This window comes from Patiria miniata, unplaced genomic scaffold, assembly GCF_015706575.1.
Source record: "Patiria miniata isolate m_02_andy unplaced genomic scaffold, ASM1570657v1 HiC_scaffold_18, whole genome shotgun sequence".
Classification (NCBI taxonomy): Eukaryota; Metazoa; Echinodermata; class Asteroidea; order Valvatida; family Asterinidae; genus Patiria; species Patiria miniata.
The window spans coordinates 10,173,560-10,418,958 of record NW_024037056.1 but is presented as its reverse complement, the minus strand read 5'-3'; the positions used below and the strand labels follow the sequence as shown (position 1 = coordinate 10,418,958).

At 39.8% G+C, this 245,399-nt stretch overlaps 9 protein-coding genes across 11 annotated transcripts in view; 2 read left to right on the top strand and 7 right to left on the bottom strand.

Annotated features, from left to right (window-relative positions):
- Positions 1–17,603: 17,603 nt before the first annotated feature.
- LOC119724560 (death-inducer obliterator 1-like) lies at positions 17,604–46,521 on the bottom strand. Its single transcript, XM_038195663.1, has 17 exons — positions 46,373–46,521; positions 44,432–44,699; positions 42,612–42,930; positions 40,611–41,624; positions 40,358–40,481; positions 34,347–34,468; positions 32,967–33,232; positions 31,226–31,423; positions 29,587–29,767; positions 28,443–28,767; positions 27,475–27,634; positions 26,643–26,759; positions 26,123–26,233; positions 24,568–24,914; positions 23,171–23,351; positions 21,702–21,987; positions 17,604–20,490 (listed from the first exon to the last, which is right to left on the bottom strand). Exons 2-17 carry the CDS (start codon positions 44,678–44,680, stop codon positions 18,830–18,832), a joined length of 5,661 nt encoding a protein of 1,886 aa, XP_038051591.1. The 5' UTR covers positions 44,681–44,699; positions 46,373–46,521; the 3' UTR covers positions 17,604–18,829.
- Positions 46,522–48,453: 1,932 nt separating this feature from the next.
- LOC119724559 (low-density lipoprotein receptor-related protein 8-like) lies at positions 48,454–49,943 on the bottom strand. The gene is made up of 2 exons (XM_038195662.1): positions 49,651–49,943; positions 48,454–49,127 (listed from the first exon to the last, which is right to left on the bottom strand). Exons 1-2 carry the CDS (start codon positions 49,826–49,828, stop codon positions 49,009–49,011), a joined length of 297 nt encoding a protein of 98 aa, XP_038051590.1. The 5' UTR covers positions 49,829–49,943; the 3' UTR covers positions 48,454–49,008.
- A 1,423-nt stretch (positions 49,944–51,366) lies between these two features.
- On the bottom strand, positions 51,367–60,015 carry LOC119724558 (MFS-type transporter SLC18B1-like). The gene is made up of 12 exons (XM_038195661.1): positions 59,886–60,015; positions 59,029–59,124; positions 58,740–58,813; positions 58,192–58,408; positions 57,609–57,696; positions 57,103–57,242; positions 56,171–56,272; positions 55,566–55,675; positions 55,217–55,309; positions 54,588–54,662; positions 54,050–54,193; positions 51,367–52,629 (listed from the first exon to the last, which is right to left on the bottom strand). Exons 1-12 carry the CDS (start codon positions 59,988–59,990, stop codon positions 52,494–52,496), a joined length of 1,380 nt encoding a protein of 459 aa, XP_038051589.1. The 5' UTR covers positions 59,991–60,015; the 3' UTR covers positions 51,367–52,493.
- Positions 60,016–69,649: 9,634 nt separating this feature from the next.
- Positions 69,650–161,040, bottom strand: LOC119724557 (diacylglycerol kinase theta-like). 2 transcript variants are annotated; one of them, XM_038195659.1, is made up of 26 exons: positions 160,565–161,039; positions 159,265–159,631; positions 147,689–147,768; positions 135,825–135,927; positions 134,818–134,906; positions 130,498–130,629; positions 125,889–126,027; positions 104,776–104,904; positions 102,264–102,326; positions 87,153–87,253; positions 84,906–84,978; positions 84,296–84,396; positions 83,428–83,477; positions 82,314–82,404; positions 81,325–81,438; positions 81,067–81,220; positions 80,192–80,239; positions 79,145–79,260; positions 78,016–78,167; positions 76,097–76,245; positions 75,151–75,259; positions 73,530–73,730; positions 72,539–72,694; positions 71,463–71,631; positions 70,438–70,536; positions 69,650–70,285 (listed from the first exon to the last, which is right to left on the bottom strand). In XM_038195659.1, exons 2-26 carry the CDS (start codon positions 159,623–159,625, stop codon positions 70,142–70,144), a joined length of 3,123 nt encoding a protein of 1,040 aa, XP_038051587.1. In that variant the 5' UTR covers positions 159,626–159,631; positions 160,565–161,039; the 3' UTR covers positions 69,650–70,141. The 2 variants fall into 2 exon arrangements, with proteins under 2 accessions (XP_038051587.1, XP_038051588.1); XM_038195660.1 differs by lacking the exon at positions 104,776–104,904 and having other exon boundaries at positions 160,565–161,040.
- Positions 161,041–161,896: 856 nt separating this feature from the next.
- LOC119724556 (FK506-binding protein 2-like) lies at positions 161,897–168,148 on the top strand. The gene is made up of 5 exons (XM_038195658.1): positions 161,897–162,503; positions 164,420–164,482; positions 165,835–165,968; positions 166,971–167,038; positions 167,765–168,148. The coding sequence occupies exons 1-5, from the start codon at positions 162,411–162,413 to the stop codon at positions 167,965–167,967; spliced, it is 561 nt and encodes a 186-aa protein (XP_038051586.1). The 5' UTR covers positions 161,897–162,410; the 3' UTR covers positions 167,968–168,148.
- A 3,394-nt stretch (positions 168,149–171,542) lies between these two features.
- On the top strand, positions 171,543–190,326 carry LOC119724555 (FK506-binding protein 2-like). Its single transcript, XM_038195656.1, has 4 exons — positions 171,543–171,958; positions 184,591–184,653; positions 189,438–189,565; positions 189,754–190,326. The coding sequence occupies exons 1-4, from the start codon at positions 171,866–171,868 to the stop codon at positions 190,154–190,156; spliced, it is 687 nt and encodes a 228-aa protein (XP_038051584.1). The 5' UTR covers positions 171,543–171,865; the 3' UTR covers positions 190,157–190,326.
- A 1,314-nt stretch (positions 190,327–191,640) lies between these two features.
- On the bottom strand, positions 191,641–207,191 carry LOC119724552 (solute carrier organic anion transporter family member 3A1-like). Its single transcript, XM_038195654.1, has 12 exons — positions 206,583–207,191; positions 204,021–204,425; positions 203,413–203,579; positions 202,245–202,442; positions 201,338–201,727; positions 200,384–200,548; positions 198,565–198,784; positions 196,940–197,084; positions 195,829–196,016; positions 195,104–195,168; positions 194,268–194,464; positions 191,641–192,866 (listed from the first exon to the last, which is right to left on the bottom strand). Exons 2-12 carry the CDS (start codon positions 204,395–204,397, stop codon positions 192,744–192,746), a joined length of 2,235 nt encoding a protein of 744 aa, XP_038051582.1. The 5' UTR covers positions 204,398–204,425; positions 206,583–207,191; the 3' UTR covers positions 191,641–192,743.
- A 2,370-nt stretch (positions 207,192–209,561) lies between these two features.
- LOC119724554 (solute carrier organic anion transporter family member 2A1-like) lies at positions 209,562–222,819 on the bottom strand. 2 transcript variants are annotated; one of them, XM_038195655.1, is made up of 11 exons: positions 222,304–222,819; positions 221,260–221,426; positions 219,975–220,172; positions 218,701–219,084; positions 218,390–218,554; positions 217,962–218,178; positions 215,852–215,996; positions 213,087–213,274; positions 211,641–211,705; positions 211,075–211,271; positions 209,562–209,736 (listed from the first exon to the last, which is right to left on the bottom strand). In XM_038195655.1, exons 1-11 carry the CDS (start codon positions 222,678–222,680, stop codon positions 209,629–209,631), a joined length of 2,211 nt encoding a protein of 736 aa, XP_038051583.1. In that variant the 5' UTR covers positions 222,681–222,819; the 3' UTR covers positions 209,562–209,628. The 2 variants fall into 2 exon arrangements, 1 of the variants encoding a protein (XP_038051583.1); XR_005270652.1 differs by lacking the exon at positions 211,641–211,705 and having other exon boundaries at positions 209,624–209,736; positions 222,304–222,818.
- Positions 222,820–243,687: 20,868 nt separating this feature from the next.
- LOC119724551 (solute carrier organic anion transporter family member 5A1-like) overlaps positions 243,688–245,399 on the bottom strand; it is a 16,294-nt gene continuing 14,582 nt past the window's right edge. The window contains exons 11-12 of the mRNA XM_038195653.1: positions 244,840–244,926; positions 243,688–244,601 (exon numbers count right to left, since the gene is read on the bottom strand). Coding sequence (XP_038051581.1) covers positions 244,533–244,601; positions 244,840–244,926 — 156 coding nt within the window. The 3' untranslated portion in view covers positions 243,688–244,532. The remainder of the gene's footprint in view (positions 244,602–244,839; positions 244,927–245,399) is intronic.

Genomic DNA, 245,399 nt, shown 5'->3' with positions numbered 1-245,399 from the left:
GTAACCATTGTAACACAGCTTCCGCATCGGAACCAAACGTTAAATTGTATTGAAGTAAAATTTGTTTAAAAAGATTCTTTTCACTTAAAGAATTGTAACAGAAACAAAAAAGGATGGTTGAACAATTTATAGAAAAAGGATAAAATTTAAGTTGGGAAAAAAATGTCACAAATTTCTGCAGTTAAAAATTTGAGTTGCAGAAACATAAATTAAAAAATGTATGGCAGTTTTCTTTTTTTATATATATATGGGTTATTGTAAATAAAGACTCAAAACTCGTCTGCATTGAAAAAAAAATATGTAGGAAAAAAAATCAGCACTTATTTATTTTTCATATCGTGTGGTGAGAAGCGCTAATGTGTAAATAAATTCATCCAAAGAAAAGACAAAAATTGCGTTTATATATTGATATTGGACGCAACATAAAGGAAGCATAGATGTATGTTGGGTCCAGTGTACATATAATTGTTTAAAACTTTAAAATTAAAGTTTAAATATTACTTTGTGTGAATTATTACACTCAGATGCCACGAATGCCAAAGGAAGATGACTCACAAATTCCGATTTCATTCGTTGTTTAAACTGCCTAAAATTGGCACACCTAATGTTTGTCATGTATTTAAAGGGCATTTTATTTAATGTTAATTAAAGATAATATACAACATTTGCAAACATTAAAAAAAAACACCTAACAAATTATTATGAAATACCTTACTAGATTGTAACTAATAGTCTCAAGCATCCTGTGAAATTATGGCACCTGATGTGCTGTCATTTTCAAGAAAAGTGGAATTTTTGTTTCAATCTCCAACAATGGTTGGCTGAATCATCATTGGAAACAAAACTGACTTTTTTTCAAATACTGCCCCCAATTCACCAAATTTAGTTAGTCCACATTTTGTTTGCAATCGTTACACATCCCTGAACAGGTGCAAGCCAGCTAGTCTGGTTGCCTGACCTGACAATTAGCTGACGTCTATAAATTACTCTGTTTTGTCTGAAGTAGGGTCAAGGAACCAGACTGCAAGAACAGCATATTTTTTTCTTGGTTTGTCCAGCGTCCATGAACACAAAATTTAAACAGGTCAGTGTAACAATATTTGCTATAAAATGCTTACCCCCAAATCCGTCCATGACAATTACAGCAAAAGCAAATGTTGTATATTACCTTGATAAAGTTGGTACGCCAATACTTGTTTTGTAATTTATCAAGGAATTTTTTTTAATGTTAATTAAGGTTTACTAAATATAGATTACATGTAATATAATTAAGATGGTCTTGTTCAATGGGTTATATGGTCTTTTCTTATTTCTTGACGTTTATTCAAACTGTCTTCATGTCGTGTCACTTTGAGGGATTGTTTCTTATAAACTACTAGTGGGGAAAAAAACTGAAAGAAACTATGCCGCTTTAATTGTCTTCAAATGCTTGTGAGGTTTTTCAGCCTTGGCAGTTGGCTTCTCGTAGATTTGCATCAAATGCAACATTTGCAATATTTGAACTGTTGTAACATAATTGAAATATATGTTTTAAAAACTTTTTTGTTTATGCAGTGTTTAATTCCGGGATTCAATATCAGTGCTTTCAATAAAAAAAAAAAAGTTTTATTGATCATGGTCAAATATACCCTTTGGTTATTACTTATAGTTGGTGTAGGTCTATCGTTTGCTGTTTTCAGGAATTTAGTTAAAAAAGCAAAAGCAAAATGTCCATGTTAGTGTAAAGTTGTGATTTTTTTTGTATGATGTTTGATGATTCCAAATTCTGGTACTATTTTATAAGTTTAAGATTTTTTTGCATGGGTAGAGGCTTCGTAACAATGCATCATTTTAACCGGAAAATGACAATAAAAAAGACTAATTTACACGATGATTTAATTTGTTTTGTTATTTTTTTTCGCAAATACTTCGTCTGCAAGTGAGTTGGGAATAAATAATAATTTCTTTTTAAAATTATCATTTCTGACTGATTTTCCCTGTAATGTTTCACCAGTTGTTTCTTTTGAATGGCACATCTGTCCAGGAAAGGCATTAGAATGTGTTTTAGGGATCAATAGACATCTTTTCTGTAACTTTCGAGCAATTTCATTTTTCGGCCAAATTTGATAAAATTGCAAGGGGTTAGCCTTACACTTTTACCCAAATTTAGCCAAAAATTGACTTTTCTCCCAATAGCGCACGAATTCCTTTGGATGCAAGAGGAGCATCAATCAATACTCAAACATCCAACATTTGGGCACAAATCATCGATATATTGAGAAACAAAAACGATATTTTCACTAATTTAAAAATTTACCCACATTAATTCGGCGTCAGTTTTCTTTTGAAAGGCACATCTGCCTCAAAATCAAGTGGGAATGTGCTTTAGGGCCTTTTAAGACATCTTTTCTGCAAGTTTTCTTCTGCAGGTATTCGAGGTCAGTTTTCTTTTGAATGGCACCTCTGTCCCAAAATCGAGTTGAAACGTGCTCTAGGGCCCTTAAGGCATCTTTCCTGCAAGTTTCAAGAATTTTAATTTTTTGGCCAAATTTGATAAATTTGCAAGGGGTTAGCCTTACATTTTGACCCAAATTTGGTCAAAAAATGATTTTTCTCCAAATAGCCCACAAACTCATTTGGATGCAAGAGGAGCATTAATCAATACTCAAACACCCTAACTTTGAAGATTTGGGTACGAATCATCGACGGATATATTATGGAAAAAATCATCATATTTTCCCGAAAATTTACGCAAATGTCGGCGTCAGTTTTCTTTTGAATGGCACATCTGTCCCAAAATCGGGTGTGAACGTGCTTTAGGGCCCTTAAGACATCTTTCCTGCAAGTTTCAAGAATTTTCATTTTTTGGCCAAATTTGATAAAATTGCAAGGGGTTAGCCTTACATTTTGACCCAAATTTGGTCAAAAAATGATTTTTCTCCAAATAGCCCACCAATTCATTTGGATGCAAGAGGAGCATTAATCAATACTCAAACACCCAAACTTTGAAGATTTGGGCACGAATCATCGACGGATATATTGAGGAAAAAATCATCATATTTTCCCGAAAATTTACCCAAATATTCGGCGTCAGTTTTCTTTTGAATGGCACCTCTGTCCCAAAATCGAGTTGAAACGTGCTCTAGGGACCTTAAGGCATCTTTCCTGCAAGTTTCAAGAATTTAATTTTTTGGCCAAATTTGATAAAATTGCAAGGGGTTAGCCTTACATTTTGACCCAAATTTGGTCAAAAAATGACCGTCAGTTTTCTTTTGAATGGCACATCTGTCCCAAAATCGAGTGGGAACGTGCTCTAGGGCCCTTTAGGCATCTTTCCTGCAAGTTTCAGGAATTTTAATTTTTTGGCCAAATTTGATAAAATTGCAAGGGCTTAGCCTTACATTTTGACCCAAATTTGGTCAAAAAATGACTTTTCTCTAAATAGCTCACGAATTCCTTTGGATGCAAGAGGAGCATCAATCAATACTCAAACACCCAAACTTTGAAGATTTGGGCACGAATCATCGACGGATATATTGAGGAAAAAATCATCATATTTTCCCGAAAATTTACCCAAATATTCGGCGTCAGTTTTCTTTTGAATGGCACATCTGTCCCAAAATCGAGTGGGAACGTGCTCTAGGGCCCTTAAGGCATCTTTCCTGCAAGTTTCAAGAATTTTAATTTTTTGGCCAAATTTGATAAAATTGCAAGGGGTTAGCATTACATTTTGACCCAAATTTGGTCAACAATGATTTTTCTCCAAATAGCCCACAAACTCATTTGGATGCAAGAGGAGCATTAATCAATACTCAAACACCCAAACTTTGAAGATTTGGGCACGAATCATCGACGGATATATTGAGGAAAAAATCATCATATTTTCCCGAAAATTTACCCAAATTTCGGCGTCAGTTTTCTTTTGAATGGCACATCTGTCCCAAAATCAAGTGGAAACGTGCTCTAGGGCCCTTTAGGCATCTTTCCTGCAAGTTTCAGGAATTTTAATTTTTTGGCCAAATTTGATAAAATTGCAAGGGGTTAGCCTTACATTTTGACCCAAATTTGGTCAAAAAATGACCGTCAGTTTTCTTTTGAATGGCACATCTGTCCCAAAATCGAGTGGGAACGTGCTCTAGGGCCCTTTAGGCATCTTTCCTGCAAGTTTCAGGAATTTTAATTTTTTGGCCAAATTTGATAAAATTGCAAGGGGTTAGCCTTACATTTTGACCCAAATTTGGTCAAAAAATGACTTTTCTCTAAATAGCTCACGAATTCCTTTGGATGCAAGAGGAGCATTAATCAATACTCAAACACCCAAACTTTGAAGATTTGGGCACGAATCATCGACGGATATATTGAGGAAAATATCATCATATTTTCCCAAAAATTTACCCAAATTTCGGCGTCAGTTTTCTTTTGAATGGCACATCTGTCCCAAAATCGAGTAGGAACATACTCCAGGGCCCTTAACGCATCTTTCCTGCAATTTTCAAGAATTTTAATATTTTGGCCAAATTTGATAAAATTGCAAGGGGTTAACCTTACATTTTGACCCAAATTTGGCCAAAAAATGACTTTTCTCTAAATAGCTCACGAATTCCTTTGGATGCAAGAGGAGCATCAATCAATACTCAAACACCCAAAATTTTGAAGATTTGGGCACGTATCATCGATATATTGAGAAAAAAATCATCATATTTTCCCTAAAATTTACCCAAATTTCGGCGTCAGTTTTCTTTTGAATGGCACATCTGTCCCCGAAATCGAGTGGGAACGTGTTCTAGGGCCCTTAAGGCATCTTTCCTTCAAGTTTCAAGAATTTTTATTTTTTGGCCAAATTTTGATAAAATTGCAAGGGGTTAGCCTTACGTTTTGACCCAAATTTGGTCAAAAAATGATTTTTCTCCAAATAGCCCACAAATTCCTTTGGATGCAAGAGGAGCATCAATCGATACTCAAACACCCAAAATTTGAAGATTTGGGCACGAATCATCGATATATTGAGGAAAAAATCATCATATTTTCCTAAAATTTACCCAAATTTCGGCGTCAGTTTTCTTTTGAATGGCACATCTGTCCCCGAAATCGAGTGGCAACGTGCTCTAGGGCCCTTAAGGCATCTTTCCTGCAAGTTTCAAGAATTTTCATTTTTTGGCCAAATTTGATAAAATTGCAAGGGGTTAGCCTTACATTTTGACCCAAATTTGGTCGAAAAAATAATTTTCTTCAAATAGCCCACCAATTCCTTAGGATGCAAGAGGAGCATCAATCGATACTCAAACACCCAAAATTGGAAGATTTGGGCACGAATCATCGATATATTGAGGAAAAAATCATCATATTTTCCATAAAATTCTCCCAAATTTCGGCGTCAGTTTTCTTTTGAATGGCACATCTGTCCCCGAAATCGAGTGGCAACGTGCTCTAGGGCCCTTAAGGCATCTTTCCTGCAAGTTTCAAGAATTTTAATTTTTTGGCCAAATTTGATAAAATTGCAAGGGGTTAGCCTTAAATTTTGACCAAAATTTGGTCAAAAAAATGATTTTTCTCCAAATAGCCCACTAATTCCTTTGGATGCAAGAGGAGCATCAATCGATACGCAAACACCCAAAATTGGAAGATTTGTGCACAAATCATCGATATATTGAGAACAAAATCATCATATTTTCCCTAAAATTTACCCAAATTTCGGCGTCAGTTTTCTTTTGAATGGCACATCTGTCCCCGAAATCGAGTGTCAACGTGCTCTAGGGCCCTTAAGGCATCTTTCCTTCAAGTTTCAAGAATTTTCATTTTTTGGCCAAATTTGATAAAATTGCAAGGGGTTAGCCTTACATTTTGACCCAAATTTGGTCAAAAAATGATTTTTCTCCAAATAGCCCACGAATTCCTTTGGATGCAAGAGGAGCATCAATCGATACTCAAACACCCAAAATTTGAAGATTTGGGCACGAATCATCGATATATTGAGGAAAAAATCATCATATTTTCCCTAAAATTTACCCAAATTTCGGCGTCAGTTTTCTTTTGAATGGCACATCTGTCCCCGAAATCGAGTGGCAACGTGCTCTAGGGCCCTTGAAGCATCTTTCCTGCAAGTTTCAAGAATTTTATTTTTTTGGCCAAATTTGATAAAATTGCAAGGGGTTAGCCTTATATTTTGACCCAAATTTGGTAAAAAAATTATTTTTCTCCAAATAGCCCACGAATTCCTTTGGATGCAAAAAGAGCATCAATCGATACTCAAACACCCAAAATTTGAAGATTTGGGCACGAATCATCGATATATTGAGGAAAAAATCATCATATTTTCCCTAAAATTTACCCAAATTTCGGCGTCAGTTTTCTTTTGAATGGCACATCTGTCCCCGAAATCGAGTGGCAACGTGCTCTAGGGCCCTTAAGGCATCTTTCCTGCAAGTTTCAAGAATTTTCATTTTTTGGCCAAATTTGATAAAATTGCGAGGGGTTAGCCTTACATTTTGACCCAAATTTGGTCGAAAAATTAATTTTCTCCAAATAGCCCACCAATTCCTTAGGATGCAAGAGGAGCATCAATCGATACTCAAACACCCAAAATTGGAAGATTTGGGCACGAATCATCGATATATTGAGGAAAAAATCATCATATTTTCCCTAAAATTCTCCCAAATTTCGGCGTCAGTTTTCTTTTGAATGGCACATCTGTCCCCGAAATCGAGTGGCAACGTGCTCTAGGGCCCTTAAGGCATCTTTCCTGCAAGTTTCAAGAATTTTAATTTTTTGGCCAAATTTGATAAAATTGCGAGGGGTTAGCCTTATATTTTGACCCCAATTTGGTAAAAAAATTATTTTTCTCCAAATAGCCCACCAATTCATTGGGATGCAAGAGGAGCATCAATCGATACTCAAACACCCAACATTTGAAGATTTGGGCACGAATCATCGATATATTGAGAAAAAAATCATCATATTTTCCCTAAAATTTACCCAAATTTCGGCGTCAGTTTTCTTTTGAATGGCACATCTGTCCCCGAAATCGAGTGGCAACGTGTTCTAGGGCCCTTAAGGCATCTTTCCTTCAAGTTTCAAGAATTTTAATTTTTTGGCCAAATTTGATAAAATTGCAAGGGGTTAGCCTTATATTTTGACCCAAATTTGGTCAAAAAATGATTTTTCTCCAAATAGCCCACGATTTCCTTTGGATGCAAGAGGAGCATCAATCGATACTCAAACACCCAAAATTGGAAGATTTGTGCACGAATCATCGAAATATTGAGGAAAAAATCATCATATTTTTCCTAAAATTTACCGAAATTTCGGCGTCAGTTTTCTTTTGAATGGCACATCTGTCCCCGAAATCGAGTGGCAACGTGCTCTATGGCCCTTAAGGCATCTTTCCTGCAAGTTTCAAGAATTTGAATTTTTTGGCCAAATTTGATAAAATTGCAAGGGGTTAGCCTTATATTTTGAACCAAATTTGGTCAAAAAATGATTTTTCTCCAAATAGCCCACAAATTCCTTTGGATGCAAGAGGAGCATCAATCGATACTCAAACACCCAAAATTGGAAGATTTGTGCACGAATCATCGAAATATTGAGGAAAAAATCATCAAATTTTTCCTAAAATTTACCCAAATTTCGGCGTCAGTTTTCTTTCGAATGGCACATATGTCCCCGAAATCGAGTGGCAACGTGCTCTAGGGCCCTTGAGGCATCTTTCCTTCAAGTTTCAAGAATTTTTATTTTTTGGCCAAATTTGATAAAATTGCAAGGGGTTAGCCTTACATTTTGACCCAAATTTGGTCAAAAAATTATTTTTCTCCAAATAGCCCACTAATTCCTTTGGATGCAAGAGGAGCATCAATCGATACTCAAACACCCAAAATTTGAAGATTTGGGCACGTATCATCGATATATTGAGAAAAAAATCATCATATTTTCCCTAAAATTTACCCAAATTTCGGCGTCAGTTTTCTTTTGAATGGCACATCTGTCCCCGAAATCGAGTGGGAACGTGCTCTAGGGCCCTTAAGGCATCTTTCCTTCAAGTTTCAAGAATTTTTATTTTTTGGCCAAATTTTGATAAAATTGCAAGGGGTTAGCCTTACGTTTTGACCCAAATTTGGTCAAAAAATGATTTTTTTCTCCAAATAGCCCACCTATTCCTTTGGATGCAAAAAGAGCATCAATCGATACTCAAACACCCAAAATTGGAAGATTTGGGCACGAATCATCGATATATTGAGGAAAAAATCATCATATTTTCCCTAAAATTTACCCAAATTTCGGCGTCAGTTTTCTTTTGAATGGCACATCTGTCCCCGAAATCGAGTGGCAACGTGCTCTATGGCCCTTATTAAAGGCATCTTTCCTGCAAGTTTCAAGAATTTTAATTTTTTGGCCAAATTTGATAAAATTGCAAGGGGTTAGCCTTATATTTTGACCCAAATTTGGTCAAAAAAGGATTTTCTCCAAATAGCCCACAAATTCCTTTGGATGCAAGAGGAGCATCAATCGATACTCAAACACCCAAAATTGGAAGATTTGTGCACGAATCATCGAAATATTGAGGAAAAAATCATCATATTTTCCCTAAAATTTACCCAAATTTCGGCGTCAGTTTTCTTTTGAATGGCACATCTGTCCCCGAAATCGAGTGGCAACGTGCTCTAGGGCCCTTGAGGCATCTTTCCTGCAAGTTTCAAGAATTTTAATTTTTTGGCCAAATTTGATAAAATTGCAAGGGGTTAGCCTTATATTTTGACCCAAATTTGGTCAAAAAATGATTTTTTTCCAAATAGCCCACAAATTCCTTTGGATGCAAGAGGAGCATCAATCGATACTCAAACACCCAAAATTGGAAGATTTGTGCACGAATCATCGAAAAATTGAGGAAAAAATCATCATATTTTTCCTAAAATTTACCCAAATTTCGGCGTCAGTTTTCTTTTGAATGGCACATCTGTCCCCGAAATCGAGTGGCAACGTGCTCTATGGCCCTTAAGGCATCTTTCCTGCAAGTTTCAAGAATTTGAATTTTTTGGCCAAATTTGATAAAATTGCAAGGGGTTAGCCTTATATTTTGAACCAAATTTGGTCAAAAAATGATTTTTCTCCAAATAGCCCACAAATTCCTTTGGATGCAAGAGGAGCATCAATCGATACTCAAACACCCAAAATTGGAAGATTTGTGCACGAATCATCGAAATATTGAGGAAAAAATCATCATATTTTCCCTAAAATTTACCCAAATTTCGGCGTCAGTTTTCTTTCGAATGGCACATATGTCCCCGAAATCGAGTGGCAACGTGCTCTAGGGCCCTTGAGGCATCTTTCCTTCAAGTTTCAAGAATTTTAATTTTTTGGCCAAATTTGATAATGTTGCAAGGGGTTAGCCTTACATTTTGACCCAAATTTTGTCAAAAAATGATTTTTCTCCAAATAGCCCACGAATTCATTGGTATGCAAGAGGAGCATCAATCAATACTCAAACACCCAAAATTTGAAGATTTGGGCACGAATCATCGATATATTGTTGAAAAAAATCATCATATTTTCCATAAAATTTACCCAAATTTCGGCGTCAGTTTTCTTTTGAATGGCACATCTGTCCCAAAATCAAGTTGGAACGTGCTCTAGGGCCCTTTAGGCATCTTTCCTGCAAGTTTCAAGAATTTTAATTTTTTGGCCAAATTTGATAAAATTGCAAGGGGTTAGCCTTACATTTTGACCCAAATTTGGTCAAAAAATGATTTTTCTCCAAATAGCCCACAAATTCATTGGGATGCAAGAGGAGCATCAATCGATACTCAAACACCCAAAACTTGAAGATTTGGGCACGAATCATCGATATATTGAGAAAAAAATCATCATATTTTCCTTAAAATTTACCCAAATTTCGGCGTCAGTTTTCTTTTGAATGGCACATCTGTTCCCGAAATCGAGTGGCAACGTGCTCTAGGGCCCTTAAGGCATCTTTCCTGCAAGTTTCAAGAATTTTAATTTTTTGGCCAAATTTGATAAAATTGCAAGGGGTTAGCCTTACATTTTGACCCAATTTTGGTCAAAAAATTATTCTTCTTCAAATAGCCCACCTATTCCTTTGGATGCAAGAGGAGCATCAATAGATACTCAAACACCCAAAATTTGAAGATTTGGGCACGAATCATCGATATATTGAGGAAAAAATCATCATCTTTTCCCTAAAATTTACCCAAATTTCGGCGTCAGTTTTCTTTTGAATGGCATATCTGTCCCAAAACCAAGCTGGAACGTGCTCTAGGGGCCCTTTAGGCATCTTTCCTGCAAGTTTCAAGAATTTAAATTTTTTGGCAAAATTTGATAAAATTGCAAGGGGTAAGCCTTACATTTTGACCCAAATTTGGTCAAAAAATGATTTTTCTCCAAATAGCCCACGAATTCATTGGGATGCAAGAGGAGCATCAATCGATACTCAAACACCAAAAAAATTGAAGATTTGGGCACGAATCATCGATATATTGAGAAAAAAATCATCATCTTTACCCAAAAATTTACCTAAATTTCGGCGTCAGTTTTCTTTTGAATGGCACATCTGTCCCCGAAATCGAGTGGGAACGTGCTCTAGGACCCTATAGGCGTCTTTCCTGCAAGTTTAAAGAAATTTCATTTTTTGGCCAAATTTGATAAAATTGCAAGGGGTTAGCCTTACATTTTGACCCAAATTTGGTCAAAAAATGATTTTTCTCCAAATAGCCCACAAATTCATTGGGATGCAAGAGGAGCATCAATCAATACTCAAACACCCAAAATTTGAAGATTTGGGCACGAATCATCGATATATTGAGAAAAAAATCATCATATTTTCCATAAAATTTACCCAAATTTCGGCGTCAGTTTTCTTTTGAATGGCACATCTGTCCCAAAATCAAGTTGGAACGTGCTCTAGGGCCCTTTAGGCATCTTTCCTGCAAGTTTCAAGAATTTTAATTTTTTGGCCAAATTTGATAAAATTGCAAGGGGTTAGCCTTACATTTTGACCCAAATTTGGTCAAAAAATGATTTTTCTCCAAATAGCCCACGAATTCCTTTGGATGCAAGAGGAGCATCTATCGATACTCAAACACCCAAAATTGGAAGATTTGGGCACGAATCATCGATATATTGAGGAAAAAATCATCATCTTTTCCCAAATATTTACCCAAATTTCGGCGTCAGTTTTCTTTTGAATGGCACATCTGTCCCAAAATCAAGTTGGAACGTGCTCTAGGGCCCTTTAGGCATCTTTCCTGCAAGTTTCAAGAATTTTAATTTTTTGGCCAAATTTGATAAAATTGCAAGGGGGTTAGCCTTACATTTTGACCCAAATTTGGTCAAAAAATGATTTTTCTCCAAATAGCCCACGAATTCCTTTGGATGCAAGAGGAGCATCTATCGATACTCAAACACCCAAAATTGGAAGATTTGGGCACGAATCATCGATATATTGAGGAAAAAATCATCATCTTTTCCCAAATATTTACCCAAATTTCGGCGTCAGTTTTCTTTTGAATGGCACATCTGTCCCAAAATCAAGTTGGAACGTGCTCTAGGGCCCTTTAGGCATCTTTCCTGCAAGTTTCAAGAATTTTAATTTTTTGGCCAAATTTGATAAAATTGCAAGGGGGTTAGCCTTACATTTTGACCCAAATTTGGTCAAAAAATGATTTTTCTCCAAATAGCCCACAAATTCCTTTGGATGCAAGAGGAGCATCTATCGATACTCAAACACCCAAACTTTGAAGATTTGGGCACGAATCATCGATATATTGAGGAAAAAATCATCATCTTTTCCCAAAAATTTACCTAAATTTCGGCGTCAGTTTTCTTTTGAATGGCACATCTGTCCCAAAATCGAGTGGGAACGTGCTCTAGGACCCTTTAGGCATCTTTCCTGCAAGTTTCAAGAATTTTCATTTTTTGGCCAAATTTGATAAAATTGCAAGGGGTTAGCCTTACATTTTGACCCAAATTTGGTCAAAAAATGATTTTTCTCCAAATAGCCCACAAATTCATTGGGATGCAAGAGGAGCATCAATCGATACTCAAACACCCAAAACTTGAAGATTTGGGCACGAATCATCGATATATTGAGAAAAAAATCATCATATTTTCCCTAAAATTTACCCAAATTTCGGCGTCAGTTTTCTTTTGAATGGCACATCTGTCCCAAAATCAAGTTGGAACGTGCTCTAGGGCCTTTAAGGCATCTTTCCTGCAAGTTTCAAGAATTTTAATTTTTTGGCCAAATTTGATAAAATTGCAAGGGGTTAGCCTTACATTTTGACCCAAATTTGGTCAAAAAATGATTTTTCTCCAAATAGCCCACGAATTCCTTTGGATGCAAGAGGAGCATCTATCGATACTCAAACACCCAAAATTTGAAGATTTGGGCACGAATCATCGATATATTGAGGAAAAAATCATCATCTTTTCCCAAAAATTTACCCAAATTTCAGCGTCAGTTTTCTTTTGAATGGCACATCTGTCCCAAAATCAAGTTGGAACGTGCTCTAGGGCCCTTTAGGCATCTTTCCTGCAAGTTTCAAGAATTTTAATTTTTTGGCCAAATTTGATAAAATTGCAAGGGGTTAGCCTTACATTTTGACCCAAATTTGGTCAAAAAATTATTTTTCTCCAAATAGCCCACAAATTCCTTTGGATGCAAGAGGAGCATCAATCGATACTCAAACACCCAAAATTTGAAGATTTGGGCACGAATCATCGATATATTGAGGAAAAAATCATCATCTTTTCCCAAAAATTTACCTAAATTTCGGCGTCAGTTTTCTTTTTAATGGCACATCTGTCCCAAAATCGAGTGGGAACGTGCTCTAGGACCCTTTAGGCATCTTTCCTGCAAGTTTCAAGAATTTTCATTTTTTGGCCAAATTTGATAAAATTGCAAGGGGTTAGCCTTACATTTTGACCCAAATTTGGTCAAAAAATGATTTTTCTCCAAATAGCCCACAAATTCATTGGGATGCAAGAGGAGCATCAATCGATACTCAAACACCCAAAACTTGAAGATTTGGGCACGAATCATCGATATATTGAGAAAAAATCATCATATTTTCCTTAAAATTTACCCAAATTTCGGCGTCAGTTTTCTTTTTAATGGCACATCTGTTCCCGAAATCGAGTGGCAACGTGCTCTAGGGCCCTTAAGGCATCTTTCCTGCAAGTTTCAAGAATTTTAATTTTTTGGCCAAATTTGATAAAATTGCAAGGGGTTAGCCTTACATTTTGACCCAAATTTGGTCAAAAAATGATTTTTCTTCAAATAGCCCACCAATTCCTTTGGATGCAAGAGGAGCATCAATAGATACTCAAACACCCAAAATTTGAAGATTTGGGCACGAATCATCGATATATTGAGGAAAAAATCATCATCTTTTCCCAAAAATTTACCTAAATTTCGGCGTCAGTTTTCTTTTGAATGGCACATCTGTCCCAAAATCGAGTGGGAACGTGCTCTAGGACCCTTTAGGCATCTTTCCTGCAAGTTTAAAGAATTTTCATTTTTTGGCCAAATTTGATAAAATTGGAAGGGGTTAGCCTTACATTTTGACCCAAAGTTGGTCAAAAAATGATTTTTCTCCAAATAGCCCACAAATTCATTGGGATGCAAGAGGAGCATCTATCGATACTCAAACACCCAAAATTTGAAGATTTGGGCACGAATCATCGATATATTGAGGAAAAAATCATCATCTTTTCCCAAAAATTTACCCAAATTTCGGCGTCAGTTTTCTTTTGAATGGCACATCTGTCCCAAAATCAAGTTGGAACGTGCTCTAGGGCCCTTAAGGCATCTTTCCTACAAGTTTCAAGAATTTTAATTTTTTGGCCAAATTTGATAAAATTGCAAGGGGTTAGCCTTACATTTTGACCCAAATTTGGTCAAAAAATGATTTTTCCCCAAATAGCCCACGAATTCCTTTGGATGCAAGAGAAGCATCAATCGATACTCAAACACCCAAAATTTGAAGATTTGGGCACGAATCATCGATATATTGTTGAAAAAATCATCATATTTTCCCTAAAATTTACCCAAATTTCGGCGTCAGTTTTCTTTTGAATGGCACATCTGTCCCAAAATCAAGTTGGAACGTGCTCAAGGGCCCTTTAGGCATCTTTCCTGCAAGTTTCAAGAATTTTAATTTTTTGGCCAAATTTGATAAAATTGCAAGGGTTAGCCTTACATTTTGTCCCAAATTTGGTCAAAAAAATGATTTTTCTCCAAATAGCCCACCTATTTCTTTGGATGCAAGAGGAGCATCAATCGATACTCAAACACCCAAAATTTTGAAGTTTTGGGCACGAATCATCGATATATTGAGGAAAAAATCATCATCTTTACCCAAAAATTTACCCAAATTTCGGCGTCAGTTTTCTTTTGAATGGCACATCTGTCCCCGAAATCGAGTGGCAACGTGCTCTAGGGCCCTTAAGGCATCTTTCCTGCAAGTTTCAAGAATTTTATTTTTTTGGCCAAATTTGATAAAATTGCAAGGGGTTAGCCTTACATTTTGGTCCAAATTTGGTCAAAAAAAATGATTTTTCTCCAAATAGCCCACCTATTTCTTTGGATGCAAGAGGAGCATCAATCGATACTCAAACACCCAAAATTTTGAAGTTTTGGGCACGAATCATCGATATATTGAGGAAAAAATCATCATCTTTACCCAAAAATTTACCCAAATTTCGGCGTCAGTTTTCTTTTGAATGGCACATCTGTCCCCGAAATCGAGTGGGAACGTGCTCTAGGACCCTTTAGGCATCTTTCCTGCAAGTTTAAAGAATTTTAATTTTTTGGCCAAATTTCATAAAATTGCAAGGGGTTAGCCTTACATTTTGACCCAAATTTGGTCAAAAAATGATTTTTCTCCAAATAGCCCACAAATTCAATGGGATGCAAGAGGAGCATCAATCAATACTCAAACACCCAAAATTTGAAGATTTGGGCACGAATCATCGATATATTGAGAAAAAAATCATCATATTTTCCCTAAAATTTACCCAAATTTCGGCGTCAGTTTTCTTTTGAATGGCACATCTGTCCCCGAAATCGAGTGGCAACGTGCTCTAGGGCCCTTTAGGCATCTTTCCTGCAAGTTTCAAGAATTTTAATTTTTTGGCCAAATTTGATAAAATTGCAAGGGGTTAGCCTTACATTTTGTCCCAAATTTGGTCAAAAAATGATTTTCCCCAAATAGCCCACGAATTCCTTTGGATGCAAGAGGAGCATCAATCCATACTCAAACACCCAAAATTTGAAGATTTGGGCACGAATCATCGATATATTGAGGAAAAAATCATCATATTTTCCTTAAAATTTACCCAAATTTCGGCGTCAGTTTTCTTTTGAATGGTACATCTGTCCCCGAAATCGAGTGGCAACGTGCTCTAGGGCCCTTAAGGCATCTTTCCTGCAAGTTTCAAGAATTTTAATTTTTTGGCCAAATTTGATAAAATTGCAAGGGGTTAGCCTTACATTTTGACCCAAATTTGGTCAAAAAAATGATTTTTCTTCAAATAGCCCACCTATTTCTTTGGATGCAAGAGGAGCATCAATCGATACTCAAACACCCAAAATTTTGAAGTTTTGGGCACGAATCATCGATATATTGAGGAAAAAATCATCATCTTTACCCAAAAATTTACCCAAATTTCGGCGTCAGTTTTCTTTTGAATGGCACATCTGTCCCCGAAATCGAGTGGCAACGTGCTCTAGGGCCCTTAAGGCATCTTTCCTGCAAGTTTCAAGAATTTTAATTTTTTGGCCAAATTTGATAAAATTGCAAGGGGTTAGCCTTACATTTTGTCCCAAATTTGGTCAAAAAAAATGATTTTTCTCCAAATAGCCCACCTATTTCTTTGGATGCAAGAGGAGCATCAATCGATACTCAAACACCCAAAATTTTGAAGTTTTGGGCACGAATCATCGATATATTGAGGAAAAAATCATCATCTTTACCCAAAAATTTACCCAAATTTCGGCGTCAGTTTTCTTTTGAATGGCACATCTGTCCCCGAAATCGAGTGGCAACGTGCTCTAGGGCCCTTTAGGCATCTTTCCTGCAAGTTTCAAGAATTTTAATTTTTTGGCCAAATTTGATAAAATTGCAAGGGGTTAGCCTTACATTTTGTCCCAAATTTGGTCAAAAAATGATTTTCCCCAAATAGCCCACGAATTCCTTTGGATGCAAGAGGAGCATCAATCCATACTCAAACACCCAAAATTTGAAGATTTGGGCACGAATCATCGATATATTGAGGAAAAAATCATCATATTTTCCTTAAAATTTACCCAAATTTCGGCGTCAGTTTTCTTTTGAATGGTACATCTGTCCCCGAAATCGAGTGGCAACGTGCTCTAGGGCCCTTAAGGCATCTTTCCTGCAAGTTTCAAGAATTTTAATTTTTTGGCCAAATTTGATAAAATTGCAAGGGGTTAGCCTTACATTTTGACCCAAATTTGGTCAAAAAATGATTTTTCTTCAAATAGCCCACCAATTCCTTTGGATGCAAGAGGAGCATCAATAGATACTCAAAACACCCAACATTTGAAGATTTGGGCACGAATCATCGATATATTGAGAAAAAAATCATCATATTTTTCCTAAAATTTACCCAAATTTCGGCGTCAGTTTTCTTTTGAATGGCACATCTGTCCCAAAATCAAGTTGGAACGTGCTCTAGGGCCCTTAAGGCATCTTTCCTTCAAGTTTCAAGAATTTTAATTTTTTGGCCAAATTTGATAAAATTGCAAGGGGTTGTTAGCCTTACATTTTGACCCAAATTTGGTTAAAAAAAAGATTTTTCTCCAAATAGCCAACAAATTCATTGGGATGCAAGAGGAGCATTAATCAATACTCAAACACCCAAAATTTGAAGATTTGGGCACGAATCATCGATATATTGAGAAAAATCATCATATTTTCCCTAAAATTTACCGCAATTTCGGCGTCAGTTTTCTTTTGAATGGCACATCTGTCCCAAAATCGAGTGGGAACGTGTTCTAGGGCCCTTTAGGAATCTTTCCTGCAAGTTTCAAGAATTTTCATTTTTTTTTGCCAAATTTGATAAAATTGCAAGGGATTAGCCTTACATCTTTACCCAATTTTGGCAAAAAAATTGACTTTTCTCTAAATAGCTCACGAATTCCTTTGGATGCAAGAGGAGCATCAATCGATACTCAAACACCCAACATTTTGAAGATTTGGGCACGAATCATCGATATATTGAGAAAAATCATCATATTTTCCCTAAAATTTACCCAAATTTCGGCATCAGTTTTCTTTTGAATGGCACGTCTGTCCCAAAATCGAGTGGGAACGTGCTCTAGGGCCCTTTAGGCATCTTTCCTGCAAGTTTCAAGAATTTTCATTTTTTGGCCAAATTTGATAAAATTGCAAGGGGTTAGCCTAACATTTTGACCCAAATTTGGCCAAAAAATTACTTTTCTCGAAATAGCGCAAACAATTCTTTTGCATGCAAGAGGAGCATCAATCAATACTCAATCACTCCTTATGTTGAAAATTTGAGCAAAATCATCGTAAAGTTCAAAAAGGACTTCGACCTACTACTCAATGACACTCAATCACGAAGTGACCGTCTTAAACTTTGAAGAATGCGCCTTTTATTTTTTATATACAAGAAAATACACCGAAGCAGCTTACAATATACACATTGTAAAACATCAATCACTAGGACGTGTTAAAACATTACTACCAACACGGCTTCAATTGTTACTCGGATATCTTCATGTTAGCACAATGTTGACACTGGAAACAACCTCTTCCCAGATAAAGTACAATCAGTCATTACAGAGAAAAAGGTTTTTGCCATTCGGTTGCAAGATCAAATATCTCTTTGATGTGGCCTGAATTCTTTCACGTTTTTGTTTATAGGAAAACTCGTGAATCTTCGGGAATTTAACGCTGCAGTAGACCAGTAACATTTTTTTTGGTTTTTGAACGAGAAAAACCCAAACAGATTCAATATTTTAAGAATTTAAGGTAGTAATGAAAGGTTTGCGGAAACACCATGTGCGAATAATTTCTCAACTAAGAGAATGGTTCTGAAAAGAACCATTCAGAACCATTCTCTTTAGTTGAGAAATTATTCGCACATGGTGTTTCCGCAAACCTTTCATTATTTAGTATCTCCACCATGCAAAGCCTCAAATCTTACTTAATTTAAGGTAGGTTTATGCAAATTTCATGCAACCGGAATAAAATACCAATACACATTAAAATAATATCGATTTAACTCCAAGAATGACGCTTCAGCATTTTCTTTGTTCGACTGAGGAAATTTTGAGAAAAACAGGCGTAAAAATGTAACAAGTAATAAGGACTCCTATCAACAAAAAAAATGGATCCTTTTGGCAATATTGCCTTTTTCTAAGGGAACAAAAAATGGAGAACAAAAAATTAGCAACGAGACATTTTTTTGGGTAAATACCATAAGGTATGGGGTGGCAAACTTAAAAAGGGAAAAATTTGGATAAAACTTTCAATGACTTTTTCTCTCTCGGGTCAAAATTCAACCTCTGACTGATGTACTTCGCTACACTACGTTCCTTTCCAGCACACTGTTAAGCACACGCAAGTTCTACATGCAAGTTCCAACTTTTTTATCTCACAAATTGCAGTTTATGAGGACAATCACAGACGGGCGCAAAAATCCAACGATCAACTTTTACTTGTTAGAGATTTTGTATTCAGACAATCATACATAATGTACGAATACTTTAGCTTTAGCAATTTGTGATATGTACAAAGCGTACGTATTTTTGCTACGTATATTTTATCGTTCTACGAATGTTAGTGGTGAGAGTCTAGTATCTGGAGTAACCGTGTCCGTAATCGCGCGTCTGATACCTCCAGTCCTGTTCTTTCCCCTCGCCGTAGCCTCGCGCATCTCGATCACCACGCTGTTCACCACGGTGACCCCAATCGTGACCTCTGCCCCGGCTGTTCGGATCGTTGTAATCCCGATTGTAAGCATCGTAGGGCCTGTCGCCGAAAGACTGCTGGCCGTATTCGTACTGTCTGTAATCCACGTCCTGGTTCCCGCCGTACGGGTACCGGTTGTAGTCCTCCTGGGGGTAAGCCGACACACTGGGACCGGGCTTTCCGTGATCGTAATCCCTGGTTCCCGTCCATTTCGGCTCTTCCTTCGGTGGGTATTCCTCCACTGGGGAGGTTGGCTGAGCCGGGTTGTAAGCCGGGTCCGGGTTGTACGGCTGCTCACCAAAGGGAGCACTCTGCTGTTGGCTCTGATCGTAGCTGTACGAGGCAGGGTTGTACGTTGGCGTTGTTGCGGGTGGAGTGAACTCGGGCTCGTACGTGCCCTGGAATGGTGGCGAGGGTTCTGATTCTGGTACGTTAATGATCGGGATCCTGCTAATTGGAGGCGGAGTTGGGGCGGAGATTTTTGACGATACCGAGGGAATCGCCTTGGGTTCAAATAACTTCGCCTGGATGAAATCTAGCGCCGAGCGATCCTTTTTGGTCGGTATAGGCTCTGATTTTGGTTCCACGTCTTTGGATTGAGGTTCATCTTTGGTCGGTGTGGCGCCGCCTTGGTCGTCGACGATGGCTGTGCTGGAGTCTGCTGGGGCGCGGCGAATTTGCGGCGAGCCTTGCTGATCGTCCACAGGGCCCTCTGGAACTTGGAGTTGACTCGTTGCGCCACCAACGACTGTGATAGGTTGCCTAGGGGTGGAGACAGAGCTGTGTCCGGGGCTGAAGTCGGAATCACTAGTTGCTCTGTCAATCTCAGACTGCAGCGATGCTATCTGTCGGTCTAGGAGCGCCTTCTTGGCATCCTCAACCTGTTGGGTGAGTTTGATGAGAAGTTGCTGCTGCTCCGTTAAGTCCGGTTTGGAGCTGAACGCCGTAAGTAAGTTAGCTGTGACGTCTGACGCAGCGTTTGCAATCTCGCTGGCACTCATGTTCTGCGCACTCTCCTGGAGGAGTGACGTGAGTTTGGAGGGGCTTTGCATCGACGCCTCCTTGCCGGATTCATCTCCAGATGCTTGACCTTTGGGCTTGGACACTTCACCTATGACATCCAGGACGTCGGCCGGGTCATACGGGGCTTCAATCTCTTCTTGGGTTGGCGAGTAGGGCTCGGCAGTGAGCTCCGTTGGATCCGCATTGGCGTACTGCGCGACGATCGGATCCATGAGCTGCTTCTCCGGAATGAACAGAGGTTCCTGGGATGGCCGGAAACGCTTCGGCTCGAAGCCGTGGTCTTCCGGGTTGTTCAAGAATTCCTCGGGGTCAGTCGGAGAATGCGGCATCATGCTCAGCGCATGCGTGTCGGAGAGGCGGCGTTTCTGCTGCGAGGGTTGCGGCTTGGGCTGCTGGTGAGGGTCGTGGTGGTGATGGGAGGTGCTCTGTCGAGGGGGTTGCCCCAAGCTGGCTGACCGGGCTCGGTCGCGGTGTCGCACCATCAGGCCCAGGAGCATGTGGGGACGGGGCTCTGCTAAACCTGAGGGCGGAACAGAACAAAACAGTTAGTTATGTGAATTGCAAAGAACTCCCGTCAGGTGGCAGGAATCAGCTCATGGAACTAGTTTTTTTGCATGTTGGCGTCAGGGTACAGTGATTTCAAACAGAGCATTTTAACACCACAAGTTACCAACAGGGTTCTGAGGCACGGAATCCAAGAAAATCATGCAAACCAGGTTTCAAGTTTTGGAGGAGAAGGGGGCCAACGTCACACCTCTGCTTACAGTAAGCAAGAATTCCTGCAAACTATAGCTTAAACTATGCTGTGCTCAATGTAAGCATTTTTCACAGGCTTACAAGGAATTTTGACATTAAGCCTGTCTACATCCTGTAACAGGGGATTTTATGGTAAGCACAAAATAGCGAACATATTAAGCGCAGAAACATGTAGCAGTAGTAAAGTCTGTCACGAGTCAATATGGCCCATCAGGCAGGCGTTTATCTCCAGTTTCGGTGGCATGAAACGACTGAGAATATTGTCATTCCCCCTGGATGGGATGCTAGTCCATCGCAGGTTACTCCCCAGCTAATGCCGGTACCCATTTATACTCCTGGGCGGAGAGAGGCAAGTGGGGGCTTGCCCAAGGACACAACATATCATCTGCAGCTGGATTTGAACCCCTGACCCTCTGATCACGAGTCGAGAACCCTAACCAATAGGCCACACTTCTTAACCTCATAGAATCCTGTTTTCCTTATATAATATTTCATAGTACAGTGGAACGCCTATAACGAACATTGCGGGATCCACAGAAATTGTTCGTAATAGCGATCGTTCGGTATAGCGATTTTAAGCTGCCGGTGCTCCGTACTTACTTTTTAATAAATAGCACTTCAAAACTTTACCCTGCAAGTCCTGGTAGTTACTGAAAGATGACTTTGAACATGTGTCGACTATTGAATTATGTAATTACACAGTTTTAGAGCTTACTACCTACAGCAATGGGTGGCTTTCCCCTTCTATTCCTTGGGGAAATAATAGCCACTTGTCGCTCTTCTGTTGACAATTTTTCCACAACAACGTTCGGTACATTTTGTACACAAAAATCGAGAGCCAAGGACGTTGTTGGGTAAAGCCGAATGTTTGATAAAGCGGTGTTCAGTATAGCGACGTTCCGCTGTACTTTCTAACAGAAAGAGACAGAGGTTGTACGCAGGAAATGGGGTCTCAACTCAATAAATCGAACTCACCAGGCCCTTTGAAGGGCATAATCTCCTGCGGTATCGGCTCGTGGGCCGACAGTGGCAGTATATACATGTCCTTGATGTGGTTGCGATTGTTGCCGACCACGCCGATCCGCTGGCGGCTGTGGAAATACTGGAACAGGGAGATGTAGGCCGGTTTGTCCTCCTCGTTAACGACGTGGAAGCGGAGCACGATGAGGTCCGTGTTGTTGGCCTTGCGGAGCTGCTTGAAGTAGTCCCAGACCACGGGGTACGGGATGCGGCCGCAGATGACGATGTTCTCTGGCATGTCCTGGATCGGAAGATAATATTACAGTTTATTCAGTAAGGGCCGTCTCAATTCATATCCGAGACGAATTCCGGACAAGTTGCTGACATTGTATCAGGTGTAAGTTGCAGGATTCTGAACAACTTCCCCGCAATCTGCCCGCAATGACGTCATCAGTATTGGTTAGTCAAGCAGTTGCTAATGAACATTTCAAAAGAACATGTCCGGGACAAATGCAGAGCTCCGGACAAAGTGAATGATTCTACCCACAACTTGTCCAGAACTGTCTGTCTCTGTCTTCGATTCATCGAACAATGTTGCACATGTGTGTCCTCGATTTACACCATAAACACGAACAGACACACAGAAGGAAACACTAATGCAATATCCCCTTCCAGCTTACAGCCAGGGGGATAATTAATACATAAAGACCACCTGATGCAAACTTAATCTGCTTGAGTCAACCTGAGTCGCACCTTATAGACCAATCCGGACACGCTATCAATTCTATCATGAAGGCCCCCTTCAATGGTGAAAGCATTGTGCTAGCTATTGTTCAGATAATCTGTCAAGGGGCCGTTGCTTTGTACAACAGCATGCACAATGGTTTCTCCATTGGAGGGGGCCTCGTGAGTGTACAGTGATGACATGTCTGGATTTGTCTATAGGTCTCTCTCGAAGACGGCCATCTCTGTAGGATAATTGCAACTGCGTATTTTACGCAATCAAGCATGCATTGCGCAGTGTTCAAAATGTTCCAAACACGCGCGCTTGTTGCTTGAATTGACATATCACGTTAGGATCGCGTCAGCGCAGCTTGTGAAATATTGTCAAATTACATGAATTACAAGTGGATGCGGAACGCGCAAATTCGGAGACAAACAAAACTCAATGTACAAAATCTCTGTAGGGTTGTCTAAGGGGCGTGGCTAATTCTCAAACGGTGATAGGTTAATTGTGTTCATTATACAACGCAGCCGATATGTGTTATGCAAGTTGACGCTCAAAATGTCGGTGCACGTGGTTGGTCTGTAGGAAACGACGTCATTTGAGAGAGACCTATACTTTTTGGTATGGTGCGCAACTGAACCACCAGCACTTTTACAACGCGATAGAATTTGCCTGTAACATCTTCAGTTCCCTCACTAAAATTTTGAGAATGCAATTATGGGTAGGGTGGTGGATGTGGATGTGAGCAAAGACTCACCAGGGATATCGTCCGTATGGGTCCTGAGACGTGGAACCCGGCCATGATGAACCTGGCCACTTCCTCCATGGTCAGGGAGCCATTCCAGAGGGACGGAGGCGGGCGTCGGATGGGAGGTTGCTCCTTGGGGGAGGGCGGGATGGGGCTGTTCTGGGGCGATGGCATGTCATCAGATTGGGACCTGGAAATTAAAAAAATACATATATTTGAAAAAGTATAAAACTGCTGCAAACTGTTTAGAGGGAAGATACAACATTTGCAAACATCAAAAAACGAAATGATCAAATGATCACGAAATACCTTACTAGAATGTTTGGAATGACAATCTAAAGCATCCTGTTAAAACATGGCTCCTGGTGTGCTGACATTTTCAAGAAAATTGTAATTTTCCAGCATTAGAGAAAACTGGCTTTTTTCAAAAACTGCTACTAATTTTTCATATTTAATTATGCCGCATTTTATTTGCACTTGATTACACACCTGTGAAGGGGTACAAGCCTGCTAGACCGATTCTCTGGCCATACAATTCCCCGAAGTCTATAAATTGCCCTGTTTCATCTTTAATGGGGTCAGGGAACCCGACTACAAAAACATGATTTTTTTTGGTTTTTTCAGCATCTACAAGCCCAAAACGTGAAACAAGTCATTTCAACAATATTTGCTATAACATACTAATCCTCCAAATCCATTTATTTCTGAAAATTGCATCAAAAGCAAATGTTGTACATGTACATTCCCTTTAATGACTGGATAGACCTGAATATGCAAATTTTAAAAAAAAACTACATATTTTGCATAAATTCATTTGCATAAACTTGCACGATTCAGACCAGGGGTGTGAGTGACCACTGATAAAAATAGCTGAAAACACCTGAAAAAGGTGTAAAAAAGCTGAACTTTGGAAATCTCCTATACTTTTGTACACAGCAAGTGAAGGAAAAAAACTGAAATCCAAAACAAAAAAAGCTGAAATCAGCTTTAAAGCTGAGATTTCACACCCCTGTCAGACACCAACTAAGGCAAAAAAAAAAAAGGTCTCCGGTTTCTGGTATGCGCGCGCGTCGCCGTAGCCATGCGCGTCGGCAAAATGAAAAAGTTTTTATTCAATGAAAGATGATGTCTCAAAACCGCCAAACTCACTGGTTTGACTGGAATCCTGCTGCTGCACAATTTTAACGTATTTTTAGATTGGGTTATGGTCGAGAATAAGCTTTATGTGGCCTCTCTGGACTCCCATATAGTTGCACTAAGTTTAGTTGGGCACCATTTGCAGTTATCAGCCGACATTTGAAGCAAGAAAATCAGGTAAAAAAAAAAAAAGCCAAGTCGCCGCACCACTTTTTGGGCAAGCTCCATACCAGAAACCGGAGACTTTTTTTGTTTGGCCTAAGACTCACAATGGTTCAGCATCATCCGTTTCCATGGGGCTCATCTGTCCGACAATCTCTTTCTCAAGCTCCGCCTCCTGACCTCCGACCCCAACAGGACTCCCACTAGGCCCCTCCCCCTCCTCCTCGGGCGCGGAGGCGGTCCGGGCCACTTTGGCCTTCTTGGCGGGGGCGGAGTCTTCCTCGCGGGGGGCGGGCATCTTGCCCGTGCAGATCTTGCAGTTGAGGTCGAAGAGGTGGGCGCGGTGCTGGGAGGTGGTGTCGACGAGCATGTTGTCCAGGGGGTTGGTGGCTGAGGAGACGTTCTTCTCAATGATTTTCATGTCGATGGTGGGTTTGGTTTCTTTGTCGTGAGCCTACACGATCGCCAAAAAGAAATTACAATTACACTCTAAACCAGTAAGTTCACAAGTAACAGGGGATAAACAATGACAAAGGAATTTTTTTTTTCACAATTCACTTGAGTTGCTTGGGACTTGAGTCGAGGCTCGATGACTTGTGATTGACTTGTGATTGACTTATGATTTACTCGTGCTGATTTGTGATGACTTGTGATGACTTGTGAGGATTGTGAAGGACTTCTGATTGACTTGTGATGGACTTGTGATGACTTGTGAGGACTTGTGATGGACTTGTGATTGACTTGTGATGGACTTGTGATGGACTTGTGAGGACTTGTGAGGACTTGTGAGGACTTGTGAGGACTTGTGATGACTTGTGATTGACTTGTGATGGACCTGTGATTGACTTGTGATGTACTTGTGATGACTTGTGATGACTTGTGATGGACTTGTGATGGACTTGTGATGGACTTGTGATGGACTTGTGATTGACTTGTGATGGACTTGTGACTGACCTGTGATTGACTTGTGATTGACTTGTGAGTTAACTTGAGACGGACTTGTGATTTAGTTGTGTTTTACTCATGATTTACTCGTGAATTACTAGTGAGTGACACACAAATCTTGTACCAAGGCTCTATTTTTATACATTCTCTGCAGTCACGCCACCAGACTACTAAATGGTCTGGGGGTGCAGACCTGTAAATCGACTCTCACAGACCGCAGTGATAATAACGTGTGCTTCCGAAAATTATTAAAAACACTCACAACTCTCCGAGGTGTTTGACACACCCATCAAATTAAAGCTTATTTCATCATCTTTCTTTTTCTGTTAAATTTTTGTTCAATTATCCAATGACTTTTGGGAGGAATTTCATTCAAAGATGATCACCCTGTGAAGTAGTCCTGTGGCCCATCAACATTTTGAAAAATGTTGCCTGCGCTCCGTTGCAAAAATGGAGCAATTTTAGGGCTCAATTTCATGCGAATTTCACAGACGTACGAACTCACACTCTTGTGCATGTCTTCCACCCATCTTTTTTTACAAACCTTCAAGTTCATGGTCCACAAAATGCTCCACTAGCAAAATATTTGAGGGCATACAAATTGTAATTTGGCCCACGAAGGCAATTCTGTGCCTATTGACAGGTCTACACCCCTAGCCCTTGTTGCTTGGAAACATCGCCCTCTATTGTACATGCCCAAGGGTTGGTTAGACTCACCTCCAGCGTGCTCAGGTTATCGTCGTTGATCTCCACTTCTCCCTTGTGAGTCTTCTTGGTCAGCGGCTGCGACTTTCTCTCAGCCTCCTCGTGCACGATAATCTCAAGAGACTAAACAAAATTTTAAACATTAAAATACAAAAAACAGAGGACAGCAAACCCAAACTGCAATTAGAATGTTCAGGACCAACCCAAAATTTCCCCAAATCCAATAAAGTGTAATAATAATTTTTTTTTTAGTTTTATTTTAAAATTGAAGAAAAGAATTGAAGGCAGCAGGGTTTGAACCTGCGACCTCTGGATTGCCGTTCCGGTGCTCTACCAACTGAGCTAGCCAGCCCTATGTTGATGATTCCCCATTGTGTCAATGTCTAGGTTTTATTTCAGGTAAGAACAGTTTATACTTTATGCAAAAGCAACGCAATGACAAGAATTGAAATGAAGTGTTGATGTTCATTGTTACTGTAACGATTTCAATCGGCTTTGAGATTCGCGACGTCAAGAACTTTGCTAGACTTACATGTTTAGCTTCGCGTTCCCTCCACTGCGCCAGTTCTTTGGAAGCAAGCTGCTCGGAGGACATACGCACCAGCTTGGAGGCCGGGATCCCGCCTTTCAGAATCCGACGGAATAGACCCTGTACAAGAAAGCAAAGTGTGATTTTTAAACAGGGGTCAAGAAAAAGGGCAAAAGGCGCTCCAAATTCTGCTTTTACCCTAACTACCTACTGTCTTTTACCAAGTACTGGACCAAGTCCGCCAAAAATCCATCCATCACACTGCTTCCAATGCATGCTTTGCTTTAGGCCTCCAGGCCCAAGTCCATCATGCTCCATCAATATTTAGTCAAACAAGGCCTGCAGGACTAAGCCCCCAAAATCCACCAAAATGAGGGGATGGATTTTGATGGAGTTGGGGTGGTTAGGGTAATCCTAACCCTCCTCAATCTTCCAGGCAGTTTTGGAGGATTTTGGAGGATTGAGGCTGAATGGCGAAACAATGTCGGTTGATTTTGCAGGATGCGTTGTGTCGAGTTTGTAGGCTGTACCCTGCATTGTTTATGTTCAGCCATGCATCACTGAGCCCTGCATTACACTCGATATCATCCGCACTGCTTCTGAATGTCATCGACACTGCCTCAACCCATTACAATGATTGCTGGAGGATTTTGAAGGGATTGAGGCAATGGTCACCCCTCGACTGAACAAAGTCAAGAAATAACGGATGATTTTGGAGGATTGAGACTGAATCCAATTTTTACATGGTAGCAATTGGATAATTGTGCAGGATCGAGGATGGTTCTTAGACGAAAGGGCCTAGGGAGTTAGGGGTAACAAGGATTAGATTTGGTACCTGATTTTTACTGTCTTTGATGTTGAAGAACAGACTACGATATCGTGACTTGTACTTGGAGCCAGTGTCGTTATACAGACGGTACAGCTCATACTCTATCATGTAAGCCTTCTTCTTGACTTGGTCTTCAAAGTCCTTCAAGTCTTTGGCCCCTTTCACCCTGAAAAGAATAAAAATGAAATCCAGACATAAAAAAGTTATGTAACAAAATTACAAAACAAGAATATTATAATTTCCGATACTAAAATTCCCTGTATCGGAACATGTAATAATAACAAAAAGTACAAGGATTTGTTTTAAACAATATATTCACAGAGAGACACAAGTTAATCCAGGCCTAACTCCCCCCCCCCCCCCCCCCACACACACACACACACGGACATAAATATTCTGATGAATTTGAAAACTTTTGGTCCAGAAACATTTCTGAGAAACTTTCATTTGTGTTTGTTACAGACTAAATATAATGTAAGCTTTTCTGCCATACACTGTGTGTGGGTTTATGAAATAACTAAAACTAGTTTCCTTTGTAGCTGCAACAAATTGCCAAAATTGCAGGTATTAAAATTTTCTCAAATAGTCTGGCAACACTATTAAAAAAAAAATCCTACAAATATCACAATGGGAACGACACTTCTTTGGTTGTGTACAAAGTCTATGGAAAGTCGAGTGCATTTTCAAAGTATTTTCTCACAAAATTTGAAATGTTTCTCAGTCCCAGATTCATGTCTTTTCAATATTTTTGCAATGACTGGCCTTTATTGAGATAATTTATGATGAAAACAGTTGCGTCAGGATGCAGCATTCTTTCATTACAATGTGTTTCCAAGAGATGTAACCCATTTTTTTGGCAAGAAAATATTTCATCAAAACACGTCACTTTTTGGAACAACTGGAGAACACACTCCCGACCTTAAAATATGTCACGACAAAATTGAAAATTGTTAAGATTATATCCTAATTTTTACCTGGTAGCTAGCATGTCTCGCAGCGACTCCCTCACGTTTCGCCGGACGCTCTCCTTCGCTTGTTCTTCCGTTCTCTTATTCTTCTCCGGCTGTTCCTTGGTGGGCGTCTTTTCCTTCGAAGTTGATGCCTTCTCCTTAGACGTCGAAGCTTTCTCTTTCGACGGTGTCTTGTCTTTTGTTTTCTCTCCCTCCCTACCCTGGTCTTTCTGGGGGTTTGTCTTGGGTTCTGACTTCGCGTCACGCTGTTTCTGTTCTTCTCGTTCGCGTTCGCGGACTCGCGCCTCGATCTGTTCGTCCTTCTTATCCTTTGTCTGTTTGGGTTTGGCTGTAAAGTCAAAAGTACAAAGAAATTGCGTAAGAATGAATAAAGAATGGCGAAACCCTAACCCTGCCAGACGCAACACAGTGCATCAGGTGTAAAAGTCTGTGGCACCTTGCTGCATTGAGCCATCAACACCAGTGCATCAACGGCCAATTCTGGAACAATGAGAGCTAGTCCCATTGAACAATGCCACAGTTGTATCCTGCTGCAGTTGGTGACCACAGACTCTGAAGCAGTTTGGCCTTGTGATTTTTTACCTGATGGCTCTTGCTACACTGAGCAGGCTTGTCGTTTTGACAAGCGTTACATGTTGCTGCATTTAGCAGGGTTTTTAGCCACAATGCCCTTTGGGGTTAGGGTTAATACTGCAAAATCTATTACTCGATTGATTTGTTTTTCTTTTTGTTAGTAGTCGAATGACTACATATCACACGAGTCCATAAGCTGAAATTATTACTCATTTGCATATCAGCTGGGAACCGGTTGAAGCAACTAATGACATACATTTTGGCTGGTAACCTGGGCCCAATTTCACGGCGCTGCTTAGCACAAAAATGTGCTTAGCACAAAAATAGTCTGGCTTATAAAAGCAGGTAAACAGCCAAAACTCAACGTGATGTATATTGCTCATGATCAGTATTCAGCTGTTGTTTGCTTAGCATGAAAATCACATGGAGTTTTGGCTGGTAACCTACTTTTATAAACCAGACTTTTTTTGTGCTAAGCAAATTTTTATGCTTAGCAGCGCAGTGAAATTGGCCCCAGTTTCTGCTCAGAAAAAATTTCTGAAAAAAAGCACGGAATTGCAAATTCTCAACTCACCCGAGTAGAACGCAGCGACTCCGTGCTGAGTGCCCGGCCGCAGCACCTCATACGACGGATGCCTCTCCAGGAAATCGTAGACTTGCTCCTGGATGGGCGCCGACAGCCCCGTCCGGACCTTGCCCGTGTGACGCTCCAAGACCGGGATGCGCTCAGGCTCATGCCGATGGCTGCTGGGGCTCTGGGAACCAGACCAGATCCAATAGTAGATTCAGAGGTGTTTTTTTTAGCATGGTGCCCTCGCATGAGAGACTTTTTTCTTTCCTTTGTGAATTAGTCAAACAGATTGGATGAAGTAGGCTAGTTTTACTGTACCACTTGAAGCGGTCAATAGTCGTATAAGAGCCCACCAAGCCATGGAATAGCAATGTATTGACTCTTACCACGATATTCCTGTTTACAATTAATCCCGTGGTTTCCGTCCTCCAATCCAAACCCAGTAATTTCTCCTATTTGATCAGTTGGATGAAGTAGACCAGGGGGGATAGTTTTACTATACCACTTTGACCAGGTGGGATAGTTTTACTATCCCACCCTAAGCAGTCAATATTGGTATAAAACCCCACCAAGACGTTGTATAGTAATCTCTTGACTCTTGCTTATCATGATATTTCATCCTTGACTTTGTGCCACATGCTTTCTCTTTTTCTGGTGAATCAGTCTGGTTTACTGGAGCAGATAATACATTTTTAATATACCACTCTAAACCACAACATAAGATTGTATTACACAAATATAACATGGTTTAGGAATAAACCATGTTGTATTTGTTTTATTATACCTCATACATATTTAGTTGCCTAATTTTCCCATTGCAGCATGGGTAACCCGTATGATAGTCTACTACGCATGCGTGTTTACCCTGTGCGTGAATACTCACATGCTCGCTTGGTAAACAGCAAAAATAGCATCTGGCACGTGATGGTGAATGGACCAGTGAGAATTCAGCTTTCGGTCATGAATATGTATGAGGTATAGTATTATACAAAGAATGAATGTTTTTGAGTGAAATGGTGAGAATATTTTCATAAGTTGAAAGATTGAATGTTCCATTCAATGAGGCGAAGCCGAGTTGAATGGAACATTGCATCTTTCAACGAATGAAAATATTCTCACCATTGCACGAATGCAAAACATTCATTATTTGTTTTATACAACATCCGAGTAGATCTTTGTCGTTCGATTGGAGGATAAAACTTTAAGAACAAACACAACTCACAAAATTGTATCATATTCACTGCTTTTGTTCAGCTTGTTCAAGGCTAACAAAGGTTTAAAATTCAAATCCTGACAACAATGAAATTTAACATTGTAAGTTCTTAGAACAATGCAAAACAAAACATCAAGGCAACTGCATCAACTTCAAAGGCAAGTTTTGTACTATTATAATGCATGATATGAATAATAGCGCAAAGATCGTATAGCGCCGGGCCGCTGCATGTCGTAGCGTGCGCGCGGCGTGCAATAGATCAAAAGGGATGGGATGAAAATGCAAGGTGAATGGAACCAAAAATGCACGGTTATGACGTAGGCCGTGCAATGATTCGATTAATGAATGCCGTGTGACCCACAATCCTCCAATCAAATGACAAGGATCTACTTGGGTGTTATATAAAGTAATCTACTGACTGTTGCTTACCACGATATTCCTGTTTGCCATAGACCCGGTGGAGTCCCTCCTATATTTGGAGCCCAGTGCTTTCTCCTTTTCTTGGTGGATCAGGCGGATGGACTGTCGGGCATGGCGGACGATGCAATCGTTGCCGCAGTAGATGGAGCCCGGCCTGGCCCAGTTCTGGCACCCGGGACCGATGCAATGCTGCTTGGGTGGTGGGGGCTAGAAAATAAGGTCAAAACTAGGCCTCAGGACATTTCTCTGTATTATGGTAAATACTACTTCTAGCCAGAGCTACGGAAGCTGGGGCATCACCGTGTAGTGCATGGATTCTGAAGCCATATTTGAGACGAATGAACTTTGACATGGTAGCTGCGCACAAAGGCGCATGCTGGTGCACTGAGCCTGCACTGAGTCGTCTAACATTGATCCCGGAATTTCCACATTTATCGGTGAGATTTGGCTTAAACCATGCAGTGGGATCCCCAAACAACTATTCAGAGTACATGCAAAAAATATGTTGGGAATAACTGGATGCTGCGAAACGGAGCATCAGGCCACATTCAGGCTAGCGTAAACATTTAATCCCCCAGTCCCTGTAGGACGTTGATGCAGTATTTACAAAGAAGTGTCCTGAGGGCTAGGTCAAAACAAATCCTTAACCCTTCTTGTCTTCTGCACTTCACAAACCTTTAAGTTTTGCAAAACTAGTTTAACCTTACAGTTTAGCACCCACACTTCAAATTCCTTTGAGGTAATCTTCTGTGGAGTACGGATAACACCTCAAAGCCCTGCACAATTATTTTGTGTGGTGGTTAAGATCAGGACAAGCAGGCAGATTGGGTCATGCTTCACTGCTCTCCACAGTGCTGTTTTTTGTGTGCAGTGACTCACTGTGTGACACAGTTACTTGAACACTTCATATATCCCTTCACTTGAAACTGACCTGCAGGGTTTTAAAGGGTTTTGCTCATTGCTCAGAATATTGACTTCCCACTAGCTATAGGAGGGTTAAATGTAAGCAAATAATGGGTGGGATGGGTGGCTAGTGCGTAAAGCGCTTGCCTCTCAACACGTGGCCCGGGTTCGATTCCCGGCTCGGGTCATATGTGAGTAGAGTTGTGCATTGATTCTCTCCTGTGCCAAAAGGTTTTTTCTCCGGGCCCTCCGGTTTTCCTCTCTCCACAAAAATCAAACACTTTCAATCTCTGGCTGTGCTCCGTGGTCAGACATGGGTCTTATGGTGGCTGCCTAAAGCCGGCCTCAGGTCGACCTTGCGACGACACAAATCAGTCAGCGACTGACTTTTCAGGATCAAGCTTCGCCGAGCTATGACCGTTGGGAACAACTCAGTCGCCAATTCTGTGCGACCTGAGTGTAACTGCGACGATACTAAGACGATCGGCATCAGTTGATGCTAAAAAAATCAACAGTGGCAAGAGTATAGAACAAATTCAACTTCTGCGACGTGTTCTGCAACCATCACACGATTTCTCAGTTTTGTGACCTGAGCATTATTTTTCTGCTTGATGCTGACGGTTCCATCGTGGCGCAAGCGTATCATAGGTCGACCTGAGGCCGGCTTAAGGCACCTTTACAAGCCAGCAGCTTGACCACGTTGTAGCCACATCCTTTGCAATTCAGCTTCTCAGCTGCGAGTAAGGATGATTAGCCTCCCAAATTATGAAAATGTAGTGTGCATATTGAGCATCTTCAGTTTAATACAGATAAATGGAAAAAATTATGATACAAGTCAACAACCAACCTTGTAGAACTTCAGCCTTTTCTTCTTCGTGGAGTGCGGCAGTTCCGGTGACTTGCCAGTTCCCTCCTTCTGGTCAGCTTTGCTGACCTCCGACCCTTGACCTTTGACATCCGGCCCTTGACTCTTCACCACAGCGCTGTCTTCGGGGGCTTTCTCCACGGTTGCCGTCTGAGAGGGTTTTTCGGCAGGTTTTTCTGTGGGAGCGTTGCTTGTCTCGCCTTCCTTCGCCGACTTCATCTCTCTCTTAGTGTCTCGTTTTTGTTTCTCTGTAAAAAATTAATAAAAAATTTGAAGTTGAACAAAGAAATTGACTGAAGCAGGGCTTGAACCAGCAACCTCCGGATTACCGTTCAAGTGCTCTACCAACTGAGTTATCCAGCCCTATGTTGGCGGCGCCCCAATTTGTCAATGTTTTTGTTAAAGGGCGCTAGTCAGAAGCCGTAAACCCATATATGTCATGTAGCTTTAAGTCATGATACTAGCAACATGCTGCAAACCAGGGAAATCGCAAACGGATATCACTCAAAGAAGACACGGCTTTTTTTACAAATCTTCCATAAACCACAAAGGGAAACTGACTAGGTTTGTTATTCTAATTTTTCAAAGTTGAACAAAGAAATTGATGGGGAGCGGGGCTTGAACCTATGGCCTCCAGATTGCCGTTCCGGTGCTCTAGAGAACGGGAACGACAATCCTTAAAACCTCCCGTTGGATATTGAGAGATTAGACAACGTTAAGGTTCATCTGAATAATGTGCTTGGTCACATTTTAAAGGAATATACAACATTTGCTATTCCCGTTATTTTCAGAAATGAATGGTTTTTGGGGTTAGTAGTTTATAGCAAATATTGTTTCACTGACTTTTTTAAAGTTTTGTGTTCGTAGATGCTGAAAAAACCAAGAAAATATCATGTTCCTGTAGTCTGGTTCAAAATGAGACAGAGCAATTTAATGACGTCGGGGAATTGTAAGGTCAGGTAACCAGTCCAGCTGGCTTGCCCCCGTTCATGGACATGTTAACAAAATGTGGACTGAATACGTCTAGTAAATTGGGGCAGTAAGGTAGTTGGAAAAAAGGCAGGTTTTTCCAATGCTGGTTGGCCGACCAGCGTTGGAAATTGATACAGAAATGCCTCTTTTCTTGAAAATGACAGCACATCAGGTGCCATTATTTTACAGGATGCTTTAAGACTGTCATTCACTAACAAAACCAGTAAGGTATTTCATAATAATTTGAATTTTTATTATTTTTTTTTGATCTTTGCAAATGTTTTATATTCCCTTTAACGTTCAATCACATTTTTAAAGCACAGCTCAGCAAAATATGGATTTCTGAGTCTTTCTTGGAACTCTATGCATCAAATCTTTCTGTTTCCTCACCGATGCAGACAGGGCATATCCATGGTACTTTCTCCCGATCCAGTCGCTTGCCTTCGGCCTTGGTGATGTCCACGCAGGAGCCGTGGTACCATTCCTCACAATGGTCGCAGCAAATCATAAACCTTCACGACAAATCAAAACAATTTTTGGTGAGTTTAAAAAAAAAAAAATTCATTTTTGTCGACAATTGTTTTTGGGCCCAATTCGAGGAGTTACTTAACATGAAATATTAAAGCTATAGTCCATCATTTGTAATTAGTGCATTTTGTTCGTTTGAAGCAACAAAAGTGTTCAAAATCTAATGAAGGATACTGAGCAACTAATCTGATGAAGTTTCAGCTAAGCTTCAGCTGTACATTCCGAGAAAAGCAGCATTCTAAGATCTCAATTTCAAATCAAAAGTTACTGAATCATGTTTTGAATTGTTTTGAATTGCAGCTATACGCGGCGTCGCGCACTGATCCGACGAATTATAACAACCGCGCGCGCGTGTGCGTCGTTCCAATACTTGTGCGCGCTGCGCTGAATAACAAAACGAACTACTAATTTTAATTTTCCTACGGTGCTTCTTAAGAATCACCGTTGGAAATGCCTTCTTTTGTTGATTACTTCAAAATGACAGCTTCCCAGAAAGAATAATTTTACAGGGAGTTTAGTTCCCTTACTATCTTTCAACCAAGTTTGTTTTTCAACAGTAATTACGCCAGTTACTTTTCGGATGGCTGTAAATGATGGACTATAGCTTTAAGCCTCCCTCTCTCAGTGAAATCATGGAGAGAGATACCCCATCCGTCAAAATTGTTAAACTGTTCTGTAAATTAGGCTCATATTGGTACAATTGACAGGCTGTGGTGGGTATGTTAACTGAGGGTACCATGCCTTGACTGACATTGATAGATGTGGTGGGTCAGCACTGTTAGGCCAAAATAAAGTCTTCGGTTTCTGGTATGGAGCTTGCCCCAAAAGTGGTACGGCGACGTTTTTTTTTTTTTTTTTAACCCAACTTTTTTTTCGCTTCAAATGTCGGCTGATGTTGCAGATGACGCTTTGATCCCCTTACAACTCTCAAAATATCCTTCAGAGTGCAGCTTGAGGTGACCTCAGTACCAGTAAGGTCATAATGCTTGAGAAGTATAATGAGCTAAGCAGGTTCCAGATACTCGACCATCGCTCCGTCAGTATGGCTTCCAGACAGCAAGATTACAACACCGTCTGCAAATGGTGCCCGACTAAATTTAGTGCAAAATATATGGGAGCGCAGAGAGACCACATAAAGCTTGTACTCCATCCTAACTCCATCTAAAAACACATTAAAATTGTGCAGCAGCAGGATTCCAGTCAAACCAGCGAGTTTGGCAGTTTTGAGACATCATCTTAGTACTTAGTACGTGCATGGCTATGGCGACGCGCGCGCATACCAGAAACCGGAGACTTGTTTTTTGGGACTTAGCACTGTTAGCAGGCGAAGCTGAATGAAAACCACGCCGAGTTTTGAAAAATCTCTGTAACGGTCGTCAAATTCAAAATAGTACATATATAAATGTTGTATAGATACTAGCAGCTACCTGACCTAAGATTCATCAGGAATAGTCAGAATCTTTTGGTCTGGGAACCAGACCCCAAGGTACATGCACTTGTGCATTTATTATCTACCAATTTGCACATTGTACATGTACATATACATACACATACACATACAACTTGCAACCTAGCAGTGAGGAAAATGATTAAGTTCTCCCAAGGAAAAATACCAATAATTAATTTTTTTTGGTGGATGAACTGGTAGAATAGTGGACAATGAAGTGGAGATAATTTTTCACTACTGCATTCACAACATGTTAATTAAATTTACAGCGCTCTATTCTATACAACACTAACTACAATGTACTTTGGGTCCCATATGGCCATACGTGTACTTTACAAATTAATAGATGTAAACGTGCAGTCATTTAAAAATGTTTCGCATGAAAGATATTAGATATTTAAATGGCTGTTTTAACACTGTTTATTTGAAATTTTTGCAAGAGGCTCTGAGAAAAATTGCAATAAGGTTGATTTTTAAAACAAAATGCAAGCAAAATGGCTGAGAACACGATCTATAAATATGCATAGAACGCTAAATAAAAGATTTGTATCTGTATTTTTTTTTTTTATTACCATTATTATAATTTTCATTTTTATTAACCCTTACTCTCTGAGGGTAGTTTACTGCATGTCAGTTGGTTATGCCAATGCCCTCCAGCTGCAGTTTATTGGAGGATACTTAAATGTAGCAGTGAAGGCTCCAATTGGCAGGAGTTGGAGGCCCTGGAGGGTGCCTGATACTGACCAGCTGGGGGCACTTGATTGTTATCAGAGGACTCTCATTGTTCTCTGTGGCATGTATTGGAGTGCCTGTCCAGTTACCCTTGAAATGACATGGCAGATATTGGAGGGCCATGCAAAAAACATAGGAGATTTTCTTGAGGCACATATTGGCATGCGTTGGAGGGTCTAGTAGGGTAAGGGTTAAAGGCCAAGTAAAAAAAATTAAATTGTTTCTCAACCGGCTATTTGAAAAAAAGGGAGGAGGTGGTCATTTTTTTTCCCAAGATGGCTGATCTTCCAAGATGGATTCTTCCAATTTCTTAATGCTTTTCTGATAGTTTTGCATCCAAATGAGCCGTACACTTTCTAAAAGACTCTAAACTGGCATACATATCTACAAGTTTGTTGTAAGAACATGGAGACAAGTTTTTTGCAAATCTGTGATTTTCAACAACAAAAAAGGAAGCGGCTGGAAAAAAACGGAAGCAGGCGGAAACGAGAAACTGGTTTATTTCTTTACTTGGCCTAATGGCCAACCTTTGCGAGAAAGAACATAAATTAAGTCTTCAATTGCACTGTGTATCTCATTCATGAACAATTGTCGACGTACTTTCTGACACAATCAGAAAATTTATCAGCCACAAATTCATCATTTCATTGACATATTGTCGGGTGCGTGGAAGATGGTCGTTAGGGCAAAAAAATGGGTCAAAAAGTCAAATTCAGATTTTCGGGTAATCGATAGAGCATTGAAATATCTTTCTTTTGATATACATTTTGTCTCAAAGGGCTACGTCATACTGTCGTAATTAACAGTAAACAAAATATTTAAGGAGGTTTTCCATTATTCGTTACCGGCAAAAGGTCATTAGCGTGTAATTCTAATGTAACAAAATATGTTCCAAGTGCGCTAACAACCCACTTAAATGGGTAAACAAAGCCAAGTTTGTACCCGGCAAAAGGAAGTTAGGATTTAACATGCCGCTTAAGCGCACATTTAATGCAGGGCGAGTTCACGTTTAAGGCAGATGGAGTTCCCGGTAAAAGGTCGTAAGCAGAAATAACTTCAAAATTAAGGAATATTTTAAAATAAAAATGCACAATATGAGTTGAACTATTAACGACTTTCATGAGCCCACATTTCAGCCTGATGTGGTTTTTCATTTAGAAATGGGAGCACAAAACCTTTCAACTCCATTATCTCTATAAGTGCTTTTTGCCTGCCTGGGCTGCTTACGTCCTTGTCCTTGGCACACGACAATATTTGCAATAGCTAATCATTACTGAGTTTATGTGTGAGCAGAAAACAATGCCATCAGGATAATGCATTCATTCCTAATAATATTCCAAACCAATTGTTGAGTTTTCACCTGAAATTTTATCTGAAAACACTAATGCAGTATTAAAACTACAATCTACAATTAAAAATCACCAAATATCATTCATACAAAAATGCACACCAGTACATGTGCACATACTGATGCATTGCCGTTTCAGCCAACATAAATCATACACGGTGCATGTACATTACAAAACCTACCTACCTTCAACTCCATCATAATTTAAATGTCTACAGTACATGTAGTCATACTGTCTTGCAGCCGGCAATGTCATATAATACTCTACACCCAGCATATGGTCAATTTCACTCAGTAATCACAAATGGTAATTTGGCATATCACCATAGCATCAAGCCTTGGTTATCACTGTGTCATGCATATCAACACAGCTTGTGCAAGCTACATACATGTACATGTACACTGTATGTTCAGTACATTGACAAACCACATGCACTTATATTCTCAGTTCAAATGTAATGTGTGTGTGTGTGTGTACACGTACATTTGTTCAAGGTGGGCTACTGGCAAATAAATGTGAATTTTATTCATGAGCAGTGGGCGTGTCTTCTAAGTAGACAGTGCACTTTTAATTACAGACTCTGAATTATTCATGACGCTGGGCGGGGCTTAAGAACTGCAGGATTCATCATGAATGGGCTTTAGTGTTTCTGGAAATATTTTAGAGCAATTCATTATTTTAGAGCAATTCATTACTTTGTAGCATCTAAAGAATGACTGGAGTACAATATATTTAAATATTCCTTTGTCATGATTTCTACATATTCATCAATTAATGTCTCTGTATTAAAAGCACCCTACTCTAAAATACACTTCAAATTTAAATATCTGAATTATTCATGATGGGGCTTGAGCTTGACTAGATGACAACTTGTTTTTATATGCGACGATCACACTGAATTATTCATGAGCACTTGGTAGCTGGTAAGCCCAATGGCTGAATCATCAGCTACATGAAAACCCGAAAGCTAAATATTTATGCTTTGCTTATAAATTATTCATGCTGGTCATAGAAATTGAATAAATTAACATGGGAATATAGGCTGCCCTCAAGAGCCAAAAATGACATAATCACGATCTTGAACATAGACCTGATCTGCATAGATGTAATGAAATTCACGAAAAAGGACACACAATTTGCCTGCTTTATTCTTGACAAAACAATTCATCCAAGCAATAAAAAAAAAAATTGTACATAAAAGTAGTTTTAAATTTTGACCTTTTTTTAAGCTCATTACAAGAACACTCCATGGTATATGACGGTGAATTTCAAAATGAACCCTTTTAATAAGGTAACGCCCGAAACGGCCCAAACACTCTGTGGTTGTATTGATTTTTCAGTGATTAAACACAATGTAATACAATTTAGTTCATTTGCAAATTACGTGTACATGTACGTTAGATTTTCATTTTAAAAATGACCGAATTTGAAACTCAATCCGCAAAAAACACGTGGCATACAATTTAAACAACTGTTTTTAATAACAGAACACCACATACTTGCAAAGATGTACGTAATTCTTTTAGGCCAAACAAAAAAAGGCTTCGGTTTCTGGTCTGCGCACCCGTTGCCGTAGCCATGCGCGTCGGCAAAATTTTAAAAAAAAATTTCAATGTAAGATGATGTCTCAAAACCGCCAAACTCACTGGTTCGACTGGAATCCTGCTACTGCACAATTTTATCGTGTTAGTAGATGGGGTTACGATCGGGTATAAGCTTTATGTGGCCTCTCTCGGCTCCCATACGTTTTGCACTAAATTTAGTCGGGCACCATTTGCAGTCATCAGCCGACATTTGAAGAAAAAAGAAAAAAAGCGCGTCGCCTCACCACTTTTGGGGGCAAGCTCCATACCAGAAACCGAAGACTTTTTTTTTTAGTCTTAGTTTAGGGCATTGAGAATGATTTTAACAATAAGAGACAATCTTGAGGAAAATAGAAGCTCTTTGTGGAAACGTCACTCGTCAGACCAAAACATCATCTGTTACTGACGACAGTTCAAAGTGCGTTGCCGGTTTAACACGTCAGCCGATCCCAGCAATCTTGTTGGTCCTGTGGTTGCGACGCCTGAACTTGCAAAACGTTGGTCTTGGGTTCGAGTCCCACCAGAACCTGTGAAACTCTAAACCTGCCCTCCCAAAACCCCTCTGTGGTGTTGCATGATACCGTGCTGTAGTACTCGTACTAGTACTCGAGTAAATTTTTTAGTACTTAGAATCATACTCATACAAATTTTTTAGTACTTGGAATCATACTTGTCGTAGTTTGTGACAAATTACCTGTAATGATAGTTATGATACTTCAAAACTGAGAAGTGCGAATCTTTCCTTACAAGGATAAAACTTACCTGTTGTCGTGTGGCTTGCGACAGATGCACCACAGCTTCTCTGGATCATCACCGCTGGTCCAGTCACTGTCATTGTCCATGTCCTCTCCAGCGTTATCCGATGACAGCTCGCCTTCTTCTAGATCTATAAATAAATAAAAAGAAGTAAAAACAGATGAAATAAGGGTAGAGAAATTGATCCCACACTTATATTATGTTAATGCCTATGTTGTCTAATCTGTGAGTCCGTTTCAAACTAGAAAATTTATCTTACCTTGATTTCTCGATTCACCCAAAGACTTTGATCTGTCCCTTACTCTTCTCTCCAAGGTGCGGCTTTTCGGCTCCCCTTCGCCACCAAGCTTGATGAAGACAGCGTTATCCGGCGTGAAGAGGGAAGGCCCTTGTTCGGATGTGGATCCTGAACGTCGCCTCTCGTAGGTGTGATCTGACCTGGATTGTTGGCCCTCCTCACTCCGCCTGCGAGCGTCTTTCTTATTGGCATCTCCTGACTTGGGAGCACCCTTTTCTGCATCTTTTTTAGGGCCTTCTTGAATCAGTTGATGGCCTTCTTTGAGAGGTTGGGCATGCCTCTTGCTCTTCAGCTCTTGTTGGATTTCCTTCAGGGACTTTCCGCCGTCCTCGAGATCAGAGTCAGTCTCCTGTTCTTTGCTCTGCTTCCGTTTGCGGTAGGTTCGTTTCCGTCTGGTGTCATGTCTTCCTTTTGAACTTTCTGACGATCCCAAGGTTTCCTTATCTTGTTCATATCCATCTTCAGATTCCTCTTCCTGAGGTTTCTCTTTCTCCTCTTTGTCCTTGGCTTTAGATCTTTGGCTCTTCCTTGTCCCTTTCACATGTTTTGTCTCAGAGACCTTCTCTTCAAGATCTTTCTTTGCATCCTTATTGGCGTCTTCTTTCTTAACCTCATCCTGTTTCGGACCGCCTTTCCCAACCTCCTCTTTCACCTGTGTCTCTTGAGATGCTTCAACTTTTGGCTCTTCTGTCTTCTTGTGTCTCTCGCTGCGTCTCAGCGGCACGGCCTTCTCAGAGCTGCCCTGCTTCCTCCTGCCGCCTCCGCGTCCTTTCTGTTTGATGCCTTCCCCGGCCGAAGTGTCACCATCGCTGGTGGTCACAACGGCTGTGGCAGCCACCCTGCCATCCAGACACTCGTTCTTGATGACCCCTTCCAAGAGTTCAGAGTTCATGACCTCTTCGAGGAGTTGCCGCGTCTCTAGACTCTCACCAGAAAGGTCTAGGACCCCAGGGATGTCCAATTTGAGAGAATCAGCTGTATCAAAGAAATCATAATAATGAAGATCAGCATTATTAAACCTTTAAGCAATATTTACATGAACTTTTCCTTAAGAATTTGATAATTTGACCTGCTCCCAATGAGAGTGAAGGTGTAACTTGCAATCTCCCATCTGACAAACATTTCTCTAAACTAAAGCAAGATTTCACTCAAATTAAAGCCTGATTCCTGTGAATTTCAACTTCTTCTTTGTAGGGTTCCAATCGCACAAACTCTTTGCAAATGGACCGTTCCAGATTTGGCTATGGGCTTCGTGCACAAGTACTTCCTCATCGGTGAGAAAGGGGGAGTTGGGAGAGACCACGGGGAGAGACATTTGAACACACCACTGATGGCGCCTGACGCTCACGCGAAAACACTATGGCTTTGTGGACAATCAGAATAAAATAAGTCATTCGTCCTTTGCGTTATACGCGCCTGAATCAGTACGCACATGTGTGGTGTCCTGTCAACAGGGCTTTCAAAAGTTTGCGCACAGAGCACGTAATCCACTCCAGACATATGCAACAACAGGTGCGTCTTCCTATGCTAAACTGCATGTTGCGCCGTGCGCGTTGTGTGTCAAGTGCACGTATGTCGGACTTTAGTCAGATATTGGTTGTGCACTCATGACTTTGATTGGTGAAAACGTCACAGGGTGGGGCTTTAACAGGATGAGGTTTAATGGGGCGGGGCTTAATGGGACAGGATGTAATGGGGCGGGGTGTAATGGAGCGGGCATAATGGGCGGGGCTTAATTGGGTGGGACTTGATGGGGCGGGGCTCAATGGGCCGGCGTGTAATGGGGCAGGGCTTAATGGGGCGGGGCTTAATGGGGTGGGTAGTAATTGGGCGGGGATTAATGCGGCGGGGTGTAATGGGGTGGGGTAGGGTGGGGCTTAATAGGGCGGGGCTGTAATGGGGCGGGGATTAGTGGTGGGATTAAGGGGGCTAGGATTAACAAATCAGTCAATTTTTTCTTACTGGACGCATTCATAAGAATCTGCTCGTCAAACTGATCGTTTTCACTCAGCATGGGGTTGCCCTCGCTGACGAACCGATCCAAACTGTCGCAGCTGCCGACGTTGACCATTCTGCTGGGGAAACTATCCTGGCTCTCCGTCTTCACCGGTGCCCTGCCATCCATGGAATCCTCCCTGGATAGTGCAGACACGTGGGTGCCGGCCTTGGGCTCGGGCTGGGGAGCTTCGACCAAGAGTGCCTGGTCGATTATGTGGAATTGGTCTTCCGTGAGGAGGGAAGCGGCGCTGGGAATATTGTACAAACTGGCATCTTCTTTGCTCTGAAAGGAAAAAAAACAATTCAAGCAAAATCTTGCTACCAAATTGAAATACAGTCACAATGTGTTGTACATGTATGCACATGGATTATCAAGATTATCCTTATATGCTTAATACAAAATTCAGTAATTACACTTTAACCCTCCTATGCAAACATACATTCTGTGCAAAGTTGTCCTTTCAGTCAGAATCAGTCGAGTGACTGTTTTTAACAGTTGAGTGGGCCCCTTCCTATGTACATAAAGCAGGATTGACTGGCTGTGACTGTAAACTTGATACAGCAATGCTTTGACTGTAGGTGATTGATAAGCCAGCTGTGCCTACCATTTGCCTGCTTGTGTCTGGTGATTGAATTTGACTAGTCACAGCGCTTGCTTGAAATATGATCTGACTGTTGGTGACTAGCCTGTGTAAAAGGCATGGCAGGGGAAGATGATTGATTTTTTTTTTTAACTGTCTGTGACTCTTCAGACTGTAGGAGGTTTATTAATGATCCAAATACATGTATGTTTTCAAACCCAATACCTACCTAACTCTAAATTTACTTGAAGGATAAACATCATAATGGAAGATAGTGCTTCTATAGCAAAGAAATGGAACACTACTTTCGCTACATCTTCAAATTAACTTAGTTAAAGAATATGGGATAGCTTGGGCTAGACAAATCAAACATATAACAAACAACGAGTAAAATGACGCTGCAGGGAAAGCGTAAACAAGGGAAATGAACCATAAACTTCAGCTACATGTAAGACATATCGAAACAACAAAACATGATTCGGGCGTAACTTTGACACAAACGATGAACAGAGAATACCTAAAATTAATCACTAAAATTTGATAACATGAATAATAACCCTAGAGGTATTTTCCCTATTTCACTAGAGGCATTTTTGCTACATATAAGATGTAACCTCGATCCTGCAAAATCCTCCAACTACCCCCATGTAAAAATAGCATACAGCCTCAATCCTCCAAAATCCTCCATTATTTCTTGATTGTGGTCCTTGGAGGGGCGACCACTGCCTCAATCCTACAAAATCCTCCAGCAATCACTTTCAACAAATCCAGTGACATCCTGGAGCAGTGCGGAGGATTTCAAGTATAATATAGGCCTAACTTTATGCACTGCTGAGTGTGTATAGCCTCAATCCTCAATCCTGCAACATCCTCTGTTTTTCAAACAGGATTTGGAGGATTTGGGAAGGTTAGGGTTAATAGACGTAGGATAAAAACACTGCAAAAACTGCAATTCACTCATTAAAATTGGTATCTGCCTAAACGATCTTTTGACAAAAGAATTCCACTCTTTAAATCTTTCGAAGGAAAATGTTACAAATACTCCCGTTTGGCTAATACTGATCTACAGAGAAGAAACAGCGGCATAAAAATGAGTAAAAGATTAGCAAGCACACTGCAAAGGCAGATTAGCAAGAACATTGCAAAACGCAAACCAAACTCAAAACAACAGAAACAACAAAAAAATTAACTATCGGCACGAACCATCCCACTAGCAATATCCATGCAAGCGGCGTCATAAGTTATGTCGCTTGCGGCGCAACCATGACCGGCCAGCAGGCCTGGGCTCAAATGGGGGTAAGGGAAGCCCATTACCTCCCCCTCTGTTTCTCCATCCGTGGCCGTCAGGTTCCAGAGAGGGCTGCCCGTGGACAGACGCTGGACGACCACGTTGGCTGATTCGCTGATGACGCCCGAGGTTGAGGCCTCTGTCACTGCTTGGTCCTTGTCCATGGTTCAGGATGGCCAATTCCTGGAAAACGACAGTAATTTTCTAATATCTGCTCTTTCAAACCAGAATAACAATCATAACGTACATGTGCTACTGTAATTGCAGAAAACAAACGTGTCCTACTTTTGATCCTGAATAACTCCAATGGAATTAAACCAAAATTTCAGATCATATAAACAACTCATGTAAAATTTGATGGAGCGAGTTTCATCAGCTTTGTGCAAGAGGGTGAGATTTAAATGCCATGTGAATAAATGCTCACTTTCAGAATGTTGAATACAGCACTGGAGACGGTGGCGGAAGGCGCATGCTGCAGCCGAAGGCTTCTGAAAGAATGCAGGATCACCCCTGATGTCGTTGCACACATTGATCGTGTGTTGCGCCAAACGATCAAGGAGGTGTGCAATGACATCAGGGGTGATCCTGCATTCCTTCAGAAGCGTTCGGCTGCAGCATGCGCCTACTACCACCGTCTCCGGCGCTGTATCGACATTGCAGGATGCCAAGTTGAAAGTGGCAGATGCTGAAAGTGAGTTTTTTGTTCGTATGGCATTTAAATCTCACCCTCTTGCACAAAGCTGATGAAACTCGCTCCATAAAATTTGTCATAGCGTTTATCGGTATGGGCTCTGCCGGGAAAACCGTGTGGACGCGGTCCACATGTCGTATTTGTAATTGTAGCAGAGTCCTCGCCAATAAACGGTACATTTCAGTTGGACGGGCAGTTGTGAATCTGATATACCATGTACGGTAATCCTTACTTTTAGGACACCTCTATTTTGTACGAGTTCTGTTCAAAACTGACTTTTGCAGATGACTGTCCAGTACCAAAGTGACTTTTGCAGGCTAAAGCAGTCTTTTTTTCTTCAAACTCATGTTAGTTGTAATTTTGAAAGCACTAAAATTAAAGAAAATGTGACTAAATTCTACCTTTTTTTTGCAGTTCACCATCTTGCTTTTTTAATATATTTTCTGTTTGTCATCGTCGTCTTTTACCCCTCATAAATCAAAGCCCTGCCCTCTTTCTACAAAATTAAACCTGCTGATATTCAAGAAGTGTCATTGCCAAATGTTCAAATGTGCCAAGAAATATCAGAATGTCACTTTTGATTGTCATTTAGTCAGCTGTTTTGGTGAGTCTTTAACCTTATATAGGAAAGGGGTCCTAAAGGTAAGGATTACCCAACATGCCCAATGTACATTAGCATTGTGGTTTTTACAATGCTGTTACGATCATATTTGAAAATTGCGCTACGGCGGTCGTAACGACAGCCACTAGGCCTACATTAATGATTAAAAACTATTCACAAACATGACATTGACAAATAAAACAGTAATTTCAGCCCCTAAATCTCTGGCTCAGAACTTTTCTTTAAGTTTTACATGTTTAAAATCTACATCAAAAACGTAAAGTTGATACGAGGGAAATCTGCACAAAATTGAAAATGTTTGAGTACGTGAAAGAGAGAACGGATCATTTGCAACTTCCAAGCGCAAACTTTCGTACGCACTTCGTGGGATCACCGCTACGTTGGGCCCGGGCACGAGCGAGTCTCGCGCGCTTGATAAACCCTCTGCACGTAATAACAGTTTACACTCCGGCGAGTTTTGTAAACATGGAAAATACAAAAGTAAAACCTCGAGGTCTATACAAATTAGATAGAATACCCACTGAAACGAAGTTCAAATCTTACCCTGATTATATCTGTACGTTTTAATGCAAATCCAACTTCCTGAACTGACTCTGCAGCTGTGTTAGAAACGAAGTACTGACGGAGAACTTCGCAGAAAATTTTCCCAGGTCAGAATTTCGGCCATGTTTATTTAGTCACGTGGTACGTCTGTAGCTAGCTGTCCGTCTGTCGTGTTTTGCTTTTTCTTGAGGGCGCTAGAACAAATTAGTGGTGACTGCCGGTGGCGCCAGGGATAGAGAGATGGGAAAAGTTTTTATTTGTGCAAAGACGATACGCGCATGTTTATTATGCACCTAAATAAAACAATAATCTTAATATATTCAAATTGTAAAAGTAAGGAGGGCCTTCCTACCAAATATAACTATGAATAGTCATTTTTTGGTTTTGCAAACAAAGCGCTACAGGGTGAGGGAAAAAACCCCGAACCCAAACCCCCAAAATTATATTTCATATTAAAGAATATATATAGCGCCAAAAAAATGATGACTGGAAAGTCAATTTCACAAGCTACTTTTATATGAAAAAAATACTGAAATTGCTCAACCCTTTCAAAGAATATCACCATTTAAACACAATGACCCTAAAACCTCTTTCGTCCAAAAATGCGATTTTATGATCGTCGTCACAGTAATATGACGACGATCAGAGCCAGAGTACACAATAACAGTCAGAGAACACAATAAATTGAATTTTTTTTAGGAAACAGGTTTTAGGCCATTGCGTTTAAATGGTGATATTCTTTGAACGGATTGAGCAATTTCAGTACTTTTTACATCTAAAAGTAGCTAAGAAATTGGCTTTCCAGTCATTATTGTTTGTGGTGCTTGATAATTTTTTTAATTATGAAATATAATTTTTGATGTTTGGTTTCCGCTTTTTTGACTCACCCTGTAGAAACCGGAAATGACAGGTCAATCCCCCACCCCACGGACATGAAAGGCACTTGCAATTTACGGGGACACATTTACCCGAGGGACACGTTATGTGGTATCACCTGTTATCCACGGGGCCTAGTCGTCTGTCTCTTGTCTTTGCCATGGTCTCTGTTACCTTATTATTTGGTAGGGGGACAGAATAACATGGAGGAAACAGAATTACCCAGGAAAAATCTGTCCCCGGACCGGGGGGGGGGGGGGGCAGCATTACCTTTTACATCATCGCCTTCTTGGCAATTTTAAGCAGTCACAGACAAAAACAATGAGTTTTGTTTGCGTCAATATGGTTATTTTAATATAGTGATAAATAAATGAAGATTGTAAGCTGCTGTCTCAAATTAGTACTTGAACAAAGACATTTACAAAATGGGCCAGGACTGCCAAAACAAAGCCCAAGGCTGGATAGCTCAGTTGGTAGAGCACTGGAACGACAATCTGGAGGTCGCAGGTTCAAAACCCGCCCCAGAGCCTCCAGTCAATTTCTTTATTCAACTTTTAAAATTAAAATTAGTACTACTTAAAAAAAAATGAAAAAGAAAGAAACTCCGAGGAGGTATAAAGTAGAAACATAGACAGAACGTTGTCCAAGCCGGGGCGAGCCGCGGCAGAAAAATGGGAGAGTACAGAATGTTTTTGAGGAACTCTAAATAATTAATCATCATTTTGGTTGCAATGGCATGTATAAATGACCCCAATTTCTCTTCATAACATAGCATTAGTCATGCCCTTTTCGACTCTTTCATAGCAAATCAAATGAGTTTGCAAAGCCATTGCGGTACATGTTGTCTTATTATGTAGTATTCAATAATATAAGAATGATAAGAATGTAGAGGCGGAGTTTAAGAATATAATATTATAGCTTTGGCGTATAGCAGATAATAAATGCATGATAATAAATAACATTATATACAGTATCATGGTGACAGCATTGTCAGATCTTTCAAATAACGCCCTCTGTTGACAATTACAAACGAAGGGAGAAAAAGTGGGAATTTGAAAGGGGACCAACCTCGTTGTTCAAAGAAACAAAAGCGAGTTCATGACAACAGAGGGCGATGTTCAAATGACATTGTAACAATACTTAATTACTGGTGTCACTATGAACCACTGACCAACTTTTTAGCCTTTGAAAGACCCAGCTAAGTCTACGTTTGATAATCAGAATAAAATATGTAATATCAATGAACGAACTACAGTATTTTTATATGGGCAAAAATACATCAAGCGAAGCACGTGACCACCGAGGTGCATTGCGCATGCGACGATTGGTGCGATTGTTTCATACACCTTTCTTTTGTTTGTAAACTTGTTGCTTTTTATATGGGCTGCCACACAAGCGCATCAACTGAAGCCTGGTTGACAACATTTTTTTTCAAAAAAAGTCCTCATACAACGCCCTCAATACACAGTAAAAATTGTGTAAGGAATTATGTTTGTTGACAGTGTTGTATTTCCAATAATCATGGTTTTCTGTAAAAACTCTTCTTCATTTTTGCAGTGTTGGACCTTCCATAGTTTTGCAACCCGTGGTTGGCAAAATGTGCAGTTTGCCAACCAAGCGTAGAAAGGTTTATGTCATCGCAACCGCTTTCCCATCGACGTTCAAGATGCACGGCACCACTGTTTGAGCTAGAGGTTGAAATGAAATACACCCTGGGATGTCCGACTTGGAGGAATAATTGGTGGAGAGCTTTGATGACGTCATATGCAGTCAACTTCGTCACTGTTGTCTCTACAGTCCTTGAAACCGTTGCACAAATTATCAACAGGAATACAATCTCCATTATCGCAGGGAACCACTCCTGAGCCTGCACACAAATCTGTATTGATGAAGAGACAGATTGAATTTAAATTTCCAGTAATAGACTCTCCTGCGGACGATGCACTGTACAGGGTGAGTCACGAAAAAATCCCGAAACCCAAATGTCGGGACTATTGTTTAATTGAAGTTCTGAATGTAGCAGTTTGGAAATCTAGGATATGAAAGCCCAATTCATAAGCTTCTTTGAGTACAAGAATCATTCAAATCACTCATGTACTTTTCAAGTTACGGAATTTTAACATTTCATGGGGGGGGGGGGGGCGTCATGTAGATCAATGATAATTTTTTTTAGAAACTCAAAATCTCAGTGGGGGGCGGGGGGGGGGGGGGCGACAAGGTTTCATGGGGGGGGGGCTGTCCCCCCCCCCCCCACGCCCCCACGTGGCTACGCCACTGGCTGGTTTGTCCAGGCCCGCTTTTCTGGGGCACAACTGTACTTATGTAAAGCACTAAAATCCCGGATAAAAGTTATTTTAAAATTAGTTATTTCTCAAAAAGTGAAACATCCATAACGTTTTTACCTGGTGCCATCGTGGTCGGCGACACACTCTGCTCTGACAACGACAATGCCACAGTCATAGCCACGACAGCGACAAAGATGACAATCCCAATGACGGAGAATATGCAAAGTAGGCGGCTGAACCTCTTGTCACGTGACTGGCGCGTCTCCGGGTAGACGCCGGCCGGTCCCTCAGGCATATTGATGTCAGCGTTGCTACGACTACGGAGGGAGTGTTACCATGACAATGGAGACAAGCCTCCACTATGACATCTGATTACAAAGTTCGGATAAGGACTTCAATAGTATGCTCACCCTGTGCTGGAAAGGGAATGACAAGTGATCGCTCAAGATTTAAAATAACCCCCAACAAATCCTACTGGGACTACGTAAGCGTGTACGAATCCATTCTAATTCAGATTTTGTATAACTCCGGAAGTTAAGAAGAAAGAAAGGAATGTAAATTCGACAACAGGCTCGGCAATACTATTTCAAGTTTCACGGGCTATTTAACACCACACGACCGGATTATTAATAGGGAGGTTTAGCCGCGTGTAATATGTGGACTGAAGGCTAAACCCATATGCATAATATGGGCGAAATGCCCGGCGGCCCGTTCTAAGGTTAGGGGAGGGGTCTATCTCTTCCCCAGTGCTTACTTCATTTCCAACCTCGGCTGGTGGGCGCGTACTGCTCAACACCCTGCGGACGAGGTTGGGGGAGGGGTGGCAATTCAAAATGAGGACAACAATGCGGATTCTCCTAAGCAACGCATGCGTCCATGGAGCTCCATCGTAAATCTAGAGAATTCTTGAGAAATCGTGTTTGTACAGATGTGCAAGGCAAGTTGCTGTACGAGAAACAACACCAACAAAATTGGTCTTAATGAATCGTCACAAGCCCACACACAGTGTATCAAATTATACTTTCTTTAATGTTTTACAAATCACGATGCCTACCGTACCATTAAAATGCAACCATATGTTCCGTCACTGTAAAGTTTATCATAACGTGACATGTAAAAGGCCGCTTTGACAAACAAACTATTTTTGAGATTCCGAAATCGTGACACGTACTATACGCGCAACTATTATGGTCAGTTTTTGTAGGTTATTACAACTGATAATGTAGTAACCAACGAATAATGCACCACCAACCGATGTCACATGCCGATAGTGTATCACTTACACTAACTGATAAAGTATCACAAAATAATTGACCGATCAGTCAATTGTTGTTACATTATCAGTCCTAACCGATAACGTAACAATTGGCTGATAGTGTAGTAATTTGTACTACAGTATCCGTCCTTTGTTGTTGCATTATCGGTTAGTGATACAGTATCGGTCAATTTGTGTGACATTATCGGTTGGTGATACGTTATCAGTTGGTTACTACATTATCAATTGTAACATAGGTCCAAGTTTGCGTAGGCCCTGCAGATCAGTGTATATACTGTCAGTCATTTGCTGACTAACATGAAATACATCACGAAGACCTATAAAATACATTAATAAATATGACCTACCTTATGCGTCCCTGTGGCACTTTGGATGGGCGTGTTACCATTCTATAACTTCCATATCCACTAATGATACTTAATACATGTATTTGCTGCTTCACAATAACCTACCTAACTGTACAATAACCGCATTATACTCTGGAGGTTGGTGCTCGACTTACAAAAAGGAAAAAGCCAAAATACACAAAAAAAACAGCAAAAACAACAGGAAAAGACTTTTGAATACCGTCAACACGTACAGTGTTCACCGTAGCAAGTTGAGTTTCTAAAAGCGTATCAATCATATATTAACTGAAAAACTTTCTCTGCATTTCGACGATCAAAAGTACTCGCGTATTCGCACTATAGACTATGAAGTGTTTACGTTCTGACGAGTAAAAATAGATTTCTATAGTATTCATTCTTTACGATAAAAATCCTTGAATGAAGTATATTCAGCAATACAATGGTAACATTTAACAATATAGTTGAACAGATTCTATACTGATTGAACAATACCTTATCAAAGTAGTTATGAGACGATAAAAGCGCCTAATTTTCTCTAGAAGGAAACGCAGAACTTAAAAGCACTCAGCCAATATAGCCTTCATTAGGTTTGCTTTCGATGTAGCCGGTGTTGTGGAAACTTTTGACCCCGCAAAAAGGCTCTCGTGCCTGACCTCATGCGCAAGTCTAAAAAAGCATGGTATACATGCATGGGTGCCTTGCCGTACTGTGGAGTGCCAAATTTAACATGACACCATCATGTCTGGCACATGAAAGACTACTTGGAATAGAAGAAAATACCGGTTGTTGAAAATAACACATGGGAGTTTTTATGAATTTCCCTTTCAAGGTTAGCCTGCTGTTATGTTTACTATAGCATTTTTTTCGATCTAAATTTCCTGATAGAATATATAGTTCATGCTTTGTGCAGCCATGGAGGAACAACCGAGCCCAACCCCCCTGAAGTACATGTTCCTTTATTCTCAAAGCAGTATCCAGCTGATTTTCACAACTTTGTGTAATAAAAACAGGCATGGCTATTTACAATGAATTCTGAACGCCACAGCACGTACGAGCTGTTGATTTTGATGCAATTGAACCCCGTTTAGTTATTTCCTGCAAATGCAGAGTCAACGTTGAGGGCGTCATCTGCATGTTTTATTATTTTGAACGGCGCCACCACTAGTACATACACCTAAACATAATAATGTAATAAAAATAATATGCATGCTATCTAAAACAGTGGCAAAACCCTTTTTTGTGTTTTCTTTTAAGAGCGGCGTCATTTCCACTCTTTTATGTCCATTCTGTTGTCACTTGATATTTGAGGGCGCTGTTGCTGTGACGTCACTGGCTTATTACAACTCGTAGAGGGCGAGTTCAAAGAGTTCGCCCGAGTCGTCTTGGTCCTGTTGCAGCATGAGGGGCATCTTCGTCTTGTCTTTCTCGTCAATCGATGGACTCTTTTGGCAGAGTTTCCAGGGATCCCTCCTCCTTCAAAGCAACAGATTAAAACAGTTGCTTTTTGGTTTACTTGAATACATGTATATAAAATTGATGATGATGATGTTATCAAGTTCCATTGTTGTAGTCGAGGATTTTTTTCCGAGTACCGAGTACTGCCGAGTACTTAAGTTACCGAGTACGAGTACTTCTGAGTACAAGTTCAGGTCTCCGAGTATACGAGTTCGAGTACGAATACTTGTATGCCGAGTAAGAGTACGCGTACTGCTTTTTCTGAATACGGCCATATACGGCAAATGGTTCATTGTGCATAATTGGCCCAGTCCCAGTCAGACCGTTATGCAGACCCACTCACAGCTAGCTGTTAAATTGTGATCGGACGTGCACAGAGAAGAATCCGGAAACTTTGATTTCTCTGCAAACAATCAACCATTTCCAACTGAAAGTATCGATAATAAAATGAGGCCGTAGTTAGTCCAGCTATACCATTTTTTTTTCGAGTACTGTTATGTCGAGTACGAGTACTTTGCTGCCCGAGTACGAGTACCGCCGTTTCGAGTACGAATACTTTGACATTCGAGTACGAGTACGAGTCCTCTAAAAAAGTACTCGAGTAGTACTCGAGTATGAGTACCGAGAACGAGTACTACAACACGGATGTCAAGTTCACATTTTATTCCTATGTGCCATCGGTACCGGGTGGGCATAATGTCTATAAAACTGCTGATGGATCGCTTTTGATAATTTGAGTAATTTTTTGTAAAGTTGGGACTTTCAACCGATTCGTTTTGTTAAGTTTGGTTTGGAAGCCAAAGAAGGTATTCTTGTCGGCCGAACTATAAAGGAATCCATCCAACCAAATGACACCGTAAGACCTTGAAGTTATAAGCATTCCAAATAGTCAAAAAACCATTTCTGGAATTGTATTGATTGAACAAAAATAACCAGCGTGTACAATGACTTATTGTGCACATGACTTAAAGTTGGTATACATGTGCTTTTTCAATATTTCGATTTTCTTTTCCGAACGAAATTTAAAGAAATATAATGTCCTGTAACCACTAAATTTGCTTGTTTGTTTTTGCAGGCCTTTAATACAGTTATAAAACTTGGTTTTAAATGGCGCGCTCCAGTTCAGAAATTGCGCACACTATTTAGAACGAATTAGGAGCGTCCCGCTCTTAATTCAAAAGTTGAAATCAATTTATTGATAACTTGTCGTACGCTATTTTTTTCGTGCGATGTCTCATTGGAAGCCTCATAACTATGTTAAACAATTATAAATTCAATTTGAAAAACTATTTTTTAAGGTGCCACACCCAAAAATCACGTATACACCAACTTTAATAAGTATTCAAATAGTTTGTAAAAAGTTGTCGGAATTGTATTAATAAAATAAAACACAGCGTGTACAGTGAGTTATTTTGTCTGACTTAATGTGTTTTCTCACCCTTTTCCGCATTGGTACTCCCATGCGAACGTTGACGCGACAAAAGCAGCCGTCATAAAAATACACACGGCAAAAATAGTCGCAGTGGCGTCGAAGTCGTAGCGGTCGATTAGGACGCCCCCTAGCGTTGACCCCACGAAGGAGCTGTGAAAATATGAAAAGGCTAATGCCCTTTTTATCGCGCACATGTGTATTTACACTCATTAATTTGGGCGTGAAAGGTATATTTGACTGTTTCACAAAAAATCTAGTTGGTGCTAAAAATCGCTTTCGCCTGTATACAATCTTGCAAAAATATCAAAAATAAATTTGTATTTTATTTTGAAAGTGCCTGAAGTGTTGATTTCGTTTTTAGGATTAAAATGTAGAATGGAATTATGTTTGTTTTTACTTCTTTTCCATGTTTCTATACTAACTCCTCATCGTTTCATCTTTCAGTTCAAAGATTGCTTTATCAATGTTGCTGCACTGCTGATCGTATGTATAGTTGATGTTATTGTTGTTGTTGTTGTTTACACAAACCATTGTTTACACTAACCCCAAATGAAAGCAGCTGAGAAATATTCCCGATGCCATTCCATAAACCACTGGCCCGTCGTCTAGTCCATACCACCTAAAAAGTAAAGGACACAAAAAAAAAAAACAAGCGCGAATACACAATAAGCTCTGGCCGTGTTGCAAGAAGTCTTGCATGAAAGTCTTGCACGAAAATTATCCCAAAATTATCCCTGCCAGAGCTTACAAATGCGACGCCGAAAAATGCGACGCCGATGGCACATATGGAACACCATACCTTTGGTCAATTTTTGGGGACAGACAGAAAGACAGCCCGCCCGCCCGACAGACTGATCGACCGACCACCAAGTGACATGTAGAAGCTCCTGCCATCAGAGCTTAAAAACTCAATTAACAAGCGACAATAGAAATAACTGCAGAAACTACTTCCTTGAAATAGATTGCTTGCATTCAACGGCCATCTTTGAGGTGTGTTTTGTTATGTTAATTCATGAACAATGAATGTACCATAGTCTGCCCATGCGCATCCCTGTTGAACAAAAGCACATGCCTCAAAGATGGCCGCAGTGCAACAATTTATTTATATTTCTCGGAATTATAAACCTGTAAATTAATTAAAAGAGTGGAAGCGAGGATAAGTGATTGACTTACTGTGCACTTATGACCATATCTATGATGCTTGGTACGGTCACCAATCCCATTGACAGTCCAATCAGAACACAGGACACAATGAGGATGGTCTTACTGGAGGTAAGAAACACAAGCAAACGGCTACAGTCTTTCTTTATTGACGTGTTTAACTAGCTGACGAATAGCGTCATGAAATTAAAAAAACAAACTTTTACAAATGGATTTACGTGCAGGTAATCATTTTCAAGATTTGACCTGAAGTAGAGCTCATAATCATCAGTTTAACTTCTTTAAATGCTGACAATAAATGAACTAATTTCAAAGCGCATATTACTTAAACAAGTTAAGAAAACACCTCGTGTACCAGTACCTGGTCCGAAATGGTAGCCATGGAGACGGGCCAATGGTCAAAAATGAGATGGCGAGCAATACACAGCCCAGAATGAGCATCACACGAGTAGTGATCCGGAAGTACTTCATCTGAAGGTCACGGTATGAAAAAGGTATCAATTATTATTTGCCATTTTAAGTAGTATCGTTAGCGTATTTTATTCGCTGTGAAGAGGGTATGGGCTCCGTGCGCCAACAAAAGAGGGCGCCCTTTTACCTAGCAATGACGTCCCATGGGCGGGACATTTAGCTGGTTGACGCGCACCGTTCCTTGTGTGCGACGCACGTACACCAGGGGATTTGTACTATGTAATGAAGTGGTATGGCCGCGCGTCGCGGCAAAATTGCAGTCAGGCAAGATGGCGTCGGTCGGTCACCCCCAACTGTACTTTCTTTGCCGGTGAGGGGGTAGTTGTGAACGGAGCGGATATGTTTCTTAAGATAGTTTGTCCCAACTACAGTAGTAACATTTTCTTACGATTCATATAAAATTGGAATCACATAAACGTTGACCCGCATGATACATGAAGAAATGTCTCAAGTTATATTCCAAATTAAAGATGTCTTTGCTGAAACGTGTTTTACCGCATTGTTGAGTATCCATCCGAACACAGGAGTTGAGAGTGCGTAGGAACCGCCTTGAATGAAGAAGACAATACCAGCATTGTCCGCTGGTAACAACCCCTCCTGAAAATAAAAAGGACAGTTTTTAAGGTCCGATTGCATAGAGTTACTTGACAAGAATTAATATCTTAAGGGGAAGTTACGTCCTGGATGCGCCCGATTGGAAAGAGCATGTGAAAGTAGGATATAAACGTCCACACAACCATCCTTTACAATGCAAATTGGGGATTTTGTGTTATTCTCGCGAGAACGAATTTCGGGGTCATAATGTTGACTCTCAAAAATCGAGCTGTTGGGTGCTAGTCGTGATTCCCACCGCACATATTCCACTATGCATCGCATTCTGCGGACGTGCGAGAAACAACATTTGGGTGTTAAATAATGAAAGGTTTGCGGAAACACCAGACGGTCGATCAGAGCATACTGACCGGAACGTCGAGTTTATACCTCTGTTTCTTTTCAGAACCATTCTCTTAGTTGAGAAAGTATTCGCACATGGTGTTTCCGCAAACCTTTCATTATTTAGTATCTCAACCATGACCATACAAAGCCTCAAATCTTACTTATTTGTGTGTTGGTGCTGTGTGTATGTATCTGTATCACACACAACGTGTACTTTGCGTGGACACGGCTATAAATACGTATGCGTATGCCACAAAATGTCCGCCGCGTCAGAAGTAAACAACCGGGATTTTTCGTCTTTTCTCATGAATAGTGCGACCAATAGGGTTTCCTTCCACTGAGACCTTCCAAAAAGGATAAGTAAACAATAAAAATTAAAAACCATACAACTTTCGGGGATTTTAGGCCGTAAAGAGAAATAAAATGCATCTTGAGAACTGTTTGGAGATTGGCCTGCTGCTCTCCGTCATGGGTATAATGTGGCAACTAACCTTCAGGGTGTGGTAGGCGATTCCGACATTGAAGACGGCTTGGGCGGCTGTGCTGACGAAGAGGGCCAGAACGACCGGCCAAACGGCCGGTATGCGAAGCAGGCTCCATAAACCCTCGTCGACTTTTGGCTTGACGAACGCTGAAAAAGCACCACAAGATTTCAAATCTGATAATCACTTAAAAAATATATATGATAATTGAGTGTAAACGATGTAGAATTAATGGGTATGTTCTTGACAATTATATTAACATGAATGATGTTTAGGGTTCTGTTCTATAGTCATATCTCTCGGCGAGAGATGCGTCTATGTCATCATGACATCACACTGCCAGGCTCACCAAGTACTAAAAGACAGCTGATTTTGGCGAATTTTCATATTTTTCGTGCGCGACAAAATACCATATTTCGAAAAAAATCTTCTTTTTTTTTTTTACTGTAACAGTTATCGTTGACAAGTTATTCAAGATTTACTTCAAAATAGTCAATTTGCAATAATATTGTTACCTTTGGTTGGCAAAACTATGGCGTTGAGGGCGGTAAGCAGAAGACACAATCCACCGAGAGAGAAGAATGGTAGCTCATAACCTCCTGCCTACAAGATGAAGATACCTCAGTGAAAAAAAAATCAAATAATGCGAAGGACAAACCCTCAAATCCAGCATTCAGGTGGCATTAATCGATGAGATGTTGGCGCGGCCAATAAGCCCTTATAATTACCATCGGGGAGTCAGGTTGGCGTGGGGAGTCAGGTTGGCGTAGCGGTACTTTCCTCGCCTTCCACCGCTGTGACCCGGGTTCGAATCCTGCCTGGGCCAATATGTGGATTGGGTTTTCAGTCCCTGCCTGATTCCGTGGGTTTTCCCCAGAATATTCTTCTGGGCTTTTCCTTCCACCTCTAAAACTGTAATTTCTTCTCATTGTCTTCTCTCTACAGGTTTCTTCAGGCTTGCGAGCTACAGTGCCTTGGGCGCTTTTGAGGAATCCTTGGTTTCATTACCAGAAATGATTATTAATAATAATAATAATATAAAGATATTTAATGAATAATGACGAATGAATAATGAATAATAATGAATCAATTTGGTACCCGATAGAGTATCATTCCAATCATCGGGCCCATCACGAACGCCAATCCCGAGAACATTTCCAGCAGGCCCAGCATCTGCGGCGCACTCTCGGGAAAGTTCCCGCCCACCATCGCCATGGCAGCGATCAAGGCGGCCGAGGAGCCCACCGCCTCCGCGACGCGCATGAGCAGTGCTGACGTCACGAAGATAGTGCCATCTTGGATTTTGTCGAGAATGCTATGGAACAGGAAAAATGTTGTGACAAATTAAAATTTCGCGTATTTCTTGAAAGGCACGGCCGCTGTAAATGACGATAACGCTTATACCTATCACCGAAAAATGGTACATTCCAATAGACTTATTCACATGCAAAAACAATTCTCATAAACCCATTTTTAATTATGAAGTGTCCAATATTCGTTTTGTTGTAATACATCAGACCACGAAAAGAATAGAGACGCGCATGAGCAGTATGACGTCACGAAGATGGCGCCATCTTGGATTTGCCATGCTATGGAAGGAGGAAAGAATATTTATTTTATCGAGTTCAACAGGATACGACACTTACCCAAATATCATATTTGTGCAACCACACAGTCCCGCGCCGATAAGAAACATAGTTTTAACGTTTACTCTCGGAACCTTTTGAAAGAAACAAAATGAAGAAGGTTTATGCTTTCCCTTATTCCTTCTAATGTCTTTAAAAAAAAACGCAACACGAGAATATAAGATTTTACTTCAGTTAAAACTGTATTAGAAATTACTGTTATCATAATTATATACCTAATGTCTGGTTAACACTGGCAAATCATGAGAAATATTTTTTTCTAAGTGTTACCTCACTTTGTTCAACTTACAACTCGTGCGAGCGGCGTGCCAATCAGGAACGATGTAATAGAAAACGCGCCGAAAACGAGTCCAGCCGCCGTCTGATTGGCTCCCTTCCTGATCGCCTGACAAGAGAACCGTCCAATCACAAAGCTCAAATTACACCGTTGACCTATGACATAATTTATCTGTACTGTCGATTACCAATACAGGGTGGTCAAAAATAACCGGCAACGTCAAACTTCCAAATCCAGGGATCTAAACCATATATATGGATAGGTAATTTTGTTGGAAGGAAAATCATACCAAGAACCGCCGATTCGGTACAGTAGTTTTGATTCAAGCGCCATTTTTGTGAAGCGCAGTCAGGGTTAAGACAATCCTTTTCTCCACTGTGTGCGAGAATCCTAATAAGAGCCACTGACTTTGGTTCACAAAAATGGCGCTGGAATCAAAACTACTGGATCGAATCGGGAGTGTTGGTATCATTTTCCTTCCAACAAAATATCCTATCCATAATATATATCAATATTGTAGGTCTCTGAAGTATGAGGTTGCGTTTTTTTTGGGAGGACCACGCTGTATAGCTGGACTGTATTTTATTTTATTCTAACTCTAATTTTAGCTTTGATCGTATTACAAATTGTTAGGCCAACCAATATAGCTAATAAAATGGGAAACGTAAACAAGGCCCTATTTTCTAATTTTATCAAATTTTCGAAACGTGGCCGTATGGTCTTTCATGGCCAGATGCACAAAATGGATGACATCATGATAGTCTGAACTATTTTCGTTGTTCGACAAACAAATTTCAACGAATGTGGAAAACTAAGCAGTAAAAAAGGTAAAAAAAAAACAAGGGAAAACTAAATTTGAAGCAACTTACTTCTGGAGGGAAAAAGGGAGCGATGATTGAACACGACAGCCAAACCGACATATAGAGGGCGCTCGTCACTGCAAACTGGAACCACTGGTTCTGGTTCTCCCACATGGTTTAGTCGTCAAGGGACGTGGCTAGAGCTAAATTAGGGGCGTAGCACAAGGGCAGATTATCGAAGGACTCCCAGATTCACCATGCTTAATCCTAAATTTTAAATGGCATCTATCGACTTCCTGTACTATACATGTATTTCTTGAACGAATTGGCCGGCCCGCGAGAACATAATTTACATATCATGAATATTCCCATTCGATAAGACCTATGTCATCTTATTGAATCATAATATTTTTCACTGATTCATTGATCCAATATCATAAATATTCCTACAGATTATACCCACAAAGCAACTTTTGTCATCTTTTTTTTAATCAAAACACTTTTCTACCGATTCATTGGTCGAAATATCAAGCTAACGGGTGTTAACACGATGAAAACAATTAAAAGGATGTCAATACAGGGTGAGGTTTTTTTCACCCATTCCAATGGGATGGGATTTACACAGTTGACTTAATTTACATCAGAGTGAAAAGGCCCATGACAATCTGATGCACTGATATCACTAACTGTGTAAATCCCATTGGAATGGATGGAAAAACCTATATCCTTTTACAATCTGTTGGATCTCTGGTTTGCATGAACGGATTTCCATGGCATTTTCACTGATTATACACAAGAGTATAATTAATATGCTCCTTCAAGATGAAATACTCATTGTAAGTAGTTTTTGAGAAATTAAAGGATATCTGCTTACACAACTTTTTGGGGGGACACCGTGTACAGGTGTATGGTGAAAGATATATGATAGTTGACAATGAAATCGAGGTATATTTTCCACCAAAATACAAATGTACGCAGGGGGTATAAGGACAAAGTAATCTGCAATGGTTAGTTTGAACAAAAAGGGTCAAGATGACAAAATATCAGAGAAGTGTGTTGATATTTAGGAATCTACACCTACATACCTCACGCCCTCAATGTATATGACTTCCTAGTCCAAACTTATACATGTGTACAGGGCGAGTCAAAAAAAGCGAAACCCAAATGTCGGGACCATTGTTTTAGTGAAGTTCTGCATGTAGCATTTTCAAAATCTAGGATATGAAAGCCCAATTCATAAGCTTTCTTTTAGTACAAGAATCATTCAAATCACTTATGTACTTTTCAAGTTACGGAATTTTAAACACAACCACCGTTTTAAGGTTCTGTCCACGGATCGCAAAAAAAAAAAATCAGTGTTCTTTCAGCAAAACGAAAACAAATCACATAGGGATGTGTGTGAATTGTGTTGTTTTGCTGAAAGAACTCAAACCTTTTTGTGATCCGTGGACAGAACTTTAAAACGGTGGCTGTGTTTAAAAATTCCGTAACTTTAAAAGCACACGAGTGGTTTGAATGATTCTTGTACTAAAAGAAAGCTTATGAATTGGGCTTTCATATCGTAGATTTAGAAAGTGCTACATGCAGAACTTCACTAAGACAATAGTCCCAACATTTGGGTTTCGCTTTTTTGAGTCACCTTGTATTTTTCCAACCAAATATCTAGAACAGGGCAACCTAAACTACCGTTCTCTTACCTTAAACATAGAGCAAGCCTTAAAAAACATGGGAGCAGACATCATTTTAGATCAGGAATTTGGAAATACTGGAACTTGGTCTTGCACTCGCTGGTTAAGCATAGTACCATAACCATCTGGTCCACATAATAGTTAAAAGTCTACTACGCCAAGTGCTCTCGTACCCGAATCGTGCAAATATTTATGTCAAACGCAATCCGCCAACAAACGCCGAGTTATGTTAATTTTTAATTTTTTTTTACTGGGTTGGCTTAATGTCAACAATATGTTGTTGAATCAATGCTGAACTATTATTGACTCTGACGTTACACGTGTTGCGCAGCTTGACAAACAGGCCTGCTTAGGAGAAAATAATTATGTACACCTGTTGTGTGGTCTATTAAAATTTCCCCCGATAATTCAGTTTCTCTGATGTGAATAGTGCCAAAGGCTGTCGTCGCCATGGTTATGTCGATAAATCATGTGAATTTTATAAAGCATTTGATTTGCAAAGACGTGTGAAACCCAACCTCGTCCCCAGGGTGTCGAGCAGTACGCGCCCATCACTAAACGAGGTTGGAAATAAAGTAAGCACTGGGGACGAGGTTTTGTGAAACCTGTTTTTTTTTATTGTTCATTTTGACAGTGAGAAAGGTTGCGATTCAGATAATATTGGGCACATTTTGTGGATTTTTTGTCTAAGCGTTATTGCAAGCTTACAGAATTGACTGAAATATACAGAACATGTTTCACAGTTTTTCAATGTGAAAGACTTTCAATGTGAAAGCCACGATTTACTACCGGTATTCAATCATTGAGTAGTCACGTGTTAACAGTAAAAACGAGCTTTCCTTTCTCATTGGTCACTTCGACTGACACCAGAGCAGAAAACCAACCAATCACAGAGCACCATTTGATCTTATTCACGAGGAAAGCCATTTTTGATCGTGTTCCCAGAATGTATGTCATTAATTGTAAACTGTTCAGTGGGATGGTGCCAGACTATTTATGCGTTTCAAGCCTCACTTTCTATTTTTTTTTTAAATGTGGCTTAAAACATTATGGTATGTTAAATCACAAATTTTAAGTTATTCATCAGAGCGGATTAATATTAAAGGGAATATACATCATTTGCTTTTGCTGTAATTTTCAGAAATGGATGGAATTGGGGGGTTGGAAATATGTAGCAAATATAGTTACACTGACTTTTTTGAGGTTTTGGGTTCGAAAATGCTATAAAAACCAAGAAAAACAATCATTTTCCTGTAGTCTGGTTCCCTGACTCCATATAAGAAGAAACAGAGCAGTTTACATACATTGGGGAATTGTAAGGTCAGGGAACCAGTCTAGCTGGCTTGTACCCGTTCATAGGTGTGTAATCGATTGCAAACAAGTGCGACGGTCAATTGGGGCCAGTATTTGAAAAAAAGCCAGTTTTTTTCCAACGTTGGTCGGTCGACCAGCGTTGGAAATTGATACAAAAATACCACTTTTTTTTGAAAATGACAGTATACCAGGTGCCATGATTTTACAGGATGCTTTACACTGTCATTCACTAACAGTCCAGCAAGGTATTTCAAAATGATTTGGTAGTTTTATTTTTTGATGTTTGCAAATGTTGTATTTTCCCTTTAAGTTTCAGTTCTATTCGCAAATTCCAAAAAATGAAGATTTTACCTCGCTTTCTACCGATTCGTGAATAAAAGCCGATTTCAACGTGTCAGTGGCTGGAAGTTTAACCACTGATGAATTAATCATACTCTTATTTTCATCGGCCAGTGACTAATTAGCATAATGGCACGCATTCAACCAGGAAAAAGACCATTTTTAAAAGGCAATTCACAGCTTTTCAATCATAATAGAATGAGAATAAAACATCACTCGGTAAAAATGACAATCTTCCACCGCATTCAAATAAAGTTAAAACCATAGAATTTGTTTATTCGAAAGTGCATTCAATTGAACCACTAACCCTGATATTAGGTCAAAGGTCGCCGTACCAAGTTGCGTAATACCGTAATTATAATACAATAGTCTATTGTACATTAAAACAATGCACACGCACCTGCGTAGGGGTCTTTTATTCTCGTTATGACGTCACATCTTGTCATTTTTTTCCGTACATGTCAAAATTCCTAAAGTTCAAATCTGAAAGTTTCGTTATTCAATTTCAATTTTTGTTTTTACAGGAATGAATAGGCAGTGGATATACAACCTCGTTCCCGTGTAAAGATCGGCTTGTGTACAGAAACGGACCACTTTATCGGGAACGAGGCTGCACTATGACAAAAACGCCATTGTTTGTAAATCTAAAGCAATTACTTTTAATTAATCATGATCCCGACACTTTTAATTAAGTCTATTATCTATATCTCCTGTCGAGTTCGTAAACGAATGAAGAAATAGTTTAAAAGTCAATAAATTGTGCGCGTCACGACTAACACCGTTTTTGGCCAATAAATACAAACGGTCTACTTTTATTGTTAAATTTGAAAAATCTCAAAAGAGTACGTTGTTAGACTGAGGCAATGAAAAGTGGTGAGGTCGCGAGACAAAAAAAATGGGAATTTCAAAATACGAACTTGCAGATTTGACCAAAACCACCCGTACACGTATGTTGTGTCCTTGGGCAAGCCACTTCACCCCACTTGCCTCTGTCCACCCAGGAGTGTAAATGGGTACCGGTATTAGCTGGGGAGTAACCTGCGATGGACTGGCATCCCATCCAAGGGAAAAGAAGTATTCTCAGTTGTTTCATGTCACAAAATTCTGCTGCTTGTCAAATATTGTGTCCTTGGGCAAGCCACTTCACCCCATTTGTCTCTGTCCACCCAGGAGTGTAAATGGGTACCGTCATTAGCTGGGGAGAAACCTGCGATGGACTGGCATCCCATATATGGAGGAACACAAATATTCTCAGTCGTTTCATGCCAAGGAAATGGGAGGTATAAGCCGGCCTGACGCGGGTCATACTGGCTCATAAAGTTGAACTAAAATGGACTGGTGTGGGTTGGAACCCGCGACCTTTTATAGAGTGTTTCAAAACGAGCCAATCAGCCCTACATTGGCAGTCCCTCAAGTAAACCTACGTAATTTAGTAATTTACTCGATAGGGAAAATGACCTCTAAGACTTTGCATGTGACCTCACATCAGGGCGTGTTTTGACCAATTATTGACACAATGAAAAGCGCCCTCAGCGTTGCTAACAGTACAAAGGAGGTAGTTGCGCCTACTGCAGCCGATTTTTTTTCTTCTTCACTTCTTACTGTTCAATGCCACAATCTAAGCAGTCTAAAATCTCTTTAAATTATAGAATATTATACACAATCTCTTTATTACACAATATCCGACTGTAAGCGGCCAAAACGATAAAGTCAGTCACTGTACTAAAAAAAAGTCGAATACCAGTATCGAATACTCGATGTATCAGTGTTGCAGTGTTGCACAATGTCAGGCGTAAAAAGTCAAACCGCCAGTATCGAAACTTGGCGTTGGTTGCGAACGTCACACTTAAATCGAGTATTCGCTTACTGTCATTTAGTTAAAAAGTACTATAGTTATCTCACAATCTACACAGTTACGTACGTACGTTACTTTGTCGCTCGTTTTCTTACAGCAATTGTTAAGCGTGAAAAACATTAGAACAGTGCATCCATAGAAATTTATTTCGAGTTTTCCGTAATTACACCTAGCTAAGACTTAGTATTTCCCATTAAGAGAAAAAAAACATAGAATCTAGAATAAGTCCATCTGTTTTGCAATATCTATTATTGTTATTATTTACACTTGCAAATAGTCTCTTTTTTCTTACATATTATTATTAATTAAAGCTGCTTTTTTAATATTTTATTTACAACTAAAACTTATGTTTTCATACCTCCTCCAATATTATGTTAAAGAATGAGAAAAAAACATACAAGAATCTGAAATATACAGAATACGGCAAAAACCAAGCATTCAGCACACAAGTATTCAACTACATTACTCATATACTACAAAGTAATATCGGTAGTTTAGATACTGACCTACAATTCAAAAACCCATGGATCAGAGGGAGATCTATTTTAAGACCAACGCTAACCCAGTGGTCAAATTGCCTTGGGCGTCAACGTAGTCCTTTTGTCAAATGGATTGTATCTTTTAAATGGCTACCCTGTCCCAAACAACATTATTACATAATAGCTGGTCATGCTATTACATTTCGCTGGTTTCAAACTATGAACATGAAAATTGTTTATGTGATTCTGACTCAAAATAAAGATTATAGACCGTTAGTTTAAGGGGTAAACCAAAAACAATATGAACGTTTCTATCCTAATTTTCATACAAAAATGACAAAAAAAAATGTAATGTAAAGCTCCAAGGTCTTTGTTAAACCATGCAAAACACATTTTTATGAGAAAAAAAAAATCTGCAACCTTAAGTTTATTATTTCATTTAGGTATTTGTAAAATTGGATATATAATCGAGGTATGAAAGAAAAAAGCAAACACAACACTGAAAAACAGGACACACTTTTAAATCGATGGAAGCAGGGAACATTTCTAAATCACAGGAAGAAAAATTAAAAGATCGTATTGCTAAGCCGGGCGAGTATTTGGCAGATATGTCATTCGAACGATGACCATGGTCAATAGCAGTGGCTATTGACCAGTGAATATTACATGGATCTATTAAACCCAACCCAATGATATTTTTGACCGATCACAGCCGTGATGTCGGGTGAGTATTTGGCAAATATGTCCTTCAAACAATGACCACGGTCGATAGCAGTGGCTATTGGCCAGTGAATATTACATGGATCTATTAAACCCAACCCAATGATATTTTTGACCATTCACAGCCGTGATGTCTAATGTGCGTGTACAAATGTCTGACATGCGTTTACGCGTGTATGGCGAGCACCAGACTGGGACCTTGAGAGCAGAAAAACATGCCAAACAAGATCAGACCAACTTTACCAACTTTAATAGCCAACAAAATTCTCCAAACTTTTCATGGGGAAAAGACAAGGTCCTTCGTATTTCACCAGCCAAGTTTGAGGTCTCAAATAAGCCTCTGTACTTTGTTTACGTGTGTGCTTTCCTATGGTGCTCAGTGGACCGTGGGCCCCCACTGGCTCCATAGGAAAGTGCACATGTAAACAAAGTGTGATGTCATTAGTACAGAGGCTTATTCAATTTGTCAAGGAGACTTTTCTTTAACATTTTGCACCTGAGAGTGAAGCCAAGTGGTTCAATTTGAAGCTGAAGACTAGACTGGTGCGTGTCCAACTATTTGCAAATATTGACCCCACTTTTTGCAAAGATTTTTTACGTCTTGGATGGCTGTACTGCTCACATGTTTGGAACATTGTTAGAATTTGAAATGATTTAGGTATTTATCCAAGCACAAGGCAGTATTCAAGTAAAAGTAGAAACTCCAAAAATAACTCGCTAAAAACAAAATTTAAAGTAACCAAAAAACTGAATACAACTTACAAAAAAGAATCAGAGAACGATTTGTCAAATTAGGACTTTTTTGTCGAACACTTATTGCACAAACTAAATGCTTGCGTAGGATTTTGTGGACTTTGTGACTTTTTTTTCATGAAGTGTCAGCATGTGAAACTAATTGACACGTGACACCAGGTGACACTAACTGACACCTGGTGACACTACTTGACACCAGTTGACACCAAGTGATACCAGTTGACACCTGGTGCATGACACAGGGTGACATCAGTTGAGATCAGGTGACACCAGGTGACACCAATGACATTTCAGGTAACTGTGGCATACTGGAGAGTGAATGGCAGTAACCTCAAACATGTACACATGTACATGTATGTGCCAACACATGACAACAGGTGACACCATGTGACACCGGGTTACACCAGGTGACACCAATGACATTTCAGGTAACCATGGCACACTGGAGAGTGAATGGTAGTAACCTCAAACATGTATGTGTCAACACATGACAACAGGTGACACCATGACACTCTCAAGTCATGTGTCATATCAATGACATCGTGTTGTCATGGGTGCCACTTGTGACAAGTGACATCAAGTTATTAGTTCATGTTTTGTTGTGACATTCAATGACATTCTGACTTCGTTGTGACAAAACATGTAAGTCCACACACAAACACATCCGAATCCCTGCTACCTGGACCCAACAAAACGCAATCAAACAAAACAAATGCATTATCACCCAAATCAAGGTAACAAAATTGGAATCATTCAAATGATAATTTCAAGTATGAAAATTAAACAACACACAGAGGACAAGAAAGAATCAAAGTAAAAAAAAAATATATCAACATAAATTAAACAAAAATTATTGCAAATATAAATCAAAACCTGCACCCTTCAAGAGTAAATCTGCGTCATGGGCCAAATTCGCGGAGACGCTAAGCACACAATGAATACATGCTAAGCATTAAAAAAAGGTTACCAGCCAAAAGGTGATGCAAAGTGTATTGCTTCCGACTGGTTCCAAGCAAATTTAATGCTCAGCATGATTTTCTGCTTAGCGGCTTCGTGAAAATGGCCTCATTTTACAGGAGATCAATTTACACTAGAGCACCCGTTGGGCGAAACCTGAGCTAAGCGAATTCAATAAGCTGCTAACAAAACATATATATGTACATTATAGTTTGATGTGACAATGCTGTATGGTGTCATGGATCCTTTACAATGTAATACAACATAATACAATGTAATACAATGTAATACATGTACAATGTAATACAATGTGATACAATGTGATACAATGTAATACAATGCAATACAATGTGCATGTAGTACAAGTGCTAATGGATGAAAGGCTGCAGAATGGGGATGCTATAGCCACAGTCTGAGCCACAGCCCTAAACCTAAAGCCATAGTCACATCCACAGCCAATGCAAAAGAGCTCTACCAAAAACAAAACCAGAACCAAAACTAATACAGAACCAAATCCATAGCCATAGCCTTAGTCATATCTTTAGCCATAGCTCTTCAGTCTAAGCACAGATCCTCTACACAAAGATAAACGACTTCCCCAAATTTCTGGTTACATGTGTGATACGGCACTTGCGCGTCGTGCGTGCGCATCCGCGAGACTCGGTGCGCAACTGCAGTCTTCCAATGGTCAAATTTCTGTCATGACGCCAGCTGTCAGGATTCATGGCGCGCTCGCATTGTTCTACATGTTCTATTACGCGTTGTTCTATACGCAGATGCGGCATATCACGCATGTAGGCAATCCGTTCTGTACATTTTGTACACAAACTCAGATGAGTCGTTTATCCTTGTGTAGATCTAGGATCCGTGGTGTAAGTGAATGTTCTCAATGGTGCTTGCAAAAAAAAATTTTGGGAGAAAATCTGAACGTGTTCAAAGCATCAAGACGTTCCCACAACTTTTTTAGTCTTAAGGAGTCAAGTGAAATGAGAATGGATTGATCACTACAAAAAGCGATAAAAAGTTCATCAATGCTTGAAGGGAAAAACAAAAGGAAACATTTTCCAAGTTAAAACTGCAGCTACTTAACATTGTTGTCAACATTGAGCAAGACCAGCTTTCTCAATGTAATAAATCAATTTAAATTTGAAATATCTACAGGAAGGAAAAAATAAAGTCTGATGAAATTAATTTCTTGTCCACTTTGTAGAGTCGTCGTAACTACTTGTATAAACTTCTCTAAAATAAAAAAAAAGGAAAGTTTGTTTGTTTGTTTGTTTATATAAACCATGTAAAACACTGTCAGGGATGTTTGTGTGTCTGTTTTTGCATAATTGTTTTTTCCAACGCTTGATTTGTTTAGAAATTGTCAAATTCGGATCAATATTGACACATAATCAGTTTCCCATTAAAATCCCAAAAGCGAAAACATACTAACCGACAATCACTCAATTAAACCCATTCTGTAAATTTTCCCCAGTCATTCCCAAAGAAACATAAAAAAAAAAAAAAATTTACAAAAAATGATTTTGAAATTGAGGAAAATTCGTAAACTATCACTTTCTATAATCTGCATAATGTGCGACAACTGTAATTAGTAAATTTGTAAATTTTAAATCAATAAAATTTGGTGCAGTTAATTAATTTAATAGTACTTTGTATGAACGCATGAATACATGCAGAATTCACCAATGCCGTTAATAACAGCATGATCATAATTTTCTATAATTTTTTTTTATATTTTACGTAAACCTAATTTATCTCATGCTCTCACTGATTGTAAAATATTTGTTATCTGCTAAAGACTATAAATTTAGATAATTTATTGTAATTTTCATACGAATTTTTTTAGAGTAATTTCTAAATTTTTTTCTTCTTCCATTCCGTATCACTTCTCACTAATCATTGCACAAAAAAACACTTGGCAGTATTCTTGGTTACCATGGTGTCTCCATGGCAACGGTCATCTCTTGTTACCATGGAGACGGTTATCCACATTCAATCTCTCCTTGTTTCGACGTCTTCGTCAAGGAGCATAAAACGCCGGTGTCCAACTTTCAAAAATCTCAAGTTAATCCGAAGCTTCTTGCCAGTCCGTCCAAATTGTGTTGGGGCGAAAAAAAGTACATTATTATCCCGTTTCCTTTTTAAAAGGAAAAAAAAAGCGACGACCGAAAATTAATCGCCCCTCGTGAGGTTATTAGGTGGAGTTAACAAATCTCAAACCTGACCGCCTTCGTCGCTCTTCATCGCGACGAGTCGGGCCTGTTCTCGTCGCGGGCTGGTCTGTCCGTCGTTGCTGTTGAGGGCGGGCTCCGTGTTTCGGCGCTTGATCTTCGATTTGGATTTCTTCAACATGGTGGCCTGTTACCAAATGGAAAAAAAAAATGAAAAAAAAAAATGCAGACTTTTCCACTGTGGCATCCATCTTGGTCTAGTTCCCTGACAACATGGTTGATGCTACATAGATGTTCAACGTATATGATAAGCACCAGACTATTTTAATGACGTCATACCTGCAATGCAGATCGGCACACCACAACCTGACCAGCTAGTTGCATCCATGGTTCCCCGTCAACCTGCACTGGCATGTCAGTGTTGAGCCATACACGGACCTGTGCAGGGCACCGGCCAAAGATAACAAGGGAAGTCATTATTAATTAGTTTAATTAATGTATGTATCACTTATGCTCTCTTCGCCATCCTCAAGATCATCATTGTGATTTTTAAAGCATTGCATTTTGTACAACTAAATCTGAAACCTCCGAAAATCACGCAACATGTGGGTTTTATTGCAGTCAAACTCCAAGTGCAACAGCCTTGAAGCTCTGTGTACATAGTAGCTACTACATGAAGTCTCAATCATGTCATATGTTAATGCTTTAACTTATTTCCAGACGCACACTACTCCAATCCGGGTTCATTTAACATGTGCTTCTACCATACAACCTGTGCACCTAATGACTGGTAGAACAGAATAAAATTGCGTTTGCAATACAGATGTCACGGTACTGTTTTCATTAAATTTGTTGAAATTTAATTTTAATAATGAGACTTTTGCGGGGAAAAGATCGTCAGAAAAATCAGAATTTCGAAAATAAATAAGACAAAATCAGTTTTCCGATTAAACTCGGAAAAGTTTCATCTCTACAACACAGGGGAAAAATGTTGCAACCTGACGCCACTTTTTTCGTCATATATCATCTCAATGAAGGTCAGTCATTGCAAAAAAGATGATAAGACATGAATCTGGGACTGAGAAACATTTCCAATTTTGTTAGGAAATACTTATAATTTTCTTGACTCTCCATAGACTTTGTACACAATCGCGGAAGTGACATGAGGTTGCAACATTTTTTCCCAATATAGCTTTCCGGTATCTCGGTATTGTAGTCCAAAGCCAAAAATTCTGTATTTGCTGTGTGGTCTGGGATGTAGCCTAAGCCCAAAGACCCGACAGAACTGAGCTACATATCTCAGTTAGTAGAGTGCAGGTATGGTGTTTTAGAGGTTACAGGTACAAACCCCACCATGGACTTACATTTGCCCCCTGACCCAGTCGGATCCCCGTCCGGAGCCCGCTCTGTATCTGGCCCAGGTGAACCACCCCCGTCAAGCCGACGAGTTCCAGGAGTCCGTCGTCATGGCGACACTTCTTGAAGGTGGTATCCTGGTTGTCCACGCCCCACGGATCCGCGCCACTCCCCCAACTACACGTACAAAAAAAAAGAAAAAAAAAAGAAAAAAGGGTCACACTCTCAATTTTCTAATTAAAGGGAATGTACATCATTGGCTTTTGCTGTAATTTTCAGAAATGAACCATTTGAGGGGTTAGTATAATAGATCAAATATTGTGTTACACTTACATGCTTGAAATTTTTTTGTTCGAAAATGCTGGAAAAACCAAGAAAAACTAAAATGTTCAAGTAGTCTGGTTCCCTGACTCCACTAAAGATAAAATGGATCAATTTATAGATGCCAGAAAATTGTAAGGTAAGGGAACCAGTCTAGCTGGCCTGGACCCGTTCATGAACATGTAACCAATAGCAAACAAAATTTGAACTAAAAAAAGGTAAATTTGAAGCAGTAGTTGAAAAATAGTTAGGTTTTTCCAACGGTGGTCGGCCGACCACCGTTGGAAAAGTATACAAAAAAACAATTTTCTTGAAAATGACTTCGCACCAGGTGCCATAATTTTACAGAATGCTTTAGACTGTCATTTACCAACATCCTAGTAAGGTATTTCGTAAAAACTTGGTAGTTTTATTTTTCGATGTTTGCAAATGTTGTATATTCCCTTTAACATAAATTTTACTTTATACCCTGCAGCCGATTTCACGAAAACGTGCGTAGCTTGCGCCATGCGTAAGACTTACGCAACAAATTTGTTGCGCAGCTGCGCAATAAACTTACGATCCATTTCACGAAACTTGGTGTAGCTGCGCCACGTTTTTAATAATTTTAAACATCTTGAATGAGGATTAAAATAGCATTTACGACGGCTGTTTGTGTGTTCAAAGAGCGCCCTCTATTGTTCATGCGCGAAGTCAATAAGGAAACTTTTGTTGGCTGCTGTGAAGTGGGCCGTGTGTTTTTTTTTTTCACACAAACACTCACCTTGAGATATTGAGTATGAGCATGCCCTCTATTGACGGGATCTCAATCGGTCTGCCGTCCACCTCCACTCGTAGCTCCTTCTGTAGTTCCTTGCAGGATGTTCTCCTGCCCAGCTTGCGCATCCCAAGACGGAAGTAAACTCCTTTGTTATGCAACCTGTAGAACACCAATAACATTTTTTATTGGCTTTACCACAATTTTTAAAATGCAAAGTCAAGAGATCAGCGTGTTGAAACTAAAGACTTCACTGGATCACCCCGAAGGACCAATTCAGATAGAATCAGTTCAAACCAGATACAACCAGATCAAACTAGATGGAATCAGTTCAAACCAGATGGATCCAGTTCAAACCAGATGCAACCACATCAAACTAGATGGAGTCAGTTCAAACCAGATGGAACCAGTTTAAACCAGATGGAACCCAGTTCAAACCAGATGCAGCCAAATCAAACTGGTCCTAAACATTTAAAACCAGACCTTAATGGGTATGTGCACAGAATCATACCACATCCAAATAGTCTAAACCAGTTAATGCCGATACTGAAGAAGTTGTTCATGACAAACATGTTCAAACCAGATTCAACCAGTTAAAACCAGATCCAACCAGTATATTGTTTTCCGGTTTCTCCTCTCTGGACATGTGGAATCCCAGACAGAGGTCAACATCAATGCTGATTTAGAAGCAATTATTAAGGAAGACCATGTTCAAACCAGATCAAACTAGTTCAAACCAGATTCAACCTGTTCAAACCAGATCCAACCTGTTCAAACCAGATCCAACCTGTTCAAACCAGCCCAAACCAGAACCAACCAGCTCGGACTTACTTACTTCAGAACTTTTCTGGTTTCTCCTCCCTGGCCATGTGGAATCCCAGGCAGAGGTCAGCTGATGCTGAAGTAGTTGTTCATGACAAACATGCAACAACCACTTCAAAACCAGATCCAACGTGTTTAAACCAGTTCAAAGCAGAACCAACCAGTTCTTACTCACCTGCTGTTGAACTTTTCCGGTTTCTCCTCCCTGGCCATGTGGAATCCCAGGCAGAGGTCGGCGTCGATGCCGATGCTGAAGTAGTTGTTCATGACAAACATGTTGGGCATGTCCTCATTGCCCGAGCTGCTGTTGGAGGAGTTGGACTTGTTGTCGCACTCCATCAGTTTAGATTGGTCCGTTTCAAAGATCACCGTCCACCTGTCGGAATACAGAGAAAACCGAATGAAGCTGAGTTCGAACCTGGGACCTCCGGAATAATAACAGAATGAAAACTCATTGACCCACTGTGCTGTTGTAGGACTTGCATCTCCAGTGTACTCAGATTGCATTGGTCTGTTTTAAAGGGAATATACATCATTTGCTTTTGCTGTAATTTTCAGAAATGGATGGAATTGGGGGGTTGGAAATATAAAGCAAATATAGTTACACTGACTTTTTGGAGGTTTTGGGTTCGAAAATGCTATAAAAACCAAGAAAAACAATCATTTTCCTGTAGTCTGGTTCCCTGACTCCATATAAGAAGAAACAGAGCAGTTTACATACATTGGGGAATTGTAAGGTCAGGGAACCAGTCTAGCTGGCTCGTACCCGTTCATAGGTTTGTAATCGATTGCAAACAAGTGCGATGGTCAATTGGGGCCAGTATTTGAAAAAACAGCCAGTTGTTTCCAACGCTGATCGGCCGATCAGCGTTGGAAATTGATACAAAAATACCACTTTTCTTGAAAATGACAGTATACCAGGTGCCATAATTTTACAGGATGCTTTAGACTGTCATTTACCAACATCCTATTAAGGTATTTCGCAAAAAGTTGGTAGTTTTATTTTTCGATGTTTGCAAATGTTGTATATTCCCTTTAACGATCACTGTATGCCTTTGGGAATTAGAAAAATATTGAATGAAGCGAGATTCGAACCTCGGACCTCCAGAATATCAACATAAATAATGATCTTGTAAAGCATTCGTAATGTAAGGTTGTGTGCGTTCTTATTATAGTTGGCAAACCATTCCTTAACCCTCCTGCTATCTAAACAGTCACAGACAGTCAAAGACAAATCAATACTCTTCCCCTGCCATGCCTTTTACACAGGCTAGTCACCAACAGTCAGATCATATTTCAAGCAAGCACTGTGACTAGTCAAATCCAGTCAAATGACAAAAGCCGGCAAGTGGTGGGCACAGCTGGCTTATCAATCACCTACAGTCAAAGCATAGCTGTATCCAGTTACATAAACAGTCACAGCCAGTCAATCCTGCTTTATGTGGGCTGGGAGCTCTGAACTGTTGAAAACAGTCACTTGATTGATTATGACTGAAAGGACAACTAGGCACAGAATGTATGTTTGCATAGGAGGGTTAAAAAACTGTATGACAGTGGTACATTATTCACTTCATTATTAATCCTGGCCAACTAATTTCAGCTCAGACGTTTTGGTGTACTTCAAAATTCACCAAGCGACACCAAAGTTCACCTCTTCTGATGCAAAGTCTGGAACAGATATTTTACCAACGGTTATGGATTCTCCCTTTAGTATGTTAATGGACAAATCTAAAGCCACAGCCAAAATATTCCCAATTTAAGAACAGTCTAATTAGAAATGACCCTTGAACTCTGACCTGTCTAGCTTGACCTCCTCCGAGTCTACTATGGCCTGTAGGATGGAGTAGAGTTCATCACCTTGCTGGTAGCCGCCTCCCCACTTCAGGACCCGGGAGAGGTCATTACCTGGGGTCACACAGAGGTCAAAGGTTACTGAATGAACAGCAGGGACATGTTGAAATCTGCTTCTCTTGGATGTTGGAATTTCACATTCAGAGAGTTGTAATCATGTCAAGATAAGTCATCACTATTCATCATAAGTCCACCACCAGTCATCACAAGTGACATTAATCCATCATAAGCCATCACAAGTCAATCACAATACACCACTAGTCGATCAGAAGCCATCACAAGTCAAGATAAATCATCACAAGTCAATCACAAGTCCACCACAAGTCCATCACAAGTCAATCATAAGTCATCACTAGTCAATAAGAAGCCATCACAAGTCATCATAAATCATCACAAGTCAATCACAAGTCCATCACAAGTCATCACTAGTCAATCAGAAGCCATCACAAGTCATCATATATGTAAATCGTCACCGTCGTCACCACAAGTCAATCACAAGTCAATCACAAGTCATCACTAGTCTTCACTAGTCAATCAGAAGCCATCACAAGTCATCATAAATCATCACAAGTCAATCAAAAATCCATCACAAGTCCATCACAAGTCATCACTAGTCAATCAGAAGCCATCACAAGTCATAATATATGTAAATCGTCATCGTCGTCACCACAAGTCAATGACAAGTCCGTCACAAGTCAAACACAAGTCATCGCTAGTCAATCAGAAGCCATCACAAGTCATCATAAATCATCACAAGTCAATCACAAATCCATCACAAGTCCATCACAAGTCATCACTAGTCAATCAGAAGCCATCACAAGTCATCATAAATCATCACAAGTCAATCACAAGTCATCATAAATCATCACAAGTCCAATGTACAATACTTACCAGTTCCCAGTGGTAGTATGGCAATGGCGGGATTGCTACACACCGACTCCTGCCCTACGTCATCCAAGCACTGCAGCACCCAACCTACGGTACCGTCACCTCCGCAGATCAAGATACGGTACTCCTGCAGCTGGCTGAATGCATGCAACCTGCAGGTAGTTCATTGATTGGAGAAGGGTAACTTAACGAACAGGTGCATATTTGTTGGGACTCACCTGAATCCTTCAGAATCCACCAATGTGCAGGAACCTAATGGCACACTCTTTGTACCTACCAACAATCCTGGCCAAATCTCGCTGGGCCCCCAACCCACCGGCCCCGGTTCAATGTTGTCTCTCATTGCGCGGTGTGTGCTCCATCAGCTGAAGAGAACAACATTGACCGGGGGAGCGGGGGAGTGGGTGACCGTGGCAGGCTCAGGAAGTGTCCCAACCATTTTGGCCGGGATTGAAGTTTCAAGTGGCATTAAGTTCCATGTACAGTAATAGTATCTTCCATTGTCGTAGTTTAGGTATTTGTGATGGATCACAAGCAATCACAAGCCAATCACAAGCCAATCACAAGTCATCTAGTCCCAAGTCAACAAAAGCATGCCTTTGTTATTGTTCATCTTTTGTTACTTGTAATTAGCCTTGTGACCAGACTTGTGATGTCCTTGTGATCGATCACCTCGACTACAACACTTGATCTTTTCATAAGATGGAATTTTTTGTGTCGGGGTGATGTCAATCAAATTAGGTTTTTGCCCTTCACCGACGTACATGTATAAACACTGTATACTCAGTGTGTTACCTCCAACTTTCACTTGGGAGGTAACACACTGAGTATACAGTGTTTATACTCGGGAGATAACAGTCGGTGAAGGGCAATAACCTAATTTGATTTACATCACCCCGACGCAAAAATTCCATCTTACGAATAGTTAATGCGGTACCCGCTGCTATGTACATCAGATTCGAACCGGCGAACCGATCCCGTTAGCTCGGTGGTCGAGTGGTGAGACGTCTGCACTAAAAAACCGGAGGTTGTGGGTTCGAGTCCCATCCGAGTGATTTTTTCCAAATTTCACTCGGGAGGTAACACACTGAGTATACAGTGTTTATACGTCTGTGAAGGGCTAAAACCTAATTTGAACACTTGATCTCCTAAAATCACTGAAAACCTCCAGTTGGATTCTGAAGTATCTAGGAGGATTAAGAAATCAATAACTTCTTTGATTCTGTACTCTTAAGACAACTAAACAGACCAACTAACAAACAGACACTGATACAACAAAAGGATCTAGCTTTGGTTTAACCTCAATCTTGTAAAAGAATGTTCAGGACTTAGATACCACAGTTAGACACCAAGGCCCTCTTCTTTGGAATCAGCTTACCCCTATACCCTTCTTTCGGACTGTGCATAAATTCAACAGATATATCTAAAAAATCTACTTATTTCCGTTATTATATAAGACGTGCACCCATAATTCGCATTTGTAAAAGTCACATTCCATCATAATCAAATGTTATATTGTAAATTAGTACATGTATATTTCAATTTCCTTCCGTTTTTCTACTATTTTGCCAAGTAATTAATTAATTAATTTATTGACCACTGATTTAAATTATAGCTATGATTGTTGTTTATTTCATAAGTTATTCACAAACGGGACCAGGCTCTGTATAAGCTTAGGCTCTTTTCCTGGTTCCCCCATCTGTCACCATTTATGTTTAATTGATCAAAGTGTTGTACATGTATTAGCATTCTATTAAGTTTAGTTATTGTTGTAGTAAATAAACTGTTGCATTTGCATTATATTAATTTGTGACACATGGAAATAAAACAATACAATACAATACAATACAAAATCCTTCACTCTTTGCGGGCAAACAGAAAACCAAGCAGCCCAGCAAACAGACAGACGTGATTCTACCTACCCCGGCAGTGGACCGCCCTGACACAAGTTGAAGACCTGGTAGGGGTTGACCATCTTGGAGAGGATGTCAAAGACCTCGATTCCTTGGCAGCCTCCGCTCTTGACGTTGATGAAGAGAAGGAGGGGCGTGGCATCGGGTCTCAAGAACTCGATCTGAAACCATCAAGAAATTACAGATACAAGTTGATTGCTTGAACCCTCCTGCTATTTAAACAGTCACAGACAGTCAAAATTCACTTCCACTTCCCCTGCTATACTTTTAACAAAGGCTAGTCACCAGCAGTCAGATCATATGTCAAGCAAGCACTGTGTCTAGTCAAACTGGGTCAACAGACAAAGCAGGCAAGTCGTGGTCACAGCTGTTTTATCACTCACCGGGAGTCAAAGCATAGTTGTATCAAGTTACTTAAACAGTCCCAGCCAGTCAATCCTGCTTTATGTAGGCTGGGAATTCTTAACTGTCACTTGTTTGATTTTGACTGAAAGGAATACTTGGCACAGAATGTATGTTTGCATAGCTGGGTTAAAATTGGTGAGTCATTCTTCAGGGAGCGAGTACGATCAAATACAGGGTGAGTAAAAAAAACCGAAACCGAAATGTCGGGACCATTGTTTTAGTGAAGTTCTATATGTAGCACTTTCAAAATCTAGGATATGAAAGCCCAATTCATAAGCTTTCTTTTAGTATAAGAATCATTCAAATCACTCATGTACTTTTAAAGTTACGGAATTTTAAACACAACCACCGTTTTAAGGTTCTGTCCACAGATCACCAAAAAGGTGTGCATTCTTTCAGCAAAACAAAAAACAATTCACACACATCCCTATGTGATTTGTTTTCATATTGCTGAAAGAACACTGATTTTTTTTGCGATCCGTGGACAGAACCTTAAAACGGTGGTTGTGTTTACAATTCCGTAACTTGAAAAGTACATGAGTGATTTGAATGATTCTTGTACTAAAAGAAAGCTTATGAATTGGGCTTTCATATCCTAGATTTTGAAAATGCTACATGCAGAACTTCTCTAAAACAATGGTCCCAACACTTGGGTTTCGGTTTTTTTTTACTCACCCTGTACATTTCAAACAGGTTTGGGAGGTACAACAGGAATCTTAAAATACATTCTTACGTGAATTTCTGGAATGAAGATGCAATTGACCGGTTTGTCTTCGTAGGTGGCGTCTTTGAGAACGTGATAAGCCTGGATGGCTGCGTCGTGGTCCTCAAAGGCTACTATTGCTGCTCCTGGAGATACGAAGCGACGAGAGAACAATTAAAAAACAAATCCTTGGGATTGGAAGCTTGTCATGAATCTATGGGCTCAGTGCACAAGTACTCATTCAATGGCCAGAAAAGGAGAGTTGGGGGGGGGGGGGGGGGGGGGAGAGAGAGACCTAGACTGGTTCCCGGTCCATCAACTGTGTATTTCAAATGATCCAAAGTTATTAGGGGTGGGATTTGTCTGGGAGACATCGCAAGTTACATTCGAACGTATTCGCGCGCCGCCGACGCCGCCTGACGCTCACGCGAAGACGCTGTGGCTTTAAGCTTTGGCACATTCAGGAAGTCGTGCATACTTCACGCAAGAACCAGTACACCGCAGTACACACACGCTGTGTGTCCTGTCCTCGGGGCTCTCAAAAGAGGTAAAAACGCGCCCTCTTTGTTGGCGCAAGTAGCCCACAGGCTGATTTAACGAAAGCATTGATTTGTGTTGCGTACTTCATAAATGATTAAGATCTGGAAAGGGGGAAGTGGAAACAGTGGTGGTAGGGGACGGGTGGAGGGGGGGGGGTTGGGGAGGGGGAGGGCAGGTTAAGATGAAGTGAGAGATTAGAGATCAGAGATGAAACTGGCCTATGGGGAAAAAAACCGGAAAATAGGCAGAACAAAAATCTGTGTCCGAAATGTGGGCCATGCCGCAGTTAATTCGTTGGAATTAATTTAAAAAATCAAACTTTGCAGGGAAAAGATTGTCAGGAAAATCGGAATAAATTTGAAAAAGTCGGATTTCCGATAAAAATCTTAAAAGTTTCATCTCTGATAGATGTAAGGGACAAGGATTTCGTGAAGGGTTTGGGGAAGAGGTTGGAAATGAGGGACAGGGCGTTTGGACTACATACGAGACGTTTCATCAAGATAATCATACAAGTTTTCTATATTCTGGGATGCTTACCATATTGTACGTAGACTTTTCCTACTGAGGTGAACAACGGACATCCCGCTGTGAATTCAAAAAGGACAATTTCTTGAGTAATCACTTCTGCTTAGCATTGAAAACATCTTACAAACAGATTAACAGCCAATTTAATGAGTAAAGGTAATGAGGAGTTTCCAAATTTGAGCTTAGCTCAAATTTTGCTAAGCGTTTATACATTTTTTTAATGCTCATACTCAATATCTCAAGCTTATCTTCTTCTAAGAATTGCCTCATGTGTTTGTACTTTAGGTAGAGTATATCATTTTTCATTTGTGTTTTTTTCGTTTGAAGCAACAAAAGTGTTCAAAATCTATGGAAGGGTGCTTAACAACTGACCTGATGAAGTTTCAGCTCAGTGAATGCTGTATATTCCGAGAAAATAATATTCTAGGATCTCGATTTCAATTCAAAAGTTGCCGAGTCATGTTTTGAATTGCGCCCGAAACCTGCGTCCGGGACACGTTCTCATTCAGCCGATTGCAGCTACGCACTGAACAGATGAATAATAGCAACCGCGTGTGCGTCCTTTCAACGTTTGCGCGCACCCTTTCACAGCTTTGACGAATTAAAAATGAACTACAAAAGGAAATTTCCAAAGATTCGTCTTTGGACACATCTTTGGAAATTGCTTTCTTTTATTGTTTTATTCAAAATGACAACATGCCAGAAGGAATAATTTCACAGGGAGTTTAGTGCCATTACCATCTTTAAACCAATAAGCTTTTCAACAATAGTTTTGTCAGTAACTTTTGGGATAGCTGCAAATGATATACTCTACCTTTAAACTCTATCAAGTGGATGCTAAGCACTTAACATTTGCTAAGCAGTGCTCTTCTAAGCAATTTACTTACCTTCCTCTAAGAGATGTCTGATGATGTGTTTGTACTTAAACTCTGACAGGTTGATTGGGAGATTGCCTACAAACATCTGGGCAGCGTTGACTGGCTTCTTCTCATCCGCTCGCTTGAGCTGGTATCTCGTCTGCTTCATCTGGAGCAGGGAATTCTGGGTAACGGGAACAAGGACGACACAATCAAATTGATGTGTTGCCTAGCAACTAGGGCAATGGAAGTTCCGGTGGGGTTGCTGATATGAAACTTGTTACTTACCCGTCTGGCCTTGATGAGTTGCGGCCAGGGGCACTCGTCCCGATCCATCTCCCTCTCGTGGATATCGTGCTCGATGATCAGCTCCAGCAACGAGATCATGTCTGGGTCTTCATCCTGTAAGATCAAAAGGCCAAAGGTCACACACATATAAGACCTCGTCAACCTTTACTCGCGGCCTTTCTCTCACTGAATATAAAACTAAAAAGATACTGCAAGTAAAACTTGTGCGATCCCCCTGGCATCCTGGCAGTTTGTATACATGTACAGGCAGTTAGTAGGGACAATTTTCAGTGTACCTAACCAAAATGGAACTAAATAGCAACAGGGATTAGCAAAGAGATGGGTGGGCAGCTGTGTTAGTCGGGCAGTGTTGTGTCACTTGTGTGTGCCTCTGAAGGTAGGCTACAGTGTAAGTGAAAGTGAACACCCCTAGATCACTATTCAGTCCACAACTGTGAAGCTATATTGGGACCTTTTACTTAGAAAACAATAACTTTCATGACACTAGAGAAACAAATTGACATAAATCATGGGCTACCTACGGTAGGACCAAGGAGTAACCCTGGAGGTTGCCTGAGTCTAATCACTTTACCAGATACCATGAGCAATAACCACAGATCAAGTTTGGTGGAGATTGATGACTGAACTTACAGTGAACCTAACCAAAAATGGAACACACAGACATACATACACACACCTGTCGATCGTGGACGTCCTATTGTCCCTCTTTTGTTTGTATTCTTAACTTTTTAGGAAGACTCCCATAGGTTTTGTACACGACCCCAATCGCGGACGTATGCTGGGAATCGTGGACGATATTGTTCTCTTTTGTTCTGTGGTATTTTTCGTCCACGGTTTGAAAAGATGAACACGTACACCCACACAGAAGGAATACACGATAGCAATATCCCCCTGTCTGGCTTGAAAGCCAGGAGGACAATGAAGTAGTTTGTTAGACTGGTGTAAGCAGAGTTTGACAAAGGCCTTACCTCTAAGCCAAACTTGTGCAGAGCCATTTCAATGATCTCTTTGACCGAGATGTAGCTGGTTATGGAGACAGTGACGTACTCCACAGGGACCCTACAGAACAGAGAGAGAAAACAAGTTATGGATTAATGGATTCCAGATTCTGCGTGTGTGCATCCACTCAGCCATATCTACACCAGTCTTGCAGTCCAGTCCACTACAAGACCTTACAAGTCCATCAAACGTTGTCTTTTTTTAACCCCTTGACGTCCGAATGCTGTGGTCAGCCACGGAATTTCCTCTATGGGCAGCTGCTAGGCATGTGACCAGCAGTGCAGTGCCGCTACTGCCGCTACTGCGCAGAGGCTCTGTGCAGTGATGCGTGTAAGCCTGTGCAGTGAGGCATAAAAACCCGGCAGCAAGGGGTTAAGCGTTTGACTTCAAACTTGGTAGCGTTGTCATTATCTCAGTCCACGAAAAGATGACCATTCACAAGTCAAGTCACGAGCTGTTCAAATGAACCGTGATGAGGGCATTGCTTTGTTACCGATCATCCCATGTTACTTGTGACTAGTTGTGAGGTCGTCTGAGTTGCGTTTAACCACTTTGCGCCGGGATTATTTTTGCCGAAAATGTGGATTTTCGCAAAAGGCAAAATTTTCCAGCCAACTTCTGATATACAGCCAAACGCCACAAATACTGATTCGCATCGGTCATTTCAACAGTATTTGTACGATATTTCTTGCCGAAACCTCATAAGTTTTCAACAGTATTTGTACGATATTTCTTGCCGAAACCTCATAAGTTTCAATACTCTTAGGTGTAATGGAACGTAAATTGTAGAATAGGCCGTGCACAACGGCCAATTCAAGATCAACACACGGTCCGCCTCAACAGACTTTGTGTGTGTACAAAAGACATGAGGGACTAGCGTGTTTAGATGTCACCCGGAGGCGAGTCCAGGCAATCTTGACCTTTTAACTCGTCAGCCTTGCCTGTGTATAAAAACAGCCAGTGCGTGTTATCACGTCCTCCGACGCCAACTGGTTAACCCGATTTGTCATGGACTTGGGTGGACTCAACAACGCTGCTACCAAGGTTCAAAGTGAAAACATTTTAAAAGTTCGCAATACTCACTTCATTGCTCCTGGATAGACTTTGATGAGACCCTTCTTGGCTTTTGTCTCCTGAAAATAAGTACAAAAATACTGCAAGTAAAACTTGCACGCTCCCCCTGGCATCCTGCCAGTTTGTATACATGTACATGTACAGGCAGTTAGTAGGGACAATTTTAAGTGACGGCAATGATTGTCCACCCGGCAGGTGCCAGTTCTCAGTTGAATGGGGAGTTTGGGTTGAATGGAGAGTTTGGGTGAGACACCGGACTAACATATGTTAGAGTCATTAGTATCTCTCCAGAGTCCTCGTAAATATCCATATTGGAAAGGATTTTTTTGACGTCGGCCTTCTCTCCACAGACCACCTTTCAAGTTTGGTTGAGATAGATGACTGCACTTTACAGTGAAATGGGACACACACACACTAAAGCGCGTTCACACCGTCGGTCGATCGTGGACGTCCTATTGTCCCTCGTTTGTTTGTACTCTAACTTTTTAGGAAGACTCCCATAGGTTTGGTACACGACCCCAATTGCGGACGTATGCTGGGAATCGTGGACGATATTGTTCTCTTTTGTTCTCTGGAATTTTTCGTCCACAGTTTGAATAGATGATCACGCCCACCCAGACAGTCATGTTTTACTATACTCTCGAGGACAATGCTTTGTGTTTCCCTCTGTCTCTGTAATATAACACTCTCCCATAGACTAAGCACAAAACCGTACAATAGAGGACCGTTTTCAACAAAAGACTCAATGCCCGAGGACTGAAAGGATCTGTTGTTTTCCCTTTGTGTGTCGGTCCTCGGGGATTATGTAGAACACGTACATACCAACACACAGAAGGAATACGCGATCGCAACAGCAATAGTGTATGTGCTTTCTTACCTGATATCGTAGTATCAAGGATGGTATCTTGACTCCTAGCTGCTTGCTGAGCTGACCGGCCTGTTCCACATCACCTATCCTTCTCTCTTGACCCTCAGATTCTACAATAAACAAACAAATTTGCCCAAATTTTTTTCAACAATTCACTGCTCAATATGCACATTACTTCAAATTTCAATTCTATTTTCAGTTTCACAAATTGCACCCAACCACTAGTCTGAGTATCATCCGTTTTCAACAGAGCCCTCTCCGTAACCAACGTCTGATAAATGTGAGCAATGCAAATTTTATGCAGCCCCACGCACATGCAGCCAATCATAGTTGACTTTAGAAATTGTGACGTCATTTCGAACAGAAATGTGGACTAAGCTGTTGATTGGTCAATTTGGCTGCCGTATTTTTGTAATACAACAACGGGTTTACGGAATACCCGATAGAAGGCACCCGCTGAATGGTCAGAATCTTGAGGTCAAGATGCAGTCTTGTTTTGCATAATTATCGCCGAATCTGCTCGCATATCATAGACCTCTAGAGGAGATATTCCATAGACTACCAAACCACAGAATGTTAACTGTTAACTAAGCTAAAGCTAAAGAAATGAGGCATGTACCATTCTCGGATGTTTCAGCCAGGTAGTACAGGTTGGGGTTGTCAGATAAGTGAAGGGCTCTCATTGCTGCTTCCTGTGTGGGGAAGAAAAATGAACAGATTTGAAAACTGGATACCAAACAAAACTAAACATTATATTCTGTCCTACTCTATGGTGCAGAGACGTGGACCCTCACAACCAAGGAGGAGAAGTCACTGGATGAATGCTACACTCGCATGCTACGTATAGCCCTCAACGTATCGTGGCAGGATCGTATGAGGAATGATGACCTCTACAACGGCATGCAGAGAGTGACTCACAAGATCAGACAGCGTCGTCTTAATCTTGCTGGCCACTGCGTCCGCCACCCTGAGCTTGCCGCCCACCCAACCATACTGTGGGAGCCCACCCAGGGCACTGCCTTAAGAGGGAGAAGAAGTCTGATCTTTGTGGACCAGCTCAAGAGGGACACTGATCTCACATCTGCAGAGGAGCTGCGCACCTGCATGGTAGATCGAGACAGCTGGAGGAAGAGGACTCAGGGACTGGCTCGTGATGTCGTCACAACCCAGGCGACCCCGACATGATGATGATGATGATATTTCTATTGCACGTGAGGCATTCTTGCAAAATGAGACAGAACTGGGCACAGGCCATACATGTAGCAGAAAATGCCAAAAACCAAATGGGGATGTTTTTTTTTTCTTGATTTTCAGATTTAGTGATATTTGTATTTGTTGATATGTCTACTACACACATGTTTAAAAAAAGAACATGAAAATTGAGAAGTAAAAGTGTTTTTAAGATTAAACAATTGGCATATTTCATTTTCACAACTACAAAACTTGAAACTTTAAAGGCTTTTTCTTAGCATTTTACTTTTTTGACATGTCGATAAATTATACGAACATTAAACAGACATAACTTGTCAATGTAATGTCCGATTGAAGTGCAACAAACAGAATTGAAAGGAGAATTTTATTCTCTTTCCCAATACTTGCAAACTCTCATTCCGATCTCTACCACTTCTGTCTCATTTTGCAGGAACGCCTCACATGTAAATGTATGCGTGCTCTACAAAACAATTGTCCATAGTTTCTATTCAAAATCAAATCTCCCCACCCCCAGGCGAAGCATAAATACATAAAATCTTGTTGTATTTGGCATGGTAAGAACTACAGTGAAATCTCGATAAGTCAAACTCTGATAACTCAAAACAACTGTTGAGTCAAACAAAGAATCCATTGCCTTCAGTAGTATAACAGTGATATACAACCCTGCTTTACTCAAAACTCTGCTTAAGTCAAATTTTGAACCTGTTCCCTTGAGGTTTGACTTATCGAGATTTCACTGTACTTCTATTTCAATCCCATTTTTAATTATTAGGTCGAACTCAGAGATTGACCTGAGCGGCATTTGAACCTGATATCCCTGAAACATCACAACATTTTGTTTGGTTTTTGTTTTGGTTTTAACAACACAAGTAGATGAAAAAAATTACTGAAATTGCTCAATCCGTTCAAAGAATATCACCATTAAAACGCAATGACCCTAAAACCTGTATCGCCCAAAAAAAGCAATTGATTGTGTGTGTGTTTGACTGTTTGGAAGAACAAAGAAAATGACACTGAATACTTGTTTCAACAACTGTCAACAACTGTAGCACACAATATCTTTATAAACAACCCTGGTTAGGCAAACAATATGATTCATAAAATCCACTTTTTTGAGAGACGGGCCTTCAAAAGGACTTTGTTGAATATTTGTAACTTTTAAAATGAGGTTTTATCGCTGGTGATGTTTGAAGACAATTGTGACAACGTTTCTTGAAATCGCATTTTTGGACAAGACAGGTTTTAGGGTCATTGCGTTTAAATGGTGATATTCTTTGAACGGATTGAGCAATTTCAGTAATTTCTTTATCTAAAAGTAGCTTATTAAATTGGCTTTCCAGTCATTATTATTTTTGGTGCTACATATTTTTTTTAAAATATGAGATATATTTTTGGGGGTTTGGGTTCCGCTTTTTTTGACTCACCCTGTATTAAAAAAAACCACCAAAAAAATGACTTATCAAATACAACCTACGTTGGAAAGTCTTCTGAGACAGTAAGTTTTTGTTCCCTACTCAGCATGGTCAGAAGCCATAAAGCTGTACCACTCCATTTTGTTTTTTCCTTGTGATGGTTCACACTTCATTTCCTTCATCAACAACAACATCTTCCGCCCCCTCCCGTGTTATTTTGGGCCCCACCCCCTCTTACTTACCACGACTTGAACGGCGGTGGCATCCTTCGAGACCGAGATGGTGTGCGAGGATTTCCGCCTGACTGACGTCTTGCCGTCATATATTCTCAGCAATTGACCATCTGTGAATCAAATCGAAAAGAAAGCAAGAAGGGTAATTTTTTCTTGCTTTTTTTGTGTGTGTAAGAGAGTAGACGAAATAAGTGTCGGGAATCCGCCTGGCGCAAAGTTGTCCTTGGGTAGGCATCAAGGAAGCAGGGAGTGGGAAGGAAACGTAAGATGGCGTGGGGCGAAGTTTTCCGTTCTTTGGGGGGACCTTTCCAGGATTTCCCTGTCGGAACATTTCCTGTTTTTTCCTGTGGAGGTACTTTTTCCTATTTTTCCATGCAGGTATTTTCCTTGTTTTTCCGTGGTGGACTTTTGCTGTTTTTTTTGGGGGGGGGGGGGGGGGGCGGACAGGACCTTTCCTGGTTTTCCGTGGGGAGACTTTGCATAGTTTTCCATGGAGGGGGGGGGGGGGACTTTTTCTTTTTCCATGAGACTCTCATGCCTTTTTTCCCTTTGATTTTGTTGATTACCAGTATCTTAATCTAAGAACATACATGAAACATGTATAACACGTAGTTTAATGGTGAAAATGTTGGATGGCAAGGTAGTACTATTCATATATTTTTTTCTAGTACCCAGGTTCAAATCCAATTTAGGAATTTTGGTTTTTGAAGTTTGTAAATAATTCTGTGCCTTTCTATTTCAACACTTCGCAAGTTTTCTGCTGCAATTAGCAAAGAACCTTCGCTTACAAATACAGATATAAAATTGAGCCCTGTTTTGATGTTACTGTGTAAATAAGACATGTAAGAGTGGACTACATTTCTCAACTTGGGAGTCAACTGTAATTTTCATCAGTTTCAATTTTGTTTGGCTTTAATTAATTAGTGAAAAGCCCTCGCTTACTATTAGAGACATGAAAGGGATTCACTTTGCTATTTTTGGAAATTGGAGAGAATTAACTTTATTTTTTCAATTTGTAATTTAATTGCAATTGCTAAACGCGATGGAATGCTTCACTGAACATCTACAGTTTCTAATGCCGCCATTGTGAATTCACTTATATTACTCTCGGTGGTAAACAAATGAGACAAGTACTGTTCACATGCAATTAGGGATGATGAACTTTTTTAACTGTAATATCATATGTGATGCCAGACTTCGTGAAGTGTGCACTACAGACTACATTTTGTTTGCAGCTGTTAAAGGGATATACAACATTTGCAAACATCAAAAAACAAAACTACCAAATTATTACGAAATACCTTACTGGACTGTTAGTGAATGACAGTCTAAAGCATCCTGTAAAATCATGGCACCTGGTGTGCTGTCATTTTCCAGAAAAAGTGGTACTTTTGTATCAATTTCAAATGCTGGTCGGCCGACCAGAGTTGGGAAAAACCTGGCTTTTTCCAAATACTGCCCCCAATTTACCATATTTATAGTTAGTCCGCATTTTGTTTGTAATCGATTACACACAGGTGTGAACGGTACAAGCCAGCTAAACTGGTTCCCTGACCTTACAATTCCCATAGGTCTATAAATGGTTGTGTTTCATCTTAAGTGGGGTCAGGGAATCAGACTACAGGAACATGATTGTTTTTCTTGGCTTTTCCAGCATCTAAGAACACAAAACTTCAAACAAGTCAGTGTAACAATATTTGCTATCAAATACTAAGGTCAAAAAAGAAACTTTTCGGTTTCTGGTATGGAGCTTGCCCGAAAAGAGGTGCGGCGATGCAATTTTTTAAAAAAATTTTTTTAAAACTTTTTTTCCTTCAAATGTCGGCTGATGACTGCAAATGGTGCCCGACTAAATTTAGTGCAAAATATATGGGAGCCCAGAGAGGCCACATTAAGCTTACTCAATCATAACCCCATTTAAAAACACGTTAAAATTGTGCGGCAGCAGGATTCCAATCAAACCAGTGAGTTTAGCAGTTTTCAGACATCATTTTACATTAAATATTTTTTTAAAAATTTTGCCGACACGCATGGCTATGGCAACGCACGCGCATACCAGAAACCGGAGCCTTGTTTTTTTTTGGCGTAACCCCCAAACCCATCTATTTCTGAAAATTACAGCAAAAGCAAATGCTGTACGGTAAATTCCCTTTAATGTCTAGTGTCTCTGAACTATGGACTGCCAAATACATACGGCAGATGTTCAATGTCCGTTTAATTTCTGTCCCCAGAAAACAGAGACAATTAATCTTTGTATCAGTTACTGCAGAAAATTGTCTTCTCTTAAAGAGGCATTCCCTTGCTATTTTGAGTTTCGCCTCGAAAAGTAGATTTTTTTCCAATTGCTATTTTCCCAGCAATATAAAAGTTTTCCATTTTTGAATGAGAAATCAAATGAAAAAAAATGCACCGACGTTTAGTTATTGAATTATTTCTGCCCAAAATTCAAATTATTGGCTGCCAGACAATATCGCTCTTCAGGGTGTGAGTGACCACTGGTAAAAATAGCTGAAAACAGCTGAAAAAAGGTGTAAAACAGCTGAACTTTGGAAATCTCCTATACTTTTGTACACAGCAAGTGAGGGGAAAAAGCTGAAAAAAAGCTGAAATCCAAAACAAAAAAAAAAGCTGAAATCAGCTTTAAAGCTGAGATTTCACACCCCTGGCTCTTGCACATGTAGGGCAGGTTCATTGGTGCGCAAAATGAAAGCCCTGTTTCGGAGGGTTGCAGATCGATGCTCGAAATGGGAATAAAGTCATTTTATTTGTTAAAACAAAACATACAAATTGAAAAGCCGTTAGGAGAAAAACAACTTCTTTCAAGAGCACAGGGCATGCAACTATTAATAAATGTTCACAGATTACAACTTTAGTTTGATTTACATGTACATGTACATAGAGACATGTGAAAAAAACAATGACCCTTTGTAATATTTGTTGCAAAAATAGTCTTTATTGACTTAAAAAAAAAATCCACAGTAGGTATGTACATTGTACCTGTTCATGTATCCAATGACCATGATAACCTACACTGCACTTTCTACCATTATACATGTACATTGTACATTAGAATACGTACAAGAATGTTTGTTTAATTACCCGTAAATCTTTATTATTGTAAAGTGGATTGCTCAAGGACACAAAACTCTCTGTTTTTCAATTACACGATAAGAGGCTCAATCAAAGCAAAACCAGAATGTCATGGTACGATTTTCATATTGTGCATGTGGGTGTTTCATATTGCATAATTGTGACCTGTTCTGTCAAAATCAGACTTTTCTGGGCATAAAGGTCGAAAAGGATTTTTTTACATATTGTTAATATATGGTTTTTTTTCCTTTTAATACATGGTTTAATTTTTGAAACTGGTCATTCCTGGGCAGAGTTATGCTATTTTGAAGTTCATTGTGTTGAAAAGTAGAAAACGGAGAAAATGGCCACGAACGTCACAAAACAGTTATTTCTTTAACTGATATACCCTATCAAAACCATCAAAAATAGTATATGTAGAGTTCAAATTAGGGTTTCAAACTTTTATAATATATTTTAGACATGTTCAGGATTACAAATATACAAAAAAATTGAAAATCGATAAAAATCACCTCCACAGCGTTTTTTGGCCCTATCTCAATTTCAACCTCTGCCCAGAAGCGTCTGCTTTTGACAGAACAGGTCACAATTATGCCAATACATGAATTTCTTCTTTCAAACATATGCAGTAGCTGAGGTTAAACAATCTCTGTTTTGGACCTCCATTTTGTGTGGTTCAATGTTGTTTACAGCTTTGTACCAGTTTCGCCAGACAGGGCCAATCTGAAAAGGTGTGCAAAGTACAAGAGCGCGGCTTTGTGAGTGCTCCAACGGCCAAAATGCTTTGACAGCTGGCACGCTACATCTGGTCGCAATTTCAAAAAAAAAAAATTCATTTAAACGGCCTTTCAAAAGTACATGCATGCGTAACCTTAGCCTCCCACTGAGACCAATGGACCGATGATATGCTAAAAAAATATTAAAAAACGAAGACGGAGAAGACGGTTTGCCAGATGTAATCTTTCGGAGCAATAATAAATTATGCTGGTAGTTGATGGCATAATGGCATGCGGGTTAATATAAGTAATGATATTTTTTGCGTTTTTATTTTTTATGGTTTCAAGGGTGCGTGTGACGTCAATCGGTGATTGAATGGGACAATTTATGATCCGTAAAAAAGTCCTTGTGTTTTGTATACAAAAAAAAATATGTTGAGTATGTATCTTTGTGCGAGATGTAGGCTCGCAACTTGGCTCCACTATCAATATTTGATACATTTTGGTATTTGAAATAATTTTTTTTTTTGGGGGGGGGGAAGGAAATGGAGATGTTTCAAGTTTCCTGCCAGTTAAAACAAGACTAAAGCGTATCAACCCTCCTATGCAAACATGTGCCAAGTAGTCCTTTCTGTGCCAAGTAGTCCTTTCAGTCAAAATCAATCAAGTGACCGTTTTCAACAGTTAAGAATTCCCAGCCTACAATAAAGCAGGATTGACTTGCTGGGCCTGTTTATGTAACTTGATACAGCTTGGCTTTGACTGTGGGTGATTGATAAGCCAGCTGTGCCCACAACTTGCCTGCTGTGTGGTTTAATGGTCTGTTGGCCGACTTTGACTAGTCACAGTGCTTGCTTGACATATGATCTGACTGCTAGTGACTAGCCCGTGTTAAAAGTATAGCAGGGGAAGTGGATGGAAATGCTGGCTCTCTGTGACTGTTTAAACAGCAGGAGGGTTAAAGCTGGTCCTAGGGTGCACATAATTCTACTCAAGAGTTTGCCACAAAGAGTTCATTTTTTCCCAGGCATTGTTGGAGATGGTCGACAAATTTGCAGCATGGGACATTTGAAATTGTTCGTTTTTCGCAGTCAGTAGTTTCGTTAGTGTATGATTTGAGGATCTGTTTGCCCTTTTCTTTTCTTTTTATCAACATGGTGTTTTTTTTTTGTAAGACGGCAGAACGCTGTGCCTCAATCTATAACAAATTAGCTAAAGTTGTCTATTGACACTCATTCAAATTTGCCGTGTTTTGCTGACCATAAACTTGAAAAATGGACTCTCCACGGCAAACTGTTGGTGGTGCACTGCATTGTGAATTGCCCGAATTGATTCAGAATGGCTATTGACTGTTGTGTACACAATGGGTCGGAGTTAACCCATTATCACTAGCGTTATGGGGTAATCCTATACAATAGCACTGCCCAGGTCACAAGTGACAGTCAGACAGAGAGTCGGGGAGTCAGTCAGTCAGTCAGTCAGTCAGATAGGGACAAAGAGGGCACTAGACTGGCCCTCTTGGACCAGCCAAAACATCAAGGGAATAAGGGTTGAACTACTATCAGAAAGGTCCCAAGACTAACTCTGCATAAAATGAAGCCTTATCGTTTGATCGTCGATAGTGACCCCGCACGCGGCCTTTCCACCTGTCCCCATACATGTAGGGCAGTCCGCCCCTGCCCGTGTTTTCTTAGCATCAGCCTGGCGAACGCCGGTGACATTTTGCGTGTCCTGCCTCTGACCTTTCCATGACATTTTTGTTAAACGCCGATAAGGGAAAGAAGCCCCTGCCAACGACAGGCAAACAGACGCCGTGTCAATGACATGAGACATGCATGTTTAATTCAAGAGGACACGCTGGTTTACTGAGAACTTGTGGAGGATTAAATCATAGGATTGTTTTTTTAAATTGATGGGAAATTCGGGGAATATAACAAGGGGCATTTCCGATGAAAACTCAGTGGGGGATAGTATTGTAGCTTTATGTAAATTAATGCCGGTTTGATTTGCATGTTTATACATTACACTGGTACAAGTCAGCCAGGGGTGTTTCCGACGAAATCTCTGTGGGATATAGTATTGTAGCTTTATGCAAATTAATGCCAGTTTGATTTGCATGTTTATACATTGTACAAGTCAGCCAAGGCAGTAGGGTCTGTTGTAAACAAAGTGGCAAGAGCAAAGTAGCTGTATTTGTTTTGTTTTATGCATGCAATTAAAGAGTTTCCAGGAGAAACGGAACCCGACTTTCTTTTATTTTCAACAGGGAACACACATACATGTACTGAAATTTGTATCCTTGTGGAGACATTTCTTTGTTCTCGTGTAGTAAAGTTTTTGAGTTTGAAAGTGAAGTTTTATTTTTGCCCTTTGATTTTTGTTGATCTGGAGCAGTGAAAACAAATGGTCCTTTTTTCTAGCGATTTTGTTTGATATAATTGGCTATTATTGGATATTCTTGGATATTGTTGGATATTGCTGGATATTGTTGGATACTGTTGAATGTTGGATATTGTTGGATATTGTCGATTATTATTGGATATTGTTTTTTTTTTTACTGTTGAATATTATTGGATATCACTGGATAGTGTTGAACATTATTAGATGTTGTTGGATATTGTTGGATATTATCTGATATTGTTGGACATTGGTCGAATATCATTGGATATTATTAGATAGTGTTCAATAAGATTAGATATTGTTGGATATTATTGGATATTTTTGGATATTATTGGATATTGTTGGATATTATTGGATATTGTTAAATAGTATTGGATTTGTTGGATATTATTTGATATTATTAGATATTCTTGGATATTATTAGATATTGTTGGATATTGTTGGATATTATTGGATATTATTGGATAGTATTGGATAGTATTGGATTTGTTGGATATTATTTGATATTATTAGATATTGTTGGATATTATTGGATATTATTGGATATCATTGGATTCAGCAGGTTTGTGAATCACATGACCAACCCTAAGTTTGTTCCACAAAACAATAATCATCAACAGCCTCTCCCTGCATTCTGTTAACAAATAAATCCCTCAATGATACAGAATCACTGAACTTAAAGGGAATGAACATCATTGGCTTTCTGCTGTAATTTTAAAAATGATCTATTTGAGGGGTTAGTATGATAGATCAAATATTGTTACACTGACATGTTTGAAGTTTTGTGTTCAAAAATGCTTGAAGAAACAAGAAAAACAATAAATGTTCAAGTAGTCTGGTTTCCTGACTCCACTAAAGATGAAATGGATCAATTTATAGATGCCGGAAAATTGTAAGGTAAGAAAACCAGTCTAGCTGGCCTGCACCCATTGTTGAACATGAAACCGATAGCAAACAAAATTGGACTGAAAAAACAATGGTAAATTTGGAGCAGTAGTTGAAAAATAGTTAGGGTTTTCCCAACAGTGGTTGGCCGACCACCGTTGGAAATATATTCAAAAATACTACTTTTCTTGAAAATGACTTCACACCAGTTTCCATAATTTTACAGGATGCTTTAGACTGTCATTTACCAACATCCTAATAAGGTATTTCGTAAAATTTTGTAGTTTTGTGTCTTGATGTTTGCAAATGTTGTATATTCCCTTTAAGTGAAAGATACATTTAATACTGCCAATGTGTCCAATAACTAAAAAAACCCCAAAGTATTACATGTAACAAAAATCCACATGCTTCAATGTGTGATCTTAACTGAAACATGATGACAAATGATAACAAACCCTATACATGTATTATGTCTGGACCTTGCACAGTAGTGCTGACCTATTGATACAAAGAAAGAAAAACCTTGAAAAGGTCTAACATCTTGTGTGAAAAAGAGGTTTGGCATTTTGAGAATAAAAGATCATTTTCGCAGCCCCAGTGACTGCCTCTGTAGTTTCGTAAGTACCGGTATGCTGCGTGTTATCGTAGTGGCTTGTTCAATTGCCCGAGTGTTACACAACTGAACAAGCCTTTGGGGCTGATGCTGGACCCTTCAAAGATTAGGATTTTTTTATATGAAATCTAAAATCTTGAAAAGAAAGAAGAAAGAAATGGTTTATTTCTGGATTACCGAGATGTGATCTGACATGGATTGACATTATCCACCTACAAAGGCCGTTAAATGTCGCCATGCAACGTGAATTGGCCATAGTGTGTTGAGCAAATGGGGTGTGTTACTAGTAAAGGGTATACAACATTTGTGATGCGATCAAGCTACATAAGTCGTTTGTCGACCCTGGTCAATTTTTTTTTTATGACAGATTTCAAAAGAACAAAATCTCAGCATTACTGCTTTGAAAACCACATGCTGATACCATTTTTCGTTTAAAAATTATGGAAGTCGGAACACCAAGAGATGTGATGAAGTGATGTGATGAAGTGGCCCTATTTTGGCCTGAATCGCCAAATAAAAATTCCCGACAAACGACTCATGTAGCTTGATCGCATCACATTTGCTTTTGCTGTAATTTTCGGAAATGGACAGATTGGTTTTTTTTTAAGGGGGGGGGGGGGGAATTTCAGTATTTTATAGCAAATGTACACTGATTTATTTATTTATTTAGTTATTTCTTATTTATCCTAGGTGATCCATTCAGTGAGAAAAACTCACTGATCTCGCATGGATCCCAGCTCACACAAAACTACTATCAAAATAATTTGTTTGAAGTGTTATATTCGCAGATGCTGGAAAAAAACAAGAAAAACATCATGTTCCACTAGTCTGGCTTCCTGACCCCACTTAAGATAAAAAGGAGCCATTTATGGACGTCGGGGAATTGTAAGGTCAGGGAACCAGTCTAGCTGGCTTGCATCTGTTCATAGGTGTGTAATTGATTGCAACAAAATGTGGACTCACTAAACATGGTCATGATGGTAAATATTTTAATTAAAAATGCAATATTTTTACTGATCCAAATATGGCCTATACATGGACAACAAAATTTCAGTGGCATTGGCAAGACTGTAATTTCATGGCATGATCAACCCCACCCCCACCCCAATTTTCTTTACATGGAAGATAGACGCTCCACCATAAAGAGATATACCAAAGATATTTTGGTACACCTTCAACGATCACGTCACTGCTTCAAAAATTTAATTAAAACGCCATCCTTGGAAGGATCTGTTGTTTGTATGAGTAACACTAATCCCTGAATGAAGGAATGTTGTAATGGATATGTTGATACATTACAATGTACTTCTACGACATAGAATGTACATGATATGTTCTGTGCATCATTGTATTGCTATTTCTGGCTCAGATAAATAAATTAAATCCATTCCTAGAATTTTGTAAATCTGATTTTGAAAAAAAAGGGCTAGCTGTTACATTTTGTACATGCTCCACATTGAAATAAACAATTACAGTCGAGTCTCGTTAATACAAACTCGTTCGGACCTAGCCAAATTGTTTGTTATATCAGAATGTTGTATTAAGAGGAACATCAGTCCCATTCATTGTGCACATAAATGCACAGTCGGGACTAAGGCTTATGTTTGTTATAACCAGAATTTTGTATTAAGAGAGTTTGTTATAACGAGATTCGACTGTACATTGATGATCACAAGAATAACGTACTACTGATTTCCCCTTCCCGAAAAAAATAGTTGGATTTAGTGTAATATGATTGTATTTCTATTTGTGAATTACATGGATTGTCTTTTTTTTATAATGGATTTTGCACTATTTAATTTCTGTTGTTATATGTGGACTGCAAAACCAATTATTTTTTTCATGAATTGTTAGGTAAACATGGGTTGTCTCTCTACGCTATTTTAATACTCAGAATGTTTTTCACTTATGTACACATGTAAATTACAGGTGCATTGTGGACTACAAACCAATATTATGTTTTTCACAAATTGTAATCTATTATATGCTTGTAAGTGGTGAATAAGTGCAAAGCACACATAATGCACACCTTACAAGTCCACCGCTATGTACATGTATGCCACAATGTACCAGTACATTGTACGTAATTCTCGATCCCCACATTAACAGGCAGTGACAACCTTTTTCAAAGCCTCAGTCCTGTCGGAAATTGATTGTGAATTACGCACAATGCTGCAGTGAAGGTTTGGGTAGAGCTTTCAGCCACCTGTATGATAAGTATACATGTATGGGGCCTTACACAAGCAAAAAGTGCAACGAGGCAAGTCAGATTATTGGAACCTTGTCATGCTTGTGCGGATGAATATATTGGGAAGACAAGGTGTATTGGGGAGGGTGACTGAGGGGTAGGGCGGGTGACTGAGGGGTAGGGAGTGGTTGGGGTGGAGTTGGGGGTTGAGTTGGGGGTTGCAATGGGGTGGAGGTGGGGTTCAGGTTGTGATGGAGGTGGGGTTGGGTGGAGGTGTGGTTGGGGTGGAGGGGTAGGGGTGGAGGAGGGGTAGGGGTGGAGGTGGGGTTGGATGGAGGTGGAGGTGGGGTTGGGGTGGAGGGGTAGGGGTGGAGGAGGGGTTGGGTTGGAGGTGGGGTCGGGTGGAGGTGGGGTGGAGGTGGGGTTGGGGTGGAGGGGTAGGGGTGGAGGAGGGGTTGAGGTGGAGGAAGGGTTGGGTGGAAGTGGGGTTTGGGTGGACGTGGAGTTGGGGTGGACGTGGGGTTGGGCTGGAGGTGGGGTTGGGGTGGGGGTGGGGTGGATGTGGGTTTGGGGTGGGGTTTGCGTGGATGTGGGGTGGGGTGGGTGTGAGGGGTTGGGAGGGGGTTTGGGTGGAGTTGGGGGTTGGGTTGGGGGTTGCAATGGGGTGGAGGTGGGGTTGGGGTTGGGATGGAGGTGGGGTTGGGTGGAGGTGGGGTTGGGGTGGAGGTGGGGTTGGGGTGGAGGGGTAGGGGTGGAGGAGGGGTTGGGTTGGAGGAGGGGTTGGGTTGAAGGTGGGGTTGGGTGGAGGTGGGGTGGAGTTGGGGTGGGGTGGAGTTGGGGTGGAGGGGTAGGGGTGGAGGAGGGGTTGGGTTGAAGGTGGGGTTGGGTGGAAGTGGGGTTGGGTGGAAGTGGGGTTGGGGTGGAAGTGGGGTTGGGGTGGAGGTGGGGTTGGGCTGGAGGTGGGGTGGGGGTGGGGGCGGGTTTGGCGTGGGTGTGAGGGGTTGGGAGGGGGTTTTGGGGTGGGGGAAGGAAGCCAAAATGCTGTTGCAATTGTCTTGCTTGGCTACTGCTGACAATGCACCTGCTGAAGCCGTGAATGCATTCAACAACCTGAACCACGACAAGCGCTATCTTTGTTGACGAAATCCAACATGCAAATGATCAGTTCTAGCATTTTGCGGCCCCTGCTTTTGATGGCAAACTATGAATATTATAAATAAATTTGAGGCAATTTTTTTTTTGACAGCAGTTCAAAGAAAACAAAATACAAAGCCACCCTTTCCAATCCAGGTCCATGTTTTCCTTGAATAATCAATGACTCTGCGCAAAACTATGCAATTTTTATTTTGATTCGGTCGACCCTGTCATTTTAAAAATGGTTTATTCATTAGTTTGGCAATATTGACAACTTTTATGTTTGTGTCCCCATGCAGCCATTGACTTGCATGAGGCTTTGCATAGTACCGATCTGATAAATTATGAAACTGTTAAACGACTAAAATGAATCTCTCATTCAAAACTACAGAAATGGTAGGAAAAATTTTACAAAAATCTGCAGTGCTCAAATGGCTACCCTGAAAAAAATAACAAAATGCAAAAACATTCCTTGGCATCTGATAGCGAATTTCTGGAAAAGACAAATTTCCATATAGACAAACTGAAGTTCTATGAAAAACTTTTTTTTTTTTTTAAAGCTGAAAAACAAAACGGACGAAGCAAAGGTAGGAATTGAACATGTGACCTTCGGCGCGGAACACGACAGAAACAATGTACGGTACCAATTGCAGATGTTGGATCTTTACCAACTTTTCAGTATCTTTGTTTAGTCAAAAATACAGTTTGTACCATAGAGCTATATTAAATTACTAGAGCGCTAACTCGATGTACAAAGTAATGCCTGATGGGCGCATCCATGTTTGTACACAAACCTATGGAGAGCTAGCAATTTTGTACGGCTTTTGTACGGCTATTTGCATATCTGCATTTGTATTCCATACCGGTGCGTTATCGAAGCCGATACGCCCAAAACTGAAACACACGATCAGCAAATGAGCGTTTCATTTTGCTCTACGCAAACAGCGCAACGCGTGCGCATATTCGCTGCAGATGCTTTTTGCCGTGACGTTTTTTTGAACTGTCATGACGCGCTTAAGTTGTTTGCGTACATTGTATGTTCTACTTGCGCGTTGCATGTAGAGTACACTTTCAAAATTCAATCCATCTGATTTCATTATGTTCTACAAACACGCGCATGAATTCAAAATGTCTGCGCCCAGGACGGCTTCAAAGCGTCTCCGCACGCAAGAATGAGGAGTTAGCGCTCTAGTAATTTAATATACATGTAGCTCTATGGTTTGTACAAATATATTTAGAATGCTTAAAGGGATGTCACGGCCTGAAAAACCTGAAAATTTTATGTTTTGGATTGTTAACTTATCCTATTCCAAAGGTCTGGTTGAAAGGAAACTAACCTAATGTCGCGCTGTTCCCGAGACAATACGAAAAATCCCGGTTGTTTACTTCTGATGTGGCGGACATCTCGTGGCATACGCATACGTATGTCCAACCGTGTCCATTCAATGTAAAATACACGTTGCGTGTGACACACAATTCACACAGCACCAATACACATCGCACGTGATGCACTGGTTAAACATGCGCGGCAAGAATCGTGACTAGCACCCAACAGTTCAATTTTTGAGAAAACGGAACCTAATGCTTTGTGTCGAAAGAAAGAAGCGTTTTCACAGTTTTCTCAAAAAGTATAACTACTGAGCTGAAAGTTCGATAGGTTACACGTAGTTTCTCAATAATCTGCTTCAGACATGTTGCTCCTTGAAACGTCAAAAACACATTTTTGTTGTTGCAAATGGTGTCCATTACAATGTATATGAACCGGCACCTTTAATTTGAAACTGAATTCACATCCTAGAATGCACACCCTACAATGTACACGGTGGGACGAGTGCGGCCTAGTGGTTAGGGTTTGCGACTCATGATCAGAGGGTCAGGGGTTCGAATCCAGCTGCTGGCCATATGTTGTGTCCTTGGGCAAGCCACTTCATCCACACTTGCCTCTCTCCACCCAGGAGTATACATGGGTACCGGCATTAGCTGGGGAGTAACTGCGATGGACTAGCATCCCATCCAGGGGGAATTATTCTCAGTCGTTTCATGCTACTGCAACCGGAGATAAACGCTGGCCTGATGGGCCACATTATCTCGTGACAGACTTTACTACTTACAATGTACATAACGAATACATTCTACATGTTTTACGGTACATGACACTATTCAACTTGGGCGCAGCATCGAGTGCAATAAAGGACCCAGGAGACGATGTATGTAACAGACCTCCCCTGGTGTAAAATGCCCACAATTTTTGGAAACGAAATCCCAATTTTTCCGGTAATCAAATCCCGCAGTCCATCAGGACGCCAGTTTCCGGTGACGCTTTGATGACGTTAACGCCGGCGGGGAAAAAAGCCGTTGTCGGGAAAACCGGGGGGAAAAGCGTTTCATAGTTTAGACGATGGAATTCAATTTTGTATGACATCTTTTCTCGCCAAATTTGGAAGTAAATTGCTCTGTCACTTTGAAATGCCTCTCCTCTTCCTCTTTGGAGAGAATTCCCAGCCTTGAGGCGTGCAGGACATGAAGACGCTTAATCAATTTTTGATTTTACAATTTATCTGAAATTTCATTGGAAACTTGCAAATTACATTTTAATTCTCTGAATTGAATAATGGGCATTCGGGCAATGACTGTAATAGACTTATCTCCGAAAAATGAGCTTCACAAGCTTTTTATTGGAGATAAAAAATAACTGAACAAAGTAGTTGCATGACAGAAACCTCTGAAAGATATTTTTTTGTCTCTTTTTCACATTAAATACATCATTGGCTTTTGCTGTCATTTTCAGAAATGAACTATTTGAGGGGTTAGTATAATAGATCAAATATTGTCACACTGACAGCGTTTGAAGTTTTGTGTTCAATAATGCTGGAAAAACCAAGAAAAACAAAACTGTTCAAGTAGTCTGGTTCCCTGACTCCACTAAATATAAAATGGATCAATTTACAGATGCCGGAAAATTGTAAGGTAAGGGTACCAGTCTAGTTGGCCTGCACCCGTCCATGAACATGTAACCAATAGCAAAACAAATTTGGACTGAATTAATGGTAAGTTTGGAGCAGTAGTTGAAAAATAGTTAGGTTTTTCCAACGGTGGTCGACCGACCACCGCTGGAAATTTTCACAAAAATACCATTTTCTTGAAAATGACTTCACACCAGGTGCCATAATTTTACAGGATGCTTTAGACTGTCATTTACCAACATCCTATTAAGGTATTTCGTAAAAACTTGGTAGTTTTATTTTTCGATGTTTGCAAATGTTGTATATTCCCTTTAACATTTATATCAACATAAATATGGGTTTTCCACAATTCTAAAAAACTGTTTTATTTTTCCTTCACATAAAAATGTTGAAAGGTTTATGACGACACACCGACGTAGATAAATTGGCTTTTAGTGCAAGTCATGTTTGTCGACTCACTGACTACCGTATATATGCACTACACACCATACATGAACAGTATGATGCGTACATGTTCAGTATACGAAGCTTCCGTTTTTGCAATAATCGTGCAAGAACCCTGACTGCATGCATCGCTGACCTTGCACATGTGTGTCGCTCGCGCAGCGCTCGTATTGCTTGTTTGTGCTTCACGCTAACACCATAACGGCAAAGCCGTGCCCATATTGCATGCATGACAATGGGAGGGAATAGCTGCCAATAACGGTAAACGACAAAATATTCCGCGACGCGGAGTTAATCACATTCCCTGTGTTTTCTTTCCTCCCTTCTCTAGTTTTGGGTAAATACGACTCGGCTTTCAATCTAAACGGCGGCATGAATATTTAATAAGACGGGAGCGTTATCAACGGTATCTGTTCCCCGAGCAATTACGCAAATTGTCACTGTCCACATTATATTTTCAATAAATAAATAAAAAAGTAGCATTTGAAATAATCATGTAAACAACAATATTTGTGCCAAATTATTTTTCATTTTGTATTTTGTTACATGTATTTGTAAAGCATTGTCTTTGTATTAATAAAGCCATTTCATTGCTCGACTGTACTATGGATACATACTTAACACCACAATTATTCAAATATGAATTTGAATATGCAAATATGCAAATGAGGACATGACTATTCATACCTTCAGATCCGTCTTCCTTTCCTTTGACCTCTGTCGGGCTCTCGATTGATGAAATGCTCTGATCTAGGGATTGAAAAAAATATATAATTTTGAAATTTTGCTCAAAATATTTTATCATTCATTCGGCACCTGTTAGTATATTTTTGATTTTAATAAGGCCCACAACAAAAATACTTCTGCTTCCGGTTTCCCTACCTACCCTATTCTGACAGCCTCTACCCTAATTTTTTATGGGAAAAATTCGAAGAAAAAAAACCACCCAAAACCATCAAAATCTATCTTTTACCTTTGACTACATGCAGAAGCCTCCATATGATCGTACACAAAAAAAATGGCCCAAAAAAAAAAAAAAAAAAATTCCGAATTTTCGAATGCCATGAAAGCAGAACTTTTTTTTTTTGCCTAATTCATTATCTCCTTTTTTTTTTGGGCCATTTTTTTTTTTTTTTTTTTTTTTGATTTCGGGGAAGCAGTGTTAGGCAAAACATTCGTAGAAAAAAAAATGAAGCTATAAAATTGTTCATCTCACGAGTCATTAAATACAAAGAAATGTACATGTGTACTTTCATGACTTTATGAGGAATAAAGTGTGAAGTCCATAAACATTTAACCATAAAACTATGAAGTATTAAAAGCAGGGTACGCGGACATGTGTTTGATCTTTGTACATGTAGCTGGTACCAGCAAAGCTACTTGGGCTATTTAATTTATGAGCTAAACAATTCCGGAATCTAGGGGTCAGAAATATGAATGTTAAAAACAGGAAAACAGGGATTCAGGGAAAATGTCAATGACTGAGAGAATATAATGAAAGCATTTGAGATTTATATTCTTGGAAATAAAGCCGCTGATTGGAAGTTACGGCACACAGGAATATCAATTTTACAACAATTTGTTTTCTTCAGTATACGACAAGTAAACAATAAAAGAAATGAAAAGTTCATGCAAATTGACAGAGAACTATAAATATTGGTTTTAAACATGGATATCACAGAGGTTTTTCCATAAATAACACTCATGCAATATTTATAGACGTACATGTACATCCATATCCATGCACTACACATCTAAGGAGTAATTTATTCATGCAAAAATATGTATGCTTACAGTCAAACCTGCCATTTTGGACATCAGTTTATAATGGCCTTCACTGACTGCCAGACTACCATCCGTTGCAGGCCAACATTCAGTGGCCACATAGATTAAACCTTATATGTCTATTATGGCCTGCAGGCTGTGGCAAAATTCCTACTGCGAATGGCATACTTTTGTTTGAAACTGTACAGAGTGGCCACCTGTTCATCATGGCCTGCACTCTGTGGAAAAGTGCCAACTGTTGCAGGCCAGTTTACTTTTTTTTTTACTAACCATAGTACATGAAACTGCACTAAGTGGTCACCTGCACCCAGCGGCAATTTCTTTTTACCTGGTATTCAAGTAGCCACCTGCTGTTCATAATGGCCTGTACTCAATGGCAAATTGCCAACTGTTGCAGGCCAGTGTTTTTTTTAACAGGCCACAGCAAACAAAACTGTATAAATTGTAGATTTGGCCACCAGTTTGTAATGGCCTCCACTCTGTGGCAACTTGCCACCCATTGCAGGCCAGTTTTTTTTTATAGGCCACAGTATACATGTACATGAACTAAACAGAGTGGCCACCAATCCAAAACCACATTTAGTCCCTGTTTAATAATGGCCAATTAATCTGGTTTGATTGCAGTAACAATTGGATACAAAAACACCTGGCTCTAAATCCGCCACTGCAACTACTCCTCATTTGCAGCTGCTCATATTAAACAAAACAGTACACAGCACAGAAATAATACAGGAAACCTTAGTTCCTGTTAAGACTCCAAATGAGGAAAACTTCTGGAAATTAACTATCGTAGAAACAGGGCAAGGTTGATGTACTTTCACAGCCTCAGTGGAATTCTGGTTGTTTGGAAATTTCTAATTTCCGTCAATTTTTTAAATCAATTATAACAAGTAATATTTCTCAAAATGAATTATTTTTTTTTGAAATAATTTACCGGTAACTGTCTTTTTGAATAGCTGAGCCAAAACATGACCTGAATTATGATTCCACTTTAATACCGGTAGTGATTGACTTGTGATTGACTCATAGTACACGCTTGAAAATAAGCAGCAAAAATCAACGACCGTTTCTTTTAACATTTGTAAATCCTCGTCACAAAAAGAGAGAACCAAATTCCTTGATTTTCGTTGCTCACCTGAAATATCTCTTACAACTCATCGGCCAATTTCATGGACCTGTTCAGCACAAAATGTGCTAAGCACGAAAAATATCTGCTAAGCGAAAATTGGTTACCTGCTCAAATAACATGCCGTGTACACTGCACGTTATTGGTTCCCGGCAGATTTTTGCTAAGCGTGTAAACCTGCTAAGCAATTTTGTTTCCTGCTAGCAAGTCCATGAAATTAAGGCCCTGTTTTTTTTTAAGGGTAAAAATGTAGATAGAACTTAGAAGTAAAGAAAGGGGAAAAAGTACATCGCCTGAAACGAGTCCTCATCATCATTGCCGTATTGCGGAGTGCCGGCTCTTCCTGGGTGCTAGGTTTGCATGCAGGGGGCGGAGTTTCATGAGAATTCCTGGGCGGGACCTTAACAGGCATGCCACCTACGCTTGTTGGAAGAGAAGCAAAATCAAAATAGAAAAAAAAAAAATAACACCAAAAGCATGCAAAACGGCAAAATTGAGACTACAGTTGCCATCTTTGTACATGCGATTTCAAAATGTGATACATTTATGATAATTTCCACGAATAATTAATGAGCGGAACATGCCATACTTGGCTGCCTTTCCAATATATGGCATTTCCACAGAACAGTGGGATATACTTTAATGGAAAAACCACCTGGAGCTGCCATGTGAAGAAATCTGCTAAGTGCAGAAAATATTCGCTAAGCAAAAACAGTTTACCGGCCAAAATGTCATGTAATGTATATTGCTTGTCACTGGTACCCAGCTGATTTTTGCTTACTGAATAAATTTGCTTAGCAGTTTTTTGTAGTAATTCTCACAGTGGTATTCTTAGAACAGTAGTAATCCACAGGGTGTAACACAGTAGTTTTGAACAGCAAAATATATTCCCTCTATACTATGGGTGCAGACCGGTAAATACGCCCAAAATTGCCTATGTGGGCCAATCACGATTTGTATTACATCAATTTTGCTTTTAGAGCATTTTGTGGGTCATGAACTTCAAGGTTTGTAGAAAAGAAGGGTGGAAGCCGTGCACAGGACTGCGAGCTCGTATTCCTGTGAAAGTTTGATAAAATTTGGCCCTTAAATTGCTCTATTTTGCATTGGAGCGCAGGCATCATTTTGCAAAATGGTAATGGGCCACATGACTACTTTTAGGGGTGATCATCTCTGGATGGAATTTTCTCCCAAAAGTCATTAGATTGCCACCTGTAAATTCAACAAAAAATAGAAGATGATGAAATAAGCTATAATTTGATGGGTGTCTCAAACACCTTGGAGAGTTGCGAGTATTTTTAATAAATTTTGGAAGTGCGCAGAATTATTACTGAGGTTTATGGGGTCTATATTGGTCTGCACCCCGCTACATGGTCTCTGCATGCAGAGGAGCTCCCAATCCAACATAGCTGCCGGTGGCCATTTTGTCTAGTTCCCTTGGGCATGGTTGGGATCACTGTGGATCCATTCACAAGGCACCAGTCCATTTTGTACACAGGCCTGTGAAGTCTTTAGCCGCTCAGAATCAGGTAGTTAGTGGCTATGGCTTTTTTGCCATTACAACTAAAGATAATAGCCGTAGCCATAGACGTAATAATTCCTGATGAGTACAAGATGGCAACTGTTTGAAAAAGTCTCGTCAACAGAAAATAGTAGCACAAATCGGTACGTACATTCGTCATGCAGAAAACTTCCTTCACAAAATTCAAAATCAAAAGTACAGTCATTCTTATAAATATGCAAATCAAGATTCGTACAAAGTGCAAAATCACACAACTATACATGTAAAGTGGTCATGATGAAATGGAACTTTTGACACAAGAAAACACTGTAACTACACCAATAAATTGAAAGACAAAATTTGGCTAAGATTTACATGTACAGCAAATTATGTACCGGTATTAGGCATGAATAAATTATTATCAATTTTTCAAAGTTAAATAAAGAACTTTTGGGTTTATTTGAAAAATGGGAAATTTTATTTGGTGATTTACGATCCACCAATCTTCGTAAATTCTGTGAATGTTGGATTTTGTTGGATGCAACAAGTTGTTCGTAAAATATGGGTTGGGTAACCAAAAAATGTCTTTGAAAGAGAAAGGGACAAACAAATAGACATTAAAACAAGACTGCTTTTAATCAGACCAACAGACCAATGAGAAAACACCAAAGACAAACAAACAAAATGACAGAAGACTGACAGGAACAAACAAACCAATTTTTTCAATACAGCATGTAAGTGTGTTTCGTTTTTAAGTTGACTTAATTTATTACACATGTGGTATGACAATTGTTATGAAGAAATTGAGTTTAAAACATGACAGGGAGTTGTGAAAATTGTAAATTTGTAAAAAAAAAAAATTGATAATCGGAATAAACAAAAGTTGACAGAATTACGATACGTTGTCAAAGGGAACAAATTTCCGATTTGCGAAATCCTGTGCACAAATACAACAAAATGAGATCATTTCTACAAATTATCATCTATCATTTGTATTAACTATCATTTATATTAATTTGTTTTAAATGTGTGCATGTCAAGCACAGAGTACAAAGTATACATGTATACGTAAGTGCACAATATTATCACTGTTTTAGATGTCAGTTCTGTCCACGGATCACAAAAACAATTCACACACATCCCTATGTGATTTGTTTTCGTTTTGCTGAAGGAACACTGAACTTTTTTGGGATCCGTGGACAGAACCTTAAAACGGTGGTTGTGTTTAAAACTCTGTAACTTGAAAAGTACATGAGTGATTTGAATGATTCATGTACTGAAAGAAAGCTTATAAATTGGGCTTTCATATCCTAGATTTTGAAAGTGCTACATGCAGAACTTCACTAAAACAATGGTCGCAACATTTGGGTTTCGGGTTTTTTTTACTCACCCTGTACACAAATGTAGCTAAATGCAGTGTAAATTTTCTTCGTAATTCTAAGATTAGTTTTGTGCATACGGTACATACGTACCGCGGTACGTACATGTACATGTATGCGGCTAAAGCATTTTTTTACATCCCAAAATGCACATTTTGCATTTTGAATTTTTTTTTTCAGAGTCACAGGCGGATACCAATTCACAATCGTTCAAAATTTGCCCCCCCCCCAATATAAAATTTAATAAGAAAAAAAAAATGTGTGTGCCCGGAAAAAGCGAGATCTGCTAATTTGCATAAGTGATTGCCTAAATCAAATATTGACATTAAACAGGAGACAAAAAGATTGTCCATGCACCTGTCAACCTAACCATCGTTAGGCTGACGTTGAGGGGGGGGGGGACCTGAAGGGAAAAAATTCAGTAGTTAATTTGCATACAAGATTGTTTTTCAATCCACCTGTATTTAAGCTATAATTCGGCGTGAGTCTGGCCAGCTATCAAAAACATCTGTTCGTCAGAGAGGCAGCACGCCGCCTCGTTGAAAAACAGAAAAGAAAAAAATGAATGGAAAATTGCCGTTAGCGTACTGTACACATTGCAGATTGCTCAATGCAGCTAATGATACCTATCTTATGAATATACATGTACATGTGTACATGTAAGCATAACACTGCCATAATGGTGCGAAAATACACTTTACATGTGTTTGCACAATTAGAATGAGAACCCATGTTTTCGATCAACATTTTGCCACACTTTCATGCATTGTTTAAACGTTTAGCCAACACTGTAGAAATAACGCAGAGCTTCCATAGTAATATTCATACAACGGTCAGCCGGTTTGTACTCGGCTGGAAAGCGAATGCGAACACAAATTTGTTTTTCTGTCCCGAAGTTCGCAGAATTTCCAGGGATTTCACAGCGAATGCATCGTGACGTCAAATTCGATTTGCTTTTGCAATCGCGTGGATTACAGTCTGAAATGGCTCTTAATCCTGAAAAATGAAAAGAGGCATGTGAACCGGTATGTATAAAGTACATACATTGCTACTGTCTGGTAATAATATTAGATTTCATGTACACAAATTAGCATGTCTGGTTTCGCAATTGGGTCACCAGACTTTTGGTGACATTTTCTCCTGTCATTTTTCAGGTCCAGTTAACGAATTCCACTTCTTCCTCAATTTTTTATTTTTTTAAAAACTTTTGGACACTTTTTCATATCAGGCCTTTACATTCAACGGTTAGTTTTCATACATCTATTTGTATGGTTAAAAATAGAAAAAGCTACTTTAATTATTATTATTTATTTGGCTCATAGGGCAAGTTGTCACGTTGCATGCTCCAGCTCATTTTAAAAATCAAGCTTTTTTTTTTGTTAAAATTTTTTTTTTTTTTAAATGAAATTGCTGTCCCCACCAAACTCTACACAATTTAACAACTTTTCTTTTAGGGACTGCTTTTCGATGAAACACTGGATGAAAAAATGCGTGTTATATCAAACAAATTAATTCTTATCATTTCCAATAATCGATATATGCGAATTGCCCTGAAGCAGGCTGCTGCACTTTTGCACTTTTACAGCCTAGCCTTTAGCAAAGGATTACTGGGATTTTTTTCAGAATTCAGTTTGTAAAAAGCTCCCTTGCCAAAATGTTACACAAAAAGGCGAGAAAAGGATTTTTCTGAATTTTGTTTTTAAATGGTGATGATGACATATTTCAGTTGGGAATTTTTTTTTTATCATTTGATGAAGTTATTTTTTTCTTTTCTTTGACTGACTGACCTTAAAGACAACTATTCATGAGTCCAATACCTCAGAAATACAGGATTTTCTTTTTAAATCAGACATGTAATTTTTTCTTTTATGATAAACAAAAGCTGTAATAGGTCTAAAATATCAAAATGTTTGCCTTACACAAAGAACTGAACCCGGTTTTTTTTCAAAATTAATTTTTGAGTCAGGAACTGTAATTGGAAACAAGTTTTTTTTTAAATGATAACCGAGACAAAATGGTTTACTTTGATATTCAATTCACAAATTCTGAACGAAACAGAAGTAAAGTCGGCTATTTTGTTTTTTTGTTTAAACCAATTTGACCTGATCCACGCATATCAAGATTTGTCTCCGGGCTGACGATACAACGTTTGGAAATTAATAAAACTGTGATACATCACATCACCAAGGCAACAACAAGGGCAACCCAAAACAAAAACGACGTTTGTCGGCTCTGTTGCTCTTTTTTACGACTTCTATTTTCTGGTTACTCCAAAATTGACAATATTGGGCAAGATTCTTTAATAACCTTGTGTTGTCATTTTAATTTCACAGTAAAACATATAGAATTATATTAAGGATTAACTTAATAGTCTCCATCTGGTGTTTTTTGAAGGTATTATTTAGTAGTTGCTGGAAGAGAGCAATTTATATGGTAATTTAAAATTTGCCGTATGAAAAAGTCCTTTAAATGTGCGCGAGAACCAGAATAAAATTTGCTTCAATAACATGAATAATAAGCACCGCCGATATATCGATATAACTCCATTATTCAATATTATAAGATATTGATATCCCCAATAGAAATTAATCATATCGAAATTTTCGATACTGAGGAATGATATCGAAAATATCGAAAATGCATCAGATTATCTTCAAAATAAATCTCTCGTTCATCCGTTTGTGCTGTTAATTTGTGTTGAACGTTTGCTGTATATAATAAAATAAAACTCGGCGCCAACTTGTGCTTGTGACTCAAAATATAAACATCGCAAAATGCCAAGCGGCGTCCCTTTGTTCTCTTCGTTCGCTTGAATTCATGGTCACCCCAATGTAAAACCTCCAAAAAGAAACCGCCCGTTCTGGACAAACTGAAAGTGATTTAAAAAAGTTTGAGCAATAATGCTCCAGAAAAAGCCGTGGAATTTTTTTTTTTTTTTTTTAAATCAAAGACTTATCTTTATGGTCTTTAACTTTTACAATGTACATGGGATAATCGATATATATCGAATATTCTCGATATTGTATTTCCAAAATATCGATTACTGAAAATTCTGATATCACCAGTGCCTATTCAATAATGACCAAAATGACATAAAAATGTAATTTATATAGGTTTTCCCGGCTATTTTAACACATTTTCCATTCAAATTCACTGACTCTTAACGTTCAATTTCGTCCGAAAAAAATTTCACACGCTTTTAACTAAACCAATTTCGTCGTTTACCCACTCAATTTCAAAGTTTGGTCACCCTCTTTAGTCACCGGGTCGAGAATATTCCTCATTACAGATCAAATTCGTCTGGGCTGTTGCTGAATGGCAGCAAATTCGTCTTATGTAAATCAATTAGACGAATTTGATTTCTGAATAACAAGTTTTGGCATAGACGAGACAAAATCGAATACTCCAGGACGAAAACGTGTGCTCGTTGTTCGAATTTACTAGAACTGAATTTGAAGTTGTTTGACAAAAGAAGAAATTAAACATTGGAAGTGCACTTATCGATGTTGACATGGTTGATGGACTAATTTGAATATTAGAAACCGTGAATGCGAATGATAAACGTTTTAAAATAGCTGGGAAAACCTATAGTAATCGTTTTCACAGATAAAAACAAATCGCCTGAATTTACATGTAAATGACAGAATTGAGTTGCATAGGGAGTATAACATGTACCGTACCTCCTCAAATAAGCATCAATTTTTTAGAGGGCATATTTATTTTCAGCTTCTGAAAATGAAACCGTACCGCGTTATGAAATGATTGTCTCGTACCGTGACCTATTTGTATTTTTCTTGCCCCCGCACGTGCACCGAATAATTCATCAAAGAAAGGGAAGAGAGGAGATTTTTGGTGGTGATTTTATGGTCGAAGAATGCACGCGTGATGGAAACAGATGCTGTTATGACCGATGCCGGGTCTTCATAATATGGCCGCTCAAGGGATCGCATCTGGCAGTCTGGAGCGAACAAATTGAGAAGACGGTTATTATTTCCAGCCAGGGAATTTTTCATCATGTATTTTTGGGCACTGGTAGTCATGGGTTACGGATGGGTGAACATATATCACTAACCTCTACATACAGTTTTAATTATTCATATTTGTTTATTTACATATGTACATCTTTTTATTTTGTTTTGTTTTCTGTGTCGTATTTTTTTTTTCTATTTTTTTCCCCATTTTAAATTTAAAAAATTTTTTTTTGGGGGGGGGGGCTGTTACTCGCTCTGTGCTTTTATCAGCACAGTCAATATAATAAGAACAATTCTGACTCTCTAGGGAATTGAACCCACAACCTCTTGCTTACAAGTGCAGATGTCTTACCAATGCGACCACTGAGCTTGCCCTGGTCGGCTTACAGATTTAAAATTACTACAGAAAGGGTATTGTGAGCAATGACTTATGATGATACTTTTAGGTGCATGGGCAAAAACCAACATTAAAATCTACATGTAACATCTCTCAAACATAAAAATGTTATCGTCATTCATAAATATAAAGCTTAAGACCATTTTTTTTTGCTTACAGCGAAATCAAGGATAGGCCTAAGTACAAACATTGACAAATGTCGCATTTACACACATACTAGAATTTGTATCCTTGTGGAGACATTTCTTTGTTCTCGTGTACATGTAGTAAAGTTTTCGAGTTTGAAAATTTAGTTTCAAAATGCTCTTATTTTAACCAAAATTAATTTTCTTGGCTGAAATTCAGATTTCATATCCCTTTTCTAAAACTCTTCCATTTGCGACCGATCAACATACCTTGGAAATTACTAGTTTTTGAGTAAAATCCATATTTCGTGAAAACCTTGTGGAGACGTATTCATCTATAGAAATTGCCCTGTGGAGACGTATACAATCTTTTGTTCTCTATTGTGTGCATGTCTCCACAGGGCACGGTGTATCAGATCACTGGCCCATCTATGCAAGTGAAAACTCGTAATGACTTCATAGTGGTCCATAGTGAGCACTATTCCCCCCACCATATGGTCAATATTAAAACAACAATCCCCCTCATAGGGCAATTAACTCCCCTCGCAGATTTCGAGTGTGAAAATAGTAAACAGGGCCACCCTTTCCCCCATCTGACATTTAAGAGCATGTGTGTGTGTATGCGCGGACGAAACTGAAGCGTGGGTACACGTTCAACTAAAACGTAATAATACCTCTGTGTAACGCATCTTGTGCGGCGCCCAGTGGCGCGTGGCTAGGTGGCACTGGAAATTACTTTTAATAAATTCGGTTCTGATATTGACTCGAGAGCGATCGACTGGGTTGAGCTTTCAGATTGGAACACACACAGCTGGCGATTGTTGCTATTTTTAGACAAACTAGGTGATTTCGAAGGAGATTGGCACCGAAATGTCATAAATAGTGGGCACGCTATTGAATGGGTTTGGTTGACAACGTTGACATTTTATATCATTGATTTTTGCTTTAGGAAGATGAATGAATGTATACAGGTGTGGATTTATGATTGTATTTCTTCCAAAATAACAGGAAAATATTAATATGCTCAACAGAAAAATATGAAAAATACAAAACAGATCATCATAATAAAATTTGGCAACAATTTTTTTTTTATCAAATTAAATTTTTTACTACGCCAAGCTCCCAATTTTAATGAGCACATAATATTGCTCACCAACTTTACCTGCTAGGCATAAAACAGCTGAGTACCAGCCACAAGCAATATACGCTGCATCGCATTTTGGCTGGTAACCTGTTTTTGCTAAGCAAATCTTTTCCACGCTTAGCAGATTTCTGTGCTTCGCAGTGCCATGCAATCGGCCCCAGGACAGAAAGAGAAGTAACGTCCGAGTGTAATATGGCGAGTTGATGACAGCTTGGAGGTCATGCACAAGACCCTGAAATTCGCGGAAAATGATTGCCTGCCTGGGCAGCACGTAACATAAACACTCACACTACATACTGAATATTGGCGTGCTAAGTCCGCGCTGTTCAGACATTGACATGGATTTCGATGCAAAGACGCTTTTTTTTTACGGTGTCGGGTTGAAGGAGGAACGTGAGTAAAAATAGAAATTGTGGCCAAAGAAGGACCCAGAGGTGGGAATTCAAGATAAATCTGACCCAAAATGCAAGGTTCATGTGTGGATTTATGTGCACGTTAATGTCAAATTCAGATGGAAAATTTGACATTTTGCTATGGAAACGAGGAGTCCACTTCAAACTTTAAAAAAAAAAATGTCAAATGTTTAGTGACTGACATTCCTTGAGATTTTGTAAGTTATTGAATGTAAGCAAAATTTTCGTTGATTGACTGAAATGTTCTAATTTTTTTCCTAATTTCTTAAAACTCACCAATACACATGTGTACGTTACGTACATAGTGTGGACATTCCTTTGTTTCCGTGTAGTAAAGAAAAACCTGTGAAAAAAACTCAGTTCCCTTTATTCCATTTAGTATTTTTCCACTGATAAACCTAACCCAAAAATGCCTCTAAACCTGTTTTCCAGAGAGGGGAAAACAATATGTGGACATGGGCAAGTCCACACAACGTCTCTGCTACATGTACCTGGTTTATGTGGACCGCTTTTGTTCGGAAGTCCACACAGTGAATGTAATGCTTGTACACGCATACATGTGTACTCCAAATTTCCTTTTTCTCTTTTTGAAAAACAAGGTTCCTTTATCAGATTTTTTTGATAAAAAATTTCAAAATTGCAATTACTGTAATAACCGAGACAAGTGTAAAAATATTCTGCAATCACTTGTGGCACGAAAAAGTCCTTTACAAATGTGCATAAGAATCTGAATAAAATTTGCTTCAATAATTGACCTACGTGTAAATGACATAAATGTGTAATTTAAAGTAAATTTTCACAGATGAAAACAAATAGCCTGAATTTACATACATCTTGTACCTGATAATGCTTTGATAGCTTATGCAAACTTTCATTCTTAAGTTAGTCGTTTAAACTGCTACGTTACTTTTCCACTTGATTCTGCCTGACTACATGTAAACACAGCTGCCCGCCACTTTCGGTATGATATTTTATGAAAGTTTTCAAGCAATGCATAACCGCATCACGAAACGTTACACAATTCCTGTAACCCAGATGATGTAAGAAAAATGAAATCCCAACGAAATAAAAAAATGTCAGTTCCGTCCTGCTTCTATGTGACACTGTTATTATTACATCACGCCACGCTGAACAGAAAGAGGTCACTAGAAGAAAAAAAGAAAAAAGAAAAAAGAAGAAGAAAAACCTTACATAAAAAGCCTTGACATCTCCCATGGCTTCCTGTGCATTCAGCGTCCTTTGACACACTGTGCCAAGTTTCCTTCTTTAAGGAGCGCGGCTGCATGATGCATCACTACGGCAACCTATTGTCCCGGTCACGCGGGGGATTCATGCCGCGGATTCGGCTCTGCCCTGCAGTTCCTTCACTCCTAAATTAAATTCCATCTTTCATTCTCAACCTTTTCTTATCCCTCCAGCTTTTTGTGGCTTATTTTTATATCCTAATCCTTTTCCTTTTTTTTCCTTTTCACTTTGACGTTTCTAATCAGCTTGGTGTCCTTCTGAAAATGTTTCTCCCTGAGAGGCAATTTCCTTTTTGTATATTTTTTTTTAGGGGGGGGGGGGGGGGGTGGGGGTGTATTTTATCACCGAAAGTGATTTCCGGAAACTACACGAACCACTGGGAATTTTCAAACTACTTGGCTTTTTTACAAAAAAATGTACAGAAATAACAACTTTGAAATTTGATGAATAAAAGGGACAAATTACAGGTCAGATTGTTAGCGTTTTGGGAATGAAACGGAAATGATTACTGAACAATTACTTTGCAAGACTGATTCCCGTAATGCTGCACACACGTAAAAAAAAAGGCATTGAAAACCTGACCCACCACAAAAAGATGTTTTCCTCACATCCAGTGAGAAAATTAAGATGAACGAGCTCTGAAAACAACGAGAACAAAAAACTAATCAAGAATTTAATTGGTCTGCCTGTAGTTTCTTAGGATAGCGATTTTTTTCTTCAAATGTCGATGAAGAGATTTGGAAATATTTATTCTGAAACAGGAATAAACAAGAATTTTATTCTTGAGAGAGTACAAAATAATCAGTTTCTTAGGATGTTGATTTTGTTTTCGATGTTGATGAAGAGATTTTGAGATGTTTATTCTGGAACAGGAATAAAAAAGAATGTTATTCTTGAGAGAGTACAAAATAATCAAGGAAATGGTTTTAAAGCAAATGGTGAAAATATACCGTTGCCATGGTAATCGGGAATGGGTTTTTCCGATGCAATTCGACCTTTTGAGAGAAGTGTGTTATGCTGAAGTTCAACAAACTCTCCGGTTATGCAATACATGCCACAGATGCTGAATTAATTTCTTATCAATGTTCATGAATGCATGTAGATTTTTGACTAATTTAGTACCATTCAAACTTAGGCTTGAATGAATATTCAAATATTTGTAATGAGCTGATCAAGTTTTAACAAACCATAGCCTACATGTATACTGGCCGCTATGGATTTGCGTGCGCCTGCGCTTTTACAAAATTAATGACAAAACTTATCAAAGGGCCCATGAAGTGAATATTTTTAAGAACATATTCTGTGCAACTTTCTATTCCTCCTAATTGTATGAAAACTAATTGACATCCCTTTTTTGGTTTATTTTATTACAAAGTGCACTTCTTTAAACATTTAAAAAAAATTCCATGCTTTTTCGGTCAACTGGACGCTGTTGCTGTGATGTCATTTCAGGAAGACACTGTTTATCTTACAGGGTGTTTCTGTTCAAATTGTGAACCCAAAAATTTGCACATTGAAAATATCTGTGACAAAAGTTTGCTCATTGGCTTACTGCCATGTACTACATGTACTGACAGCAACGAATCACTACAGAGAAGAAACTTTACAATAATGAAATATCCAAAATCCTGTCATTTTTTTTGTGCTGAAACTACATGTACAATGTAGTTGTAACATTGAGGTTTCTGCTTGAAATGACATCTACTTTTGCTCATGAATATGGACATTTGCATTAAGATAAAAACCAAAAAGGCACCAAAATACCCTTGAAAATGGCATAATGAAAATTGAAAATAACATTAAATAGGACACAATTGTGCATTTGTAAGGATTGCATTAAAACATTTTAACTGCATGAGCCCTTTCAAATAATGTAAAGAGGCAACGGAATGGCTGATTTTGACCGATTTATAGAAGAAATTTGAGCTTATACATGTAGTCCTAATGGAAGCTCTAACATCATGCACAAATGTGGCTTTCGACAAAAGTGTGTCTATTGACAAACAAATATAACCACGCAACTTGATGATCAAATATTCAGTACGCGTATTTTACATACACAATGACGCTGCCATGTGGCAAAGAAGCAAACATCCTGTGAATTAGCCCGCGGATTCCCCCCTTCCACACTCACGGCCAGAAACCCAGCGCGGTAAATTGGCCGGCAATTGCCGCACAATGGACGCAATGAAAAGGAGGACGACGGTTGGTAGTTCTCCGGTAGCTGGTAACCCGATACGCACTGTGTGTGTTGTGTATGTGGGGGCTATCGATTGGGTGCCTCAGCATCTTCAAATAGATCAAATACTGCATCGGTGCGCTGTCGGTTTGGGTATTTTTTCACTTAACCAATTGTGCCACAACGAGTTTAACCCTAAACGGGCCGGGTTATTTTGACCATCTCTCAGCCGGAAGGGGGGGGGGGGGAGGGGATTTTTTGTTTTGGTATCAAGGCTCGAGGCTAAAAAGTCATAACAGCTCAGGGTCACGAAAAAAAATTTTGTCAAAGTTATCGCCCCTTTTAGGGTTAAACAAGTTTTTTGTCAATTTCTTTTTTTTTAATACTCACTGAATCCTGTGTACACGTATGTACCAGGTACATCTACATTGTACAGTATGTACACGAATTAAAGAAATTAAGAAATCTGTGAACAAAAAAAATAAACCATACATGTAGATGGATGGAAATACATGTACAGTATGCATATGCACCCAATTTTTTTTTAAAGTACTCTTGACTGTAGAAATGGAGAATGTACCGGTACATGTACATGTACCGGTATGTGGATTCATGCATAAAGTCGAGAAGCAAAAAGTATGAAGGAAAGCTTGATTACTTCTATTAAAATTAAGTCACATTATTTTAAACAAAACTTTACTGACTCTTATATTTCCAGAGTCTACTTGTTAATATTGAAGAAAAAAAAACAAAAAAAAAGTCACCTTTTATTTTTCAAATGGCACAAAGATGCTCTAAATTAAAAGGGATTGTACAACATTTGCTTTTGCTGCAATTTTCATAAATAAATGGATTTGGAGGATTACATGTATACATGTTATAGCATACATTAGTATATTGTTAAAATGACTTGTTTCACGTTTTGGGCTTGTAGATGCTGGAAAAAACCAAGGAAACCATTCATGTCCTTCCTGATCCCACTTAAGACGAAATGGAGAATTTATACACTTTGGGAAATCGTAAGGTCAGAGAATCAGTCTAGCTGGCTTGTACATTGTACCCCTTCACAGTTGCGACCAGCGTTGGAAAAATACAATTTTTCTTGAAAATGTCAGCACACCAGGAGCCAAGATTTTTCAGGATGCTTTAGACTGTCATTCCCTAACAATCCAGTAAGGTATTTTGTGATGATTTGATTATTTCATTTTGTGATGTTTGCAAATGTTGTATCTTCCCTTTGAACAACTTATTTTTATAAGATGGAATTTGCATCGCGGAGATGTAAAATACGTTTGAATGCGGTACCTGCTGCTATAGACTCGAGCCAGCCAGCTGACCCTGGCTTAGCTCGGTGGTTGAGTGTTAAGAGGGCTGCACTAGTAAGCACAAGGTCGTGGGTTCGAGTCCTACCCAAGTATTAGCTTGTGAAGTTTTCTCACAAGCCCCTTGGACAACACTGAGTAGACAGTGTTAATAAAAATACATTTAAACAGCTGCCCGGAATGGTGAAGTGATATAAATACATCTAGATTTTGTTTTTGAAATATCAATGTACGCCACAGCAAATGAACTGTGCATTGCTAGGCATATTATAGATTTGACTGAATATCAGCGGCCATGGCATGCATGGTGGCAGTGGAAACTTGGTACTTGGTGGTTATCCTCTTGGGAACTCCTCATGGAAGCCTGACGAAGAGGCTCGGAGAGTGGCCAAGTTAAAGGTACAGTCCATCATTTGTAATTTGTTCATTTTGTTCGTTTGAAGCAACATAAGTGCTCATCAAGATCTAAAGAAGGTTGCTGAACAACTAACCTGATGAAGTTTCAGCTCAGCTTCAGCTGTATATTTCGAGAAAACAGCATTGGATCTCGATTTCAAATCAAAAGTTGCTGAATCATGTTTTGAATTGGGCCTGAATTCAGCGACCGAGACACGTTCTGACTGAGTCGATTGCAGCTACGCGATAACGCGCACTGATTCGACGAATTATAGCAACCGCGCGAGGGTGTGCGTCGTGCCAATGCTTGCGCGCGCTTCACCGAATAACAAAACAAACAACTAATTTGAATTTCCTACGACACCGTTGGAAAGGCCTTCTTTTGTTGATTTCTTCAAAATGACAGCTGGCCAGAAAGAATAATTTCACAGGGAGTTTAGTCCCCTTACTATCTTTCAACCAAGTATGTTTTTCAACAATAATTACGCCAATTACTTTTTGGATAGCTGCAAATGATGGACTCTGGCTTTTAACTAAATCAGGGATTTTTTAAAAATTGATTGTTTACACGTATGCTAACATTGGTTCTTGCGGTGATTTAATTGAATTGGCATTTGAACGTTTACTATGTTGTTAATGGCCTTGTATACAAGAATGTTAGTTGATTTGATTCCCTCTTCTCTTCAAGTGATGTCCAACCAAAGTAGCCAACATGTGTGTCACGCTGCTTTTTCTTGAAAACTCTTGCAGACAAAACGTTCAGCTCGTCTCTGGACTCTTTCAAGCGAAGATATGTTTTTGGTGGTGCAAGGGTTTCAAGCAGTGATCCCATATTCAAGATTTGATCTAACCAGGGTGAAAGATAATTTCTCTTTGACAGACTTTGAGGCTGGGTAGAAGTTTCTTATGATGAAGTTTAAGACACGGGTTGCTTTATGGGCTCCCTGCGCCAACAAAAGAGGGCGCATTTTTACCACTAGGATGGGACACACAGCGTGTGCGTACTGCAGAACAATACTGTACTGTACTGGTTCACGCGCAAAGTACGCACGACTTCCTGAATGTGCCAAAGCTATTAGCCACAGTGTCTTCGTGTGAGCGTCAGGCGTCGTCGGCACGCGAATACGTTCAAATTCAACTTGCGATGGTCTCCCAGACTAATTCCCGTGCCCGACAACTTTTGATCATTCGAAATACGCAGTGGATGGACCGGGAACCAGTCTAGGTCTCCCCCCAACTCTCCTTGGCCGTTGAAGGAGTACTTGTGCACAAAGCCCATAGGCTGCATGGTCTGGCGGTCAAACTGTGCGACACACTAGTACCACAGCACAATTCCCAACGGAAAAATCTCACAAACGACACCAGGTAAGTGGCCATTATGCTAAGGAAAACGGATACCCGATGCCTATGACTTTGAGAAAAAAGCCAGCCACTGGAATATACATAAAAAGGACAGAAGGCACGATTCTACAGATGAATAAAAAAAAAGGGGAAGAAGGAGAAATAGACGAAACCTGCAAAACAACGGCGTCAGTATCAGGATGTGACAGAAAGCTGACAGAATTGTAGAACTGTCGGGGATAGGGTTGCGGGAAAGAAAAGATTTTAAGTGGGACACGGGGTATCACTTGACATGTTCCGTCCCAAAAGGGAGAAGGAGATGCATTGAGATTTTGTTTTCTTAATATGTATAAATGTTGCCATGGTGACCGACGTCATTGTTGGTAGGGGATTTTGAACTCATACTTTGAAAAACAAGAATATAAATGTATGAACAGTTTACCTGGCCCACTTTTGGAAAAAGAAAAAAAAAACAAAAAAAACAAACTTTGCTTTCCAGAAAAAAAAGGATGAGTCTCATCAAGGCAATGTAAATTATCAAGGCAGGAAATTTAGAAGACATCCTGTTTTTACTTAACACAAAATGGTCAATACATTCTCAATGGATGTGGCCGTTGCATGACTATACACAGCATGCAACTGGGAATTTAGATAAAAAACGAGGAAATTCCAAACCCCACAAGATTTTGTACAGTGTTTTCAATTTGTAATGGCATTCATGAGAAGTAAAACAATGAGGAAATCAGCAGATCCGAGGAAAAGTTGCATGCCTGTATGAGCTCCGTGCGCCAACGAATGGGGGCGCCCTTTTACCTAGCAACGACGTCCCACGGGTGGGACATTTAGCTGGTTGACGCGCACCGTTCCTTGTGTGTGACGCACGTACACCAGGGGATTTGTACTATGTACATGCAGTGGTACGGTTGCGCGTCGCAGCAAAATTGCAGTCAGGCAAGATGGCGTCGGTCGGTCACCCCCAACTGTACTCTGTTTGCCAGTGAGGGGGTACTTGTGAACTGAGGGGGTACTTGTGAACGGAGTGGATACAGATGTCCGACTAGTGTCTTTAACCAGTTAACGCTGGAGGATGTGTAATCTCTATCTGGCAATGTACATTCGCAGGGGCGGGTGACGTGTTGAATCGTCAAGCAAGTTGCCGACGGTGGACGTGTGTACATACGTCAGTGGTTCCCATTGGTTCCGTTCACACAGTTTTGAACTTGAACTTGGCTGCTGTACACGCCCTATCATTGTAGCAAATATCGCTCCGCGGTAAGGCCTCGGAGCGTTGCAAAATATGAAGTAACAGTGACAAGTATCGTACAATTATTGTACATCTACAACAATTACAAGAGTCAGTATTCATGGTGTTTGATTTAATTCTAAAATTTGGCCGGTACATCTTGTCTTTTTCAAAAATTGTGTTTTTCGGCCAAAACTAATCCGGGGGGGGGGGGGGGGGGGGGGGGGGTATGTAACATTCTTGCATCTGCCTGTTACATGTACAATGTACATGTACATGTACATGTACATGTTCTACAGATGTACATTGTAAACATGAATAAAGATGATGGGGAAAGCATTTGTGCCCAAATTTGAAGGAGAAAAAATTGTTCATGGTCATGTTGGTATTACATTAAAATCATTCACGATAATGGCTGCCCACAATTTTTGAAAATGGTGGCCAAAATTCAACTGGCTACCAGTACTTCTCCGGCTGAACAACAACATGTAGGCATATATACCAGTACATGTACGCAATGATAAAATACACCATGGCTTAATTAATGAGTAATTAGTCAACACAGACACAACGATGACTAATTGATCTCAAGTACAAAAGACTATCTATTTTCATTGTACGTGTAGGTCCATCGAATTTACTGCCGAGCGTAACCTAGTACATGTATGCTTGTACGTACATGTAGCGAAATATGATAATTTATGTGCGTCCATGAATGAGATCTTACACATGTACCAGTACCCGGTTATTACAACAAATGAATATATTTACTGTACTTTTTTGTGTGTACAGAATTTTTACAGTGTACAGAATACGTGAAACGTGTATTTTACAAACACTGGGTATTGCCCTTTGCTGAGGTATTGGGAAAAAAAACCAACAAATTTATATTGGTATGTATCTCTGCGACGCAATTAAATTCCATCTTATAAAAGAGTGTACTGTATGTGGCCAATAATTACATGTACATGTACATGTATAATATACAGCAATTGATATTTCTTTGCAAAAAAGTGAATATTTCAAGACATATTTAGTGATATTTTTAAGTGTGGTTGCAGTTAAATTTACGAGCCAGGTTTTGCTGATTTTATTAATGTGGAGATATGCAATAATTTTCCGACTGCACGCTGCCCAGCGTTATTAGCCTCAACCCTGGATGGTGCAACCATGTCATGCATGGATATATATTATAGGCAATGACGACGAAGGGCTGCGCTAAAAATAGCCCTCGCCGTACCTTGTGGGAGCGGGTCGATGGATTGCGAGCTCAGGTAGGGTCTGGACGAAATGGAATATGCCATGAAGGGGGCTATAAATAGAACGGGCCCGACAAATCCTGCCTCACCCGTGCCGCAACGACGGACGGAGATGCGATCAGAAAATGAGATTGAGGGAGGATACTTTTTCTTTGGGGGGGGGGGGGGGATGGAGACAGATGGAGTGATAGATGGGGGGGGGGGGAGGATGGAGGGTCAAAGTGTGAGACAGTAAAAAAAGATGAGATAAGAAAATGAGATTGATACTGAGGGAGAGGAAAGTGTTGAGGGAATTCTTTTTGGGGAGGAGGGGGCAAGAGAGGGTCAGATACGTACAGACGGGGTGAGAGATGGGGTGAGAGACATGGAAGGGGTTCAAAGTGAAGACAAGATGCGATGAGAAAATGAGATTGACGGAGGATAATAAGGAGAGGGGAAGTGTCGGAGGGGAAAGATGGGGTGAGAGGGACAGACAGATGGGGTAAGAGATGGGGTGACAGAAAGGGGTGAACAAAGAATGAGAGGGTCTATGCATGACAAACTTGAGATCAAAATATGAGATTGAGCAATGAGTCAGCAAGGGGATAGACAAGTGAAAGAGACAGAGAGACTGAGAAGGGGTGAAAGATGGGGTGTCAGAGATGAAAGAGGGACAGAGACAGGGTGACAGACAGGGTGAGACACACAGGGGAAAGGATTTGAGACAGCATTAACACAGATGACACAAGGGAACGATCAACAGTCATGACACCGAGAGAGTGTCAAACGGGAGAAACTTGGGGAGACACAGGAGGTGAAAGAGGCCATGCTCTAAGAAGAGGGTGACAGACATGGCGAGACAAACTGATGGACAAAGATCGATAGAGTAAAGACAAATGAGACGACCAGAGATAAAGAAAAATGCAGACTAGGACAGCAATGGTGAAAAAAGAAGGGTTTTTTTGGTCCTCTGGAGGAAACCACTGGCAAGATAAAGATGAGAAATGCACAAAGATAGAAAGAAGAGATAAATGAAAAGATAAATGCAGATACGGATGTAGACAGAGGGGAAAAAGAGGGGAAAAAAGGAGGGCTATAACAAGATTTCAGGATGGGACATAGAGCACTGGAAAAGGCTTGGGAGTGGTGCAGAGTGGTGCAGGAGACAAAGAGTTATGTGCTCATGGATCATAGTCATATTATGCAGTTCTTAAAAAGAGCAATTTACGGTACCGGTGCCACTGCGAGTTCCTATAAAGCACTGTCAATCTACAGAAATTGTGGTGGTGAATAGATTGGTTTTGAGCCAGATTCTTAATTGTTGTGGTGTCTCTGATTGGAACATTTTTTTTTATAATTTTTCCTAATTTATGACTTCAAGTTTGTTTCTATTCAAGGCAAGGTGAACAAAGGTAATTACAACATTTGCAAATATCAGAAAAAAACCTACAAAATTATTATGAGATACATTACTGGACTGTGAGTGAATAATAGTCTCAAGCATCCTGTGAAATCATGGCACCTGGTGTGCTGTCATTTTCAAGAAAAGTGGAATTTTTGTATCAATTTGCAACGATGATCGGCCGACCATCGTTTGGGAAAAATACTACCCACAATTTACCAAACTTAGTTAGTCCACATTTTGTTTGCAAGCGGTTACACATCTGTGAATGGGTGCGTGCCAGCTAGTCTGGTTCCCCGACCTGACAACTCCCTGACATCTATCAATTGGTCTGTTTCCTCTGAAGTAGCGGTACAGTCAGGGCACCATACTACAAGACCACCATTTTTTTCTTGGTTTTTCCAGCACCTATGAACACAGAACTTTAAACAGGCCAGTATAACCACTATTTGCTATAAAATCCATCCATTTCTGAAAATTACAGCAAAAGGGAAATGTTCTATATATTTAATACCTTTCATCATTTTTAGTGACTGGTACCGGTATTTCAGAAATGTATCGTTTACATTTGTATGTCTGTTTATATTTTAATGCCAAAAATACAGAAAACAAAATTTAGAATAACAGAACGTGGTAAGAAAATGAGCAAAAGCTTGTGCTCGGTCTGCCCAGATTTAATTCCTCAATTCCAAACCGTCCCTACAAATACCAACTCTATTCTCCAAAATTAAATCCGCCACCATCCTCCACACTACTATACTGGCATTTGAATATGGGGTAATATATTTTAATTTTATTAGGACGACATGCACAGCCCCCCAAATCCGATGGGGTTTCAGCTATTTATACGGAGCGCAGGCCTCCCGAAATAGGGGGGAATAAAGGGACAGATGACAGGGGGAATATATTAAACAGGATAAGTGACGGATTTGGCCCGCTGTAGACGTTGATGAATATTGCGCTGTGCTGCTCTCCTGTCCTGTTACCTAACTGTACAATTCTTCGCCTGCGAACCTAAATTTGATAATTTCGCTCCCTGCTTATACAGTGTTATATTTAATTCTGTTGAGTTTTTTTTTGTGTTTTCATGAATTGTATTATTTGGAACGAAGGTATGAATACATGATGATCTATGTTTCATTGGATTACAGATTAGGGAATCGAAACCTGTTTTATGTAAAATACCTTGAATCATTCAGTTTCAGTTTTGTTGTAATTGTGGTGATTAGAATCATCGCTTGAATATTTTAATTGTTATTTTCATCTTTTATGGAATAATACAAAGGTTAATTATCTACTTATATCACACAAAGTACATGTACACCGGTAGATAACATGAAACATACATGTACATGTATGTATGATGTAGACACAAAGAGACAACAGGATATGAAGATACATTTTACACTTCACAGAAAATACAGAGACCACTTGAGAAGAAAAGAAAATGTAAAAATTGTAATTCTCTGGAAAAAAAATTCCAGAAATTTCAATATTAAGTATAGAATGAAATCATGCAGTCTTTTACCATACAAGTCGAAGCACCAATCACAGCAAATTAAGAATCACAAATTGACCAATGAAATCAAAGTATACAAAAAAAAGGACACCATGCCTGACCAATGGGAAGAAAGCCTTTCAACAATTCTACCAATCACCATACATGTACATTATTACCACACAGGGAAAAATCAACCAATGAAAATCATCAATGAAAAGAAGGCCCAGCAAAATTCTACCAATCATCATGCACCATTACCACACGTGACAAATTAAATCAATCAAAATCAAAAACTGAGAACAGATCAACCAATGAGGTGTGAGCAATGGATAAAAAGGGACCAATAAGGTGGCGAGAACTCACCAATCACCATAAACTATTTTATCAAACATGGAAGAATCAACCAATCAAAACCACCGGTGGAAAAAAAGATTGACCAATGAGGTGCGAGCAACAGATAAAATGGACCAATCAGGTGGTTGGACTCACCTTGTCCTATGGAAGTGACATGGAGAAATCAACCAATCAAAATCGCCAATGGAAAATATCGACCACTGAGAAGCGAGTAATGGATAAAACGGACCAATCAGGTGGCTAGACTCACCTTGACCTTTGGCAGTGACATCCCCTTTGACCGCCGAGTTGGGGACGGGCATAGAGATGGCGAAAGGGGGTACTGTCAGATCTCGGATGGGCCCTAGATTGCATTCGGAGGAGAAACTTTTGTAACACCCTGTGTGAGCCTGTAGGGGAAAAATTAAGAAATGGAACAGTATTTTAAATTTTTTTCATCAACCCTGAAGTACTTGAATCCATCAAAATCCACACCCCTGTTTTGGAGGATTTCAGCGGATCCAGGATACCTCCATATTGAAAAAGTCGGGGGATTTTGATGGATTCAGGACCTGTAGTAAGCCTATAGCGGTACTGCAGGATTTTGATGGATTCAGGATACCTCCATATTAGGCAATTGGGAGACTTTGATGGATTCAGGATCTGAACAGATTTTACTCCCTCCTTACTGGTGGATTCTGATGGACTCACTGGCCACCAACATTTCTTTGCATGGCAAAATTGATGGATTTAGGCGGATTCAGGATACTTTCTGGTAAAAACACCCAAGGGGTCAGGGTTAACCCTCCTACGCAAACATACACTCTGTGCAAAGTTGTCCTTTTGAGTCAAAATCAGTCAAGTGACTGTTTTCTAACACTAACAGCTACATGTAAGAGCTCCCAGCCTACACAAAGAAGAATTTACTGGCTGTGACTTTTTATGCAATGCTTTAACTGTAGGTGATTGATAAGCCAGCTGTGCCCACCACTTGTCTGCTTTTGTCAGTTGACTGAATTTGACTACATGTAGTCACAGTGCTTGCTTGAAATATGATCTGACTGCTGCTGACTAGCCTGAGTAAAAGGCATGGCAGGGGAAGAGGGTTGATCTTTTGACTGTCTGTGACTTTTCAGATAGTAGGAGGTTTAGCTAATGGGTAATTTTAACCAAAAATACAAATTTTACCAAACACTAAGGATAACACTGAAAGGGTATGAAGATAAAATGACTAATTTTAAGTATATTTTACTCCCCCACCCCCGCAAAGATCTAAAACTAAATACATAAAATATCATTCCCACCCCAAAAAGGGTTACATTGTGTTTGATTAGGCAGGAGAAGTGAATTTATTTTCATTTAAACCAAATTTTAATAGTAATTATCTTTGCATGTTTTACTGATATGCTGGGTTTTCTATGAGTATGAAAACCATTTATTGTAATGCATGTACCGATACCACTAACATGACTAATTGTGTACATGTACATACATGTATTTGGAAAACGCACATTGTGTGATGTACAGTACATGTACATGTACATACTGTACATTGTACATGTATGGAAACTGAACAACCCGGTTAATTGTATTTTACAATGTGCGTCAGCATCCGATGTCCTTTACTCCAATGTGATCGTGAAACACATTAGGCTCAAAAGCACGGCTTACAAATCAAATCCCCTAATGAGATTACACAGTCCCTGATCCCCAGCGCCGGGCGCATACCGAGCCAGAATCCATGCAGCACAGGGTGTCCTCATTAATCAGCCACACACTCACACAAACCGAGTGACGGAAAGGGGGGATTTTTTGGAACACTTGTCGGCATGGCAACCCATGCAAATTTGGGTCGTTGACAAGGGACCGGATTTTCCTGCTGTGGCATTAGGACGGTGGTATGGATTTGCAGCTGGATTGAAAAATTCTAAAGTATGTACCCTTAGGGGCCGAAAAAATAAAAAATATAAAAATAAAACATTACACACATTCAATGACAAACAAAGAGATCCACACAGAAACAGCAAACGTGTACAAAACAATTTTTTATGTACAGGTCTACATATATGTAATAAGGTGAACTGCACATGCCATTTGGCAAAATATTGCAAAATTTCAAAACTGTTTCCATTGTGTTCTGCAAATATTACTGAGTACCGTAACTAGTGTGAAATTAGAACAAAGTACATGTACAATATAATAGAAAACTGTAGGGTGGTCCAAAATACAGTTTACACTTTTCAGAGGGAGATTTCTCAAATTTGGGGAGACATACAGTATTACAATTGATTTAGAGGTACAGTCCATCATTTGTAATCTGTGCATTTTGTTCGTTTGAAGCAACAAAAGTGCTCAAAATCTAAAGAAGGGTACTGAACAACTAACCTGATCAAGTTTCAGCTCAGCTTCAGCTGTATTTTTCAGGAAAACAACATTCTAGGATCTCGATTTGAAATCAAAATTTGCTGAATCATGTTTTGAATTGGGCCTGAATTCAGCGTCTGATACACGTTCTCACTGAGTCGATTGCAGCTATGCGATGTCGCGCACTGATCCGACGAGTTATAGCAAGCGCGCGTGTGCGTCGTGCCAATGCTTGGGCGCGCTTCGCTGAATAACAAAACGAACTACTAATTTGAATTTCCTACGGCACCGTTGGAAAGGCCTTCTTTTGTTGATCTCTTCCAAATGACAGCTTGCCAGAAGGAATAATTTCACAGGGAGTCTAGTCCCCTTACTATCTTTCAACCAAGTATTACGCCAGTTACTTTTTGGAATGCTGCAAATGATGGACACTAGCTTTAAGATATTCCTAAACTACAAGATCTTGGTGGTACAAATGTACCGTATATGGTGAAAACGGCATTGAAAATAAAGATCAGGTTAAGAAATAGCGGCCGTTTACAGAAAGTGGTCGAAAACTAGTTTTTCCACGTCTATGGCAGTCATATGTACAGTATAAACCTAATTTCATGAATTTACATGATTGCAGTTCTTCGTGCATGCAGTGCTATTGTGTTGACCTTACAAAGTATCTCACATGTCTCATCCACAGACTTGCGCGTGACCAAACTGGGTTTTCATCATCTTTCTTAAAACCACAGCCACTTCTTAATTTAGGATTTATTTTAAGCGCTGTTTTCACCATAGACCACGAAGATGCTTTAATTTAGGTATAGGCCTACCTCAAAACAATTTTAACATGTCTCCCCAATTCCAAGAAATCTGCGTCTGAAAAAGTGTAAACATTTTCTTGGACCAACCTGTACAAAAAATGCTGCGTGTGTTTATGGTGTAAATCGAGGACACACACGTGCAACATCACTGATGAATCGAGGACAGGAACCGAATCGAGGACTCCTCGGTTGGAAAACATGTACAAAACCAATAAGAGCTGTTGCAAAAAAGTTAAAGTACAAACAAAGGAAAAGGGAAGAGGAACAACAGAAAATCCTTGATTTACACCATAAACAAACATGTACTGTATACACGCGTATGTTACAATTACAATGTACATGTGTACATGTACATGTACAATTACTTGTTAACATGTGTATACCGGTACCTGTACTTCAATTGGTGAAATTTTTTTTTAACAATACAAAATAAATTTTAATAAATATGTCTGCTGACTGACCAGATTGAAAAGTCCCAAATCAATATATGGATTTGTATTGATTTCAATGATTTCAATGACAGCTGGACTGATCGATGACGTAGATTGAGTAACCGATGAATGGTTGAACTGTTTCACAAATGGATTTTAGTTTTGGTTTTGCTGGTTTATTGACAAAAAAGATCAAGCAGATGTGGCCATTGACTAAAATATTAATTTATTTTAAGTTCAAAGGCTTATAATTCCCTTTGCATTTCAATACTACAAAATTATTTGTAATTTAATCCCAACTCCATAGGCCCCTTTTTGCTGGGAAATAGTTCAAATGAAGGATACCCACTGCCTCAATCCTTCAATATCCCTCAACAGCCCTGCCTCTCAAAATGCATTCAGCCAAAATCCTCCTCTTCTTCAAACACCATTCATCCTTAATCCTCCAAAATCAACCTGTTCTGAATGTCCCTGTGACCTCAATCCTCCACAATCCTCCAAATTCTATGTTGCATTCAGCCTCAATCCTCCACAATCCTCAAAAATGTTATGTTGCATTCGTCCTCTATCCTCCAAATTCTTCCAAAACCACCCGGAGGACTTTGGAAGACTGAGGGGGGTTAGGGTTAACTTTGACAGTGTATCAAGCCCCATGTCGAGTTCTACCATCCTCAATCCTACAAAATCCTACAATATCCTCAGGTGGGTTTTGAAGGATCTAAGAAGCTTTGGAAAAATCCCAAGGAGACTGATAGATTTACTGACTTCAATCACTGTGGCTTGATAAACAGAGAGGACAGCCTATATGGACAACATACTGAATATCTCATGGAAACACTTGTAGTACATTGTATTACATTGTACATGTATTACATTGTATTTCATTGTATCACATTGTATTTATTTCATGATGAATCAATATAACCATAGACGTGATAGGGTGTTGGGGTAGAACAGGAAGTAACAGGCTTGGAAGTTCTAGGGCAGTGCAGAACTTATGTCTGTGTTGGTTTAACCCTAACCATCCCAAATCCATCAAAATATATTCCCCATTTTGGGGATTTTGGTAGGCAAGCCATCTGTACCAAGTCCATCAAAATCCCCCTATAGTAGTGGTGGTCTTGTGGTGCATTTCAGAGGATTTGGTCCAAATGCATTATGTGAAGCAGGGTCAGTGATGGATTTAGGCGGAATTGGTCCAGTACTTAGTAAAAGACACTTGAAAGTTAGGGTTATTGATCAAGATGAATTTGAAAATCAAAGAAACACTTACAGTTGTCCAGCACCACTCGCATTTCATGCTTGCCAAACACTCCGAAGTGACGCAGGATTTCTTGCACAATGCGCATCGACTGTTGGCCGGTAAGTTGCCTTCCCTCCAGTGATGTGTAAATTTCATTTTTTCCTGGGTAACAAAATATCAAAAGCATTAATAAAATATATATATAAAAAAGTAAATACCTTTTAAATACATTTACAGAACTTTCTGTCCATGCTGTTCTACATGTGTACATGCATGTACATTTTTTTTGTAATACAGATACGTTCATTGTTTCCTTTAATAATGCATTTTTAGGAAAGTTACATATATTTACATGTATGTAATCTTTATACTAAATTTATATCATGAACCTGTATGTAGGAAATATTTAATAAACAACATGCACAAAGAAATTCCATCATAGTGTAACATATACTACAGTGTATTTGGAGTTGGGGGGGGGGGTGAGAATTTTGGTAAAATCTGTACAACTGTATGTACACGTATACATGTACTGGTACATGTAATGTTATGTACAAATTCATGCATTAAAGGAAACAATGCCAACTTTAACTCAGCACCAGCTGAGTTAAAGTTTGGCACAATTTTACTTTTCGACACCAAACTCTTGGGATAAACGGAAAATATACGCGCATAACACTCCAATGACTGGACCTTCCCAAAGTTTCCTCAATAAAAAGCTGGATCATTTTAGCTCCAATTTCCCATCATGAGCGAAGGAGAAGGACGATCTAAATAGATCCTCAAAAGAGATTTCCGACTTCTCCCCCAAAAAGGAAAGTAGCAGACTACAGACGCAGTTCTCTTTAGACAGCAAGGCTTCGTCAGTGATGTACATGTATTGAGACTGGCTCCCAGCTGATTCTTTCTAAGCACATAAATCTGCTGAGCACAGAAAATATCTGCTTAGCAGAAACAGGTTACCAGCCAAAATGTCACGCAATGAACATTGCTTGTGACTGGTTCCCAGCTGATTCTTTCTCAACAAATAAATCTGCTAAGCACAGAAAATATCTGCTTAGCAGAAACAGGTTACCAGCTACAATGTCACACAACGTACATTGCTCGTGACTGGTTCCCGGCTGATTCTTGCTAAGCACAGAAATCTGCTAAGCACGGACAATATTTGCTCAGCAGAAACAGGTTACCAGCCAAAATATCACACAATTCCCAGCAGATTTCCCATCAAGAGCGACGGAGAAGCACGATCTAAACAGATCCCCAAGAAAGAATTCCGACTTATCCAAAAAAAAAGAAAAGACGCAGACTACAGACGCAGTTCTCTTTTGCTTTAAGACCTTGTCATTGATGCCTTCAGTTAAACCAACCCACACACAGAAATTATGATCCCGTTTTCTTTGACCAAACATCAGCGCGACACAGTGTCGCGCAGAAAAAAGCAAGCAAATAGTACCTCAAGAGTAAGTGAATCTCACAACATTTGCCATTCATCCAAAGTCCCCCCCCCCCAACTCCAAGTGACAAATTACATTCAGCCCTGCACGTGTCTGGCAAAAATAAATAAATCTCCTTTCCAAAAATAAACAAGTTCTTGGCGATTTCAAAAGTAACGGACACAGTGTCGGGAGAAAATGATTGACGGGTAGGGCTGGAGTTTGGACTTTCTATCACTTTTATGAGAATATTACATGATATATTTAATACTTGCAAAACATTGTTTGAAGTACATGGCGCGATGTTTCAGTGATTTATACAATGGGGTTGGATAAATTGATAGGATGTTATTCATTTCAGTGGTAATGAACGAGGATTTATTTTGAATGAATCACTCGCAACTTGTCTCGCTTGCGGAGACACACTTCTAACGTTATTGGCAAGAGCTTGTTGACCCAATTAATGCATTTGGCTCAAGTACATCAAGATGAAACTTATCAAGTTGAAGGCTATTTTGTGACGATATTAAGCTACATGTAAGAAATTTCTGAAGCACTAAATTATTAGGGAAACATAAAGTCGTTTCCAGCCTAAATATATTCTGAGCATTGAATAATATATTCTAAATAAAAATTGATGATACGGTACCTTTATGTCCTTGAGCAAGGCATTTTACCACAATTCAGTCTGTTTTTATTTCAAGTAAAACAAAGCAGGTTGCCAGTGTCCTACTTTTGACATGTTTAAGAAAACTATGAGATTCAGGGTTCAAAACAGATAGTTGCATGAAATTGGGCCTTCTTCACTTAAACACCAAAACAATGATGCCTTTACAGTGTATGTCCTCGAGCAAGGCATTTTACCACAACGCAGTCTGTGTTTCCATTTCAAGTAAAATAACGCAGGTTGTCAGTCTCCTACCTACTTTTGACATGTTTAAAAAAACTATTAGATTCAGGGTTCAAAACAGATACGGTAGTTGCATGAAATTGGGCCCTCTTCAAACACGTAAACAATGATGCCTTTATGTCCATGAGCAAGGCATTTTACCACAACACAGTCCGTGTTTCCATTTCAAGTAAATTAAGGCAGGTTGCCAGTCTCCTACTTTTGACATGTTTAAGAAAACTATTAGATTCAGGGTTCAAAACAGATAGTTGCATGAAATTGGGCCTTCTTCACTTAAACACCAAAACAATGATGCCTTTACAGTGTACATTTTACCACAACGCAGTCTGTGTTTCCATTTCAAGTACAACAAAGCAGGTTGCCAGTTTCCCACTTTTGACATGTTTAAGATAACTACTAGATTCAGGGTTCAAAACAGATAGTTGCATGATACTGGGCCCTCTTCAAACATCAAAACGATGATGCCCTTGGGCAATGCATTTTACCACAACGCAGTCTGTGTTTCCATTTAAATAAAACAAAGCAGGTTGCCAGTGTCCTACTTTTAAGAAACCTACAATATACTGGATTATGGGTTCAAAACAGGTACTTGTATGAAATTGGGCCCTCTTCGAACAATAATATGATGCTTTACATGTATGCATGTCCTTGACGCCGCAACGCAGTTTGCATTTCCACTACAAGTACAACAAAGTACGTGTACCGGTAGGCCGCTGGCTTCCTACATGTATGTTTTTTTAAAAGAACTATTATTTATAAGCAACATCAGGGTTTAAATGGGTCAAGATCGTTTTTATTCATTGTTTTGAAAGCCTCATTGAAAGCACAGGAACACCACGTGAAGAGTCAAACTCACATGGACTTGACCCAAACACCGCCTGGTCAATGGCACGTACCGTACATGTATGTCCTCAAGCAAGGCATTTTACCACAACGCAGTGTGCATTTCCATTTCAAGTACAACAAAGTACATGAAGGTTGTGGCTTCCTATTTTTAAAAGAACTTTTACGAGTAACATTAGGGCTTAAATGGGTCAAGATCGTTTTTATTCATTGTTTTGAAAGCCTCATTGAAAGCACAGGAACTCCATGTGAACAGTCAAACTCACACGGACTTGACCCAAATGTTGTCTGATCACCGGCGATTGCCGACAGATTAGAGTGTGACCTCACCTGCCGATTGCACTTGCACGACAAGGTGAACTAAGGGGCCATGGACGGTGACATTTCCTGTATTTTTTTTCCTGGCAACTATCATTGCGGTTCAATGGCAGTCATTTTACGAGAGTCAACTTTTTTATGCTGGCAGACATTAAACCCCAAATAAAAATGTATGGCTATGGGGGCCCAGTAGGGACATCACAGACGTGACTTTCTTTCATGACGATGATGACATTGCACCTTTTGTTTTTATTAAAATGCCAACTAATCTCACATCAATTTTGTTTTTAAAACAATGAATTGTTTTTGCAGGCTTTTATTCATTTGTTCACGATATTCTGGATTGTTTTTGGCAAAAACAAATTGTCTTGTGATATTTCTTTAGGGCCATATTAATTAATTAACGTAAACCCTAACTCCCTAAGCATTTTTGATAGGATGTAACCTCAATCCTGCAACGTTCTAAAATTGCCTCCATGTAAACACTGCATCAACCTCAATCCTGCAAAATCCTCCGTTATTTCTTGAATGTGGTCCTTGGAGGGGTGACCACTGCCTCAATCCTGCAAAATCCTCCAGCAATCACTGTCAATTTGTTAAGGCACAGCCAGTGACATCCTGGAGCAGTGCGGAGGATTTCAAGTATAATACATATATAGGCCTAAATTTATGCACGGCTGGGCATAAACAACACAAGATCCGGCCCAAGACCTTGACACAGTGCATCCTTCACAATCAGCAACACATTTTTTGCCACATAGCCTCAATCCTGCAAAATCCTCCATTTTGCAATGTTTTGCAAGGAATTTAGAGAATTAGGAATGGTTAGGGTTAATGAATACTTACTACATTTCTGTTTGCATCATAGTTGGCACACCGTACACAGTTACTAACGACGAAATCTAGACAACTTGCATGGGTGTAGTATTCGCATACTGCGCAGAAGAAGAGACAGAAAACAAAATGATTCAAGTTGAAGAGATCACAGTGAAGGAAACAGAATCTACGAAACCAATGTGGAATTTGTTGGTTTTGGGAAGAGTTGCTGAGAAGATCCCATGAGGAGAATTCTGAGGACCTGTTATTTAGCAGAAATAAATTTACAGCGAATATACATGTAACTGTTACGCAAACCAAAATAAAAATTTATAGCAACAATAGGAACTGCATGGCATTTTCACTGGTCCCCCTTTTTTTTATTTTTTAAGCAAAACTTTTGTTTTGTGTGCTTCAGCCATGTCCGAAGTACTTGGCTACGGTTTGATTAACACACCAATCTATGGTAGCGGCTGCAGCCAATTCCCATAGACTCATGTGTAATTTCAAGTCGTAGCCACGTAATACCGGTACAGGCACGGCTTTGCAGGCTACCATGAATTGAGCCCAGGGCTAAATCTCAAAGAGCTTCTCAGCACATACATTTGCTAAGCAGAGAAAATATCTGCTTAGCAGAAGCAGGTTACCAGCCAAAATGTCACACAAGGCACATTGCTTGTGACTGGTTCCCGGATGATTCTTGCTGAGCACATGAATCTGCTAAGCACGGAAAATATCTGCTTAGCAGACGCAGGCTACCAGCTAAAATGTCAAACAATGTACATTGCTTGTGACTAATGTTCCCAGCTGATTCTTGCTAAGCACAGAAATTTGCTAAGCATAGAAAATATTTGCTTAGCAAAAAGAGGTTACCAGCCAAAATGTCATGTAACGTATATTACATGTGGCTGGTTCCCGGCCGAAAGTTCGCTTAGCACATAAATTTGCTTACCAACATTTTCCGCTTAGCAGCTCTTTGAAAATTGGCCTAAAGGGGAATTCCTGTTTGAGTAACCAGATGAGTAGCCGATACTCACATTCACAGCGAAAGGCTAACGAGTCATCCAGCTTGCGACGACAAACATTGCAGAATTTCTTGCGATAATGGCCCGCCTCGCTCCATGCGTGCGCAACAGGATTCTGAGGGGAAAAAAAAGAAGAATAAAAATATACAGAATTCATTCAATTAATCTGCAGGATATTTTTTGATTTGAATTTCATTACATAATGTACATTTTTGTAGATACCGAAATGAATGGCCTGATGAACTGGGGTAATAATTTTGAAGCGCTTTGACACCGTTGGCAGAAAGCGCTATACACTTTATCTAAAATTGTTTTTCATATATTAACTTCAAATAAAACATTCTACCGGTAAGTACTTACCAATACCTAACTTAACACCCGCGTAGGAACTCCACAATGAAACAAAAAGAAAAAGCAAATCTTTTTTTGCAAATCATCTAACTTTTAAAGAAATTTTTGTTTTTTGGCAATTTTTTTTTTTTTTTAATTAAACAAATTGGGAAAAAGCAATGAAAATTGTGCAATCAGGGATTTAATGGGTGCAAAAGCTTTCCTACTCTTAAAAAAAACAAATTCTTGAGTTGGTCATTAGTTCAACTTGTCCAATGAGAACAAGAATGACACTAATACCGATATGTACTTTATACCAGCAAAAGATCTCAACTACATCTACATATGTACATGTACCGGGTACCGTACGTGTGCAGTACATTAAACCTCCTATGCAAACATGTACATTCTGTGCCAAGTAGTCCTTTCAGTCAAAATCAAACAAGTGACTGTTTTCAACAGTTAAGAATTCCCAGCCTACCATACATAAAGCAGGATTGACTGGCTGTGACTGTTTATGTAACTTGATACAGCTTTGCTTTGGCTGTGGGTAATTGATAAGCCAGCTGTGCCCACAACTTGCCTGCTTTTTGTCTGTTCATGGTCTGTTGACTGAGTTTGACTAGTCACAGTGTTTGCTTGACATATGATCTGACTGCTGGTGACTAGCCTGCGCTAAAAGTATAGCAGGGGAAGTGGATGGAAATTTTGACTGTCTGTGGCTGTTTAAATAGCAGGGGGGTAAAGTAATGCATACCCGGTACCTGTATATGTACCAGTACATGTGTACATGGGCGTGTTCATCTATTCAAACCGTGGACGAAAAATTCCAGAGAACAAAAGAAAACAATATCGTCCACGATTCCAAGCATACGTACGTCCGCGATTGGGGTCGTGTACAAAACATATGGGAGTCTTCCTAAAAAGTTAGGAGTACAAACAAAAGAGGGACAATAGGACGTCCACGATCGATGCTGTGAACGTGCTTGTCTGTACATACAGGGTATACCGGGTATGCAAGTGTACCTACATGTACACGTTCACGTATACATGTATGTACATGTTAAGGACCTCTTTATAATATTTATTTTTTATTTATTTATTTATCATCGTTTAATTTATCCAGGGTAGTCTGTCACTTTCCCTAAGAACTGTTCTCCCTGGGGACCCTAAATTAATAAAATAGGTACCTTTTCCAACGACGATACAATCCCACCCACCCAATAAAATAAATGGATAAGAAACATTTCTATTCCTCCCTACACACCCAGGCAAGCCAGACGCAACATCCTGCATCCCTGGATGTAGAAATCTGGGTTAGGTATGATGAATACACAGCATCAGTAGTAAACCGTTTTGCCTGGGTCTGGGCAAAATACATGTCAAGACTTGTAGACTGCACGCAGACAGTTTGCACTGTGCTTACACCTTGAGATTTCGTATGCAGTGCATGGATAGTAGATGTACAATTGTACGTGTAAATTATGATCACTGTAGCACCTCCGCAATGCCGTTTGTGATTGTACTGTAAATTTGCATGGATATTGGAAAATCCAGCGAAATTATCTATTCATTTCTGTATTGCTCCCCACTTGTAGCCATACACTGTAAATGTACGTGTACGTACAATGCTTACTATGTAAAGTCTATTTTTGTAAATGCCACTCCTAAATTGTACACGTATGCACTGGAAATTCTGAAACATCCTGAACATGTACATGTAAATTACATCATTCCTTGACCTACATGTAGCTCACCTCCCCAACTCCATCAAAATCCATCCCCCATTTTGGTGGATTTTGGGGGCTTCCTGCAGGCCTGGTTTGACTAAATATTGATGGAGTATGGGCCTGGAGGCCTAAAGAAAAGTAGGCATTGGAAGCATCCTCTGTGTTTCCAAATGGTGATTGAATCCTTCTGCCCCCTCCCCCTTATTATTTTGGGGAGGGGCAACAATACTGCATAGGATGTGCTCAATTGTATACAGTGCGTCCCAACATACCCGCAACTTTTTTTTGCGAGGCTCTAGCGTCGGCGCGGAAACACGTAGCGCCATTAATTTTATACCATATTAAAGCTTGGAATCTGAACTTTATCCCTGGTGAGTATTGGTTTGAAATTTAAAAGAGTTTTAAAATTATTCATGTTCAAATTAAGGCATGTCGATAACAAACTCAACCGATTCAAGGAAAGTTGATGATGCGGTACACCACATGCAAACTGGAGTCACATTTTGAGAGCACTTTTTGAATAGGTACATTGTACTTGCAGACTGTGAATTTCAAAATTGAACTTGAAACGAAGAACACTATTGTGAATTCATTTAAGGTGTAGTCTACATGGATCGAAAAGAATAAGAAACACAGAAAGCAAAAGGCAATGAGATCGTCACATCATGAATCTATGATGAACCATTTCCACTTTAGAAAAAATGCGCATGATTGATTTTCCTTGAAATCGGTTGAGTTTGTTTTTGACATGCCTTTATTTGAACGCGAATCATTTCAAAACCCTTTTGAAATTCAAACCAATACTAACCAGGGATAAAGAGAAGATTCCAAGCTTAATTTAAAACGATATAAAATAATGGCGGTACGTGTTTCTGCAGCAACGCTAGAGCCTCGCAAAAAATGTTGCGGTTATTTTGGGAAGCGTTGTACACACATGTACCCTACCCCAGCCACCTATTAATTCCAAACCACCTCATTCTCAAGCAAGGCAGCCTTCCCTAATGCTTTCCCAGCCGCCGAGCACCTCTCACCGACCCCCTCCACTCTGAAGCCTCCAGAAACAATTTGTCACCCTCGAGGGCTCAGGCCCTGGCTCAGGCCCTGGCTCAGGCCCCAGTTATCGTCAAACCGTTGAGGTATGGACGCACTAAAAAAGGGCTCCAGGCTTGAGACTATTGAGAGGGCCTCGGGGGAATGGGTTCAATGTAACGACTCAGACGTGGGGGCACGTCTTTGTAATGGGCACGTCTTTTGAGGCTTGACCATTTAGGTACCAGTACATGTACATGTACAGCAAATGTACATTGTATATTGTACAGTGTACCTGAGCATATGTCATGTATGTGAATTAAAGCACCTGTTAACCTTTAAAAAAACATGAGGTTTTGGTGTTTGCACACCAACGGTCCGTGTACTTTTAAGGTGTACATGTACATGTGCAAACAGGAACCTTAAAAACCTTTAGGTTGAAAAGTTTGTAATAAAGAAAAAAAAAAGAAAAAAAATTGCGTTTGTACACGTTTCTGTACCCCTTTAAAAAGAACGGGATGTTTTGGTGTTTACATGTACATAATGATGGTGCCAGTACGCGAGTATGAACAGTAACCCTTACAAAATTCTAGGCTCGCAATTTTGTCAAGATTTATTTTAGGAAGTGCAGCATAATAATAACAATGCACATTGTAAGTACATGTACATGTACATGTACTAATGCAGTCCTTCATTTTTAAGGAGCGCGATCGCGCAGGCGCTCCTACTGCGCTCCTCGACTGTCTCGAAGGAGCGCTAAAAATAGCGCTCCTCAGAAATCCAAAAGAGGGCTCGTCAAACACGGGAAGTTTAAAAATAAGAAGTGATAAAAACGCAAAGGAATTTAAGTCTTAAGCTTCACGTATTTTTCGTTGGTATAATGCCCAAACTCACGTTAATATGCCGCTGGACATCGCTAAAAATGAACGAACACCGAGCTCGTACGTACTGTATAAGATCGTGTGTGTACAGCGGTTGTATACTGTGCGTGCTCAATCTGCATATCGCGTAGAGCTGCATGAAAACACGTGGGCCCGTACGTGCAAGTGCAGCAATGACTGGTTCCCGCTGCGCCGCGCACTAAGTCCAAATGAAGGCATGATGAAAATGCGGTAACCAGTCAATGTAATAGTCCTGCGCGGTGCATGCAATGCACTGCCTGCCGTACAGTGTTTTGCGTGCAGGCTGGACGGAATAGACGTCGTAAAAATGCCAAGAAAACAACGATTGAGAAGGACGATCTTTGCAAGCTTATTCACAAAACTTGATCTCTCTTGTCTGTGTATGTATTTTCCGTGTTCATGAATTTATTTTGAGGAAGTTTTACTGGTATGTGAAGTGAAACGATGCAGCGTGTTTCACCGAAATCCTATACCGTGAAACGAGTCTCATTGCCGGCCCACCACACACAGTGCATCACAAACGCTCGTACTAGTGCGAAGTTCAGATGTTGTTAGCCAGTTTCTCGTCGTGACTAGCATTGTGTATATGGCATACTTGACCTGCATTTTCCGTTATTTTTAAGATTATCGACGGCAGATATTTTCGATAAAACTTAAGGCAAGTTTGTGTCATTTTGAGGCCCTTTTTGTGAAGCTTTCGTAGAGCAATTGAAATAGTTCAGGCTGAAAATTTCATATAATTTTAACGAATCTGAAAGCAATTTTTCAGTTGCTTTATGTGCCGTTTATTACATGTAACTCTCCATTTTCCAAGTATAATCAAGTGATGAACCAACTGACACCTGTATTAAAAAATGAAAGCCTGAGCAGTAGTCAAACCTTTTATTAATCTCCATTTAGTTAGTTTTTTTAAATAAATTTTACCTTGTCTTACAGTTACAAAAACGAAAAAAGTAACGCAACTTGAGCATATGTTATTATGCAAAAACTAATAATAATGCAGCCCCTTGAATAAATCCTTATATTCAAAATAAAACAAAAACAATGGTAACCCGTCGTTTTACCGCTGTTTATCCGTAGATTTTAAGGAGAGCGATTTGCTCTCCTCGAATATTTGAGGAGAGCGATTTATAGCTCTCCTGGATTTTCTTTAAATGAAGGACTGCTAATGTACATGTACATGTCTACATATGTACCAGTACATGTTCATCATACATGTACGGTACATTACAGCTCTGTACATGAATTGCATGTTTTCACGTACATTTGTAGTACATACTGAACATTACATTGTACAGCTAGTGTACACTTTATGGGATGGCGCCAGACTATTTATGCAGGCACAATGCAGCCTCATTCTACAGTCTTTTTTTTTAATCTGGCATTTAAACATTAGGGAATTTTTAATTATAAATTTTAAATTATTCATTGAAGCAGACTGGAATTAATTAGGAATTAACTGGCTTTCATTTCTCTTTGCAAGTTCCAAAAATTAAGATTTTACCTCACTGTCAATTCAATATGGCCGACTCGTGAATAAGGCCAATTTTAACACAACACCAAACTTATACAACACCAAACGAAAACCGACATGACAGAAGGTTGATGTACCGTACGTATAAATACCGTATACATCATGTAGGGCCTACGCATACATTCCAATTTGTCCACTTCCCTATTCCGCATCTATTTTCTTCCAAATATCGACAAATCTAGAAATTATCCATTGTGCACGTAAAAAACCAATTGCCGTGCACACAAAGACTTTCTGTCTGCCCGGGTTCTTTGTTTCCACGGCAACAAATGCCTCAGGGACGGAGACGGACGGACGAACAGCGAAAACTGCTTTTGTCGCACTGTCAATACAATTTGTACTTAAAAGCTTTTCCCTCTATCGACCGTGTTTAATTTTGATTGGCGATACTTGCAGGCATTTATCTTTTTTAATAACGCCAACGTTACGAGATTTGTTTTTCCCCAAGGTTCCTTGTTTTTTTCTCTATGTTGATGTCCATAGTTGGAAGGCTCTGGCAGTATTCATACATGTACATGAAGTGAAACCTTGAGATTAAAATTTCAGCTAATTACTCATGCAATAAATATTGTGTGAAATTTGCATAACAAGTCATGTAAATTAATATAAACACTCTGTAAAATATACTGAAAGGTATAATGCATAGATTAGTGTGCATAAATTAGCATAATGTATAAATTTGCATTAGTTAAACATGCAAGTTGCATTTTATGGCAGAAAGGTCAATTGCCAGATGTTTTGAATGTTGATCCACTGTTTCAATATATTTCAATGTGGTATAAAGTCCGAAAACGGGAAGCATGTAACTGTCTCTCTGACCTTAACTTCGAGGTCAACTCACATTCATTAGCACAATTCAACCAATGATATGTACATGTAACGTATACATGTAGGCCTACGGTACATGTTTATGTACGTGTAAATGTACATGTACATGTACAGATCACGTGCATAGAAAAAAAAGGGTTTTCAAATCAATGACTAAAATTTGTCAAAGGTTAGGCCTACATGTATAATTCTCTTTCTGTGGGGAAAAAACAAAACACAATTGGTTTTGCATCAATCTTCATGCATCAATCATGTCTCATGCATATTCATAAAATTGCCCGGGCCAGGTCAAGCCTCCAGGGTACACCTAGAATGTGCACATGTGCCGGGGTGAGGTCAAGCTATTTTTAGAAGCAACGCGAGACGGCAATTGCTACTGGAGCAGATGATATATCGCAGACACTGCGACGGAAAACCTTCGGAGGCCCCACGGGTGACAAATGATTGGAACATGAACAGCGTACAAGTACCATACATGTACTGTATACAAATGTATACAAATGTACATAAATGTATACAGTGTATACCGGTACATCATGTTGAACTCATTTAAAATATTGTATTTAAAAGCCCAAATTGAAACCCCATCTCTCATTCTGCCTCTTGCCTATGGCCGGGGATTACTGATCCATAGAAATACGGCGCCTGAAATAAATTTATTCTCTGAGAACTTGAGAGATATTAAAAATAACATCGCTACTGGACCTTCTGGAATATTTGCGACGATTCGACCACCTGTGAATATTACTAGCGCCGTCGACGCGACAACGATAATAAGAAATGCACAAGATACGCTCTGTTACGCCCCAGCGTCACCCCACAGCACAAAAACGTATGGCGTACACGCTTGGCATGTATAATATCTACGGCGCGCGGAGTGGATATATGTTTATGCGCCGCAAACACCCACGCACTAATCAATGATGCCGTGTGCATCAACATAGCGCAGGGCTGAGGGAGAGACAGGGCCCAGAGGAAACTAGTTCTTGTTTGTCGGCGCGGGAGAGAGACGAAGATCGCTGAGCAGGGAAATGAGTTTTTTATAGCGCGCTGTGGTCTTTCCGCAGTCGGCCTGTTTTTGGGTGTTTTTTTTTTGCAAAATGGATGACTGCTATAACAGAAAAGTAGGATCTGCAAACATGGTTGTATATAACAAAAGAATTTTTGAAATGAAAATTCTGTCCTCAAAAGCGAAGGAAGAGGCTGGGGTTTTGGGGGTTATTTTGGCGGCACATGTAAAAGGTAATGTACATTTGCTTTTGCTGTAATTTTCAGAAATGCATCGATTTGAGGGTTAGTATTTTATAGCAAATGTTGTTACACTGACATGTTTTGTGTTCATGAAAAACCAAGGAAAAATATGCTGATCTTGTAGTCTGGTTCCCTGACCCTACTTGAGACGAAACAGACCTTTTTATAGACATCAGGGGAATTGCCAGGTCAGGGAGCCAGACTGGCTGGCTTGCACCCGTTCACGAATGTGCAACCGATTGCAAACAAAATGTGGGCTTGAACTAAATTTGGTAATTGGGGGCAGTATTTCAAAAAAGTTAGTTTTTTCCAACAATGGTCAGCTGACCATCATTGGAAATCGAGGTATACACAAAGTCGGCTTTTCTTGAAAAATGATAGCACACCAGGTGCCATGATTTCACAGGATGCTTGAGACTATTATTCACTTACAATCAAGTAAGGTTTTTCATAATAATTTGTGATGCGATCAAGTTACATGAGTCATTTGTCAGGAATTTTCATTTGGAGATACAGGCCAAAATAGGACCACTTCATCACATCACCTTATCACATTTCTTGGTGTTCCGACTTCCATATTTTTGTTAACTAAAGATGGTATCAGGATGCGGTTTTCACAGCAGTAATGCTGAGATTGTGCTCTTTTCAAAGATGTAAAAAGCCAAATTTTGACAAACGACTCATTTAGCTTGATCGCATAACATTTGGTAGATTTGTTTTTTGATGTTTGCAAATGTTGCATATTTTAGGTTTGTGCAATTGTCGAATACAGTATAACAAGCAAACATGCAAGCATGCAAGCAGGCAAGCAAGAAAATAAACAGGGGAGTGAAAATCAAGCAATCAGAGAGCAAATTTCTGGAGCAGATATCAATGCAGTCAAGCAAAAACGGGGAAAAAGGATTAAAGGCATCTATCATTTGCTTTTAATGCATTTTGTGCATTTCCACTAAAAATACTGGTCAAAATCCAACAAAGAATGTTCAAACTAAACCTGCTGAACTTTCAGCTCAGTGGATATTATACTTTTCGAGAGAACAGTGAAAATTCATGCATAATATTTCGATCACGAAACCCAACAATTGTATTTTATCCATAGCGCTCTTTATTTCCAAAAATCAGTCAACTGACTGATCGTTGGAAATCACCTACAGTGTACATTGTACATTTCTTGATTTCTTCTAAATGACAGCAAGCCAGACGGAATAATTTCACAAGGTGTTTAGTACCAGTATGATCTTTAATCCAAGTAAGCTGTTTGATAATAATTCGGTAGGTTACTTTTGGGATACCTGAGTGAGCTTAATGCAAATGAAGTGTCTTTAACATGCATTATTCTTGTAGCTTGTACTGTATGACGCAAAGAGGTACATGTACATTGTACCAGTATGGCATTATGCTATGGTCATTTGGTATATGGGAACTGAGATTTAGAAGTATTTACTGTATATCAGGAAAAATAATTTGTGGTAGTTTGGAAAAGGGGGTAAGAATGGGTAGGGTATGTGCAGTATGCAGGCAGGCAGACACGTACGGTAAGTACACATGTAGGCGTGCTGAAGCAGACCTGTATCAACATGATGCAAACAAAAGCAGTGTAAACAACACTGACAAACAGACAAACAGACAAACCAACAGTCAAACACTTACTTCCGGGACAATAGTCTTTGAGGGTAAGAACACCTGTTTACAATACAATCACATTACATGTACATGAAACCGGTGTGAAAATAAAAATCGCCATATGTTCAAATGCCGACTGTGGAGTTACATACAACAAGGAAAACATCAGCTGTGCATATTTATACAATGTCAGTACGTGAATAGGTAAAAGTACTGTAAACTACATGTACCCAGTACAGTATTTAAGATCAGGGCCCAATTTCATGGCTCTGCTAACCACAGAATTCCGTGCTTACGATCACCATTTTGTGCTAACCGCGCTAGCAGAAATTTTTTGCTAACCCTGTCAGCACAGAACCCTTTAGTTACGGGATGTACATGTATGCATGTAAGTAATACATACATGTACATGTACAAAAGCAACATTAAATTTAACCCATCCGTACGAATTGTAAACACCGATTTTCTACAGTAAGTGAGGAGTTCAAAAATTGCTAACGGTATTAAGCGGAGCCATGAAATTGGGTCCAGATTGCAGCAAAAGCAAACTCCAAAATTTTTATCAGAAAGTATTTTTACTGACTAAAAACACTATGAAACTATGGGTCATTCTATAAATTTGATCCACTTTTTTCCCCTGTCACTGTTTGGCCAAAAAAAAACGTCTTCGGTTTCTGGTATGGAGCTTGCCCAAAAAGTGGTGCGGCGACGTGGCTTTTTTTTTTTTTTAACCTGATTTTTTTGCTTCAAATGTCGGCTGATGACTGCAAATGGTGCCCGACTAAACTAAGTGCAAATATGGGACCCAAAATTTATATAATTATGTACTGTGCGGTTCTGTTAAATTCTAGTGCTAAGAATTCCTAGCGAATGACTATGGAGGCACGGTGGGTTGGCAATGGCTGGGGTGGGCACCCAACCAACCCAGGCTAATGGGTCGAAAATGGAATCTGTAGGGGTGCAAGCGGCAAAAATTACAACCATCTGGGAAGCTCATGAAATTACATGTATCGGCCTATCGGTACTTGACATTTAAAAAATATGACAACTATCAGGTATGGAATTTGTTTTCTAGAAAAGGGAGCATGTTATTTTTTTTTTCGCATGTAAAAGACAATGCTAAAAGATTTACTGTCTAGAGCTGCACTTCAACAAATTCAATTGTTCTTTCTTCTTATGATTATCCCCCCCCCCCCCTCCCCCTTGCAGGTAGACTGGTTCCTACATGTAGTTCCTACAGTACTGGTACTGATATGGTGGCGGGAATCAGTCTACCCTGCGAGAACTGAATTATTGTCTGGCCTCAAATTATTTGAAATTCTGTATCTATTTTATTTAAATACCAGCCATTATTTGTTTGTAATCTCATTCAAAAGTGAATAAATTTTGTATTGCAAGAAAGTTACCAATATTAAATAAGAATTTGAAAAAATGAAATTAATTTTTTGAGGTGAAACAAAAATCGCATGAGCAGTACACCTTTAAAATCAGAATGGATACAGGAACATCAGGCTAAGTATAAAGCAAGGCCATGGCCTTTGAGAAATTCCAGGGTAAAGTCATTAAATACACGCACGAATACTTAGGCATGTATAATAGTGAATATGAACCTATGTTCGGTGCTCATACATGTACGGTATCGTCCGCTTTTCCTACGCCCCCATAATCAATCAGCGAGAGCGCTGAAACAAAAAACAAAAAAAACCCTACAAGTTGCCTTCAGCTGGGCTTAAATCAATTAGAAATTACGCTAATCCGGCGTGGGCGGCCTGATACAGCTGTAAAGGATTTTTTTTCCACGTCAAGAGCCATGGACGGTGGAGCGGCAAAGACAGAAGACGATGACGGGGTGGGGGAATTAATTCGTGGGATAATCAATGGCCATGAATCAATGGATGGGATGCAAAAGAAGGGGGGGGGGGAGAAGGGTGAATGGGTACGCTGATGGGGGGTGACAGTGGGTACCGTTGACGTAACAGGAAAAAAGTGGGTGGTAAGATGGGGTAGGCTTGACAGACGGAATGAAAGAGAAAGTGTTTGGGAGTGATTGAATGTGGGAAAAGACACGGGTGTTGATGGTGAAAAGTGGGGTTGCTTTTTAATGAGGGTGTGGGTTGGGTGCCAGATAATTGGGCTTGGGTGACCCAAGTGTGGGGGCGTACATACCGGGTATAAGGTCCATTTCTGACACTTGACATTTTGAATTGAAACATTATGGACTTGCCTTGAATGCTTTTCAGGTATGTACATTTTTTATAGAGACCATATTACTGGGCGTAAAAAATCAAATAGTGTACAGTATGTACACTGCATGTACCAACTGGGTACTGTATTTTGGGTACCAGTGGGTTTCAACACAACAGAAGAATACAAAAAATGGGTTTCAGTGGGTTCAAGTGGACATACATTTGTACATGTACTTATGGCATATTTTGGGTGTCACTAGAGTTCCACTGCATAAAATTGGGTGCAAGTGGACACACTGGGCATATATTTTGGGTTTCAGTGGGTACCAGTGGCATGTAAAATATGGCTGCCAGTGGGTGCAAGTGGGTATACCGAGAACTGTTTTGGGTGTCAGTAGGTAACACTATGATAGGAGCATATAAAAAGTGGGTACCACTGGGTACGCGCGCCGTGATCACTCACCTGTACTCGGTCAGCAGCAACTGTGCTACACGGTGTTGTAATGTTGTCCAAACAGCGCTCATGAGTCACAAAGTTACAAACTGTGAACAGAAAAAAATATACAGATCGTCTTAAAAGTTGACTGATAAATAAAATTGTAGGAGAGATATTTTTCAAAATTATTCCAGAATTCAGGAAGTTTAAGCTGCTTTGACTGACTTGTATGTACAATGTAGGTAAACGGGAAGTCAGTCAACAGGCCAAGGCTCTGTAAAATTGCGATGGCCTAGCAGTAAACACTGTTGAAGTACATTGTAGCTGCTGTAGTTTCTGAGTAACTTAAGTGAAAACTAAAAGTAAAACTATAATTATCAAATTTTATCCGAACTGAAGCACCTCAATAAAGTGCTAAGAGACAATGGGTACAGACCTAAGAATCACAGCCTCGCACCGGATTCGAGCATGTCTCAGACCCTGAACACACCCGATATGCCGGTTGCAGTCCTTCCGTATATTGGCCATGCATCACACAAGATCCAGCGAATCCTCCGTGAAGCCAATATTAAGGTCTACTACCGAACTCGCAATAAACTCGAAACGAAATTGTACACCCACAAAGACAAGCACAACCCGAGAAGTCAAGCAGGAGTTTACCGAATTCCTTGCTCATGTGGCAAAGTGTACATTGGCGAGACTGGCAGAGACCTCACTACCAGGCTTAAAGAACACATAGCTCACGGCCGCAGAGGGGAACTTGACAAATCGGCAATTGTCAAACACTCTGCTGATCTGGATCATGTTGTTGATTGGGAACAAGCGGAAATCATAGCCCAAGAGAAACACTGGTACACCCGTCGTATCAGAGAAGCTATTGAGATCCACAAACATGACACTGTCCCACAAGATATCGGCTACTTCATAAGCCACATATGGCATTCAGTTATTCCAAGTTGCAACACCCGTGGCTCACAGCCAACTGACACACCTGAGCGAGCAGGACGCTCAGCGGGCATCCCTCAACACAATGCCCAAGGCTCACAGCCAACTGACACAGTCGAGCGAGCAGGACGCTCAGCGGGCATCCCTCAACACAATGCCCATGGCTCACAACCAACTGACACACCCGAGCGAGCAGGGCATGCCCAGCAAGCACTCCTAATCCTAACAAACCCTACTTGAGGAGTAGCATCTCCAACTATCTTCAGTCTCCTGACGATGACTAGAGCAGGCTAGTCGAAACGTTGAGACCAAAGACAAGTTCTTTTAGAACGACAAGTTCTTTTAGAAAGACAAGTTCTTTTAGAACTTACAGCAGGACTGTTCTAAACAGAACAAAAACTACTTAGCAAGTTGATAATAAGCAGGACAAGTTCTTCTCAGAACTAATATCTTCTAAGCAGTAGTTATTACCACATGGTGTTACCGCAAAACCGAAACGATACCGATACCCCACCATGCAAAGCCTCAAATCTTATATCAAATTTTAGTTACCGTTTCTTTTCTTTACATTTTATTTGGTTATCTTCATACGAGTACATGAACATACATTGTACTTTTGTTTTCTGTTTGGTTTCGTTCAATTCATAATTATGTTGTGTATTATTGATTTCAAATGTTAGTTTCACACTGTTAACCCTAACCATGCAACAGAATATGGTAAAAAGTTGTTGCATTTTACATGTACATGTAGGTACTTGGTACAAAGGTTGGCTGGTTTGTATAACCATAGTTCATTGCATTCAGTTGCATTTGGCAGGGTGCCTAGAGAATACCCCTGGGGGGGGGGGGGGGGGGGGGTAGGGATAATACTGGTACGTTCATGTTTAATACAAATTTCAGTGTAATTTACATGTATGTTTATTTCTAATTAACCTGTAACAAACATAAAACAGTGATGTCTCAGAAATGGGGAATTCAAGCTTTATGTTAGGTCCCTTACAGATCATTTAAGAAAGAGCTCACCAATTAAGCTGAAAATGCATTTTTCAAAAATAAATACAGTTTACATGTACACGTACATGTATGCACGACATGTACATGTACCTGTATCCATCATCTACAAATGTAGTAAAGGTCAAGGATATTACAGACTAGGAGTTTTTTATATTTTCTCTGAATCATTAATTAGACATCATGGTTTATTGGTTCTGTCACAGACAATTCTGATTTCTTACAAAGTAACCTTAATCAGTTTCTACAAATGTACATGTAGGCCTATATACAATTTGAAATGTACACTGTATTTCCTGACGTCCGTTACAACCAAGCCCTCTAAAAAAAGGTCTAGCGATGAAATATTCCGACAAAGACCGGCCATGACGGAATCATTTCACATTTAATGACCCAGTGGCATTATCAGGTATCCGTGCAGTCTCTCCACGGTGTCATGTCAATGCAGATGCTAATAGTATTTAACTGACTGTGGCGAACCCGCGCGCGCTGCACAAACATACGTGACGTGGTGTACGTCAGAATCAGGTGGAATTGGCCGGAGGTTTTTCAGGAGGAACTAAAAAAAGAGAACAAGGTTTTTTTTACTGGAGACTTTCAAGATGTTGGTAATTTCTATCAAATACCTTTTTAAAACCATGTACATTGTATAGTGCTATACATTGTCCATCGTACACAATGTACATGTAATACATTGTCATACAAAAAATGTAATACATACACGTGTACATTGTACATGTTCAGTGAACATGGTGTAATGTAAATTTATTTTATACTCAATGCATACCATTTTCTGTACATTACCATTAATTGTACCAATGTACAATTTACATACATGTATGTTGTATGCAGCATGTACATGTACACTGTCATACATGTACAAGTTCATATTCATGTACATGTACCAGTACAATGTACATGTTTACACATGTACAATGTACATCATCATGTACAGTACCTGAGGTATTTTAACAAAGAATTCTGCCGGTAAGTTGACAAAGTACAATTCACTGTATGAAAACAATGTACGTAATTTTAACAATTTATAATTTTAACAATTTAACAAAGAATTGTGGCTATACAAAGTACGTTGACTAGATCATGTAATAATGCATTAAAGGGAATATACATCATTTGCTTTTGCTGTAATTTTCAGAAATGGATGGAATTGGGGGGTTGGAAATATAAAGCAAATATAGTTACACTGACTTTTTGGAGGTTTTGGGTTCGAAAATGCTATAAAAACCAAGAAAAACGATCATTTTCCTGTAGTCTGGTTCCCTGACTCCATATAAGAAGAAACAGAGCAGTTTACATACATTGGGGAAATGTAAGGTCAGGGAACCAGTCTAGCTGGCTTGTACCCATTCATATGTTTGTAATCAATTGCAAACAAGTGCAATGGTCAATTGGGGCCAGTATTTGAAAAAAAAAGCCAGTTGTTTCCAACGCTGATCGGCCGATCAGCGTTGGAAATTGATACAAAAATACCACTTTTCTTGAAAATGACAGTATACCAGGTGCCATAATTTTACAGGATGCTTTAGACTGTCATTTATCAACATCCTATTAAGGTATTTCGCAAAAACTTGGTAGTTTTATTTTTCGATGTTTGCAAATGTTGTATATTCCCTTTAACCATGTTAACTTCATCAACAGGGTTTGACCTTAACTTTTTTTTTTCACTGGCCAGCCGGGCTACTAAAACAGCCTCTTAACTACATGTAGCCCGCGGGCATTTTCACTAGCCCGCATGTTTTTCATTTGTAGAGTGTCTCATAAACAACAGTTATGTGCATACCTATGTAAAACGTGTATCCCGAGGCAATCTTGTCAGTGTTTTTAATAAACAGATCTTATACATGTAACTTAACCCCAGTAAACGGTTAATAAAATTAGACACAAATTGATACAGGTTTGCTTTCTGAATTCAACGATTTATTTCTTCCTGTCCTTTGCCGCATCCCAATAATTTTTGACTCGCCAGCCGGGCTACTTACATGTAAGGAATAGTTTGACTAAGCCATCTGCTGTTTTGACTAGCATTTGGCTAGCTGGCTACCGCTAAAGTCAAACCCTGCTCAACATGGTAAACATGTACATGTATGTATACACACAGATAATTTTTAAAGGGAATGTACTGTACATCATTGGCTTTTACTGTAGTTTTCAGAAATGAACCATTTGAGGGGTTAGTATAATAGATCAAATATTGTTACACTGACATGTTTGAAGTTTTGTGTTCAAAAATGCTGGAAAAACCAAGAAAAACAAAAATATTCGAGTAGTCTGGTTCCCTGACTCCACCAAAGATGAAATGGATCAATTTATAGATGCCGGAAAATTGTAAGGTAAGGGAACCAGTCTAGCTGGCCTGCACCCGTTCATGAACATGTAACCAATAGCAACCAAAATTTGGACTGAAAAAAAAATGGCAAACTGTTTGGAGCAGTAGTTGAAAAATAGTTAGGTTTTTCCAACAGGCCGACCACTGTTTGAAATTTATACAAAATACCACTTTTCTTGAAAATGACTTCACACCAGGTGCCATAATTTTACAGGATGCTTTAGACTGTCATTTATCAACATCCTAGTAAGGTATTTCGTAAAAATGTGTTAGTTTTGTTTTTCGATGTTTGCAAATGTTGTATATTCCCTTTAATTGTACATTTGTAATTTATGTATTTATGCAATTTACATAGAAAAACTGAAGCCAGGAAAGTACACATAAAAATTGTTTATAAAAACAATGTGCAGTTTAAATGTCAAGTCATTATTAATGGGGCGCGGTGTGATTCACTTTCCATCCAATAATTAATAACGCTGTGCGAGAGACCTTGCACGGACAGACCATAATCTGAATTAGAATAAAAAGAAAAAAGGAAACCATCTCGCGAGCCTCTTAGCGGCCGGCGAATCCGCCATACGGCAGGTGCCAAAACCATTCGGGGCCGGCCTTGACATTTCGCGCTTTGCTTGAGCTGCACTTGCATTAAATATTGATTGTTTCAAAACATTGTCCCCCGCTCCCATCCCGCGGCGGCTCAATATTGTGGTCTGTAAAGTGAATTAGAATTGAGACGAAACTGGATTTCGCAGCTATGGATGTCTTGCTTTGTGTTCCGGTGATGGACAATCCATGTTGCACATCGGTTCAGTGTTTTCAGAATACACCCTGTAAATATGGATCATGTCTATTGGTAGACTATACAGCAACTTAACCCTAACAGAACCACTGATCTCTATTGCATACATGTACACAAGACCGTGACGCCCTCGCACACACGCAGTGGCTATTTTGAAACTCCCTCAAAAGCCCCACAACGCACGGATCCGTATACAAAAAGCACAGAATTACAAAAGTTTAGGAAGCAAATTTGAATCATCAAACAGGTTTTTATTTATTCATTTTGCCCACTGAGCTATTTTACTCATGTTAATATTTGTTCAAATATAAGATTTTATTTCGTGACTTTTAATATATTTTTTACATGGCCAAAGGGAGTGTCAAAATGTCTACAGTAGGCCTACAAGCCCAAAACGTGAAACAAGTCAGTGTAACAATATTTGCTATATCATACTAATCCTCCAAATCCATTTATTCCTGAAAATTGCAGCAAAAGCAAATGTTGTACATTCTCTTTAACTTCCAGGTGGAACACAGCCAAACAACTCACTGATTTATGCATACGTGTAGGCTTTAAAAGGAACAAACAGAAAAACAAGCTGATAGGGGAACAAGATTTAGAACATAAGGAATGTGGGTCAGTTCATCGTCGGCTATTCCCCTTTCTCCTGTGGGTCTGTGAAGAATCACTGCCCACGGAAAAAAATGCCATCGGCAAACTCTTTATCGCTCTCTTTATACTTAAACCATAAAAACCTCTAGTATGCCCAAACTTACAAAATGTAAGTCACAAGAATCTTGAATGCTGGCTCCTGAAATGTTTTTCAAGGAAAACATTCTTTCCACAAACTCTTGTTTGCACTCTTTACTTACTGTAAGCCAGAAAAAACTCTAGTAGGCCTACATGTATGGATAAACTTTACAAATGCTTTTAAGTTGCAAGAATCTTGAATGCCTGCTCTGGAATTTTTTTCGAGGATCAAAGAAGGATCATACAGTATCTGAAGCTATTTGGATTGTATGTATGGTACACATACATGTACGTCATAAGTGCATTCTATTTTTCATGTGCTAATTTGTTAAAAAAATGGAGAGCTACTCCGAACCCCTTATTAAAATCAAATTTGAACTTTTTTTTCGGGGCCCTCGCAAAAAATCCCCCCCCCCCCAAAGAAAAGTTAGATCTCTTTGCCCTCTTCTCCAAAAACATGAAAAACCCTGTTTTTGTCAATATTCATTAAATCATTGGTTTGTTAAGTGCCTGTACATCCCTGTTATTGTTATTAATAGTTTATATTAAATGAATCATTGATAATAATGTGGCGCTTGTACCGGTACATAGCACTTTATAACTTAGTTAGAAGGTTAACAAAAACTAAAGTTACAATTATTATTCCTGTTCGTCAGGGACGAGACCATTTTTCTTCAGCAGCTCGAGATCAGCGCAATTTGGTCTCTACATGTACCTTCAATGTGTACTCCAGGTTGGAGAGAGGCAATTGTAGTAAAGTGTCTTGCCCAAGAGCACAAGCACCATGTTCCCCGTCAGGGTTCGAACCCACGTACATGTACATTTGTACCACAGCACATGAGTTGAACATCACAACGATTGGACCACAGCACCCCACAATGCCGACCAATACATTTTGTACGTGTTTTATTTATTTTGCGACATTTTTTACAAGGCATTTTAAAATTATTGGACCTTTTCATAGGTGCCGGGGTAAATTCTGAGAAATTACAATGATGAGATACATGTCTACATTGTACATGTTGTCAAGATACGCATTCTCAGAATTCAAATGACATGGCATCATCATGTACATTAAGCGTCCTAACATCAACTACATGCACTGGTATTTCCATAAAATCAAACCCATTAAATTAAACCGATATTTAATGCAACAACAGTAAACAGAATTAGAAAAATACACACCCAAAATAGCAATTTACCCTTAGGTGTTTGACAATCTAAATCTATCACTGTGAGCCGCTAAGCAGTCTCCGACGAATAATTCACTGCTCTCTCCACTTTTTTTTTCTTCCCTCTAACATCTTGGATTGTATTCATTGATTGCGACGCCTCTGCTAGGCCCCAGAAGGAGCGGAATTTTTTTCTCCCTCCAATCCCCCATATCCACTTCTCCCGATGCTTGACTTGATTTGCAGTTCCTGGAAATGTTGTTTTGGTGAGGAGTAGCTTTCAATTGAAGAACTTTTTTTGTCATCTTGTTTCCTTTTTAGAGAGCTCTCGAAAAATTTGTCCGAGGCGATGACAGATGATTAAAGAATCCGAACTGTACAGTGGGGTACTAAGAATAGTGCAAGTGTGCGAACGTGTATTTAATTCAACAGCAGCGTTCAATACATAATGTGCAAGATAGCAGGGGCGGATCCAACTTTGGCTGGGGGGGGGGGGGGGGTGGGGTGTCACAGCTTATGCGTTGCAGGTATCCCAGAGAGTGTTCTTTGTTGTTTTTATTGACAATAAATGCGCAGGAGATTTACTCCTGCATTTCCAAGCGATACACACAATTGCCCAACAACTCCGCCTTAAAACCCTAACCCTCCTCACTCCTCCAAAGTCCTCAGGGCAGTTTTGGAAGATTTTGGAGGATTGAGGACGAAGGCAATTTTGGAGGGTATGGACATGTACCGGTACATGTATTCAGTATCGGTTGATTTTGGAGGATGAGGATGAATGGTGTTTGAAGAAGAGGACGATTTTGGAGGAATGAGGCTGAATGCATTTTCAGAGGCAGGGCTGTTGGAAGATTTTGACGGAATGAGGCAGTTGGAGGATTTTGGAGAATTGAGGATGGTTCCTACATGTACATCATGTACATGTACCGTAGCAAAAAGGGTCTAAGGGGTTAGGGAGGGTTTGCTTACATACATACACATATATATTGCGGTTTCACATTCACCAATTACAAAATTTAACACTTAACCGGGAATTTGTTGTCAAATACATGTTGTACATGTACGTGTTGACAAGTCTCATTATGTACCACATCAACCACTACACGTGTACATTGTGTACATACATGTACATGTACTTGTTTCCGATATCCCAGTAGTTGGTACCCGGTAGTTGCTAGGATACTGGACTCATGTGTGTACACACATGTACATGTATAATCAGTGATAATGATAAGAAACATGTCTTTATTTTAATTGAACATCTAGTAGTTATCTTGACAATGCATGTGTTAAAAACCTGTACATATATACATTGTACAACTGTGTAGCTTGAGTGTTTGCAAATGAGATACGACTTTAAATACAAATTTATCTGATACCTACATACATGTACATACATAGTAAATCCATCAAAATCCACACCCCTGTTTTGGAGGATTTTGGCGGATTCAGGATACCTCCATATTGAAAAAGTCGGGGGATTTTGATGGATTCAGGACAGTAAGCCTAGCGTTACTGCAGGATTTTGATGGATTCAGGATACCTCCATATTTGAGCTTGAGGTTGTGGGACTTTGTTGGATTCAGGATCTCAACTGATTTACTCCCGGATAACTGGTGGATTCTGATGGACTCACTGGCCACCAACATTTTTGTGCATGACAAAATTGATGGATTTTGGCGGATTCAGGATACTTTCTACTAAAAATACCCAAGGGGTTAGGGTTAATACATAACACCCGGCATACAGAAGATCACTTGTCTCAGGGAAATGCATACAAGTTTGAACTGACAAGCTGAAATACATGTATGAGAGTGAATGTCCATTAAAGGGGCACAAGGTCCTGAAATCCTGGAAAATTTCATGTTTTCTTAGCCTATTTCAAACATCTGGTTGAAAGGAAACCAACCTAATGTCTTACAGATCCCGAGAAAAGACGGGGAAAAACCCGCTTGTTTACATCAGACAAAACGCAGCACGAATGTGTTTTTCGTTTCGTTCTCAGTGTACGAAATACACGTTGTGTGTCTCGGGAACAGCGGTGACCAATCACCAATGCAAAAATACTGGTTTCTTCAACGTCCGCAAAAGACGAACACTTCACGAATGAAATCACAACTAGCATCCAAACAGCTCGAATTTATGGGGTCGCAAAAGTGGACCCCGAAATTCACTCTCGCACGCATAATACAGGAATTACACAAAAACGCCCAGTTTTGAAAGGATAATTGTGTGGATGTTTATATCCTACTTTTAATTGTTATTTCCGAATAAAATCATTTCGTTCAAAGCGCGTTTTGCAGCCCAATTGGGCCGTTCCATTATACTGCATGCGATGTGCACCTTAGAATGCAACATACGTATACAAATGTAGATATGTGCAATTACTAAAACATACCGTAAGTTTATAAACTACCCGATGGCCAAATTAAACACAAAACAGCTGATATTTTTGTAAGTGCATAAAATGAACCCAGCGCAATCAAAACAGGGAGTTAAATTTATTCAGACAAACACAGTTAATGGTCCGTGAATATTTAAAGGGAATATACAACATTTGCAAACATCGAAAAATAAAACTACAAAGTTTTTGCGAAATACCTTAATAGGATGTTGGTAAATGACAGTCTAAAGCATTCTGTAAAATTATGGCACCTGGTATACTGTCATTTTCAAGAAAAGTGGTATTTTTGTATCAATTTCCAACGCTGATCGGCCGATCAGCGTTGGAAACAACTGGCTTTTTTTCAAATACTGGCCCCAATTGACCATTGCACTTGTTTGCAATCGATTACAAACCTATGAACGGGTACGAGCCAGCTAGACTGGTTCCCTGACCTTACAATTCCCCAATGTATGTAAACTGCTGTGTTTCTTCTTATATGGAGTCAGGGAACCAGACTACAGGAATATGATCATTTTTCTTGGTTTTTATAGCATTTTCGAACCCAAAACCTCCAAAAAGTCAGTGTAACTATATTTGCTTTATATTTCCAACCCCCCAATTCCATCCATTTCTGAAAATTACAGCAAAAGCAAATGATGTATATTCCCTTTAATATAGACAAACACATGTACTTGCATTTTTACCCTCTGCAATACTATATAAACCAGTAAATAATGCACGCACAGGTACAAATGTACATTGTACACATATCTATTCAATATCATACGCACATGTAATTTTGGCTACCTAAAATACAACTTTATTGATCCGATAAATACAATATGCCAGGTCATACCGTGACCTCATGCCAATCTGACGAGTACATTCGTATAATTCTTCCACAAAAAAAACTACTCATACATGCACAGACATGAACCCATCAATTACAATAACACAAACACAAAAGACAGATCTCAAACAAAGCTGTTTTAACAAAAGCAATGTACGTCATCTGCCAACCGATTGATTTTCCAAGCTGTATTTTGTCAATGTCAAAGTGTCAGTCGTCAATGAAAGCCTGAAAAAAAATATTGAATTTTTTTTTTTTCTGAATAGGTAAACAAACTTTCTGTTATGCGTTATTGACTATTTTTTTTTTTTTAATCGGACTGTCTGGTGTGTCATATCAGACTGACGTGGAGTCGTGGACTTTGTACTGATGTGCCCCGCAAGAGAAGAGCAAAATAAACGGCTAATCACTCCAAATTCTGACAGAATTTATTTGTAGTCAGAGGTTTCACTGCTTAAGAGATTAATAAAGAAAGGAATTTCACTTTTGAGACTTCACTGTGAAAGGTCAGGACTCAGGAAATGAGAAAAACAAAATTGGAGAAAAATTTCAAGTCTTGTTCAAAATTGTATAATAAATACATGGTACTCTTTTGGAACAAATTAAAAGCTGAAGGCTTTTGTCAAGATTTTGTGTGTAAAACAGGCTACAAAAGTGGGTGTTATTAATAAATTTCACCTCCGTCATGTCAGTGTCAAGATTTCATTGTGATTTTGAAGCCGAACCAGGAAAAGTATTCTTACCTCGACGGAAATCATTATATCAAAGTTTGAAATTCTCTTAATTGAACTAAAATTAATGAAAATTAATGAAAATTTCATTTTGAGCTAGTAGACTGGTCCTTTGGTCAGGCAACAAATTTCAGACCAACTATTCCTAATATACCTTTGGAAACCAGACTAGTTCCCCAAATTCCCTCTAAACCAATCATCTTTTTTGTGTGTAAAACTAAGAAAACTACATGTACTTTTAGTTGGGTTCGAAGGTGACTGCTCTATATTCCAACACCCCTACATGTATGTTCCGACAACGCACATATAAAAATGTGTTACTCCCTGTTAGGGTTAGGGTTAGGGTTTCGGATAGGAATACATGTATATGTGCAGTCCGAACATAGGGGTATCGGAACACAGGAGATTCGGAACATAGGGTGTAATCGGGTTCGAACCTCTGCCCGTTTGGATACTGAACCGTGACTTGTCCTAAAACTGTGTGAACAAGTCAACAGAAAGTCACCAGCATCCCAATTTGTCAGCGTCTGCATTGTCAAGGGTGTACAAAGTCAGAAGTCACGAAACTCAACAAACTGAAAATACATTTAACACATAGGCCTACACAATGCAGCTACATGTAGTTCTCACCTTCACAGATATATCCCTGTCCGAACAGGCCCCACAGCATATCCGTGCAATGGTGGCAAAAGGTCGGGCGGTGAAAATTCTTTTTGTACAAGGAGTGGCCGCAGTGCTTGGACTTGGACCGGTTATTTTTCCCCGGGTTCAGGTCCACCTGGTGTCCGAACAGCCCCGCCGCAGTGGTGGCCATATCGGCAGCCGCGACGGGCTGCCAGGATTGTGGTTTCTCAGCAATGGTTGTTGGGGCACCGGCCGACTCGGGCTGGTTGCGTCCGTGGGGGCGGGGCTTCGCCTGTCTGTATTCCACTCCGTTAGGCTCCTGGTGCGACTTGCAAGACGTAAAGACAGCGCACAAGTGATCATTCATGGAGATCTGGAGTAGAAATTGAAGAAGAAAAATAAGAAGTTTAGACATATCTGAAAAAAAAATCAGAAAAAATCCATAAAAATAGTTCTACTTAGTAACATTCAGCCCCCACTAGTGTGGCAATGGTATTGCTACGCTGTGGCAACGGTATTGCTGCACTAGTTTTAATAGGTACAGCATGCAGCAATACCGTACTAGTGGGGCTATAAAAAAACATGCTGCAATGACATATTAAACATTAACGATGTCGTGTCAATGTTCAAGTTGTTCATGTCCTCATGACGTGCGACTTGCATTACAAAAACTGCAAAAGAAAGCACACAACTGTGACAAAACAAGCATGACAAGGGATCATTCATCTGACATCTGGGGAAAAAAAATGTTGCAACCTGACGCCACTTTTTTCTTCATACATCATCTCAATGAAGGTCATTCATTGCAAAAATGATGATACATGAATCTGGGACTGAGAAACATTTCCAATTTTGTTTAGAACTAAGAAAATTTTCTTGACTCTCCATACTTTTACATGCTATAGACTTTGCACGCAATTGCGCTCGGGAAGTGGCGTCTGGTTGCAACCTTTTTTTCCGGCATCTGTTCTGTGTTCTCATTATAACGTCATAATCTGGACCCCAAAAAATAAAAAATGATGAAAAAAAAAGAATTCAATATTATGAAATACTTGCAAACTCCTGGCAAAATTCAACGATACTGTGAGTGCAAGTGTGAGTGTGAGGCAGTCTGCACGAATCACTCAGTTGCTATGGTTTAACCACACACGGTTTTGTAATACGGAAGTACTGTGCACCGCCGGCGCTCCGTGTGGAGTAAATGACGGTGCAGAGCTGGCGTTGACAGTCGCAGTCGAGTAGGAAACAAGAGTTGAAATTCCCGTTTAAAAACTATCTGTAACAACTGAAGAAGTTGACACCTTACCTGAATATCCCTCGCAGCATGTGGTTTGGCACTTTGAAGTGACTGACAGTTCCGGGAAATTCATTTGGGGTCCTTTTTCTTGGGATTCGGACAATTACTAAATTCCTCTTGACGATGGAGTTTTTCAGCGAGCTGGCATCAAATTTCCGTGCTGTGCTAGCGCTAGCGCGCGAGATCGAGACGAAACCTAGCAGACGAGATTTTTAATGAATGGACTGGGGAACACACTACTTATCTCTTTCACACTTTTTTTTATTTCCAATGTTATTTACAATGTTATGATAACATCAGAATAACTTGCTGGAACTAAGATCTTTGCTACATATTGATATACGTCAAAGAATAAGCCAACATTCTTTAATACAAAATACTTTTAAGAGAATCTCGTAATAGGAGGGGCACCCCTACACTGTTATAATATTTAAGCCTGGTGCCAATATCGTGGTGGTTGTCAAAGATCGGGATGTGGCACAAATGTAAAAGGTACCGCACTTGGCGATGAGGAGGAAAATTACTGATAGAGGGCGGTATTCTCAAATTAAGGTGCATTCACCTGTCGTTCATAATTCACCAGCCGATGCTGAGGAATTAAGAATGAATGCAGGGGGCGATATCAATTTTTTTTTTTTGACAAACTTTTATCTTGATTATCAACTTCTACAAAATAATAATAAGTCATGTTCCTCAACCTCACTGATTCTTTAGTTTTAATATTTTCTGACGTGCCCCATGCACCCGCTCTTTCCTGCACAGATGTGCAACCCATATGCTAATGATTGATTACAATAATTTCGAAATTTCTATAATTTACTATTTTCGAAATTGATATAACTTTAAACTCTTATTTTGTTTTTCACGATACAATACATTTTGCAGTACCAAGGGCGAATCCAGGGGGGGAGGGCCAAAGGGGGCCATGGCCCCGCCCCCCCCCCCAAAAAAAACGAAACCTCAAAAAAACATTGGTTAAAGTGGTCAGAAATTGCCTCAGATCGCACCACAGAGCATCTAGAACCCCCCCAAAAAAATTCCGGGCCCTTAAGCGGGCCCCGAACCCCACGCCGTAATTTTTTGACCCACTTTTTGGGGGGACCAAAATTTTTTTTTGGCCCCCCAAAAATTGTCTTCTGGATCCGCCCTTGTGCATGCAGTACATGAAGGAAACATGAATGCATATGCACAGAAAAGATGTCACTTTTGATGTTATATTTCTTAATTAATAATAGCATGTTATATTTCTTAATTAATAAAAGCGGAAAGAAAAGTATTTTCTTAAGAATTAGTAAATAATGAATCTTCAGCTGGTGTTTGTTAGGAATTCTAAGGGGAAAAAAACTGATTGCCGAAACCCGGGACAATTCAGAACTCATGCGAGTCCTCCGGGGGTTTTGAACCAGGGACCTTCAGATCTTCAGTCTGACGCTCTCCCAACTGAGCTATTTCGGCGCTTGATGTAGGGAGAGAGTTTATAATATATAAAGTGTAAAGTACAGTAGTAAGTAGGTCAATTAATCAAGTTAACATTTTACTTGGAAATAACGACTACTCCAGATGTTATAAATTCAATTTTGCGAGTACATACGTACGGCATTCGTTAAAGACTTTTAAAATAACATTACTGAGCGAATGATTCCGTTGTACATGCTAATGAGATGACGCAATACGCCGGTCAAAGGTCATTTAAATGCCCGTCGTAAAATACATAAACACACGGAACACGTGTGGTGCATTGGGACTGCGCTATGTGGGGAGTTATTATGCACGCATCAATGAGCGGTGTAGTTCACCAACGTCTGTAGTGTAACTCATAAGGTGCAATTATTCCCTGAATTTCTCAGTAAACACGATGGGAAGGTTTTTGGCATTTGTACTTCTTGCTGTAGTATGCGGTGCATTCGTCAATGCAAAGAAGAAAGGAATGCTGGAGATCGTAACTTTGGTAAATATTTGGTTTCATATTTTGCTTCTTTCATATATCCGTAATTTATTTTAATGGTAAAGATATTGATTACTAAATATGATCGATGATGATCATTTGCTACATATCCCGTGTACTTGTGTGTTATGTCCACATCACTTGTTCATCAAATTTCATCGGTAAATGCATCAAAAGTGTGTTCACAAATACTATTTTTTTTACAAGCATTCTGTTTTCATTTGAAATTAGCGTTTCAGTGAAAGAATTTCCATGAAAACTAAATAATTTGCACTAAGAGTAAGACTGAAATGAAAAAAATACGGGAAAGAATGTAGTATCCTAACGTAGCTGGAGTTACCCAGCCCTGAGTTTTATCATTGGGTTGTCATTTATGACAACCCAATGATAAAACTCAGGGCTGGGTAACTCCAGCTAATCCTAACGCTACTTCTTTGGATGTGTACAAGGTCTATGGAGAGTCGAGTGCATTTTCAAAGTATTTTCTAACAAAATTATAAATGTTTCTCAGTCCCAGACTCATGTCTTTTTAACATTTTTGCAATGACTGACCTTCATTGAGATAATATATAACTTAAAAAAGTGGCGGCAGGATGCATCATTCTTTCCAAATTATGAGCTAATTCAGATCTAGACCCAGTGACTGGGGCGCTAGAACTCATTTTTTCGAATTTTGTCTTTGGTCGGTCGTACTAGCATATAGCTAGCCAGTACTACAGACAAAATCCACAAATTTGATAGAAGGAGTTATTGCGCCCCAGTTACTGGGTCTAGTTCTAGCTGGAGTTACCCAGTCCTAAATTTTATCATTGGGTTGTCATTTAAATGACAACCCAATGATAAAATTTAGGGCTGGGTAACTCCAGCTTGGTCTAGTTCTAGAGCTAATAATAATTCTTAATATTTTCTTCATCTCAGCCATTTTAATTGAAAGAAGGACAAATGTCCGACAAATTTTGCAACATTTTAGTACATATTCTTTATTGCAAAGCAGTGGCCAATAGTGGCCATTAATAATTTTATGTCAAGGATATAAATTTGCTAATACATAAATTAATATGCACCAAATTAATGAAAATAGTCGACCACCGCCGAAACCAAACCACATTGTCAGAGGACAGCTGTTCAAAATTGGACAACTTATACTTGTCTTGTAAAGAATAATTGTAACTGTGGTATGATAACCAAAATGGCCACTGCCATGCAACTGAGCGTGGTACATTTTCCAGCTGTTGTTTAACATTGATTAAATATTGTGCATAATACTCGGTGTGATACACCATATACACGATGTTGTTGTGATATCATTATCAATACTACGATAAAGGTCGCTGTTCCAAAAAGTTGAAGTTCTGTTTTTATGTATTTACATTTTTTTTTAAGTTTGTAGTTTTTTAATCTTAAATTGCCAGTGTACTTTGTCAAATAGTAAATATTGGGAGATAATTAATAGAAGTTGTGTAATTCAATATTACCCGTTTTATCATATTATATTTTTCATTCCATTTCCAGAATGGTTTTAATCATATTATATTTTTCATTCCATTTCCAGAATGGTTTTAATGTTAGGTCTAAATAATGAAAGGTTTGCGGAAACACCATGTGCGAATAATTTCTCAACTAGGAGAATGGTTCTGAAAAGAACCAGAGGTATAAACTCGACGTTCCTGTCAGTATGCTCTGACCGTCCTCAGGAGAGACGGTCTCTCCTGAAGACGGTCAGAGCACACTGACCGGAACGTCGAGTTTATACCTCTGGTTCTTTTCAGAACCATTCTCCTAGTTGAGAAATTATTCGCACATGGTGTTTCCGCAAACCTTTCTTTATTTAGTATCTCCACCATGCAAAGCCTCAAATCTTACTGAATGTTAGGTCTATTTAAAAATCTTTCCAATTTTTTGCATTTCTCTTTTGACAGCATTTACCAGAAGAGTGTTCCGCGAAAGCTGAAGTAGGCGACGAAGTGGCGGTGCACTATGTAGTGAGTAAATGACAGAAGTGCAAAATAGAATCTCCACTTGATTTTTTTCTTATGGAGTAGAGAAAACGTTTCTGTTGAGCATTTGTATAGAATGAAACACTGGTTATGAACAGAACATCCCAACGTCTAAGCCAAGATCAGCCTGGACCTTGAGTGCAGAAAAACACGCAAAACTAAATCAGGCCAACTTTTATACCCACTCTTTAGCCGACAAAATTCTCCAAATTTTCATTAGGCAAAGACAAGGTCCTCAGAGTTTTACCAGCCAAGTTTTGAAGTCTCAATTCAATTTTTAACCCTCCTACTATTTAAGAGGTCACCAATGGTCAAAATGTTTGTATCTCACCTCCTGGCATACTGTGTACAAACCAATGGGGTCTTGACCACTATTGACCCAAGTAATAACCAGGCTGACAATGCATGTTTCCTTAAAGGAGACTTTTTCCTTAATATTTGCATCTGAGAGTGAAACCAAATGATTTCATTTTGAAGCCTTAGACTAGAATGGTACATATCCAACTGTTTGAAAAGCTTTACTCCTCGGTAGTCTGGTGGCAGACTATGGAGAGGTGTGTACAACATAGACTGGTACCAGATGTTTCTTTTGACACAGTTGATTAATGCAGTACCATAAAGGGGTGTTGGACTAGTTGTTTCATGTGCCAGTCTATTGTCTTAGGTTTTGAGACGAGTTCTCAAAGAAAGGCAAAACCTACACTCAAAAGCCACATTTTTACGTTTAAATGGGTATGCATATTAATAGCCTTTAAAAAAGTAACAAGTACCAAGTGGTACAACCCACGGCAGTTCTACAAACAGTACTACCGCGAATTTTGCAATGCAATGGGGCGTGATCTAATATGCAAATTAGATGCATGCGCATCAGTGTCACAAAGCTATATAGGTATTCCATAGAAACTCACTGGCAAAGCTGTGATACACTCCGAGTAATACACAGTATATGCACTCCGAGTAAAGTGTCCACCAGCCAACCAACCACCCCCCCCCCACCAACCAACTAACCAACATAATTAGTAGCTCAAGCCCACTGCGTGTTTCACACCGATGTGGGAAAAACCATAGAGCTATAGTCAATTACTAGAGCGCTAACTCCTCATTCTTGATTTGAGTCCAAGTCCCAGTTCTGAGTAACTTGGTTTTCTAATCTTAATCAAAGTCGTTAATTGAATTGATACAAAGCGAATGTTTAGTATTCTCAAAATCAACAACTGGACAGCACGATATTGTGCATTCTTTTCTTGACAAGTAGTCACACATGTTTTTAATAGTCGAGTCTGTATTGATGTGCGTATAAAACAGTAATTTTCTTTCATTGATGTTACTCCGCACAGGGCAAACTAGAGTCAGGGATGGTGTTTGACATGTCCAAGCTGCCAGACAACTCCCGGGAGCCAATCAGATTTCAGCTCGGCAAAAACAACGTCATTAAAGGATGGGAGGAGGGCGTCAAGGGAATGTGTTTGGGGTAGGTCAAGGTACTTTATGAGAAAACCCCTATGTTCTGAACCCCCCCCCCCCCCCGACACGCCTATGTTCCAACACCCCTATGTTCCGACAACCAACACATAAAATGGTGTTACTCCTGGTTAGGGTTGGGGTTAGCCATGGGCGGATCCAAGGGGGGGGGGGGCCAACAGGGGGCCATGCCCCCCCCCCCCCAAAAAAAAAAATTCCAATTTTATTTTTTTAGTGACGTTGCAATAAAGGCAGGCATTGTGTACACCACCAACTTTTCCTAAAAAAAAATTGGGTAAAAGTGGTCAGATTTTGCCTCAGATCGCGCACCACAGAGCATCTAGAATCTAAAAAAAATTCGGGAACTCAACGTTGTGATATTTTTTGACCCACTTTTTGGGGGAATTCTTTTGGCACCCCCAAATTGTGTTCTGGATCTGCCCTGGGGTTAGGGATAGGAATAGGAATATGTGCAGTCGGAACATAGGTGTGTCGGAACATAGGGGTGTACCGGTAACCAAAATTATAACAGTTGTTGCTTGTATAGCACTTTAAAACCAATGTCTCAGAGTGCGGTATCATTATTACCCTCGTTCATTAAGTCATGACATCAGTTTCTGCAGCAGTTCCAGATCAGTACAATCTGTTTTCTATCCTCATGGGTCCACAGAGATAATAGTGTAAAGTGTCTTGCCTAAGAACACAAAACACCTTGATCTCTGTTTAGGGTACAAAACCTGTAAAGATGCATGGGAGGTTTGCAGTAACACCATGCGAATGAAAGATATCTCTTAGTGAGTTGTGTGGTTCTGAGAAGAACCAGTTGGTTTAACTCGATTAACAGTATGCTCTTCTCGTCATCAGGAGATCAGACTGAAAAGATTTACTCCTTTTTTTGGTCATTGATAGATGATTTTGGGTTGTCCAAAGCCTAACGCACACTTGGTCAAAGTCAAACTTAATTAATAAAGAGACATTTCATTAAAAAAATTGTTATTTTTTGCATCCACAGAGAGCATCGCAAGCTTGTCATTCCTCCTCACTTAGGCTATGGTAAACAAGCACAGGGTAGTATCCCACGTAAGTAGAAATATGAGAAGAATATTAAAAATACGAATGTTGACTCCATTTTTAACAAAAAGATATTTGTGAAGCATTCTGGCAAAATGGAAAAATGGAGGAGAAAAAAACACTGAAAGGGAGTAATTTTTTTCCCCGATTTTCAAATTGACTGATATTTGTAACTTTTGATATGGCTACTACACATGTTTTATAGAAGTAGTATAAAAATTGTGGGATACAAGTTTTTTATGGAAGAAAAACAATTGGCATCTTTCATTTTCACGAATACAAAGTTGAAACTTAAAGGCCTTTTTCTCAGTGTTTTACTTGTTTACATGCCATAAATGCAAACTTTTAAACAACCATAACTTGTCAACGGAATGCCCCATTGAAGTGCAACAAACAACATTGTAAGGAGAGTTTTATTCTCTTTCTTGATACTCGAAAAAACGAACTACTAATGGAAATTTCCAATGGTGCATCTTTAGACACACCGTTGGAAAGGCTTTCGTTTGTTGATTTCTTCAAACCGACAGCTCGCCAGAAAGAATAATTTGACAGGGAGTTTAGTCCCCTTACTATCTTTCAACCATGTGTTTTTCAACAATAATTACGTCAGTTACTTTTTGGATAGCTGTAAATGATGGACTGAAGCTTTAAGTCAACTTTTCCCCCTTTTTTTGGTTTCGTAGGTTCAAATCCCACCCTGGTAAAATGTCTTCGTTGTTCTTGTTTTCCTTGCAGCTGACTCAACTCTCATCTTCACCGTGGAACTGGTGGAACTAAACAAGCCATCCATCTTTGAATCGCTATCCCTATCCACTCCATTCATTATCGGGCCGGCGATTGTGGTCCTGATCGGCTTGTATCTATGCTGGAAGGCTTCGGCCATCTCGACCCAGCAGGCTAAGGTCAAGCGAGAGCAGAAGCAAAAGAAGAAGAAATAAGATAAACTTTTTTTTTGGGAAATCATTCATTTGGAATTGAGAGGGGGAAAGAGGTCAGGCTCGATAGTTCACTCAGATGTAGTATCTGAGAACGGCCAGCACTTTGTTGTCATAATGACCTCTGATTTGGGATCAAGGCGCTTGTACAGGGTGAGTAAAAAAAAACAGAACCCAAACCCCAAGCAATATATTTCATATTTAAGAAAATGTGCAGCACCAAAAATAATAATGACTGGAGAGCCAATTTCATAAACTACTCTTAGATGAAAAAAATACTGAAATTGCTCGATCCGTTCAAAGAATATCACCATTTAAACGCAATGACCCTCAAACCTGTCTCGTAAAAAAAAAGCAATTTATTGTGTGTTTTGACTGTTCGGAACAACAAAGAAAATGACACGGAATGCTTGTTTCAACAACTGTCTATAACTGTAGTATCTGTGGTACACAATATCTTAATTAACAACCCTAGTTAGGCAAACATTATGATTTATAAAATCTACTTTTTTCAAAGTCGAGCCTCCAAAAGGATATTTGAATATTTTTGAACTTTTAAACTGCGGTTTTATCACCGGTGATGTTTGAAGACAATTGTGGCGACGATTCTTGAAATTGCATTTTTGGACGAGATAGGTTTTAGGGTCATTGTATTTAAGTAATTTTTCTCATTTAAAAGTAGCTTAAGAAAAATAGCTTTCCAGTCATTGTTATTTTTTAGTGCTACACGTATTTTTAAAGATGACATATAATTTTGGGGGTTTGGGCTCTGCTTTTGTTGACTCACCTTGTATACAGGAATGCAATGTGTTGCACATGCTCGTAGATCTTGAGAGCTACATGTAGGTGAATCAAACGACAGGGAAAGCAGCATGAACAAGGCAACTGGCAACCATTATACAATGCCTGAATAAATCCCCGTCATCTGATTAGTGGGTTGATCGTTGATCACCTGTAACTCAATTACTTGAGTAACTCAATTACTTGAGTACTCGTGAGTATTTTATGCTCGTTTTTACTCGTGGTTTTTCATCTATTGAGTACTCGTCCTTGTGCGAGTAGAAGCAGGCACTTGCGAGTAGCAATTTAGGGTTTGGTGTTCATGGCTTAATACGTCCCCCTGCAAACAGGGAATCACTCCCTCCACCTCTCTCTCCCTAGGATTCCGTTCGTCAAAAAAAAAAAAAATTCAAGCAACTAAGTGGCCCAAAATGTCATACAGTAAACTTATCTCAATGCTGAAGAATGGTGTGTGACTTGCACGCTATTTGCTTGTAAGCTACTTCATGTCATACCAACGTATATGTCATTTTTTTGCTTTTATGGGAATTCGGTTAACTACTCAGTCGCGAGTACTTGAGTACTCACGAGTAATTTCTTTGCGAGTACTCAAGTAGAAAAATCCACTACTCGCCCAGGCCTAATCGTGAGTCATGATCGTCCCAACCCACGGCACTTAAAAGTTCCATTCCACGGTAAAAAGAAGTTCCATATAGCACAGTCACACTAGTAAGCAATCAGATGACGAGGATGTATTCAGGCGTTGCATAAAACAAATCATGGATATTTTACAATCGTGCAATGGAAAGAATAACGTCATTGGTGACAGTTAGAATGCTCCGTGCATTTCACAAGGCCAACAGCAGGCTCACAAAACTGCACTCATAAACATTCATTGTTTTTGGTGCCTATCATGGCAGTGTTGGAGTCTAGTCCTCAAATTGGAGTACAGAGTACTCTGAGTCGTATGAATAAAAGGGAGTAATTTTTGCTTCAGATTTCAAATAGTATGCATGCACTCGTCACTTGCAAGGCTGGGTTAGGGCTTATACCTTGAAACTATAAAGCAAATAATTCTGCGCTGCATTTATTAATGTTAATGGTGACAAATTTAACATTAACAATGTTCATAAAGTACAAATGATACCATGTTCGTGTGAATAAACATGGTATTTGCTTTTATTACCAATTTTTAAAAACCATTTGCTAAAATGAGAAGTAATAACTATTTACCTTTTAGCTTTTGCTACAGTATGAGCGTTTACTTGGTTCATATGACTAAAAAGGAGTAAATGCTTCATATTTCAAATATGCACTTGTCATTTTTCAATAGGCTGGGTTGGGGCAACCTTGAAATTATAAAGCAAATAATTCTGCGCAAAAATTACCGCATTTATTAATGTTAATCGCGAAAAATTTATATTCACAAAGTTCATAAAGTACAGATGATACCATGTTCGTATGAATAAAACATGGCATTTGCTTTTACTACCAAGTTTTAATCGTTTATGCGCATTTGTATGAATGAAAATTAAGCAAACGCTTTTACTACAAACCATCTGCTAAAATCTGAAAATAATTACTTTTACCTGTTAGCTTTTGCTACACCATAAGCGTTTACTTCGTTTCATATGAATAAAAAGGAGTAAATGCTTCAGATTTCAGAAATTTACTTGTTAGTTTTCAAGGCTGGGTTGGGGTTACCTTGAAAATATAAAAGCACATAAATCTGCAACAAAATTACTGCATTTATTAATGTTAATGCTGAAAAATTAACATTACCCGGTAACAAAGTTCATAAAGTACAAATGATACCATGTTTATATAAATAAAACATGGCATTTGCTTTTACTACCAATTTTTAAGCATGTACTCGCATATGTATGAATAAAAAAATTAAGCAAACGCTTTTACTAAAAACCATCTGCTAAAATCTGAAAATAATTACGTTTTACCTGTTAGCTTTTGCTACACCATAAGCGTTTACTTCGTTTCATATGAATAAAAAGGAGTAAATGTTTCAGATTTCAAATATGTACAAGTACGAGTACTCCAACACTTGTCTATGGATTTGGCTTTCAAAACTGTTCTGAAGTTTGTGCTAGTGGAAAAATGATATATGTTGAGGAGTTATCGGAAAAGATGAACAAATATTCATGTTCATGAACTTGTGTCCCCTTTTATTCCAAATGAATGATTTTTAATACTTATAGTGAAGTCATTGACTACATGTAGCTGCCATACTGAAATGACTTCTTATTTCAATTCTTTCATTTATTTTCTTCCAGTTTCCTTCAGGGTGCTGATTAAGTGTTCATGATTATGATGATGGTATGACTTTAATCTTGTGATTATCTACTGCTGATTGGCTGATAGACTTTAGACTCTACTATTTAGGTATAGGGTAGGTTATAGGCATATATATTTTAAGAATAGATTTTGGGTATATTTGTCAAAGGTTTTCACTTTGTTTTTCATTCTTGGAATTTTCAACATCCAATTATTCAATGCGAATTCATAAATTCTAATATATATAAGCATTACATGTACTTAATTATTTTTAATTATGGTGATGAATTCTTAAGTTGTAATTATTTTGATTCACTTTTATTAGTGGTTGTAAATTTTTAGCAAAGCAATAAAACGTTTCGAAAGACTTATAAAAAGGGATTTTTTCCCCCGGAAACTTGAATTATTGATTTAACTTTGAATATCATGTAAAAATATAACATATTCAAGCCGACAGAGGGCGCTATGACAATATTACGGGACTCGCAGTTTGTCCCTCCATAAAAGAAAACCCCCACAATGAAGATAACATGGAGCAGTCCACCAGTCCTCATTTGCATATCTGTTACCCAGCGGCGGCGTCGAGAAAGGGTTGCAATTTCCACCACGACTTTTTTTTTTTTCAGTTTCGACGGTTTTGTGTTCCGTTCACGGTTCATGCACAGCCGCAGCCAGACTTCGCAACTGTACCGTTCATAGCTTAGCCCCGGGCGTATGCATGTTCTACTCAGACGTTTGGTCGAATTAGCCTATTTGGCCCTCCTGAAAAAGTATGTTTCACCGGCAGTTGTGCATTGCTGACATGAAGTAAAAACTTGTGCTGAACAACATTATGGGGAATATCCGTGTCATGCTGTTCTGTCTGATGACTGCGCTGATCGCCAGCGTTTTCGCTGCCGTACCGGAGTTGCAAGTAACAAAAACGGTAGGTGCTGGTACTGGGTATCACTTACAACACTATGTACTAGGTTTTTGTATTTCACAATTAGCTTTTTCGAGGTCATATTTCCATCCATTGAAGGTCTTCGAGCAAAGACCATTATGATGTCAAATATTTGTAGACAAAATGTATCAATGTTGACATTTTGATGAGAGGGGTGAACTGAAGTGGCAGTACAATGTTGTGTCTATATCCTCGTTTGGCAAATGGAAATATTTCAATTGCATAGGGTCCTGGATCTACAAAAATAAAGAAATCAATAGAACATCAGCAAATGCAGAACATGAACATTTGTCAATCATCTGTGGAAAGCCAGCAGGTTTTGCTGTTAACAGCATCATAGCCCCGACTATAGCTGTGCTATAGAAAGCCAGCAGGTTTTGCTGTTAACAGCATCATAGCCCGGACTATAGCTGTGCAGTTGTTCTACCCCAACCAGAGATTAAACAGAAAACACAGCCCACTGTCATGGAATTGTTATTGCAGAAAATATTCCAAAACAAATGTTGGTATACAGCGCGAGTAAAAAAAAAAGAAACCCAAATGTCGGGACCATTGTTTTATTGAAGTTCTGCGTGTAGCCATTTTAAAATGTAGAACATGAAAGCCCAATTCATAAGTTTTCTTTTAGTACAAGCATCATTCAAATCACTCATGTACTTTTCAAGTTTAAACACGACCACCGTTTTAAAGTTCTGTCCACGGATCACAAAAAGGTGTGCGTAGTCTTTCAGCAAAACGAAAACAATTCACACACATCCCTATGTGATTTGTTTTCGTTTTGCTGAAAGAACACTGAACTTTTGTGATACGTGGACAGAACCTTAAAACGGTGGTTGTGTTTAAAATTCTGTTACTTCAAAAGTACATGAGTGATTTGAATGTTTTTTGTACTAAAAGAAAGCTTATGAATCGGGCTTTCATATCCTAAATTTTGAAAGTGCTACATGCAGAACTTCACAAAAACAATGGTCGCAACATTAGGCCAAAAAAAAGTCTTCGGTTTCTGGTATGCGCGCGCGTCGCCGTAGCCATGCGCGTCGGCAAAATTATTATTTTTTTTTTTCAATGAAAGATGATGTCTCAAAACCGCCAAACTCACTGGTTTGACTGGAATCCTGCTGCTGCACAATTTTAACGTGTTTTTAGATTGGGTTATGGTCGAGAATAAGCTTTATGTGGCCTCTCTGGACTCCCATATATTTGCACTAAGTTTAGTCGGTCACCATTTGCAGTCATCAGCCGACATTTGAAGCAAAAAAATCATGTAAAAAAAAAAAAAAGCCGCGTCGCCGCACCACTTTTTGGGCAAGCTCCATACCAGAAACCGGAGACTTTTTTTTTTTGGCCTTAGGGTTCCTTTTTTTTTTACTCACCCTGTATATAACATGGTATGGGCCTTGAGGGTGGAAAGTTGATATAAGCTCTCCATGGTATTCATGGGTGTCAATCGGTGGGGGACCCGGGGGGACACAAGTCCCCCAAAATTTTAAAGTGGGGGATATCATATCGTTTGCCCCCCTCCCACTTTTTTTCGTCCCCGAATAAAATGTGTAGCCTACATATGATTTTAATAGCTCAGAATAGCTGATTCAGTTACTCCAAACTCGAAAACGATGTTTAAATTATGATCCTTTGCTAAAAACAAATGTGCTAAAGTGGTCAGAAATCGCCTCAGAGCATCTAGAATCCAAAAGGTTTTGGGGCCCTTAAGCTGCAGGCCCCGAATCCCTCGCCCTTTGCGCTTTGCACTCGCATTAGTTCTGATCAAGGTATGTCCCCCACTTTTTAGAAACGACTGACGCCCTTGGAGGTATTGGAAGCTGACAAAGTACATGTATAGTTCCCGTTTACAAGCATGTGTTTTAGCAGCGCCGTGAAATTTGGCCCCGTGTTGTCAATTACATGAAAATATTTACTTCAAACATACTTCCAATTAGAGATCCAGTCTTTTTCCCATCACGGTGTCACTTCAAACATTCCATAGTAATTATTCCACCCATTAATAACATCACATTTGTATGTCTTAACACCCGTTCGCATTTCGTCGTAATTGGTTTTCACATGATACTCATACCGAACGCAATGCAACAATCACTCGTTTTAAATTTAAAAAGTATGATATGCCAGTGGCGATTTCTGCCTGCATTTTCAAAACAGGGGAAAGATCGGTGGGTCATTCCATACATTTGGGATCCAAAAGTGTGTCATTTTTTTTGTCTCTGTTTATACACTGTGTCCCTGTTGACTTCAAACTATTATTAATATTTATTCGTTTGACAGGTTCTTTACTTTGCATAATCACTTTTAAAGATAGAAGGCATTAAAGAATGCGTACTGAATTTACAAAATCCTATATATCAGATGTAACAGGGAAACGAAAAAAATTGAACCTAAACTTATGGAAAGACACTAAATCCCCCCCCCCCCCAAAAAAAAAAAAAAACCCAAAACAAACCCCAAACAAACAAACTCTGAATCGATTATTAAAGTTAAGAGTGTATTAATTGAAAAAAGCCTGAGGAATTTCCTTTTTTTATTCTAAATGAAACTGTCTTCTGTTCTTTTAGGGCCGACTCCTGCTTCTTTACCATGTTACTTATATTACATTCATTCTAAGAATCAAATAAATCAGTAAAACAAGACTACAATATATAAAAGAATTAAGATGTCGTTCAAATAATAGTCTCTTTGGGTCAATTGCAAAGGAGATGTACAGACCATTTATGATGAGCGCGGGGATTTTTTCCTCAATAACTTTGTCTATTCCTCGTGATCTTTCAACCCTTACCGCCCTGAATCCTTCAAAATCCTCTTTGCCAAAGTTTTGCTCAGCCATGCATTAATGGATTATGCTTGAAATTCTGCATACTGCTCCAGGATGTCACTGGCCAAGCCTCAACATATTGACATTCACTGCCGCAGGATTTTGCAGGATTCAGGCAGTGGTCAACCCTCCACGGACCATATTCAAGAAACAATGGAGGAATTTGCAGGATTGAGGCTATATGCTATTATGAGGCCAATTGGAGGATTTTGAAGGATTGAGGTTACATCCTAGCAAAAAAGCCTAGGCTAACTTTTGCTTACCATGTTGATGGGCAATAATTTCTGCTAGCTCCAAGGTCCATGCTGTCATTATAGATACATTGTGTTGCTTCAATATAAGCTACATGTATTTGACAATGCAATTAAAAACACCATACGGTTTTCCTTTATATCCACTATGCCATACGAAGATTCTCCAGGGTCGATGGCATAGGCCTACTTCATAATTCAGTATATTTCCATTAGCAATACATGTAGGTTATTTTATTTCCATTTAACGTATGATATTTATGCCTTGCTATTCATAATTTCTTTCTGGGTATGAATAACAAAAGCCACAGTGACAACCAGTTAATGAGCATCTAATAAATTGCCATCACAATTAATGACAATATATTTTACTAATTAGGCCTAGGGGCCTAATTATCATTTTGTTGATAGTTTCTGTAATAGCTATAATGTAAGACTATACTTACATCCAACATCATTGTGACTTTTGGTGGATTTTGGGTTAGTGTTTTATAGCAAACATTGTTACACTGACATGTTTAAAGTTTTGTGTTCATATAGATGCTGGAAAAACCAAGAAAAAATGCTGTTCTTGTAATCTGGTGCCCTGACCGTACCTTCAGACAAAACAGAGCAATATACAGACGTCGGGGCATTGTCAGGTCAGGGAGCCAAACCAGCTGACTTGCAACCGTGTATGGATATATAACCGATTGCAAACAAAATGTGGACTAACTAAAATTGGTGAATTAGGGGAAGTGTTTGAAGAGGAAAAAAATTCCCACGATGGTCGGCCGACCATCGTTGGAAATTGATACAACTATTCAAATTTTCTTGAAAATGACAACGCACCAGGTGCCATGATTTGACAGAATGCTTGAGACTATTATTCACCCACAGTGGAGTAAGGTATTTCATAATACTGTAATAGTTTTGTTTTGATGTTTGCAAATGTTGTCTATTACCTTTAACTCTCCGATGCAAAAACGATACTCGAAAAATTTAGTCATATATATCACAGTATACATGGTGAGTCAAAAAAGTGACCGATTTAGAAAAAAAGAATATTTAAAAATATGTTGCTTGCTCCATTTCTTAAAAAAAAACCACAAGACATAAAGTACATGTTATTGAGTAGTAACTGTGAACATTTCACGTAATTTGCATACTCTATTTCCAAGTTACGGCTATGTTAATATGAAGCTCACGAAACTCGGCTGTCCACCACTGATCACTTGCCGTTCTAGGAATGAATACCCATCGAGTACTATGAAACATGGACGTTTTCCCACCTCGATAAATGAACGAGAACTGGAAAAGGAAAACATACAAAATTGTCCCAAAATCGCCCTTAATATTTCAGAAAAAACAGATGACTTGTTCCTAAACTTAAAAACACAAAATCTGACAGTAAAAGTGATGATTCAGTCTTGATTTAAGTGATAAAGTCTCATTTGTATTTAAAATGTTTGACTGTGTAATCTGTAATTCTCACTCAGCTCAATAGCTTCCAATGGCATACCATGGACAGCTATAAAAAATGGGCCCTTTATAAAAGGGCCCATTTTTTATAGCTGTCCATGGTATGCCAGTAAAACATGCATAGCCTCTGATAGCATGGATCAATTTCAGTAATTATTTTTTTGAGATGAGTGGAAAAACATGCTCTTTTAAGATATAATTCATTGGTGTATCAAATTTGATTTTTTTTATGAAAGAAAATCATTAATTCGGGTCACTTTCTTTTTGACTCATATGGGCCTGCATGAGGAAGACTTTCTATGAAGTACTGCTGTCAGATAAAGTAGTAATAGCAATATGCTTTTGTGGAACGGCATAGGAGTTCTTATCATGAGCGTCCGTGACAACCAGAGACAAGAGATGAATAATATTTATATTAGGGTTTTAATCTAGAAAACATGTATTTAATCTTGTAAAAGGCTAGCTGTGTGGTAGTTTGTTTTGCTAGCTGCGCTTTCATTGATGAAGAACTTAAGTATATCACTATTATTTGCGTATTCCGCAAAATATGCATCTCGCCTGCATGTAAAACCTAGACCAATCGTGTACGGTCCGCTGTTTATCGAATTCGGAATTGAAAGAAAATGACAGTATACACGATGTCGAAGACATTGATTTTTGACGGTTGAACAGGCCATGTTAAATTCATGGAGACGAGGCACAATTAGTTTATGTAGTCGTTAGAAAAACATGGTTCCATCGACTGGGGCCAGACGGGTTAAGGTGTACGCAGGGGCAAGATAGACTTCTTTCCAGTCTGTGTGAGACTTGATGTTGATTCATCTGTGGAGATGCTCCCCTTACTTCATATGGCTGAATTGTTGTTCCTGCCGAAAAGATTTGACACGAATGCGAATCAGACTTGAAGCTACGTTCATATCGCAAGGAAACTTCAGTCCACAACATCTAAAACTTGGCAATCAAAGTAGCATTTCATAGATCATCTGGAGAAAGGAAGGCCTCTGGCTTATCAGCGACTCGAATCAAGCCTACATCCAGGCATGACCGGGAGCCAAATGCCAAAGAGGAAAAATAGACTCTATATGGATGAACAAAGTAAAAAACCTTAGGGAAAGCGTGGTGCAATCAATCATCCCAGGGAACCCGTTAAAAAAAAAGAACAACCAGTATATCATTCAGGAAAATCAAAAGATTAAAAAGCCCTGGCCTCGTGGAAAAAAATATCGCCGTATGTCCCTCGGCATTTCAGTGACGCAGTCATTCATTACGTTCTTTCTCTGAGATTTTTTTTTTTTATATATTTCTGAGTTCCATTCAACGGCAATACAAATACACACACAAGTCCCAAGGCTATTTTGGAGTTCGTTTCAGTCGATTATTATTATTTGTACTCTCTCCTTATAGACGGCACTGTGCGTGCTAAATCAACTGTGGCCTACGTGTCCCGTTTTTACGGGTAGACTATTGAATGCACTTTTTTATGCAGTCGTTTTGTTAGCGGCCATTTTGTTTGGTTGCTTTATAGATGCCTTTCATCAGGCGCTTGACTTTTCATGCTTGATGTGGCGCAGTAAAATATATATTGATCTGTATTAATATAGTACTGTATATAGATGCAGGATTTGTGCTTTTATGATACAAGCATGGCATTTTGGCACACAGTCAGAGTATGTCTAAAGAAAGATTTGTCATGTGACAAAATATAAGTAGAATAACAAGAAATGGCATCCATTTTGAAAAAGGCCACAATTAGTTGTTATTCTATACCTATGTTTTTTCACAGTACAAATCTGCGATGGCCCTTTAGCCAAATATCTTTCTTAGGACATTCGCTGACTGTGTGCCAAATGCCATGCTTGTGTCATCAACCTATAGGCACCATTCCCCAAATATTTCACCTATCTGCCCCTCTATAATAACACCTGAATTGAAATAGATATTTAATTATAATTGGTAAACTGTATTAATAAGGGTAACTGCGAGCTATGATAAATAATTTGGTTTCCCCAGAAATACCTACACAATCTTAAACAGACTCCCAAAATTCCATAACTTTAGACGTGATATATTTCCCCATTGTGCATAGACATCTGGCTACAGCCCGGTTGCTGTAGGCCTATAGATGTACCAGTACGGTTTTGAGTTTCATATCCCTCCCTACATAACATTCAAAATGATGTTCAATAAAAATGTATAGTCTTCCTTTGTGGTTAATTTCTGCACTAACTAACCTTTGGCAAACTTTCAGACGTTTTGGGAATTTGCCAAAAATATTTGTGACGTCACAGTGACGTCAAACTATCCCATTGGATGTGACTTTGTGAGACCTTACATGCATTGCAAGGGCCCGTGTATATAGGCGCCTCTCTCTACAGATTTCTATACTGTATGTTATGCTAATGTTACATGTGAGAATGCGATAATGGTGGTACTTTGAGTTTAATTTTGTGAATGTTTAGCAGATCTATTTTACAATGTATACCGTTTAATCGTTTAGCCACTTCAAAAAGGCTACGGCCTGCACCAGTACAGTGTAAGTGAAAAGAAAAAAACCCAAATGGCAGGACCATTTTTTTTAAATGAAGTTCTTCATTTTGCACTTTCAAAATCCAGGATGTGAAAGCCCAATTAATAATCCTTCTAGTACACGAATCATTCAAATCACTCATGTACTTTCCAAGTTACGGAATTTTCAATGCAACCACAGTTTTAAAGTTCTGTAAACGGATCACAAAAAAGATACCGTAAGTGTTCTTTCGGCAAAACCAAAACAATTCACATAGTAGGGATGGGTTTAAAGGCATCTTTATTTTTGTGTGTGAAATGCAAGTATTACTTCGAGTGCAGATATAATAAACATAGGCCTATACCACTTTTTGCAATGCGGGTTCCATTTAAACGTTTTGGGGAATTGTAAACAGATTTAGATTTTTCATCGTTCAAACGTTTGAACGTGTAAACGGCACATCCTTTATGTTAGCGGGTTTGTAAGAGTGGATATATCAAAGGCATTTATAGGGGATTTGAGATGCCCAGTCTATAATCTATAGCCTTAAACGCTTGGTGCTGTAACAACAAATTCAGGGAGGCTATCATATCGGAACACTTGGAGACATCCCCAGATAAAAAAGGTGAAACAAGAGTGAAATATCGACCCCAGCGTGGCCTTTCGATACAGTGCATTGCAATCATTTTGTTACAACCCGCCCGCGCGCGCTGCATCCAATTAACAGCGGACTGGCCGCTAGCATTCCGGAAAAGGGGATAACTGTTTCCCTCACCAAGGTCAAAAATGCCTTAATTTAGCAGGTTCATCTAAAATTAATTTTTACGGGGAAGGCAGGGAGGCAAAAATCGAAGGGACGGCGTGCGTTGGCAGTAACAGCAATTTGCTTAATTGGTATTTGGTATTGCGCAAGTTCATGTCAAGATAGGACACGACCATATATAATTGCTTACCATATTGTTATATACAAAACTGCGTAGAAACAATTTACGCGAAATCCATACGACAAAATCTACATAATGGGAATTCCAACAGGCACTGAATCGTATGTGCTGCGGACCTGGTTGTAGGCAGATTGTAGGTTGGTTTACGGGTGTAAAAAAAAACAGTGTAAAAAATTCCCATAGACACTAGTGCTAAATGCCCATACTTCAAAACTCTTTCAAAAATACTCAGAACGCTCACAGGTATTTAAGCTGCACAGAAAAATGATGATCAACATGTCATCAATTTCTTTTCATTTTTGGTGGGAAATTCTCTCCCAAAGAATACAACCCCTATTTTCCCCAAAGCGGAACGGTAGCCATCTTGAAAAACGATCCCTCCACAACATGGCAAAATAGCGCCACTTTCGAGCCCAATTGTATCCAAAATGCTCAGAATTGGAAGCCCCGAGTCCGGGCCAGAGGTTCATTGCCATATCTCTTCAATTCCCCAATGTTATGGCTCTCGGAACTCTCTAATATAGAATATTTTGAGGGTATAACTTTTATTCATGAGCTAGGCGAATGGGTTTAGGCCTATTTATAGGTGTGCACCCTTTAAGCTTTTTTGCCGCCATGTAAATTTTATATTATGGCGCGCCTGATCAGTCATTGTTCATCGATATGCCTTTTGAACATTTGCAAGTGTATTTTCGAAGTTCAGAAGTTTGATTCAGTAGGCTTGTCGTATATTTCATATGCGCGGAATCGAAGCTACTGAATTTTATGGGACTTGATAGTTCAGCATACAATGTTAAAAGTTTAGCACAGAATTGTGTTCAGCTGCAGCGGGTTACCAGCGGAAATTTCATGCGTGATGCGTGCTGCTTATAATGACTGGTTTCCAGCGGTATTTTGACTCGGAAGAAAACAAATTGTTCTGAAATAAATAATAACCTCGAAATTAGCCAAAATAGTCTCGAAAACCATCATGTTTTTGATCAGTTTGATACACGTATAGGCCGCAACTACACACGTCATACATCATTAACTGCGTACAAAAATTTCATTCGGCCCTCTATTGTTACCGTGAAATTAAGAGAGGCGCCAAGGGTTGAGGTTGTCCCAAACTGTTTTTTATCTTTAGTTTTGAGAAGATTCACGGCACTCCATCACCCATAATGGCCCATAATTATGCGGCCTTAAGAAAGGCCCAACTTGGAAATTGACCCAACTAGGGCTGTATTGTTATTACCTTCAACCAGCGATGAAGCTAGCCATTCCTTGTTACAACTATTGATTGAAAGTAGATATTTTGCGAACCAGGAATACACATCTGTGATCGGGTCAGTGGTTGGACATCGGGGCGCCATACTTCGACCCAATTAGTAGGCATTATTAAAGTGGCACTGCGCTTGCGCACACGTCGCACGCGGGGCAGCGCTACATTTTAAGCGACGTCTATTGGTCAAAGGAGCGTTGGGCGCGCGTACAGGCTAGCCACACAATGCCAAGGTCATTAAAACAATTATCACTGCCCCTCCACAAGAAGACCAGCGTACTTTTCTGACACTGTTCTGATACACGGTCAAGGTTTTTAAAGAAGTTGTGGAATGCTGAAAGTCGTTTTGTTTGTTATATTTTTTTTTATTGTAGAGTAGACCCATATATATCATAACGACAAAGTCCCACTCTTTTGTAATGTGCGTTTAAATGTTTATAAAACTGAAATTCATCGAGTAATTTGTTGGTCGAAGAGCGCATAATTGAAATCAACAGTCGTCGGGTTCTTCGTAAAATGAGAAAAATCGTGACGTGATAAACAGGACTCGTTTATACTACGCTGCATCGGGGGTCCTGTTTATTACTTCACGATTTACTATGTTTGGTTTGCTGCCCCCAACGACGACTTTTACACAAATTGCACATTCGGGTCGAAACAGGACCTGAAAAACAGCTCTCAAAAGTACCTTTTGTACTCATTTCATGACAGACACAATAGTCGTTTTTATTTCATCACACCTTAGGCTACATATACCCGAAAAATGACGAAAATGTCTTCGAGCATTCCACAACCTCTTTAAGCTCTGGCAGGAGTTGTCACTTAGTCGTCGGTCGGTCGGTCGGTCGGTCTGTCTGTCTGTTCCCCAAAAATTGACGAAAGATATTTGACAAAAATTGACAAAATGCCATGCCGTGGTCATGATGATGCACTCTTGTCGAAAGGTTTCGGAAGACCGGCTTTGTATCGATCGGTGCGCATGCACGTCGATTTTGCATTATGAAGTGGACATTAATTCCCAAACCGGGGCGGAGTTTATTGTGCACTTGCGCTTGTTAAGATTAATGGGTATTTCATTATTGGGGAAAAGTACTTTCGACATCCTCATAGGCACACAACAGCTTTTAAAAAAGGAATTTTAATTGCATCAATGTAATGTTTGAGCTTAATATTTAGATTTTCTTGAATGAATTATCCATCGATCCCTGCCAAAGAATCCTTAGTAATTACTTTTGATAATTAAACACCTGTTATGCTTTAGTTATAACGCATTGGTTTAATTAGTTCTTCATTGTTCATCAGGATCGTCACCGGAAGGAAATGGAAATGAAATTATGTCACACCCGAGCACCTGATCGCCAGGCCAAATCTGATTAAAAATCCATGAATAATTAGACAAAAACCTTGACATTTTCACACACCCCAATTTCGTTTGACCGCAAGAATTCTGAGCTTATCGTCCTCACAATAGCTAATCCTTTTTAAAGCCTAGTTTCTATATCATGATGTCGGTAGAGATTGGTGGGGTTCAGTTGTTTATTTTTTTGTAGGGTTCGACACAGTTCTTGGTGGAGCCTAGCTAAAATTGAAACTATCATTCAAACTCTCAACTTGGTGAATTGAACACGTTGACAGCTTTGGCTGTCAGAGGAGGTTTTTGTCGTCCGATTTATATGACGTGACGTTGACTTGACACTCACGGAAATATACAGATAATATCTGAATAGCATGAACAATATGGCGGTATGCAGTGTGCTATGTGACCAAGGGCAGATCCAGAACCAAACTTGGGGGGGGGGGGCTCAAGAAGTGTTTTTAAGGGGGGGGGGGGGTGATTTAAGGGCCATGAAGTGCCAGAAGCAAATTCTGTGCAACTTTCTACTCCTCTTAAATGTCTAAAAATAAATTGACTTTCCTTTTGGTTAAGTTTATTGAAAAATGCACTTCTTTAAACGTTTCAAATTTGCCATGATTTTCCGGAAAACGGAGGGCGCTGTTGCTGTGATGTCATTTCAGGAAGACACTGTTCAGTTTTGGGGTTTTTTTTTCTGTTCAAAATCTGAACCCAAAAATTTGCTTGTTGAAACTATTTGTGAGAAATGTTTGCTCATTGGCTTACTGCCATGTACTGACGCAACAACGAATCACTAATGAAAAGACAATTAATGGCAGAGAAATATCCAAAATTCTGGCAAATTTGAGGTTACTGCCTGGAATGACATCACAGTTTTGCTCATGAATATGGAAATTACATTAGCATAACAAGCAAACAGGCAAAATACCCTTGAAAATGGCAAAACAATAACTGAAAAGAAGGTTAAATGGGACACAGAGGTGAATTCTCAATAATTGCATTAAAAATACATTGTATGGACCCTTAAAATCTAAAAGGTATGCGTAGCTTACGAGGGAGACGCAACGTTAGAAAATGAAATTATTGGGGGTGGGGTGGGGGAGGGACATGGCCCTCGTTGCCCCCCTCCTAGATCCGCCAATTCCTTTGTTCTTGCAAGTCCAACTGTGGACTGCGACTCCCCTCGATTTACATGAGGGTATACTCCCTAAAAGCAAATTTCAGTAATGGGCAAGTATTGCCTTTGTGTCACGAAACGTACATATACCAATGGGCTGATAATTATGTGAACGGTGTGTAATTGATTGATTGCAACCTGCGTTTTAATAACCTGTTCCATCGTTCAGCCTTTGTGGAGGATTTGGGCAGCTTTTCCCGAACTCTTCCGGTCAGCTTTTGAAGAAAATGAATGCTCATTAACACCAAACGATCACAATAAAAATCAAAGATGAAAAGAATTGAGGCGAAATCCGCTCTTCGACAAAAGATTGGTCTGGATACGAAAAATCAACCACGACACCCTCGTTCTCAAAATCTCATGGGCTAGCTTCGGTCCAAAAATTGGGCCACCGGTATAAAAAGGTTTGAAAGGAGCAATGTTCATAGCGATATTTGGCAAGGTATGCACCTCTAGAGTTGGAAAATGTGTGATAGCTTTGCAGTGTGAGTGGTGGCAGTTTTTTGGGTGTTATCCCTTTTTTTTTTCCAAAATGGCCGCCAATATGCTTGTTAACGGATTACTTATATGTGGTAACAAGCATGTTTCCAACGCCATTTTTTAAAAAGTGATAACGCCAAAAAAGCTGGCACCGCCGCAATGCTATCACATATTTTCCAACTACAGGGGTGAATACGTACCTTGCCAAAAATCACAGTGAGCATTACTCCCCTCATTTTGATACCGACTAAACCCCAGGCTGATGGCCTATCATGTTTTCTTTGATGTTTCTTTCCTTCTTTTTCCTGCGGTCCACATCGTCATAAATCATTTTTTATCCTCTTTTTTGTCCCCAGGTTGACGGGAACTGCAGTGCTGCACAGCTGAAAGATGGCGACACAATTACAGTGCATTTTGAGGTAACTATCAAAACCGAACAAATTTGTCTAAAACAATGTAAAAAAAAAATCACGTGCGGTTGGAAACCTAAGCATTTTTTATTGGATTCAGGTTATGATGATTAATCTTTATATGGTGTATACGTGATCACAATTCACACCTACTGAAGTTCACCTGCCTTACAATGTATAAATTTAGCAAATAACATTCATTAACATTCGCATAGTGCTAGTGCTATACAGGGTGAGTAAAAACCCATCCATGTCTTTATCATCCGCAACAGACTGGCCATGTGACGGGCCCTCGACCAATAGGAATGGTTAATCTGTCTTACATATCTTAGGTATTTATGAATGGTGTTTCTAAGTTAAATAGGCTAATCCCACTACCAAAGAATACTACAAGAAGCTGGTCTGGATAGATATTCTCATCTTGTCTTCTATTCTTACACTCCCACCACTTCATATTCAGTAGTAGATTTCCCTTTCGGCTCCTCGTAGTCATCTTCTTGGACATTACTCCCTGATGCAACTTCCTGGTAGTACGTGTGCTGTTCAGTAGATGTCCCTTGTTCTTCAAGTCCCATGTAGTCTCTGTTCTGCTCCTCCTTTGGCTGCAGCTCCATGTAAGGGTCTGCTTTTGGTGCACTGACTTCCTTCTCAATGGGACTCTTAAGATGCCGGTATTTGATGGTCAAGACGATGTTGATGATCACAGAGATTACGAAGAGGATGAGGCTGACAGCTAGTGCGGCAATCCAAGGAACGGGAGATGCTTGAGGGTCATGTCCGGTACATGTACATGGATCTTGTGGCTCTTCAGTGGGTTCAGACAAAGTGGACATCGGCTGCTCAACATGACTTGATTGTGTAGTTTGCTGTGGCTCAACAGTGCTTGATTGTGTAGTTTGCTGTGGCGTGCTTGGTGTTGATGTCATAGATCCTATCGTGATTGGTCCGATGAAACATGATTGGCGCATATCAGGGAATGATGATGAACTAATCCTACATTCAAAGCTTTGTCCACTATTACCCATGCCCACTTGTAGTTGCAGTGATGCAGTTGTTTCACTATTCAAAGTTAAAACTGTCCAGGAATATATACGACCCGATGTTATGGTCTGAACTTGCGCAGCTGGGTAACCTTCCTCGGTGATACAAGTCATGTTTATCGTCGTTCCTTCTTGTGCAGGGAATGATCCGTTAGGGGAACAGATTGGGTAGATGGCAGAGGGAAAGTAGAAAACTGACAGGTAGTAACTGCTTTGTGCTCGAGTTGTGGCACTGGCACTATCTGATTCTTTCAGACGACAGTCGTAATGTCCGGTATCGTATTTACTCAAGTTATAAATAGTTAGGATTTCAACCCTTTCTGTCTGAGGCTGACTAAGTAGTGTAACCGAGTATGTGGTTGAGTTGAGGCTCATCCCATTCCTTGCTATCTTGACATCATGATTCATAACAAGCCTCGACCATTCGATGACATTTCCCGTCTCCAGTCCATAAGCTCCACATCGCAGTTGCACCAATTCACCAGCTGTAGGATCACTTGGTGAATTTTTGGATAAAATCACACTCTGTCCGTTAACTCCATTGAGTGGACTGGTATCGAGTGTACACCAAACACACAACATGAACAGATACAGCAAGCAAGACACTCGATCCATGGTCAAAGCAGAATGGTTAACGAATCGAAGACGAGTTGTTTGTACTGAACTCCTCTGTCAAAATCACAGATAGAGCGGAATGTTTTGTACGTGCGTTTTGAAAGTTGTTGGGGAGAAATGTTGGTTTTGCAGTATACTGAATCCTATGCATTCAATCCGATCAGCAAATAACTATTTGTAGTTTCCGTGTTGAATTTGCCGTCTCAGGTATGACAGCATAAATGTACTCTGATAGAATATGTGCAGTGAACCCAGTAAAACACAGTCAACTGAGGCTATGTCCCTTACCAAAGCAAGTTTACTTGAATAGGGCTGTATAGACTCCGTGTTAGAGGGCGTCCTATACAAGTATTGGCCTACATCAACCTTGAAATAGTGGAGCAGATAGGGGAAATATTTGGGGAATTGTGCCTTTGAAGCAAAAATAATCGCGGCGCAAACTGGTTAAGCTTCAACAAGCGTCAACAAAGCGTAACTTTTAAGCTTGAAAATTATGTTCACAATATTCAGTGGGCTCCTAAGATTACTCAGTCTACAAGTATCACAGTAGTTAAAAGTATCTTAAAATGTGCAAATTTAAGCGAAAAAGTATGACATCAACAGTGCCTTTTTTCAGGCGAAACTTGCCGCCATCTTGTTTCTGGGGACATTGTACCATTGTGCATGCATAAAAGAGAAAACAAAGATAGCGGCCCCCAGTCACCGTAATTTTGTCGCCATAAAAATTTCGTTTTTAAATTTGATCCTGAATGTCTGACTGTAAATGTTGTGGTAGTTTTCCCTTTTAAAAGCAGTTTTCTTTCAAACTTAAACCTTAATACCTACATAAATTGTTCGATTGTAAAGCGCCTTGGAGCATTTTTTTTATGGATTCGGCGCATTGGGAACTTAACTTTCATGCAGGTGTCTGATTTACAATTGAAAGATTTGAGGATATGTACAAAGGTAGTCCAGGTAAAACAAGGAAAATAAGGGAAAATTACCAGGGGAATAACAAGGCTACGAGGGGAATAACAGCAAGGCTACCAGATGATGAGGAGTCGGTGTACAAATAGAAACCATTGATATCACTTAGTTTGAGTGTGAAAGGTAGCAGCACTTTGTACAATATAACGATTACAAAATGTTATCAAAGCGGTCATGATTGATTCGTAAAATTGCATGATTTCAATTTGACAAGAGTACATGTACATGCGAGGTACTTGAAATATTCAAATCAGCACAGCAACAATATTATGTCCAAACCAAAAAGATTCTGTACCAATAAACAGGGAACTTACAAATTGAAGAATCCGTATTCAGTGTACATAATGTAGAGTCAAAGTGAGGCAAAATACATGGGAAATACGCAATGCCAATCTTGACTAATTTTCTGCAATATGATGAACCAATAACGATCATGTACCTGCCAGAGAGTCAGTGACTGGTGGGTACCGTCTCAACAGCTCCAAAGCAAATGACCACAGATATGGATTACTGAAATAAAAGGACCAATGACACTAATAAATACGAGAACGTGTGAACATTTGTTATTTTTCACAAGAAAATCTACAGTTTGTAGGCCCCTACTATACAAATAACACCTTAAATAACCAACTTTGTGAAATGAGGTTATTTAGCATGCAGCAATGCGGATATTAATTAGCCACAATAATGCAATATTGGAGGCATCATATCGGCAATGTTCATATTGAAAATGCTCAAATACAGTCACTAAAACATACAATTTTACGTTACAAAATTAGTTTTGAAATTGAGCTCACCGGAAGGTACTTCTGCACAAACAGGGGCCGTCAGAAGCCAGATACAGCTGGGCGATGCATCATAATGGTATCAAAGAAATAGCAATGGTTGTAAAGGAAGGAAAAGTAATGTGGCTGAACTCAGGAAACGCAAAGAACGAAGAAAGAAAAGCGCTCTACGTCGATCCTTCTCTCAGGACGGCATGTGCAGGAATGACTGTCTTGAATTTCGCGCTGCACCACGCCCTGACGCTCCACTATAGCACAGGCATTACACTTGTTCGCCTGAACAATGCCAACAAAAATTCCTATTCCCAAATAAGGAGAGCCCCTGGAAGGGCGGTAGGTATTTAGGACTTTACAAGTTACTTGAAACTATTCAAACATTTGTATGTAAACAAATGAATTCGCAGCTCACGAATTCGGTTGGTTACAACAACAACCAGGGAATTTGCATGCACTGGACGCCCAACACCGGGGTTGAGCACCGCGGCAATGATAATTATGTTAATTACTGTGGTCACGAACTTATGTCTTGGCGAAGAAACATACTTCCAACCTCTACTCTATGGCCTGCATGTGTGTGTTCCTTCACTGAGATCGCGCAAGGCATGGTGGGAACCAACATGGCGTACGTAGCAAGATCGCACCCATGGGAACGAGGTTGACGCACTTCGCGTTTGAAGCTTCTTGATTGCGCATGCGTCAGAGGCGCCCTCAATCGAGAGTCATGGAAAAGCCTAAACAACTTTTCGCTCGTACCCACCGCCCTGCAAACAGGGCGCTGGGAACTTGGCTGATGAGCTTCACAAAATCTTGTGAAGGAAGTGGGGATGGCATTCTGGGTAATTTATCATGACCTATGTATAAAGCATCTGGCTGCAGCTGTTCAAGACCGCGGTTAGCCAATGCGCGCAAATGCTATCCGAAAACGTTCTCTTAGAAATGCATACATTCCGTACCGGATGTGATTTCTTTTTCATTGCGGACCATGTGGACAAATTTTGAGCGTCGAATAATATGCATTTACAAAACAGTTGAGTTTTACAGATTTTCCTACATTATTAAGCTTTTCAACGAAAACAACATTGATGAATGGGAATAAAAGAGTGATGACGCAGTCTTGACGGCTGTTTAAAAAACTTGCAAGGTCGTGGCCGTGATGACTTGCAGGTCACAGGTCACGTAAAATATATCCAATCAGAGCGTGAATTCATCATCCCTTCCCACATTTGTCCCAGCGTCCTGTTTGCAAGGGCGCGGTACTAACGAGAGTGAAAAACAACTTATCTCAGTGCCAGAGTATATCATTTTCAGTCAACGTTACCACGCAAAGCTCTTTGCGCTAGCCGTTTGACTATTGATTACTTTGATAGTTTATTTTTTTTTCTTGCAGGGGAGTTTTGATAACGGAACGATTTTCAACTCCTCATTTGGAAGCGACAAGCCTGTGAAATTTTTACTTGGCGATCCCACTCAAGCGATGAAAGGATGGCACATGGCACTGCAGGGCGCATGCGTCGGGTGAGTGACATTTGCTGACACGTGATGACTTTTATTTGCAAGAGCTGTTTGACTTTTCAACTCAGGCATTAGGGCCTACTCCTTTTAAGATAGTTTCCATGAGCTAATAGTGGGCAGAGATTTACTGTAATTTTTGAGGAAAACTGTATTAATTTGTATTCTTTTATATCTACCCAATGTTACCATAGTGACGACCTTCAAGTGAAAATTCCCTACTCTCTTGCATACGGCGAGGAGGGAAGGCCGCCCTCTATACCCCCTCGAACGGACCTGAACTACCGGATCCGAGTGCTGGCTATTGAAAAGGTCGCGCTTGCATCCACTGGAAACGGAACGGCGGACGTCTACATGAACGCCACCGATGATGGCGATGAGGATTACGGATACGAGGATGGGCCGGATGGAAAACCTTCGCCCTATGACCCCTCTAGCCTTTTGTTCAAGCTGCAGTTCCTGGCCATTCCTGTGGCTGTGATATTGTTCCTACTGGTCGCCTACTGCATTTACAGCATTGAGTATCCGGACAGGAAAATCAAGTTTTACCGAGTTGGCGACCACGAAACAGATGGAGGAATGAATCGAGTTCTCTGAGTCATTTTTTAGTAACAAAGCAGGCCCTTTATTTGTGTTAAAATAGATTTATTGAATTCGCTCATTCCCACTTCCTGAGGGCGCTTGTGGCAGTTAATCTCTTTCACCAAATCTTGCGAAGGTAATGTTGGCCTCGCAAAGCATTGTGTGTAGCATTTACTAAAAATTGTCACGATCAAATAATAGGCCTATCTAATGTTTGTAAACATTGAGCGCCATTTTGCATGGGCTGCCGCAAGCGATCAAATAATTTGTTAAGTATTCTTCATTTTTGCAGTGTTGGGCCTTCCATAGTTTGGCAACCCGTGGTTGGCAAAATGTGCCAACCCAGCGTCGGCGTTTATGTACACTCCGCGCGCGCGTCACACGCGCTTGCGTAGTTGTAGACCCCGGGTCACCCAGTGAACAGCATCTGTCCAATGAGAGGTCAGAGAGTTAAGGGTCACAGCGTCTGTGTGGGTACGGTGTGGTGGGTATAATCGAAAACGGTAGCCAGAGGGTTAGTGGTCTTTGGCCAACAAACAGCGAATTAATTTGACCATTTTGTTGTATTCATAAAAATGAGGATTTGCGGTATTTGTTAGGTATAGGCCTATGACTCTCTAGACCAAACATTATACTATACAAGACAGTTATATAGAAACGTAAACCATAAACTGAAGAAATAGATTTCAGTGTTTTTTTGGGGCGTTGTTAAAATCCTTTAAAACTAAATTTGATATTTGTTGTGTGGTTGGGAGTTAACTGTCGACCCGTGCCATGCTGCTTATTTACACACGCTTAGTCTTGTTGTTTACTTATAATTGTTTGTTTGTTTGACTCATTTTTATGAACACCTCTGTCAATCGAGTAATAAAAACAATTCAAGTACTAAAATTTATCAACAAAAGATACATCCCTTTTTGTATTGATTTTACAGCAGTACGGATATTTAAGTTCGTATACATAAAAAAAACTGAAGATAAAATTTTCAATCACTTTGTTATAGTAATTGTTTTCGTGGTTTTTTTTTTACCTAATAGAATATAATTGTTTCACAACTGTTTCCCTTTTCCATTTCTAAAAACTTATGGTTGATCCATTTATGCTGTCTCTGGCCTGACTGTAAAGTTAAATTATTAATCTACTGGGTGAGTCGAAAAAAGCGAAACCCAAATGTCGGGACTATTGTGAAGTTCTGCATGTAGTACTTTGAAAATCTAGGAGATGAAAGCCCAATTCATAAGCTTTCTTTTAGTAGAAGAATCATTCAAATCACTTATTTACTTTTCAAGTTACGGAATTTTAAACACAACCACCGTTTTAAAGTTCTGTCCACGGATCACCAAAAAAGGTGCGCATTCTTTCAGCAAAACGAAAACAATTCACACACATCTCTATGTGATTTGTTTTCGTTTTGCTGAAAGAACACTTACCTTCTCAGTGATCCGTGGACAGAACTTTCAAACGGTGGTTGTATTTAAAATGCCGTAACTCGAAAAGTACATAAGTGATTTGAATGATTCTTGTACTAAGAGAAAGGCTATGAATGAAGCTTTTGTACTCTAGATTTTTAAAGGGCTACATGCAGAACTTCACTAAAACAATGGTCCCGACATTTGGGTTTTGCTTTTTTGACTCACCCTAGCATTTTTATACAAGCTTGAATAAAGGAATAACGTGCAGTAGTAATACAATTTTAATTAAGTACAATCCGAAATTATTCAATACAAAACCTACTCAACCATGGAAACTGTCGCTAAAGCATTATATACAGTTTTAATTTACTTTTAAGTTACCTAAGACGCTTTTAAGGTCCCTAATAATGAGGACCTGTACATGAAGTGAACTTGTGTTACAAAATGGTGATAGTTTTAGAATTTGTATAATTTGTGTTTTGAATATAAAACAGCAATAAAAAATGTCCTCGTTTTTATCTAGTAACTTGTCGATCTTCTTTATCTGTATTATATCCTACATATAGATTTCCTGCGTATTTAAATTGAAAGATTTTAGGTGTTCAAAATACTATTGTTTCCCCTGCCCTGATAAGTGGCATGAATCTGTAATCATGAAATTCTGATACTGAAAAAAATATGCTGTGGTCCAATGGTTACGGTGTTCGACTAGTGTGCCGTGGTACATGGGTTCGAACCCTGGCGGGGAACATGGTGCTTGTGTTCTTGGGCAAGGCACTTTACTACGATTGCCTCTCTCCACCCAGGAGTATAAATGGATACATGTTACGGTAGAGACCAAAATTGCGCTGATCTGGAGCTGCTGCAGAAAAAGTGGTCTCATTCCTGATGAACAGGGATAATAATTGTGATGCGCAGTTGATTATATTCATGTAGCCTAATTTGCGCAGATTGCGCAATATAACAGGGATAATAACTGTGATGCACATGTGATTATATTTATGTAGCCCAGTATTTTGCGCAAATCGCGCAATATAAGTGTTTAAATTATTAATTGTTATTTTGAAAAAGCGAGAAGAAAAACTTGTACAGGATCGTTATTTGACGATGTGAAAAATTGAGGGCGCATCTGTATGTAAGGGTTGAACCAGTTTTAGCTTGTTGCAGACTTCTTGTTTCCATAAATGGATTTACACATCTGTTACGGTGGAGGACAGTGTCTTTTCCACGTTTCTCATCCCGCCATTGGCGTCCGATTTGCCATTCGCAGTGGCCACTTCATCATTGTCGATCGCTTGCTCGTACTTGCTTGCCTGAAATGAACAAAAAATGCATCACACAGTTTAACACAGAACAAGACATTTTGGGGCCTACATGGTGTTAAACGGTGTTTGTGTTTAAAAGTCCACAACTGGAAAAGTACATGAGCGATTTGATTGATTCTTTTACTAAAAGAAAGCTCATTACTTGGGCTTTCCCGTCCTAGATCTTGAATGCGCTGCATGCAGAATTCTTCAAAGACAGGGGGCGCAATATGAGTTTCCTTTTTATAAGTGTCAGTTATCATGGTTATGACAATGTTCTGATGGGTTTTTTTTATTTGTGAATACGGGCGATTCACAATAGTGCGCCTCCAAGAGTTTGCAACGCGTTGGCCAATCACAATGCGCGAAATCTGTCGACCCAATGCGTGTTTGGAAAAGGTCGACTGATTTTGCGCATTGTGATTGGCCAACGCGTTGCAAACTCTTGGAGGCGCACTATTGTGAATCGCCCGTATTCACAAATAAAAAAACCCATCAGAACATTGTCATAACCATGATAACTGGCACTTATCATAACCTTCATTTAAAAACCTTCTGCTTCCAATGTTAAAACAGCATACTTTATAATATCAAGAATGTATAGTCCTACTCTGCCTTTTACTTGGCTACCCCGGAGACTTCTGATATCGTTTTCATGATACGACATGGTTTCATTTTACTGAAATATCACGTCCATGTACCTTAAACATGGACAAACATATAAAACGGGTAATTGTGTTCAAAACATCATAACAAGAAAAGTACATGAGTGATTTGAATGATTGTTTCGCTAAAAGAAAGCTTATTAATTGAGCTTTCACATCCTAGATCTGGAAAGTGCTACATGCAGAATTTCCTAAAAAAAAATAGAGGGCGCCATGTGGGTTTCCTGTTCTTACTCACCCTGTAGATCCAAACCGCATCATCTGGGAAGCTCAGTGCATTCAAACCAAACTTTGTGCAATGTATCATTGTGTGCGCTCTTAATAAATCACTCTTGTATAAAACATTATACAGGCTAACCTTGAAACACTTTGCTAACTTAGTTGTTGAATCTTGAATTTATAACCAAATTATCTCTTAAAAAATATTGCTCTTCAAGATACAAGTGCTAGGAGTGCTACTATACGGATTCAAATCAAACCTGTGCACCATTTTATCACTCATATCCCTTTAATAACTTCACACTTCATCGCTTTCGCTTCTTCTACATAAGTGTTAACCTCAGAGTTTAGGCATTCTCCTGAAGACGGTCAGAGCATACTGACCGGAACGTCGAGTTTATACCTCTGGTTCTTTTCAGAACCATTCTCTTAGTTGAGAAATTATTCGCACATGGTGTTTCCGCAAACCTTTCATTATTTAGTATCTCCACCATGCGAAGCCTCAAATCTTACTCATATCCCTTACCCTGTAAATGAAGAACGCGCCGATGCAGAAGAACAAGCTAGCTAGGAGCCTGAAGCCAGCCGCGAAGCCGGTGAAGACGAACCTAAGCCCCGGCCGGTCGTACTCCAGACATTCTCCCGTAGCATCGCACGATTCCTGCCAGTAGGAGCACTGACTCTCGAGGCCCGCACCCAGAATGATAGGGGCCGGTATGAAACCTGTGGATTTGGAGTACAGAGAGTGTTAGGTGAAGTTACCATGACGCCATCTTAGGACACCCTTTAGCATTGCACGATTCTTGCCAGTAGGAGCACTGAATATCGATGCCCGAACCCAAAGGTTGCGTTTGAGCGTGTTAACTCGTGTTAACATGACGAGTACGACCCGCGGGTTGGAAAGAGTATACCCTCGGTCATACCGGGAGTATACTCCTGCACAGAGAACGCACGCAACATTTTCTTACACTCGATCGGGAGTAGCAAGAGTAACACGCTCGAACGCATGACAGGGGCCGGTGAAACGTACTGAAGATGTGAAGTACAGATCTTACAGATGTGTTGGGTAAAAGTATCTTTTCTTTATTTACAAAGGCCTATATTGACCGGATACCGCGGCGAGACCGCAGGATGAAGCCACAACGGGGGGCCATCTTGGGGCCCCGAAATGTCTACAATTCCTGAACGTCAAATCTTGATCCGTGTCTTCCGGGTTGCATGTTGCACGCGGCGGCCACATTGGGAGTTCCATAAAGTGAAACATGGCAGCTTCACTTGAGAGCATGATAAAGCCACACATTTCGTACTTATTTCCTTCGTGCAAATGTTAGTAAACGTGGGATCGAAAATGAAATATCTTACCGAGTATTTTACTGAAAAGGGATGTCAGTCCTAGTGACAGGTCTCTGTCCTTGTCTAAAACAGACCTAGAAGACAAAAACATTTGAAATGAAATTGTTTTTCTTCTTTAATTGGGTTAAGAGGTCTAGCTTAGGTTTGGCACACTGTGCCGTCGCGGGGGGGGGGGGGGGGGGGCGCCTGCCCCGACCCCTAACCCCCGGGAAAAGCAACCCAAAAAACCACCAAAAAACAAACAAAACAAAACAAAACAAAAAAAGCCACAAACCATGTGCAAGTCATATTGCTATTAATTTAATGCACATTTAACGACATGGGCGTCCGCAGGGACGAATAGGATACTGTGCTGCATAAAGGATAAATATTGTGCCATAGGTGAGTTTTTGCTTGAACGGAAAGTTAAAATTTCGGCAACAAAACTCGTAAACCTCCTCCTTCTAATTCTGGCTTTTCCTTTGACTCTACTTTCGCCAGATCATGTCCGAATGTTAAAAAAAAGGGCGATAAGTAGGGTCAAAGATACTTGGACTATAGGTCCGGAGACGCAAAATGGAGAAAAAAATCTGAAAAGTTGCCTTAATTTTTGCTTATTTATAATAAAAATACTTTTACAAGCGGGAGGGAGTGTTGTTGATCAAGTTGTAAAATGAACTTGACTAAAACAGTTTCTCAAAGCCCGTCTGAATAGATCACTGGATAAGATATGTATTCCAAACTGCAATACTCACCGGAACTTCATCATGAACGTGGGGTTAAACGACATGGATGAGAGTGCCGTGGTGACACCTAGGATGATGATGAATGGAAGCAAGAGGTCACAGTTCGACGCGCATGCGCCTTGGAATGCAGAACCGGAAGCTGGCTCGTTCAGAGAACTATGCCCAGTTTGGTTGATGCAAGTGCAGCCTTCGTAAATCTATTAGAACCAATTCAAATTAATAGCCCGTAAGCTTTTCATGACTGAAATCCATCTTTAAACTACTAATTTTCTTTCAAAACTTTCAGTGCATATATCTTTGGTGATTATTCTATTCACCGTACTTTTATATAGGAGTCATTCCCATTAAACTTTAAGGATAAATTTGGGACATGTTTATCCCAAATAGTAGGCTCTTTGCATGTATCGGGTAATAGTCGCCGAATTATCAGCATTTTTCTTCAGCGGACTGGAGATTCTGGGGTGGGGATATTGTTTAGAATCCTGCAACTTATAGGCCCACCCGATCGACTTACTGCGGATAAACATGCCCGTAACTACAGAGTGGTCCCCCAAAAATGTACACTTTTTCAGAGGCATATTTGTCAAAATTTTGGAATCATGTTGAAATTGTTTTAAGATACTCCTAAACTACAAGATCTTGGTGGTATATAGTGAAAACGGCGTTGAGAATAAAGGTCAAGTTAAGAAATAGCGGCCATTTACTGAACAAATGGTCAAAAACTAGTTTGTCCACACATAAGTCTACGTCAGTCATGCATGCTTTGTGCACGCACGGTAGACCATTATTTCATGGACTTGTATGTGGACAAACTGGTTTTTTTTACCATCTTTCTTTAAACCATCGCCATTTCTTAATTTAGGCTTTACTTTCAGCGCCATTTTCACTATATATGTATACAGCGGAGATGCTATGGTTAAGGTATTATCTTAAAACGATTTGAACGTGTCATGCCAATTCCCAGAAATCTGCCAAAAAGAAAAGTGTAAACTTTTCTTTTTGGACCACTCTGGATCTTATATAGTCTGATATGATGACTCCTCAATGAAATACTGTTTTGTGTACCTCTCGATTCATAACTATTTGGTAATTCCTTTTTTACTTCTTCCAAAGTACTTACCGTTATATCATCTTCATCTTTGCCTACTGCCTTGCAGCCCGCGAAGCAAGCCGTTACGTATGTGATGTTGTCAGAGCCACACACGGGAGAATACACGCCCTTCTCGCAAGAACAATCCATGTTGCAAGATGAGAAGACATCCAAACTACCACAAAGCGAGGGAAAAGAAAGAATTGCCGTTGTAGTGAAATAACGATAATTTTACTGAAACTTCCGTCAAATATACTGAACTTGTATTCACGAATGAATTGTATCAAAGAAGTTTTGGAGTATGATTTATGGAGATTCGATCTGCCAGCGAACCTCGATGGTCGGTGGTAAGAAGTTTGTTCGAGTCCCACCCGGGTGATTTATACAGGGTGAGTAAAACAACGAAACCCAAATGTCGGGACCATTGTTTTAGTGAAGTTCTGATGGAGCACTTTAAAAATCTAGGATATGAAAGCCCAATTCTTAAGCTTTCTTTTAGTATAAGAATCATTCAAATCACTTAAGTACTTTTAAAGTTACGGAGATTTAAACAGAAACCACCGTTTTAAGGTTCTGTCCACGGATCACAAAAAGTTCAGTGTTCTTTCAGCAAAACGAAAAAATCACATAAGGATGTGTGTGAATTGTTTTCGTTTTGCTGAAAGAACGCACACTTTTTTGTGATCCGTGTAGTGGACAAAACTTTAAAACGGTGGATGTGTTTAAAACTCCGTAAATTGACAAGTACAAAAGCAATTTGCATGATTCTTGTACTAAAAAGAAAGCTTATGAATTGGGCTTTTATGTCCTACATTTTGAAAGTGCTACATGCAGAACTTCACTAAAATAATGGTCCCGACATTTGGGTTTCGTTTTGTTTGACTCACCCTGTAGAAGGAACAGCCAAGGCTGACGTGGAGCAATTCGATCATGCACTTGAGGGTTGTAGTGTACAGGGTGAGTAAAAAAAAAGCGGAACCCAAAACCCAAACAATAGGCCTATATTTAATATTTAAAAAATACAAAGCGCCAAAATAATAACGACTGGAAAGCCAATTTCATAAGCTATTGTTAGATGAAAAAAAATACTGAAATTGCTCAATCCGTTCCAAGAATATCACCATTTAAGGGCAATGATACTAAAACCTGTTTGTTAAAATCCACTGTTTTTAAAAGACGGGCCTTCAAAAGGACTATGTGGAATATTTTTAACGTTTAAACTGAGGTTTTATCGCTGGTGATGTTTGAAGACAATTGTGACGACGATTCTTAAAATCGCACGCTTTGGACGAAAGAGGTTTTTATAGGGGCATTGTGTTTAAATGGTGATATTCTTTGAATGGATTGAGCAATTTCAGTATTTTTTTTTTTATCTCAAAGTAGCTCATTAAATTGGCTTTCCAGTCGTAATTATTTTTGGTGCCACATATTTTTTTTAATATGAAATATAATTTTTGGGGTTTAGGTTCCACTGTTTTGACTCATCCTGTATTTACAAAACACAGAACTAAATATCTGCTTTGGATAACTTAAAAGTTCTCACTTTTTGTAATGCAGCCATGATTGATACATTCTTCTAATAAAAGTGTGTGTATTTTCGCTCAAGAAACTCAAAGGAGTTAAGGGGCAACCATATTAACTCTGTGAAATCTCACTTGTTTCCAGTCACGTGACCACCGGCGCCATATTGAGTTGTCAGTCCGGCAATATCGATGTTGGGGCATCCCAGGGCCATCATGCTGCCATACCCTAACACGCACAGAACTTGGACACCAATGGTGAGTTTGGCATAACCCCGCTGGCTCCCTGCCGCCCGCGAAGACACTACACCTCCAAGCATGATACCGATCAGGGAACCAGGCATAACAGTAAATCCTGAGTATAGAGAAAAAACGGGGGTTTTCTCAAACATCGGCTTCGTTATTATTGATTCGGCTTCAGATTTTTTTTTTTGATCTGTGAATCGGGAGACTTTAGCTCAATATAGATTGATTGCATATTCATCAGCCATACGGCAAATGGTTCATTGTGCGTAACTGGCCCAGGCCCAGTCAGACCGATATACAGACCCACTCACGGCTACAATCCCGGCCAAAATGGTTGGGACACTTCCTGAGTCTGCCACGGTCACCAACTCCCCCGCTCCCCCGGTCAATGTTGTTCTCTTCAGCTGATGGAGCACACACCGCGCAATGAGAGACAACATTGAGCGGGGGCCGGGGGGTTGGGGGCCCAGCGAGATTTGGCCAGGATTGTAGCTGTTAAATGTGTTAGTCCGGACAGAGAAAAAATCAGGAAACTTTGATTTCTCTGCAAGCCAATCAACCATTTCCAACTGAAAGTATTGATAATATAATAAGGCCTTGGTAAGTCAAGCTATACCATTTTTTTTCGAGTACTGCTATTCGAGTACGAATACTTTGCTGCCGAGTACGAGTACTCTAAAAATAAAGTACTCGAGTAGTACTCGAGTACATACAAGTACCGAGTACGAGTACTACAACATTGTAAATATGGGTGTTCTTTAAAGCTTAGGAAAGGTGTGATGGAGTCAGTCACAAGTCATCACAAGTCAATCTCAAGTCGTCTAGTCCCTCAACTCACAAGCTATTTAAATGAAGTGTGACACAGGCATTTCTTTGTCATTGTTAGAACGGGGTGTACCCGATGTTTCCCAATACCTATGCTCCCCAATAACTATGTTCCCCAAAATCGTATAGGGAAACATAGGTATGCACCCATAACAACTCTTAAAGATATAGTCCATCAGTTGTAATTTGTGCATTTTGTTCGTTTGAAGCAACAAAAGTGCTCAAAATCTAAAGAAGGGTACTGAACAACTAATCCGATGAAGTTTCAGCTCAGCTTCAGCTGTATATTCCGAGAAAAGCAGCAATCTATGATCTCAATTTCAAATCAAAAGTTGCTGAATCATGTTTTAAATTGGGCCTGAATTTCAGCGTCCGAGACATGTTCTCACTGAGCCGATTGCAGCGCGATGTTGCGCACCGATCCGACGAATTATAGCAATCGCGCGTGTGTGCGTCGTGCCAATGCTTGCGCGCACTTCGCCTATTGAAAAAAACGAACTACTAACGGAAATTTCCAACGGTGCGTCTTAAAAGACGCACCGTTGGAAAGGCCTTCTTTCGTTGATTACTTCAAAATGACAGCTTGCCAGAAAGAATAATTTCACAGGGAGTTAAGTCGCCTTACTATCTTTCAACCAAGTATGTTTTTCAACAATAATTACGCCAGTTACTTTTCGGATAGCTGCAAATGATGGACTATAGCTTTAAAGCTAGCTTTCGTCTCTTTCAAAACATATTGCCAAATTCAAGTTTGGATTCCACCTACTTCAAAGAAAGTGAAGAAGGAGCCGGAAAAAAGTTAAGTTTGGGGAAGATAAAACCCATACACAGAATATACAGCGGCTGTGAAAACATATAGCCTATAATGGGAGCTTTAACTTACCTAATAAAAGCCCAGCCCTCACTGGACTTATTCCAAACTGGTACTGCATGTACTTCGCGCAGAAAAACCCGAAACCGGAAAAGGCAATCACCAGCATGCAGTAGCCCATCAGAGAGGTCATGAAGATGGGATTGGTGAGAAGACGCCACAGTGACGCCACAAATTCTGGAAAAGAGAGAATCTATTGTGAAAAAAGGCAAACGAAATAGACAAAGGTAAACGGTATCACAACCTTTGATACTTTTTAAAAATTGTTTTTTAGGGTTTTTATAGTTTTTGTGCAATATTATTATTATCATTATCCAAAAAAAAAACCCGTGTGTGTGCTTTCAGCAAAACGAAAACAATTCACACACATCGCTATGTGATTTGTACTACCTTCTTGTGATGGACAGAACATTAAAACACATGTTTTTTTATAACTTGAAAATTACATGTTTTTTTATAACTTGAGAATGCTCGAAGACATTTCCGTTATTTTTCGGGTATATGTAGCCTAAGGTGTGATGAAATAAAAACGACTATTGTGTCTGTCATGAAATGAGTACAAAAGGTACTTTTGAGAGCCGTTTTTCAGGTCCTGTTTCGACCCGAACGTGCAATTTGTGAAAAAGTCGTCGCTGGGGGCAGCAAACAAAACATAGTAAATCGTGACGTAATAAACAGGACTCGTTTATACTACGCTGCATCGGGAAATACTCGCATAAATGGTGAAGAATCCTTTAAAAAAAACCTGGATCCAGACCCAGATTCGGATCACTTCCAAAATCTAATCGATTTGTACTTGTAGCAACGACCTCCCCTAAAATTTGTTTCGTGCAAATCCGTCCATAACTTTTGAGTTATCCTGTTAACAGACAAACCAACCAACCAACCAACCAACCAACCAACACAATCCGATGAAAACATAACCTCCTTGACGGAGAAATATGTTAAAGAATAGATGCCAGTTACCTTTTAAGGCAACAAGTATCGGTTGTCCCTCATGCTTCTTGTGATGTGTAGCTATTTGTGCCATAGCCACGCCCCCTTCGCCCCGCCCACCTCTCCCTGGCCCTCGTCCAATCATTGTTTTGCAGCAGTCAGGCATATGGAGGCCGAAAAAGTACGTTTTCGGTTTGCGGAGCTTCCGCGGGAAGAAGAAGAAAGGGACGGCGATCAGGCACAGCAAACAGCCGTAGATGATGAAGCCCAGCCACCAGGCGCCTTGCCATTGAGGATCCCGGGGGGTGAGACCGAGCTCCGAGACGTCGGTCTTGTAGAAGTCCACGAAGAGCGACAGGCAATAGCCGCTGATCGCGAATCCAAACAGGGGAGTAATTGCCATTGGCAGAAACATCAGAGCTGTTGAAAAATCAGCCGTAGGGAGCTGTTAGAGTATTTTGAGCTACATGTGGAGGAGAAAATTTCAATTGCATTATATAGGCCTAATGGTAAGGTTTTACAAAATTATCGGGAATCCCACACAGCTGAAATACCCGAACCCCCTTTTAATTAAAATAAATAAAGAAGCTAGTCCCGAGCGCACAAAATTCAATTAAATTAAATCTGAATGATTATTGGTGTATACTTTGGCCAAGTTGAGCCCATTTTTGGCGTTAGAAGGTAATTCTTTACGTTAGCACTGCCTGGTTCACTAAAGTGACAGCCAGTTAGTCGGTTTGTTGGTCATTCGGGGAGTCGGCCAGTCAGTCAGTCAGTCGGTCAGTAGTTGGTCAGTTGGTCGGGGAGTCAGTCAGTCGGTCAGTCGTTCGGGGAGTCGGTCAGTCGGGGAGTCAGTCTGTCGGTCAGTCCGTCAGTCAGTCGGGGAGTCGGCCAGTCAGTCAATCGGTCAGTAAAGCCTCTCAGACTAGCAAAATACCCATATAGATTGGTAGAATGGCCTTCTCCACCGCGTCATCGACGTACGTCACCGACAGCGGTATGATGGCGGAGGTTCCGACCCCAGACAGCAACTGGCCCAATATGATGGGCCACGTCTTTGCGAGTTGGGAACCAGACGCTTCGATTTCCTCGGCTGTGCACGGTGTTGCGTTCGCCTGAGCATTGCAGGTGAAATCTGAATACAAAAGTTTGAAAACCGCACGGGCAATTACCTTTGAATACTTGGTCTTTGTAAACTGTCAGTGCACAATCATGTAAAAAAGGTCACGGGGCGATTCAGGAATGCTAGAATAGTCCCGGGCTGGATTTGACCGTAATCTGGGTCCTATGGGGCCTGATAAATTTCCAGGTCAAAATAACACCTCTCGGGTCAAATCGACAATTCTGTGACTCGTTAGTCGGTGTTATTGATTCCAAAATTCCTTCTTAGTACAGGGTGTATAAAAAAAGGAAACCCAGATGTAAATGTAAATTATAAAAAACCTCAACAAAATATTTCTCAAATAAGTTAAAAATCATTTGAAATACCAATGTGCCCTCTTTCCAATGATACCTTGATTGTGTGTCTACAGCCACGGATTATAGCGCATTTCTTTGTTTTTTTCGTCAAGGGTCAAAACCTGTACTGGACCAGTTTGTGTGAAAGGGTAACTGGTATTTTGGGCATGTGGAACGGTTTTATATTACGAAAGAAGACATCCTTTTCAATGAAACAATTTATTCAATTTTGACACAGTAAACCACTCTCATTGTCGAAGGGATTGTCCCTCATGGCCCAATGCCTTCAACGTGGCCACCACCGCTCTGCTCTGCACGTACATTTCAACCTTTACACAGTCTATTTCAACTTTGCATAACAAACAAGCCATCAATCTCAGTCAGGTAAAACCTGGCCCAGTACGGGTTTTGACCCTTGACAGAATAACAATGAATGCTCAGTCATCAGTGGCACAGACACATAATCAAGGTACCATTGGACGGATGACACATTGGTGTTTCACATGATCATTAACTTATTTGAAAATATTGATTAGATTTGTTAAAGTTTCCATTTACATCTGGGTTTCCCTTACAAAATTATGTACATATTATTTTCCAGTTTTTTACCTTTTAAATAATTGAATTTGGCTACAACATTCACGTACCCTTTTCGTAGAGCAATGTTCCAGCATTCTGCTCTGATTGGTTAACATTGGTGACGAAAATTTCGTCAAGGGCCGGGTTGTCGTAGATGAACTGAGGCAGCGCATTCAAGAACGATCCCAGGGCGACCAGCAGGCATGATATGCCGATGATTCTCGGCCGATGTGATCTAGAGAATATCGACGTAGTGAGTACATAATCGATTTTAGATTTTAACATCGCTGTGATCACTTTCCGTTTTACGACGTTAACCCTATGGTTAGACAAAAACGGTATACATGTAGTATTAAAACAAGTAACTCAACTCGATCTTCTTGACCTAATGACTCGACTCGACTCGAGTCACTTCCTTAAAATGACTCAACTCGAGTCACAAAATTCAGTGACTCGTTACAACTCTGCGTCATATCACCAGTGACCATATCATAACCACTCACCACCCCGACCCATACACATCCATCAACAAGCAGTACATGTGACTAGCAACCACCAGATATTCACATGCCTGGACCCAATTTCAGTTGCTAAGAATACAATTTTCCAAAGCAAACTTCGGTACTAAGCAAAATTGAGCTGTGAAACCAGTCACCAGTAATTATTCTATGCTTACCTTCCTCCAAAGTGTGCCACAAACAGGACCCCGCTCAACGAAGAGACGTCGTTAAAGGACAACAGGAGAGCAGACTCCGAGCTCTTCAACTGAAACCTCTTCTCGATGGTCGAGATGACACCAGCCACGTACACTCCATTCGCTCCGATGGTAGACATAAACATGAGACCAACGAGGAGTACGTACGCATTTGGATGTGCGAATACCTGGAGGCAACGGCACCTTAGGGCGCCGAGACCACACTGCGCGTGCGCGTCCTCCTTGTCGTCAAGGACGTCCTCCATGATGACGTTGTCGAAGTTGCCATTTTGTTCTTGAGTTGGAAGCTCCTGGTATTTTGGATCCAAAGAACCATTTCTGTCCTTCGTCTGCGACATTTTGACTAGTCAGCGACGCAGTGTTCCACTATTTGAAAATATATGAACTTTGAACGAGTTTTACAACTGAATTGGAAAATGCCAACAGCTACAGCTACAGCTAAAGACCTACAACAAAAACCGCTCTTTTGTCGTGCCTGACATCGTCACAGTTAAAATGTCTGTAACAGTTGATGCCACATCGTGAAATGTAAACTTTGCACCGATAATCCCACCCCGAAAAAACCTCTGAACAGTTTATAATCTGTTTATACAATGACTTAGGGCACAACCGACCTAGTTTATCAGTTTATTCAAGGATGTCTGATAATGTTTGGAGATTCCCTCAGTAGCTGGAACAATCTTAAAATAATCAAATCAAATGTTTATTTTGCCGTGAAATGCAAACGCAAATAATGGTCGTGTTGCACAAGCTGTTGTTCTTTGAATTAAAGGGCATTACCACATGGAAAGCGTCCACTCGGGCTACAAACCCATTTAAACGAAATGATGTTAATCGGAAAGAGCATTTAAAAGTAGTACATGAAACGTCCACACAACCATCCTTTAAAAGCTGGGCGTTTTTTTAGTGTTATTCTTGCGAGAACGAACTTCGGGGGTCAAAATATTGTCTCTCCAAAACCGAACTGTTTTGTTGCTAGTCGTGAATCATGCTGCACATGTTCCACCAGTGCATCGCATTCTGCGGACGTGCGCGAAGCACGTATCGGTGCTGTGTATACGTGTTCTACATAACCCCCGAGGACCGACACACAAAGGGAGAACAACAGATCCTTTCAGTCCTCGGAAGTTGGGTCTTTTCTTGGAAACGGTCCTCTGTAGTAAGATTGTGTGCTTAGTCTATGGGAGAGTGTTACATTACAAAGGAGAAAGGGAAACATAAAGCATAGTCCTCGGGAGTATAGTAAAACACGACTGTGTTTGTATGTGTCATACACACATAAGGCGTGTACCGTACATTGAATGTACACGGCTGGAAATACGTATGCGTATGCCACAAAATGTCTGCCGCGTCAAAAGTTGGCCTAAACAACCCGGATTTTTCGTTTTTTCTCGGGAACAGTGCGACATTAGGTTATTATCCTTTGAACCAGACCTTTGAAAAAGGATAAGTAAACAATCCAAAAACAATTTTTTTCGGGGATTTCAGGCCCTAATGTCCCTTAAAAGTGGAAGCAATATCGTTACCACAGTCGAACATTTTGCTCAGGTCAGTGTTGAAACACATCCAACAAGCTGGCCATACCAACTGAATTATGTTGATATAATTGTTTTCTCTCAGCAACAAAATAGTCCGACACAATAAAAACCCATTTCATAACACGTCATTTTGACCTACACATCTTAGTTCGTGTTCAGTGCAGCTGCGTTTAGTGTATAAAATCTGTACGCGTGATTACACGTTTTAGCTGTCATGACTTATGCTCATTTTTTTGGGTATGTACATGTAATTCGTTCGTTTGTATATAGTGTTGGGACGGTAAACGTATTACATTAAACAGTAAAACCCCCGAAGTGAGGCCCGAAATCAACTTGCCTCAAAGATTACATGAACTAAGTTCATATGTTGATCGACACAGACAGAAACATACAGTCTAACAGGAAATAAATGCACCACCTATTATGTGAACCTATAAACCAGATGGATATAATAAGTAAAGCTGACAGTTTATCAACTTGAAGCCAAACAGTTGATGATATATCACCTGGATCAGTTAAATGTCCTATAAAAAAGGCCAACAAATAAAATGCTAGGCCCTCTAGCTTATAACAGGAAGCATAGACATTCAAACAGGAACGTACGCAATGCATGTCGGACAGTAGTAGATGCCAGTTATAATGTCGATTATCTAACTAACTCCTGGCAGTGATGTAACTAAGGAGTGGAGGGGGGTGCTGGGGTACGCCAAGCACCGTCGCCAGCGGCCGGGCATGGGGGGGGGGCAGTACCAGCTGGGGGGGGGGGGCACACCTCAATATAAAACACAAACTAGTTCATTAACCTCCTCTTTTGCCACCCCCCTCAGCATTTGGGGGACGGGAAGGCATTAAAAACGAGCATTTGATGATTACATGCCCCTTAAAATCAAAACAAAAACGAGCCCGCCTTCCTTACACCATCCATCCTGCAAAAATGGAACCATACGCCACTGACGCCTTAAAGTTCAGAAAATAGTAAACTTACCAAGACAAGGATGAATGGATGTCTAACTTGCACTGAAAACCTTGCGTCCAATCTTAGTGACAGACTGTTCGATACACTCTCCAAAATTCTACTGCTGTCATTTACACAACGTTGGCAGGCTCCACAGTGATCTATCATGCAGTTTTGTTTGTGGTGTATCGACAGATCCCAGTTCGGGCCTGCGCTGTTTCTTTTGTGTTTACTGCAACGTCACTGCAGAAGTAAAGTTGAAGGCCGATTTCTGTCAAGTCTCGTGAGTTTTTTTTTTCATTCTAAAGAATCGCCACCAGAGGTCTTTAAATCCAGTCAGTTTGAGCGGGGATTTCTAAAGCATTGGCCTCTTTTGTAAGGCCGCTAGGGAAAAGTTCACAAAGTGGCATTAAAAAAAAAAGCTGACGGCTATTTTATTGTGATTATCGAGGCTGGGAGTTTCTTTACAAATTGAAGGTGTGAAAGAACCTAGAGGCTTAGGGCTCAAACTGTTGTTGACATGGTCTCAAGGATTATTTTCGTTTAAGCACACCTATTGCAAAAAATTCGAAAACAAGTTTAGGTTACAGCGCTTTTATATGTTTCAGATCAAGACCTATAGGCTTTATTCAGGAGTCGGCCATATTAAATTGAAAAGCGAGGTAAACAGTCATTTTTTGGAACTTGCGAATAGAAATGAAAGCAATGAAATAAAGTTAATTACAAATTAATATCAGTCTGCGGTGATGAATAATTTCAAAATTTATGATTAAACATATCCTAACGTTTTAAGCAACATTTAAAAAAAAACTGAAAGTGAGGCTTGGAACGCTTAATAGTCTGGCACCATCCCATTCAACAGTTTACAATTTATAAAATACATAGGGCCTACAAGGAACACGATCAAAATGGCTTCCTCTTGAATAAGGTCACGAAACATTACTTGTGAATAAAAACAGAATTAGAAAAGAAACAAGCATAAGCATTTTACAAAAAAAGGAAGACTTTTAAGTTTAGATTTAACCGGATTGTGCTAAGACAAAAATCTGTCTGTACTCAAGAAAGTGGATTCCTTACAAAATATTATTGCTCTTTTATACTGTGAAATACGCGACAGCGAATTGGAGCGTGCAGAAACACGTACAAGTGACATGCAAACAAGTGAAACTTTCGCTGGTACACGGACAACGTGTTTGGACAGGCGGCGTCTGTCAACAGAACACGTGTAAATGAATAGTGCGCGCACCATCGATTTTGCATTTTGAGACGAACAGTCAGCGACGAAGATGGATTCAAATGTGGACACCAATGCTCCCGACATGTTCGTGCAAAGCAGTCGCCCAGGGCATGTTTTAGTATATCTATAAGCTTACGAGGTCTAGTGGAAACGTTTGCTCGAAAAAGAGATGGTTTTTGACCACATTGTTTCACAATAGCGCCCCCAATGAAGTTTTGTAATATACTGCACCACACGTAGGCCGGGTCTAAGTCCAACTTTTTTGTCTCACAATTTGATCGAAAGCTACTTTACGAGCAGTATTTTAAAAGCTCAAGGTCTCATTTTTATATATTAAGGTAAGGCTTTTACATGCATTTAAATTTTACCACATAAAATGAGAGAAGCTTAGGGGATAGGGTTGAGTTACAATTTGGGACTCCCAATGCTGTGTATGAGAGTCCAGAAACCTAAGATAGTGAAAATATGCAATGCAAGAATATCGACTTTTATATGAAACAATCAGTCCAACACCATTTAGTGCTGCATCAACCAACTGTATCAAAAAAATGTCAGTGGTACATAGTCTCCATATTTTCTACTCATTCTCTTCACATGCCACCAATGTCATCATGGTCAATCTGTTCAAAAAAAATGGTATCTTCCAGTCTTAGTAATAGGCTTCATATTGAAATCACTTTGCATCACTTTCAGGTACATGTTGTTGGCGAAACGTCTCTTTTAAAAATTGATTTGAGATTTCAAATTTGGCTTGTGAAATACTGAGGACCATGTCTTTGTTCAGGGAGACTTTTCATAGCTAAGGCCAAAAAAAAAATAATAATCGGTCTCTGGTCAGACCGAAGTTCTGGAATTGATGCGGCGACGCGTTTTTTTTTTCAAGCTTGAATTGTACAGACAAGGTGGGTACTATTTTGCTTTTTTGTGCCCTCATTATACATTGGTGTTCTCCATATTTTGCCTTGGTGCCCTTTATCATTTGCCTTGGTGCAATTTCCCCATTCCTTAGTGCTCCTTGGTACAAAAATTTGAGGAGGTGCGGCAATAGAGGGCGCTGTTGTAGCTTCCGTGTTAATTTGAAGGAAAAAAAAGGTTGACGCGCATGGTTAAAATCGACGCGCGCGCTGACCAGAGACCGGAGTATTTTTTTTGGCCTAAAGGGTGAGTTAAGTTGGCGTGATTTTGTTTGCATGTTTCATTTGCACTCAAGGTACCAGTCTGGGGCTGAGTCATATATATGTCGAGTTCAAATGGATTTGTGTATTTATTACATTTCTTTACCCATGGTATGCCCGAACAGTTTAAACTGAATTCCATTGGGGCCCTGCATACATTACAAATAATAAATAATGTTAAGCAAAGTACAACTCATATTACTAGGGAGAAAGTGCATTGGTGAAAAAGACGACGAACATTAACACTTACAAATACAGGTATTTCAGAAATATTACAGAAATAAAGCTATATACACAACACAAGTTCATTTCAAAAATTCAAGTGCATAGGCAGGCGCAGATCCCGGGGAAGGGGTCAAAACCCGCATCCAGCTCTGTCAAAAAAGTATTTTACCCCCCCCCCCCCATCTGACGCCCCAAAACAGTGTTACTACTATACGCCTGTGCACAAAATACGGACAGAGCCAGCTGGGATACGGGGGTATATGTACATGTACACTATCGTGCAATATAGTGTTACTAATTGTCGGATGTGAACAGTGCTTCCATTGAAAGTATCGTAGGACCCCCCCCCCCCCCCCCCCCCACCCGTATTGATTTTACGGAGCCAAGTGTCCGGGGAAAAGAACACTGTCCACATTTCAGCATTGATTTGCTGATGAATTTATACATCCGTTTCCTTGGAGGACTGTGACTTGACCACGTGGCTAGCCTCTTCGCCATCCCCAGTAGCCACTTCATCGTTGTCGATCGCTTGCTCGTACTTGTTTGTCTGAAAATGAACACAAATCCATAAAATACAACTTAACACAGAACAAGACATTTTTCACTGTAGATTCAAACCACGTCGTCTAATTGGAAGCTCGTTGTATTCGTACCAATCCTTGTGCGCTTTGCCAGATAATTCACTAGGGTATAAAAACTGTATACAATATGTTCCCAAAAAAGTGTCCGTTTGACTAGTTTTGAAATAACTACACAACCACGAAGTCAATTTCGAAAGACACTCCTTATCCTTGGCCTCAACCCCTATGAGTTTCATTTACTTTCAGTCACGCATCACTGCACAATGGTCAATTGATCGCAACAACATTTTTGGACACTGTGACCAAGTTCCTTGCCTTAATGAATTTCAGTGCTGTGTTATGTAAGCTGTGTAAATCCTGCATGTTGTGAAAAAAATGCTAATGTGGTTTGGGATTGGAATCATTTGCCCTTGAGCATTAAACTGAGGTCTTGCCATGATGACTGATAGCTATAGGTAAATGACTCCAATCCCAACCGCAGCCCTTTTCACAACATGCAGGATTTTAGGCCAAAAAAAAAAGTCTCCGGTTTCTGGTATGGAGCTTGCCCAAAAAGTGGTGCGGCGACGCGGCTTTTTTTTTTTTTTACCTGATTTTTTTGCTTCAAATGTCGGCTGATGACTGCAAATGGTGCCCGACTAAACTTAGTGCAAATATATGGGAGTCCAGAGAGGCCACATAAAGCTTATTCTCGACCATAACCCAATCTAAAACACGTTAAAATTGTGCAGCAGCAGGATTCCAGTCAAACAAGTGAGTTTGGCGGTTTTGACTTGAGACATCATCTTTTATTGAAAAAAAAAATTCATTTTGCCGACGCGCATGGCTACGGCGACGCGCGCGCATACCAGAAACCGGAGCCTTTTTTTTTTGCCTTTTTCAGCTTACATATTAATACAGCACTGAAATTCATCACGGCAAGGAACTTGGTCACAGTGTCCAAAAATGTTGTTGCGATCAGTTGACAATATTTTATAAATAGTCAGGCGGACACTTGTTGGAACATAACATAGACACACCTTGAAACACTTTGCCAACTTTGTTGCTAAATGTTGAATTCATGACCTTATTTTTTACACGATTATCTCTTTTCTTGAGGGAAACGCAAACGAAGCAGAGTGTTATGGAAAACCTAAGCTTTGCGCCGAGCAAAAATAACGAAGATCGTTTTCAAAGTTTTCCACAAAAGTATATCTTCTAACCATAGCTGACATTTCGTCAGGTTAGCTTTATTTTTTATATATGCTACTTGTTCTTCCTTGTGCTTTTTAAGCACCATTTTATCACTCAGTCGCACCCCTTACCCTGTAAATTAACAATGCGCCAACGCAGAAGATCAGGCTGGCCAGGAACCTGAAGCCAGCCGCGAAGCCGATGAAGACGAACCTAAGACCAGGCCGGTCGTACACCAGACATTCCCCCGTAGCATCGCACGATTCCTGCCAGTAGGAGCACTGACTCTCGAGGCTCGCACCCAGAATGACAGGGGCTGGTATGAAACCTGTTATTTGGAGTACAGAAAGTGTTAGGTGAATTCACTATGACGCCATCTTGGGACACCCTGTGGCATTGCATGATTCTAGCCAGTAGGAGCACTTGCTCTCGATGCTAGCACCCCGAATGACAGGGGCAGGCAGAGGTCACAAGGGCGCCATCTTGGGGGTTCAAAAATATACAAATCTTGCGTCAAATCTCGTCAAGTCTTGTGCAGTTGCACGTAACGGTAGCCATATTGGGAGTTCCATAAAGTTAAACATGACAACTTCACTTGCACCGTTCCTTGATAGTTTGACAGAGGTACACATTTTGCACGTACTTATTTCCTTCATGCAAATTTTAATTTAACCTGGGATGAAGTAACAAGACTTACCGAGTATTTTACTGAAAAGTGATGTCAGTCCTATTGACAGATTTCTGTCCTTGTCTAAAACAGACCTAGAAGACAATAAATTTAGAAGGAAAAGCACCATAACTAAAAAAAACTTTAAATGGCTGTACAGGTTTATCTGAGGATTGGTATGAAAATCTTTTTTTATAGGTAGTTAAGTTAATAAGATAGTAGCGCGTCCAGTTTAGAGTCGGAAGGGAGCAAAAAGGAAAAAAAACGTGAAAAGTGATCCTCATTTTTTAAGCTCTGTAGTTGGAGCTTCTACACATGTCACTTCTTCGTCGGTCGGTCTGTCGTCTGTCTGTCTGTCTGTCTGTCTGTCTGACCCCCAAAACATACCAAAAGTATGTTCCATATGTGCCATCGGCGTCGCATTTTTCGGCGTCGCATTTTCAGCTGTGGCAGGGATCATTTTGATCGATTTCATGCAAGACTGTCATGCAAGACTTATGGGTGCAGACCAGTAAATCGGTCCGAAATTGCCTGCGCCGGCCAAATCACGATTTGCATGCCCTCAAAATCTTCGGTATTTGGGCATGCTTTGGGCCATGAACTTGAGGGTTTGTAAAAAATATGGGTGGAAGCCGTGCACAGGACTGGGAGCTTGCAGTTCTGTGTAATTTTGATGTAATTTGGACCCTAAAAGCGCTCTATTTTGCAATGGAGTGTAGGCATCGTTTTTCAAAATGGCGATGGGCTTCAGGACTATTTTCAGGGGTGATCATCTTCAGATGGAAATTTCCCCTAAAAGTCATCAGTTGACCCCCCGAAAATTGAAAAGAAAATGAAAGATGATGAAATAAGCTTTAATTTGATGTGCGTCTCGAACACCTTGGAGAGTTGTGAGTATTTTTCCCGAATTTTTGAAGTGGGAGCATTTACCATTGGGGTCTATGGAAGTTTATTTACTGGTCTGCTACCTTTATTGCAACACGGCCAGAGCTTATTGTGCACTCGCACTTTTTTCTATCCTCCTAGGGAGTACCAATTGCCACTTCCTATTTTCTCCCAGCTTAGGGGTTCCTGATAACTATCATTTTGATCGATTTCATGTAAGAGTTTCATGCAAGACTTCTTGCAACACGACCAGAGCTTAGGCCTATTTTGCACTCGCACTTGCACTGTACAATTAACATCTTCCTTGAACAAGGCGGACGCAGTGTGCAGGGGTTGGACGTTATCCAAAAGGAGGAAATATCCGTCCCTGAAATTGACAAAGTATGGTGTTCCGCATGTGCCATCGGCGTCGCATTTTTCGTCTGAGCTTATTGTGAACTCGCACTTGTTTCATCTGCAAAAAATATTTGCAAAAGTAGAAGGTATTGCTAGTACATTGTACAAGTTGTGAAATTGAAATGATAAATTCGATTGAATAGCAGAGTTTCTCCAAGCCACGGATATGTCACTAGATAAGATGGGCACTCTCACCTGAACTTCATCATGAATGTGGGGTTAAACGACATGGATGAGATTGCCATGGTGACACCAAGGCTGATGATGAATGGAAGCAATAGGTCACAGTTCGACGCGCATGCGCCTTGGAAAGCAGAACCGGGAGCTGGGTCCTTCTGGGAACCATAATCAGTTTGGTTGATACAAGTGCAGCCTTGGTAAATCTATCACACACAAAATTAATCACGGAAGTAAATTTAAAGAAAGGAGTTGTGATTCATAACGCCTTTGATTATTTAAATCCCTCTATCTTTTTTATCATTAAATCTTTGAAGAACAAAACATCTTAGGAGTCAATTCATTAAATATCCGAAAGATACATTACTGAAGGTGTATCTAGAATTCAAATACATTAAAGGGAATATACATCATTTGCTTTTGCTGTAATTTTCAGAAATGGATGGAATTGGGGGGTTGGAAATATATAGCAAATATAGTTACACTGACTTTTTTGAGGTTTTGGGTTCGAAAATGCTATAAAAACCAAGAAAAACAATCATTTTCCTGTAGTCTGGTTCCCTGACTCCATTTAAGAAGAAACAGAGCAGTTTACATATATTGGGGAATTGTAAGGTCAGGGAACCAGTCTAGCTGGCTTGTACCCGTTCATAGGTGTGTAATCGATTGCAAACAAGTGCGCTGGTCAACTGGGGCCAGTATTTGAAAAAAAGCCAGTTTTTTTCCAACGCTGATCGGCCGATCAGCGTTGGAAATTGATACAAAAATACCACTTTTCTTGAAAATGACAGTATACCAGGTGCCATGATTTTACAGGATGCTTTACACTGTCATTCACTAACAGTCCAGCAAGGTATTTCAAAATGATTTGGTAGTTTTATTTTTTGATGTTTGCAAATGTTGTATTTTCCCTTTAAGTTGCAGAATTCTGCGGTCTTCCCTATATAATATTGACGTTTTCAGTTGTAAAACATGATGATTGTTCAACTACAGGCAGGCGCGGTTCTAGAGCCTACATTTTAGGGGGGGGGTAGTAGGGGTTTAATATGATCCAGACATTTCTTTGGGGGATAGATTAGCGCAGCGTGATTTTCGTGTGGGAGACCTCGAGGGCACGTGGGACGGCGCGTGGGACGGCGCGTGGGATGCCACGGCCCGGGCTCGTACGTACGTACGCGCCATCATCTCCGGCAGGGTGACCGTAAGGTCATAACTAAATTCTGCTAAATGCACTTCAAAAATCTGTCAGATTTATCAAAAATCTGCCAAATTCCCCAGAATTACTCGAAATACACTATAAACAATTGGAATCACATGCAGATGTTGTAATATTGCCTTAATTAATGTTCAAATTACATTAATAATGTAATGTAATTATAAACAATCTATAGCCACATAAAGATAATATGAATTTGCATAAATTTCAGGCAAAATGCATGCGGTCGCATCACGACGAAATAATCCGGTTCCTAGTGAACCTCCGCACCTACACCAGGCAAACCTGTCCTATTTTGCAAGGGTTTGTTTCAAAAGATTGAAGCTTTTTGTTAATAAACATACTATTTTTTGCAAATTTGCTGTTTTTCTGCCAAATAACCATTTTTTGCAGAATTCTACCAGAAATCTGCCAAAAAAAATCCATTCTGTCAAATTTTCTGTCAAACTCGTTTTTTAACAAAAAATGTGTCAAAGTTAGCCGAAAATCGGCTAAAACGGTCACTATTTTCTCCGGTCAGCGAATTGTTTTCCCAAATATAATGTTGTTGTCGGTGTTTAAATCACCGACGATTGGCGGCTGATTCGTGGACTGGTTGGAAGTTGTCCTGACTTCCAATCAGGTGATCGAGTTCCAATCTCTGCGAGCGTTTTTCACTTCTTCTCATTTTACCTTTTAAATAACTAAAGTGAGGAAAGAACAATTTCTCACAAGACGTACAGCCTATCGGGGGTTTGTGTTGCGGAAAACAAGGCATAAGATATGCATGTAATGGACCAATCAGAAGATGGGAAACGGATGTCGTTTGGGGAAGAAAAGACTCGCCTCCGGTCAACGTGAGTATACAGGGTGTTAAAAAAAAAAAGGAAACCCAACTTCAAAGAATGAGTATGGACAGACTATATTATTACTGGCTATAAAACTGGTATCATCGGAAAGCGTCATCTCTATGCTTTTCAATGATACCGTGTTTAGGTTTTCTGAGTCATGCATCACTGAGCATCATTGTCTTGAAAACTGGATGCAAAAATGCAGTTGGTTCACTTTCATAAAAAAAAACACCACTGGGCACGGTGTGCCTATTGTTATGGAAATGTCTGTTCTGTGAAATGGCTTGAATGTTAATCCTCGGGAAAATGGCACATTGTTTTGAATGTGGATTAGTCAAAACGAGATATTCATGACAAGCAATAAAATCCAGTTTTGAAACCAACCCGACTTGTTTTTTGGGTTTCTTTTTATGCACTCGTGTCTTCTTCTTGAATACTTATTCTCATGCACACCATGCCTATTGTGTTTGACATGAAAGTAAACCAACTGCAATTTTGCTTCAAAATCTCATGACAGTGGCGCTCAGTGATGCATGACCCTGGAAATGTAAACAAGGTATCATTGAAAAGCATAGAGATTACGCTTTCAGATGATACCAGTTTTATAGCCAGTAAACATTCAGTCTGTCCATACTGGTTCTTCAAAGTTGGGTTTCCTTTTTATTGAAACACCCTGTACTTTCATGCAAGACGGCCAGGGCTTATTGTGCAATCGCACTTGTTTACATTGGACTCACCGCTCTATCATCCTCATCTTTATCCACTGTCTCACAACCCGCGAAGCAAGCCGTTACGTATGTGACATTATCAGAGCCACACACTGGAGAATAAACACCCTTCTCGCAAGAACAATCCATGTTGCAAGATGAGAAGACATCCAAACTAACATAAACCGGGAAACAACATTAAGACAAAATTGCCGAGGTGTTGAAATAAATGTAAGTACACATTCCGGCAAATAAGCTGAACTTGTATTGCACATACATTATTTTAAAGGGAAAATACAACATTTGCGAGCATCAAAAAATAAAACTACCAAATTATTTTGAACTACTTGCTTGACTGTTAGTGAATGATACTCTAAAACATCCTGTAAAATCTTGGCACCTGGTATACTGTCATTTTCAAGAAGAGTGGTATTTTTTTATATTAATTTGCAACACTGGTCGACCGACCAGCGTTGGAAAAAACCCGGCTTTTTTTCAAATACTGGCCCCATGTGGATCATATTGGTTTGCAATCGATTACTCACCTATGAACGGGTACAAGCCTGCTAGACTGGTTTCCTGACATTACAAATCCACAGTGTTTATAAATTGCTCCGTTTCATCTTAAATGGAGTCAGGAACCAGACTACAGGAAAATGATTGTTTTCCTTGGTTTTTTATAACATTCACGAACCCAAAACGTCAAAAAAGTCAGTGTAACAATATTTGCTATATATTACGACCCCCCCCCCCCCAATCCATCCGTTTCTGAAAATTGCAGCAAAAATTACAGGAAACGTTATAGTCTGTATGAACAGGCAAAGTTGACTGGAAGATATAAGGATCAAAATATCTGCTTTTGATAACTTATTAATATGCTTGGTACATGATTGTTAAAGAGGTTGTGGAATGCTCGAAGTCATTTCCGTCATTTTTGTCATTTTTTGGGTATATGTAGCCTAAGGTGTGATGAATTAAAAACGACTATTGTTTCTGTCATAAAATGAGTACAAAAGGTACTTTTGAGAGCTGTTTTTCAAGTCCTGTCACGCCTGTTTCGACCCGAACGTGCAATTTGTGTAAAAGTCGTCGTTGCGGGCAGCAAACAAAACACAGTAAATCGTGACGTAATAAACAGGACTCCCGATGCAGAGTAGCATAAACGAGTCCTGTTTATTACGTCACGATTTACTGTGTTTTGTTTGCTGCCCGCAACGACGGCTTTTACACAAATTGCACGTTCGGGTCGAAACAGGACCTGAAAAATAGCTCTCAAAAGTACCCTTTGTACTCAGTTCATGACAGAAACAATAGTCGTTTTCATTTCATCACACCTTAGGCTACATATACCCCAAAAATGACGGAAATGACTTCGAGCATTCCACAACCTCTTTAATGTCTAAACATTGGCATAAGTGTGGATATAGTCCGTCCAAATTCACCTGGATACGACTAGCAATAACACCCACGTCTATGGGAAGTGCCAGGCTTCAGCTGCTTTGCCGTAGCCGAATAATTCGGACGCGTCCATAGCTTTAAAGAAGTTGAGTGTGATAACTCTTTCGCTCGTAGTCGTACCCCCCGCCCCGCAAACAGAACGCTGGGATAGGCTGATGAATTTACGCTCTGATTGGATAGATTTTGCGCGACCTGTGACCTGCTAGCATCACGGCCACGACCCTGCAAGGTTTAAAACGGAGTTAAGACCGAGTCACTATACTCTTTTATTCCCATTATTAATAAATGCTGAAATCGTTGAAAAGCGTAATAATGTAGGGAAATCTGTAAAATTTATCTTTGTAAATTCTCAATTCCCGTCACTTGCTCACAGGCTCCCTTTCGAATTCACGAAGGGTCAAATTGCATATTATGCGACACTCAAATTTGTCCGCATGGTCCACAATGGAAAAGAAATCACATCCGGTATGGTATGTGTGCATTTCTATGACAAAGTTTTCGGATAGCATTTGCGCGCATTAGCTGACTGCGGTCTTAAACAGCTGCAGCCATATGTCTTGATAAGTTACCCAGAATGCCATCCCCACTTCCTTCACAAGATTCTGTGAAGCTCATCAGCCCTTCCCAGCGCCCTGTTTGTAGGGCGGGGGGTACGAGCAAAGATAACTCTATGGAAACTCACTTGTTTCCAGTCACGTGACCACCGGTCACGTGAGTTGTCAGTCCGGCAATATCGATGTTGGGGCATCCCAGGGCCATCATGCTGCCATACGCCAACACGCACAGAAGTTGGGCACCAACGGTGAGTTTGGCATAACCCCGCTGGCTCCCTGCCGCCCGCGAAGACACTACACCTCCAAGGATTATACCGATCAGGGTACCAGGCATAAAAGCAAAACCTGAGTATAGAGAAAACTGGAGGTTTTCCAAACATCGGCTTCAAAATCTCGAAATCTAAATGAAAATCTAAATGACCTGGGAAAAAAAAACTTTTGTCCGGGAAAAGTATCATTTTTTAAATCACAAAAGGGCTAGACAAATTTGGACCCGGTTTTCAGGTTAATTCGACCCTGGAGTTGTTGGAGTGTGTATAGCAAATAAAAGCTTTACCTACTAAAAGCCCAGCCCTCACTGGACTTAATCCAAACTGGAACTGTATGTACTTCGCACAGAACTGTTCGAATCCGGCAAAGGCAATCACCAATATGCAGTAGCCAATCAGAGAGGTCATGAAGATGGGATTGGTGAGAAGACGCCACAGTGACACCCCAAATTCTAGAAAAGAAAGGGAAAATCCATGATCCAAAAGGTTAAAAGAAACAGAACAAAGGGTTAAAAGATATCACGACTGGATAATTTTTGTAGGGTTTTACGTTTTGTGTTATATATCTGAAATTTTGTGTGAAATACACTTCAGTTACCTTTGATTGCGACCACTATTGGTTGGCCGTTGTACTTCTTGTGATGTGTGGCTATTTGTGTCATAGCCACGCCCCTTTCGTCCCGCCCACCACTCCCTCGTCCAATCATTGTCTTACAGCAACCAGGCATCCGTAGGCCGCAACAGTAGGACTTTGGTTTGTGCATCTTCCGCGGGAAGAAGTAGAAAGGGACGGAGATTAGACACAGCAAACAGCCGTTGATGATGAAGCCCAGCCACCAGGCGCCTTGCCATTGAGGATCCCGGGGGGTGAGACCGAGTTCCGAGACGTCGGTCTTGTAGAAATCCACGAAGAGTGACAGGCAATAGCCGCTGAGTGAGTATCCAAACAGGGGAGCGATCGCCATGGGCAGAAACATCAAAGCTGTTGAAAAATCAGCAAATGGCCGTAGGCTGTATTATTATGGAACTATTTTGTTACGCTTGCGGACTACTACACATGTACCTTGTATTAATTAGAATTCAATGGACTACATGAGGCTGGGGCGCGGCCGTTGAAATTCAGTGGCCGTCAGCCTGACCCGGGACACATCTCACCATGTCTTCATTTTGTTGCGAGCTTTGTCTGATATTCCTTCCTGCCTTCCTTGAAACTTGAAAGTGCAGCCTCATATGTATGAGGATAAACGCACTTGCCAGAAACACCGGGGCGAACCCCTTCTCTTCAGTGTTACTGTTTTTTAACGTACATTATACAGCACAAGGGACCTACGGCTTTACGTCCCATCCGAAGGACGCAGTAATAATGATTAAGTGCCTTGCTTAAGGGCACAAGTGTCCAGACCCGGGCTCGAACCCACGCCACCAGAGCATGAGTCCGGTGCTCTTAACCGCTATACCGTGACAGAGGTGAAAATTGGTTTCCAGGGTTACTTTATTTTGAGTAGTCACTGTATCCCGGGGCAAAAGAGGCTCACATAACAGTATAATTGCACTGTGATAATGGTAAAGTTTCACTAAAAATGCTAATTGTAATTTAAATAAAACTAAAACACCAACCCCCTACGAAATTAATTTGAAAAACAAGACAAGGTAAAGCTGGTCCGAGCGCACACAATTCTACTCAAATGATTCTGAATGACTATGTGTGCAAAATTCGTTAGTGTTAGGGATACCCCTATACGACAGCACTGTGCGGCTCAGGAAGGTGAGGTGAGGTCAGGTGAGGTCAGGTGAGGTCAGGTGAGGTCAGTCAGGTACAAAGAGGACATTAGGCTGGTATGGGCCTCTTGGACACGGCCAAAAAATACCCACCCAAATAGATTGGTACAATGGCCTTCTCCACTGCGTCATCGATATACGTCACAGACAGCGGCAAGATGGCGGAGCTCCCGACTCCAATGAGCAGCTGGCCCAATATGATGGGCCACGCCTTTGCGAGTTGGGAACCAGACGCTTCGATTTCTTCGGCTGTGCACGGGGTTGCATTCGCCTCAGCACTGCAAATGAAATCTGAATACGGATTTTGGTTAAAAAAAAGGGAAATTGCATAATCAACAAATACCTTAAAATCGTCATTCTTTAACTTTTCCATGAACGAGGTATAGGCATATCTCGTCTATAGCCATCCAAAGAAAGTATAACTGCTGTGAAAATTCTTTGAATAATTGAACTGCTATTTTGTTCCTGTGTGTTCCATTTTTTAACGCACTGTGCAATAACAAATGTATGTAATTCACCAATTGGCACTTTGGGGGGAGGGGGCGTGACCAATATAACTCGCTATAGTAGCCGATAACTAATAACTATCAATCAAAAGTATGTAAAAAAATCCTTCTTGATTGTATATTTAACAGTTGTCGGTTTTTAACTTGTTTATCCTTCTTGCGAATTACGAACTCGTTTACAGCATATCATTTGTACTTGCCAAAAGTTAACATTGCAATAATATCCCTAAAGGGCGCGTGCAATGTCATTGCTTTAAAATGAAATCCTTGAAAATACCTGCACCGTTCTGTCCCATTTAACCTTATGTTCAATTTTCGTTTGGCCATTTTCAAGGGCAATTTGGTGCCTTTTTGGCTTTTATGCTCATGCAAATTTCAATATTCATGAGCAGAAGTATAATGTCATTTCAGGCAGAAACCTCTATGTTACAGCTATTTCAGCACAAAAGTTACCAGAGTTTTGGATATTTTGCCGTTGTAAATTTTCTTTTCTTTGGTGGTTCGTTGTTACAGTACGTGGCAGTAAGCCAGTGAGCAAACTTTTCTCACAAATGTGTTCAATGAGCAGATTTTTGGGTTATACTGAACAGAAAACCCATAAACTGTCTTCCTGAAATGATATCACAGCAACAGCGCCCTCAGTTGTCCGGAAAAGCATCATGGTAAATTTTAAATGTTTAAAGAAGTGCACTTTTGAATAAAATTAACCCAAAAGGGATGTCAAATAGTTTCCATTCATTCATTACAAGAGGAGTAGAAAATTGCACAAAATGTGTTCCAAGGTACAATTCATTTCATGGACACTTTAAGACTTCCAATGTGCCTTATCGACCGTAAAACTAGAGTTATTTTGGTAAAAATGCGAACTGTACCTTTTCCGTACAACGATGCTCCCGGGCTCGACTCTGATTGGTTGGCACTGGTGACGAAAATTTCGTCAAGGGCTGGGTTGTCGTAGATGAACTGAGGCAGCGCGTGCAAGAAAGATCCCAGGGCAACCAACAAGCAGGATATGCCGATGATTCTCGGCCGATGTGATCTAGGAAGTAGATGAAATAATCGACTGCAGGGAAATTTCGCATCGCTTTTTAGCTGCGGGATAGCAGCTCAACATATCACTGTGTCTCCCCGTTTGTCCGTTAGTTAGTTAGTTAGTTAGTAACAAACGTTTTTATTTGTTCCGTTCAAAAATTACTTTGTCAAATTTCCAAAATGACTTTTTGCAGCCCCAATCAGTCTTTGTTTTTATTAAGATTAATTCTAGGTTTTGAAATTTTGTTTGGTAGGCCTTCTTTGGAGGAAATGCGACTTTCTTGCCTGTTTTAGGACTTAGTGATGCCTATAGGTACTAGGTGCACCCACAGCGGTTCAGGCGCAAGGGCGGAACCAGGGGGGGGGGGGGGGCCAAAGGGGGCCATGGCCCCCCAAAAAACGAAACCATTTTTTTTTTTTTTATGTGACATCGCAAAAAAGGCAGGCAATGAGTACACCACCATCTTTTCCTCAAAAAAACATTGGTTAAAGTGGTCAGAAATTGCCTCAGATCGCACCACAGAGCATCTAGAATCCAAAAATTTTCCGGGGCCCTTAAGCGGGCCCCGAACCCCACGCCGTAATTTTTTTGGCCCACTTTTTGGGAGGACCAAAATTTTTTTGGGCCCCCCAAAAAATTGTGTTCTGGATCCGCCCTTGTTCAGGCGCTGTCATAATTTTACCCCATAATTTCCTCATCAATAAATACCCTCTCTTCCTACAAATTGTGCCTGCTGATATTCAATGTGGTATTTTAGCGAACTAAAAATATATAAAGTTAATATCCTGCTAGTAACTATTTAGGCAAGTCCCAACTCATAAAATGGTCTTTTCGTTCTATGGAACGGGGTCCTAAACGACATGAATTGCCTCAATCACTTTACCTCCCTCCGAAGTGTGCAACAAACAACACCCCACTCAACGAAGAGATGTCGTTCATGGACATCAGGAGACCAGACTCCGAGCTCTTCAACTGAAACCTCTTCTCGATGGTCGAGACGACACCAGCCATATACACCCCACCGCCCCCAGTGTACGCCACTACCAGAAGACCAAAGAGGGTGACGAAGGCGTTTGGATGCGCGAACAACTGGAGGCAACGACACCTCAGGGCGCCGAGACAACACTGCGTGTGCGCGTCCTCCTTGTCGTCAAGGACGTCCTCAATGATGACGTTGTCGAAGTTGCCATTTTTGTCTTGAATTGGCAGCTCTTGATACTTTGGATCCGAAGAAGCATTTCTGTCCTTCGTCTGCGACATTTTGATAATTTAGCGACTCGGACCGTACCGGTGCACAACTACCTGTGTATTAAGAACGAACCTTGACCGAGTTATACAGTTGAATGCCGCGACTAGGGCCTGTTAGCGTTCCTTCGTTTTGAACGAACGTAGTACGGCAGCAACGTAGAAACTGCTCATTGCCCAATGAGAACCTGTACACGATGCGCTCTATCCAACTGTGACCGGTGTCTTTGTTGAGCATCATAAATATTCATGTTTCAAAAGAGTTCGTCCGAGAGAGGCGTGAACACAGCAAAAATGTGCATTATATATTGGAAGCACGTGGATGTTAGGAATTGAGCGCGCGACAGAATGTTATTTAGGAAAGATTCCTATATCTGGCCATCAGTAATTTTCCCCTTAAATGACCTATCAGCCATCAGAGAGTAATAATATGTAATAATAGGTTTCTTGGGTTGAGGTGAATGCCACCGACCAAATTAGGAAACAGAAGAGTGCATGTGCATTCTTGGGCTAGGTGCAGGTACATCAAGTATAGCTGAACACAGGAAAGCATGAAACAAACCTCGTCAACTATGGTGGAGCAGTTACCATACAATATAATATAATAAAAATGATATAAACGCCATCGATATTGCGTAACTGCGATCCATGTTGAAAGTGATGATCTGGAACCATGTGTAGACCTCGAACAAGATCATAGCATTACATCAAAATGAAAACACATTGACCTTTGTATGATAAGTAGTTTATTAAATTCATCATCATCATTAGCCCAATTCGATCCGATGCTGGATGCTGGCCTCTCCAAAATCTTCCCATGCTTTTCGGTCCCTTGCAACTTGTTTTACATTTCTTCCCTATGAAATTATCTCTTCCGCTGTCTTCCTCTCAGCCTCTTCAATGATAATAGCGTCCAATCTGTTACTTTCAGGGTCAATAATGCTTCTCATGACACGTCCTGTCCAACTCTACTTTTTTCTTTTGATCTTGTCACCACTAACTATGAAACTCGACTTTTAAAGTGATGACCCCGGTCAAAAAGAAACTAAAGTACAATGACAGAAAGAACTGACGATGAGAAACACGGAAATAATTCACCAATTAATTATATTCACAAACTCAAACTATTTACAATATTTACAAAGATCCGGACTCGTGGATCAAACTTCTCATAATCAATCTCAGTTAGGAGTTTTACTTTCTACGCCAACAATTTAGTCTACAAATTCAATTTCTCAAGCTTAACTCGTAAATTTCTAACAATCACAAATCTCTGTAACTGAGTGTACAACGACACAATCCAAAATCCAATCCAATTGTAGGATATGGCTCTAAAATTCAGCCGTAACTCTTGTTTAAATTCAGCCTTAGCTCCAAAATTCAATTCAGAATTCAGTCCAATCAGATATATATAATTTGGATCTAAAATCCAACCGTGACTATACCACAATTCAAAATTCACTTCAATCAAATATCAATACTTCTGTTCGGTTCTGATAAACTGGGTAAATCAAATAATCAACCTTTCGGATTATAACGCTCCAATTCGACAATTCAATCACAATTTTGTTCACACTTAATTCCTTCAAACAGCTAAATCAACTTCGGTTATATTTCTTATGATTATTCCAAAAACAAAATCACAGCTTTCCTGCAAATTGAAGACTTTACAATTTTAACTGAGGCACTTTCCTTAGTAGAGGGTCTCGTCTCCGTGGCACGTTTCCAGCTGATAGGACACGGTCAATCGGCACGGGACACACTATGTACAGAATAACATCGTAGTCGTTCTGCAGTCGTTACTATTCATCATGAACCCAACTCGTACTGTGAGGTTTCCGGCCATCTACAATATAAAACAGTTACCGAAACCCATCCAGTATTTTGTTCTAAAATTACAGTATATCCATAAATCTCAAGATGTCAAGTATAGTAAGACTTCGTGTCAAGGTTGCACTTTATCTCAAGGTATCATTTCAAGCACTTTTTACCAAGAAAATTATTATTCTTAACAATCATAATCAATTGGTATAAACTACAGATTCTTATTTTCGGAAGTTGAGAAATAATATTAAATACAACACTTACGGTTATTTCTTTATTACGATGCTTGTGAAGGCTGAGTGTTGCTATGAGCGTGGTCTACAGGACCGGGAAGGTGGCTTTTAGCCTTGCCGAGACTATTTTGGCAATGATTTTGCCAAACTGGCGGATCAGACAAGATCGGTGGCAAGTTTCACCGATTTGCTGACGAAAACCTGCTGTATCAGGCGTCTCCTAGCAAGATGGTACCGGTCTCTGTCACACTCAGCTCAGATCTCTCAAATTTGCTGGTGTGTCTTCTCTCTCGATCAGAGAATGCACTGATCAGAAAACGCACACAACTTCTACTTGACAACAACAAACATTCTTTCACACAATACTCACATTCACAGAAACAAACGGACATCAATAACCATGGCCACACGGACAATAATAATTACGTAACCCGACGCACGGCGTTTTAGCAGGTTGACCAAATCAATGCCTTAATTTTTAGTGGCTGGAAAAGAAACTACCGGGAAAATGTGCGTACACGATTGGCGAAAAACTTTTGGCATGATCTACTTTACAATACGGGGGTGGTGCGATAGCCGTAGCGCGCGTAATAAATACAATTACGTAACAGAAACGAAGCGAATTAAAGACGATTGTGACAGATCTAAACTATAAGCTTGTACCGCTGTCTTTCTTCCAAGATCTTCGTTCCTAATTCTGTCTCTCTTAATGTGACTCCAGTCATTATCTTGTCCATTGCCCGTACAGTGACTCGCAGTTTTTGCTCTGATTTCTTTGAAGGTGCCCCGGTCTCAGCGCCATATGTTAGAACTGGGTTGATGCACTGGTTGAAGAGTTGATGCTTAATTTTTTGTACATTTTATCTACCTTGAATATGCAACTAAACTTGCCAAATTTTTTCCCATGCAAGTTGTATTCTCCTCTGAATCTCCTCTGAATTCTCAACCTTAAATGTAATCATCATTCTGTCCCAAGTAGTTAATTCAATTACCCGTTATATAATCATTTCTCCTATTTTTTAAACAATATTTCATTACTTATCTGGAAATACTAATTTGTATATTCTTTCCGATGGTCATGCATGTAAAAGGGTCGTGTCAGCTATGCAACCCATGCCGACATACAAATCGAATTCTTACCTAACTCCTAACTCACAACCTATATTATGACGCCCATCGCTGTGTGGCCATGCCACGAACTTCATTATACATGATTTTTGCTGTGTTCACGCCTCTCTCGGACGAGCTCTTTTGAAACATGAATATTTATGATGTTCAACAAAGACACCGGTCACACTTGGGTAGAGCGCATCATGTCTAGCTTTTCATTGGGCGACGAGCAGTTTCTACGCTGCTGCCGTACTACGTTCGTTCAAAACAAGGAACACTGTTCACAAACCGCTGTTTGTCGAAACCAACTAATAATGCAACGTTACCCAACATATAAAAATACCTTTTAGTCGTCTGAGTGGATAAGTTTGAATTGTAAATTTTGCGCCGATATCCCATTAAATACAATTATTGCACATGAGCAGTTTATCACTTTTTAAATTGATGTTTCGTAATGCCTGGAAACTCTGCTCTGCCCAGTGTGTACATTTATTGTGTAGACGATTTAACGTTAGGTGCCTACGACCTGCGTTCATTCTCAACACACGGTCAAAAATTTACCTGCCTGAGAATCTGTCTAAACGTGTAAATGACAAGTTCATATTTAATAACACGTAAACTTACATGCAGATTTGTAGTATTGCCTTAATTAAGGTTCAAATTACATTATAAACAATCTATAGTCACATTAAGATGTAATTAAAGTTTTGCGTAAATTTCAGGCAAAACGCGGTTGCGTCACGGCGTAGTCCTAGACCAGCCAACCTGACCCATTATGCAAGGGTTTGTTTGAAAAGATTGAAGCTTTTTTAAACAAAATGTACCATTTTTTTTCAAATTTGCTATGTTTTTCTGTCAAGTTACCATTTTTGCAGAATTCTGCCAGAAATCAGCAAAACAAATATCCATTGTGTCAAATTTTCTGTCAAACTCGCTTTTTAACAAAAAACAACCTGTCAAAGTTAGCCGAAAATCGGCTAAAACAGTCAGCCTGAACAAAATGTCAAACAGGAACACGCATGGTAACATAATACTCTCTATATACATGTATAAAACCCATTATAAGGCCTGATACTTTTCAAGGTCAAACCGACACTTTTGCGGGTCAAATAGACACTACTCCGACTCGATTATCCGGTTCATTTTGACTCTGATACCCAGGCAAAGGTGTCGATTTTGACCAAGAAAAGTGTCAATCTTGACCTAGAAAAGTGTCAGTCTTGTCCCTGAGAAGTGTCAGGCCAAAAATAACCCGGATTCCGGAGTTTGAAATTAAAGGGAACATGCAGTCCAACATTTTCATGGCGTATTTTATTTTATATATTCATTCATGTATGTGTATTAAAAGTAGAGTCCATCATTTGCAGCCATCCGAAAAGTAACTGGCGTAATTATTGTTGAAAAAATAACTTGGTTGAAAGATAGTAAGGAGACTAAACTCCCTGTGAAATTATTCTTTCTGGGAAGCTGTCATTTTGAAGTAATCAACGAAAGAAGGCATTTCCAACGGTGATTCTTAAGAAGCACCGTAGGAAAATTTAAATTAGTAGTTCGTTTTGTTATTCAGCGCAGCGCGCACAAGTATTCGAACGACGCACACGCGCGCGCGGTTGTTATAATTCGTCGGATCAGTGCGCGACGTCGCGCGTATAGTTGCAATTCAAAACAATTCAAAACATGATTCAGCAACTTTTGATTTGAAATTGAGATCTTAGAATGCTGTTTTTCTCGGAATGTACAGCTGAAGCTTAGCTGAAACTTCATCAGGTTAGTTGCTTAGTATCCTTCATTAGATTTTGAACTCTTTTGTTGCTTCAAACGAACAAAATGCACAAATTACAAATGATGGACTTTACCTTTAAATAAGGGAATAAATGTGTGCTCCGGAGGTTTTTATCACTCTGTTTAATACCACTTAGAGTCTGGGTGCTGATAATTACCCAAGCCGGAGGCGAGGGTTATTATCAGCACCCAGACTCAAGTGGTCTTAAACAGAGGGATAAATACCGACGGAGCACATATTTATTCCCATTCATAAATACCTTTTCGGTAAAAAAAATCATATAATTCGTTCAAAACATCCCGATTTTGTTCAACAAATTCACTTTATGCTTTTTGAAACATCCCTCCTGCAAAATAATGGAGTGTTCAGCTGGCGAGTAAGATGTAAACAACCCTTTTATGGAGATTGACGCGCGCGTATCATGTTCTACGCGATGCCGCGCAGAACGCACCTGGCGCGTTGCGTTTTGAATTTAGAACTATCAAATTCTAACTCCCTGGTAGTGTTGCGCATGCCTACGTGAGGATTGTGAACGTTCAACCAATGAAACGATCAGAGGCACTGGATTTTTAGGAGTCCACATTTTATTGTGACACTGGAAAAGTGTTTAAGACCAGCTAGCCATGTCTTTATCATCCGTTTAAGACCGGCCACGTGACGGGCTCTCGACCAATAGGAATGCGTAAACTGTCTTAGGTATTTATGAAAATTCATTTGTTGAACAAAATCGGGATGTTTTGAACGAATTATATGATTTTTTCTTACCGAAAAGGTATTTATGAATGGGAATAAATATGTGCTCCGTCGGTATTTATCACTCTGTTTAAGACCACTTAGAGTCTGGGTGCTGATAATTACCCTCGCCTCCGGCTTGGGTAATTATCAGCACCCAGACTCTAAGTGGTCTTAAACAGAGTGATAAAAACCTCCGAAGCACACATTTATTCCCTTATTAAAAGCAGAACTGGTTCTGGTGTACGTTTAGTGTGGTAATTTGCCGTCCAAACTTACTTCTCCCCTTTTTGAATTTCGCGGCAACTCAAAATGAGGGCGCTGTTCATGACGTAAACAAAGGCAGAGAAATCCAGGGCCCAACCTCGTCCCCAGGGTGTCGAGCAGTACGCGCCCACCACTACCTGCTCTCTCACCCTGGTATTGGATCATTTGCATGTGCAAGATTTTTGAACACGTGTGCAAATGAGGAACAGTCTGGTGCCTGGATATGCGTTACACATTAGCGTTTGTTTTTGTATGCGGTGTCTGGGGTAAAAACAGAGTCCATTCGTAGCAGCGCGAGCACCGCGTGAGTTACGAAAACACGATTTTTGAAATCAAACTGTTACGATCTTATGGAGACAACATGCAGTATCATATTTCATATTAATATGAGCAAATTGGAAAGAAAATTAGTATTTTCGAGAAGGCGTGGACGAATGATCGCGAAAACACGTACTGCACGTTGTGAATAATAGGGTTACACCTCTATGTATCGACACCCCTATGTTCCGACTGCACATATTCCTATTCCTAACCCTAACCCTAACCCTAACCGGGAGTAACACGATCTAGGTTGTCGGAACATAGAGCAGTCACCGAATAATAGCACCAAGTACACGATAAAAATCCATTACTAGCCAATTGCGGTATCCAATCAGGATACAGGAAGAAAGTTTCCTATCCAGGGTTTGCTATCGGAAACGCGGTTGGAAATAAAGTAAGCACTGGGGACGAGGTTGTCCAGGGCCCGTAAATGACGTCTGGATACGAGCCGGATTAGCGAAGCGTACGTGGCATTATATGCACACGTACGAAGTACCAGTACATGTACCTGCACACGTGGACGTGCCACCGTTGTTGAATGAAACATGGACGACTGTCATGACCGTGAAAGTTCCGAAGACTCTTCCTCTTCTTTCCTTAGCGAATCCGATGAAAATGGTACAGATTCGTCCGATTCGAATCAGAGAGTTCTAATGATTCAGACACTGACTCGATGTTTTTTTAGGGGCATGCCCAAGTTGCTGTACAGACCAGCATCAAAGCACGACGGCTCAAAGTGGTCGCTGCAGAGGGCCGCGAACTCACTGGACCCGGACCACGTTTCTCTGGTATTAACCTTCACTTTGGCTTTCTAGATGCTCCGATATTTCGGATCAACCGGAAACAAAGAAGGCTTACTCCATCCTTGGTAGTTTTGCTACACCCAGCAGCCACACACCTTGTAGACATGGCCGAAAATTGGTGTTATTTCTCCTCGATTCCCAACGAAAGACCAGAGAAACTTTTGTCGCAATGCATGTACTAGTATGTATGATGCACGCACGCAATGCCAGTGCCCCCCCCCCCCGCAGCGCGGCAAGCCTCTGCCTTGATTTGCGTCATGCCCCTCGCGAAGTTTTATGTTAATGAAGCTTCCCTTCGTGGGGCGGAGTAGTTTGACTAAACATGTTCACAAATTATTTTCCCCCATTTATCCCAGAAAATAAACACCACCATATGCAAAATATTGTTAAGAACATCATCCTTTATTGATTTAAGCAAACAAAATGCAATCAAAATTTTATTTCATGTTCCCTTTAAGTTTACTTACCAGGACAGGATGAACTCGCTCTGAACACCTTTCACCAAATTGTAGTCCCTGAATGTCCAATACTCTCTCCAAAAGTCTACTGAATGCTGCCACTTGAACAACGTCACAGCTCCACAGTGATTTGTTATGCAGTTTTGATCCCTGTTCGGGCTTGCGCTTTTTCTTTTAAGTTTACTGCAGCATTGAACGTCAAGGTCAGAAGCAGGTAAAAGTTGAATGCCGAATTCTGTCAACTCTCTGGAGCTTATTTTTTATTCTTTACAGTCAGCAACAGAGGTATTTAACTCCTTAAGCACGGGTTATAATGGGGGAGATTCCTCCACACATAGAGCAAGTGGCCCGCATGACTGCACAGCCTTTGTGTGGTAGCGGGACTGCACAAAAGCAGCAGCTGTGGAACTACCCGTGCCACGGCATACCACAGCTGGAAACTGCATTAGCGGCCGCGGCCATGACCGCTTCCCGTGGGCATGGGGTTAAATCCGGTCTGGTCGAACGAGGAATTCTAAAGCATTTGTCTCTTTTGTAAAGCCTACGGAAAAGTTCACAAAATGGTATAAACAAATAGCTGAAGGCTCTTTTATTGTGATTATCGGGGCTGGGATTTGTTTCTTTACACATTTCTTTGTAGCACAATCCAGGACCCCCAGGGAGAACAGTTCTTAGACAACTGATGGGGCTACCCTGGTAAAATATTACGATAAATAACATACACAATTAAGGTGTGAAGGCGCCGAGAGGTGAGCTGAGGGCTTAACATTCGGTTGGTATATCTCAAGTTTAAGCATGTCTCAGTGGCGGTTCTACGGGGAGGGGGGGGGGGGGGTGGGGAGGGGTGGCTGTAGCCCCCCTAACATTTTGTCTAGCCCCCCCCCCCCGAAAAAAAAATCCATCAAAAAAATGCATTAGCAAAAAGAAGGAATGTGACGTACATGCGAACGGTCTCCCCCTAAAGAAATAGTCGTGACAAGGGTGCATTTGTAGTTAATATAGTGTGCCTGATTGTAGGATTTTATTGGCGCTCCCCATTGAAAATATGGCATGAACCTTCCCCCACCTATTGATTTTTGGAGGCCTAAGCATGCTAAGTGTCTGGAGAAAATAACCGGTCTACATTTCAGCACGGCTCCCTGAAAAAATTCTGGATCCGCCCTGCTAGCCCCCCCCCCCCCCCAAAAAAAAAATGGCTCTAGAACCGCGCCTGCCATGTCTATTGGAAAAAATACAAGAAATGCTTGTTTGCGTTACCATGCTTGTTATGTTTTAGATCCTGTAGTCTAGTACGCAGCAACTATTCAGCACATTTGAGTGCTGAGTAAAAAAGAAAAACCAAAACAAACAAGAGAGTTTTACAAAAAAATTAAATGTGGCCGACATGTCTGAACGACTGTCCCGTTAAGCATTTCTATTTAAAGAAAAAGGTTGTTTAAGTTACAATGCTTCTAGGATATTTAGTATCTGGACCAGAGTACAACAATCCTGAAGCGCAAAACATGACTTTACTTAGTTTCCTACCGAGCCAAAAAAAAGAAAAGAATTTACTAAGTTATTTTAAGTTTGGTTTGAACCCGATTGTGCTGATAAAGCAATCAAAATCATCATATGGCTCATAAAAATTGATTATTATATCATACAATTATGTTCGGCCGTTACTATAAACTGCGCGATAGCGCTTGCTTATAGGCGTGCACGTCTGACTGTAAAAAGGCGCGAAACAAACTTTGACATGCAAAAAGTGAAACTTTCGTTGGTACACGGACAACGCTTTTGGACATGCGGTGTCTGTCAACAGAACTCGTGTAATTGAATGGTGCGCGCACCATCGATTTTGCAGTTGTTTAATTCAACAGTAAGCAGACTAAGGAGATGGGCACAGCTGTGGACGCAAATTCTTCCGAGATTTTCTTGCAAAGCAGTCGGACAGGACTTCTTAAACAGTAAGTACATGTTCATTTAATGTGTCAGTATATCTTTTAGCAACTGTGTGGCACAATTTGGAGGTCTCAGTGGAAACGTTTCCGCGGAAAAAATAGGTGGTTTTGGACCGCTGATGTTTTGGGCCACGTTGTTATATCATAGCGCCCTCAATGAAGCCCCGTTGTACACTACAACGTTGTACGTTGCAGCTGGGACTCCCGATGTTTTGTCCAACTTTTTTTGTCTCACAATTTTGTCGAACTTAAATTTGTGAGCAAACTTAAAAGTCAACACCACATAAATACGAATATCGGGCTTTTAAATGTTTGTAAATTTTACCAGATAGAATTAAGGAAACGTGGGGGACAGGGTTCAGTCAGAGACTGGGACCTTGATGATAGCCCCATAAATGTGGCCAATTTACTGGACTACCCCCGTAAATAAAGGCCACATTCCACCATGTACAAAAACATGTCGAACTTTGTCAAATTTTGATTTTCACATTTAGGCTTAGTTTGTGGTTTATTTTATTACTCACCCGCTTTATAGGCTAATCAGAAATTGCCGCCTTTTTTTTAGATGTCTATTTTTCGTGAAACATGAAATTTCACCAAAAAGAGACATCCCAAAAAGGCAGCACTTTCTGATTAGCCTATAAAGAGGGTGAGTATGCTTTAAAAAAAACCCCAAAACTACAAACTAAGCATAAATGTGAAATCAAAATTTGACAAAGTTCGACATGTTTTTGTACATGGTGGAAGTGTGGCCTTTATTTACGGAGGTAGTCCAGTAAATTGGCCACATTTATGGGGTTAGGACCTTGACAGAGTTCAGAAAAATAAACATAACATGCCACACAAAATCAGGCCAACATTTAATCATCCTTTACTTTAGCCCGCAAAATTTGACAAAATTTACCAAAATTTTCAAGAGCCAAAGACAAGGTCCTCAGTATTTCATTTTTTACCAGCCAAGTTTGAGGTCTCATTAAAGGAGACCTATCTTTAACAATTTGCACCTGAGAGTGATGTGAAGTGATTTCAATTTAAAGCCTAAGACTAGACTTACACATATCCAACCTTTTTTGAAAAGATTGACCTTTCAGTAGTCTGTTGGCATGACTAGTTAGAGAATGTGTACAAATAGAGACTAGGTACCAGATGTTTCTCTTGATAATATTTGATTGAGAGTCTACAAAAGAGGTGTTGGACTGGTTGTTACATGTCCCAGTCTATTTTCTTGTATTGCATGTTTCACTATAATATAGTGAAACATGCAATACAAGAAAATAGACTGTCAGATATACATGCATGTCAATTTCAAAAGCATTGACTTGGGTAAAATAGACTTTAATCTCTGTGCTCATGTCAGGACCTACGGCACTTTTGCTGGTTACATAGACTGTCAAGAGTGGCTGCTGCCCTCCTTTTTGTGAACAATGGGTGGGAAATCTATCAGCTATTTTTCAGTTTGTCCTGGTTTTAGGTGGAGGTTAAATTTAGGTATTGTTTTGAAATGAGTACAATTTATTGAAGGCCATTTGCAAAAAAATGGCCTTGTTGACAAAAATGAAGATAAATAGAAGATAATGACAGTTCAAGATGTGATACCAGCTCATGATGTCATCAACTGAACTTCAGAATTGTGCATCCCATGTCAAATCTTGTGACTCCTATTTTTTTGACTGATGCTCCCCAACTTTTCCCTGGATTATTACCTCTCAATATAATGCTATTTTTCAGTTTAACCTGGTTTTAGATGGAAGTTAAATTTAGGTATTGTTTTGAGATGAGTGACATTAATTGAAAGCCAATTATAAAAAATGGCTTTGTTGACCAAAATGAAGAAGAAACCTAGAACTTAGTAGTAGATAATGACAGGTCAAGATGTGATGCCATCTGAACTCATCAACTGAACGTCAGAATTATGCATCTCATGTCAAACCCCAGACAGATGCCCCCACTTTTTCCTTGGATTTTATCTTCCAAATACCCTTTCGCCAACTAAACTGTTAAGCATAAACTTTTGCTAGGTAAAGTAAGGTTATGTTAGTGCACTCTTAGAAACTCTTAGAGACCTCAAACTTGGCTGGTGAAATAATGAGCTCCTTAAATTGAGACCTCAAACTTGGCTGGTGAAATAATGAGCTCCTTTAATTGAGACCTCAAACTTGGCTGGTGAAATAATGAGCTCCTTAATTGAGACCTCAAACTTGGCTGGTGAAAAAAATGAGCTCCTTAATTGAGACCTCAAACTTGGCTGGTGAAATAATGAGCTCCTTTAATTGAGACCTCAAACTTGGCTGGTGAAATAATGAGCTCCTTTAATTGAGACCTAAAACTTGGATGGTGAAATAATGAGCTCCTTTAATTGAGACCTCAAACTTGGCTGGTGAAATGATGAGCTCCTTTAATTGAGACCTCCAACTTGGCTGGTAAAATAATGAGCTCCTTAATTGAGACCTTAAACTTGCCTGGTGAAATAATGAGCTCCTTTAATTGAGACCTGAAACTTGGCTGGTAAAATAATGAGGACGTTATCTTTTGCTGTTAATCATTTTGGTGAATTTTGTCGAATTTTGTTGGCTAAAGTAAAGGGTGAGTAAATGTTGGCCTGATTTTTGTTGGCATGTGTTTTTGTTTTTAATATTTTTTTTTAAAACTCAGTCAAGGTTCAGTCTGTATCTGACTCAACCCTGTCCCATGTTTCCATAATTCTATCTGGTAACATTTACAAACATTTAAAAGCCCCACATTAAACAACTGAACACCAGAAATATGTATCCATGGATGTCAAAACTAGTGACTCATATTTTGTTGACAGATGTCCCGCTTTTGCCTTGGATTTTATCTCTCAAATGCCCCTTGGCCAACTTTCTAAAAGTTGCTAGGTGAAGTAAGGTTATACGCATTCCTTAGAAGTTTGTCAAGCTATGTTCCACCCAACTTACTGCAAATTCAGTAAGATGGGTGCAAGTTGGATTTCTTTTCAGTCAAAGCTGATAACATTTTAAGACTGTAAATCGGGTCACCAGCTAGATTGCCATATGATATCTAAAAACTGAAGTGTTGAATTCAACTCTTACATGAATTCGGTCAGTGACCACACTTTGTAAGTGTAAAATCCAGCATTTTAAATGTTAAAGCTAACACTTACAATGTTAATTCAACATTTTAAATGTTTTAATGTGTTGATTCAACATTTTTCAACTTAAACACTTTGAAAGTGTTTGATCAACACTTTACAACATTTTAAATGTTGTAAAGTGTTGATTCTACATTTTTCAACTTTAACACTTTGAAAGTGTTGGATCAACACTTTACAACATTTAAAATGTTGAATTAATAGGCGTGGATCCGGGGGGGGGGGGGTGTTTGGGGGGTAACCCCCCCCTCCCGCCAGCTCTGTCCCAAAATTGTTTTTTTTTCCATAGAAATTCCTAAAAAATAATGCAACCCCCCCCTGCTCTGACCCCCCCCCCCCCCAAAGTTATACTGGTATAATGTCCGCCTGTTCAAAATACGAACAGAGGCAGCTTATAGATAGGGGGTTTTGTACACCATTCTGTAATCTAGTGTTAATAATCTATTGAAAATATGGTACCCCCCAGTTTTTGATTTTACGGAGGCCAATTGTCCGGAGAAAAAAACCTGTCTACGTTTTCAGGGTTTTTTGCTGATGAAACCCCCCCCCCCCCGTGCAAAAATTCCTGGATCCGCCCCTACTTAGCATTGTTAGTGTTGGCTTTAACATTTAAAATGCTGCATTTTACACTTTCAAAGTGTGGTCACTGACCGAACTCATGTATAAAGTGTCGAATTCAACACTTCAGTTTTTAGATGTTGCTTCATATTTGCTTTTACTGAGCATCTAAATTTGTTAAGCAGTGTCTCTATCCTGCTTAGCAGCTTTAGGAAATTGTCCCCAGGTACTCAAAGAAAAGAGCCACATCCAGAATTCTGTTTTGGGTAAAGGTTCATGCAGTCACTCTAGGTTGTGAGCACAAAAATGCTTGGAATTCTCGAAGAAAATTGTAAAGTTTATACCGTATAATAAAAGCATCACATGATGGGACAAGGTTCTAAGTTAAGGTTTTTTCTGGGTTAAAGTGTAATTATTATTGATGATGACTTGTCTGTGGAACCTACAGGGTGACAGCTAACATTTTTATCTTCGAGTGGGTATTTGAGTTGATGGCCATTGATTGAGCATCCAGTTAAACAGATAAACATCTCTGGTTTCTGTCAGAGCTTGTTCTTTATCATTTATACGGGTGTATTATCTCCATATAAGTGTTGGTTCAGATGGATTTTGTTCAAAAAGTACTGGCACAAGTGGACCCACTTGTGAGACATTAGGGAAAATGTAGGTGTCAATTAATTGAAAAATCAGGTGAAATGGCAGTTTTTGTTTGGAAAGAAACTGGCAGGGGGGATTTTCTTGAACATTGGAACCATTTCTGAAGGTAATAACGAGGGGAAAAGCATGACAGTAAAAAAATTACAAAACCTTCCTATTAACCTGTACTTTTTTAAGTGGATCACACCATGGGCCTTATGCACGAGTCGGCCATACTGAATTAAAAGTGATGTAACATCATAATGTTTGGACTTGCAAAGAGAAATGAAAGCAAGTTAATTACTTTTTAATTCAAGTCTGCTTCTGTGAATAATTTAACATTTGTAATTAAACATTACATAATGTTTAAAGGGAATACACATCATTGGCTTTTGCTGTAATTTTCAGAAATGAACGATTTGAGGGGTTACTATATTAGATCAAACATTGTTTCACTGACATGTTTGAAGTTTTGTGTTCGAAAATGCTGGAAAAAACAAGAAACACACAAACGGTGGAGTAGTCTGGTTCCCTGACTCCACTAAAGATACAATGGACCAATTTATGGATGTAAATAATAAAGTAAAATAAGGTTGCATCATGCCTGCATAACTAATCTGGCGCCATCCCATTCAACTAGTTAACAATAAATGAAATTCATTCAGGGAACTCGACAAAAATGGTCTGCTCGTGCATATTAAAGGCCCATTTTGTGTCGTTTTGTGACAGTTACTGTAAAACGCTTTCCTTTCATTTTCTGCATGAAACTCTAATCCGATTGTATACGCTTGAACAGTTATTCAAATTGCACAGATCAAGGTGGTTTGTAAGCCCAGACAAGTTTCAATTGAGATTACCGTTATAATGGCGTCTGCTGCCTGTAAATGCCCAAGCGATTTTGCATTTTCATTCGCTTTTATTAAACATTTTAATAAAAATCTATTTCAACAAAATAACAACCCTGCAGAAACTTGTCTTTTGCCATAGACTGGAAATATCTTTCTGTCAGATAGATATTTCCAGTCGGTGGCAATGCAATGTTAATGCTCCACACAGTCCTAAGTTGTGTTTTCTGTTATAATTATTGGTTTCTATCATCCTGTACCGGTTCAATTGGTTACTCACTTTAATCCCCAGTTCCCCAATTTGAAGTAGTTCACATTTTAATACCTCTGCCAAACAACTATCCAGACGCATGTAAAGCCTTTTGTCTTGAGTTTGTATAGCCTTTTGTCTTCTGGAGTGGCGGCCGAGCGCGTGTCATCGATCGACGCATCATCACGCCACTCGTTGGAATTTTAGGCTGGGGCGAGCCTTTTGTTTACAGTTAAGATGTTTTTTGTGGAGGGTTATTTTTAAATCGATGTTATTATCCCTCGACACTTGATTCAGGACGAGCAAATTTGCAGTTGTTCGGGCTGTATTCATGCATCCATCTGGTTTAGACATCGGTATTGTTCTCGATAGATGATTTGGTATAGGTACGCGCGTCATTGCCCTACTTTCTTGTGTCATCTCATGGAAATTTTGTGAATAAAAGACCGACCATTTCAAAACAGTAAACAGAACTTTAAGCTCTAAAACAAATTCAAGTTTCCAAACATTTTAGCCGTACAGGGAGATGAAAACTTGTTTGTGTTTGTGCTATGCAGATTATGCTTTAAACATTTGTGACATCTTGACCATAATCATGGCATACATGCATGATATAGAAGCTACAATGCGTTCTTTCGAACCCTTTAAGTAAAGAAGGTAAACATTAAATCCAGAAATAATTTACCAAAACTTAATACTTTATCAAAACTTGTAAAAATGTGTTTATATTACATGTCTACCTAGTTGATAAGCATAATGGAAACATACAATGTATTATGTCGGAAGGGCTAAACTTTAATACATGCAACAGTAAACTTTGTTTTGGGGGGGGGGGTTGTTTATTTGACAAAGTATGGAATTGAACTTCAAAAGAAGTTAAAATTCATAATCTGGCAAGAACACTTGAACTGCAATCTGCAGTTATAGCTGTTGCAAGTAATACATACATACTTAATCAGCTGGCGTAGGAATGTCAGTGAGATGATAAGCATAATATCTGCAAGTCATGTTGTTATAAGAGGGCAAAGGGCTGAAGCAAAGTCCACGTTCATTTAACTAAATCATGGAAGTTACGCCTAAAGGTATTGTTGAAATATTTGCTTGAACGTCCACACTAACCCTCCTGCTATGTGAACAGTCACAGACAGTAAAACAAAATCCATCCTCTTTCCCTGCCGTGCCTTTTACACAGGCTAGTGACCAACAGTCAGATCATATTTCAAGCAAGCACTGTGACTAGTCAAATTCAGTCAACAAACAATAGCAGACAAGTGGTAGGCACAGCTGGCTTATCAATCACCACAGTCAAAGGATAGCTGTATCAAGTTACGTAAACAGTCACAGCCAGTCATGGGCGTCGCAAGGATTTTTTCTAGAGGGGGCAAAACATATTTTTCAAAAAGAAATTCCTGTATTTCTCAACGTATTCTCGATTTCTTAGTTTTAGAGGGGGCAGGGACATTTGTCCCCCCCCAACTCATTAAATTTACACCACTATAACTTCACGCCTCTCTTTCTTTTCTGCTTTTCTTTTTTCTTTTTTTCTTCTTCTTCTTCTTCTTCTTCTTTTTTTCTTTTCGGGGGGGGGGGGGGGGGGGGGGGGGCAAGCGCCCCCCTGCCCCCCCCCCGCGACGCCCATGCAGCCAGTCAATCAGGCTTTATGTAGGATGGGAGCTCTTAACTGTTGAAAACAGTCACTTGATTGATTTTGACTGAAAGGACAACTAGGCACAGAATGTATGATTGCATAGAAGGGTTAATGTGCGAGTATACTCCTCAGGAGGTTTCTGCACAGTACAGCAAGATGATGATTATGTCAAATATGGTTTTGCCCTTCACCAACCTATAAACACTGCATACTCAGTGTGTTACCTCCCGAGTGAGAGGCTGAAAAAATCACTCGGATGGGACTCGAACCCACGACCATAATGATGGTTATGCACGAATGTAGTACATGCGAATCCAGTAGGACTTTGCGTGAGAAAGTCTAACTTAGCCGAGTCGTTATGAACTCGGAGATGTCTGAACCGGCCCCTGGCCAAATTATTCCCGTTTATTGCCGTGACGGTGTGGATTATTAAGATAAGCTTATCACTAATTCAACAAGTTCTAGTGCATTGCTTCCAAAATCACTGCTAATAATATACCAGGGATGGGGCACACAAAACAAGACCAACAATGCAATCGGGTGAAGTATCCAACTCAATGGAAAAGGTAATAAGACGAAAGGGTGGGTTTTATGGCCAATTGTACTTCGACAAAGGGGGGTTAGTTAAACAGCGGAGCTTTGATGTATTTTGGTAAAATGATGAGCAAGTCCAAGGGGCAACTTGGTGTAAAATGACAGCTGAATTGGCCACTCGTTGGTTTTATAAAATACATCTTTTCTTTCTTTATTAGCTTGTTTATGCGAGATTCCGTTCTATATGAGATTCCATTCAGCATGGCACCATTTTGCAGTGGAACAGAAATTGAAAATAAATCATCCGTGAGCATTTTAATTTCTAAGGAAATAAAAACTCTCACGATTAAGGAGTCACAAGAAATCCCGATAGTTTAAGTATGATTTGTGAAGGTCGAAAAAAAAAACTCCTAAATAATATTAAAGTGAATTGAACAATTATGTTCAAAACGAATAACCTGTGCGATGTATGGATTTTGTACTCAACTTTTCTGCACCCCTTGTTATTGAGGTGACTGATTTTAAGGCTCGCCTAGTTTATTGACAAACTGATAATGATTTTTTTTAAATGCTGGTAGTCTTATAAAAGGTTCTAGGCAAGATGGCGTGTATTGGTATAACCCTATAAGTACATCAATCAAGGATATTCACCTAAGGCCAAAAACAAAAAGTCTCCGGTTTCTGGTATGGAGCTTGCCCCAAAAGGGGTGCGGCGACGCGGCTTTTTTTTTTTTTAATTTTTTTTTGCTCCAAATGTCGGCTGATGACTGCAATTGGTGCCCGACTAAACTTAGTACAAATAGGCCTGTATGGGACTGGGAGTCCAGAAGGGCCACATAAAGCTTATTCTCGACCATAACCCCACCTAAAAACACGTTAAAGTTGTGCAGCAGCAGAATTCCAGTCAAACCAGTGAGTTTGGCGGTTTTGAGACATCATCTTTCATTGAAAAAAAAACGTTTTCATTTTGCCAACGCGCATGGCTACGGCGACGCGCGCGCATACCAGAAACCGGAGACTTTTTTTGGCCCAAGTATCAAGTGTGTATTATCGGAGTTAAGTGTATCTTGAAAGCAAGTCTCTTGGAAACAAGTTGGGCGTAGGGTCGACTTTGTAATGACACGTCATCGACATTTGCATAGGCAGTTTTATATTTTGTAAACTTGTAAGGTTTTCTTGCTGCATTGTCTGTAATTTTGCTTATTACGCATTTTGCTTATTAAATGCCAAAAAAAAAAAGAACAAAAGAATACCTTTGATGGAGCCTTTCACATAATACGTGAAGTTTATAAACGCTTCGGCTATCTTTTAACTATGTATGTTTTAAAAAATTATAAATAACGCATGAAATGACTACCCCGTCACAATAAGTAATCATTTTATTTGAGCTCCTTGATTGTACCAATTCAAAAACGTGACAGGTGTGTTGATGACTACCTGCTTTTGTTACTGACGCCCTCCTTGATTAAATAGTGGAAACTGGTGCCACTGTAGTGAGCTGTCGGAAGGTACATTGTATTCAAAGTTTTGTCCCTCGTGTCCACCCAGCCGATTCATGATAGTTTTTTCCTCACTTCACTGCAGCTTAGAAACCCGTTTTAACGCATTGTGCGGGTACAGAATAGTCTAGGGTCGTACCAAATGGCGTTCAAGTTGATCATCAAACACTCATCCTATTGAAAAAAATTGGTAGGCGTCACTTTATTACGTCATTGGGTTGCCAAGCATCAAGTGTTTACGATACAGTATTTATCTATGGAAAATCAATCTTGTATGATCAGACCCGCCCAGCAAATAAGGGCGCTCAAATCTAAAACCCGGTCCTCTCAACCGTTTTTCTTGAACCTAATTCTGCTGAATCCAACAGGATCCAACCGTATCATATACCCGATGGAGCCTGTTTGATTGAGCAGTATACCCATTGTGTACATTCCTGATGCAAAATTTGGATTCAACAGGCAACTGAACCTCATTATAACGCCAAGTTGGACTCCTGTTGGATTTAGCATACAACTGAAAATAAGGCACAGTGGATTGAGCAGGAAACTCCGGTTGGACTCTGTTGGATTTTGCAGGGTAGTCCTGAGGAACTACTAGGGGGTTAATGAAAACATGTTTTCATCAGTGGCTAGACATTTCAGTGATTACCATTAGTTTAAAGAAAATGTTCGAGACTATAGATTTTTCCATGTAGGTTTTGGAAAATTTGATCTAAGTTCTGGTTCCGAACGCTAAACAACATCAGGGCCATCTGTCGTTCAGTTGCTATCTCGGAATCCAGGCTGTCAGATTTTATACCAACCCAGGCTTAGAAAACTGTGCTCGCTGATATCATTTGTCCCGGTTTGGGTGCTGGGTGCTGGGTGCTGGGTGCTGGGTGCTGGAGGATGGGTTCTGGTTGCTGGGGGATGGGTGCTGGAAAATGGGGGCGGGGGGGGGGGGGTCTTGCTCGTCTTTCTTAATGAAAACATGTCATCAGTGGTCCAAAGCTATGGAACCCCCTCCAGCGGCCTTTGCAAAAAACCAAATCTGATATTATGTTCAAAAACAAATTCAAGCAATTCCTCTTTAACAAATACGCCTAATCCCTGTTCGCTATTTATTTTGTCATAATTTGAACTTTAAGTGCTCCAATAAATTTTTGATCATTTTATTCTAATATAATTATTGACATGTACGTACTCTTTCTTTTCACCCTGATTGAGTAATCAATTTTCTCTTGTTTGTTCAACTTTGAGTCTCTGTCACTGTTTACTTTTAGCTACTAATCAGAGGTGTTTTTCCTGATTTTGATGATGATTTTGTTTTATCATCATTTTTAACTACTTATTCTTGAAGTTTATTTTCATTTGTCCGGTTTGCCTTCCATCCCCATTACTTCGTTACTTACATGTTGTTGTGTTTATAATCTAGTTGTTTGTGTTTATAATCGTGTTCATCTCGGGGTCCATACCCATAAGCTAAGCCCTTTTATGGATTCTGCATCTCTATAAATTGTATTTAAAACCTGCTTATTACCTTGTACTCATGTAAAATATTATTAAGAGATGAATAAAAGTTCAAGTTCAAAGTTCAAGTTCAAGTAGTGGCTGGGTCCTCAACCCTTTCTGGATCCGCTCATTCAGCAGTTTCGCACACGATATTTGCTTCACAAACGAGACCCATTTACCATGTGTCATCGTTGCCGTTTTTCAACAATGGCGTGCTTAGACACTTCTGATATTATTGGCGATAACATTTGTCTACAAGCACCATGACGGTGATGTCAAAAGCAAATGGTTGAATTACCCTGTCACATGAGTGATCAGATAAGATATCAAAGACTAACGATTGAAAAATGCTAAGTGTGTTCTTCAAAATGAAAGGTAAAGAAAACACATATTCGTCGGGCCAAATACACTTCAGGGGATACATAGGTGAATTGGCCTCTCGAGTGTCTACAGGTGTCAAGACTCGGGGTAATTTAAATGGTCTCATGGTGCCAGGAAGAGCCATTTCAGAATCTGTTGCAGCCCAACATTGAATTTGTTTTGCCAATAAACTTTTCAAGTCTGAAAGAATAATTGCATGTATAGCATAGATGAAGGGTTAGTAAGTTATAGGTACATGTCATTGCCAGTTGATCCTTCAAAACTAAGCAGGCGCGATTAGTTTTTGGGTCGGCTCAGCATGCACTCTATTCATTTTAGGGGTTGGGAAGATTGGGGATTTTGCAATATGTCATGCCGGAAAATGATATCCATCAGAAGAGTCTACCGGCACTCGAAACAAGATATTTAAAAAGGAGATTAAAAACCCTCTAAAATAACTGAACCGAGACTTTTTTTTTCTACAAAACCTTTGTAACCCGAATAAATATGGTTTATTCTCCTATTCATAACATCTACAGCTATTAAAGTTTTAAAAATGAGGTAAAAATAAGAAGATTTTCTGAAATATAGACCCTTATAAAATGAGCTTTAAAAATTTGCCACTTCACTCAATGTTCCACGTGTACAATTATAGAAACGTATATTACATCGGCTAATTTGGTTACAAAATATGAATGAAATCAATTGCCTCCTCACTGTGTACTCATTTTTTATTTATATAAAACTAAGTATATTCAATACATATTTACTTAAAGTCGTTAAATATTTGTTTCATTTTGCTCACAGTACACCAACAACAAACGACTTTATTGTTTTGTTTGACGATGAGTTTATACAAAACAGTAATGAACGGTGTTCTGTCGCATTTTGTAAGAAAACAAAACACTATTTTGAATATGGAATATAGAAAATGGTTATATTTTTACGGAAAAAATGTTTAGTTACAAAAAATGATAGAGTGTTTTAGACATCAGAAATTAAAAGCCACAATCAAATTCCACAATTACTTCCGATATTTTTCTTTCAACAAATTATAGTATGAAAAGTTCCTTATCACCAAAAAATTACAAAAGATTATAAAAAAAAACCATTAACACAAAGTAATTCGGTAAGATTAAAAACACCAAAATATGAGATTTTGACAAACGGGATAGCATAATATTGATGTAATATATCAACAGTATAAAATAACTTCTCTATGTATTCAAAAAGAAATAGATGAGAATATGTTGGGCAATAGCATAAATCTTATATTTCAGAACAAAACGACGGCTATAGCCTGGGTTTGTTTAAGACTTTGTATGGGCTTATTAAACGCTCAGTGTAGGTATTAAACAAGACTATTTTGACTGTGATTCCCCAATTCATACCAACAGAGGGCGCTTCCGTCTCTAAACTCCAATTTGTTATGAGATGGCATGGAATCAGAATGCAGTGTTATCATAACCTTTGTTATCTACACCGTCCACTTCCACGTCGATATCTTTGCGGTTCTGAAACAAGGGAAAAAAAAGTCGCCGATGATGTAAAAGTCTGTCGATTATAAGTCCTCAAGTCTGAGGTAAAACATACCAAGCTTTTAACTGTGACAATTGTTATGTTGTTCATCTTGTTGTTACTTGTGACTGGACTCGTGGCGGACATTGTGATTGACTTTTAACAGAGCATACGATGGACTTGTGATGGATTCGGCAAGAGTTGTGCTCCTCAAGTTTTACATTTTTATCCTACCTTGATGTCCTCGCCCTCCTTTGCTGCATTTCTGTCCCGACAGACTGCAGCAAGTGTTGCCATGAGGTAGAAAAACAGGTTGCAGAGCTGTCACAGTAGAAAGCAAAGCCAGAAAAAATAGTTTCAAATAAATAATGTTTATCGTCGGCAAGATAAAAGGTAAAGTAAGTCATCGCTCGTCAATTAGAGACAGGCTAGGTGGAATCACTTTGACAGTGTTCATGCCCATTTTAATACTTATGACAACTTGTGATCTGACTTGTGATCTGACTTGTGATCTGACTTGTGATCTGACTTGTGATTTGACTTGTGATCTGACTTGTGATCTGACTTCTGACCTGACTTGTGATCTGACTTGTGATCTGACTTGTGATCTGACTTGTGATTGACTTGTGATCTGACTTGTGATCTGACTTGTGATCTGACTTGTGATCTGGCTTGTGATCTGACTTGTGATCTGACTTGTGATTGACTTGTGATCTGACTTCTGATCTGACTTGTGATTGACTTGTGATTGCTTTTGATTGACTTGTGATTGTTTGTGATTGGCTTGTGATTGG

Excerpts from the sequence above, each read along its gene's own strand:
- LOC119724560 (XM_038195663.1), bottom strand. The coding sequence starts at position 44,680 with ATGGACAAGGACCAAGCAGTGACAGAGGCCTCAACCTCGGGCGTCATC. Across the intron at positions 31,424-32,966 it reads AAAGGCTGAAGTTCTACAAG|CCCCCACCACCCAAGCAGCA; the intron begins GTTGGTTGTTGA and ends CTTATTTTCTAG. Across the intron at positions 20,491-21,701 it reads TATGCCCTTCAAAGGGCCTG|GTTTAGCAGAGCCCCGTCCC; the intron begins GTGAGTTCGATT and ends TTCCGCCCTCAG.
- LOC119724559 (XM_038195662.1), bottom strand. The coding sequence starts at position 49,828 with ATGCCTGAGGGACCGGCCGGCGTCTACCCGGAGACGCGCCAGTCACGT. Across the intron at positions 49,128-49,650 it reads GCCGACCACGATGGCACCAG|ATTTGTGTGCAGGCTCAGGA; the intron begins GTAAAAACGTTA and ends TCATCAATACAG.
- LOC119724558 (XM_038195661.1), bottom strand. The coding sequence starts at position 59,990 with ATGTGGGAGAACCAGAACCAGTGGTTCCAGTTTGCAGTGACGAGCGCC. Across the intron at positions 57,697-58,191 it reads TTGGAATGATACTCTATCGG|GCAGGAGGTTATGAGCTACC; the intron begins GTACCAAATTGA and ends TTCATCTTGTAG. Across the intron at positions 54,663-55,216 it reads GATATGGTCATAAGTGCACA|GTGGTATGGACTAGACGACG; the intron begins GTAAGTCAATCA and ends TTTACTTTTTAG.
- LOC119724557 (XM_038195659.1), bottom strand. The coding sequence starts at position 159,625 with ATGAATGATCACTTGTGCGCTGTCTTTACGTCTTGCAAGTCGCACCAG. Across the intron at positions 104,905-125,888 it reads TGTCACTGCCAAAGGTCAAG|GTGGCATGCCTGTTAAGGTC; the intron begins GTGAGTCTAGCC and ends CAACAAGCGTAG. Across the intron at positions 79,261-80,191 it reads AAAAGTCTACGTACAATATG|GAGCAGCAATAGTAGCCTTT; the intron begins GTAAGCATCCCA and ends TCGTATCTCCAG.
- LOC119724556 (XM_038195658.1), top strand. The coding sequence starts at position 162,411 with ATGGGAAGGTTTTTGGCATTTGTACTTCTTGCTGTAGTATGCGGTGCA. Across the intron at positions 164,483-165,834 it reads AAGTGGCGGTGCACTATGTA|GGCAAACTAGAGTCAGGGAT; the intron begins GTGAGTAAATGA and ends TACTCCGCACAG. Across the intron at positions 167,039-167,764 it reads AGCACAGGGTAGTATCCCAC|CTGACTCAACTCTCATCTTC; the intron begins GTAAGTAGAAAT and ends TTTTCCTTGCAG.
- LOC119724555 (XM_038195656.1), top strand. The coding sequence starts at position 171,866 with ATGGGGAATATCCGTGTCATGCTGTTCTGTCTGATGACTGCGCTGATC. Across the intron at positions 171,959-184,590 it reads AGTTGCAAGTAACAAAAACG|GTTGACGGGAACTGCAGTGC; the intron begins GTAGGTGCTGGT and ends TTTTGTCCCCAG. Across the intron at positions 184,654-189,437 it reads CAATTACAGTGCATTTTGAG|GGGAGTTTTGATAACGGAAC; the intron begins GTAACTATCAAA and ends TTTTTCTTGCAG.
- LOC119724552 (XM_038195654.1), bottom strand. The coding sequence starts at position 204,397 with ATGTCGCAGACGAAGGACAGAAATGGTTCTTTGGATCCAAAATACCAG. Across the intron at positions 198,785-200,383 it reads GAGGGCTGGGCTTTTATTAG|GATTTACTGTTATGCCTGGT; the intron begins GTAAGTTAAAGC and ends CTCTATACTCAG. Across the intron at positions 197,085-198,564 it reads GGTCACGTGACTGGAAACAA|TTTGGATGTCTTCTCATCTT; the intron begins GTGAGATTTCAC and ends GCTTTGTGGTAG.
- LOC119724554 (XM_038195655.1), bottom strand. The coding sequence starts at position 222,680 with ATGTCGCAGACGAAGGACAGAAATGCTTCTTCGGATCCAAAGTATCAA. Across the intron at positions 220,173-221,259 it reads AGCATCGTTGTACGGAAAAG|ATTTCATTTGCAGTGCTGAG; the intron begins GTACAGTTCGCA and ends ATCCGTATTCAG. Across the intron at positions 209,737-211,074 it reads GCGCATTGTTAATTTACAGG|ACAAACAAGTACGAGCAAGC; the intron begins GTAAGGGGTGCG and ends GTTCATTTTCAG.